Here is a 267,307-nt window from a genome sequence, read left to right as displayed (position 1 = left end):
GACTGCTGCCTTTTGGATCCTATTGTTCTAGGACCAATCAGACTGCTACAGTTTGGATCCTATTCAACTCAGTACATAACACCCCTCCCCTCTAAGTTCCAGTCCTGCCCGGGAGGTCGCATTCATAGTCCTCAAGGTATGCCGGCGGCCTACGTGTGCGTTGTGGCCTGGGGTGTTCCCTGGTCCGGGCTCCGGGTTCTGGCTCGTGTTCCAAGGATGCTGGCTGTGATGCGGCTGTTTGGTCTGGTGCAACCGGCTCGCTCAGTCGTGGTTCTGGTTCCGGTGTCCTTTCGGCCTCACGGGTCCTCTCTGTATTTACTGATTCTGCCTCTCCTGCTGGCCCCTCCTGCTCTATGGGCCTCACTGCCCCGCTGTTCCCTTGGGACTCCTCTGACCTGTCCTCCTCCTGGTTTTCTCCCGGGAATCGTCGCCGTATCTGGTCGCAGTGGCGGCGCCAGCATTGCCCCCCATCCGTTAGCACCTCGTACGACACGGGGCCAGTGACCCTGGTGATTGTGGCGGGTACCCATGCTGGGCCTGCCCCAAAATTCTTTGCGTACACTGGGTCCTGGGCCTCGAAGGTCCGGGGGTTCCTGCCTTCCCCCACCACTACCTCATCCTGAGCTCTATCGGGGTGAAGGCGGTCCAATCTGATTGCAAGGCGCCGACCCATTAGTAGTTCAGCGGGGCTCCGGCCAGTCGTTGAGCTGGGGGTGCTGTGCTGTGCTAGAAGGAATGTGGCAAGGCGGTACTCCCAGTCCCCTTGCGTCATGCGGCGAAGGGTGTCCTTGGTGGTCCGCACCATGCGTTCTGCTTGGCCATTGGTGGCAGGGTGGAACGGCGCCGAACGGATGTGGCGGATGGCGTTCTGCGCTGTGAAGGTTTGGAATTCTCCTGACGTAAATGCAGTCCCGTTGTCTGAGACGAGAGTGTCAGGGAGCCCGTGGGTTGCAAACAGCCTGCGTAGTACCCGGATGGCTGCGGACGTGGAAGTGGACGGTACCAGTGCGACTTCCAGCCATTTGGTGTAGGAGTCCACCACTATGAAGAATGTTTTCCCCTGAAAGGGGCCAGCGAAATCCACATGCAGGCGTGACCATGGTGCTCGGGCGGACTCCCAGGACTGGACTGGGGCCCTTGGGGGGTCTGGGCGGGATTCTTGGCAGGCCTGGCAGTGTTTGACCCAGGCCTCTATCTCTCCATCGATCCCCGGCCACCACACATAACTCCTGGCAAGGGCCTTCATTCTTACTACCCCTGGATGTGTCTCGTGTAGGGCTGTGAGGACCCTTTTGCAGAGGGGCTGGGGAACAACGACTCTGCTTCCCCATAACAGGCACCCCTTGTGGGCCGACAGTTCATGTTTGCGGGTTGTGTAGCCGGCGAATTCTGGCCCGGGGCTGCTGCTGGGCCATCCCCTCCACACCCAGTCCAGGACCCGGGAGATGACCCTATCTTTCTTGGAATGGTGTGCAACTTCTTGTGCCTGAATGGGGCGGTCGGGAAGCAGCTCCAGGCTCATAACCTCTTGTGCAGGTGCTGGGTCAGGGCCTGTTTCCGGTAGTGGTAGCCTGCTGAGGGCGTCCGCATGGCCCATCGCCTTCCCAGGTCGGTGAATCAGTGCATACTGGTAGCTGGCAAGGAAAATTGACCACCTGAGGACGCGAGGAGACAGCACTTGGGGGGTCTGCTTTTCGGGGGCAAACAAGCCAAGCAACGGCTTGTGGTCAGTCACCACGGTGAAGGGCCGCCCGTACAAGAAATCATGGAATTTTTTTACTCCCTTTACGATTGCCAGACCCTCCTTGTCGATTTGCGAGTAGTTCCGCTCGGTTGTGTTGAGTGTCTGGGAAAAGTACGCCACCGGTACCTCTCTTCCATCCGGGAGTTGGTGCCCCAGGACAGCTCCAATGCCATAGGGTGAGGCGTCGCATGCTAGCACCACCGGCAGCCTCTCGTCGAAGTGTGCCAAGACCGAGTTTGAGACAAGCAAGTCCTTGACTGCCTGGAATGCGGCCTCCTGGCGCTGGCCCCACACCCAAGGGGCCCGCTTGTCCAGGAGTCTGTGTAGGGGCTCCGCTACCGCCGCCTTGTGGGGAAGGAAGGAATGGTAAAAGTTCAATAGTCCCAAGAAGGCCTGAAGTTCAGTCTTGCTCTTGGGCGCTGGGGCATCACAAATGGCCCGTACCTTGTCCCCAGTCGGGTGGACCCCTTCTGCGTCCACCATAAATCCCAGAAAGTCCACCTGAGGCACTCCTAGTAGACATTTTTCCCGCTTCACCTTGAGACCCGCCGTCTGGAAACGGTGCAGAACGGTGCGGAGGCGGTCCTCAAACTCCTCTGGTGTGGGGCCGGCAATCAACACATCATCGAAGAAGGGGGTGACGCCAGGAATCCCTTTAAGGAGAGAGTCCATTATATTCTGGAATATGCCTGGTGCCACGCTGACACCGAATTGCAGCCGCTTTACCCTGAACGCTCCTCTGTGCGTCACAATCGTCTGTGCCTCTGCTGTGGCCTCATCTACTGGCAGCTGTTGATATGCTTGGGCCAAGTCCAGCTTGCCAAAAATTTTCGACCCAGCCAGGGTGGCAAGGACATGGCTGACCACTGGCACTGGGTATGCGTGGGCCGTGAGGGCCTTGTTTATGGTACATTTGTAGTCTGCGCAGATGCGGACCGAACCATTAGGCTTGACGGGTGTGACGATTGGGGTTTCCCAGGGAGCATTAGGCACCGGCTCCAGCACTCCTTGCTCTACGAGTCGGTCCAATTCCTCGTCTATACGGGGTTTCAAGGCGAACGGGACCCGGCGGGCCTTGAGCCTGACCGGTCGTACTGCGGGGTCAAGCTGTAGCGCAATGGGGGGGCCCGTATACTGTCCCAATTTCCCATCGAAAACCCCTGGAAATTCCTTGCATATGGCGTCCACGTCCACTTGTAAGCTAGTGTGGTTCACCCCGGTGACAGCTAGCCCCAGTGGTCCAAACCATGCCAATCCCAGTAAGCTAATGTAGGGGCCCTTGACCACAAGCAAGTCCAGTTGCCGCGTCCGCCCTCGGTATTGCACCCTGAAGGTCCCCACCCCCATTGTGGGGACCTTACGTTTCTGGAAGTCCCGGAGGGTGAATGGGGCCGGCCTGAGTTTGGGACCCCCAGTGGGACACAGTTTCCTTAAGGTCCTTGCCGAGATTATGGATAGAGTTGAACCCGTGTCAAGCTCCATGCGGCATGGGGCCCCCTCTATCTGTACCTCTACATAAATTTTCTCTACGTTGGGGTGGGGCAACTGGTATACCTGGAAGTCCGTGAGCTCCGTCGAGTTGCCTTGGTGCGTTGGGCCCCGGGACCTGGGGCTCTTGGATTGGTCATCTGATGCCTGGTGTCGGGTGGGCCGAGCCCGACACACCCGGGCGATGTGTCCCGATTTTCTGCACTGCCTGCACTCTGCGTTGCGGAAACGGCAGGTCCTCCTCTCGTGACTCTCCCCGCAGCTTGCGCAGTTCCCTCCTTCTCGTCGAGGCAGCTGTGGTCTGTGCGCTGCTTGAGTGCGCTGCTGTACTCGGTGCACCTCCTCCCTGTCGGATCCTGAGTCGTCGGTGAGGTCTTCATGGTGGACCCTCGGTTGGGATGGCAGGCTCGGCCGTGCCTCTTGGGTCGACCTCTCGGCAGCTTCTGTTGCCAGGGCCTCCTCCAGAGCGACCTGGAACGTTAGGTCCTTCTTAGCGTAGAGGCGTCGTTGCAGCTTCTCATCCTTCAGGCCACCGACGAGGCGGTCACGAAGCATGTTCTCCAGCTCTGAGAAGTTGCAGAACCGGGCGGCTTGGCGGAGAGAGGTCACAAACCCAGTTATGGTTTCCCCAGGGGCTTGCCGCTTTGCGTAGAAGGCATTTCGACGAGCCACCACTGAGGGCTGCGGCGAAAAGTGCCCCTTCAGCTGTTCCATTATTGTTTTGTATGGAACAGTAGCGACGTCTTCAGGCGCAAGGAGAGCCCGGGCGATTTCAAACGTCTCCTCTCCGCAGACGCTGAAGAATATCGCCCTCTTCTTGGCGTCTTCTTCGTCGGTGACCCCTTTGGCTTCTAGGAGGAAGGTGAAACGGGAGGCGTACGCTTCCCAGTCTCCAGATGCTGGGTTGAATGGCGAGAAGCTGCTGTTGGCTGCCATTCTGAGTTCCTTGTGCCCCGGAGCTGAAGCCTGGATACACGGTGCGAGGCAGCGGTGCGGCAGTTGGCGGTGCTGCGGTGCTGTGTGTGGCAGTCAGCTCAGCGGGATCCCACCTTCGTCGCCAGTGAAATATACTCAGAGTCGCAAAGTGATTTCATGCTCTTTATTCAGCTCATAGTGGTGAGGAGGAATGAATGAATGTCCCCTCACAGTATCTGCTTTATATACATTATTTACACAATGGGCTGCACATGATTGGCTAATTCTGGAATTCTACTGTAAGCCAATCAGGTTGTGGATTCACTTCTATCTGGAGCAGGATTGGGTGGTTCCTGCCAACCAATCATACTGCTGCATTGTTCTAGGACCAATCAGACTGCTGCATTCTGAATCCTATTGTTCTAGGACCAATCAGACTGCTGCCTTTTGGATCCTATTGTTCTAGGACCAATCAGACTGCTACAGTTTGGATCCTATTCAACTCAGTACATAACACCGGCAAAGGATCCCTGCAAGAGGAAATTGTTCCTTTCATGGGAGAGGTGACAAATTCTCCCCTTCTATAAACATAGTGTTCCACGTGCGTTGAAACAGGGAACCATTCCGTAGACTAGAAACAACACATTTCTGTACAAGTAGATGAGACTTCAGTGTATGAAAGAAAAGAACTGTACAATAGAAAGCTGGTAATAAGGGAAAGCTGGCGAAGGAGGGGAGGTCATTTTGGAGAGTCACTTTGCTTTGCGGCTGGCATTGTCCCCCGAAAGGGAACTGGGCTCAAGTGCTTACTGTGTACTTGCATCTGGGCATCTTAGTAATGTAACTGTGGAGAAGGAACTCACAGCTTTGGTTCTCCCTTTGTTTAAAGAAAATGTGGGAGGAGGATGTTTGTGAGTCACTTACCTGCAGGTGATTGGAAATTTATAAAGAGATTGGGTTATTTACCTGCCCTTCACCCTAAAGTCATAGGTGGCTGCTGCTGCTGCTTCTTCTTACTACGCCACCTTATTCCCAGTCTAGGACTCAAGGTGGCTTAATTCAAATGCCAAGTTAAAAAATGGTATAAAACAATTTACCATATTTTTCGCTCTATAAGATGCACCAGACCACAAGACGCACCTAGTTTTTGGAGGAGGAAAACAAGAAAAAAAATATTCTGAATCTCAGAAGCCAGAACAGCAAGAGGGATCGCTGCGCAGTGAAAGCAGCAATCCCTCTTGCTGTTCTGGCTTCTGGGATAGCTGCCCAGCCTGCATTCGCTCCATAAGACGCACACACATTTCCCCTTAATTTTTAGGAGGGAAAAAGTGAGTCTTATAGAGCAAAATATACGGTACATTTTACAATCACAGAAAAAACGTGGATCCTAAAAATTTACCAGGTTAAAGGGAACTGCTACTAGGATTCCACTGCATGCTTGTGGAATCTCTCCCACTGGAGACGTCCTCCTTTGGGTACCCGTCATAGTCTTCAACATTAATATACTATATTATCATTCTGCTGACCAGGCAACTTATTAAATGCCATGTGTGGGAGGAGGTAGCTTGTGACAGGTTAAGTTCTGGGGAAGGGGCACATTATCTGTTTGAAGGAAGCAGGGAGTGGGCTTTACTGAGGAAGCAGGGAGCAGCATCCCTCAGGCAGGCACCCCCAAACTTGGCCCTCCTGATGTTTTGGGACTACAATTCCCATCCTCCCTGACCACTGGCCCTGTTAGCTAGGGATGATGGGAGTTGTAGTCCCAAAACATCTGGAGGGCAAAATTTGGGGGTGCTTGCCTCAAGGTCTCATGGCAGGGGTGTATGGACAGCTAATCCTACTTGTGTTCTCCCATAAATTGTTCATTTATGCTTGTTCTTTTTTAAAGGAAAAAAAATGCACAGAGTGATTGACATGTTTCCCAGGTGTTCCAAGAGAGGTTAGTTGGGAAGCAGGGTGCAAAGCTCATGATGATCTACAGTAAGCCTGCAATTTACCCCCAGGGATCGCGCCGAAAGCCAAAATCGCATCTAGTCAAAGACATGCTGGGTGCAATGGCGGGTGGCATCACCAAAGTCTTTAAAAAAAATTAAAAAATTCTACTCCGCGCCTAAAGCTGAACGCACCCAAGTTGAATGTGCATAAAGTTGCTGGCTTACTGAATTTATTCTCTGTTTATGTCTGGGGAGCAGGGTGCCAACTTGAGTAAAATATTGGGGGGGGGGGGTAAACCCTAGCCAGCATAGTTGACCACATGAAGCAGCAAATGCACACTATTTGAATAATGCTCCGTCAAAGATTTGGGGGGGGGGGGGTGTCAAAGGAACCTCAGACCCTAGGAGTTGGTTCCTATGCTGGGGGGCGTCTGCTGAGGACCCCAAGGAGAACCTCTTCCCTCATCTCTCCATGGGGGCTTCTCGCCCCCTGATTCCACGACGGGGTGGGCGAAGTGGCTCCCTTCCCGCGCCCCTGGAGGAAGGATATTTATTCTCCATGGTGCTGCTGGTGGTGGTCCTGCCTCCTCCGCCTACTCTTCGCGCCTGTTCCTTACTGCGATGGTCTCAGCAGCTCCCAGCGCGGCATAGCCCGCCTACCCGCCCGCCCGAAGGTCTTCCAGGCTTCTGCCCGGAGGCGCGACCGCCCTCGCCGGTGTCCGCGAGGCGATGGAGGCGCGGGGGCGGGCGCGGTGCCTCCCCACGGGCGCGCAGCTGGGGAGCTCCCTGACGTCACACAATGGGCCGCGTCACACTCGGCTCCCGACGTCACCGACGTCATAACAGCGCAGGCCGTTGCCAACGAAACGCCGCGGCTTGCATTTTCTTTCTCTCCCCCGATTGGCCCTTTCCGGACCCCCCCCCCCCCCCGTAGCGCACATACAAACAAAAGTGTCAGTCTCCTCCTCAGGGAGCAGCTGAAAAGCAAGCCAGAAAACAGACAAACACGTTGTATACAGTTTTCTCGTATACCATTCGCGCTTTGTCAAGCTGGAGCTTACAATACATTGCATGGAGGGGGTTGTCTGAGCACGTGCAGAGTGCGTTTCCTTCAGATGCTTTGATTTTTGCATCTTTGTTGCATTTTGATATTTTGTCTTCAGTACCCGTTTCCCTTCTCTCTCCTTTCAGTAGCCCTTTATTGCCATATCTTGTGTGTGTGTATGTTTTGTTGTTGCTTTTTTGAGGGGGCAGGCAGCAAAAAAGGTATGGAAATAAATATTAATCATAACCAATTCCTGCATACAACCTGGTGATGCCCACAGGCTTGGGCACAGGAGACCAGCTTGCAGTCCCAAAGCAGAGGATGTGATGTGGACTAACCTAGATATGATCTACATATTTTTAGCACGTTTTGAAAAAATTCCACTTCTCTTCTTCCGTTCACCCCATTTTATCGTGACAAGAAACCTTCAATGCACGTTAGGCTGAGAAGCGGCCTCTTGTCCAGGGTCACTTAGTGAACGTTGCAGCTGAGTGGAGGATTTGAAACCAGGTTTCCCTCCAACAAGTGCCAACATAGGCCACTTACATAAATACATACTGGCTCTCAAATACTTATGCCTACAAGTCTTCTCTCAGTCCCTTCTCCAAGTAGGGCATAATTTCATAAATCTGTACTATGTCTCATCACTAGTCTTCCCCCCCCCCCTTCAAACTGAAAAGACCCATGTTTGTAAGATTTTCCTCTATGACAAATTCTGTGACAATATCTTTTTTTGGTACGCTGTCTGCTGATAATGTTTTTCTGGCTTTTTTTTTTTTTTAATGCGGCTATTTATTTGCCTTGTTGTTTAATTTGTTGTGACATTTATAAACCAGCATGATTATGATTTCCCATGGAAATACAGGGTATTCATTTTGAAAGAAAGATAGATGCCCCAATTCCTTTACAATTTTGGCCACCCTTCTAACATAGTTTGCAAAAGCAGGATTTTCGTAAGCACTTCGATACCTGTGAAATAAGCAGGAAGTCACATGAATTGCTAATCCTGCCAGATGAACTGTAAGAACACTGTATTCAACAGACGCAAATTAAATGGTTTTAGCCAGGATTAAAAGCTCTTGATAATAATCATCATCATTATTATTTGAATACACCAATTGCTTTGCTACCCTTATTGCATTTGTCCTCACAACAGCCCAAGCATTTTACAGATCAGACTATAAAGAAGTGGTTTGCTCAAGACACTAAGGTGTCCATGGAGGAACAGGATTTAAACTCGGCGCTAAGAAAAATACTCCATCTACTTTGCTGTGCAAACATTGTTGCCCTCCTGCCTCCTAGACACAGAATTCCAGGGACCCTTAACAAACTACAGTTCCAAGGATTCTCCATGGCTGTTAAAGTCAGGCATAGGCAAACTTGGCCCTCCAGATGTTTTGGGACTACAACTCCCATCATCCCTAGCTAACAGGACCAGTGGTCAGCGATGATGGGAGTTGTAGTCCCAAAACATCTGGAGGGCCAAGTTTGCCTATGCCTGGTTAAAGTGGTATAAAACGCAGTGCTGTAGACTATGTAAACCAGCTGCTTCCCCCTGTGACCTCTATGTTGCTGACATCACAATAGAGGTGGCCAGATTTTGACTTTAGAGGCAGGATCAGGTGATAGTTGCATGGAAGACCCAGACCAGGACAAAAAACGTAATACTTGTGAACTCCACCTTCTCCCAGAATTTAGTCTGTTACCTGACCACAGTTGTCAGTATGGTACTAATACTACTCCCAATCTTTGGGCTATGGGGGCAGGCAGAAAATAAGACTATGGTCCAAAAGTCAACCACTGGTCAGTTTCCAGGGCTGGTTTTTCCATTTGCTGAACTGCTTGGATTCTTTTGACAAATGTTGGGTTAAGCAGAACCAAGTGAGACATGCAATGTAAAGTTGCGAAGTGCGGTGCTCCTGTTCAGTATTCTTTTTCAACCAAGAGTCAGCCTTCTGTGGCAACTGAATATAGTCGATCCTTGTTATTTGTTTCGTTGTTGATGTTTTAGGGAGTGGCCTCCTTGGGATATTTACCCACTAAATATATATTTTCCCTGCATCTGAAATCCCCAAAAGATGCTGATACCTCCCTGTTGTTTTTCAGTAACCTCATTTTAGTTACATACCTGTCATAAGTTAGCACCCAAGTTTGCTGTTCATTATTTATTATTATTATTTAATACATTTATATACCACCTTTTCCTCCAAGGGGCTCAAGGTGGTGTACATGGTTTAGATGTACTTCACAACAAAAGTACATACTCTGGGCATCTTGACAATTAAGGTATAATCTCTGTTAAATGATCCTGAGCATATAGGTAAATTTAAAACACATCGGGGAACGCTTGTTTAATAGTTGTTCGCTGAGCAAACTTCTTTTGAACTTGAGCGCTGCAGAGCACCATTATAGGAACAGCCTGGGGCAGATGCCTCTGAACGGTTTGTTAATCCAATTTCTATATAAGTGGGAGTACTTTTGTAAGAGGTAACAAACATTGACCAATTTCTGGCCCAATCCTATGATCCAGGGGTGTGAAATCTGTGATCCTTCAGGTGCTACTGGACTGCAACTCCCATCATCCCTGACGATTGTCTGTGCTGGCTTGGACTGATGGAGTTGGAGTCCAAAAACATCTGAAAGCCACAGGTTCCAGCTATACATGTTTACTCAGGAAAATAAGTTCCACTGAGTTCAATGTTAAGTGTACATAGCATTGTGATCTATAGTGTCCATTCTGAATTCAGATGGTCAGTAGATCTGGATAACCTACATTCAGCCATTGTAGTTACAATTTCACTGTCAAGTTGAATGATCTGTCAAATTATACTTCACGGCACTGTACAACATGTTACAGTAAGGTAAAGACAGGTCCATTAGGTCCAGTCGTGACCGACTCTGGGGTTGCGGTGCTCATCTCGCTTTATTGGCCGAGGGAGCCGGTGTACAGCTTCTGGGTCATGTGGCCAGCATGACTAAGCCGCTTCTGGCAAACCAGAGCAGCGCACGGAAACGCCGTTTACCTTCCTGCCAGAGCGGTACCTATTTACCTACTTGCACTTTGATGTGTTTTCGAACTGCTAGGTTGGCAGGAGCAGGGACCGAGCAACGGGAGCTCACCCCATCACGGGGATTCAAACCGCCGACATTCTGATTGGCAAGTCCTAGGCTCTGTGGTTTAACCCACAGCGCCACCCACGTCCCTTAACATGTTACAGTAGAACAGCCTAAAATGTTTTAAGGATCTAGTGCAATAGCCCATAATATCAATGGCATAGCAGCAACACTACTGCTATCAAATAGGATGGTGTCACTACACTGTGGTTGCATGCATCTCTTTCCTGAACCCTAACACATCACAGAACTGGGGAAATCCAGGGCGTGTCCACAGGAGAGCTTTATTTAGCTGCTGATCCACTTCCCTTCCATTTGAATTAGACAGGAGTAGTCCAAAAACACATGCATTTGAATTTGCATATGAGGAGCAACCAGTGCCGGATTTACGTATAAGCTAAACAAGCTATAGCTTAGGGCCCCACTCTCTTGGGGGTCCCCGAAAAAATTAAAGGGAAAAAATTGATATACATTTCCAAAATATAAGTTAAAAACAAATAACGCCTACATACAGCAACAGTGTTTTGTGTTGTGTAGGCTCCTATGAAGTAAGAAATGGGTCCTGCCTGATACCCGGCTCCCTAAAATATCACTGGTTTGCTCCTTTCTAACAGTGACAATTTGTTGTTGACAAAGGACAGCTGGACATATAATGGGCCCCATTACCTTCAGTAGTTTAGGGCCTCATCAAACCTAAATCCGGCCCTGGGAGCAACTTTGGTCTTTCCTGTTCATACCAGTAGGCGTTTCCTTTTGTGTTGGTCCCTGATGGGGCATGCACACAAATAACTGCACACACACCTTGGGAGAGGGAACAACCCTCTCAGGAAGTGTACAAAAGCACACAGTCATACAACTGTAAATTTTCACCACTCACTTTTGCAGTTTTCTGGTTTTGTGCAAATATGAGATAATTTTAAAAATCTATCCAAGCTTTACTAGGGAGTGCACTGAGCCCAACTGTATAAGAATTGAAAGCCGTTGTCAATTCTCAGCATGCACTTTTTAGATAGCTGTGCAATATCTGGTGCAGAAATTTGTTATGTGGTTTGTTTGTGTCGTTTTCTAGTTTTGTGCAAATGTGAGGGATCAAAACAAATATATATGCATAAAGCTGTGCTTTATTCAGGAGCACACTGGAAACTGTTATGAGCACAGGCTGAAAAGAAAAGAGATCACTGAGGAAGTAGCAGACATGGAAAAGGGATTAGCAGAAAGTGATCATTGATCCAGGCACCCCAAAACGCCTAAAACAAATAATCTGCAACCATGAGTGGAGCATCTTGGAACCTAATTCCCCCCAAATTATTGGATTATACCCGTATGCAGTAAACCCAATTTTACAAAGGGAAAGTATAAAATCTCTGGTCTGGGCAAGTCCCCAGAGTGTAATCGCTGATAAGCCCATATATATATGGCAGGCCAAAGATGAGACGGAGTGGAATGAAATGGCTCACTTAAGACAGAACATTAATGCCACTGAAGCACCAAAGAGACAGCAGCATTTGTGCCCAGTAACTTGTAGTTAGTAGACTGATGGGATGTGATTGCAACTGGCATCAGACATAGTAGATGGGAACTGCCTTGCATTACTTGAGTAAGATATCATTAGGAACAGGGTGGCAAGTTCAAAAATCCTATTCAATCTTGCAGCCAAATATTCTCCAATGTGAGTAGAAAGCAATGACTGTTTAATATATTTCATGGTTTGTATGTTTTGTATGAATGTGTATGAATTGTTTGTATGAATCTACTGCTAAAGTATTAAAAAGGTAATGAAATAACTAATAGATATACAGTGGTACCTCAGGTTAAGAACAGTTTCAGGTTAAGAACAGACCTCCAGAACCAATTAAGTTCTTAACCCGAGGTACCACTGTATACCTGTTAGTTATTTCATTACTTTTTAATACTTTAGCAGTAGATTCCAGTCTTCTAGATCAGGCATAGGCAAACTCGGCCCTCCAGATGTTTTGGGACTACAACTCCCATCATCCCTAGCTAACAAGACCAGTGGTCAGGGGTGATGGGAATTGTAGTCCCAAAACATCTGGAGGGCTGAATTTGCCTATGCCTGTTATAGATCTTTTCATTATCATATTTGTTGTGTTCAGAACAAATTGCTCTGATTTTCACAGCGACTATTTTAGGCTGAAAATTCTGTATTAAACTAAAGCCCTCAGCTGGTTCTAGTTTGTGTTTAGATAAAGCTTTGAAGATGAAGATTAGAAAAAGCTCAAGAGCACAAATGTTTGGTACTGTTTTGCCAATGATATTAAGCCAACATTTTAGTGCTGATTTTTTTTTTTTTTTTGAAGAGCAAACAATATTTTTCTTTAGACATTTAAAAGAGCTGGTGTTTATTCTCCCCTCCCTCTCCTCTCATTTTGATTGCATAGGTAGCTTTATCACTCCAAAGGCAAACCGTGATGTCTAATGAATGTGAATTATCTGAGGAGGAGAAAACAAATGTCATCTGCAGCTTGCTTCAACAGGCTCCCCCAGGCGAGTACAGGAATGTTTTTGAAGACCTCCGCATTCTGGCTCACGACGATCATCTCATGAGGTACGAGGCCGCTCAGGTGTGTGCCAATCACACCAGGAAAAACTTCACAGCTGTGCGTGTAAAAGGGGAGAATGCTCTCGTGACTCGCTACAACGATCTTGGAGGAAACCGCTTCTTTGATCCGCAGATCAAACTTTCCTTCAGGTTTGATCACCTGACCAAAAGAGTTGATAAAGTTTTGCTTTATCACAGCGTCAGGAAAGATCGTGCAGAGTTATGGAGGGAAACACTCAACATCATTTTGGAGTCCTACATGAGGAGACACTTCCTTTCAGGAGACTGCCGTGTCTACAAAAAAATGATCGGGAGCAACCCCTTCTTCGTGGTCTGCCTTGAAGGCCATCGGCACGATGATATCTGCAATGCCGTTTGGAAATCTGAGTGGACTGTCGCTTTTGCACCGCCAACAGCACAGGTCGCAGGAAAAATTGATCTGCAGGCTCACTATTTCAAGAAAGCTAACCTCCACTGGACAGCAAGCAAAGATGTTAGAGAGTCCATATACATAACTGGCCGTGTCCAGTTTGCTATAGAGTTTGTGAAATTAGTTGAAGCCGAAGAGAGCAAATTCCAGACTGATTTGGTGGAAAGGCTCCAGAAGTTGTCGGATAAAATATGGAGAGCACTGCGCAGACCGCTCCCAGTCACTCGTACTGTCATCAACTGGGATAAACTGCTGACTAGTTAGAGGAGAGAGGTGAAGGCATCCTGAAGTGATGTCCCATTATGCTTGCCGAAGTGTCTTGTGTGAATGAAATATTGGCCAAATAAAACAACAATCGCTGAGTACATTCACATTGATTCCCTTGATTTATTGCCTGATAGTTCATGGGAATGCAGAGTCCTTTGGCAGAATGAATAGTACGCAGGTCAGTAGTGTCTCACCAGGAGTTATTTCATTCCATTCCTCATGTGCTGGGCAAAGTACCAGCATCCGTTGCAAAATAAGGTTTTGTCCTTTAATATGAAAAGGAAGATGAAGAGCGGAACCACGAAACAGAGAGAAGCCCTATACTGCATATGTACGTCTCAAAATACTATTTCTCTTTAAACAACCAAAAGTTTGTGAGCCTCAGCTGGTTCTTTGGAGAAAACTAGGGAGCTAGATTCATTTCTTGCTCCCATATTTCTGAATATACTTGGATGGTTGGTCATCCTAAGAACTTCCCTCTTTCTCCTTTTCCATATGATGCAGAGTAGCTTGCTTGAGCTGACTGGGTTTTGCATTATTTCCACTCTATGTACCAAATAATTTACATTTATTAAATGGATTAAGAAATAAGGACAGCTCTGGAGAGGACTTTGACCCAGTGCAGGGGTGCTAGAGATAAATCTTGGGCCCAGTATACCTGAAGGCAGGTCTCCACCCCCATTATTCAGCCTGGACACAGAGCTCCAACTCTGAGGGCCTTCTGGTGGTTCCCTCCCTGCGAGAAGCCAAGTTTCAGGGAACCAGGCAGAGGGCCTTCTCTGTAGTCACACCTGCCCTGTGGAATGCCCTCCCATCAGATGTCAAGAAAATAAACAACTATCTGACTTTTAGAAGACATTTGAAGGCAGCCCTGTTTAGGGAAGTTTTTAATGTTTGACATTTTATCGTGTTTTTAATTTCTGATTAGGGATGCGGGTGGTGCTGTGGGTTAAACCACAGAGCCTAGGACTTGCCGATCAGAAGGTTGGCGGTTCGAATCCCCACGATGGGGTGAGCTTCCGTTGCTCGGTCCCTGCTCCTGCCAACCTAGCAGTTCGAAAGCACGTCAAAGTGCAAGTAGGTAAATAGGTACCGCTCCGGTGGGAAGATAAACGGTGTTTCCGTGCGCTGCTCTGGTCCGCCAGAAGTGGCTTAGTCATGCTGGCCACATGACCCGGAAGCTGTACACCGGCTCCCTCGGCAAATAAAGCGAGATGAGCCCCACAACCCCAGAGTCAGCCACGACTGGACCTAATGGTCAGGGGTCCTTTTCCTTTAATTTCTGATGAGAACAACCCAGAGTGGCTGGGGAAACCCCGTCAGATGGGCGGGGTATAAATAAAATGATGATGATGACGATGATGATGATGATGATGCGATCATAAAAGCCTGCTGGATCAGGCCAATCTGCCATCTGGTCCAGGATCCTGACCACTCAGTGGCCAATCAGATGCCTGTGGGAAACCCACAAGCAGCATTTGAGAACAAGACCACTCTCCCCTCCTGTGGTTTTCAGCAGCTGGTATTCAGAATCATTACTACCTCCAAGTGTGTTCGTGGGTTCTAGTGTTGTGAGAGGAAGAAATACCTTTCTCTGTGTCATGCATAGTTTTATAAACTTCTATCATAAGAAAAAAGCTGATATCCCTGATATGCTAGCCTTCTAAGAACACGGACTGATTGATTGATTGATTGATTGACTGAAATATTCACACTTCCACTTTCAGTCTTCTATGGTGTAATTCAGGCCCCACAGTGAGAACTAGGCTGTTATCAAGTTGCTTTAAGGACATGCTTTGCAGCCCATCATGAAAAGCTCAGGAATATTTCTGAGAGCCATTAGCATTCAGCTGAACGCTGCCCAGTTAGACAAAGAAAAGTGATACCTGAAGGGGGAACAGTGTAATATGAACATTGTCTTAGACAATTGAATTATTTATTCATTAAGATTTCTTTCCCCACTGGCACTTCTGCTACATTTGCTGAAATGTTTGCCTTGGAGAATATGTGCATAAGGGAAGTCACTAAGTGCACAGAGTAGGCCACTAATCACGAGGATATTATAATGAGTTTTTCATGGTCCATTGTCATTTAGTTATCTTCATGGAATTACTACCCTCTCTTTGCAAACGGTTCCCATTAGCACGAACATTTAAGAGACATACATATTTATTTCCTGGCATGCAATTTCAAAGGTGGCAATCCTTTCTGGTGCAATGGGCAATCTTCTGGACAGGATTATTATGCATCTAGGCAGATTTAGACACGGGTCAAATTCCATTCCCAGGTATTTGGCAGCGGATCAGGCTAAAGTAGAAAGCGTTGCATCCATGCTGCACCAGCAGAATTCTGCTCACACAATTCTCCTCCTTCCTTGCACATCTTCAACATTTGCTTTGAAAGGTCTCACAAGCCTCCAAACCCTATAAAGAGATACAACATACATATGAGGTCCCCAGTCCCCCCCCCCCCCCAGTATAGAACCTTTGTGTTCCATAGCCAAATCCTAGATGAATGAAAATATTAGTTTCGCAATCAGTGGCAGACACTAATTCTGAGTGGTCAAAACTGTAGACTAATCATTATGATTATTCCCCGCCTCTCACCCTGAGGTGATCCCAGGGCGGATTACAACACAAGCAATACAAATAAATAACCACACATAGGCAATGAAAGTCAAACATTAACAATTATAAGGTATGAGGTCTCAGAAATACTTTTCAGCAGTTGAAAGCTGAGTAAAGATGGATCTAGAACAGTGATGGTGGAGAAATTCTATTCCGTTATCATTAAAGGCAGACATATCAAATTTGCACTTTCTGAAATTTGTGAACCAAAGAAAACACAGCCATCTGTTGGAATGTGCACTTCTCCAGATTTTGCAGTGCAGTTCTGCAGCCGAAGGAGGTGTAAAAAGATGCATATACTGAGGTAATATGTGCATTAAAAATGCATGTACAGGCAACTCCCCATTTGTGTGCATTTGGCACGCACACAACTGCTGATGCCAGTGTGTTTTCGGCACCAGAACGGGCCGAGGTGAGCTTATGTGCAGCCCGACGATGTGCACCGTGCCTCAGACCACAACCCCCGCATAAATGGTGTGTTGCCTGAATTTTTGAAAACGTCATGAAAAAAATGCATCAGAGGAAATTGCTTTGCGAGAATTTGTATATTAAGGAAAAAATGAACTCAAATGCTGGTGACTGTTCACGAAGTTCTTTTTTGTAATTGCAAATTGATATGGAAATGTGCAGAACTGAAGTCAAGATTGGAAAAATGAGAAACTGAGAAAAACTGAAGTTGACAGATTCTCCTTTTCCTAACTAGACACACCTCTGTAGGGAAGGATTTCCACAGCTTGAGGTCTGCCACAGAGAAAGTCTTCCTCTGGGCTGTCACCACTCCGACGTCTCAGTGTGGCCGAGTGGCCAGCAGGGCCTCCTCTTAACACCTGAAAAGTTTTGTAGGGAAGCTGGGGGAGTTTCAGATACTTCAGGTGTAAGTCATTTAAGGCTTTAATCACCAAATAAAGCACCCAGAGTCCTCCTTTAAGCACACCCAGTCTTGTACATTCCTAATGGGATTTTTATTTATTTATTCTTCCTCAGTGCCAGAAGTGATTTGCCATGGGGACACAGGAGTGGCTGTTGAGAGGCAGAACTCCAATTCCCCTCAAGCACAAGGAATAAGCCAGGTGCCTCTTTGGATTCTGGCTGTGGCACAATATTATTACAATGTATTTTGACTAGCAGATGACATTTTGGTCTGCAGATAACTGAACCTGGGTGGACACATCACACACAAACACTCCCCACCACACGCACCAAAATACAATAGTTTTAAGGCACACAAATCAGACTTAAGGAGCTTATAGCTTAGAAAGCTGTTGGAGCCGAAGGATAATTGCAATGTAGGAAAAGAAACATAATTTGGATAAAGTAGAATATACTTTGCAGTGCCAAAAATGACTGGTGGTTTCTGCCATTCTTGGAACATTGCCACCATATTGCCTGGGGAAATCAAACTCTTCCAACTCCACAATTCTATGATTCTAATGATCCCCTGATGAAGAAAGAAAAGCTACACAAGCAAATACATTAAGATGCCTCCGCAGTGCTGAAAAAGCTAAGCAATGTTTTCTATACAGAATGGAAACTCACTGCAAGCAAATGTGAAGTATAAATTGGATGCCAGAGCCACAATTTTGGTTTGGGGCTGCCAGAGCTGAAGAATAACCCTTGTCTCTCCAAATGCAGAGGGACCTCATTGTGCCTTCATGCACTGGACCCTTCAAAAGTAACATCCAGACATCCAGATCTGAAGCTTTAAACACCCCAGATAGCTGGATTGGATCCATGTGTTTATATGCTGCTTCCTCTTCCCAGATTGCCCTCTAGCCTGCTAAGGTGGTAGTCCTAGCCCAGGCATAGGCAAAGTCAGCCCTCCAGGTGTTTTGGGACTACAACTCCCATCATCCCTAACAGGACCAGTGGTCAGGAATGATGGGAATTGTAGTCCCAAAACATCTGGAGGGCCAACTTTGCCTATGCCTGTCCTAACCCCACTTGCCTGAGAGCGCCAGTGGAGGCTGGTCCATTGGTGCAAATGGCACTTCTCTCACCAACCTTCTTCACATAATGCATAACCTGTGTAATGGCTTCAATAGATCAGGGTATGGCTGTCAATGGCAGGGCCAGCCCAAGACCTTTTGGCACCTGAAGCAAGATGTGGCACTGATGTCCCACTCCAGACCCAGGCCTGCACCCCAGTGGTGTGGGAGGAAACCAGCAGCAATGCAGCTCATTGGCTATGGCTTTCAGATGCATTTTTGGCTTACCTGAAGCTGACTTGGAAGCTGCTGCTGAGTATGGATTGGGATCTTCTGCCCCCTTTGGAACATGCCACCCCGAGGCAAGTCACCTCACATGCACCGGCCATGCTATGACAGCAAGCTAGCTTAGCGGCTGCAGGGCGGACCACACGGCACAACTTTCTAACCACTTTCCACCTCTCAAAATTTGCCGTCTGAGGCAGCTGCCTCACTCTGCCTCATGGTAGGGCTGGCTACAAGTCATTATGTCTGTGTTCTACCTCCAGTATTGGAGGCAGTATTTGTAAGAATTCCAGTTGTTGGGGAGCACAAGATGGGGAAATGCTGTTGCACTTGTGTTCCTGAATGTTGGCCTCTCTACCAGTCCCATCGGGCACCTGCCACCTGTGGCAATACCCACTGAAATCAGTAAGATTTCATTTTAAGTAGACATGGTCAGGATCACAACGTAATCCAGTGGAAGGCCTGAATAAAGTATCCTGCAATCTATGATCAAAGAATGGATCCAGATGCATATACGCAATAGGCCCCTGGCACCCATCTTTTCATTGTTAACCAATTTCCTAACCTTGAAATTCAATCAATATTTATTTCAGACAGCTGTTTATTGTCTTTGGGGGTTTCTCTGCCGCAAATAAATGGAGACATTTCCCCCACCCAGGGTTGCTGTGTTTTTGTGAAAACTCCCAAGGCACCATGTCTGCAATGACTTTCAAACCACGAAGACACATGGCTTTATTCGTGAGAAAGGCATTAAATAAAAAGATTAAAAAGACAACGTAGCAATTGCAAATGATAATCAATCATACTAGATGTACCATCCCATTTTTTAAAAGTGCCTAAAATGTCACTGCGATCTAATTCTTCCTCTGTTCTCATCTGTGCCTAAAGCACTTACTTGTCCCCTCATTTCTCTTTATTTTATCCAACATCTGTAAAGTTAGCAAATTAAGTAGTCACAGCTGCGCAAGTGTGTTAATTCATGCACTAAAGCTTTGAAGAATGTTTGGCTTTTTAGATATAAATAATAATTATTATCTAAAATAATCATGGGGTTGTTTTTTTTACTCATCAGTGAATTTTTTTCTCTGCTGTACATTTCAAGTTACAGAATGGCATTGGCCTACAATTCAACACAGTGTTAGGTGTGCATAAGCCCACCAATTTTGCCTAACTATGGTGGATAGTAGCCCTGGTTTGTAAGATTCAGCAAGTATCATGGGCACATTGATGCGCCTGGATAGAGATATCAAAATCATAGTGGTACAGAGTTGCTGAAACTTTGAACTTGGCAAAATATACAGTTCAGCCATCCATTTCATCAAAGTGGAAAAACTTTATCCATAAGCTTTCTGAAAATTATGACTATAGACCATCCTGAAATATGAACCATGCACAAAACTCAGGAACACAACTCAGAGTTCATGGAGAGAACTTATGTTTCAAGGCAGCAGTAAAACACTTCATGAACAGCACTTCTTTCTCTAGTTGCAGATAGTTTGCAAATTTGTCAAGTCTGGTGTGAATGCCAAAATATTGACACAGAAGATAAAGCAGCAACTGAGTAGATAGATAGATAGATAGATAGATAGATAGATAGATAGACAGATAGATAAATGAGTGAAGTTGTTATTCGTTTATCTACCTATTAATGAAATATGCAAGCTGAGCTTGTCTTTGTTAAGAATCCCAAAGGTTAAAGAAAGAAGATATTTACATATTTGTTTCTATTTCCTGGTTCTCAAGAATGTCTGTGTGCCAAAGGACTTACATACCTACATGCATACATAACCATAAACCCAAAATGGGTTCATGGTGATTTACAATCAGAAATACAAAACATGCAAAATACAAAATAATTGTGGCTATATCACAACAAACAAAACCCACATGGCTTGCAATAAAATCCTTCCTAACCTCACAGCAACAAAATCAACATAATAATCAAGCTAACATGTTAACAGTCAATTGTCTATGAATGGTGCTGAGGAGATAATGTCTATGCTAGGCAGACCTTTCTGGGGAGAGTGTTCCATATAATGGGGGCCTCTAATGACAAGGTTCTCTCTTATAGCCACCCTCCGTACTTGTGATTAAAAGTACTGCTCATTTACTACACAGTTGCACTTGTGTATATTTCAGTGGGGAATGATTTGTGTGTGTTAACCTAGAAGCCAAGAAAACCTACAGCTGGCTAAGTTACAAGTGACAAAGGGAAAAAAGAACCACTTTGTTATTTAATATATGGTCACAATTAGAGTTCTAGACAGAATCTGGAGAAGAATCTGGATTTGCACATTTGTGTGTGTAATGTATCTGATTCCAGTTCCAATTTTTGTTCCAGTTCTTGCATGTTGTGGTACCGCGTTGCTGCTATACTGTGCAACTTCCTGATGTGCTCTTAGACCCAACGATAGTGCCACTACCATCTTCCCTGTCCAGTGCATTAAAAGAATATTGTCACATGTAGTTTACATCTGACATTCGTTGCATTTGACCAAACACAGCTATGGGATCTGTAAACTAAAGCAGAAAACTGGCGGAAAGCTCGGTGGTGGATGACTGTCCTTTCCTCACCTGACATTCTTCTAAAAATCCCTCCCAAGCTGTTTTTTGCCCTGCAAGGCAAAAGGCATGGCACACGGCTTGCCCCCTGTGCTGTTTCCCCAATTTATTGTAGTCTCGGCATTTTCCTCCTAAATGGGAACAAGCTACATGTGACCGAGCATCACATACATTTTAGTTCTCAGAGGTTTCGAAATGAAACCTTAAATCATTTCGAACCTTAGTCACTAGTGAGCTATAAACTGCAAACTGTTTTCTTAAGGAATTATTTTACTGGATTCAAAAAGCATAGCACAAGGGCTTCCTGCAGACAGCTGCTCATAAAACAGGAAATCAGGCCATTGTTTTTCTTAGATGGCATTAATGATACTCAACATGCAAGATAAATAAGGAATGCAAGGAACAAAAAATATCCACGTTGCAAACTTCCCAAACTACATTCATCTCATTCCAGTGGGCAATACACCAATCGCTCTCATGTTAAACCTGTTGCATATCTCCATGGTTGGCATGCCCTGCCCCTCTAATCAGTGTGGGATATCTTAGAAAATGGGAAGGATCTGAGGTGTTTGAGAGACTGTATGCTCTAACTTGCATGCATCGTAACAGTGTGCACTTAACAAATGGAATTCACAGCCCCAGGACATAATGGCCATCACTAGCTTGAGTAGCTTGAAATGTAAATTACAGCAGGGGTTCACAAACTTTCTATCATTGGGGTCCAGCTGAGAATTATTAAGGCCCACCAGTCACAAAATGACTGTGAGGTCAGTCACAAAATGATGGTAGGTGGATCAGAGTTGGGCATAATCAGCTGGCAATTACTAACATCATTTTCTACTGGTATCTAATCAGTCTTCAGAAATTCCTAAATTCTTTCCCGCAGCATTTATCTTGTGGGAAGGAGTTCCATAGTCCAGCGTTCCTTAAGCTCAGTACACACATTTGCTCTGGAGGTATTGTGACAACCTTCCTATTTTACGCAGAATTTGTTGCTCCAAAGGCTGTAGGTGAAGATGGCATTTTCCAGGGGTGTCAGGTACTTATCCAAAGTTTGTGTTTCCTTTTGAAAATAAGGCACAGTGGAGACTGTAGTGTCTTTATGATATATAATTTATAGTATATAAAGTGGTACCTCGAGTTAGGTACTTAATTTGTTCCGGAGGTTCATTCTTAACCTGAAACTGTTCTTAACCTGAAGCACCACTTTAGCTAATGGGCCTCCTGCTGCCGCTGCGACACCGGAGCACGATTTCTGTTCTTACCCTGAAGCAAAGTTCTTAATCTGAAGCACTATTTCTGGGTTAGCGGAGTACGTAACCTGAAGCATATGTAACCAGAGGTACCACTGTACAACCTAAGCCTATGATGGTGGGGTTCACAGCATTAACACCCCCAAAGGGTCTTGTTTCTCCCATACCCACAGCCTCGGATTCAAACAGAAATCAAATATTGCTCTCAAACTTTGCTCTGACTCTTTCCAGTTCACTGCTTTATCCTCGAGGAAAGGAGGCCCCACCCATTTGCCACCTTGAACCAAGCCCCTTAACCCAGGTTATCACTTCACCAGGAGTTATCATTTCACCAGGAGTTATCACATTCACCCAGGTTATCACTTCACCAGGAGGCTATCTTAGCTATTCCAATAATTAGAAGCCTTGATTAAATTCTAACACTTGCTGGATCCAGGAATTAGAGGGTCCTGGCACCCAGTTTAAACACTGTTTTCTCTTCTCACTCCCACATGCATCTCAAAAACATTTTAACCCACCACTTGCAATTTCTTCTCCCTTTGTGTTTTCACACTCGACTTGGACCTTGTTTGTTTCCCTGACAATTTCTTTCATCCCCCTTTCCTTGTCTGTGTATATTCATGTCTCCCTGCTATAACAGCTTTCCCCTCTTACCTTTTCTATACCCATTGTATTATTATAATCATTAGATTTTTTTAGATTAGATTTAGATTTATTGCGGCCATTGGCCCATATCGAAGACAATACATGAAAATTATTAATGCATATTAACCTTTTATTTCTAATTTTCTTCCAATGCCTCCTCTAGCCTTTACTGTCAGAGGGAGACCATCCTTCCCTCTTCCTCCTCTGAGATTCTCTCTCTGAGCAAACAAGGAGTTGCCAGTGCTGGCACTGGTTAGGTCAAATAGCTCTGGCATGACTAGGGTGTGCAGCAGGCAAGTGAGGAATTACTGAACAGGTCATGGCACTGAGGCCCACCTGAAAGTGGCCCAAGTCCCACTGGTGGAGAAACACTGTCCTAGTGGATCACGTTCTATTGATAGGTAGTGATCACGGGAGCTAAATGGGACCTCCATGTACAGAAGTAACATGCTGCAGAGTACCAGATTGCTGGGGATAAACAATGGAAAATATTGCCACCTGCATTCCCTGCTTGTGAGCTCTCAGAAGCATCTGACTCATAGCTGTCAACTTACAGATTTGAAAATAAAGGACCAGCAGCCTTGAAAATAAGGGATCAGCAGTCAAAATAAGGGACCTGCAGCCTCACCTGTTCCAGGCACTCCAGTCTTCCTGTCCTCCTGCAGTCTGGCCAAACTCATGCTGGTAGCTTCAAGAACACTGTCCAACCAACTTTGTAACCAGAGGTTCAACTGAATAGAATCTGAATCACATGCACCACAAGGCCTACACAGCCTCAACTTAAGATGGCTCCCCGGCCTGGCTTTGCACTGCAAAGTTTGCAGCAGCACGTGCAACAAAATGGCGTCCAGCATTCAAAAAACCCCTCAGCTTGCATTAACTAGCCACACACACACACAGCCTCCCCCCCTCGCCACGAGATTGCCAGTCACCCACCATTTTAGTCAACCAGCTCCTTTCTTTCCCCTCATAAGTCAATCGAAGGAGCCTCCAAAACAAATTCAAAAGCCCCCCTCCCACGAGATCTCCTTTCCTTTTCCCCCACCATGTGCCCCCGCTCCAGACAGACCTTTTCGCCGGCAAGGGTGAGTGGGCCGTCGATGACATATCCATCTGATTCCGATCCGAGCACTCAGCACAGGTATGTTCAACTTCTGAGCCCCTCTGAGCCATAGGTAGAAAGCCCAGCCAGCAGCCAAAAGAAGCCTCAAGGAAAACCACCGTCACCTCTCCGCTGGGAAGCGCTGAGCAAAGGTGAGTCCCCAGGCAGCACAGCCGATTTGATCAGCACAAGGCATGCAAGCTCCACCCCCCAGTTGTTCTTAGACTTCTTATTGGGTGAGCAACACAGTCAAGCAACACAGTTGGAGCCTCCCTCTTCCCTGGCCGGCAGGGAGGGAGGGAGAGGAGCTGCTTCCTTTGAAATTTAAGGGACATCATTTAAGGGACATCCATCAATAAGGGACAGCAGCGGGACATGGCACTGGAATAAGGGACTGTCCCTTCAAATAAGGGACGCTTGACAGCTATGATCTGACTTGGCTGTTGAGAATGACACGAACAATGATTCAGCAAAGCAACTTTCATATGGCCTTTATGCATACTGAATACCATTGGCTCACACAAGTAAAAATAAGTTATGACAGTAACAAAGTAGTACTATTAAACCATGGTTTCTTTATTGAGGATTCAGGCTGCTGAGGGAGCTCTGTTAGCAAACATTATTGGTTAAAGTACCAAATATGCACAAAGAGTGAAGCAGGACGCAGGTTGACACCAAGTTTGGAAAAAAGTGGAACCTGGCGATAACCTGTAAATGCAATAGCAATGAATGAGTGGATTACAGGCAAAGTGATTCACATAGACATGTAAACCTTAGTTCTGTCCCAAGAAATGGAACCTAGGAGGGAGCCATGTTCAGTCCTCTTCACATCTTCAGGTAGGGCTGGTAAAGACTTCTGCCTGAATCCCCGGAGAGTCACTGCCAGTCAGTGTACACAGTGCAGAGCAAGAACCCAATGTTTGACTTGCTAAAAGACAAGTTCCTATGTTCCAATAAGAACCTATGAGCGCACAGAGCAGTCACTGGGCTTGCAGCCTTGAGGATGTGGCCAGTGGCATCCTGGGAATCAGGATGGCTACAGAAATACATGGAGGTACCGGTTCACACAAATAGGTTGTAAGCACCATTATGGACCTGCACACTCCTAAAACAACTGTATGTGAACCAATGTATTACCTGGCCCCTACATTCACCTAGAAGGGACACGGGTGGCTCTGTGGGTTAAACCACAGAGCCTAGGACTTGCCGATCAGAAGGTCAGCGGTTCAAATCCCCACGACGGGGTGAGCTCCCATTGCTCGGTCCCTGCTTCTGCCAGCCTAGCAGTTCAAAAGCACATCAAAGTGCAAGTAGATAAATAGGTACCGCTCTGGTGGGAAGGTAAACGGCGTTTCCGTGCGTTGCTCTGGTTCGCCAGAAGCGGCTTAGTCATGCTGGCCACATGACCCGGAAGCTTTCTGCAGATAAACGCCGGCTCCCTCAGCCAATAAAGCGAAATGAGCGCCGCAACCCCAGAGTCGGCCACGACTGCACCTAATGGACAGGGGTCCCTTTACCTTACATTCACCTAGAAGGGTCAGCTACAATTGTAAGTAACAAAGTAAACATGTGGTAGAGCACAGGACAGCTCCTGCAGCTGAAATAAATGAAGAATGCAGAAATTCCAAAAGGATGCACATTAAAAGACAACATTGTTGATCTGTATAAAAGGGAAAGCAGAGTTCACACTTTTAGGAACAGTGAAGACTCAACAAGTAATGCAATTAATGCCCCATTCAATTCTGCACAATGTCACAAATTAAAGCTAGGCAACTAACATGGTTAAAAATAGTAACACCACAGCAATTTTTTGAACAGATCTGGTTTCAGCAATGATAGTAACACAACCACTGTACCTTGGAAGCACTCAATTTAAGGCTATGTTGCATATCATAATCAAGAAGAGAAAAATTTGTTGTTAGGGATTTGTGCATGGGGGGAGGGGGACTAATACCTTTATTCATGCTCAGAAGTGGTAAAGTATATTGCCCAAGGAAGTCATTGGAAGTGAGAGAAAGCTGATCTTCTACAACAAATCGTACTAAGGCAAGCTCTGGAACTTGGATGTTAAATGTGAATGTTTCATTCCACCTGGGACTCAAAGCTGAAATAAAGAAAGCAATATAAGACAAGCAATGATCTGTTAAAACAACTCTACATTGCTAATTGTGTTCTATTCACTGACCACTGGAAATAAAACCTCCATTTGTTTCCTATTTCTTTCTCTGCTCATTGATGATTCTCACTGATTGCAGGAGTACAAGTCTGAAATGCTCCCACAAATGCAAAACAAAGGCTGGCTAAGTAGAAACTCTTCTTATGTTTTTAGCTTTTTCTGTTTTATATCTATGCTTTTCTATTTTTTATCTGTAAACCACCTTGAGTCTCAGTCTGGGGACTCTATCATAGAATTACAAAATTGGAAGAGACACCAAAAGTCACCTAATCCAACCCCCTGGAATGCAGGGATCTCAACAAAAGCATGCATCACTGATGGCCATCCAATGTTGTCTTAAAAATAGGTTTTTGGGTGTGAGGAATTCAAATCTGCTATTATTTTTATGATTGGACAACATTTAGCTTGGTTTAAGTTTGATGAAGAAGCACATAAACTGCTTTTGGAAAACTACAGAATTTTAATTTATACCTTCTGAAAATGTCAGGTAATACTAGATAATAATAAAAAATAATGGTAATATATAACTGCAAGTACTTGGCAATCATTTTTAGTGATTTCTGTGCAATTTTACACATGTTTTGCTTACCAAGCAAAATTGAATTACATTAATTTAACAAAAATATCTTTTGAATTCCCAAGTCATGTTCCAACTTTTTTAGCACTCCTCATTTTTGGGAATTTGAAAGCTGAAAAATTCAACTACACCTAGTCTTGTTTGCCTGATGTTAAAACTGGCATTACACTGCAGTGGAGCTGTCCCTTCGGAATTTAAATGATCCACTGACAGGCTTCTTCTTTTTAGTTTAATCACAACTATGCACAGTTTCCAGCAGTGAACCATAATGAGGTGAACCATTTGGAGTGGCACAGTGATTTGATTCCTCCCTTAATTTTGTCGTAATGCTTCTTTTCTTTCTTTTTTTCAGATAGATAGTGGAAAGGCAGCAAGGATGCATAAAAGACACAACTTTAAACATTTGCCAGGATATTTTTTTCTACTGCAAGCCTAAGAAAGCAATCAAGCCAAAGGCTTCTCTAACCCATCACCCTGTTCTCAAAGTGGCCAACCTGGTGGCTGTGGGAAGCCTGCAAGGAGTTGGATGCTGCGATATCTCCGAAAAAATTACACATCACTTGGGAAGGCAGGAAAACTAATGCCAGTGTACTGGAAGAAGGAAAGATCACCAGTGTCGAAGCAATGATTCTTCAGTATCAACTTCATTGGACTAGTCATGTTGTGCAGATGCCTGATTATCATCTTCCAAAGCAACTACTCTATTCCAAACTTTAAAATGTTAAACATAATGCTGGTGGTCAACAAAAGAGGTTCAAAGACTCTCTCTCAAGGCAAATCTTAAAAAATGTAGTATATACACCGACAACTGGGAAACACGGGCCTGCGAGTGCTCCAATTGGAGAACAGCCTTTACCAAAGGTGTCATGGGCTTTGAAGATGCTCAAACTCATGTGCTAAGAGGAAGGCACGCTTGGTAAAACCCTCACCATGATCAACTCCTGCCTGGAAACCTAAGTCCCCATTGTGGAAGGACGTGTGGGTCCAGAATTGGCCTCCACAGTCACTTACAGACTCACTTTTAAAACCATGTTTATGGAAGACAATCTTACTCGGCTATGAGTGATCGCCAAAGAAGAAGGCAGCTCAATGGAAGAGCATCTGTTTCTCATGCAGAAGGTGCCCATCTCAACCCCCAATATCTCTACATAGAATTGGAGGAGACCCCTGCCTGAAACCCCTGAGAGCAGGCATATGCAAAGAGCTTTCGCCACTTGTGATTCCCAACAACTGAAATCCAGAAGCTGACGGGATGAAACAGACATTCCTGCAGGGATGGCCTTATCACTAGGCAGATCCTATAGAGTTGCAATGAGATGCAGGAGGACACAGCTTGATGTGTTTCACACTGTCTGCCCTGCTTCCCCCAAGCTAGTCTGCTGTCCTCAGGCATTGCCTCATCTCCAGTGTTAAAGCAAGATTCACCTGCAATCAGGTCAGTTTCTATAGATGACAAGGATGGGAAACCTCTGGCTCAGGGACCATATGTGGCCTAGAGACCTCTCCATCTGCCCCAGATAGAGACATACCCTCCAGTGGCCCCACTTCATTCCCCAGTGTTTTTGCCCGGATGGAATGTGTCCTTGAACTCTGACAATGCCGCCTGCTAGATAGAGAACAGAGAGGCATGTGTGAGGTTATGTAGAATGCAGCCTACTACATACAAGTAAAATCTTTCTCTATTGCTGCACCTACTTTGGGCTCTGGCCCAGCCCATCACCAAAAGGAAAGGGGAATTTGTGGTGTTGCAAGCACCAGGCAATCAGCACTGCACACAGCTGGCTTGGGCTGCCAGCATACAGGAGTGGCTTTCTATGAGCTTGTTTCCGCAAACGAAAGTGTATGTACACAGTGTGGGGAACTGTATGCTTTTGCAGTGGCTCAACTGTTCAAGTAACATGCATTTGTACACACCCCAAAAGAAGCACAAAAACCACAACGGACAACTAGGGACAAGCAAAAACACAGAAAGAGAGGTATACTGGTACTACAAACATACAAATTCCTGCATTTTTCTCTGTCTGTTTTCTTCCACTGCCCACTTACATCTCTGACGTAAACAATGAAGGCGGGAAACAAACCTGTCCACCTCCACAGAATGCAATTAGAACAAAGCTTGATCTTTCCTTTGTTCTACTTTCCCCCATACACATGTAAATGTATGTATTTTAGCCTGTCCTTTCTAATTCATTCAAATAATGGAATTTTTAATTTTCCATATAAGAACTCTCTCTGTGTATGTATGTACCATTCATGCTTTCCTTACTAATTCATGCACTGCTGTTTCTGTATATAGGCCCAGTTGCCAAAGGCGAAACTTTGATAAGCTATGTAAGCCCATGAGTTAAATCCCTAAATTACTGAAGCATTACGCAACCAATAGACTTTTGCACTTACCATTGCCCTTAACTACACAGCTCTGTTGCTTTGCATGGTCTTCCGGAACACCATAAATTTCTACTAGAACTAGGGGGTCAGCTTTATTACTCCTGGAGAGACTGCTAGGTGGTAATTGATGACCACTGATAAGCTGCACAGAAAAACAACAACAGTGCATAAGCTTCAACTGGGATATACAGTGGTACCTTGGGTTACATATGCTTCAGGTTACAGACTCCGCTAACCCAGAAATAGTACCTCGGGTTAAGAACTTTGCTTCAGGATGAGAACAGAAATCATGCTCCGGGGGCGCGGTGGCAGCGGGAGGCCCCATTAGCTAAAGTGGTGCTTCAGGTTAAGAACAGTTTCAGGTTAAGAACGGACCTCTGGAACGTATTAAGTACTTAACCCGAGGTACCACTGTAAAATGCAATTGATTATTATTCTGGCATCAATGGTTTTACTGAAAAACAGACAGGGAAGCCTACCACACAGGACAAAGCTAACTGAGCATTATTGACCCTTAACTATGAAACAGCTGTAAAAACAAGTGTTTGGGCTGCTATAATTGGGGCAAGAGAAATGGTGGGAGGGAGGGGCTGCTTAATCATGTCCTCTCAGTTTTCTGTGTAATACTGGGGAATCCAAGCATCTTTTCCTCCCATATACATATTATTGAATCACCACAGATGGAAAAGCAGCAAGAGGAAGGGCAATTTTGAATGGGGGAAAAATGACTACATGGGAAAGGATCAAGAAACTCCTCACCTGCTATTCCTCCACTTGGGATTACAATTCCCATGGCCACTTTTCATTTTAAAAAGAATTTTTTTAAAAAACACACACACCTGACATATAATGCCTAGTATGAGCTTCTGTTTTCCTTCATTTATGTGCAATCTTTAGCATTTTCTGCACCCAAGACCCCCAAGTGAATCTGTAGCTAGGTAAGAGGAGGTCCTCGTTCCCTCTTGAAAGTAAAAATAAGTACAGTGAACTTGAGCATGTTCTTCTTCCGCACTTCCCCTCCTCTCCATCTTCTGTGCCTCTTTTTGTCTCTGTTCTGTCAGAATGCTGCTTGCAACAAGCTTCTTGGGACAAATACTTCTCCTTTTTGCTCATGCTACTTTGCAAATCACAGTGTGTATCAACGGTTCTACATTTTATACCGAGTAATGATGACTTATGATTTCAACACCACTTTTGAAAATCCCAATGGATAACAGCAGCAGTTTGTCACTGGCAAAATATACTCAGTCCTTGGTACTAGATGTGCTTCTTGCTTTGCTTGTTATTTGCATAAATCTCTTTTGTATAGTTAGACCAAACCTGCAAAAGCTAATGCCCATAAGTCTTCTCTCAGAGTATATCAGGTGAAGTTTGAGTAGAATGCTATGCAACACATCTTACATCCTGCTCCAAAGGGTGCTTCCATGCCTGTATTTCTCAGACTTAGGGCAGTGCCAGACAGTTGCTATTCTCAAGTGGAATTTAAACATATATTTGGCAAATTCAAATTGTGTGTTTTATAGTTGATTGGGAGGTCTTGTGCAAAAATCCAGCTTCTCCAAAAGATCGGACTTTTGCAATAAAGAAAACGATGGGAAAAGGCACTGTGACATATGAGTTAACATATGCTTTGACGCAACCTCATCTAACCTCAATGCAAACAAATAAGAATGAATTTTCAATAAACAGTCAATGTCATCTAATCATCGTGCAAACAAATCAGGGTGAATGCTTGATAGGTCAACTGGAAGTGCCCTTAGTTTCTCATAAAAAGGCCCTTGTATTAATGCAATACTCTCTATATTGCAAGGGCATTTCATTTTATAACATCTCTTAGCAACTGATCCACCACAAAACTGTCTTATTAGAGGGGTGTTTTTTAGTACATATCTACCCATTCACTAATCACTTGCTTCAATCACCACCTACTTAATCCCTTTTCTCTCTCTCTCTCTCTTTCTGACCTTGAACAATTCTGATCTCCTCACAACCCCACAGAAATTTTATAGTCTTTCCCAACCTTTCATTAGAGAAAAAGAAACTCACTCAGTCTCTTTTTTTTTTTTTTTTTTTTTTTTGCTTTTATGATTTTATTGAATTCCAACTCATAATACATTTTATCCATTATACAACAAATCATATCCATTTTAGACTTCCTTCAACGTCACTGACATTCTTTCATAGTTATCCTTTTGGTACACATTCCATTCTTCCATATTGCCATTTACACCTCCCTTCCCTCATTATTTCTATTAAACAATATTCATAAATTCTTTACAGAGCCTCTTTAAAACCCGCCAGCGTTGTATTTGCACCATAGTTATTTTCCAGATAACACACAAATTTCTCCCAGTCCTTTATAAATTTTTGGTCTTTAGTGTATCTGATTTTCCCTGTTAATTTGTCCAGTTCTGCATATTCTATTAATTTTGCTCTCCACTCTTCTACCCTTGGAATTTCCTCCTGCTTCCACCTCTGAGCCAATACGATTCTGGCAGCTGTTACAGCATACTGGAAAAGTTTGCAATCTTTCCTTCTAATGTCCTTCCCTACAACACCTAATAAAAAAGCCTCTGGCCTTTTCACAAAGGTATACTTTAACATCTTCTTCATCTCATTATAGATCTCATCCCAGAAGCTTTTTACTTTCTTACATTCCCACCACTGGTGGAAGAATGTCCCTTCTTTGCATTTACATTTCCAGCATTTGTTATCTACCTTATACATCTTTGCCAATCTTACAGGTGACAGGTACCATCTGTAGAGCATTTTCATCATATTTTCCTTCAATAACGTGCAGGCCGTAAATTTTATGTTCTCTTTCCACAACCTTTCCCAATCCTCCAGTTGAATATTATATCCTAAGTCCCTTGCCCACTGTACCATCACTGACTTCACCTCCTCATCTTTCGTGTGCCACTCTAACATTATTTTATACATCTTTGATAGATTTTTAAATTCGTTATTTATTATTTCCTTTTGGAAGGTTGATTCTTTTTCTGCATACCCCCTTTCCTTCAACTCTTTTTTAAACATTTCGTTTATCTGGAAGTAGTGTAGCCAATCATATGTTAATGCTTTAACTTGGTCGTATGATTTCATTTTCCACTTCCCTCCTTCATTGGTAACCATTTCTCCATATGTTCCCCACTTTCCTCTCATGTTAGTTTTCTTAACACACATTATTTCTAACGGGGATAGCCAATGTGGGACTTTTGGTTCTAGTATATTTTTATATCTATCCCAAACCTCTATTAGTGCTCCTCTAAAAATGTGATTTCCAAATCCCTTATGTACTCTCTTTTTGTCACACCATAGGTACGCGTGCCACCCAAATTTGTTATTAAACCCTTCCAAATCTAATAATTCTTTGTTTTCCAATTTTACCCATTCTTTTAACCAGCACAGGCATGCTGCTTCATAATACAATCTCATGTCTGGTAGTGCGAAGCCTCCTCTCTCCTTTGCATCTGTCAATAACTTAAATTTAATTCTAGGCTTCTTTCCTTCCCAGACATATCTTGAAATCGCCTTTTGCCATTCCCCGAAAATTTTTGTACCTTTTAGTATGGGTAAAGTTTGAAATAAAAATAACAACTTAGGAAGCACCATCATTTTTACCATTGATATTCTTCCCCATAGTGATAGTTTCAATCTATTCCAAACCTCTAAATCCCTCTTTATTCCTTTCCACATAGGGATATAATTATATTGGTATAAATCTATATTCTTATCCGAGAGCCAAATTCCCAAGTATTTAACCTTTTTGACTACCTCTATCTCCGTTTGTTGTTTTAATAATTCAATTTTATCTTGGTCCATATTTTTAACTATCATTTTGGTCTTCCTCTTATTCAGTCTAAATCCTGCTAATTTTCCAAATTGTTCCATCTCATCCAAAATTTCTTTTGTACTTTCTATAGGTTCTTCCAGAGTCACAACCACGTCATCCGCGAAGGCCTTAACTTTATATTCATTTATGCCTAATGTCACCCCTTTGATTTGCTTATTTTGTCTTATTGCATTTAATAAAACTTCCAGGACCACTATAAATAGCAATGGCGAAAGCGGACAACCCTGCCTTGTTCCTTTAGATATTTTAATATCTTCCGTGATGATGTTATTTATAATCAACCTAGCTTTCTGTTCTGTATAGATTGCTTCGATACCATTAAAAAATTCATGACCCACTTCCATAGCCTCCAAATTTTTCAACATAAATTCCCAGATCACATTATCGAAGGCTTTCTCTGCATCTACGAATATTAAACTTGCTGGTTTATCACACCTATCGGACAAATATTCAATAACATTGACTATATTTCTTATATTGTTCCTTAGTTGTCTGCCCGGTAGGAAACCTTCTTGGTCTTTATGTATGATTTTTACTAATATCTTTTTTAATCTCTTAGCTAGGATTCCTGTGAAGATCTTATAATCTGTGTTCAGTAACGAGATAGGTCTATAATTCTTAATTTGGGTTAAGTCCGAATCTTGTTTTGGTATTATTGTAATAAATGCCTCTTTCCATGTTCCTGGAATGTCCTTTTCTTTTAAAATGTTGTTCATTACTTCTACCAACGGGGCCATCAACGTATCTCTCATCTCTTTATAATAGCTAGATGTAAGTCCATCCGGACCTGGTGTTTTCCCTCTTTTTAATTCTTTTATGACTTCTTCTACTTCCTCTTTACATATTGGGGCATTCAGTTGTTCCCTTTGATCTGTTGGGATCTTTCTCACCATCTTCTCTTTCAAATATCTTTCTATTTTCTTCTTGTTATTCTTTTCTTTATTCTTATATAGTTGTCTGTAAAAATCTAAAAATCTTTTCCTAATTTCTTTCGGGTCTGTTATTTCTTCTCCATTTACCTCAATTTTATTAATTGTACTTTGTTCTTTCCTTTTCTTAGCCTGCCAGGCCAACCATTTTCCTGATTTATTGGCAAACTCAAAGTTTTTTTGTCTTAGCCTTTTGATATTCCATTCAACCTCTTTATTTATTAACATCGCAAATTGGGTTTGGAGAATCTTAATTTCCTGTAGTATCTTCTCATTGTTAGGTTTTTTATCAATTTTTGTTCCTTATTCATAATCTGTTCTAAGATCTCTTTTGTCTTTTTTTCTTTGTTGTTTCTTTTCCATACATTCTGCTGAATAAAGAGGCCCCTCATCACTGCCTTACTTGCATCCCACACCACACTCGTTTTTGTCCCTTTATCCATATTATCTCTGAAGTAATTATCTAGATTTTTTTGTGCTTTTTCGACGAACTTTTGGTCGTCCCATATGTTATCATTCAACCTCCACCTAAAAGTTCGCTCTTCAAAACCTTTTAGCTCCATTTCTATTGGGTTATGGTCCGAAATCACCTTAGCCTGTATTTCAATTTTTTGAATTCTTGGAGTTAGCTCATTTGATACCCATATTTGATCTATTCTTGACATTGATTGGAAACTCACTCAGTCTCAGTAGAACTATTGATATCTGTCTGTGCATACACTGCGCTGTGTTCTGGCTCCTAAACATAATAAGCCCATTCCAAAGCCTAGCACCACGTTTTAAGCAGAGGCACTACACATTTACAGAAAACCCATTAAAAAAGGGGTTATGGGATGTCAGAGGGCTAAGAGGAATGGAGCAAAAGCCAGCAAAAGGGGGGGGACTGCAACAAAGAGAAGTCGATCAAGCAACTTCATTGAAAAGGCAGGGATGCCTGGAGTATCATAGTCATAATACTTCAAAATTGATATAGGGCTTGGGGTATATTATCTCAGGGTGCTTACAGTAACCTTGCACAGCAGGTTAAGTATTATTATCCCCATACTGCTGGTGTGGCACTGAGGCAGAGAGAGCACTGGCTTCCTCAAGGCAATCTAGTGAGGTCATGACAGAGGTGACATTTGAAACAGGGATTTCCCACTTCACTTCCTTGCAGAGCAATCCTAAACCGTGGTTCTGTACTCCTCTGGGGGAGGGAGTGGCAGGTTCAGATGCGGCAGAGGTTTCTCCACCACCAGCAGCTCCACAGATGGCAGGGGGCTGTTTCTGCTGTGCCCACCAAAAGCACAAGCTGTTGACAACCTACCCGGGGTGTTTGCTCCCTTCAGGAGCCCCTGAAATTTGTGGGGATGGGGGGAGCGGCAGAGCTGAGCCAGCCATGGATCCTCCTGGCAGCCACAGATGGGGCTCAACTGGGCCTTTCTGCAGCAGAAACCAAGAGCTAGCAAAACGTAAAATAGGCTTCTGCGCAGGCCAGTGCCAAGAGCAGAACTTTGAATGCCTTAGTGTTGCTGTCCCTCTGCCCAGCACTACTGTTCCTTGGCTGGGACTGTGGATTGCTCCCTTAGCCTTTGAGCCCCTTAAACAAAAGGCTCAAAGCCCAGTAAAATTGCAACATGTTAAGTGTTTATTGGATCAAACCAGACAGCCCTTACTTAAGTGAAGAATTTCTGTTAATTAAAAGCACACACTGGCATGAACAAAATCTTTCAGTCTTTTTTTTTTTTTTTTGCAATTAATTAAGTGGGGCAAACTTTTTGAGTGCATTTTTTAAAAATCTGAATCGGTGTTACAAAGCTGGCTCATTGTCACATGTTTGCAAACACAGGGCAAAATGGCAACTGTGTAACAAGACAATGAACTACAGCAGTGGTATTTAATAATGTGCCAAATGCCTTTGATGACTAAATAGCATTTGCAAGAAGCTAGTCTCAGCATCTGTGGTACTCAAGGTATTTATTTCCAACAGCAAGCAGAGGAAAAGCACAAGGAAATATTGCAGATAATAAATCAAGCAGGTGTGATTTATTTTAGTTCTGACTGGCAATTTTTCAGTACCACTGCTACGTATGAGCTTCACAGCTTGAACTAAAAGGTCTGTTTCACAAAGTTTTAGCACACAAATGATATTTATAGGTTATATGTGAAAAATAAGCTAGTTAATCTCAGCATAACAAAAACAATAACTGATAAGAGGAAAGCCAACCTGCCTCCTGAAAGAAGTAAGGTACAGGAATGGATTCAGACTGCATTACTAAAGTGAGTGCAAGCCCTGATTTAACTGGATGGTGCCCTGCAGGTTCAAGCAACCCAAAGTTGAGGCCACTTACAGCAACGTCTGAAGAAATTTGGAACATGCTGCAAATGTGCCCTAAACCTTCCTCCAAGGAGGTCAGTGCGCCATTTAGCTTCACAACATGCCTGTGGGGCAGTTCACGAAAAGATCCCCACAACCAGTCATTAAACTTTGCAGTCCAGAGGGGATCTGAAGCAGAGTTTTATATATCCAAACCTGACCCTCTAGCCACCATGATTCTCCAGCATCCATCACTAAGATGGATGGACATCTGATCAGCAGCACCAGCTGTGGGGGCAAGGTCCCTATGAAGTCAAAGGCAAACAAAACATAACAGGCAGGAAAAGGGTAAGCTCTTGTTTTTGAGCTCTTTTAGTCACGAGGCAGAACAAACCACCAGTATGGGAGCCAGATCAAGCAGCTTCGGAGTAATCAAAGGATAAAGTCGGACAAAAATAAATAAATAGAGATAACTTCTGTGAGCAGGTAAAGGTAAAAAAGGTAAAGTACCCCTGGATGGTTACGGTGAGTCAAAGGTGACTATGGGGTTGCGGTGTTCATCTCGCTTTCAGGCCAAGGGAGCCGGCGTTTGTCCACAGACAGCTTTCTGGGTCATGCGTCCAGCATGACAAAACCGCTTCTGGCGCAAAGGAACACCTTGACGAGTGCCAGAGCACACAGAAACACCATTTACCTTCCCGCCACAGCGGTACCTATTTATCTACTTGCACTGGCGTGCTTTCGAACTGCTAGGTTGGCAGGAGCTGGGACAGAGCAACGGGAGCTCACCCCGTCGCGGGGATTCTAACTGCCAACCTTCTGATCGGCAAACCCAAGAGGCTCAGTAGTTTAGACCACAGTGTCACCTGCATCCCTAGTTAATAACCAGGTAGAGACTAGCAAACATACACTGGAATAAAAACCCTGTTGTGCTCTGGGTGTGCTAAGGGCTCTAACTCTTTCCACAGACAACGCTTCCCCAAGCTAGTGCCCTCCATTTGTTTTGAACATCAATCAGTTCCCACCAGCACAGCTAGAGCTGATGGGAATTGTAGTCTAAAACATCTGGAGGGCACCAGGTTGGGGAAGGCTGCTCTGGAGCTATCTATGTTTTAAAACCTGTATCCTGTTGATGTAATGCACAAACTTTTGGAGGCTAAAGTGGTATTTGCTGCAGCCAAGGCTATTTGGTTGGATGGTTGTTCATTAGTCATTTAAAATATTTATATTCCACCTGTCTCAACAACCTGATTAAAACAATTCATTAATCAATTAAAAATAATTACACAAATTTAAAAAAGAAGCAGGTAATATACAGTAAGTATAAAACAGAGCAGGTAGTCAATCAAGTGCCACCAGACACCTGAGCAAACAGGAGTTTTTAATTAGCACCTACAATTTGACAATGTAGGCATATCCCCTTGCAATCAACTCATTTCATACTTGCATCAGCCCCAGGACTTCCCTTTGCACATTCCTAGGAGGAAAATTCAGAAACTGCTTATGCAGTGTCACTGGAATCAGTGGGACTGCAGCAATATATATGTGTGTGTATCATTCCTCCACATTTCATAATGGCTGATCTATAAGTGTGACTTGAATCATGTTTATAGCTGAGTAAGTGCCTTGAAGCTATTATGCATCTTCACAAATCTACTGGAAAGCAAAGAGAGAGGAACCATATGCAAATGATAGCACAGGGGTCCTGCTGGTACACATTTTTATTTTAAATTAACTATAGGCCGCCTTTCACTGCGAAAAATAACAAGGTAGTTTACAAAATAAAACCAGTACAACACAATAACAATAAAACATTACGCAGAATATCAAGGGTTTGGTAAAGTCAGTATTAAGGATCTGAGCTTGGGAGTGCCCATGTACATAGTTCAATATCTACCAAGCTGCAGAACACCTGCACCATAGGTGCCCATCATATATTTAAGTGGAGTTCATAATACAATGTGGGGGCTAACACAAAGAAGGCCCTCCTTCGACTTGCCATATGTGTCTCTACTAGATGCCTAGAAGGACCTCATCTGACAACCTAAGTGAACAAGCTGGTCTAGGTAGAAGGGTCCTCCTTCTCAGATAACCAGGTCCTAAGCTGTGCTGGACTTATATGTCAACAACAAAATCTTAAACTCAGCTCGGCAGCAATTATGCTGCCAATTGACACCAATCAGCTATCGGGTACAGGTTACTTGAAGTGCTTATCACGAGCTGAGGTGGAAAATACAGAGATAGTATTAGTATTTATTTGCAAAAAAAAAAAGCACAAGTGGTCTGGCAAATTAGATAAAAGAATGTTATCAACAAAATGAACTGACCTTTATAGTAAGAAGCACTGGTTGACAGTTTGCAGATATAGCATGTGGAGTAAATTGCGTGTCTCTCTTTCTTAGATATTCTGGTTTTAGTAAATAGCCAGAACCACCATTATCCAAAAATTTCCCAGTTTGAAGATCCATTTGCAGTCCTGCTGTTTGGAAATTTAAGGCCACTGTATGAAAAAGCAGAATGTTCAATTACAGAAAGGTAGGCAGCAGGAGGCTACAATTTAAATATATATATTTACAATATCCACCCTGCAAGCTGCTTGAATATACACACCACAGTAACTCCAGCTCTGGATTCAAAGCACTTGAGTAGATACAGCTATTATGGTGTCTTCTTAGAAGGTTTTCCATTTTTAAAATAAGAATATTATGGACAAACTAACCAATCTCAGACTGAGTAGAGCAAATCAGTAGGACATTAAGAGGATCAGGCTGGAATTAGCTGATCAGGCTGCCTTAGTTGACGGCACTTTGAAAGAGGGATCATAGCTCATGGTTATGTAAATTCATCCAATGCTTTTTGTTTTGCAAACCCAGGTATATTGCAAGGCCGTGGGTGAAATTTTACTGCGGTGCAGTAACAAGGCTACAACTTTTATTGGCAGCAGTGCCTTAGCAGTTTGGCTTCACATATGGCAAGGATCAATTCATCACCTAGCTCATCTATGATGTGAAAGCCCCACCCTTAGTTCATGTGCTGGGTAGTTAATACACATTTTGCTGCTGCTGCTTTTTTTTCTTTTTCTTTTTTTAAAAAATTGCTTTTATTTGTTAGCTTCTTTTTTAAAAATGCTTTGTAGTTTTACTGCCTCCAGAGGTCCTCCCCTCCCCCAAATGTATAAAATGGAAGGCTGCTCTGATTTGTTTGTTCAAACACTCATTTTTGCCTTCATAAACCAGTATGTGCAAACTCCATCTATAATAATTTTTCTGCTTATTGCGGGCAGCAGTGCTCCAAAAATATGACCAATCTTTCAAAATTATGGAAGAGTGGCAGCCATACCTCTCTGGAATTCCCAGTTATTAAAATTCTCTGCATGTCTCTAGTGTATGGAATTGCAACAGATGAACAAGAGCGATGTCGGCTGCAATCCTAAACACATTTACTAAGGAGTAAGCTTTGTTTGTTTGTTTTAGAGGATTTGAAATATTCAAGGCAAACCCTCCCAAGGCAGGTTACAAAGATAATTAGCTTCATATGCATAGCAGGAACATGATGCTTCCAAATAATTTATAGAACAGCCAACTTGCAATTATTCCAGCCCAGGTCCTCAATGACAATCTTTTTACCCATCCACTCATAATCTCTCCTGTCCTGCCTATCCACAGAAGTTGCTTCCAGCTATCAGGCATTGCCCCACACTGGTTCCACTTCTCTAGTAAGGGTGGTCCAGTGCCTCAGTTTGTGGAAGTTTTTTTCTAACGATGAAAAGATTTGGGGATTTGGGTGGGTATGGCTGGACCACCTTTCTGTTTTCCAAAACCTTTGAGGTCTACGTAACAGTAGCGATGAGGAGGAAATTAGATTCAGTTCGCATGTACAGTGGTACCTCAGGTTACATACGCTTTACGTTACAGACTCCGCTAACCCAGAAATAGTGCTTCAAGTTAAGAACTTTGCTTCAGGATGAGAACAGAAATTGTGCTCCGGCGGCGTGGCAGCAGCAGGAGGCCCCATTAGCTAAAGTGGTGCTTCAGGTTAAGAACAGTTTCAGGTTAAGAACGGACCTCCAGAACAAATTAAGTACTTAACCCGAGGTACCACTGTAAAGGCAAATGTACCTAATCAACACTTTCTGAAACAATATGCAAACTGAAACACAGCCGTCCATTGAAATTTCCCTGAATTTTGCAATGTATTATTATTATTTTATTATTATTTATTTGATTTCTATACCACCCTATACCCGAAGGTCTCAGGGCAGTTCACATAAAATATCAAATACATAAAATCAAAACAAAACCAACAACCCAAGCAACCCCCCCCCAAAAAAAGAGGCAGCATTTTTAAAAAAGGATGTAGATCAAGTCAGGCAAAGGCCTAGTTGAAAAGGAACATTTTTGCCTGGCTCCTAAAGGTGTATAGTGAAGGCAACAGGTGAACTTCCCTGGGGAGAGCATTCCACAGATGGGGAGCCACTGCAGAGAAGGCCCGTTCTCATGCTGCCCTCCTGACCTCTTACGGAGGAGGCACACGAAGAAGGGCCTCAGAAGATGATCTCAGGGTCCAGGTAGGTTCATATGGGAAGAGACAGTCCTTGAGGTATTGTGGTCCTGAGCCATTTAAGGCTTTATAGGTCAAAACCATCATTTTGAATTGGGCCCGTATTGAATGTAGTTTTCTAGCCAATGGTGTGTAAAAAAATGCATACTATACTAAGAGAAAGGGTCCATAAACTGCACACACACACATTCACCTATACACACATGCACTAGGGGCTGTGCCCCTGCTTCTCCTACTGGCAAATCCAGCCTACCCCACTCCTCTTAAACCTTGCCAATCTCTCAATCCCCTAACCTTACAACATGACAACGCCCCCTTCCTCTAACGGATCACCAACCCCACCCCTATGACACCTCTCTCCTTAAATTGTGGTAGCAGCAAGTGTTGCTCTGCCACAATCCCAACAGCACAGGTAACACTTGGCATTAGCTGTGTGGCCACAGGCTAAGGGCCCATTGGCATCACTAATACGTCGCCAGCCTCAGATGCTCTGATGTGGAAGAGGACCTTGCAAACATTGGCCTCAAACAGCTGACTGCTTTATGGCTTCGTGGAAAATGTACTGATCCAACATGCTGAGACACATTTCTTCACAGGGTGCAGTTCCTTAGTCTGGAGGTAAATTTCATTTTTTTAAAAAACACCTCATACTTCAATTAAAACAGTAAAAAAGTAAGTTTTGAAGAATCCATTTACCTAGGTGCATGTACATAAAAATAAATATATTCCATGTGCTATATAGCAGGACTTTACGAATTTGTACTTTTCAATCAAACTGAAGGGTTAGTTTGGTACCTGCATACCAATGAATTCTGCAGCTTCCAATTTTCTGTATGGATTTTAGAGTTCCATTCAGAGTGGAGATCCCACAGAAACGGAACCACAGTCCATAGCAGAGAATGGCCATAGCTCACTGGTAGAGCATCTTGCTTTGCATGCAGAAGGTCCCAAGCTCAATCAAAGAGGGCTGGGAAACAACCCAGACTGAAACCCTAGGTAAAAAGGTAAAGGGCCGACTCAATCTCGCTTTATTGGTCGAGGGAGCCGGCGTACAGCTTCCGGGTCATGTGGCCAGCATGACTAAGCCGCTTCTGGTGAACCAGAGCAGCACACGGAAATGCTGTTTACCTTCCTGCTGGAGCGGTACCTATTTATCTACTTGCACTTCGTGCTTTCAAACTGCTAGGTTGGCAGGAGCAGGGACCAAGCAACGGGAGCTCACCGCGTCGCGGGGATTCGAACCGCCGACCTTCTGATCAGCAAGTCCTAGGCTCTGTGGTTTAGCCCACAGCACCACCTGCGTCCCGAAACCCTAGGTAGTCACAGCTATTAAGTGTAGACTAGAGGTGGGGAACACGTGGCCCCCCAGATTTTGCAGGACTACAATCCCATCTTCCATGGCCATTGACAATGCTAGCTGGGAAGGATGGGAGTTGACAATTCTGAGCTAGATGGAGCAATGGTCTCTGCATAGGATGTTCTGTGAGGTCTAGTCATGCCAAAACACCGGGGGAAAGCCTACCTGGAACTCTTGAGTGCCTTTCAGATGTAATTCCCTTGTGCTATGAGGTTTGAAGGAGCTGTAAGAAAACTACGAGCTGCACAGAAAAGACTGCATTCTCTCAGATGCTTCTAGCATGTTTATTCAACCACACAGGGACAAATCTGGTAGCAGGGTTGGTGGAACCCTTACCGTGCAAGCTGAGAAACTGCTCAGGTGCTTCTATGTCATTGTATGCACCAATGCAGAGCTTTTTTCAGCCTGAACTCACTTGAACTCAGTTCCAGCACCTCTCAGGTGGGTGCCATTGCCATTCTAAGAGAACGAGGGAGGTGTTCATAGTAAGTCCTGGCACCTCTTTTTCTAGAAAACTCGCGCTGCACCAATGCCATAATAAACATGAAAGTGCCTGTTTATAATTAATTTGGACAGCCTTGGTTTCTGAATTAACTATTCTGCAGAACCCCTAATAAATTTAAATTATGAATTAATTACAAAGCAGAGCTGACAGATCCCACTCACCCTTCAGCGGCTGTTCAGTGTCGAATGAAAGAGAGAGAGAAACAAGATCTGCTCTTCTAATTTAATGATAAGTAGTAAAACCTAATTATAGTAAAAACAACAACACCTGTACTGAAAATATGCTTGACAATCTATGTAAGTTATGTGAAAATGCACCATTCTGTAGTCTAAACATTTTGAATTGCTACACAAGCCCTCCTTGCAGTTTAATCATAAAGCACTGGTCTTTATCTTGAACACAAAACTGTCAGAATTTCCTTTTCTCAGTAGCTCAAAACACTTTCCGTTGTTTTGCTGCTGCAGTTTTGGAAATAAAACAGCACACTGCCTGGAACAGGATATTATAATTCATAGTAAAAAGACAGCACAGTTATCACTGGCATGAAGTAAAATCTTCCCTTGTCTAGGACTGTGGTGCTCCTCATATTGAAAATTCACTAGTCAGCCTAGTAAAGCACAAACATGACACACATAAAATAGATAAATGATTTTGGGTTTTTAAAAAATCAAAGGAACTTGATTGTTTGCCAGAGAGAAATACCGACCCAAAGAGGCACAAGTCATGTTTAAGAGTAATTCAGAAGAGGCTTATTCTCTCTTCCTATGAGATAAATGTAGAACTACTGACTGCATGCTGTCAGCTTCACATTTTATATCTGAGGAAGAAATGTCTGAATTTTAGAGTCCTTGCTTTGTTATGCTGTGTGGGGGGTGTGCGTGTGCATCCTTCTTGGTGTCACTGTTTTGAGTTCTGGATTCTGAACTGGCATCCTTACAGGCTGATCTATAACTGATATTTCTGGACTCACTGGAAATTCAGAATTCCCAAAATAATATGCAAACAAAAATGCAGCTATTTTTCAAAATTTGCACTTCTACAAAATTTGCTACCCTGTGTACATGTGAATATTAGGTGAAAGTGTGCATTGCAAATGCATATATTTGTGAAAACAGCATTATTTAGAACTTTAGAAAGATAGGAAACTGAGAGAAATCAAAAAGAGGTGTAGATAAGCCCCTGGTCAGTTTGTGCTGATCTACTGCATTTCCAAATATGTGTACTAACAGTGGTGCTGTCAAGGCAGGTCTTTGAGGCAGATATCCAGGGGCCCTACTCAGCAGAATAAGCAGTAGCAGCCCCAAGTGCAGCAGGGCAGGCTAACTACATACTGAAGTAAATGAAGACACATCAGCATTTAACGAGGGCACTTAAAATGCCCAATTTCATCGCTGCATATTAATGATCAAATCAGGAGTGCAGGAAGCACTCAGTCCATCTAGATCAGGATTGTCCACACCAGGTGTGGGAAATCTTTGGCCCTCCAAATGTTTCTAAGCTGTGCTTCCCATCAGCACAAGCAAGTATGGCCAGCTGTGGTTCAGCAACATCTGGAGGGCCAAAGGTCTCCCACCCCCCCACAAACCTAGCCTGCCCTGAGTGGCAGAGGCTCTCCAGGGTTCAACATGGGAACATTCCCAGTACTGCATGGAGATGCTGGGGTTTGAATCAGGGGCCTTCTGGGTGCAAATCAGAGATTTCTGCTACTGAGCTATGGCCCTTCCCTAAACACGCAAGGAATTTAGCCCCATTGAACAGAGTGGGACTCACTTTCAAGTAAACCTGCATAGGGAATGTATTGTCATCATTAACTTTCAACGTAACTGTTATAGGTAAGAATGATGGTGGGTGCGGGGAGGGAAGATCTCAGATGAGGCATATGGAAGGGCATATGCTTTGTGAGATTTGGCAGAAATTATGTAAGCAGCCGCAGTGTCAAGAAAAGTTTGGACTAATTACATTTTATAGCTATAAAGTCATTTTCATCTGCAAAGTTAAAGGTCTCGGTTACTTTAATGTTTTTAATTACATTCATTTTCCCCGTTTAACTGCAAATGTTGGTGCCTCCGCTGCAAAAGCATTTTTAAAGTTATTATAAATCATTCATTGCAATTTCCCAATTACACCTGAAAACGCATTTCCACCAGGATCCTTTGTATATGGGGGTAGGAGAGGAATATCTGTGGGGTGGGGGGGACTGCTCATTAAAAGAAATCTAAGCTGGGGTTTTACTGAAATGGGCAAATCAATCTGATATTCACACTTTGGCCTAAAAGAACTTCCTGAAAGAGACGGGGGAGATGTTTTTAATATCATCTAAAATGCATTGTGTTTTTGACAGCACACTGCCTTTAGTCAGCTTCATTATTCCCTGTTGCCAAAGTAGGCCTTTAATACATTAATTAAGGAAATATGATAGCAAAACCCTTAAGATTGTCAGGAAGACTCAAGGGGAAGTTTAATACCTGAAATCATTTTGGCTCCTTATTAATTACCTAGACTGGATTTCAAGATCACTGTGTCCTCTAAAAAGTCTGTAGCACACACACACACAGACACACACAGAGAGAGAGAGAGAGGGGGGGGAGTATTTGATCCCCTGCCAAATTTGCCTGTTTGCTCTCTGATGAAGAAATGACCAGTCCATAATTTTAATGGTAGGTTTACTATAGCTGTGAGAGACAGAATAACAACAGGAAAACCCCCAGAAACCCAGAAGACAAAAGTCAGAGATAGATGTGCATTATAATGAGTGAAATAAGTATTTGATCCCTTTGCAAAAGATGACTTAGTACTTGGTGGCAAAACCCTTGTTGGCAATTACAGAGGTCAGAGGTTTCTTGTAGGTGGCCACCAGGTTTGCACACATCTCAGGAGGTATTTTGTCCCAGTCCTCTTTGCAGATCCTCTCCAAGTGGTTTGAGGCTGATGTGTAGCTACTCGAACCTTCAGCTCCCTCCACAGATTTTCGATGGGATTAAGGTCTGGAGACTGGCAAGGCCACTCCAGGATCTTAATGTGCTTCTTCTTGAGCCACTTGTTCGTTGCCTTGGCCGTGTGTTTTGAGTCATTGTCATGCTGGAATACCTATCCTCAACCCATTTTCAATGCCCTGGCTGAGGGAAGGAGGTGCTCACCCAAGATTTGATGATACATGGTCCCGTTCAATGTCACTTCAATGCGGTCCTGTCTCCTTAGCAGAAAAACACCCCCAAAGCATAATATGTCCCCCTCCATGTTTGATGGTGGGGATGGTGTTCTTGGGGTCGTAGGCAGCATTCCTCCTCCTCCAATCACAGCAAGCTGAGTTGATGCCAAAGAGCTCAATTTTGGTCTCATATGACCACAACACTTTCACCCACTTCTCCTCTGGGTCATTCAGATGTGCATTGGCAAACTGCAGACAGGCCTGTACATGTGCTGTCTTGTGGGCTCTGCAAAATCTCAGTCCTTCACGGCATAGTGTGTTACCAACTGTTTTCATGGTGACTATGGTCCCAGCTGCCCTGAGATCATTGACAAGTTCCTCCCGTGTACTTCTGGGCTGTTTCATCACTGTTCTCATGATCATTGCAACTCCACGAGATGAGATCTTGCATGGAGCCCCAGACCAAGGGAGGTTGACAGTTATTTTGTGTTTCTTGCATTTGCGAATTATTGCACCAACTGTTGTCACCTTCTCACCAAGCTGCTTGGCAATAGTCTTTAGCCCAGTCCAGCCTTGTGCAGGTCTACAATTTTGTCCCTGACATCCTTAGACAGCTAAGGTCTTGGTCATGGTGGCTAGTTTGGAATCTGCTAGATTGATTGCTTCTGTAGACAGGTGTCTTTTGTACAGGTACTGTAACGAGCTGAGATTACAGGGGAACCTTCAGCCTTCCAGATATTATGGACATAGGAAGCTGTCTTATACAGGGTCGGACCACTGGTCCATCTGGTTCAGTATTGACTATGCTGACCACTATCAGCTCTCCATGGTTTCAAGCAGGGGATAATCCCAACTCTACCGGAAGATGCTGGGATTGAACGTGAGACCTTCTGCATGCAAAGCAGATGCTATACCACTGAGCCACAGCCCTTCCTGTTGCTGAACTACAAGTGCCCTCAATCCCAGGCAGAATGGAAGGAAGTTGGCCAGCAACATCTAGAGAGTCAAAGGTTCCCCACACCTGCTCTAACAGGAGACAGTGGACCAGGTTCTCTTCTGCAGTTTTACTAAGCAGCTGCAAACATGATTGTGGATGCAATAAAATTCCAAGGCTGGGGACAATTTTGGCAACTAGTCCAACTCTAGCTCCAGCTCCACAGAGCTGGGGTCTTGGATTTATTTGGAAAACATTCTGAGAGCTTCTATTTCACACATTCTATCCAAGAAGACCCCAGGACTAGTCTGGGGCATCTACATTCTCATGAGCTCAGCACCTAGACTTCTAATATTTTTAATGGGTAAGTATATAGGTAGTAATGATCAAGGGCAGGTAGAGTCTCATGCTCTCATTTTGAAATGTTGCCTCCTGGCTGTGGGGTGTGAATGTTCAGACTGACTCCTTTAACAGTTAAATAAACAGAATATGTACGCCAAATGTTACACATATGCTGCAAAAGATAATATCTAAGCTCACAATGCAGGCAGCGCCCGATTTGCATGGGTCATGCCTAAAACATTCATGCCATATATCGCTCATGCTTAAAATGGTCACTGAATGTAACTCCAATGTAACACTTTTACTCCAATGTTATTTTAAAAAACAAAAACACAACAAAGTAGACATTATATTATTTTAAGACTTCATTCAAAAAAGAACCAAACCGGAACCACAATGAAAATGGCTCTGTTTTCTCAGGCTTTGCTTTGGGGGGAAAAGCAGCAGAAAAAAACATCATATACAAAATAAAGAAACACTTTAATCCATTCACATGCATAGTTTCAAGATTTAGTCTTGGAAAGAAAGGGTCGTGAACTTTTTGCTTTCTCAGACTCATATTCCTTGGGAATCCTCAGATTTAGTTATCATCCCCACCCCTGCACAGGGAGTAAACACGTGCTTATAGAAACTGTGAAGCATGAGTTGGTCATTTAAAAACAATAATACTGATTCATGATTCTCTTTGCTTAAAAGGAAACCCAGACAGCAGAGGTAGGACCTGGTGTACTGGACATCCTTCTAAATGTCCTGCTGAATTTCACAAGGCATATTTCAAGCTGACCTTATACCTACAGTAATATAACTTTTCTGAGTCAGGGCCAAATAAGATTAGGATCTCATGTTGGGTTGTTGTTGTTGTTGTTAAGTAGCCACAGTGAAGTTGTAGGGGTTTTGGACTGTGGGAGGGTAGGTCAAAATTGCCCCTCCCGGAGCCGCCATTTGCTTCAAAGGGGCAACTTATAGGTATAATGTGGGTATGTTTAAGTTTCTCCATCAGGCCAATAATAACTTGGAGGGAGAGAAAAAGGTGCAGAAGAAAAGGGTTAACCCCACCCCTTCAATATTGCAGTCCCAATCTGATTTAACTCACCCCATATCTGCCATTAAAAAAGAAAAAAGAAATTTTGTGGGAGATCTCTCATGACACATCTAGTTATGCCCTCAAACCCACAGCTAAAATGAAGGTTTTCCCTCCTCTTAGGGTTTCTTTCCTCTAAAAATGGCTGTAATTCTGCAAACACTGGAGATTTCCCCATCCTCCCTCTTGTGTACATGTGCTGTCTTAGAACTCACAGCCTGAACATTGGAAATAGGTAATACTGGGGAGATCTTGTGACTATAATAGTTCCATGTGAAAGTCTGATCTTCCATGTCTGGCAATAGCTTATGGACTGGACTGTTAACTGTTCATCTATAAACAGTTGGGATGCATTGCGCTGTTACATGGAACATTAATATCTCTAACTTGATTTTGATAACATGATAAATACTTCAAAAATATTTGTTGGCATTAAATGACTATTTAGCATTGCTACAGTTACACTACGGATGCAACTATATACATACACACACACACACACACACACGCCTGTGAGTAAATCCCATGGAACTCAGTGGGCTTACTTCTAGTAGACATACACAGGACTGCACTACATTTGTGTGAAAAGTTCCCATTTCATTAATGCTAAGGCAATACCTCAAAAAGCATTTTGAATTCTACAACCTCTTTTTTTTTTGTTATTTCTTACTATGTCAAATAAATGCAATGCAGATAATAACACTTTATTTAAATGATCACCGTGCATTTTCCTCTAGTGCATGTATCACTGCTTTTCATTTTACTTCATAAATAAAAGAAAATAATTGTATAGCTGTACTAACCCAGTTGTTTCCAACCTACACTGCAGTTGCGTGTGGGAGGCATACTAATTTTTGCTGAGTGTAAGGTTCTATTGTATATGTTTTGCTACATTAGAAGGCTTGTCTTTCAGGGGCTTTGCTATTCCCAAAACTGTGATTTGATTCTACAATTTACCCATGCCAATTTCCTCACTGCACGCCATGTTCCTGTTTTAACATTTACGGATGCGATAGCTAAATACTGTGTGTGAGATATCTGTCTGTGATCTGTCTCAATATCAGCAAATCTTCAGTTACAACAAATGTTAGCTACAACAAAGGAGGGGCGTAGATTTAGACAGACAGCTCAATACACGACTCATGCTTAGCTCTATACTGCAAAGCATGCAGCAAGACAGGAGCGGCTATAATGGGTGGAGAACCAGGTGGGACCTGGAGTCAGGATAGTAGGTAAGAGAGGCAACAGCAGAAACAGGTTCTCTCACCTACTCCATGGAGAGCAAGCAAAGAAGAGCAAACGTCTACAAGGGGAAAACCAAAACACTTGCATTCTTTTACTGGAACTCAGGTGTCTCCAGTGATCTGACTGTAGCAGGAAGAGGCTGGGGATGTCTGGGCAATGCTTCTGAAGCTAGATACATAGACTAGTCCAGTCACTTCATCAGCAGTCCACAGAAATAACTCCACTGATTTGAATGGGAATTAAGCACCCTTTCTTTGTGTTGTATCCAAGTTGTGCAAGAACAAAAGGTTGAAAAGGAATCCATGCTGACAATCTTTCAGAGGAGTGAAAAATTCTTGTAATGAAATGTCAAGCCTTGCGCCATACATAAGCAAGAAGACATGTTCTGAACGACAATAACAATGACGACAACTTGAAATCACCTACCTATCTGACACCCAACGTTCCAGAATTCTTGAGGGTTATAATTGGAAGAGTTGGCCCGGGTTCCTTTTGGGTATATTCTTGTAAGAAATCTGACGGTGTGCTGAACAAATTCATTAGCTACAAGACATTTTTAAATTCATGTTATTGGTACACAACAGCCCAACCGATTGAAAGCAATGGTTTTTTTATTTTAAAAAACTGTTTGAGTACACATGCACATTTAAAATATTCTGATGTGTATTGATGTGACCATTCATTTTGTCATAATCTGTTCCTTTACCTTAATTGTTAATGCCCTGGAAGGATGGGGGAGTACAAAGTTATCAAAAATCCATATATTTATTAGCTATACTTATATTAGCTATAAAAACATTCTTTATATAAATCAAATGGTGTGATCACTAAAAGTGAAGAAATTGGATGGATATTAGTCCCATATTTTATTTATCAGGGTCTTTAGGCACCAGGCAAAAACTTTCCCCTATAACCAGGCCTTTGGCCTTGAACTATCTGTCTGTCTTTTAGAAATGGGTGGAATGTTTTTAATGTATTTCTTTTTCTTCTTGATTTTGATGCATCTATGGGGTGGGTTTTGTTTGTTTGTTTGTTTGTTTGTTTGTTTGTCACTCTTGGTTGCCCTGGGCAAGATAGAGCAAAGAACAAATTCAATATGTAATAATAATTATGATAATACTGTGGCCCAATTATTTGTTATTCACTTATTTAACAATGTTCTTAAACTAGCAGCCGTTTTGAAGAAAAAAGGCAGCCATGAAGCCCCAATCTGGAACATCTTCCCGATGCAGATTAGGGGCTCACACCCATTTCCTGATGACCCTCCCTCTCTATACCTGCTACTTGCCCCTGAAACGGCTGTTTACTGCAAAAGGAATGCAAAAGGAACTTAGCAGCAAATAGGGAATGAGTGTGAGGCCCTGATCCAGATGAGGAGCAAGCTCTGAATAGTGAGCTCACAGCTGCTGACCCCCACCCCAAGTAAAATTCAAGCACCCATTGCCCCCAAAATGCATCAATAAAATAACATGCAGTTTGGTCTGTACCTGATATATTTCTGTTTCTGGGGACTTTACGTCCAACACAGTAGAAACAGCTCTTATGAATCAAGAGACAGTCACAGGCTCAAAACCATTATGCATCCTACTTAGGCACAAATCACTTCCCACCCCCTTTTTCTGGTGTGGTGTTACATTTGATCATTCCTAGTCCTGATTGAAATGTACCTGGTTCAATCTGGTCATGAACTTACGGTACCTTGGAAACCCTGATGAAAACAGTACTCTCTGTATAAATCGAGAAGCGTATTCAGGCTTATTTTAATCAGGGTTAGCAAGGGACAAATTATGCCAAACCAGTTTAGAGAGTGAGTGGGAGTTTTTGTTCATTTGTTTGGGGTTTTTTTGTCCCACCACTTCCCCCAGGAAAACCCGCTGTTTACCACGCAGTCTGAACAAATGTCAATCCACGGAAAACCCAACTGACGTGTTTTCTGCAGAGAGAGGCAGAAGGGAAGATAAACTCCTGCATTCCAGGCCAGGCTCAACTCTGCCTGGACTGGATCCAAGCAACACTGGACAGCGGAACAAAATTGCAGTCACTTATCCGATATTTTTTTATTATTCTTTTAAACAAAAACAAAGAAAACCCTGCAAGCTTCCACTTACTGATATTTTTCTCTTTTTGTATATTTTTGGCTTGGATGAAATGTAGCTAACAGCCAATCAACACAAACCTTTAGCCACTCAACTCATGCAGAGCGCTGAATCAACGCTCCAAACATCTCACTGCCTGCCAGCTGGTGACAAGCTGCCTCATAAAGTTTATTGACAGTTCAGAAGGCTTAAGCAAGAGAAAACAGCAACATTACCTGCGAGTTTTGCCAGCTTTCGGGCTTTCAGCTCACCAATTGAATTGTTTTCATAAAAAAACTGCTTTTCTCTGGAGTCTTCAAAGCTTACAAACTTCCGAGATTTGGTATAAATCACAAGTTCTGACAGTGCCAAGGCAATCTTTATTTTCTTCATCTATAAATAATATGGGAGATGACTGAAGGTTTGTTAATATTTTTTTAAAAGATACTATCTCAGTTTCAACTGAGATGTCAATTTCTGTTGAAAGCACATCAGGAAAGGGGTTCTATTCAATGTCAATCACACTCTGAGTTAAACTCATTAAAATTAAATAACGAAACAAAACTAGGTCCATTAATTTCAATAGGTCTACTCTGAGTAGAATTCAGTTGGCTGCAACTCATAGTCAAATCACTATTCATATATGTTTTCTACCTTCATTGCTCAATGCAGCATGCATGGATTCCCTTCTCTTTATCTTCACAGCAACCCTAAGAAGTAGTCTAGACTGAAAGATAGTGACTTAGCCTAGCCAACTTCATGAGTAGGGATATAAACATGTTTTCCCAATCCCATTCTGAAGCTGCATGCACACCACAGGTGCCAACTCCCTGGGGCCTTGGGTGCCCGAGCACCCACAAAATTCCTCATGAAGGGGCCGGGCACCCATGAATTTCGGTACCAGGACCATGCACACTGCATGGCACCCACAGCCACAGGCACCCACAGTCACAACCATGTTGGCATTCCTGATACACACTATACATTTTGAAGCACATTTCCCCTCGACAAGAATCCTAGGGACTATCGTCTGCTAAGGGTGCTGAGTACTGCAGTTCTGCTAGAGGTAAACTACTATTCTCAGGATTTTAAGGATGGGGGGGGATGTTCTTTAAATATATGGTGTCTAACTACTATACCGCACCGAAGATCTGTAAAACAAGATTTGCATCCTTTCTGTGTAACACTTAATGGTTAAACTATACAATATGGAACATACTGATTAAGGCTGCGGACAGTTGTTTGCAGGAAGTGCAGGTAGTTGGCACCTGTCGTATCTTGACAGGGGATACTGTTTCACAAAACAGGGGCAACCACACTGAAAGCCCTGCTCCGAGTTACTGTAGAGCAGGCATCCTCTAGCTTCAGACTTAAGGAGAAGCTCCCCTGCAGAACACACTGACCTACTGGAAATAGAAGGGAGAAGGCAGTCTCTCAAGCAACCTGGCCATGTGCTGCAAAGACCTTATACATTTGCACCAGAGCTTTGAACTTGGCTCAGTAGCAAACTGGCAGCCAGAGCAAATCCAACAAGAAGGTGTTTTGTGATGGTGTTACACTAGCTGCAGCCTCGGGACCAAAGGGCAACCCTACACAGAGCACACTGCAGTAAATCTTAGAGCAGTGAAAAATATGTCAGAAAGAGGAGGGAGGGCTGGTGTGTTTGCTTTCTGGTAGGTTTTAAACCCAGGATCTAACTAGACATGACTTCAGGTCATACCTTTTGTTTTTTCCGAGGTGGAGCTGAGCCTTTCCAGCGTGCCCTTCTCTTTTTCAGCAGCGGTTGCTTGGGGAGCGAAGGGTTGTCGTCCAGCTCCTCATCACTTGTTTCTTCCTCTTCAAATTCCCCTGTCTGACCATGGCTATCCGTGCCCTTCCTTGCAAGCGTTTCTTCAAGTGTCCCAATTTTCTTATTTTTAATCATTATTTTGAATTTCAGTGACTGTGATAAGAAAGGAATAAGTATTAAGAATCATAAATAACACAAGAAGGAAGAAGAAAAAGTGATAAAAATGGAAGACAGTGATTCAGAACGTGTGGGCCTCCAGGAAATGTTGCTCCAAGTCCCATCAGTCCCAGCCAATGGTCAGGGCAATGGGAGACAACATCCAAGAACCTCTGGAGACTCATGGGTTCCTATTTTGCCGTTAGCCCAAAGCTGTGCCTAACACATGACTAGCTGTTCACTGGCACTACTTGCTGTGCTATTGATGTGTTTGCTTTGTTTGTTGCTTTTCCTCACATGTTAAACTCAGAGGTTGCCTGAGTTTGAGCCAGGTGATACCAAGCAAGCATTATCATCTTGATCAAATGAATCCTGATGGTATTTTTCACATTTCTAGTGAAAATTTGGCTTGAATGAGGTATGAAATAGGAAGAAAAGACACACAGACAAAAGAGCACATTTCGAGTTTCCATAGCACAGGAGAAAAGAAAGGGCAGGTACTCTGATTTTACAATAACTGGAATTCCAACCCCCTCCAAAGTCCTCATACCTCCTGAATCAATTTACAGCAAATCTTTTGAGTTCTGCAGTGCATTTAAAGTTATTTATATCCCTTTCCACCTGAAATCAAGAAACGTGAACAGTACTTGCAAGATGGCATTATTTCCCAAGAGTTCTGCTTTATATCTGTAATTCTCTCCTGATCCATTTGTTCCTTTTTTGCAATTAAGAACAGTACTGCTGAGCATCTGTATGATTAAATTCTCCTCATAAAAAGTATTACACTGTACTCCCGTGTAGGTTTTAATGGTGCACCGTAGCTGAAAGAGATGGCTTTAACCCATTTCTTCTCCTTTTTTAAAAATAATAATAATAATAAAACCCATCCAATTGCCAAAGTTGCATGTTTAAACTCTTGTGCTGATCAGGTTGCTGTAAACATGCAATGGCAGCCTGAGCACCACATTTCCTTGTGGACAACCTTTGGGGGGGGGGACATGCTGACCGTGGTGGGTGGGGTCAAAGGCAAAAGTGTGGAGCAACAGGTGTGACTCTCACTTTTCTACAATAGCCTATGTTCCAGCCATGCAAAATTCAGAGCTGTCAGCCCACACACCTCCCCACACTCATCTGTTCATCTAGGCAAGCAAATAGCATTACAGGTAACTCCTCATTTATGCGGCGGTTGCATTCCAAGGCACCATGTGCGACAGTGAGACGCCCGTCAAGTCTGCCCTCCCACTGTTCCGCCCTCTTTTGGTGCAAAAAAAGGGCACGTGGTCATGCGCATCCTGGATGGGGAGTTGCCTCTATTACAGTCCAAGGACACATTCCAGAAAAAAGCAGTTGAAGAGGGCACAGAGTGGGGAAGTGAGGGGTGTGGCCCAATGAGAACCCTAGGGGCCAAAGAGAGAGGTCTGCAGGACAACAGCATTCAGCACCTGGGCCTGCGGTTGCTCACTCCTGGTTTAAAATTAGAACGTATTTGCTAACAGTGGACAAATCTCCAAATAAAAAACTGGGACTGTGCAAATAAAACTATTCAAATAGGTACCTTTCAAATTCACATGGGCTAGAATCCTTTCCCCACATTATTGCTACAGGAAACTCACCATTTGTGTGACTTCAGCACATGTGCGACCACCAAAGTGACCACCGTTTTCAGCGCCAGAAGGGGGCAGAATGGGGTGGGCTTTCGCGCACACTGCCAACATGTGGTTCATGGGCTATCACTTGAATAAGGGAGATGTTGAGTGGATGCCACAAATAGTTTAGAGACACAAGGAGCTTCAAATCCACATTAAACTCTGGTGCAGACAAGCCCTTTAAACTACAAAGGCTGGGACAAAAGTGTCAATCTTTATCACTCAATTGTTGTGCTCCATCCCAGCTTTTCCAAATGCCATCCCTTGAAGCTGCCATGGGGAAAAGTTGCTAGGATAGTGCATGAAGTCATTCTTTTGTCCTGATTCGTAGCTGTGGCGACACAAAGAACAGCTTGCAGCCAAGTAGCTTTCATGGCAAGCCATGCTTGTTAACCTCAAGTAAGTACAGTTGCCTATCTGGTGTTTTCATTCAAGAACTCCGGAATGGAGATGTAGGATGGAGAAAAAAACATTTGCAAACTCCCAGAATGAATATTTTAAAGTCTGCTTTGAAAAGCAAACGAGGGATATGAAGCTCAGATTGTGAGACTTTTAATGCATTCCACACAAGTACCTTTCTGACATGTTGCAGGATTTTGTTTTGGAATCGCATAACTAAAATCGCATAACAAATATAAGGTGTGTTATCATCCTTAGGGTAATAATAAATAATAAATCATGAATACATGCATTGGAAGGTTCAAGGGAATCTACAATGCATTGTATTTCCAATGTTTTGGTCTACACTTGAATTTTTTGACATGCATGTTTTCTTCTTAATCTTGAGGGGGGAGCATACTGGTTGTTTTCTATTTGTACAATAACTCTATACCAAACAGACTGTATTCCAGGTGTAGTTAATTCTGCATATTTTAATGGGAGGAACATGATAAACTTCTTAGGAAATAACCATGCCAACTGCAGTGATTTCCTCCTTGTTATCTTTTATGAAAGAGCAACTCAGTTTTGTTACCTCAGGGGAAGGGAGCTCAGTTGGCATTATATCATCAATCGCAGATATAACCAACATGTCACCCAGGATATTTGTCAGATAATCTGCCATTACTTCCTGCTGTTTAGGGCTACAGTGATTCTCCAAAGACAGTATCAGAGGATAATCGGAGACCTGGAAGTACAATTCAATGAATACTGTAATTCCCAGTTACACAAATATGAAAATATAAAACAAGAGAAAAGAATACTATGAGAAGCATGCACTGTTATCTGCAATAAAGATACAAAACAATACTGCGACATCTTATACCCCAGCTGATTTGCCTAGGCAGAAGCAACCCCTCTCAAAGAAACGACAGTTCTCTTTTGTGCTACAGACCACATACAGGTGCTGTTATGGGATTTGGGTATACATTTTACCTTACAAAACCAGGGGTGGTATTGTAATGCGTGTGCATCAGTGATAGGTTAAACTTCGAAGAGCTACTTCAGGCATACCCAAGAACTTGGATATCTCCAAAGGGATTTTCTAGCTATTCCCCTTTACGCAAGGCCAATGTCATATTACAAACAGATTTGCGGGGGCTGGGAGGTGAGGTGAGGGGACACACTCCTTTTCTAAAAGCAGTTTGTCGTACGGCATGGGGAGATGCTCTTAAGAGAAGCAGACACCTTGGGAACTAGCAGCATGGTTTTCTGGACCTTGGCTATAGGCATTTTCCCTCACCACAAAAGATTCCGTCAAGCATTCTCAGGACTGTGTTAATGTGGCGATTTCTCATATGAACTAGGATCATCCTGGATACAGCTACTGATTTATGCGATGCTGGCAGCTTCAAGGCAAAGGGAACTGACCAACAGCAGCTATACCCGTGGGAAAGCCCAAGAGACATTCCATGTGTGTGAGCATTACGTGGAAACAAAGCTGGCCATGAAACAGCCCTACAGCTACAAACCGCAGCTTGTAAAGGATTTGGATATAAGGTGAGTCATGTTCAGATTACTATCCTGAAGTTTCATTGTTGCTGCAGTGGAGGCTGGTCCATTAGGGTGAATGAGTCACTTCCCCACCAACCTCACTATGCTCTCAGAAAGTCCCCACCTGTCTGATTCTCATTTGCAATTAAACCAGCTTTGCCATAGCAGGATGGGGGCAAAACTTTGGCTCTGGTTCCACCTTCTGTTAGTCTCTTTACCTTCTGCCCTACCAATCGCAATGGGTACCAACCACCACTGTGTTGCTTTAGTTTATGGTGCCATCCAGACATAAACAAAGAGAAAAGAGTATGCTAAAATAAGTGTATACAAGATTTCCCTTAATAAATAAATGCTAGATATGTGCAAGAATTACTTTTTTTTTTTTTTTTGGCTGCGTAGTCTCCTTCAAAACCAACTGAACCAGATTGCCTTTTGATTTAAAATGCTAAAGATTTAAGACTGACAGGTGAAAGCCTCTTTCATTTTTGTCCTTGGCACCAGATGGAAATAGTTTATCTGCCACATTTCATCTTATCCTTTGTTGAAGGGAAAATACTCCGGATTATCCCATTTTCTCTTCACGAGAATTCTGTGAAGTAAGCTCGGATGAGAAATAGAACTTGCCTGTGGCCACAAAGTAATCTTCCTGGCAGAGCAAGGCCATCTTCAAAAGATTGTGCAGGTATAAACCATGGAAAGAGTGCAGAACTATTCACTCCCACCAGCTGCACCTCCAAACTTCCCCAGATGACAATCCCATGGTTAGGTTCAGCCACTTCTGAGCTAGGGAGGACTTCCCGCCCACCCCACGTGCGTGGGGGCTGTTCCTAGCCCCCGCGAGATCAGGGGAATCCTCGGCCACGTCACCCTCTCAGCCAGCCAATCGGCTGGCTGGGGAGGGGGGCGTGGCTTGCCCTATTTAGGGTTGGCGCGGCCGAGGCTCCCCCTCTTTCCATCAGCGCCAGCCAGCTGATTCAGTTTCCCACCCTCCCTTCCCTTGGGTAGGTTCCCTGACTTGCTATGGACTTCGGTTGGTCGCCTCGGGGCCTGGTAGGACTTTTTCCCAATTGGTAATTGGCATATACAGCCAATTGGTTTTTCGCCTACTTCGTAGCAACTCGCCTTGGTATTGGCGGTTAGGCATTGGCAAGGGAGGGTTAAGTGTATGTGAGGGGGGGAGGGAAGCGCCATCGCCTCTCCCCACAGAGAAGGGTAGTCCGATAAAGGACTCCGAGAGGCATTGCCCTGTCCGAAGCCTATGGAGGTGTGGGCCCAAGGCATGCCCCAAGTGGTGACTCCGGGGGAGTTCCTAGTTGACGTGCCTTAGCAGGACTCCCTCTACTGGTGGTTAACCCTTGCCGGTCTTCATGCAATCGGGCTGAAGCCAGCTAGTCGATAGGGCCAATGCCTAAGCCAATACCGCTCATTCCTGTAATCAATAAAGCCTATTTCACCCATTAACCTTAATACTTGGTGTCCTGTGTCTTTATTTCTTCCGGGGGGGGGGGGGGGACTCGCCACGCAACAATCCCATGGTTAGGTTCCCTCCTGGCCATATTATCCAGAGTTCAGACTGCCTTGCTTCTATATTGGTTGAAATTACAGCATATGCCAAAAAAAACATTATTTGAAGCAAATTTCTAATAGGTCTGCGCAAAGCTGGGCCAGCCAATGTGAAATCCATATAATCAATTATAGACTGATTGTTGATGGTGTGCAAGACTGCAACCCCTATATTTGCAAAGTATTGTAAATGAAGTTAAAGAGTGGGACCTTCTGTTAGCTACTGTAGATCTCATCTCCAAATATGTAATTCTCACCAATTTATTCAGGGAAATCCAATCATGGTCTTCCAGTTTATTTTATTTTTAATTACAGGTTGATGCATTGAGGAAGGTATGCACAGCTTTGAGATTTCAGACTATACCCACAACATATTTGGGTGAGAGCTACACCAGAATACATGCAAATTTAATGTCTGTGTACTGTGGCCAAGGAGAGTTGGTAATATTGTTCATTATGTACTGTATTGCTCCCTGTTAAATTTTCCTAGGGTTAGGGTTTTTTTAAAGAATTCTCCAGAGTTTCCTTTTTTGAATAATAGGGAGAAAACCTGTCATTTGCTGATGGAGGAGAATAAATTCATGACATAATTAGGTTTCTACGTTTGCATTAGCAGCCCAGCTGATCAAGCAAAATTTCATTGTACAACACAGGGCCCCATGTGCTGTTAAAGTGTACTCCTTTGCTGTTTGTTTGTTTGTTTGTTTGTTTGTTTGTTTGTTTGTTTTGAATGACCAATAGTTTTTCACAAATACATTTGACTGACTGGCACTGTTTGTTGTGGGAGTGAATTTCATAGGTTAACTATGAGCAATGAGAGTTAAGAAGTACCTCATTCTGCCTGTACTGAGTCTTTCAGCATTCAGCTTCATAGGACATCCCTGAGTTTTAGTGTTTATTAGAGTGTGCCCTTTCTCTATCCACTTCTTGTCTCAGCATGTGGAAAATCCCTCTTCAGACCTTACTACGTAAAGTGGGAAAGTCAAGAGCGGGAAAGGTGGTGCAGATGATGGGGGCACATCTAGCCAAAAAACACACAACCCACCCCCCACACCTCCTGCACAGTTTATGTCCACACATGTTCAACAAATGCCAGAAGGCTACTGGCATACTAGCTTTTTGCCCTGTGGTGACCTCTGTACTGCATCCCTGCTTTCTAACTGTTGCAACTTGTTTCATCTTGTGGGGATGGTTAAGGAATGGGCCAAATTACCTTTAGGTGCTTTCTAACACTTAGAATTCTCTAATTCATTTTCATTCAGCTACCCACCCATAGCAAACATGGTCAAAACAGCAAAATCTGAAATGCACTATTTCTTAACATTATTAATTTTAAGACATTTCTACACCACCTTTCATTTGCCCAAAGCTAAATTCGAAAAGCAAATATCATTAGCATATTTACACTGCAACGCTATGGGTGCCTATTCTGAAGGAAATCCCACTGAGCTCAGGGAGACTTCAATCATATGCAAAAGTGCGTTGCAGAGATGGGGAACCAATAGCTCTCCAGATGTTGTTGGACTCTTGTCTCCCATTAGCCCTAGCCAGCGTGGCCCATGGTCAGGGATGATGGAAACTGGAATTCAACAACATCTAGTTCCCCAACTGTGATAGATGCAATTATCAGCTTAATTTAAAAAGCAAAACAAAAAAACTAACAATAGTAAGAGAACAGAATAAAGATAAAATAAAACTCAGAAAACAATCAGAAGCAGCAATAAATAATTACCATCCATAAGCATAGCTGTCAACTTTTCCCTTTTCTTGCAAGGAATCCTATTTGGAATAAGGGAATTTCCCTTTAAAAAGGGGAAATGTTGACACCTATGTCCATAAGAAAGAGCTTGGACAAATATGAATCTTTTCACCTATAACTCTGCACAGTCAGTGCTGGGCAAACATTCTTGGGGAAAGTTCCATGGGTAGGACACCATCACATACACTATCTATGGCCAAAACTCTGAAAGCACCTTAGTCATTGTGTTCTGTTAACCGACCCCCAATTTGTCACACATGTACCTACCAAAAAGGCATACTTGCTGATCACCTGGATGACGGTCTTAAAGCTAATTTTGCTTGTTAATGTATGTCCATGATAAACAACAGGATCATTGTTTGGTCCATCCCAGCAGTCAATTTCTAAGCAGCGGCATCCTTTCATTAGAGCACTAGAAAGAAAGAAAGAAAGAAAGAAAGAAAGAAAGAAAGAAAGAAAGAAAGAAAGAAAGAAAGAAAGAAAGAAAGAAAGTTAGTTGCTGTGAGGATAATATGTAGAGTGGGAGATCCAGATACCTCATCCTGGGCTCCTTGGAGGAAAGGTGGAATATATATAATAAATAAAGGAACAAATCTCTGCAAATGCAAAATAGCACCCCAGGTAGGTGATTTGGCTAGCACCCTTCTCTCTGACAAAGGGTGCTTCCATACAGTTGCTTACTGGGGGATGGGTGCTCCTCATGCATGCAATTTTTTCACAGAATTGATATTTCACAGCATTGCTGGTATCTGCTTTGTCCTCCTCTGACTTTGGCTCCTCCTAAGAACCTTACACCGTGAATAAAGCTACCCCACAACTCCCACTCTCGCTCGGCATCTAGTGGAGAGTCCCAAAGGAACCATCACCTGAAGGATAGGACATGGATCCATTTGACTCACAGCAGCTTTTCAGAGAAAGCAGAGCTAGAGGGCAACCCTTAGGCTGCCCAACTATGAAAGCTCACAACTGGGGCCAGGCAATGGTGGGAACTACATCCCTGGTTTGCTGCTCTGAGCATCTTTGCATCCAGTTAAGAACGAGGGAGAAATTTGATGCGCTTTGCATTTAAAGTCGAATCTACCAAATTCACATTCCAAGCCTTGTGGTGCAGTTCTCCAATCAAATGGAAAGCAAAAATGCATATACCGGGGGAAAGTGTGTATCAGTGCGTATATTAGTGAATGCAACATACTAAAATGTGTTGTCTAAGGGGAAATTGCCTGCAAAAAATGTTAATTAGGCAAAACTGCATTCAAAAATCTGTGTCTTAGGAGAGATATGCACTAAAATGCCGGTGATTTTTCATGAGGACTTTTTAAACACACACACAAACTGATGTGGAAATGTGTAGAATTGATATTAAGATTGGCAAAATGAGAAATCAAGAAACCAAAATTGACAGATTTACCCACCCCAACATCCATTTTCTGATACTCATTCCATAGAGAGCTGGCTGGGATCCTAATCTCCTACAACTAACCTGCTCTCCTGCCAATACCCATGTAGAGGCCTAGTTGGAAGAACATGTTATATATGTATGTATGTATGATCTGATTTCCATCATGCCTTTCTTCCTGAAAGAGCCCAGGGCATCAAGCACAGCAATGATTTTAAAAAACCCAAAAACTAAAGGCAATTTTAAAACATTCTTTAAAAATAAAAGTTTAAAAACATTCTCAACCAGCAGGAGCAGTGTCTTTTAGCCATCAAATGACCTGGGTAAACAGGAATGTTTTTATATTTCTCCTGAAAATCAATAATGAGGGAGACAGATGCACCTCACTAAGGGGGGCATTCCACAAATGGGGAACCACGACTGAATCACCATACAGTCTCAAAGAGCAGCCATTAACGTTATAGTCCCCAAAACCATCCCATTCCCACATAGTGAAACTTATCAAACTCTGTTAGATACCCAGTTTCATTGTACATTCACGGGGTGGGGTGGGGAGATGGGGGGGATTTATTTTCCATTTGCGCTTCTGATTGGGCCATAACTGTCTCTTACATTTCAAAATAGGGTTTTGTAAGTAAGAGGCGGGAAAACATGAGACGCTGCTTCTCTGAACTACTTATTCTACTTGATAAACTACTATTTTAAAATGGGCACAAATACCTTGCATAACCCCACAGGTGACTTGGCCCTATTAGCTGGTCAGATATGAGGTAGGTGTTGTGCGAGGATGAAATAAAGTATTCACACAGTGGACGGGTCATATCCTGGTAAACAGTTTTGTGCTCAGATTTAAATACCATGCATTCCTCAGATGTCATGTATCTTAGAAATCCTTCAAATGTCATCTGTGAATTTTTCTTTGCTGAAAGCCAGAATATTACAGGGAAAATAATTACTGTACATCTCTACTATGATTCCTTACAGAATTAAGCAAAATTTCAAACCATTTCAGATTAAATATGTTAATGCAACATGGAGCATGTGGGTGTCAAATCACATATAGAGGCTTTTGCTCTTATTTCAGGGATGAAGAATCTGTGGCCCTCCAGATGTTGTTGAACTCCCAACTTGCACCATCCTAGACTACTAGACTTGCTGGCTGGGGCTGACGAAAAGTGGTCCAGCATATGAAGGGTCCACCCAAGTTATCTCAAAAGAATATTGGAGAGATATGATTTTGCTCATCGTTATCCGGGATAACCACTGTAATGTGTGATATATAGGGCTGCTTTTGAAGAGCACTTGGTAAATCCAATTGGTACACATTGCAGCAGCCAGTTTTAGGGTTGACTGAGAGAATGTAAAGGTAAAGGGAGCCCTGACCAATAGGTCCAGCTGTGGCCGACTCTGGGGTTGCGGCACTCATCTCACTTTATTGGCCAAGGGAGCCGGCGTACAGCTTCCAGGTCATGTGGCCAGCATGCCTAAGCTACTTCTGGCGAACCAGGGTAGTGCATGGAAAGGCTGTTTACCTTCCTGCTGGAGTGGTACCTATTTATCTACTTGCACTTTGACGTGCTTTCAAACTGCTAGGTTGGCAGGAGCTGGGACTGAGCAACGGGAGCTCACCCCATCGCAGGGATTCAAACCGCTGACCTTTTGATCAGCAAGTCCTAGGCTCTGTGGTTTAAGCCACAGCGCCACCCGCGTATGCCATTATTCCATGCATATACACTGCATGCATGTGTAACAAATAAACACGGCGCATGATCTTTGCAATCAACCCCAGTTGCCAGTGTGGCTCTGTTAAAAGTGCAAAGGCATATACTGGAATACTGTGGAATACCACTGTGATTTCAAGGCATTTTAGGTGGGGCAAAACATGCCTGGAAACTCTCTGTGGCATCCTGAGGCTTTTAAGCACTTAATCCTATTTCTATCTTGTTTTTCTATAAAATATAATACTCTAAAAGTTAGTTATACATCGAGATGGTACCATGCGGAAATTTTAATCTCTATACAAGTCTCAGCAGGATCCCACAGCAACATCTGTTGACTCACGTTAAGCTCATGGTCCCCTAGGATCCCAGGATCCTTTTCATATGTACTGCTAGTAAGCAGGCATCCTCTATCTTATATTTGACTCTCAGTGTGATGCAGCAGCAAAAAAAACCCACCAGTATTCCAAGTGTGGCCTGACCGAGGCAGAATAGAGTAGTACTATTACTTCCCTTAGGGACGTGGGTGGTGCTGTGGGTTAAACCACAGAGCCTAGGACTTGCTGATCAGAAGGTCGGCGGTTTGAATCCCCGTGATGGGGTGAGCTCCCATTGCTTGGTCCCTGCTCCTGCCAACCTAGCAGTTCAAAAGCATGTCAATGTGCAAGTAGATAAATAGGTACCACTCTGGCGGGAAGGTAAACGGCGTTTCTGTGTGCTGCTCTGGTTTGCCAGAAGCGTCTTAGTCATGCTGGCCACATGACTCGGAAGCTGTACGTCGGCTCCCTCAGCCAATAAAGCAAGATGAGCGCCGCAACCCCAGAGTCGGCCACGACTGGACCTAATGGTCAGGAGTCCCTTTACCTTTACCTATTACTTCCCTTGATCTAGATACAATACTTCTGTTGATGCAGCCTAGAATAGCATTAGCTTGATTGTAGGGGGGGGGGGCTTAAAGTGCTCAACAAAAAGATAAAACAATAAAATTGAGAAAAAATGTTTTGTGTTGCAAACTTCCCTGAGATCCTCAGGTGAAGGGCAGTATACAAATTTAATAAATAAACAATAAAATTCATGACCATACTTTTAAACCATACAAAAAGTTCAATTCTCATGGATCATATAAGGACATTTGAGCTACTTTTTGTGGGTTGTAAAAAGTTTTGTCTTTATTGTGTTTGGTATTCAAATTTGCATTTGAGGCTGGGGGTGTTTGTAGTGGGGTGGGGAGAGAGAGTTTGAACCTTTTAAGAGGTGCAAAAGGGAGGAGACAGCTTGGTGTTCACAGAGTTGCGAAGTGCTTAGCCATCTTTATTTCTACATAAAGTACATTTTATCTTTACTTCTGTTCTTCCCTTTGATCCCAATTACTTCCAAGCCTCTCTTTCTTAGACTGCAAGCCCTTTGGGAAGAGAGAAACCATATTTTTCAAGGAGAAAGACTGTTCTGCATCTGAGCCCCTGGGAGAGGCAGGCTGTAGCTAATTAAATAACAACCCAATTCTTTGCTTTACTACAAAGTGGGAGAGGATAGGATTGGGCTGTTAGGCTCTTAGAAGCCATGTAGGAAGGCAAGCCATCCCCTTGCGCCAGTGCTGAAAGCAAAACATGAATCTAAACTGCTCCAAACTTTCAGGAACATGTCCTTCCCAGCACCACTGTGTTGTAGGAACCTGGTATTGTTTTCCAGCACTGCTGGTCATAGGGGCCAGTAGGACAGATGCAAAATTAATATTCACCAAATATGTAGCTACGTATCTTGTTTTTCCTAGCATAATTATGAGTGCAAGACCAAGTGTTACTGGGGACAGGGGCTATTGCCTAACACAACTTGAAACATGGGGGGGGGGGAATCCCAACCAGTGCCAATAGGGGGTTATTTTCCTAAGACTCCTATTTGCCCGGGGACGGGGGCTGTACATCACAATGTGGGGGTGTGAAGAAGTAAGTCTCCCCTCCTTGTGGACAGCCTTCCCAATAAGAATTATGCTGCATGTCTGTCTTGAGAGACAATGGAAGAGAGCGCCATGGGAGGTAAAGTCAAACCATTGGAGAGTTACAGTGCTTGCTGTGGCTCTAGACACCGATATGGGAGAGACATGTTTTATTGGAGGTAGGGCAAATGAAGGTGTCCGGTAAAAGTAGCACACACAGCTGCCTGATATGTACAAAGCAAACAACTACTTTATCTGTACATTTTGTAAGGTAAAGGGTAAAGGGACCCCTGACAATTAAGTCCAGTCACGAACGACTCTGGAATTGCAACGCTCATCTCGCTTTAAAGGCCGAGGGAGCCGGCGTTTGTCCGCTTCCGCAGACAGTTTTTTCCGGGTCATGTGGCCAGCATTTTGTACTACTGGATACAATGGTATTTTTGTACAAAGTTATCATCCCATTGCCTTGATTTGCTTACACTGCAGTATACTAGCCGTGTCTACTTAGATGTAAGTCCCACTGAGTTCAATGAGACTTAGGGCTTATCCCCACTGCCATACTTATCTTTTGCCCCAAGCTTTCAAGGCATAGGTCCGCGCTTTTAAACTCCAAATCTGAGTGAGCTTATTTTCGTCTGAGCTTTCCCCACACAAAAACTCTCTTTAAAGCTGGAGCTCAATGAATGTCAATTCAGGTTTTCTGCAGATCGCTGTTTGCTCCAATTCAGCAGTAAAGAGCAGGCTTTCGTGCTGAAAGCTATGGGGCAGGGGAAAGTGCTCAGACACAGAGCTTTAAAGTGTCAATCATGCCTGGAAAGCATGGAGGAAAGTTAAGTTTGGATAAGCCCTTACTCACAGGTAAGTGTAGGTAGGCCTACAGTCTCAAATTGATAAAATAAGACAGTTTCACTGGTTGACACTCTATCCACTATGAAACTATCACTTTACAATAGCCTGCCCTTTCTTCCCACATTGTTGGCGCTGTGTTGCTGTTTTCTTCTGAGTAATTTGCAATTGCGATTCTGACTGCAGTTAAAAGGCAAATGATCGGCTCTGCATCTCATTCTGCAATTTTTAAGGCTCGATAACCAGGAAGAGTCACCAACAGTTCCTGAAGTACAACATAACAACCTATTGATTTGATACTTATTAATGATTTTGGGAAATGTGCTATAACTGGACTGTTCCCAAAAAGACATAAAATCTGCCCCTTGAGAACTGAATCTCCAGTAAAGATTGTGAGTTAACTTTTAGATCCATTTGAGTTTAAGTAGGGTCCAATGCTTGATGTGTAACCTCAAAAAGAAGTCTGAATGATCACATATTGTACTTTGCCATGTGCACTAGAGTACAAATCATAATACAAGATGCAGCCCAGAGACTGAGAATTCTTAGTGGCTCACATCAACAGACAGCTGAGGGGTGGGGGTCAAATGGCAGAGAATCAGAAAATTATAAAGGTGCAGTTCTGGGATTAAGGTTTTGAGATTGCGCTGTTACAATTTTTGTGTAGACAACAGCCAACTGAGCTGGCACAATCTCACTCCCTTTAGAAGGTTTTTGCTTTAAGTGCACCACTCCACTTCTCTCATGTTTTACATCAGCTGAAGAAATGAGGCCACAGCCATTATTTCTCTTTCCATCCTGACTAGTGTGAATAATTCATTTCTGTCATTTTTGCAACATTTCCATGTAATATCCAAAAATATGTTGCTAGTCATTTTCCCCCTGCTGTCTTTTCCTTGGGCTAATTTGACCTGTTTCCGTAACATGTTCCTTCTATCTTCTTCTTTTCTTAAAAAAAACCTTTTTTGATCACTTCTGAACTTTATCCAAATTGGAGTTTTTAAAATACACTGTCCACAGCTGAATAGACTGTCACATAATGCATAGTAAACTGGCTCTGAAACTAACAAAAAAAAACTACATAAAAAGACCAAAATTCTTTTTTTGTTAATGAAGTCACTGACATTACTGACAAATAATATTTTGAGAGGGTCGGGCCAATTTTCCTGTGCTTCTCACACAAAATGTTTGAATAGAAGCATGTGGGTTCTCTGTAATAGCTTGAACAGCTAGAGGTAGAATGGGAAAGTATGGAAGTTATTGAAATACAGGGTTGATATTTCAATAACTTCCATACTTTCCCATTCTACCTCTAGCTGTTCAAGCTATTACAAAGAACCCACGTTTCAAGATGGATGGGCTCAGACTGCCCTACTTAACAGCCAGTGAACCAGACAATCCTTTCTGAAATCACTTTGTTCCTTACTTCTCAGATTACAATCACAAATTGTCTTCTTGTTCTCACAGTATCTGAAACTAAATATATGAACCCTGTTTCAAAGATATATTTGCCTGGCTCTGCGTTTTTCTGATGCTGCAAGGGTCACATCCCTTTAGCCTTTTCTCATTGGAAAAATGAACATATTTGTTGTTTCCTTCTGTATCTCTTCCTAATGTGTGTTAGCAGGGGTTGGGGTTGGGATACCTCTTCTAGGGAAGACTGTTCTACCTTCCCAAATGTTTAACTTATAATTGGCATGGTTTTTACCATTTTTTGGGGCTGTTGGGTTTATTTTTTGCTGTTTTATATTTGCTTTTGTATAGTCATTTGAGATTGTGTACTACTTTACTGTTGTTGTTGTTTTATTTTATAAGTTTATTATAATATACCTTGTACATTCCAGGAATAGGAAGACAAAATATTTATCTTTTAAATACTATTTCTCAGGCAACCAACGTTTTGTAGAGTACTCAAACTGTGAACGCACAATTATTTTACATGCATGCATTCTATTTTATGCATTGTTTCCAACAACTCTCTTGATTGCTAATCCTTGTAAGCATAATTGTTGATACTTTTTTAAAGCTTACATTATTTCAGATTTACCAGCGTTGGATTACACCTACTATTTCATTGCCTACCTGCTTGAAGCATTCTTAACTCTCTAAAGCTTACAGCTTCAAGCACATCTAGATGATATTTTTCTCCAAGCTACATAGCTTGTGATGTTGATCTAAACCTTTGCACAGAGATTGAGAAGGAGAGTTATACTTCGGTGATTTAAATGGATATGCCTCTGGCCTATTATGACATTGTCTGTGAATTTCTATTGGTGGGTCTACAGGATCTGGAAGGTTACCAGGTTTCTGACCATACTTATTTATTTTTCATTCAACCTGTCCTACCAGCATTTTGACAGGCTGAGAAACTAGACTTGTCAATTGATCTTGGTTAGGTTGAATCAAGGCAAGATTGAAATATCAAAGGACTATTAATGTTATATTCAAAAGAGGGCACTAACTTCCCTCATTGAGGGAGTCCAACTTTCCATAGTAATACAGGCCCATCCGGTGTGCCACTTGTTATCTGCATATTTGAGATGGCCACTATCTTTTCATCTGATCCAGTGACCATCATTTGCACCTTCCTAGTCAGGGCTGGACTACATCAGGCCCCCTTTATATAGCAGCCCATCTTACAATAGGTGAGTTGCTAACATCACATTATACAAGTGTTCCAGCATTTTCATTAGCTTTCTGTTGCTCTCCATAGATAATTCAATATGCTGGTTTTGATTTATTAAACTTTTCCAGCCTATGTATGTGAGAGATTTCCTCCTCAAACTGGGCCCAGACTTTTCCTCAGGAAAAATCAAAGGGTGATGGAGATCAATGCGGGTCACTGCTCAAAGACACCACATGTACCTTTTGGTAACAGAGCCCAGTAGCACACAGTTCTCTTACCCTTGTCTCATCTCACAGGACAAGACTGGAGGGCGGGTGTTGGGCACCACTTTCCAAAGGTACTCTGTGAACCTTTCAGTAATTGTACCCAAGAACAGACACTGTCCAACTTCAAGCTCTAGCGTAAAAAATAGCTACCAGTGATTAATGCTAATAAAAATATTGTAAGAACAATTATGAAATTAGATATTTAAAAATCCAGTGTACCTTCTTCGATGGGCTCAAACTTTGCAATGAGTTGAGCAGCAACCACTTCATCAACTTCAGGCTGAAACTGTTCATTTTTAAGAAACTGGACTAGATTTGAAAGTGGGAGCAATTTGTGGTTCGGAGACTGAGTTTTGAAAAGATCATGGATTTCACATCTGTGTGCTATCGTACGATAAATTCCTCTAAAATCTTCTATAGTAATAGTTCCAGACTTCAATGAATCACTTGCCTGCTTAAAGGGGAGGGGGGTGAGTTAAGAATAATGCATAACAAAATGCACAGCATGACATCATTAATGCAAAAAGATAAGGACAGGCACTTCCATGCAACCGTCAGATATAGTACTTCTTAGACAGAAAATTTGTTTTTTTTAAAAACTATCTATATATTTCTTTTATGGTGATAATGTTAAAAATGAACATAAAAAGTACTGCTGTATTAGACAAAAGGCCCACCTACTATAGCATTCTGTTTCCAACAGTGGCCAGCCAGGTATCTCCAAAACGTTTGCAGGACGACATAAAAGCAGCTAAGGATGAGAGATGTCTTCAAAACGTACACAGTCCACTTAAAAAACCTGCATGTTGAGCTCTTCAAATCTTATGAACCAGTGGAATGGGACTTTGGGGACACCAGGATCAAACAGAGAAAAGGGCTATGTAGGGAAAGGGATGCTTTGCATTTCTCTGCATGGAAAGGCTTTTCTCTGATATAATCAAATGCAAGGTAGAGTGTGGTGGTTGTCACAGCTCTGGGTCATAGTAAAGCATACTTGTAAGTAGCATATAAGAACACCAGGCATAACACCTTGACTATGGTTTCTTTTCTGAGCCACATATTACTAACAAAGCTATAACAAGTAGACTAATAAAAATGCTTGTGAGCTAGTAAATTTCATTTGTGAAGTTGCAGTAAAGGCCTCCCTTTTATCCATTAGCTGTTTCATAAATTTTAAAGCTCCGTCAGGTGTTCTGCATTATTAATGTTCCTCTTACAACTTGTGGATACAGCCAATGAACATATCTGCATACTGTTGTGCAAAATTATCATTTGCAGTTAACCACAGGGAATATTACATGCTCTTGCACAGACACACCATTAATTCTACACACTACTACAAAAACTGCAATCATGCCATGTTTAATTGATAATATAATTTCTCTGAACAACAGTACTCAGATATAGGTCGGTTAACGTGAGTGAAACTGATTTAAGGGACAATCTAAAGCCAAGATCTGCTGGGATGCCCAGCACAGCATAAGCCCCACATCCTCTGGCTCAGCCAGAGATACCCCAGTGTAACATCCTTGTGCCGGCAGAGCTTTGCTCAGCTAACTAAAATGAAACCAATAGATAGTATGCTGGTATAAGTCCTGAAGAAAATTGTCATTCTGGGGGTGGGGCAGTGGCAGGTGGGGACTAACGGTGGGTCCCAACTCTGTTCAGCTCAACCACATGACCTGGCAACCCAGCGGAATATGCGTCAGCAAAAAGGGTGGTGTAAATCAAATTCTATTTTGAATGCTTGCTTTCCTTCTTGAAAGGCTTAGGCCAACTCAGCCAACCATAGCCCCACAGTTGAACAGAGTTTTGAATAAAGGTAGTTTCACCAGATTTCTGTATTTAAAATGGCCTGTCGGGTTGTAATCCTAATTCTCCTTACTTGGGTGCAAGCCCTACTGAATTTCACTTATGTCCCTCTCATATTAAAATGGGGGGGGGGGGGGAGTCATTAACTAACTTCCACTGATTTCAATGGGAATTAAGTGAAATGGCCTAAGTCTGGATCTTACTCATAATTCGTAAAGGTTCTGACAAATAAAACTTCAGTCATAGTTTTTAAGCAACATATTTCTGACTACTTCCACTAAAGTCAGAGATATTATATTGGAGTTTGAAGTACTGAAGTAGTAGCCTTTCAGACAGTTCTTAGTGAGATCTGCCCTCACTTCCCATGACGTGCTTTGATCACACCAAGCGGCAGTCGCCCCATAAAACCTGTATAAATTAAGAGGCAGTGTTTCCTATTTGACGATAGCATTGGAGGGCAATGACCCATATTTTATTTCGTTTAATTTGCTTCCTACACACATTTTCTCCTAAGCACCTTAAGGCATATCTTAGGCCCATGTGCTCCTATCCTTTCCCTTCTATTTGATTGCCCAAGGCATGAAATGCTGCTGTCTCTTTTCGTTTTTAGATGGTATGCATTAGGTTTAATTTACTCCTAATTGCCATTGTTGTTTCATATTGCTTGTAGCACACTTGCTATCTGATTGCTCCTTCCAAATCTAATTTAGAACAACTTCCAGAGGGCTAGTTACGGACTGCTTGCTTCCTTATAGCCCTGCCCGGTCACTGAGGTCTTCGGGGGAGTAAATGTTAGCAATCCCCAGGGCTTGGATGCACAGCTCATATTAATTCAATATTGTGGGTCCAATTTTCTGGAACTCCCTTCCTGCTGAGATCAGAAAGGCCCCCTCCCCACTGAACTTTCAGTGCCTAATAAATACCTTTTTATTTCAGCAGGCACTTTAATTCATTTCTGATTTTATAGTTAGGCACTTTCAAGTTGTTATTACAGTGAGCTTGTTTTATGGACATGCACATGTGTTTTAAGGGTGCTTAACTTTGACTGGATCGTGCCAATGGGTGAACACTGTAACTGAAGAAGGTATAAACAAAAAGCACCTGGAAGAGAAAAGCAGCAGCAGGGACTATGAAGGTGGTGGTAAAGGCTGCATAAGAGATGGTTGGATATTGGCTGGGGGAATGCAACAGAAAAAACACACAAATATTTTCAGGGAATAACATACGGAGCAAAAATGTTAAGGGCATGATCCAGTAAAAACTGAGCATTTTTAAAGAAAATTCCATATGTGTCAATGGGGACCGATAAAAACATACTTAAATATTTGCTGTTATCAACCTAATATTGGCTGGATTGTGCCTCAAATTTGTAAAACATGTTTCTCTCCTATGTAATTAATGGCTTTTTTGACATCTGCATGAGAACTTAAAAAGCTTGTTTTGCAAAGTAAAATAGGTTTGCATTGCCACTGCATTAAGCAGCAGCAGAATCTTCATTCTGTACAAAAGCTACACATTCATAAAATTAAAATCAGGTAACTAAATTCTTCAATAAATGTATTCAGCTGAAAAGCATCTTAACTTTCCAACTCTCAAGAGGCAATAAATACAAGCTTATTTTGATTTTTCACACAGGAGATGTTACTTCATTTCATACAACAAATAAAGAGTCCTCACCATTGGAGAGGAAATGTTTAATATATATTTTTTTAAAAAAATGTTTTGGTTTAAGAAGAAGAGGAAATACATTTGAGAACATTAAGGTTAATAGTTTTTCCTTTTATATGCAGTTTATTTTAACTGTTTCATTTAAGTGACAAAATAGGCAGATGATATATAAACATATTTATATTTTAAAAGCAGTATTTAAATAACTGATTATGGCCATAAAATTGTTACATATATGTATATATTTAGCTAAACCACCAGTTACTTTTGTAACAGTCTGTTGGATACTGAAGCAGGATAAATATGGAATTGTGTAACATTAGATAAGTCTGTCAAAAGTAACTTAAAATTTAAAAGGTAAAGGAGAAAAAGGGCGCCTCTGACAGAGACTTTATAAAATAATAATAATAATAATAATAATAATAATAATAATACTTTATTACTTATACCCCACCCATCTGGCTGGGCCTCCCCAGCTAGTCTGGGTGGCTTCCAATAGGATATTAAAAACACAATAAAACATAAACTTCCCTGAACAGGGCTGCCTTCAGACATCTTCTAAAAAATCAAATATTTGTTTATTTCCTTGCCATCTTACATAAAATGAGGACGAAAATATATCGTTCCTTGTTGAGAGAATGATCTTTGTCAGGCCAGCAGGAAGTCCTAGAGAAGCATTGTGTGGAAAATGCTGCATATGAGGGCCAAACTTTAAGTTCCATTGAAACTCCATACAGTATTACAAACTTCAGGATTGGGGACACAGCAGGGGGTGGGGAGGGAAGCTATGGCATTTTTGGTTGACATGCTCAGCATATAACATGCCACATGAATGAAAGAGGCGAGTCTTTTGAGATGTTGAATGTATAAGGCCAATGCAAAACATGACCACAATGTGCCAGAAGGTGATGACCAAATATTGCTAGCTTGAGGAAAAGTCGATTTTGCAACAAGTTTTTTCCTACTCCACTCTGCTGCTGCTAGTACTGTTTAATATGTAATGACGTAACTCCAACAATGTGCTAGAAAGCACTGTACAGAACATAGTAATGACACAGTCCCCGACAGAGATTTTACAATACTGAACAAAGAGTAATGTCTCCAAATATCATTGAACTCAGTGACAAACTAATATGCTTGGTATTTCCACATATAGTAAATTCATCTTTAAAACCTTATTTTAAAGTAATAGTTTGCAGATTAATAGTACTTCCAATCCTATTCAGTTACACAGGTTTTCTCACCTTAAAAATGTATTTCACATGAACATAATCGAAGGGGATGTCAAATTTAGTAAGCAATTCCAAAGTACTTTCAAAATTAATCTTTCCTTTTCTAAACTTGTCATGGATGACGTTTAAAAACCACGTAAATGGAAAGCTAGTTAAGGAAATCAGCGATCTTTATTAAGCATTTATCATTTTTCTCCCTTAGCCAGATTGTGCTGGATCCCCAATGCCATCCTTCCCATTACACACAGTTTTATCCAATGCTAGTCCTACTCATAGCAGACCCATTGAGGTTAATAGACATGACTAACACACATTGATTAACTTCAGTAAAAAAAGGTAAAACTTCAGTAGTCTACTCTAAATACACCTTAGATACAACCCACGGGTTCCTGCACCAAGTCACTTAGATTATAAAAGTGAACAGTGGGAGCCTTGAAGAATATTGTTTTGTTATTTAAACCACTGTTTTAGATGCATTTTTCTGCTATTTTTGTTATCTATGAATAATCCAAGGCACTGTAAAAATTGCTGCAACTGTAGAGCAAAGCTATACAATTTAAATAAATGGAGAGCTAATAGTAACACACAAGATAGGATGCAATAATAGTAAAAGCAAAGATTAAAAGGCTCCTGTGATATATGTATTTTTTTCCCACTGGGACTGTATTAAGGGTCCAATATACAGTGGTGCCTCGCAAGACAAAATTAATCCGTTCTGCAAGTTTCTTCGTCTTGCGGATTTTTTCGTCTTGCGAAGCACGGGTGCACCCTGGTACTGTATTATAATGGGATAGTGGGCAAAGCACAAAGCAGGTCGCTCCCCAGCAGGAGGAGTTTCCCCAGCCTGGAGGATCTGTTGCCAGGAAGAGGCAAAGACACCCCCTCCCACCTCCCCACGAAAACAGCCCCCCTTCCTCTGTCGCCAAGCCTTGCCGCGTCTTCGCTCCGCCAAACCGCGTCCCACATCAAAGCCCCAGCCTGCTCCTCTCCCTCTCTCTCCACGAGGTGCCAAAGGAAGTTTGAGCCCAGGAACCGAGGGTGGACGCACGAAGCGCCCGGCGCGGACTCTCCCTTGCTCCCCCCATTACCTTGCGCCATGCCGCCGGGCTCCCCACAGTCTCGGCAGCTGCTCCCGGCTTCTTCCCACCCCCGCAAAGGTGCCTTTGCAGCGGCCCAAGCGCAGTGGATGCCTCCTCCTCCTCCTCCTTTGTCCCGCCTCCTCTTGCCTTCGCGCAGTTAGGGCAAAATGGAGCAGCGACGTGGGGAGGGGGAGAGAGAGAGAGAGGCAGAGGCGGCAGCAGCGCAGAGACCCAGCCAGATCCGCTGGATCCCAGCCCACCTGCCTCCTCTGTGCCCTCTCCAGAAGAGGATCCCTCTGGAAAAGGTAGGTCGCTCCCTCGCTCGCTCCCTGCCAGCCCAGTTCCCGCTTCAAAAGGAAACAAACTCGCAAGACGTTTCGTCTTGCAAAGCAAGCCCATAGGGAAATTCGTCTTACGAAGCACCTCAAAAACCGCAAAACCCTTTCGTCTTGCGAGTTTTTCGTCTTCCGAGGCATTCGTCTTGTGGGGCACCACTGTACTTCCAAACCTCAACACACAAAGATTTGTATAGGCTGCAATCCTACAGAAACATTTCTGAAAGTTCAACCCATTGCATTCAAGAGGGTTTTCTGCCATATAGTACTGCAGTGATAAACTGCCTCCAAAGTGCCCAGATATTCGTTTTAGGGGTTGTATTGGTGGTGCATTTCCTTTTGGAGAACTTTAGCACTATAGCGTATAAGGACTCCCCGATTGATCTATCTGCTTCCAGACTTTATATTGCAAACTTCTTGGTGCAGGGAAATCCTGAATGGAGCTTGCAAATTCTACATGTCAACAGATCATAATTTCCTAACAATTTCACCACACAGGTATCCCATGCTTCCTTGCAAAGCAGCTCCAGGCTGCGTATGTGGATACCCACTTAAAACAGTATTTTTGTGAATGAAGCATCGCTCCAACAGGGAGCACGAGTGGTCTCATGGGGGGGGGGGGGACACAAAGCAGTTCATTGAGTTTTCCGGTATGTTGAGCAGGGTGCAATGCTCCTTACCTGGGAATAGCTCTATCCCATTTCCCCAGGAATGGTTTGCCTTGAGTTTGAACTTAGCTTGATCTTTTATTCCCCTTCCTTTTCCCCCCTCCCCTTTTTATGAAGATTACCCACTCTGGGATCCCACAGCTAATTCTCCCCTGGTCTCCTCGCTGGCCCAAATAGGACTAATTTAGCCAGCTAGCCCTGGTGATCATCTAATGTTTATTGGATGGATTTCCCCCCTAAACTAATTTTTGAATTCTGAATTTATTGTTATTCACGTTTTATACTGTATTTTATGCTGTTTTTTGTTGCATCAAGTAAGTGTTTTAAATTTGTTAGCCGTGCCCTGGGCCCGGTTTTCTGAACCAGGAAGGGTGTGGCATAAATAAGAAAATTTTATTATTATTATTAAAGGTAGAGGTGCCCCTGACCATTAGGTCCAGTCGTGGCCAACTCTGGGGTTGCGGCGCTCATCTCGCTTTATTGGCCGAGGGAGCCGGAGTACAGCTTCCAGGTCATGTGGCCAGCATGACTAAGCCGCTTCTGGCGAACCAGAGCAGCACACGGAAAAGCCATTTACCTTCCCGCTGGAGCGGTACCTATTTATCTACTTGCACTTTGACATGCTTTCGCACTGCTAGGTTGGCAGGAGCAGGGACTGAGCAATGGGAGCTCACCCCGTCACGGGGATTCAAATCGCCAACCTTCTGATTGGCAAGCTCTAGGCTCTGTGGTTTAACCCACAGCACCCTATTATTATTATATTATTATTGAGTTACTGATGCACTTTCAAGCAGTGGGTGAGACTGCCCCCTGCCATGTGCAATTCTGCAATTGGGTGTGTGGGTGTGTATATATATATATATATATATATATATGTGTGTGTGTGTGTGTGTGTGTGTGTATAGTATGTGCATGGATATATGTATGTGCAAACACCACAAGGACTGTGTATGTATGCATATACAACGTCGTTAACTCTCCCCCGGTGGTGCTGGGGAATGAAAACAGCCGAGGAAGGATATCTGGCTTCCATGGTGGTCGCTCCTCATGGCCTGTTGCGCTCGCTCCTCGCTTGCTCGGGTGGTTCCAGCAGCTCCTGGCGCGGCATAGTTTTCGCCCCCCGCCCCTGGGCCAGCCAGGGGTCCGAGGGGCGCCAGGTAAACGCCCCCACCCCACCCCGCGCCCCCCCCCCCAAAGTGACGCTCCCCTTCCCTCCGTCGGCGCAGACGAAGGGGAGCGGGACGCGGGGGTAGGTGGGGAGAAAGTGAATGTTTAAAAAGGAATTGGGGGAAGGGAGGGGGGACAGGGCGGAGGCAAACGAGGAGGAGGCCAGCGGGCGGGGCGCGCGCCACGCGCGAGGGGGACCCGAGAGGAGGAGGAGGAGGAGGAGGAGGATGCGCGCGCCTGTGCGGCGCCGGGCGAACGCCTAAGGAGGCACGCGGGGCTCTTGTGGCGTCACGAGGGCGCGTTCGACGCCAACGGTTCTCCCGCCAGCGCCCGTCACGTGGTTGGCGGATCTTTTCCCTCCACCGCCCCCCCCCCATTAAAATTCTCTTAGCGCGTCATCCTCGTTTGCCCAACCGCGCGCGCTCTCTCTCTCAGAAAACGCCGTTATTTTAAGCGCGGGAAAAGGATTCTCTCTCTCTCTCCTGGCGAGAACAATATGCTATGGAAATTTAGTAAATAAAATTATCCGTCCAGTGCAAGGGGTCTGCGAGCGACTCGTTTTAAGAGCAAAGAACCATCCAGGGAAACATAAGGGAGAAAATGAGAAACAAAATACCTCACAATAGTGCGGTAACCCCGCCAAACAGACACCCCCCCCCCCAATAAAAGAAAACACCAACATAGCAAAAATATCGCCACCCATCAAATGGGGGAAAGAAATACTACCTCACCTGGTGCCGAAAGGATATTAAATGATGGCGCTGGGTGGGCCTGGCAGGTGAGAAGAATCTTTGTCACTGGGGAACCTCGCCTGAAAATTGTCATTGTTATTCGGAGCAGTCAGCCCTTGTTAGAGAAAGGAGGAGATTCCCTTCAGCCTCGTCCTCATTCTGCCTCAGCAGCCCCATAAGTCACTTCAGGCCTAAGGAAAGCGCCTGAGAAAAAAACGCACACAAAAACACTCTCGAGCCTGGAACTCCATTTCGTATCCTCATAGAATTGTAGAGTTGGAATCATATTCTAGTCCAACCCCCTTCAGTGCAGAAATGCGCATTTGTCCCACATGGGCGTCAAACTTTGGCATTATCAGCAGACCATGCTCTAACCAACTGAGGTACCCAATTTGAGTGGGTGGAGTTGATGGGCAGATCATCCATTGTTTGGTGTATTCTGCATTATACATGATACCCCAACTTCCTCCCAAGGTCGTTGAAATCATGGCATATGTGGCTCTCCCCTCCTTCCCAAAGGAACCTCCAACCTTGGTTCCAACAATATTCTTTGTGGCTAACTTGAGGGGAGGGGAAAATGCGCACTCCGACAGTACTAATGTAAACATTGGGATTTAGAGCCACAGATTTGCACACCATTGCAGGTCCTCTTGTGAAAAGAAAGAGGGGAAAAACTCCTGCTTTGCATGTGTTCTTGCATGAATTTGCAATTCCTGCATGAACACTGTTCAGCTTTTGTTTTTTGTCTTGTCAGCCACTCGGCTTTCCGTCAGTAATAGCACATTTCCTTAAGGGAGTATTGCTAAGAGGGAAGCATAGACATGAAAGCAGAAGGCGACTTTGCAAGACCTTCCTTTAAATATCTGCTCTGATGGATTGCACATAATGAAATTTTCATATGCTCTGAGGTTCCGCTGTCTATTGTGCAATGTGCCCAGAAGAGCACATAGCCCCACAGCTGCTGACTAAATGGAAGAAATAAAACTGATGGAAGCAGATAAGTATATTTAAATAAATAAATATGGAAACTGAGCTGCCTTTTACAGCATCACATTTAGGCTAACCCCAAAACTGGATTCGAAGTAACAAAAAATATTTTTGGAAAATAGGAAAGCAGTTACATTTTTGCTAGCTTAAATGTTTGTTCTTCCCTTTACAGCATCACATTTAGTCTAACCCCAAAGCTGGATTTAAAGTAACAAAAAAGCTTTTTGGAAAATAGGAAAGCAGTTACATTTCTGTTAGCTTAAATGTTTGTTTGTTTGTTTGTTTGTTTTTTTAACAGTTCCTCCAGCCAGCATGAAAATCTCTGAAACTGCAGTCCCAGGTAAATGCAAACCTCGCTGGACACAGCATGCTTCCTTTTGAGTAAACACCGCAACTGTGAGCGTAAATGTATGAAATATTTGAGTAATCTGTTTTCTTCTTTGGCTATGTATCTTTCTTTTCCTTTTTTGGGAAAACACTTCAAGGACATGATTAAAACATCTATTAATAAAGACTAATCATGACTGATCCCTCTTCTAGGGGCCCTCACTGCACAGGGTTGCAGTCTAAAGTGCTAGATGAGAAAGAGGTTCATAGAGGTCAGAAACTCAGTGGAGTCCAGGTCTGTGTTCTGATGATTATTTTTATCAAGCAACAAGCCAGAGCCCAGGCATAATTCCCCACTATCAAAAGGCCTTGTCTGTTTTAAAGCAATTGGACGGCTGGTTGGTGGCCTATTGCTTATTTAAATCCCATTGTTTTAAGCTCCCCCTGCTTCATTTCTGACGGCTTGATTTGTATTTATAGCCAGGTACTGTACAATATATTTGCGTGTATATTCACAATACATACATACCCTATAACCGCCCTATCCTTTGTATCCTGTATTTGTTTTAAACTGGTTTTAATATTGTGAACTGCCCTAGGATGTTGTGGTGAAGGGTGATGAAGAAATTGAAAATAAATAAATACCATAATAATTATTAAAATTACACACAGGTGAAAAATGCCCTTTGGGATCTACTATTGGGATTGACTATGTCATGTTATCAGGAGGGGCAGTATCTCTGGTCGGGGACACAACATGGGGGGAGGAGCACAGAAAGAAGAAACGCCATGGTGCAACTGCAGCAGCACAACCAGGTGCCTTCATCTGCCCCAGCTGTAACAAAACATGTCTCTCCCATATTGGTCTCTACAGCCACAGCAGGTGCTGTAACTCTCCAACAGTTTTTCACCCCCAAAGGCACACTCCTCCATTGTCTCCTGAGTTAAGCAGATGTCAACCAACCAACAATGCCATGGGGGGGCTTTTGGCCCTCCAGATGTTTTTGGCCACGCTTGCTGGGGCTGATTGAAACTGCAGTTCAGCAACAAAGCTCAAAGATTCCTCACACCTGCATCTGTGCACTGGAGATGAAGAGACCTGACTCCCTTTGTGGTATTTCAGCATTCTTAGACTACAGGCAAATTTCAGAAAATGCTATATTAATTAAGTTGGTGCAAAGATTACCGTATGTTACAACCTGGAAATTATTTTGAGGGTATTTTTAAAGGAACATTTCCTTTACTAGATAATCTATCTTTTCAGAAGGACTCTCCTCCCTTGGAGGTTTTTAAAGAGAGGTTGGATGGCCACCTGTCATGGATGCTTTAGCTGAGGTTCCTGCATTGCAGGGGGTTGGACTAGATGGCCCTTGGGGTTCCTTCCAAATCTAAGATTCTATGATTCTAAGGAAATAATATGGAGATAAGTTACAGCAGCATTTCCAACACTAATACAGTGGTACCTTGGTTTGTGAACAGCTTACGGGAGTTTACGACCATTTTGGATTATGACTAATTCAAACCTGGAAGTGCGTGTCCCGGTTTGCGACCTTTTTTTGGTTTACAACCCCTTTTTTATTATGAACAATTTTTTTGGTTTACGAACAATTTTTGGGGGATTACGACCGCTTTTTTTCCCCTTGGAGGCCCCATTGGCGAAAGCGCGCCTTGGGTTACGACCTGTTTTGGTTTACGAACGGACCTCCGGAACAGATTATAGTCGTAAACCAAGGTACCACTGTATAACTGTGGCAGCACAGTACAAGTTTTCACAAAGATTATGTAGTGATCATGTGGAGGTATGCTGCATGAGGCATGTGCTATTGCACACGTGTGTGCATGCAAGGCCAGTTTAATATTTGAGCATAATATAATACTTGGTGTGTCATATAATAATCGTGTACTTTTTCACAAAAGCACCAAAATCACACCAAATATGGTGATCATTTGCAGATATTGCAGGGGTGTGTGTGCATGTGCAGTTGACAACGCATAGCATAACACAAAGTGACTCATACACAATGGTTTCAGACAATGCATTATACTTTGCTTCATCACATGCACAAAGATGTGCAGTACCACATGCCCTGATATCTGAAAATGGTCACTACATATTAGTCTACATTTAATGTAAATTTGGGGCTCTGCTAAAAAAGCATAAGATTGTTACAGTATATGAGTCACTGTGCGTATTATACCATGCTCAGTTGCCTGTGCATGCTCACATGCCCTAATATCTTAACACGATCACCATGTATAACCCCACACATTGTTTAATTTGGCGCCTTCTCAAACAGTGCATGATTGTTATATAAGTCACTATGCTCACTTGGCTATTTTTGTTTAATATACCACACAGCCTGAAAGAGACACCTAAAATGATTGTTGACTGTTTTGTAACATGTTGCTTAATCCCAATAAATGTTTGCTTTTATTTTTTTATTATTATAATGGACCAGCGTGACTGCAAACATTATATAAATAGACCAATTAACAGTAAGGCTTAGCTTTTCTGGCTTTTTCCCTTGCTAAATCATGAAAAAGAAAAGTCCTTGTCTACTTTTGAAAAACTGGGCAATTGAATGGTATCCTTTAGCTTATTTTAGTTTACTTTGTTCAGCCTCATTACATTTCTGGTTGCCTGATTTTTATTTATAGCCAGGCATGACAGTATGGTGTGTGCACTAGACATTTATTCGCATGTTTGAGTGCTGGAAATCCTACCCACAGCACTTGCTCACTGGATCGAGTGTTACTACCGTATAGTGCTTTCCCTTCAAAGAATTCTAGGCACTGTAGTTTTACCTCTCGCAGGTTTACAATGCCCTGAAGGAGCACACTCCACCTGAAGGAGCGCGCAGCTTGGGAGTACTTCTGAAGGGCTGTCCTCTGTAAAGTAGGGCACATGGCATCATGGTCCCTCACTAAATAGAGGGGATCTTGAAAATCTGCCCCATCTTCTGGAATATCATCAAGGATACATAAACATCTCAATATTGAGATGAATACTGTTGCTTTTTAAAAGGCATTCTAATCTATATCCTATGAGCGAACTAAATCATCGATGCATTCAGAAACACAAATTAGAAATTCAAGAAAATAGCCATGCATAAAATATGAGTGAAAGAGCTGGAAGGACTTCAGTAATTCTGCTAAAGATGTAACTAACTGTTCTTGTTAGGAGGTCAGAGATAGCCTCTGGAGCTTTAGCTTTCATTCATGCATCCACTACAAATGGTTCAAGAAAGGTAAACAAGAGACTTTCCACATGATTGGTCTGAGCATGTAATTTGAAAGCTAGTATACTCCTCTGTACCAGGACAAGCTGATCCAATCAAATCTATCATCTTACAGTTTTAGCATATTCTTAGTGTATCTATTTCAGAGGAAGATCATGTAGCTTCAATTTTCCCTACCTGCCTCAGGCTCTCACTATCTCAAGGCAGAAAAAAGTTTTTTTGCTGGTTGAAAACTGCCTTTCAACTCAGCTAAGGCAACAATTTTCTAAACTTTTAGGGAGCATTTTTTACACAACCCTTTACATTTTCATCTTTCCGAAAGTACTAGGATGAGATGAACATATTTTTTTCTGCTTTTCATATATATATGCATATTCAGTCATATTTGTAATAGCCTTTTATCAAGTGCTTGCATTGATCTCTGGCATATGCATACCCTGCGGGATTGCTTCAGCAGGAACTGCCACTGATGGATATCTCAATTGCTCTGCACAGCTAAGATCACAAGGCACATTTCAGATGTCAAAATGATCACATTGACTATCGATGATGAAGGAACTGGAATACCATTTCAAATTTGGGTGGGTGGGTAGAAGAGTTTTCTCTGAAATGGGGAAATATTCTCAGCGAAGTGTAAAGGCCCACACTTTGATACAATCAAGATTAAATTACAAGAAAACAGTATTTTAAGACCACATTTATACCTCATGTTGTTGTTGTTGTTATTGTTTAGTCGTTTAGTCGTGTCCGACTCTTCGTGACCCCATGGACCAGAGCACGCCAGGCACTTCTGTCCTCCACTGCCTCATAGTAATTGCTTATTTTGTGTGTGTCCAATCTCTCCTATTCAGAAGCAACCAGGGCAGCTTACAAAATAAAAATCATGCTTGAACAATAAAAACATGATTACAACAAATAAGAACAGTAAGAAAGTTACAAGTGTTTTATCTCTTTTTAGCTAGCATCAATTTGTTGGTTTTCGTCATCTTTTGAATGCTTTTAGATCCCTGTTTTTATCAAGAATTTTAATATATTGTAAACTGCTTAAAGGTTTGTTAGCATAATCAAGTAGTATACATTTTTGTTAAATAAATAAACAAACAAACGGCAACATAAAAGCACCAACATAATCATAGCATAAAAACAAACAAAACAGCAGATCCAAAAGGATGAGGACTCATGCCAAAGACAACTCTGATACCCCACTGCTCCTTATACCCTTCCATTGGAGAGAGTGAGGTGGCTACCTGAGGCAGCTAGTTTTGGATGAAAAGGCAACAATTGTTAGTTATTTAATTTATTATTACTGGATTACTAGGGAGCAGGAGAAATAGTTGTGGGATTTTCTGCCTCAGGTACCAAAATAATTTGACCATGTTGTGCTTCTCAACATGGGATGGGGAATACCATTAGCTGCTCTGCCCAGGAAACAAAATGTATTATGCTCATTCTGATTTTAAATTAGAATCAAAAAGCATATGTAGTGTTGTGGCTTGGTGGGCCTGCCTACCGCATATCCTTACATCAACTTTCAAAGGAATCCAAATCAGAGGCTTGGAAGTTGAACAAAAGGCTTAGAGAAGATAATATAAGGAGAGGTGGTCCTTTAAGTACCTATGGGGATATTAAAACAAAAACCGATGCCATAACCTGAAAATAAATAGGTTAGTAGTGCAGATCAAATAGCAACTGGGTTCAAGATACCCTTTTCCAGAAAGCAGCAGCATCATTTTCTGCAAAAAAAAAAAGGGACACGGGTGGCGCTGTGGTCTAAACCACTGAGCCTAGGGCTTGACGATCAGAAGGTTGGTGGTTTGAATCCCTGCGACGGGGTGAGCTCCTGTTGTTTGGATCCTGCTCCTGCCAACCTAGGAGTTCGAAAGCACATCAAAGTGCAAGTAGATAAATAGGTACTGCTCCGGCGGAAAGGTAAACGGCGTTTCCATGCACTGCTCTGGTTCGCCAGAAGCGGTTTAGTCATGCTGGCCACATGACCTGGAAGCTGTACACCAGCTCCCTCAGCCAATAAAGTGAGATGAGCACCGCTACTCCAGAGTTGTCCGCGACTGGACCTGATGGTCAGGGGTTCCTTTACCCTTTACCTTTACTACATAATAGCAATGATAACTATGCAAGTAAAACAACCCCCTTTTTGAAGCGTTGTAAACATTTTAAGCAATTTGCATGCCTTGTGTACATCCCGTGCTGGGTAGGAGGAAAGTCTACCAGTTCATGACTGGGAAATTTCAATAGGATCACTTGCTGCCTGCAAGTTGCTGAGGTGGTTAAAACATTGTTGGACTGGGGGCAAGGGAACAAAAATCCACAGAAAGCCAAAGTCTCTATTAATACCAAGCAAAACCACAAAATTGTGAGCAAGTTTTTCAGGTCTATTCACTGCATTCCCTTGTTTAAGAGAGAATATGCAATCCAGAATTCTTTATCAAGTTGTACGCTAAACAAAGCTGGAGGGTAGGACGCTAGCTTGATGTTGAAGGCATAGAGTTTGAATTTAGTTCCAATCTCAAAATGGAGTTTGAGAGGAGATAGCAAAATTAAATAGATGAGGCTCAACTACAGGGTAGGCAAACCTTTTGCAACCCCGGGCTCCTTTGGGGGAAGGCGCAGGACAAAAATAGTTTTTTTAAAAAAAATAAAAATTTGGCCAATGGACCGTATTGACTGTCGGCCACCCTTGAATGGGTCACATGTCAGAACTGGGCATAGGCAATGTATGCGTACATACATATGTATGCACGCTACAGATATATAGTGCACAGACGTACATATAGACCACACAGACATACACTCACCAGCACCAAGTCCACAATAACAGAGAATCATAGAGTTGGAAGGGACCACAAGGATCATCTAGACCAGCTCCCTGCAATGCAAGAGCCTTTCACCCAATCTGGGGCTCAAACCTATGACCCTGAGATCAAGAGTTTCATGCTTTACCTTCTGAGCTATTTTGTGATGGTCTGATGATTAGATGCAAATCTGAATGTTGTCTTTGGAAGTCGTCTTGGGTAGGCATGATTTGGCTTTAATTTGAGTTAATGACTTCAAGGATTGAAACTTGTAGATTTCATTAAGAGCTCCTGGCCTTTCCCTCTATAATATGACTATTGCCCCTTCTTTTCCAAGTTTACTGTGTCCCTCCACTGCTATTCTGTGTCAAGTTTTGATCCAAACCCCTAGAACTGCATGTTATCTTAAACACACCCCATAATTTGGATAAAGAGTGTGTTGCACTGCATACGTATATTTCCTGTCTTGTTAAAGAAAGGCAGAGAGTATCCATTTTCATTCAAAAATTATTTTCATGTTGTGATTTTGATTTATGTTCCTGAAATGCTGCCTAAGAATCACAGGAAATTAGAACATATGGTAAGATGCGGAATTGTGCCTCAAAGACAACTTCATCTCTCTTGAAAACTGTCTTCAGCAAATGCTGCTGGCCAAGTAAAATATATAATCATCCTCTCCATTCCATAGTACTCATTCTCTTAAGGTATATTATCACATAACCCTGAGATATCAAATTCCACAGGATGTATCAATCTAGTGACTAGTGCTACAGTTCTATACACATGGAAATAAACACAGTTCCAAGAAAACACACAGGATTGTGTCATAATTTCCATTTACCTTATTGGCCTTATAAGGGATGTGGGTGGCGCTGTGGTCTAAACCACTGAGCCTCTTTGGCTTGCTGATCAGAAGGTTGGTGGTTCAAATCTGCACAACGGGGTGAGCTCCTGTTGCTCTGTCCCAGCTCCTGCCTACCTAGTAGTTCGAAAGCACACCAGTGCACATAGATAAATAGGTACCACTGTGGCAGGAAGGTAAACGACGTTTCCGTGTGCTCTGGGTTCGTCAAGGTGTTCCGTTGTGCCAGAAGCAGTTTAGTCATGCTGGCCACATGACCTGGAAAGCTGTCTGTGGACAAACACCAGCTCCCTCAGCATGAAAGTGAGATGAGCGCCTTAACCCCATAGTCACCTTTGACTGGACTTAACCGTTCGATGGTCCTTATTGGCCCTATGGATGGGTGGCCATCAGTGCCATGGAAGGGGAGAAGCATTTTTCCTTGAAGGCTAGGACACATTTCATTTAAAAGTACCACACAGTACAGGGGCTTGCAAAAATGGAAGTTCATTGTGGCTTATGTCAGTAACATTGTAGAGGAGGAATGAAATCAAATTAAGTTCATCTCTTGATGGAGTGAAGGAGAAACAACACAATCCAATCAGTATTTCATACAAATTAATGAGATGAAACATGCAATAATAATGAAAAGTGCCTCTGAGAATGTCCAGTGTATTTTCCTTGCCACTTAATTTCTACAATTATCCCCTACCCATCTGGGGTTAGGGGCACAGTCTTCTAGGACAAAGGAAATGTCCCAGGGGGTAGGGAGTCACAGCTCAGTAGCACAACACATGTTTTGCAAGCAGATGCTACAAAGTTTAATACCCGTTGTCTCTAGTAAATAAACATTAATCAGGTGGAAAGAGTTGGGAAAGACCATAACCTGCTTAAGACTTGGAGCGACATTGCTTATCAAAATACACAGTATCAACAAAGATAAACCAAAGGTCTGATTCACCCAAAGGCGAATGTCCATTCAGGCATGTGGTGCTACCAGTTGCTTTAGATTAGACTGTGCAGGCTAGAAAGGTGGTGCTTCTTTTATAAATCTGCTGTTTAAAAAAAAAGTGTAACTATTCCTAATACCTTTCTGGTTAAAAGGCTCTATTTTTAAAATCTCCATACATTTATTAAAAGGAAAAGTAGTATTCAGATGTCAGTCTTTTAAAACATGCAAATTATAAAAGAGAAGGTTCTTATCAAGTTTGATCTTCATTTTTCATTCAACCACTTCCACAATTCACAAACTGTTTAGCAATCCCCTTTTCTTCAGTGCAGCTATCTGATTTGGTTCTGGTCAGCTCTGAACAGTCAGTATTTTGTGGAACATACTAGAAATTTAGGCATGAAATTTTGGCTCTGGTACAACAAATCCACTTTTAAAAAATGTACTTTTTGCAGTTAAGAAAGTGATGGGATAATGCACCAAAGTGTATGATAAATGCATTTGTCCATCACTTTCCTTACCGCAAAAATACATCATTTTAAACAGTGGGTTTCTTGCACCAGAACAGCTTAGTTGAATGCTCATCATCATAGAGCCTTTCTGCAAACAAATCAGAACAAATGCTCAGTAAAGAGCAGACACTGTATAATTGCCATGTAAGCTTTGTTCAAATAATCAGGATGAATGCTGAATAAACTGAGGAGCCCTCAGACTTAAGGATGCATTTGCTCTGTTTCGCCATTTTATGAAAGATATTTCAATTCAAGATCTAAGTTCTGCACTGAGGCCTATGCTTTCAGTCCTTCTGAACAATATAAATATTAACAGCACAATCATACACATGTTTACTCTGAAGTAAGTTTCATTAAGTTCACTGGGGATTACTGCCTAGCCAGTGGGTTTAGGAGAGAAGCCTCAAAGTCTGTATTGAACACCTAAAAACATTATAATTGTCATACTGAATCAATGCAAGATCACACCCATCCTGCATCCTGTTTCCAAATGGTAGTCAGGCAGATAGATGCTTCAGGGAGCTCAGCTGCTTAATTGTCACCTGATACTAAGTGGTATAATGCTTGTGGACTTGGGGATTACCCATTTAACTGTCATGGTTAGTAGATGATACCAAATTTATGTCTTATAGGACTATGTCAAATCCTTGTTTAAAGCCATCTAATCTAGCAGCCATCATCACATTTTAATGTGTGGTATTACACATCAAATACTCCCTTTTCTATTGCCGATCTCTTTCATCAGATGAATGAGTTCTAGATGTTATGAGAAGTGGGGGGAGAGAGACCCTTTGTGCAATCTCCCATATCAAATTTGCCCTGAGGCTTTTATTGCTGCTTGTAACTCTGCACCTGAGGTTTGTTTTAATTTCCTAGACTGGTTAACTGCTTCCAACTTGCATTAATATTTGTTGAACATCGGCATTTAATATTTATTCTCAGATTGATTTTATAATGTTCATGTAATGAAATTCTCTTAAGCAGAAGCCAATAATGGAAACGGCTTTCCTATTTTTTAATATTGCATTTCTGTTGTGCTGTTATCAAATTCTTGGACAAAACATCCATAACCTTTGGAGCTTTCAGAATGCCAGTTGTATTTTAGAAATGTCTTTCAAATTGAGCTTTCTAATTTATTTGCTTTAAAATTATATCTTTCCCTCCACGCCCCCAAAAAGAAAAGCTCACAAAACAGTTTCATAATGATTTTTAAAGTCAAAATCCTATTATCTGATTGGCAAGGTCTTGTAGGCAACAGTCAATGAATATTTTTAAGACATGATGTTGGTGAAAAGTATGCCTGCTCATTACAAGCTTTCTTTTAGTGCTGCTACTAGTGTGGGTTTTTTCAATTTGCTGTTTAATACTTACAGTCCAGATCCAATTAAAATTACTAGAGGCCTCAGGACAATGATATTTAGTGGATCCCTGAATGTTTGACAGGAGTCTTCACTATTTATTGTGAAATTGCCTGTCTTTGGACGTTTCACCCTTGGTAGGACCCAGAGCTTAAAGACAACAAGAGATGCCAGTAAACAGGTAGGGAAGATGTGCTCAGTGCATCATGTCCATTTCATATGACACTAGACAACAAGAGATAGAAAAGGTAGCTTCAAACATTATAGTGGCCACATGGAGGCCACTGAGGAATGCCTCTATGTATGTGGTCAAAGTTTAAACTGGGTATCTGCTGTATATAAAAGCAAGGAATCAAGTGTGCAAAGAGGAAGTAGATGTATACAAAAAGTAGCATGTAGCTCTAATTTGTGCACAGGTTTACTCAGCAGTAGATACTTTTAAGTACAGCTGGATTTATTCTGAAGTAACAAAGCAAAGGCCCTATCTGGTTTGGGATACGGTTTTGAGAAAGATCACTTGATGTATCTTCAGAATTGCTGCTGCAGGTGTTCCCATCTTCAGAGGTGGATGGTGACTAGTGATAGGGCCTTCTCTTTGATGGTTCCTCAGCTGGGAAATACCATCTGCAGGGACATTCACATCCTATTAACTTTGAGGCATCAGGGTAAGGAAATTCTATTCTCCCAAGTTTTCAATGGATGGTATACTTTTTCCTTGCTTTTTACTGCTATCCTATGGGACTGCCATATCATTGCTTTAATGCTGCTTTACTACCAATCCTTTCTTACGGATCCTTGTTCAGAATTTAATTAATTAATTACCATTGTTGGCATTGCTGTCTCGGGAGACAATGGAAGAGTGCGCCTTTGGGGTGAAGTCAAACTAATTACCAAACTAATTACCATAATTTGTTGTTAGTTACCTTGAAACTGTATACAGAAATGCAGGATATGAAACATTTCAAACAAATGAAGAATGAAATGGCTACAATTCTTCCTTATAGTGTGAGCCATGGGAGCAGAAAGAGCAAAGGGTTACCACGTGCCCTGTAACAATCTATCTTGCGATCTGTGGTACCTTAGTGAAACCACTATATCTAAAGAAACTTTATTTTGGCACCTCTTACTTAACATTTGCACTATAATGCATGCAAAATAGTTATCACAGCGCCCCTTCATCGGGTATTTTTATCTCCTCTAGTCATTAACAAATCACAGCTCCTTATTTACATACCAAGTGCATTAGAGTTGAATGAAAAGCACTAAAGTGCACTGTGTGGAACAATTGCTTTTTAAAACTTTTCGACTGAGGATGCTCTGGTTAATGGAACAGTGTAGTAAGAAATGGTGACCTGAAATGTCACACTAATGGTAAGCAGAATAAATAATGTAGACTCAAGCATTCATATCACATATCTACTCAGAGGTAAAATTCATTGAATTCAATGGGCCTAACTCCCAGATATGTGTGTATAGGATTGCCACTTTAGCATTCCGTATCATCATCATCATCATTATATTTGTATGCCGCCTTTCCATAGTTAAAGCCATGTTCAAGGCAGCCTACAACATGACAAGATTTACATAATTACCAACATAACAAAAGTCATAAGCAATAAATAAAACACATCAAAAAGTACACAACCAAATGGAAAACAATTTCCACATAAATCATAAAATCTAAAACTAAGAATACAGCATTAATATCAATCACAATTTAAAATGACATAGATAAAAAATAAAAGCAATTTAAATAACAAAAATGGAGCCCTCTCTGCCCAGATGGAAGGAGGCAGGCAAGGCCCTTCGGGCCCTCAGCAGCAGGTGAGTCCCTTGCTGGGCAGCAGCAAACAACAAACAGTACCATAACAATAAAGTGCCTCTATCACCAATCACAAGACTTCACTGTGATCCTCACATTTATTATTATACCACTAAGATGTGCAACAAAATATGACAGTCTATCTACCCCTCTAACAGGAATGCTTTTATTCAGGGTTCAATCCACTAGAACATTATAACTTATTAAAGGCTCAAGCAAGCCAGTTCACAATACTCTGTGACTTCTGGTGTCATGAGCATGCTCAGTTCTCACTGGACTGCTTTTGTGGGGGGGGCGTGTCATCTCCCCTTTCTGCGTGTTTATAATGTTGTTTTCATACTTCTGCAAACATTGGCGTCCCCCAGTGATGATGTCTTCCTCTTTTTTTTGTGTTCCTGATTTGCCTTCATTTCTGTCATCAGGAGAGTAATGAACTCACTATTGGAGGGGGTGATTTATTTCCTCAGATGATAACACTGAAGAAAATGTTCCTGAAGTAGCTGTTATTCTTTGAAATTATACTCATAATCTTTTGTTTACTTCTTCCCGAGTTCACCAGCTCCATTGTATCATTAGTACTTCTACAAGATACACGATAATGTATGAAATATGGCTGCCTTTGTTTTGGTTTTTGGCTGAAATGAATTCTACTTCCCAGGATCACTTTGTGGCTGTAAGCTGACAACCTCTCACAGTCTCTTCACATTAATTAAATTTTCAAATAATGAAACCCATATCAGAATGAAAAACAAAGCTATACATTATTTGGATGCAGCTCTTCCAGGGCAAAAGATATTGAGAACAAATCTGTAAATATTTAAAGCAACTAGTTGGAAATATGAAGAAATAATGAAAAATGCAATAAAGAAAACACAATTAAAAAGATTTTCCCCATTTCACTGTCAGCAAAATTCAGGAACTGAATTTCTTTAAAGACCTGAAATTTATATCTTATGCTTAATTATATTCTCATTAGAGAGCAGATATGAAAAACACATCTATTTTCCAGTACTGGTTATTTACAGTTGATTTAACCTTTCACCTTCCATTTCTGTATCAGGAATTATTCGTTATCATAATACATTCTTTTTATAGCCTATTTCTGGTGACTAACAGCCTAAGTGACAATTCAGCAACTCTGTCTATGATCCCAGATGTGCAAAACAGGTTTTCTGTAGGAAGAAGCTATAAATTGAATTAAGTTTCTTACCTTTAGATAGATGCTCCTAAATTCAATCCTTCCACACCTACTTGATTTTCCAGTTTCTACACAGATACATCAGTCAGGGGACATTCTGTGACCACTGAGTATGGTGATTCTTCATTGGGCTGTTTCTCTTCCCTTGAGATTCTCCTCCTCCTCCTCATACTAATACCCCACTCTTCTACTAAGTGTACGTAGACTAGTATAGAAAATAATAATATAATTAATACAAATGTAAAATGCCGGCTTCCTTGGGCTTTAAGGCGAGATGAGTGCTGCAACCCCAGAGTCGTACGCGATTGGACTTAATTGTCAGGGATCCCTTTACCTTTAAGTGCAACAAACAATTTCTAAAAGCAATAACAAAAATCTAGCAACACTTAAAGCAAAGCAAAGCAAAACAGAAACCTCATAGCGGTAATAGTAAAAGTAACAGTTGTACATTAAGACTGTCAACAAAATGAGGTGCTGCACATTAAAGTCTTTTAAAATAAGTGTCTTCAATTTTTCATGAGACACATACAAAGAGAGAACCTGATGAATTTCTGCCACAAGGCAGCCCTGTTTTTTGTGCACACTCACTGAATTTCCCAAGACGTAAGCTGGGCCCTAAAGTAATATCTTTTCCTAAGCCATTTGGGGTTTTAAAAGCTAGAATCAATACTCCGAATTGACCCCAGAAGGAAACAGGAAGCCAGTGAAATTTATATAAAATCCGAATTATGTATGCTTTGACGTATAAACACGAGGCCAAAGTCTGGTAACCAATTTCTAACCAGTTGAAGCTTCCAGTCTGTCTTCAGAGGCAGACTCATGTCAAATGCATACCTGTTGCTTATGTAGGAAGCATTCTTGCAGATCTGCTGCTAGAGGGACTCCTTTCACACATGATACCCAACAGCCAATGCAAGAGATGACAAGTGGAACAACCCACCTGTCGATCATGTGATATAATGATACCATGTGATTGATAGGCAGGTGGTCCTGCCCAACTGTCTAATTTGGCCTGTAACACCAATCCCGATATAAGGATCAGGCCCATGTAGCCAAAAAGGTTCTCCACCCAGTAAAAGCAGAATTAAGAGGGAGAGATCATAACACAACTCCCATCCATCTTGGGTTCCCTTCTCATTGAATATTTCTTTCTATTGGATATTTGAAGTCAGCTTTCTTTAAGTCCAGAATGCTTGTCCAACTACACTCAGTCTTCCCCTGCCTCTGTATCTTGAAACCCAAAAGAACATGATCACTTCCTTCCAAGGTTCCCAGTACTTCCACTTGGTTGATCAGTTAATCTCTGTTGGTGAGAACCAGGTCTAAGTTAAATAATCCTCTTGTTGCTTCTTCCACCTTCTGGAAAATGAAATTGTCAGCGAGGCAACCGAGAAATTTGTTGGGACCTTACATTCTTGGCAGAGTTTGAGTTCCAACGGACTTTGGGGAAGTGGAAGTCTCCCATGACTGCTATATCTCTCCTTTTAAAATGTTTGGTAATCTGCTCTAGGAAGGCATCATCCAAGTCTTTAGTCTGGCTTGGGGGTCTATAGCAGACACCCACAGTAAGGTCACTGTTGTTTCTCTCTCCTACGATTTTTACCCATATACTCTCAGTCTGCCTTCCCTGCTTTATGTCATTGCTTTCTTCACAAGTGTACACATCCTTTACATATAATGCTGCTACTCCTCCCTGCTTGGTCTATTACTTTTGAACAGGTTATACCCCTCAGTTCCTACATTCCAGCCATTGAGTCTCATCCCACCAGGTTTCAGTAATGCTTATTAGATCATATTTGCCATCCTGCTCAATATTGAGCAGGAATAAATAAAATGGCTGAAATTATAAACAGGAAAATTTAAATTATAGTCACAGTATCCCTGAAAAGTATCAACTTTGCTTTTCCTACTCACATTGTACAAGCTGGTGCTTCAGTTGTTATTTAATAAATGAATTAATAAATCACAGGTCAGAAACATCAACATAGGACACACCAGAATACAACAGTTTGGCAGTGAAATCGTATGGATTCCTCATAAAAATTGAGTGAACAAGAGTGGCAATTCCAGAGAAATGGACTAGAGTAGAAGCCACCTGGAGTAGCTTACCACTGACATTTTAAATGTACATCAGATCACGTAGACTTAGCAAAAATTCATTGGAAGTAGCTTTGTTTCTTATGATGCCTGTTTTTAAAGTAATTAGTGAAACCAAAATGAATCTCTACCAGATAATTGTATTCCTGTGGGCCTCTGGTAATTAGGACAAATGCTTCATTGCTGCATTTCTCCTTCTACCAATTAGAACATGCCAATTAATGCTGATTTGCAGTGAGTTCAGAAAAGAAAGGAAGTGTTTAGGAGGATACTAAAAGTTTAGAAATAACAAGGTCAAAAAAGAACTTTATAGCAGGCTGAAGTAAAATATTTAAGCTGGTAAATAACAGTTACCATAAATTCTCATTGAGAATTCTCTATATATGACTGAATATTTAGAGGACTGAATATTCCTTATGTACGGTATTATATATTTAATGTTCTCCATGTGCTCTCCATACGCCTTTCGCTAAGTGGCATCGCTCCAAGCTAATTTGGGATATATGAACACTTGGAACATGGAACTGATTTAAACTGGGGAAGAGGGAAAACTGGGGAGGGAAGGCTTTCAACTGATGGTGTAGTTCCTTTGTACTAATAATGCCTCAATTATTATAATTTAATTTACTAAGCAACACCATGGTGAATAGAATGCTTATGAAAGCGTATGCCATAATAAGTTTGGTAGTCATTAAGGTGCCACAAAATGCTGTTGTTTTTTGTTTGGCTGTTTGTGTTAATAACATAAGAAGAGCCTTGATGAAGCAGACTGAAGGCCCATTTAGTCCATTATCCTATTCTCACATTAGCCATTCAGATGCCTTTGGGAAGCTCACAAGTAGGACATGACTGCAACAGTACTCTCCCTACTTATGTTTCCCAACAACTGTTAGTCAGAGGCATTATTTCTCTGAGCCTGGTGGTGAAACATAGTCATCATGGCTAGCAGCCACTGACAGCCTAACCCTCCATGAATTAATTGTGTGAAATCTAATGGGATATACAGAACTCAGTGTTCAGTTCATTGATTGCTTCTGGCGCTAGAAGTGACATTAATGTGCAAAGCCATCATAGTTTGAGATACCAGGGCTACAAGTTGAAGTGTGTTCCTAAGCAGTAGAGGGTTCTCAGATAATGCAGTAATGCTACTCTCCCAAACTAACCATTGGCTATCCTCAACAAGAATGGCCGTAAAGGCTTTCTGTTCAAGATAGAGCTTTGCCTGGGCAATAATAGTATTTACTGGCTCTGGTCCCCTCATTCAATCCCATTTTCCAGCACCCTGCTAAACAATTGCCTACAGTTCAATTCAGACAGCATTTATTTTGAGGATGTTTTATGTTTTTTATTTGCCCCAAGAGTGATGTGCTAAAGTCAATGTTTTAATAGTCCCACACATGCTATTGCTCTGTCACGGGGAAGGCAGAAGCCATGTACAGCCAAGGAGGCAGGAGGTTTGGCCAGCAAATTGAGGTACTAGAGAAAACAGAGATTGAAAAGGCAGCCAGACCACAGTGGCAGACTTGGGTAGTATGGCATCCTGTGTGAGGCAAAAATTTGGAGCCTCACCATCACTCCTTGTGCTGCCTTCCTTCCCAAAGGTGGGTAAAGAGGTGCCTGGCTTTGGGAAAGATGCTTGAGGGCTCTAGTAGGGTCCTAGAGCCCCCCCCCTTCTTCCTAAAGCTGAGAAAGTGCTAACTAGGCTTTGAGAAGGAGGCATGAGGACTCTACGACCCTGTCGGAGTCTCATGCCTTCTTGTCGAAGCCCAGCATCTTTATTACCAAACTTTGAGATGGTGCTTTCTCAGTTCAGTGTCCAGTGCATGTGCATGTGAGCCACTCACACAGCCCTAAATCCAACCCAGCAGACCAGTACAATGCTTGTTATCAGGGGTAACCAAAGGAGAGCCCTCTAGATGTTGAAGCAACATATTTCAGCTACTGAATATTTTTATGTAATTGGTAAACTCCAAATCCACTGGAAGTCATTTTTAAAGTTGGGGTGGAAGAGATACTTATGAAATCTTTAGGATTAACACTTAAAGGATGCTGAAAACCTTTTGGGGGATGTGAAACTGCATCTCAAGAAGGGTGGAGGGGGAAAGTGTTTCTCATATAAAGGTCTGCTCTTTTTTAAGTTTTTTGGGACACGGGTGGCGCTGTGGGTTAAACCACAGAGCCTAGGACTTGCCGATCAGAAGGTCGGCAGTTCGAATCCCTGTGATGGTGTGAGTTCTCGTTGCTCGGTCCCAGCTCCTGCCCACCTAGCAGTTCGAAAGCACGTCAAAGTGCAAGTAGATAAATAGGTACCGCTCCGGCGGGAAGGTAAACAGCGTTTCCGTGTGCTGCTCTGGTTCGCCAAAAGCGGCTTTGTCATGCTGTCTGCGGACAAACGCCGGCTCCCTCGGCCTATAGAGTGAGATGAGCGCACAACCCCAGAGTCGGTCACGACTGGACCTAATGGTCAGGGGTACCTTTACCTTTACCTTTTTTAAGTTTGGAAGAGAGACTAACATGAAAATAACTCACACAATTTCCAGTCTGGGTAAGAAAATGTAAAAGGCATGTAAGCCACCCAGGGCTCAAAATACACATGACAGTGGCTGGGGTGTCCCAATTACTTATAAAATAAAATACGTTGGGGAGGGGTAATTCTTAGGGAAATATTGTTGTGAAGGTGGGCATCCTAATTTATTCATTACCCTGGATTTACCTCCTGGTACTTTTCTTTGGAGCTTTGCTGAGAGAAAAATACTTAGAGAAAGTTAGCAGCAGGCATGGAGAGATCTCAGGTTCCCTCACCCCTGCATCCCTTTTGTGTCCTGATCCATGGGGATACCCAGCACTGCAGATATGACCCACAGAAGGTGAGGTGGTCTGTAGTCCCAGGGTTCTAGGCAGACAGGAAGGTAAGGCACCTTGGACAAGGACCTAAGTGTGGATTTCAGGATTGCTGTTAGTGCTCCTGCAGCTGAAGCAGAACAATCAAGTTGTTTTGGAAGTGTTCTGGAGCAACTGGCAGATCTTTATCACCTGGGCTATTTATTCATTGAGTAGAGGTGCCATCCCTGAATGATACATCTGACCAGTTAAAGGGCTGGAACTTTCTTCTGCAGCCATTGATTTCTTCTAGGTCCTGGGTTTTAAGCTGTGGGGATATCTCATTGAGGTTCTTCTGATTCTCCAAGGAGTCTTTGCTCCAGTCATCAAAGTCCAGTGACTGAGGTGTCTCCATGGGGTTAAAGGGAGGAGATGTGGGCTCCATTGGCCACAGCTATTCATGGAAGAGACCAGAGAGTGGATTCATCCCCTCATCAGGGCTGTTGCCATCAGGGGATGCTGCCTCCAAGGATTTTTGGCCTGGGGCTATGTCATTTTGAACCTCACCCACACCAACATGCCATTTGCTTCCTCACAGACTCCTAGTTAAGCTCTCATCTCAGTTTATAGGCAATTGAGGGCAGATCTTGAGGGCTTGCCCACACTTCTGCTTGTCCCGTACCTAGAAAGCATGAGTCCAAGAGGTCTTCCATTTGCCCCACCGCTTTCCAGGAAAACTCGCTTGCTACCTCTGAATCAGAGCAAGCATCAATCTGTGGAAAATCCTATTGACATTTGCTCTGATTCAGTGGTAAGGAAAAGGTTTTTCTGGGGGAAAGTGGTGAGACAAGCGGAAGTGTGGATGAGACCGGAGTTTAAAACATGCAGTTCTGCTACTTTTACATGCAGCTTGAGCTTAAGCCTTGCCTGCATAGGCAGATGAGCCTCTGCTCTGAGAAGATACATCACACCCTCCAGCTACCCCAGAATTGAACTGAGCTGACTTGTGATTGACTAACATGTTACATATATTAAATCTCTTTGTTGCTATGATGACCTTTGAATTTCTCCTTTGCTTTCCTTCTGTGGTGAGGCCCAGGTATGAGGCTCAGGTGTTCCTGAAGCTTAGAAATGCCTTCCATTTGTTCTTTTACTCTCTGCAATATTTTTGTTGACTGTTTTCTCTTTTCAACTAATGTGTGGCCCGAGAAAGTTTAGCTCAAATCTCTAATTACCATCGTTTGCTATAACAGCTTGTGTGTCTTGTTCAAAAGAGCCGTTGACTAATTCAGGCAAACAGCTGTCTTGGCATGCAACAGGCAGCCTGGTGATTATCCTCCTACCACCCCATGACAGTCACAGCAGTGTCATCTTGTATAAAACAAGCCTAACAGAGCCAGTCCTTTCCTGTTCCCTAAAGCCTATATAGGCTTCTTTCCTTCAAAGTTTAGAGGTTTTTGCAGTCAGACCAATGAATGCTGATGTAGCACAGAATATGGAGCCAGCCTGTAAACCCTGGAGCAAAGGGAGAATGTATGAGCAGTGGGTCTTGTACCCTGCTGCCTCTGCCCAGCAAATATTGTCCCCGAAGGGGGGCAATGACAATAAAGATATTATTATTATTATTATTATTATTATTATTATTATTATATTAGGATTAAGCTCAAGCTATTGGGGGGGATTCTTTATTGATTAATTTCTCTTTTGATTATAGCATTGTAAAGAGCAATAAAGAAAGATGGAATCCTTGTTTTTTGTTTAGGAAAGAAAAAATGAGTTATCATAATAAATCTGTGCATAGGGCTGTTTATATATTGTTTGATTGTTTATGAATCGCTTTCTGTGCACGTTTCAAAGCAATGCGTACAAAATTCAATAAAAACAGCTGGGAGGGGGGAGTTAAAAACACAAAAATATAGTCAGATAAATTTAAAAACCAAACAGAGTAGATACCATGACAGAAACCTAGCAAGCAGCTTGAAAAGCTTGTCAGAACAGAAATGTCTTCAATTCTTTCCAGAAAGTGCAGATAGTAGGCACCTGTCAAATCTCAACAGGAATGCTGTTCCACAGAACAGAGGCAGCCACACTAAAAGCCTGGTCTGAGTTACATGTGTTGCCCTTCCCTAATATCACATTAATTTGTATTAATGATTATATGTAGCATACATAGCAGTTTAGCGGAGAATATAAGGAGGGAAAGGCAAATTTTTGCATTGTCAGGCTTACAATTCAAAGGTTGTATCTGACGTTGTTAGTTCACTGGCTCAAAGGCCCTTTGTGCTAGCTGGGTCTATTTCTCATTGTTGAGCAACAGAGGAATCCAAGACAACAGGTTGCACTAGTGGAACCTTGCACTAGTGGAAATGTCATGAAAGTACCTTTTATTTTCCTATTCTCTACAGATTGTACACACAGATACAAACTGTCTGCTTGTGGAAACTTTTGTGCAAGATATGCTTGCGCAAGAAAACCCACTAAAGAACAAGTTCAGTGCCAGCTCTCTCTAAATGTTGCTTACAAACCTAAATGTTCATAGTGGACTATTCCCGCACCACACACACACACACACACACACACAAACACAAACACACACAAACCGGCAGCTCCTTGCAGCTACAATTTTCTATGATATGGCAAACAAAACATCCAAACAGGCAGCTTGGGAAAGGTAGCTAGGATTTCCCATCATCAACATTCTGGGGACCATATGTCAGTAGTCGGCTAGAGTGCTAGAGGCAAAACTGGGCAGAGCAATCAGTACAAACTAGTAGGATAGTTTCTACACCCCACCCCAACACACACACACACATATTTATAATCCATGCAGGCAACCAAGAGGCATCATTTGATCTCAATGTCACATTCCAGCCAGGCAAAAACACTCAAGGAACAAATGAATTAGAGTTGGCAAAGGGTATGGGCTGGAAAGAGGCAGTGTAGCTGATGAGCAGGTGTGACCTGGAGCAAGTCAGGAACCAGACAGAAAGAACCGGGTGGCTGCATTTGGTCCCTGTACCTAAGGTTCCTTACAAAGAAAATATGTTATGTGGGAGAATAGTTAATATAAAAACTGCCCTCCCGCCTTCCTCTGCATAGTAGCTATTCAGCCTTTTAACTCGAGTGATATGTTGAGTCACATCACTTTGGGAGAGGAAGGAACAGAAGTATTATATATAAAGTCCAGGTATCTATTATTTGTCTTGTTTCCTCTTTTATTCCGTTTGAAGAATAAGCAAAAAGGGTTTTCTTGTGTGTGTGTTTCTTTGTGGCTGATTAGCTGCTCTCCCTGTGCAAAGGTCAGAGGGGGCAGGGTTTCTGTTGAGGCAGGTGATTAGCTGTGGGAGGAGCTTATCAGAGCTTGCAGGGCAGCGGCGCACGCCGCTAGGCGCGCGCAGTTTGATCCATCTTTTAGATTTAGGGGAGCTAGTCTCAAACGTTTGTTGGGGGAAACCTAGGGTTTTTTTGGGGGGAGGAGTTATTTGTCCTGTCTTCACGCTTTTTATGATGGAGGACCGCTGTAGCCACCCCCAACGACACGTTCTCAAGATGGAGGGGGAGGTAACAGCTGCAGTCGCCTACGGTTCCTGCGCAATGTTTGCCATCTTGCCAAAGGTTGCAGGCAGCTTTACCTGCAGCAATTGCATGTTGATTGCCCTCTTAGAAGACAAAGTCCAGCAACTGGAGGAACGTGTAGCTACACTCCAAAGAATTAGAGAGCTGGAGCTCTTCTTGGAAGCAACAGAGCACACCGTCTCCACCAAGGAGGAGACAGGGGACTCCCCTGAGAAGGAGGCTAGTTCACCAACACAGGAGCCAGATATATGGAGAAACGTGACTCAAAGAAGTAGGAGGCCCAGGATTCGCTCTGATTGTTTAGAAATACACAATCGCTTTGAGGTCCTCTCCCCTAGCATGGAAGACGAAGAGCAGACTCCATTTGAGGATCTCTCCCTCATTACAGTCGATCAGGTATATGAAGACGAGCAGCAAAGTCAGTCCTCAGGGAATGTGCAGGCGACCTTGGAACGGACAGCTCACGGAAGAACCCCGACCAAACCTAAGAGGAGGCGTGTAGTGGTGATAGGGGATTCCCTACTGAGGGGAACAGAAGCAGTGATCTGTGGGCCTGACAAGATGTCTCGGGAAGTGTGCTGTCTCCCCGGGGCTAAGATCCAAGATGTAACTGAACGACTGCAAGGAATCATAAAACCCACTGACAAATACCCCTTCCTCTTTGTTCATGTGGGAACCAATGACACTGCAAGCAATAGCCTCCAGAAGATCAAAAGAGACTACGAGGCTCTGGGCAGGAAATTGAAGCAATTAAATGCACAAATTGTCATCTCATCTGTCCTCCCAGTTGAACAACATGGCCCAGGGAGAGAGGGAAAAATAGTGGAAGTGAACAGCTGGCTTCGCAAATGGTGTAAACAGGAACGGTTTGGATTCTTAGATCACGGACTGCAGTTTCTTGAAGATGGACTTCTGGCAAGCGATGGGCTGCACCTCACAACGGTTGGGAGGAATGTTTTTGCCAAAAATCTCAGAAACCTCATCAGGAGGGCTTTAAACTGACTAATATGGGGGAGGGAGACAGTGCTCCTGAAGGTAGGAGTCTATCAATTGATGAAGATGATCATCCAAATGTCATAGACCAAATGGAGCAAACAGCACGCAGACCTAGTGGTGGGAGGAAAAAATCCTTAAATAAGAGACACGGGGGAATGATTAATGGACTTCAATGTCTGTACACTAATGCGCAAAGCATGGGAAATAAACAAGATGAGCTTGAGCTCTTGGTACAGCAAACTAAATATGACATAATAGGCATCACTGAAACCTGGTGGGATAAGTCCCACGATTGGAATGTAATAATGGAGGGATACAATCTATTTCAGAGAAACAGACCAGGCAAGAAAGGAGGAGGAGTGGCGTTATATGTCAGGGATCTGTATACCTGTGAAGAGATCCAAGATTTAGAACCTCAAAGCCAAAGTGAGAGCATTTGGGTCAAAATTAAGGGAGAGAAGAATAACAGTGACCTCATTGTGGGAGTTTACTATAGATCCCCAAGCCAAACGGAGGACATAGATGATGCCTTCCTGGAACAGATGGCCAAGCATGCAAAAGGAAGGGAGATAGTAGTAATGGGGGACTTCAATTACCCGGATATTTGTTGGATGTCAAACTCAGCCAAGAGCATAAGGTCAAACAGATTCCTCACTGGCCTTGCAGACAACTTCATTGTCCAGAAAGTGGGAGAAGCAACAAGAGGAACAGCCATTTTAGATCTGGTCCTAACCAATGCTGATGACTTGGTTAGTGGGGTAGAAGTGGAAGGATTATTAGGCACGAGTGATCATGCTCTTCTGAAGTTTACTATACAGCGGAAAGGAGCAGCTAAGCATACTAGGACTCAATTTCTTGACTTTAAGAAAGCCGACTTCATAAAACTTAGGGAAGTGCTGGGTGAGATCCCATAGACAGTAATACTAAAAGGAAAGGGAGTTCATGATGGCTGGGAGTTTGTTAAGAGGGAGATAGTAAAAGCACAACGTCAGGCAATACCAATGAGACGGAAACATGGAAGGTGCCTAAAGAAGCCAGGGTGGCTATCTAAAGAACTTTTAACTGAGTTAAGATTAAAAAAGGATGTGTACAAAAAATGGAAAAGGGGGGAAACCACCAAAGAGGAATTCAAATAAATAGCCAGCACGTGTAGGCACAAAGTCAGAAAAGCTAAAGCACAGAATGAACTCAGGCTTGCTAGAGAGGTTAAAAGCAACAAAAAAGGCTTTTATGGGTATGTTCGTAGCAAAAGGAAGAACAAAGAAACAGTGGGGTCACTCAGAGGAGAAGATGGTGAAATACAAACAGGGGACACAGAAAGGGCTGAACTCCTCAATGTCTTCTTTGCCTCAGTATTCTCCGATAAAGAAAACAATGCCCGACCTGAAGAATTTGGAGCAAATGATTCAGCAGAGGAAACACAGCCTCTTCAGCATCCCTGAGCCCTTGCGCTCCCTGGCTGCTCTCCGCCCCCTCTTCTGCTTCCTCTGTCTCTGGGTGGTTGCGGGGCTCTTCAACATCCCTGAGCCCCTGTCCCGCCTCTTCTGTCCATTGCTCCTCCAAATCCTCCCTGATACTTCAATACCATCCTGTACAGAAGGAACTGTGTGTGCTTCAAAGTATAGGGCAGAGAAGGGAGCCTCACCAAAAGGTGGTCTAGGACCTTTTAACACGTAAGATGAAATGGTGGGAACCATTGCCGTATGCTGCAGGTCCCTGCTGCCTTCCATTTTGCCTACCATCTGCAAATGGTGTATGTGCAAATACAACCACCATGTGGGCAGAGATTGAATGAGTTTCAGTTAGGACTCTCTTCCTGGCAAGGTGCTGATCATTTAGGAAAGATGGGCCCGTGGAGTTGACTTTTATCAGTCTGGTTTGGGTATTCATTCATACACACACACACTGAGAGTGATAGCTAGTACTATGGAGAAGCAGTTCTCAGACGGGTGTCTGTGTGTGCGTAAGACACAGAAGAAACTTAAACATTTTTATAGCAAATGTATATAGGCCTTCAGAAGAAACTTTGGCAGAGAAATCAGTATGTTAGCAAATTATGAAGCAGTCGTAACCTTGCTGGAGGCATTCATTCGTATGCACAACACAACCTAGTTAGTGCCTTCACTTTTTAATGCTGCCTCGGTGAAGATTTATCCCATGCTGATTTCAAGCCATCCTTATATGAACAAAAATGCATCAAGGAATATAAATCTGGATGTAGTTGAAAATAGTTTGCCACAATCAAACTTTGATTTCACACACATACACACAAATACTCCATTATTAATTATCAGCGTTTTTAAAAGTTATTTCTTTTTGTGTGCTAAATAGACCTGCAGGTGCTCAGGGCATGCTACTGTTTTAGATACTGTATTTAAAATTGCTAGGAAATAATCGGATCCTTTTACTTCCTAGCCATTGAACATTTTGTGGAATATGCCAGTCTAATTTTTGAGATACAAGGTCTGAGGAGGACAGCATTGTCTCCACCCAGCTCTGTTTGAACAATTGAACTAAAACCATACAAAAGTGCTCCAAAGCTTCATGATTTAAAAGTCTGAATGTTATATGTGTTTTGGCTGTGATCTGCTGACATTGTGTTTGAATTAAGAGGTTTTTTTGTTTCTTTTGAGCTGCACTCTGTTGAGTGATCGTCAGATGTAGTCCAAATTATGACTGTTCATAACTTATTCTAAGGTTGTTCCAGCTTTGCTGTGAATAATGGTGAAGAAAGATGCAATATTGTTCAGTGGCACTGCCAGTTTCAAGAAAATAGTAGGTCAGCCAATCAGGTTTCACTGGGTTTTAGCTAACTGCATTCAATGCAGAGTAGACCCATTTAAGTTAAGAGATCTAAGTTATCCATGTTCATTATTTTAAATGGGCCTACTCATTGGACCAGCATTGGGTGCAACCCTTAGTATTTGCAAAGTTTTGGAAGTGGAAAGAAAAGAGAGTTTAAAGGCAATTATGATCCAAACTTAGGAGAAGATAGTACTGGATATCTAGACACCACTTGATTGTAAAAAACAAAAAACCTCAAAGCAGTTTCCTTTAAAGTGAAACTATGGTTTACAACTATGAGAATGAGTTGTGACAAACCTTAGAATCTCACTTCCTGTTTTCATGTCTCAGACTGAAAGCTTCCACTTCTAAATTTAAATTAAGCACACAGTTCCCTATGATAGCTGAACTCAAGGAACTGCAATTTGTTCAAACTATTATTTGAAGTAAGGTAGGATCTGACCTGTTTGATCCTGACTTGTTTTCACTAACCATAGTTTAAATAAACCATTGTTTCCTGAGTCTGGGCATCATGAGGAACTGTAGTTAGTTTAAAAGCAAGAATGGACATGTAAAGTCTCCTTCTCTAGCACACAAAGAAGGGAAGAAGGAAGTTTGTGAACCTGAGGCTTACTATGGCTTGTTCTTCTAGTGGGAAACCATGATTTCCTTTTATATCAGAACCCGGTCAATACAGACTCCTGAGAGGATGTAAGTCAATGATCCTAGTTCTAATTGACATTTCTTGGCTGGGTTGAAATACAATAATTTTAAATATTTCCCCCATATATTTTTCCCTTTTTATCAATAATGATAATGAACCCACAACTAAATATAAAATTGATTCAGTTTCTACTGCATCATTTTATTTAGTATAATAAATCACCAACTTTAAAACTGGGACAAAATACCAGAAGACTCATAACAAAAGTTTTGCAGGGCCAAGTATCACTAAGTACTATCAGTCTACAATTTCAACAATAGTGTATGGGTGGTGGGAAATCAATGATATTCATTTGAGGACAGCAACATATACTGGTTCTAATTTATCTATCCAATTGAAGCACCTGCATTGTGGGGGAATGTGGGCAGAATTACAAGAATGTCATTCTTAAAACCACAGTAAAAATCTGGAGTAAGTCTACCAAGGACTATATTTTATTTAGTTACTTTTTTCCCCCTAAATTTATATTCCACCCTTCCTCCCAAAGGAGCTGTGAGCAGCATCTAGCTATACACCTACTTTATATGTTTTTCAAAAAAAAAGTTTGCTGTTGCTATAACAAGTAATGATTTTATTGTGCAGAAAAAGGATGGCCCAATGAGGCTCATTGATTTATTTTATTTTTGTGGAAGATACATTTATTGCTTGTGATGAGGTGAAAAACATAATGCAAAAACATCTGCCTTTCCCCAGTACTGTTTACTTAATAGGATTTTTTTTTTTTAAGTCCAAATAACTTTCCAAATTCTAAGAATCCCAGCTGAGTTGGAGCTCCTAATCCCAGGAATTCAGATAAGGGCCTTACTTCAAAGAATTAGATTATCTTAATGGAAATTTTGCCCTGTCAGAACAAATATAAAGGAAATTAGAAGAGGACATAAAAGCAAGTATTTCAGAAAAACAGAGGAACTGTATTCTAGTTTATAATTCTCCAGAGCAGATTGATTTAAATCAAGGCTCTTTAAATCAATGGTTTAAATCAGCAAGCATTGAGACCAATTAAAATCATTAATTTAAATCAAATATCCCATTGATACTTCTTCCCTAAATCATGTGAATCTGACCCCTAGACCATGTTAACATTGTAACTGAAAGAGCCATCCTACGATACCTGCATACCAGAAAACAAAGAACATACCGTAGTAGAACTCTCTGGCTACCCACAGAAGGGCTGGCTGAAGACATTTTGGCACTGGGGCAAGTCACACAATGGCACTGCCCACCCACCAGCTAAGAAGGGGTGAGTGAAGATCTACATTGGGAATGAGGGTGGGAGGAGACCAGCAGCACCTCCTATTCATCAAGAGGCCACCGTAGAGGTGGCATGGGGGGGGAGCTGCTGAGGAGATGGCAGATCTGATCTCCAGAGTTTGTGCTGCAGCTGTCACGGCAGCAGCAGTGGGCGATGAGTGGGCCAACCCTGGGGGACCTGGTCCATGGCACAGAAGGGATCCACAATTCTCCATTGCAGCTGCAGAAACCTAAAACTGCACTGTAGGAGCTCTGATGGTGGTAACTGCAAAAAGGAGGTGTATCAGAGGCAGATTAGGGAAGCCTTTTGGTCTATTAAGATATTTAGAATGGAAAGCATGGTTGCGGAGAGCCATCAACAGAAGGAAGAGGAAAGAATAATGCTGCCTACTTTCAGACTCGCTAGTACAAGCCTGGCAGGGCTCTGGATTTGGCAGTTTGTTCTTCACAACTGTCCTCTCCCCTGATGAGCAAGGATTGTTCTGCCCATACAGTCTTTACACTATGGTTTCGTTCCTACGGCTAGTCCATGCTTCTTTGTCACCCCGTTTACATTTCTCCATGCTTTTCTTTTCTTTTTACCTGTTGAGGAATGTCTATAAATATTCACATAGAGGATCGGTTTTATGATCAGCACCCATGACAGATCATGAGGTTAGGAACACTTTCTAGCCTAAGGGTCACATTCTATTAATGTGCACTTATACAGCAGTGCAGCTATGAATAACTACACAGCATTTGGGTTGTTGTTTTTTTAAAAAAAGTCCATCTGTGCTCAACTTTGCTGTAATGTCTGTCAGTTAAATCAGTGGCACCCTCCTCCTCCATTACTGGTCCACAAAATCCTCTGCAATAATAATAAATATGTTAGTATGTAAGATTCTTTCTTGTTTTTTCTGCAACAGACTAACAAAGCCACCACGCTAGACAATGCTCATGCATTCTGATTGCCCTCTTTTTTTCTACTCAGATATAAATGTCCCTCTCAGTCCCAGCTCCTCTGATGAGAGTTGGAAGTCCGGGCGTATTGCAACCCATATCAGAAGTCTCGATTTTGGTGAATTTCTATTAAAAAACCTTCAAAACGTCTTCCTTTTTTTGAAATTTTGCAAAAAAAAAAAAAATCTCAAGAACTCCGGGCAAAAAATTAAATATTATCACTTTTTTGAAATATGGCAACCCTAAACTAGATCAGGAGGACCCTAGGATGGAGGAAGGCAGCTGTTAAGTGGTACTGAGAAAGTAAATGTGACGTTACCCTCTTTGGGTATTCAAAAGACTCTGTGAGGTCTCAACGTGTAGGAGGCATAAAGGCCACAATCCCATCTTCTTCCAACAAGGAGTATAGGATGATTCTAACAGCATTCAGCTGAAAACAGAATCATATTTTGATCAAGAAACTTAATGGTGCAAGGGTTCCCAACCACAAAGCAAGTTCCAACCATGATCTACTTAACCTATTGGAATCCCCCTTCAGACTTTTGCTGCTAAATAGATGAAGGAGATGCTGGTTCACACAGCAGTATTGGGGGCAGGTCTTCTGTGTGTGCTACTCCCTACTTGAGGCCAAAATGTGCTCACCTGAACACCTGAAGAGCCCTTATGCAACAGCTAGAATTGTTTTAGCGAGCACATCAGTATTTTTTCCTGTCATTTGATTAAGGTGACCCATGTTGGTGAGTGCTTAGGGACCTTAGCTTGTTTTTTGAAGGTTGCCAACAGCCACCTTGCGCTAATATGCAAGTCCCTTAAAGCTGTGAAAATATAGCTGGCAACATCACCTGCATAATAAATGCATGCATTAGTAAAACACACTTCTCTCCTGCTAACCCAAGTGCTGGCAAGCATTCTGTCCTATTTGGAACCTTTGCCAAAATGCCAGTATGCTGAAAAAATATCTTACTCCTCTTAACAATTGACAATCTTTCTCTCCCTTTTTTGTCAGAAGGCATCAGGGGTGAGTAAAATTGGTAGCAAGGTACAGGACTGGTTGGAATGGGGCTTAAGAGCACTGAAATTTTGACTTTTAGGAAACTTAACAGGCAGATTCTGTTTTCAGATATGGGATAGATTAGTAGAGATTTAAACTGATTTAGCTGTTATTCCCTCTTCCCTGGGAACTGTCACCTATCAGCAGCCATTACATCAGGACACTGTGGAGGAGGGGAAGGACCATCAGCATGGCCACCATCCGCTCTGCTGAGAAATAAGATTCCTCCCTCCAGTAATTTCCACCTGGCAGCAGGCATTCCATCACACTGCACCAGAGGAGGGAAGAGAAGGGAAGCAGGCACACTTCATCAGCAGAGCTGAGAGAACAGCAACTTTTGGTGTCTCCTTTCCTTGATTTTTTTTTCTTTTTCTTTTTAGTACCACAATCAAAGAGGTAGTGTGTCCTCTTGATCCTGAGGCTGACTCCATGCATTTTCACATTCTTCATAACCATAAGATCTAGAAACTTACAAGCAGGTCTTTTTTCTTTTATTTTAATAAAAGCTGACGTGGCAGTGCCTAATACAGCAGGTGCCTTGGGCAAGTTATCACAGCATGCTCCAATATTAATCTAGGCCTGTAACTAAATACAGAAGTATCAAGGTTACATTTTAATTACTGTGCTAGGTATTCCTTCCAGGCTCATTGCAGTGATTTACCTAGGTTGTGAAGCTGGCAAGGTTGCATTTTTTGTTTGCTTTGTTGGCTGAATCTCCTCCATAGCCTAGGCAGAAAGCGCCTTTAGCTTCCCCTCTCCTGCTGAAATGCCAGGGATGATTTAACACATTTCATGCATGCAGCAAGCCTCTTTTTCAGCACAACTGACAGCCTAAGGTATAGATATATCTGTCGGCTCATTCATCTCCAAATGGCATAGCCTGTGCTTGATATAAGCATCTGCCACTTTCTCTTACCAGAGGTGTATACGCTTCAGAGGCAGGTGAAATCAGGCCCTTAAATCGCTGGCAGACAAGACAAATGCTAGAAGCATGAACACAAAGAAAGGATATCACTTCTGCCATTCTTCTTTACAATTACAAGCTATTGTCCTATTTTAAAAAGTTGTCAAAACATCTGATTTTCATTTACTAACAAGCATCCTAGTAACAAATCAGGTTAGCTTTCCAAACTGAACACAGCACACTTTCCAGACTGAGCACAGTATGCTAGCAACGTTTTGTGGCTTCCAGGTGCTTGAACCTCCTCCTTCCCCCACACCACAGTGTCCAGTAAACAAGGCATTTATCAAAGCATCAGTGGGCCACCATGCAAAGTGGGTCACCATGCAGGCATATCACAGAGTGCCTTAGAGCAAGTTTTAAGTCCCACCCATAGCTGTCAACTTTTCCCATTTCTTGTGAGGAATCCTATTTGGAATAAGGGAATTTCCCTTAAAAAAAGGAAAAACGTTGACAGCTATGCCCCCACCCCTGCTAGATTTTCTTCAGGTCAAATCCCGTAATAAGAAAGGTTACAGTGCTTAAGACTTTATAGCTTAGAAAGAAAGTGAGCATGTGGTGATGTCATAGAGGTGTGTACAACTGTGCATGGTGTGGGAAACATGGATAGAGAGAATTTATTATTCCTCTCTTATAATATTAGAATGTAGAGTCATTCAACAAAGTGGAATGTTGGAAAATTTGGGACAGACAAAAGGCTGTTTTTCCTCACACAGTGCATAATTAAGCTGTGAAATCAACGTGTAGTGATGACTGCCAATTTGGACAGCTTTCAAAGAGGATTAGACAAATTCATGGAGTATAAGGCTATCCATAACTACTGAATACCTGTTGCTAGGATTCATGAATGAGGAAGGTGCTCTTGTTCTCATGCCCTGCTTGAGGGCTTCCAACGAACATGTGATAGGCAGGAAATAGATGCTGAACTAGACAGACCTTTGGTCTGATCTAGCAGGGTCCATAGTCTTACATTCCAAAGCCCCCTTTGGTTTGGCATATGCAAATCCACAAGGGAAATTACTTGGGTTAATTTATCATCCTGTGTGTAGCAGGGTAAAGTAGGATAGTTGTGTAAATAAGGCATGGACCTTCAAGTTTGGAGTATCTGTTTGGAGGTGTTTTTGTTATTTAGAACTACCTACAACTCCAAGATCCTCCAGCTGGAAGCTGATGTAAAATGATTGCCCAGGAAAATGAGTCAATTGCCTAATGCATCCACCTGAGCCATATGTTTGGATGGCCAGTATATATACAAGTACAAATTTTCGGCTGTATACCCGTCCTTCGTTTAAAGCACCTTTCCTTCCCCACCAAAAAAATTTCTGAGAACTGCCGTTTACCACCCACAGAGCTGCAATTCCCAACCCACTTAACAAACTATAGTTCCAGCAGAGGATACTGAGCTAGATTGGCTGGTTCAGTCTAGGGCAGCTTCCCACATTCCTATTTTGCAACACCTTCATAGACTTGTTTGATATAGAGAAGCTACTGTAGCCCTTAAATCAGGGGTGAGGAATCTCAGGCTCAAGGGACCAAATGTAGCTTCTCTTTGTGACCCTTGGGACCCTTTCTAGGCTGCATCTCCTTCTCAGCCACATTTCCTCTCCCCAGGCTACAACCCCTCATCAGCCCTACTTTGCACCCTTTTTTAATTGTCCTTGCCTGGTTGGAATGTGTCTTTGAATTCTTGCTTGCTGAAGAGGGGTGTGTGAGCAGGTGAGCAGAGACTAGTGTACCACATAAAGTTAATTTTTGCATTCATTATTTTCCCCACTCTTGCCTCTGCCCCCACCCACCACTGGCATCATGGAGCCCTGAAAAGTTGCTTAGAATGGAGCCCTGAGGCTGAAAAAATTCCCCCATTCCTGCCTTAGATGCTGTCTCCTGTCTAACAACCACTTTCTGATTCTTCCCCAGGCTCTTTGAGGCTGCCTGCCATCTCCCACTAGACCAGGGGAAGTGCTTCTTTTCCCTCTGCACAGTGTAACTTCCCTAGCTGACCTCTGCACAACAGTCAAGGGTGCTACACAAGGGTACTGGGCAAATATGTCCAATGCCCTTTTGAGAATCTGCCGTTCAGTGAAGAGATAATGATGAGAAGCAGTGGGATCAAAGGAGGGGGACCAAAAAAGCATGTTTTAGTATATCCATAAATCCTTTCTAGCTTGGTAATAATCATGCCACGAGCCAGTAACTTCCTTCAGCATTTTTTTAACTTAGATTTTATTTAGTCCCAAGTAGTTACTGCCTCATAAATAGAAAGATGATGTCAGGTTATTTTTAAAGATACACTAAAGGCATAAACCACACACACACACACACACACACACACACGGGGGGGAGAGAGAGAGAGAGAAAGAGAAACCTTTTAGCTGTTCTTTCTGGTTTCATGAACGCAGCATTAGATATGTCTCCCTGCTTTATTTCCCATTGTAAACCCTGACAACTGGAGAGTGTAGATCATCAGTGGTGCTCATTCCAAAAGTGTCTGGAACACACAGTGCTTTACGGTTCTACGGAGGGATGCCAGATTCACCATCTCCGAATTTCTGTAGCTGTTTCTGCAGCAGCACTTTCCTGCAACAGTGGTTGCACATCAGCAGTATTTATTTTATTTGGAGCACTTATCAAAGACCCAGGTGGTTTTCGTTTTTTTGGAATGAGAGGGGAAAGTACAACAAAATGGTTAAAATCACAAATATCAACAAAACATTAAAAGTAACAATGCAGCAGATCAAAACAACCCATAAACTAAACAGAAGAACCAAATAAGAAATTTATTGGGGGGGGGGTCTTCACTGAAGGTGCCAGGCAGTTCTCTGGAGACCGCATTCCACAATTTGGGCACTACCACTGCAGAGGCCCTCTCACTGGTAGCCACCTGCCTTAGCGTAGATTGAGGTAGCCAACATGGTGTGCTCCAGATGTTACTGGGCTACCGCTCCCATCAGCTCTGACCATTGGTCATGCTAATTGTGGCTGGTTCTAGTTGTAGTTCAACAACAGCTGGAGCGCACCATATTAGCCACCAGGGGCAACAGGAAGTTACATATTGAGACAGACAGTATTTAATTCCCATGTGCAACTGTTCTGATTATGTGAATTGATTAATTAATTTATAGTGCATTTTATTTCCAAAGAATTACAATAGCCATTTACAACAACATACAAAAACTTAATATATATACAGTGGTACCTCAGGTTAAGTACTTAATTCGTTCCGGAGGTCCGTACTTAGCCTGAAACTATCCTTAACCTGAAGCACCACTTTAGCTAATGGGGCCTCCTGCTGCCACTGCACTGCCAGAGCACAATTTCTGTTCTCATCCTGAAGCAAAGTTCTTAACCTGAAGCACTATTTCTGGGTTAGCGGAGTCTGTAACCTGAAGCATATGTAACCTGAAGCGTATGTAACCCAAGGTACCACTGTATATTTCTACATGTGTAACTATAGTAGATATGAAAGTAACCTCAACATCCCTTCATATATATTCCAAATCTAGCAGCTCTTCTGAATGGCTGCCTTCAGATGGCTTGGGGGTCGGATAACTCCAAACCCTCCAGCATTTCTCCTATGGAAATAGAGATGTCCTAAGGAAAAGCAGAACAATTTGGGATCAAATCAGTAACCGGGACAGCTTCATCCAGGACTGTCCCTGGAAAGTATCCCCACTTGGAGGGTCTGTAGTTGATTCAGTAGGACATACTCAAACAAACATGCTTAGGACTGGACTTTCACATACTTTAAACATATATAAGAACATTGTAGAGAAAAGAGCCAGTGTTCTGTAGTGGTTAGAGTGTCAGTCCAGGAGCTGGGAGATCAGGTTTCAAAACCTCAGTTAGCCATAAAGACTGGGTGATCTTGAACCAGTCACTGTCTCTCGCAGCATAACCTACCTCACAGGGTTGTTGCAATGATAAAATGCCGATTGGGAGGGCCATATAAGCCACTTTTAGCTCCTTGGAGGAAAGGCACAAAGTAAACGTAATAAATAAATAATAAACGTGAGGCCAATTTTAGAATAATTTCCCGAAGTTTCCAACAGTGTAAGTTCCTGTCGCCAAAGTGATGGAAAAACTGAACTTTTAAATATGGCATTTTAATCTTTTAAAACCCCCAAAGATAACCTCCATTTCTTAATAGTAGCTTGAGAATTGGGCCTCTGCACGAAATGTCATCTTTCTCTACTGCATAGCACACAAAGGACAGGGAAACACCTTTCATCATTATTGGCAACAAATTCGCCGTCATTAGTTTGTCTTGCTAAGGCAGCCAAAAGTTATATGGGTAAAAAGAAAGCTTATTATTTATGGCTTAATCCGATACCTAGAATACTGACACTGCAACTCTGCCATATGTGTGTGTGTGTATAGTATTTACTGAATAGCTAATGATTTTTATTACATGGTTTATGTGTCCCAGTTTGACAGAATAAATTCTTCTTAGTCTCAGAAAAACTTCCACTTCAAGAGACAGGAGTATAAAAACTGCAAATAAAACAACTTTTATTTGAATTGTAAAATATTCTCTCCTTAATATAAAGTGTCATCTTAAACATCCTGGAAAACACCCGCAAAGAGACTGATCCTTTAGTCCGTTTCTCCATCAAGCATGTATGATAGTGGTTAGTAACTGGAGACCACTGGTCAAATCTGGGTCACAGTGATGTGGGACAGTGCTTTTTTCAGATTTCTTCTATTTCATAAATCCATTAGTTGTTAAATCAACAGATGCTAATTGTGTCGGAGATTAGCAGTCAAATGATTAATTCTAGTGGCAAATGACCAGAGAGCCGTATTACTAGAAAGGCAAACTCATACCATAAGGATGTAATTGATGAAGAGAGAGCTTTGTGTGATGTCATTTACCCTATTTCCTGTGGTGGGAAGAATGAAGAGATTAAATATTTCTTCTTCCTGCTACCTCTCTATCTCTCACCATCTTCCTCACCATGTCCTTAAAGTGCAGACTCCATTTTTGTAATCAATTATGTATTTTGAAACCTAGAAGTATTTTTACCTGCATAGTTTTGCTGCCATTGCTGTGATCAGTGCAAGACTGTTATGTAAGTAAACACTATATTTTAAGTTAACACTATATTTTAAGTTTACTTTATAAGCTGATTCTTTTATTAAGCGGGAAACTAAAGGGAAGCCAGCTTATTTCATAAGATGAAATTGCTCAGAAAAGGAGAAGCTTTGCAATCTAGTTTCAAGCTTCTATTTTCAATACCAAGGATGGGATTTTAATTCTCTGCTTAACCCACACATGTGGGAGATTGGTGGGATAAATTGTAGCTAATATGTCCTGTCCTACCCATCCCACAAATTGCAAATATAATATTAGGCAAACTTGACACTTTCAAGTTATTTATCTGTTTCCAAGTGTTCAGTAAGCAAAATAAATGTGTTATATTAGATCACTCTCTTGGGCAGATGTAACCAATGTGGTGCCCTCCAGATTTTTGTTGGACTTCCCATCAGGGATGATGGGAGCTGTAATTCAACACTGTCTGAAGGGCACAAAATTGGCTACCCCTACTCTAGGACACCAGCAAATGTTCCAATCAAAATTTTCTGGAAAACCTGCATCATTGCAGAGGAGCATTCTTGCTCCAGGTGCTTGAGGTGAGGATTTCCATTACTGTGAATTCTGATGTGAACCGACCCCATCTGCACCACCTGGACTAATAATTAAAGAATTGTTATTCTGAATTTCATGGTGGAGTTATAATCTTAGAAAATATAAAAATAAAACGGAAATGTGTTAAAAATGCATTGGGTGGGAACAATATCCATCTTAAGTATTTTACAATCAAATATGTATTTTAAAGGGATTACATGCAGGCGTGTGTGTTTAATGCAAATTAATATGGAAACAGAATGGGTTCAATTTTTTTACAGATTAGAAATAAATTGATCCGTCCATTCTGACTGCTTACTCCACAAATGTAAATCCAGGGGGCTGGAGACAATAAAACTGTGATTTGTTAGTAGGGCATTTGGGGAAGTGGAAGTTGGAGCCATCAGCCTTTTCTTCTCAAAATGGTCCTTCAGCAAAGCTACAATCGTCCTCCAGCATCCCTCTATTGTGGTGCTGTACCTTAAAACATTTGACCCTCCAAAGGGGATTGGACTCCAGCTCCCATGATCCCTTACCATTGGCCATGTTGGCTGGGGCTGATGGGAATTGCAGTCCAACAACATCTGGAGGGCCACAGGTTTTCCACCTCTGTCCTAAGAGGTCATGTAGCACATGATGGTCAGTCCTGATCTTTGTGTGACCAAATCTACAATTTATTATTGGGTCTGCTGTGATAGTGCTTTTCCTGGCACAGATGTAAGAACATAGAAAGGTACCTTATTGCAGGTCAAACTGCTTCTCCATCTAGGCCAGTATTGCCTATTTTGACTGGCATCAGGTTTCCACATTCTCAGGCAGAAACCTGCTACCTAAAACTATCAACACCAGATACCCATGATTGAGCTGAGATCTTCTCAGGGCCAGCATCACCGTTAGGCAGTCAGACAATTGCTTCAGGCACAGATACTGGAGAGCGGCAGCAGCAGCAATGCCTTCAATCATTCCTCCCGAGCCGCCTTGCCATTCCTCTCTGTTGGAGTTGTGTATTCTATGCAGCCTGCCATGCATTCCCTAAGCTAGCCTGCTGCTCTCAGGTTTTAGTGGAGGATGCTATCCCGCTGCCAGAGTTGGACTAAGATTCAGCAATCCAATCAGCTTCTGTACATGAAATGGGGGGCCACAATCTTAGCATTTGCCTCAGGCAACAAAACGTCTTAATCTGGCCTGGGACCTTCTTTGTAGCAGCAAATTATGGCCACAGTTACTGGCTGTGCACTCTCCTCATTTGCACCCCTTTGAGAGGCACCCTTAGGCTCATGTCACAATCAATGTGTGGTTGTTTATCACACCACTGGATCCTTTGTTAGCAGCAGGCTAATAAGCTCCTCTTCCTTAATTTATAACAGAGGCCAGTTTATGACAAGAGTTCTCTCCCTCTTCCTGGCAGCCAAATTTCCCATCAGTTAGCATGGGGAAAGCAAATACCCAGATCGACAGCAGCTTTTCTGAAGAACAGTGCTTGTGACTCGACTTTAAAAGGGGGTCTGTCAACACCTCAGGCGGGATATGATGGCTCAACTAACAGAGGACAACTTTATTCTCCCTCCAGCTGATGACGGCAGCATGTCACTGAATTTTGTTAACACTTCATCTTCCTACTGAACTGCCGCGTCGTCCCGGGGGGCAAGAATGCTTTCTGTCTTGCCTTTAAAGTTGGTCTCCTACTAAAAATGTCAATGTGAAGGGCTTGCTGGCTGTTTATTCTGGGACTGTTTCATAATCTTTTGTTGCAATTCTCTGCTAGTCCGGCTTTATGTTTCTCAGGAAGCTTATTCAAGCTCCATATAGATGGCGGAGGTGGGGGCGGATCTGATCACTATGCAAATTAGGCCAGGTCTGACACCGTCAGTGTGAAGCAGGAGCTTATTTCAAGGGAGTCTCATACGGTGACAACATAATTAAGATTCCTGCCAGAAGTAATGAGTGTTATTTGCTTAGTTTGAGATATTTCCTTATGATGGAGATGCACAGCTTAAGGACAATGTTAGGAAATTCTGCCTGCTGAAAATTAATTGGCAGAATTGTGTTTCATGCGCAGAATTATCAACAGCGACTGAGTATATCATTTTCTGCTCTGAAGCAATACAATCTACTGAGCACCCTCAATCTGAGCAACTAAGGGAGACCACCAAACTTTCCTTATTTTTCAGTTACCCTCCCTTCTACAGATACTCACCACCTCTCCAGCCAGGGTGTGCTGGCCTTTGTGAACACTCTGGCCACATTCACACCATATATTTAAAGCACTATGGTACCACTTTAAACAGTTACGGCTTCCCCCAGAGAATTTGGGGAGCTGTGGTTTGTTAAGGGTCTTGAGACATGTTAGGAGGCCCCTATTCCGCCCCCCCCCCCGAGCTTCAATTCCCAGAGTTCTTTGAGAAGAGGGATTGAGTGTTAAACCACTCTGGGAACTGTAGCTCTGTGAAGGGAATAGAAATCAAAAAACTCTCAGCTCCCTCCGTATCAAACAACAGCTCCCAGATTTCTTTGGTGGAACTAATGACTGTTCAAAGTGGTATCATAGTGCTTTAAAAGTATGGTGTGAATGTGGCCTTAGACCAAGGCACCTGACAGCTAGTTGGTCTCGCCAAGTATTTAGCAAGTAGGGAGCAAGGGAGTTTCTTTAAAAGAAGTAGGCCAAACTTTAATGGTGCTCTCACACTGCTTTGCTGACTTTTATTTTTAGGGTGTTTTTTTTAATAAAAAAAATATCTGTAGACATGACATCTACTTACACACTCCTTGCTGTGCAATAAATCAGTATGGTATGTAAAAATAATCTCTCTCCCCACCCCACTTTTTCTTTTGCATCCTTCAGTTCACATTGCCTGCTAAAAATATAAGCTTCCCATTAAAGTTAGTGACTGTTTTATAGACCTAGGGCTCTTAAAATCAGGCAACAAGCAGAAACACAGAGCCTTTTGGCAAGAATGCGCAGCAGTGCATTATTACAGCAACCTCAAAGGACCAGCGAATATGCTCAAACTTCCCCCATTTTCTGGTCCCTAACTTGGGTAAATCACTGTTTCTTCTTTGGCTAAGAGGGCAAGCACAGGCCCTTTGGCTATCTGGAAGGACCAGATGCACCCTCCTCCATACCACATATAGAAACCAGCTGGCATGGCAGTTGGCGAGGTGGCAAATGGTGAGGTGGCAACATCCTCCTGAGCACTTGAGAGCAGCAGGCTAACTTGGAGGTATGCAGGTAATGATGAGAGAGAAAATTGATCTGGCTCACATTTTAATAAGAATGTACCTGATTTGTACTTCCTAAAACCAAAACCAAATATAACTATATTTCAAAATTTGCACTTCTTCGAATTTAGGGTGCAGTTCTTCAACCGAAAAAAGTGTACGAAAATGTATATATAGGGGTAGGAAAGAAGTGTGCATAAAAATGCATATGTGAGTGAAAATAAACATACAAAAAGGCACTGTATTAAGCAAAACTGAATATATAAAAGGTATATTGGGTGGAATGTGCTTTAAAATGCTGATGAATTTATGTGTGAACTTTAATGGAAAATCTCAGACAGATGTGGCAATTGAACTTAAGCTTGGAGAAATAAGAAATGGGGGAAAAACTGGAACTCGAAATAAGAAATGGAGAAAAACTGGAACTGACAGACTCATCTATCCCTAAAAGGAAGGCTACAAGCACACCCAACTCTATTCTCCAGCACCTTTTCACTGCTCCCTGCCCTGTTTCCATCAGCATCTGAGGCAGTCCCCTCACCCTGATGGACCTTCTTAAAATGCCATGAGAGTTGCCTTTCTATGGGGCTCAGCCCTCTGCCCTGAGTCATTAGTGTGTTGGCAGGGGGAAGCAGCAGCATTTTCTTTCTTGTGCAGATGCATGTCAATACACATACATGAGCATTAAAGCTGCATATGTTGCAATGCCTTGTGAGGTCCATTTTGAGAGCCTGTGTGGTATAGAGGACACAGTGTCAGACTAGCACCTAGGGTTCAAATCCCTGCTCTCCCATGAAACTCACTGGGTGACCTTGGGCCAGTCACAGTCTCTCAGCCTAACCTAACTCACATGGCTTTTGTAAGGATAAAATGGGGAGTAAGGAAACCCCGTCTGCCACCTTATTTATTTATTTATTTAAATTTATACACCACTTGATTGAAAAAAAAACACCTCAAAGCAGTTTACAAAAAGATAAAACATTAAAATTGAGGAAAAAATTAGCTCCTTGGAGGAAAAGTAGGATATAAATGTCATAAGTAAATAAGTAAACTGTTGCTGACGGATGTGATATCCCCTGGGGTTTTCAAAGCAATTTGGGACAAGCTGTTGTTAAATAATACTACCTGCAGCCGTCTTAGTACAGCTATCAGCAGTGTGTAATTGCGGGGGTTTGTGTGGCTTGAGCAGTGTGTGTTAATAGGAGTTTTGCAATTCACAGCTTTGAAATGTTGGAGGGATGCATAGCAGGCAGCCACAATATCAGGCTCACCTTGACATGTGTACTTCCAAGCCAAGAATGAAGAACGAGGAACCTATGGCTTCCCAGATGATGTTGAACTCAGGTTCCCATCATCACTGACCATTAGCAAGGGTGGCTGATGGGAGCTGCTGTCCATCAACATCTGGAGAGTCGCAGAATCCCCAGCCCTGACTTACCTGACATCAGCAAACATGGCAGCTTGCCAGCATCTTCCTCTTTTATTGTGGACTAGCCCTGACAAAACAGTATGGATCTCATGGACCCAGATTTCCTACACCCAGGAGAGAAACCCTGGGATGGTAATAATAGCCCAACTCTGAATCTCTGAATCTCTGAATCTCTGAATCTTGACTGTGTAAACAAGCTGAGAGAGAAGTCTATTTGAGAGGAATGGCGGAATTGAAAATGGTTGTCAAGCGCCCCAATATTTATATGAGCTGTGAGGAAACATATGGCGTTAACACTCTCAGTCTCCAAGGCCCAGGGTCACTTTTGTTATGAGATGTGACCTTTTGCTTATGGAGCTAAACAATGTCTTGGCAGAACTTTGGGTGACCCTTTGTATGTACTTTAGGCTTGCCAATTTCTTTATAAGGCTTTAGCCATAAAGATTCTCGGTTTTGACAACTAAATGTTGACTTTCTCTTCTTTGAAATCAAGCGAGCACTGCTGTTGCTGTTATTCTTGTGTGCTAATGGAGTGTTTTATTGGTTGACAGTCAAAAAGAAACCCAAGATGAGAAAAATATTGTTACAGCCGACAAAGAGAGAGCTGCACAGTGGTTTGCTCTGCTTTCTGATACTACTGATAATAACTAAAGAAACCGGTTGCAAAGTGATGTCTTTGCCATCCCCTACTCCAAGGCCCATCATTTAAATGTCCTAGGTTCAAATCCACACTCAACCATAAAGCTCACTGGTTGACCTTAGTCCAATTACTGCCTCATAATCTAGCCTAGCTAGAGTTGTTGTAAAATAGGGAGGGGAAGAATAAATCTGAGTTACTTGGAGAAAAAGTGGAATATGGATGCAATAATAATTTTTAAAGAATAATAAATTATTTGGCTAAAACTGAGGGGAATAATGTGCTAGTTTCTGGCTTCCCAGAGATAATTGAACTTTTTCTCGCCTCTGGTTTTCTTCTCATAAATGGCATTCTTTTTACATGGAAGAAGAAGAAGAAGAAGAAGAGTTTGGATTTGATATCCCGCCTTTCCCTCCCTTTAAGGAGTCTCAAAGCGGCTAACATTCTCCTTTCCCTTCCTCCCCCACAACAAACACTCTGTGAGATGAGTGGGGCTGAGAGACTTCAAAGAAGTGTGACTGGCCCAAGGTCACCCAGCAGCTGCATGTGGAGGAGTGGAGACGCAAACCCGGTTCCCCAGATTACGAGACTACCGCTCTTAACCACTACACCACACTGGAGGCATGGGGAAATTGATGTGAGGTTTTTGGGGGTTTTTTTTTGCTGCGGCTGGCTTTTCCTTTTTATTTATACAATTTCTCAGCTACTTTTCCATAGAGGTGAGGGAAAATGGGGGTGGGGTGTTAAAGATTTTGAGTAGAGTATGATTTGATGAATGTGACATTATTATTTGATTTATTGATTGATTACCGATTCTTCACTGTCCCATGGATGGTGTCAAAGTTGTCCTCTGCTTGGGTGGACCTCAAACACCAGGTCAGTGGTCAGGAATGATGGGAGTTGGAGTCCAACAACATCTGGAGAGCCACAGGTGCCCCATCCTTGATCAGTTCATTATCCTATAAAATGATGGTCAAGGATGCTTTAGTTGAGATTCCTGCATTACAGTGATTTGGACTAAATTACCCTTGGGGTCCCTTCCAACTCTACATTTTTACAATTCTATGGTCTATGATAATTCATGGCTCACCTGGCTTAGAGTCCAAGCCAGAGGACTTGGGGCATATCTACAGCAACTTTTTTTGCCTCCAAGAATTAACTTAACATGATTTCATTAATGAGAATTTGAATGCCACCTTAAGATGGAAGCATCCTTTATATCTGCTACTATACTGTACTGATTTAGCTTCGATACATGGGAGAGAAGATTGAGTGGCACCTTATGATATAACAGCAGCTTTTTCAAGGAACATTTCATGCTATACTCATAAAATTGTTGCCTGCCTCTTTTCACTTTCAAAGCCCAGACATGTATATAAATTTAGAAACATCAATCTGCTACACACTGTAATATACTATCCCCCACACACACACACACACTCCACTGCTGCCATCACCAGGAGCCTATTATGTTGCTCTCTTTTCCACTGTGAACCAATTACACACTTTCAGAACTTGGCTGAGCTGTTCAAACCAACATATTTTTTAATAAGAGCCCTCTATCACTTTGGTGTCTCCCCACTCCCTTGCTACCTTTTGCAAGCTACCGTTTGAGGCTACAACCCCAGAAAGCTATATGTCCAAATGAAGCAGAGCTGCAGAAACCTTGGTTCTTTCTGTCTTGTTGCAAAGTACAAGTGGAATTGCAACGGACTTTCCATGCTTTCAGGAAAATTGCACTTTTAAAATGTATACATCCTGCTATGTTCCATCTGCATAAGTTGACGTGGCATAGCTGGTGTGGATGGGACCACATTCACTATAACCCATGTGGTGGGCACCAATTTATGATGCACACCCTCAATTTAATGCTTTAATTTGTTAGTTATCACTGCAACGTTTTTTCAACTATTTTTACGATGCAAGTATGGTGTTACAATGCCACAATACTATAATGCTATTTTTGTCTTACATTCTGTTTCCAAAAGCAGCCAACCAAATAACATTTGTTTGCTCCCTAGCAGGGAACAATGCTCAATTCCTTCCCCTTATTGTTATCAGCATCTGGTATTCATCTAATAGCTATTGATGGACCCATTGCAATCCATGCATTTGTTCCCTCACCAGCAAGGTCTCACACATTCACTTTGATCAAGGGGACAGATGTGCGCAAACATTTTTTAAAAGAACACAGTGCTTTTCTTGATGAGAACAGGAGGGGTGCTGATTCATACCTCTGTTCACCCATTCCTGGTGCTTCTGTTGCACATAGAACAAGGAGCCTATGCACAGGAACATACACCCATGCAAAACGCTGTATTAGGAAATGGTTGGTACGTGGAATTACTTCTTCACTAGGGAAGGGAGTGTAAGAGGTGGCTAGATCATGCTCTGCTGGTAGATTTCTGGGGGATCTACAGTAGATCTGCAAGGGTTTCTGACTCTTGATTGACTAGCAATAGCAATAACAAAAAGCTCCCCCGCCCACTACCCTAAACAAGGCTGATAAAACAAGCAAATAAAAAGCATTAGGAGAAACCATAAGTGCTCAGATGTACTGTCTTCTTAATTCATGGCAGATCCCTGAGCCACTGTTGTATACATGTCTCTGGTTGGTAGACCACAGCAGGGGGGAACGTAGGCAGAGGGTGGATGTAGAACCCACATATCTAAGGTTTCCCCACACCTCTGCAGTAAGGGGGAATGAGGGTCACTGCCCCAGTAGATAAGTCCAAAGATATGCCATAGAAGCCCCAAGCCTTATAGAACTGAAAAGAGCTGGGCCACTTCTTCAGTTGTTCCTAGTTGCTGCCTTTCATTAGGCTTGTTCACACATTACACCGAACACAGCTACAAGATGCCTCTACACATGCACCAGTGTTTGTGTGGGTGTACACTTGTTGATTTGTACAGCACAGCTATTGTGTAAACAGATACACAGATGGTAAACTTGTTGAACATTACATGTGAATACAATGTAAAACAGTACAACACTCAACACAGGTGCACAGATTGTACACTCATTGACTATTGTGTGACCACCCCTATAAGACATGACTTATAGTGCTCTTCTAACTACTCAGAAGTAAATCCTATTGAATTCAATGGGGCTTATACATATTTACATGGGAGTAGGCCCCACTGAACTCCATAAGGCTTACTTTAAGTATACAGTGGTACCTCAGGTTACGTACTTAATTCCTTCCGGAGGTCCGTTCTTAACCTGAAACTGTTCTTAACCTGAAGCACCACTTTAGCTAATGGGGCCTCCTGCTGCCGCTGCGCCGCTGGAGCACGATTTCTGTTCTCATCCTGAAGCAAAGTTCTTAACCTGAGGTACTATTTCTGGGTTAGCGGAGCCTGTAACCTGAAGCGTATGTAACCTGAGGTACCAATGTACATGCATATATTGTGCAGGATTATGCAGCTAGTCTAGGCTCGTCGGTAGCAATTCTGACTGTGAGCCATGTCATTAATAAAAGAAATCCTGCAGCTTGATCTGGGAGAACCCTCCCTGGTGGGGTCAGAATGATTCACTGGCTGTTGCTTTGGTTTCTATATAGTTGTTTACAATGGGCTCTAAAGAAACAGACATCAAAACCTCCCTTGTGTTCATTGGAATACTAAATTCACATCCATCAAGACACTGGAAGCTAAATTAAAATAGAAGTGTGTGGGGATTTTGCTACCCACTGCAGGCTACATGAATGCATGCAGATGGTTTCTTTTAAAGAGCTATGCCTTTGCAGTAGCATAGGGAGCAAATATATATATATATATATTAGTTCACAGATCAATCTAAATGGACATGAATCTGGGGGATAAAGTTGTTGTCCCATATCCTCACCCCCACCCCCCAAAACACAGAAGACATCTGTATGGATGAATTTCAAAAACCTTCACAATTTCAAAGTCTCCATATAGGAACTTATTAATAATACTGCTACACATTTTTCTTTGCAAGTCTCTAGATTTCTAAAAGGAACATGTCATGAGGAACTTTATTTCCTCTGGTGTGTATAAATGTGCATGTAGCTGTCAGAGAGCCTGCAAGGCTTAGTTGAGATTCCTGAGTTGCAGGGGGCTGGGCTAAATGATGTTTGGGGGTCCCTTCCAACTCTACAGTTCTATGATTCTAGTTCAGGGATAGCCAACGTGGTACCTCCACATGCAGTTGAGCAACAGCTCATCATTGAGGACACAGGTCGTGTTGGCCTGGAGCTGATGGGAGTTGTGTTCCAGAACCTAAGAAGAGCCTGCTGGATCAAGCGAGTGGTCCATCCAGTCCAGCATCCTGTTCTCACTGTGGCCATCTAGATGGTTGTGGGAATCCACAAGCAAGGCCTAAGTGATTATAAATAAATGTACAGGGCCTTCCTTTCCCATGCACTGAAGCTTACTGTAAATCTGTGACAGGGCCTTAATGTATTGGCAGTCTCCATTTACCCCCATCTCCAACTCCCCCTCTCTTGCTTTAGAGACTATATGGAGAACTTAGGAGAGGGTGGGATTTCTCTCATTTGCACTGGTGTAGGGAGAAAGTAAGAAACAATGGAAGAGATTCCTCTTCCTTTGTTTTTACCTTCCCCAGACTCCAACATAAGAGACACAATGTTTTGCCTCTTTCCCATGTAGGGCAACCAGGTGTCCTACTTTACAGAGGGCAATCCTCTATTTGAATAAGTCCTCTACTGGATGAGCTTTCTGGTTCTAGTCCTATTGAAAGAAAAACAACTTTATGAAAGGAGAGCATCAGGGGCCTTGAAGTTGCCCACCATCAACAGTATGCAGCACCCAGAAAACAGAATGACAAGACACATAAGATCAACTTGCTGAATCAGGTCAAAGGCCCATCTAGTCTAGTATCCTGCACTCACAGTATCCATGCAGATGCAAATACAGTAAATTAGCACATGCAAATTTTATGCAAATCTCCAACCTCTTTTTTTTTAGCAGTGCATTTCCTCTTTTCTTTTTGGGTGCTGTGTAAGAGGCCACCCTACCCACAAGCACAATGGCAAGCACAGATACCAAGTGATGAGGCCTTAGTTGCTGCAACACGCACTCCTTGTACAGTGATACCTCAGGTTACATACACTTCAGGTTACATACACTTCAGGTTACAGACTCCTCTAACCCAGAAATAGTACCTCAGGTTAAGAACTTTGCTTCAGGATGAGAACAGAAATCGTCCTCCGGCGGCGCGGCAGCAGCAGGAGGCCCCATTAGCTAAAGTGGTGCTTCAGGTTAAGAACAGTTTCAGGTTAAGAACGAACCTCTGGAATGAATTAAGTTCTTAACCCGAGGCACCACTGTATTTATATGCTGCTGAAAAGGCAGCAAACAGGGTTTCCAACAGCATTCCTGACATGAGAAAAAAGTGTGCTGATAGAATGCCAAGCTGGACTAAATTCCTGTTTGGTGGTGCAGAAGGAGCAGTGATATCAGAAGCAGGTTTTTCCTCACTTCATTGGCTAAGTCTTGGGAGCTGCTGTCAAACCAAGGAGATGATGGCTGGCTGGCTCCTCTCCAATCAACCTCCTGTATCTTCAACAGGGGCACAAAAAGGAGCACAATCTATCAGCTAATTGCAACCTCAGTTCTCCGACCCCCTATTCTGATCTAGGCAAAACGGCATCATCTGTGCACAGGGTGGTATCAGCTGCAGCTAGACAATTTCAGGACCTTGGTTAAATGGTCTTACAGCACCACCACCCCACTCTTCAGATGGCCATGTGGACTACCTCACTTGTGAAGCCAGCTATTGAATGCTCCACAACTGCTTCTACATTCTGGATACATTTGAACAAAAGACAGGCAAAAACAGTTTGCCAAGCCTGGTTAAATATATATATATATCTCTGCACATACAGTTTTGTATTTTAAACGACACTGCTCTTTCAACCTTGGGTTTTTGGTGGTTCGAAGAGCAGTGTGGGACTGTTTGCAAAAGAGCTTTCAAATAAATTTTGAACCACAGGGAACATGCTGGCAAAGAGCACCCATCAGGATTGAACCCTCCAGCCACCAGGTGATGAGCAGAGTGTTCAATGCTGCTGGCTGCAAAATTGAACCCTGCCCTCCTGTCCATCTGTTGATATCTCCCAGTTACATCAGCTGATGGCCAGGTGCTCCTGGTTTGGAAGAAATAGCCTTGTGGACCAATTTGGTCACCCCAGTAGGCTATGATTGGCCAACGGGTTGGAGGTTTCCTGTCTCTGGCCATAAGAAGCCATCAGCTGAAAAGGAAGGCACTGGCCCTTTAACTTCCTCCCCCTTGCATGAGACATCACCTGTCCAGAGTCCTGAGCATCCCCCATGGAACAGCACAACTTCAGCCACACTGTGATCACTTCTCCCTTTTCCATTTGACCATCAACTCCCTTGCAGTCTGCCACAGAGTTAGGCTCCATTTCTGACACTAACTCAGGGATGGAGAACCTGTGACCTTCCAGGCGTTGTTACACTCCAATGACCATCAGCCCCAACCAGCATGAAAAATTATCAGAGTTTATGGGTTTACTCCAACAGAATCTGGAGGGAAACAGGTTCCCCATTCATGTACTAACTGAAGCAAAGCTGATAGTTTTGCTGTCAAATTAAGGTTTTCCACTACAGAAGAAAAATTGTATCTTTTAGGGAAAGAATTTGGGCCCCAAATCTGTTTGGTGCTCTCATCATCTAGTTCTAAATATACATAGCCTGTCTGGTCATAGCATGGGTTAAAATTCAAATGGAATATTGAATAACAACAACAACAACAACAACAACAACAACAACAATAAACCTCATCACCAGCAGGGTTTGGAAAGGAAATCATCACCCAGAAAACAGAAAACCCTAGGTCACCCAAAATGCCTTTTATTGTTCATTCCATATATTGGAAGCAATAAAATGCAAAATGAAATGAACCATTAACTGCGGTTAATGGAGAGCAAAACAGGTCACTGCCCCACAATATGTTTCCCTTGACTTTAAAAGAGAGAGTGAGGAATGGGGGACTTGAGCATAGGAAGTATTTTCATTCTAGAAAGTGGAATAGGTGAGGTAGTAAACTCAAATCCTTGAACAAAATATGGCCAGATCACTAAGCTATGATTCAGTGGGCCTTCTGGCAGCCTTCCCAAGCCTGGTGCCCTCCAGTTGTTTTGAGCTACAAGTCCCATCAACCACAACCAGCATGACCAATGATTAGGGATGATGAAGCTGTAGTCCGGAGAAACAGTTGGGAGAATTTCTCCTCTGCTAAAGAAATTCCCTGGAATGATCCTCCCAACTTCTATGCCTACAAATAGGTTGGACAATTTCAAGAGGTCACTTGAACACAGCTCTTATGTGTGATGCAGTAGTGTGGATAACTGACCTGCAGAAGCATTGTGTGACACAGCCAGATGTCAGCTGACCTAGAGAAGTATCACAAGTGGGGCCTGGAATTAAATGGTGTCATTTAGGCTCACTTCCTGCTAACAATCTTCTTGAGGTTTCTTACCAGCCAGCTTCCTAAAGGATACTCTACTGCCACCACTCAAATTGAGTGTTTTGGCTTCATTTTTAAGTTGGCAGTTCCACTGTGCTCACAGCTGGAACTCCTCTCCCTCCCAGTACAGGCCAGCAGGGGCAGAACCACCCTGCATCTCTGATTTGGGGAGGATCATTCTGCACCACTCTGGTGGGAAGCCACTTTTTGGGGGGAGGAGCCACTTTTACATCAACCTCTTAGCCCAGCAAAAGACATTTCCACAACTAACAGAGTTTCAGAAAGGGGGCATTCCCAGCCCCACTGGGAGATGCTGGGGATTGAACTTGGGACTTTCTCCATGCAATGCAGATGTTCTACCACTGATCTACTGCCCTTCCCCATTGAAGCAAGTACAAACATCCCCATATCTGTTCACTGGTTTTCATTCAGAAGAGATCCAAGAAAACTGGACACAATTCCATTTTGCTTGTTCTCATGCTCTGCTGATCATCTCATTTAGAAGCTGTTGCAAAACATCCCCTAGCCATGTTCTCAAGCATTAGCAAGAAGAGTTTTGCCAAGTTCAGCTCTGAATCATTAACTGTTGCTTCACATCCAATTCCCAGAGAAAGAGGAGCAGGGAAATCTCATTCTTTATATTGTCCATAGCCATCACCTTGAACACATCTATTATGTAGACAGAGCTACATAATATTATATATTATGTACACTGCTTTGTTGCATCTCTTAGGGCCAAACGGGGTTAAATGCATCCTTGCATTTGTTTTGTTTTTTTTAAATGATATTTATTGAGAATTTTAAAGTTACAAAGAAAAAAGAAAGAAAAAACAAGAGAAGGAGAAAAAGAGAGAAAGAAGTAGATAAACATAACAATTACACAATACAGATCAATAAAAACCAAAGTCAAAAAAAAACAAAACACACAATACATCTAAATCATAAAACAAAAATAAACAAAAAAATTAAAAAACAAGTCTAATATTCCCAAATCCTTAACTTTCATTAACTTATTTCAACGACCTCCTCACACCTCCCTTTTTTGTATTCTAGTTGTTAATTATCTCAGCAAATCCTTTCCATCTTTCACAATATTCTGTCATTAAATTACCTTAATCTATTTTAACCTTATCTTACCCTAGAAAACCCTAAAACTTAAAGCTTAAAGCTTATATATACCAAATTCTTTTAACCATAACATATTCTTACATAATTCTTTTTGACATTTCTGCTAAAGCCAAATAATTTCATTCCAACATTTTTCTAATACTCATTAATTTTACGATACTTTTCTAAATAAATTTTTAAAACTTTCTTCCAATCTTCATCCATCGTCTCTTCTTCCTGGTCTCGGGTTTTGTCAGTCCTTTCTCGTCCATCTAATCCATCAACCTGGTGCTCTTATGTCCGAGGCTCTTAAGTCTTTTCCATGTCCCTTCTGCAGGTCTTCTTCTTGTCCTTTACTTTGTCTTTTGTTGATCTTTTTCTTATTTTCTTTCCTTTCTCATTGGGGGGTAGATCTCGGGAGGACTCCAATCCAAAAATATCTCCATCTCTCCTCAGCAGATCAGCCCATTCCCCACAGTCCCATTCCCCACAGTCAACACTGTAATCCAGAAAGTATTTAAAAGCATGTTTCAAAGTCTTTCCAAAATTAAGAGCCCTCACAACTCCAAACCCCCCTTGGTCCACTCCAGATTCAAACTTCAAGAACAGCGGCTTATACTCCTGCAAGGCCTCGGATCTCTCCATTTGTGTTATTTGAGGTTCAACTGCAACCTCCTCCTGCTTGCCCTATCAAAACAGATTCCTGCGCTGGTTCCTGAATGGTTTCTATGTGGGTATTCGCCGTTTGTCCAAAGTTTTTAACTGCAACAGTCATCAAATCCATCTTCTCATGCATCTGCTCCAGCAAAGCACTTGTCTTGCAAAAAGCAAGCACCAAGACTTCTTGTAAACACATTTTTTTTTCCAAGGTTTGAGTCTGGTGTCACGATCCTAATCATACAACTGTGAGGTCCCCAGATCAGCTCCGGCAACAAATTAACAAGCTCCCTCTAGAGGAGACAATTCTATTTGTATCCATCTTTTGAAAGCAGGACCAACAAAGAAAAGTTACTTTCATTTTTCAAATACTTTGTTTCTTTTCATTGCAAGAAGCAACATTGGAGTCAATTTATTTCTCTCTCTTTTTTTTAACTATCTGTCAAAAGACGTTCCATTCACAGTCGATGAACTTCCCCATAAATTTCTGTCTCTGACACCCCGTTCCCAGGTTTGAGGCGGTGGAAAATTTATCTTTCTTTACTCTCTCTCCTGCAGGCTTAAACAGTCAATAATCCCCCCTCTTTTCTCCTGCTTCCAAGAGGGGTTTTGAAGGTGATGAATGAAGGAAATTTAGAACTTTATATACGACTTTCCAGACTTTAGCTTACAAAGTTTTTGCTTCAATCTATTTACAAAAAACGGGAGGCGGACTTCCTGTTTAGAACCTTCCCGTTTCAGTGCCAAATTAAAATATTTCTTAATCCAATTTTCCGTTCTACTCACGGGTACTTATTTAGAGTCCAATTGTCCACAGGAAAAGGTCAGCGCTCTCCGGCAACTCCGTAAAAGTAGCGGTTGATTCAAAACACCGCGCCACTCACCCCACGTCGCTTCGGATCCCCTTAAAAGTGTTTCCCTGCGAGTAGGGGAGGCGCTCCTGGTGTCAGCCAAATCCCACGTTCCCAGGCTTCCTCTGCCTGGGATTTTTAAAGGGTCTCCGCCTTCGCCGCGGTGGCAAGACCCAATTTTCATGGAGCGGGTTCCTCTCGGTCAGAGGAACTCCACTATTGCCGATGGCGCTGTCCCGGAAGTCAGATGCATCCTTGCATTTGACATGCACATTTTAAAAACTGAAGTATAATTATTGGGATCACAGTGGGTGATGGAGGGGGACATTTCACCATTTCTTAACCAGTTGCACTTCTGTCAAAGACTGAATTTGTGTCGATGTATATGTGCATGCTTTAATATTGTTGTACGTGTGTGTGTGTGTGTGTGTGTGTATTTTGCTGTTGTGATATGTGATTTCAGTTGTGACTTCTGGGAAGACTTAAGGCCATACCCTCCAACATTTATCCGATGAAGATAGAGACATCCTACTCTGGGCAGCTTCCAACATATATAAACACATAATAAAACATTTAACTTTAAAAACAAAACAAAAAAAACCCCTTCCCTATACAGGGCTGCCTTCAGATGCCTTCTAAAGGTTGTAAAGTTACTTATCCCTATGGTTTGGGGCTAACATAACTCCATACCCTCCAACATTTCTCCAGTGAAAATAAGTATGGCCTACCATACCCTCCCACATTTTTCCAATTAAAATAGGGATGTCCTAAGGAAAAACGGGACATCCTGGGATCAAATCAGAAACCAGGACAGCTTGTAAATCTGAGGCTGCCCCTGGAAAATAGAGACACTTGGAGAGTCTGTAGGGTAGGTTATAAATGCAACAAAAATTTTTAATTACAGACATTTAGTTACCCAAATTGCACATCTCTTTTTTTGGGGGGGGTCCTAACTTGTCTCCCCCACTCCCCCCAATCAAGATGTCTTCATAAAACTGTTTGTAGCAAGTTTATTCCTTTCCTCCAAACAAACCAAGGCAATCCCCAATTAGGGCCAAGAACTCAGCTGAAGCAAACTCATTTGAAAATTCAAAGAAATATTAATGGGGAAATGGTGTGCAATGTTTTCCCAGCTGTAAGCATCTCATAAAATCTCTGTGTGCAGTAATATGCTCCCTGAACGAATCAGCTAAATTGAGCTTTAAATACAGACCACATTCATTTGAAGCCTCATCTAGTTATATACAACCTTCTTTAAGATATCTCCAACCAGGCTTGCTGTACCGTGTTTGCGAAGCTTTTTGATGGACACGGCTGCAGTTGGCAGCTTGTAACGAAATCCAGAGCCCAGTGAGTTTGATGTGGTTTGGGGGGATTTAAAAGGAAAGCTTTCCAAAGCTGTAGATGGGGAATGCAGTGCTTTATATTTTTTTACTGCAGAAGTGTAAAAAAATAGGCATTTGCATCAAGGAATATGGAGCCCCATTAGAACTGGCACTGGAAGTGTTCACGTGCGCGCACATACACAAATATTATGCAGCAAAGAATCTAAAAAATTATGCCTCTGGGGTGAATGACATTAAATTATGTTACACAAACCAATATTAAATCATGGAACTTTTGTGGCTTTTTAAAAACTTTGTACAATTTGGGCAGGCATCAGTAGTGAGCCTGCCCAGTATGCTGGGATGCCAGCTACCGCCCAAGCACACCATGGATCATGTCACTCCATGTTCATAGACCTCTGGATAATATTGCGTATTGTACAACAAACACTAGAGGAGGGCTGTTTCTTTCCCATGCTTCTTGTAGGCTGCTGTGTCTTATACTAGTACTGGGGAACCTATGCCCCCCCCCCCAGATACTGCTAGACTGCAACTCCCATCAGCTCTGCCCATTGGCCATGTCTGGAGGACCACAGGTTCTCCATCTTTGCCTTATCCCAAACCAAACCATTGGTCCACCTAGCTCAGTACTGTCTATGACTACATGGACTCACAGGGGTTTCCCTCAGTCCTGCTAGAAGATGCCAGGGGTTGTACCTGGGATCTTCTACACACATGGCATCTAGGGCATGAACGACTTGTGATTTACGCTGCCACATTGAAAACGAAGAATACCCTGCCTTTGCCTTTGCCTTTGCCAATGCCAGCTTCCTTACTGGCTCTCAAGCTAACAGATCATGGTTTTCAAATTCAAAGTGTATATGACCAACAAGGACAGGCATGCACTCTGAATCTTGAAGGAGAACTCTTTAATTCATGCAGTAACATTTCAGATTGCTATTTCACGATCATGCTGACCCCCCCCCCCCAATTCAGCAAAGGTTCATTCTTTTCCCTTTGTCATTTGAATGGATTTGCAATTAAGGCCTTTGTTTAATTTCCTTAAAAGATCATTCCTGTGTATACAGCCTCGGTGCAATTCCATTTTTAAATGTAATTGGTTCTCAATCCCCAGGGATATTAATAGTAGCCCCCACACTGATACATTTGAATGCAAAGTGCTGTGATTTAGAACTAGCAGAGTAAAAAATTAAAGAAGGGCGGGGAGGGGGAAAGAAGCTCAAGTTTATGATTTGGGGAATGGCTTCATGTTGTGACTTGCTAATTTCTCCACCTAATTCAGGATGTAAGTTGCATACTGTGCAGCCATCCCAATTTGAGTGGGACATCCCAGAATTACAGAAACCATCCCCTGCGCTCTCAGCTTCATTTGTTATACTTTGCAGTCCTGTCAATATCAACTTCATTTGTTATACTTTGCAGCCCTAATGAAAAATGTCTTTATATATATACACACATCACTGTGTTTCCTCCCCCCTCCCCACCATTAATTCCTTGAGTAATGCCCATCCGTTGCTGATAGCAACCAAGACTTTCCCTTCCCTGCCTCCAATAAATATGGTGGCGTCCAGGCACTGAAACAGGCATGCCATTCCACCTGCCATTTTCCTTCTTGCGGTTAAGGTGGATGTCTGTGGGTGGGGAGTCCCTTGATAGGCAGCTCTGTGCACAGTGACGGTGATAGCAGCTGTGAGGCGGGCAGTGCGTGAAGGAGCCTCCACAACAAGGAAGGCTTGGGAACAGGGCTGAGGACATGGGGTGGCAGGGAGCAGACATCAGGCTTCAGCTGGAATGGGGAGGGCAAACGTCTTCCAGGGGTAAAGGCAGCTAGAAAGGCTGGGATAGTTGGAGGGAGGTGAGTTGCTCAAGTGGGGGGATTGGGAGCTTGTTAAGAGAGTGGGTGGGTGACAGGGAGCATTCACTACAGAGGGAGGAGCGGAGGAGAGGAATGCAGGAGGTAGACAGGTCTGGAGCCGATTGGTGTCCTTGGGAGCTGGGAAAGGAGAGGGAGCAAGAGGGAGGGTGATGCTGGCAAAGGGGACTTGATGTGTGTATGGGAGTGAGCAGCCTTGCAAAGGTAGATGAAGAAGGGAAGGGAGAAAATGAGCTGGGGAGGTGGTCTGGATCAGACAGGCCATGTGTGTGTGTTGAGTGGGAGACACAAATCTGCTTCTTCAAGAGGAAAAATTGATAGGTAGGGGGACCAAAAAGCACACATCCTGATTTTTGTCACCTAGATGTTGTTCCATGTATGGAGTTCCATGTACAGCATGGATGGAGAGCTTCAGGCTGGCGGGGAGCAAATATGCTCCTCCACAACTTTGTATCTGGCCCTCAGGACTCTCCCCAGACCACACACCCTCTTCAGTCACATCCCTCGCCACCTTCCTTGAGTGTTTTTGGAATTCGTCCTTGATCTCTGATCATGCCTTTTGTTTTTGTGGATGGAGGCTAGAGAGGAGGGTGTGAGATTGTGTAAAAACTAGGTTACTGTAAAAGAGAAAACTATGCATTTGTTGCTCTGCCCACTTTTGCTTGTGGACCCACTCATCACTTGGAAGTCACCCCCCAGATGGTTGCTGAGAAGAAGAAGAAGAGGAGGAGGAGGAGGAGGAGTTTGGATTTGATATCCCGTTTTATCACTACCCTGAGGAGTCTCAAAGCGGCTAACAATCTCCTTTCCCTTCCTCCCCCACAACAAACACTCCGTGAGGTGAGTGGGGCTTAGAGACTTCAGAGAAGTGTGACTAGCCCAAGGTCACCCAGCAGCTGCATGTGGAGGAGCAGGGACACGAACCGGGTTCACAAGATTATGAGTCTACCACTCCCAACCACTACACCACACTGGCAAAGGAAAAGGAAAATTTCCCCATCTCTGATGTAGAGTAATGCACATCTACTTCCCATGTTTTTCCACTTGCAAAGGGCATGCATACATATATCTATGCAATATTTTTTTCCCCAGATACATAAAGGAAGAGGAATGGACCTCTCTTTCTCCACTGACCTGCACTGGGAACATAAATAAAGGAAGTCAAGACACAATGTTAAAAAAATGTCTCATCTTGCATCTCGTGTAAGTATGTTATGTTCTTATGCTCAGTGAACTTTGGGCATAAAGCCACAAGAAACTTAGGTTCACTGGGCATAAGAACATAAGGTGCTCCCTCCTACTGAATCAGATTGTTGGCCCATTTTTCTCAGTATTTCTCTAAGTGGCAGCAGCTCTCCAGGTTTCAAACAGGAGTCTTCTCTGAGATGCTGAGGACTCTTTGTAAGCAAAGAATGTGCTCTGCCACTGAGCCATGACCCTTCTTGTCACCTCTGGCTTGTGCCACAACTATCTTTTCCCCGTGTAAATACAGTGGTGCCCCGCAAGACGAATGCCTCGCAAGACGAAAAACTCGCTAGACGAAAGAGTTTTCTGTTTTTTGAGTCGTTCCGCAAGACGAATTTCCCTATGGGCTTGCTTCACAAGACGAAACGTCTTGCGAGTTCTTGCAAGTTTGTTTCCTTTTTCTTAAAGCAGCTAAGCCGCTAAGCCGTTAATAGCCGCTAAGCCGCTAAACCGCTAAGCCGTTAATAGCCGCTAAGCTGCTAAGCCGCTAATAGCCGCTAAGCCGCTAATAGCCGTGCTTCGCAAGACGAAAAAACCGCAAGACGAAGAGACTCGCGGAACGGATTAATTTCGTCTTGCGAGGCACCACTGTACAAGCACAGTTCTACTTCTTTGCATTTATTTCCCTCCCTCCAGGACACAGCTTACATATAGTTCCCAGGTAGCTGCCCATCTAGGCAACCAACCAACCTGCTTATTATCCTTTCTCTCTCAAGCAGGGCAGTACTTATTAGAGCTGTGGACCAGATCCAGCTTAATCCCAGATTCAGAACCAAAATGGGCTGATTCATTTTGAGCCAGGATTTGGCCAGATTGGGTTGAGGCAGCCCTGGGTTGGACTGGGTCCACCTGGAGCAACCCAGGGCTGTCAAAATGGTGGCATTTGGAAGAGAGGGAGAAGGAGGCGTAAAGGCACCTCGCATGCACCCCCCTTATTCAGGGGCAAAACCAGGCTTTGTTTCACCCAGGTCAAAGACCCAGTTTAGCACACACACCCCAAATGTATTTGCGCACGCACACACACACACACACGCACGCACACACACACACACACACAGGCTAGGAGCCTCAATGACACCCCTCTGGAGGCTTCACCTGGAGCTAAAAACCTGGGTAGCCTTCCCATAGTTACGGCTCTGCCTTTTTCCTTCATCCTTCCAACTGCAGGACTGTGCAAAGCACCCAAAAATCAGTCTGGGGCCCAGATCCAGGTCAAGTCTATCCTGGATCATCTCAGGTTTGATTTGGACTACTCTGATTCACCAAATGGTCTGCAAATTGGATGTGGGGCATGTACAGCCCTACTACTTATGTTCTTATGCAAATCTGTCAATACCTGCTCACTGAGGGTATCCATTTAACAGAATAGCATAGCTTTCAACCCTGTCAGAATCCCAGGCTTCCAAGAACAGGATAGGACAAATCATGTATACATGTCAGGAGATTCAACTGTTGCCTTGGTGCTGCTGTTCCTTCCATTCCTTTAATCAGTCCAAACTACACTGCTGATTTTGCTTGAAGCATTGACAAATAAATAACTATTAATTTGAAAAAGCAGATCTAATGATGGGCAAACAGAAGAACTGGGAAGATGCATGCCGAGGACTGTTCCAACAACCAAATACAGTCTGTCTCAATGGAATGGTTTTGACACTTTGCTCAGCGGGAACTGACACACAGTTATTAAAAAGCAATGAAGTATTATCGAGGTTCCCCTGAATGCTGAAAAGACACTTCCTTCTTGGCATCTAGCCCACTGCAAAATATTCCTCAGGCATGGAAGCAGGCACATATAACCCATTGCACACAATAGCATAGCCCTGATCCTAATTGCCCTCACTCTGAAGCAGCTATTTACTGTGGAGTGGGAGGATATCGGTGGACGTTTATATTGGAGCCCCAGGGTAAAAAATGTTAGAAAAGCCTTCTCCTGTTCTGCAGTCCTGATCTAACCACTTCCAACAACTACTGCTTTTTGTAATACAAAAACACATTGTAATGCCAAAAGGTAAAGGTAAAGGGACCTCTGACCATTAGGTCCAGTCGTGACCGACTCTGGGGTTGCGGCGCTCATCTCGCTTTACTGGCCGAGGGAGCCGGCGTACAGCTTCCGGGTTTTGTGGCCAGCATGACTAAGCTGCTTCTGGCGAACCAGAGCAGCACACAGAAACGCCGTTTACCTTCCCGCCAGAGCAGTACCTATTTATCTACTTGCACTTTGATGTGCTTTCGAACTGCTAGGTTGGCAGAAGCAAAGAGGGCTCTTAAAGCACCCAATAGTGCAGCACTAGCCACAATTTGGAGATGGGAATGTAGTTTTGTTTTGTGTAGTGATGGGTATATTCATCAATTTTTATTTCACTCGGCTTCCAACTTTTCCAATCTTCAGTTCAATTCTAGACATTTCCACACCTATTTGCAAATTGTTTTTTAAAATGTCCTCATGAAAACTCACCCACATCTTAGTTCAAATTTCTCCTACTATACACATTTTTGTATGCATTTTTTCCTAATATACACATTTTTTTTGCAAAAGTTTCCCCAAATATAATGCATTTTTTTGTCTGTCCGTCCCAACTAATGTAGGCATTTTTATGCACACTTTAGCACTTTTGTACACTTTGCCTGGCTGAAGAACTGCATCACAAAACTTAGAGATGTGCACATTCCGAAGAACAGCTATGCTTCAGTTTATGTTTTAGATAGATTCAACTTTAAATATGAGCGGTATCAAATTTCTGCCCCATCCCTAGTGATGGAGCTCAGGCTTTGCAAGCAGAATAGAGCTAGATTCAATTCTCACCTGAACCACTGTAATTAGTGGGAGGATAGGTGGTTGCTTTTAGGTTTTAAAAACTGCTGGTTTTGGAAGTTTTAATTGTATTACTTTAGTACTGGCATGTATGCCACCCTGGGCTGCTTTGGAGGAAGGTTTAGGATATCCATTTAATTAATTAACCACCGCTTTAAAAGGCCAGATAGCAGATAATGGGAATATGCCTACTGGGGACCCTGGGGAGCCACTGTTACTTCGGAGTAGATCACTAGAATAGCCAGCACAGTGCCCTCTCCCCTCTAGAAGTTGTTGCATCTCCCATCACTCCTGATCAGTGGCCATGCTTGCTTGAGCTTGCATGAGCTAGAGTCCAACAACTTGGGGGGGGGGTTGTGTTGGCTACCCCCCACCCCAGTGTGGACAATACTGGGCTTGTAGAAGTAGCAGCCTATTTCGGTATAAGGCAGCTTGATGTGACACTTGCTTTGCAGTGTTGCTATCGGATTATAGGACAAAATTTGATGCTTTCTTCCTTTGAAATCAGTGCGAGGCAAAGTATTGCAGGGGAAATAGATGCCGCAGGCGGATGAGAGTATTTAGCAACACATCCAAGTCAGAGACGTTCTTCTGGCAAGCGATGCTCAGTTTAAAAATAGGGGCGTTTCCTGCACACACAAGGCTGTCCTTATTTTCACCTGCAAAATGCTGGAGGGCACAGAATTGTCACTCTGCTGTTTGCTTTTAATAAGCAGGTATGCTTCAATAAATATGACATGGGAGAAAATGCTAATTATTACAGACGAGGTATAATAACAAGTCTGCACCTGGTAACTCTTCATTCACTCCATTCTTGCCTGTCTTGCTTCTCCCTTCTCCCCTCTCTTTATTTCTTTTAAGAGTAATATTGTACGGTTCTGAACAGACATTTTCTCTCCTCTTTAGGATTTTACAGTTCTCTGGGGCATGCTAGGGAATGAATCAGTTATGCCCGGCATGCAAACATTAAGCAAACAGGAGACCTATTCAAGCTATTTTGGTGCATTCCCTTGATTTATTGAGTAATTTCGGAAAAACAATCCATGTGATGAGCGCAAAAATGCAACTGTGCTTCACAGTTTTAAATTAGAAATGTAATGGGTGAGGGAGTAAGTTTATATGCTCTATGTCGGAAGCAGGAGCCAGAGATATGATTTGTGCTAGGAAATCTTGTTGGGAGAGAATTCTATATGACTCTTTGCTTGAAAAGGAATGTTGATGCACGGGGTGCATTTCACAGAGGAGCACTGCCCAATATGTAAAGACTGCAAGGCCACATCAAAACTGAGGGCCGGGCTGGTGTCAGGGGTTAGTATCATTGGGCCCTTGCTAAGGTCAAACACCCCAGAAGTGGGCTCTGCTGCTGAGCTTCAGAGTCCATAGTTTGGCTCCTCCTGTCCTGGCCCTCGCTGCCTGATGGAGAACTTGGTTTATGTTTCTTGCCAAACTCTTTAACGCAGTGGGTCAAACTTTTTTCTCTGGGCCACACTTTCAGAATTTCAGAATTTTTTTTGATAAAAAAATACATCAGAAAACAAAAAGAAACAGCTCCTAGCCTTGCTTGATTTATAACATAGAACACAACTACTTTATAATATTATCATGGGACATCCAGAAACCATAAAACAATGCAGCTGCATGAGAACATGAATCATTCCCAAAATTTAATTATAAATGAGTCTTCTCCAGCACTCTGTTCAAGCGGCAATTCTGGATCACAACTAGGATTGCCCTCAGTAACGATGCTCTTGCTCTCATTTTGGAAAGATATCTATCTATATTCTGCAATTTTTTAAAATACTATACTGAAATGTTTAAATGTTTCTTTGATTGTCCTTGAATCTTCCTGCCACACCAGTGCCATTGGGAAGGGAGAGCTGATTCCATGTAGGGTGGAAAATGAAGAAATGCATTTTCTGAAAAGAAGGGCACCAGTTTACATAGTATTTACATTACATTTATACTAGTAGCTGCAGATTTAGAAATTATTGCAATTTAAACAGAAATATGTCATCCAATTATACATGCAATAAACATTTGATCTTATCAATATTTTTAATGACCATCTTATATTCTATGGAAACTACTTAGAGGTTATGGATGATTAAGCAGTATATAACTCTTGTTAAATAAAATAAATAAATAGTAATCAGTGTACAGTGGTACCTCGGGTTACATACGCTTCAGGTTACAGACACTTCAGGTTACAGACTCGGCTAACCCAGAAATAGTACCTCGGGTTAAGAACTTTGCTTCAGGATGAGAACAGAAATTGTGCTCCGGTGGCATGGCAGCAGCGGGAGGCCCCATTAGCTAAAGTGGTGCTTCAGGTTAAGAACAGTTTCAGGTTAAGAACGGACCTCCGGAATGAATTAAGTACTTAACCCGAGGTACCACTGTAACATGTGATTAGACCATTATTTCTTAATCAGTGCATAAATGAATGGATTATTCACCTCAGCCAAACTATATCTGAGACATTAACTGTTCAGTTGAACACATACACACATAAATAAATAATAATAATAATAATAATAATAATAATAATAATAATAATAATTTTTATTTATACTCCGCCCTCCCCGGCCAAGACCGGGCTGAGGGTGGCTAACACCAAATATAAATACAGTAAAAACTTTAAAAACAAAACAAAAAAACCAAACAAACAGTTGATTAAAATATAAGTTAGAATACAGTTTAAAATGCAGCCTCGTTTTAGTGATAGCCTAACCGGGAGGCAGTGCAGCTGGTAAAGCACTGGATGAATGTTTTCCCGTGGCAAGGACCCCGTAAGGAGTCTTGCCGCAGCATTCTGCACCCGCTGGAGTTTCTTAATCAGCTTCAAGGGCAGCCCCGCCTAGAGTGAATTACAGTAATCAAGCCTGGAAGTGACCATCGCATGGATCACTGTGGCCAGATCAGGGCGACTGCTCAACAAGGGTTGCACTTGTATCATGGCGACCAGAACCAAATTAAGTAAGAAACCTTTTTATGGATAGTTTGCCCATGGCCTGAGGTATGTTTGTTTTTTGCAGACGGGGCGCAGTGCAATTAATGATTACAATAACAAAAGAAATTTGAAAACAATAAATTTTGTATTGAAATATGTAACATATCCCCCCCCACAGATTTAAAAATGTATACTATAAAACATTATAATATGCAACATATGTTCTTAACAAGGAAGTATATGCATTTAAGTCTTATGAGAATACTGTACCTTTGACAATATATAAACTTATCGCATAATAAAAAACTAACCTCCTCAACAGAAAATCCCCCTCATAAAAAAACATATTCCGTGATCATGTCTCTTTCCTTCTATATTTGACCCCTTGATGAGCACATCATTCCATTAGCCAAGTTACCCTGCTCTGAATTTCATATGGCTGATGAATCACAGATGATGCATTTGCCACTTTGATAGATGAATGTAATCCAGATGTCCTCTGCTGATGCAATGCAATCAACAGCATCATCAGTCTCATGTTCCTTAGATGCAATGCAGGCAGACATTAAACATAAATGGGAATTTTCTAATTAAAGTAATTAAAATAATGGGACGAATACCAATGACAATAAACACCTATTGTTGTCATTTTGCCCCTTCAGCAAAGCAGCTGAGTTTTCTAACTAGCTTGTTTGTTTGTTTGTTTGTTTGCTTGCTTGCTTGCTTGCTTGCTTATTAAACTACCTGTTATCCAAGCATTTTAAGGCAGGTTACAATCAATAACATTTAAATATAATACAAAACTAAATGAACAAGGAGTCAGTAAAAACATTGAACATTTTAACACAACAGCTCTACATGAGAATACTATTCAGAAGCCACGTGAAATTACATTATTTCTTGGGATGTACAAATCTGCCTAATTCTGCTGTTTCATTTTTACTGACAATCTTACTTCTGTTCCATACTGTTTCGAGTGGAGTTTTTGAAAGAATATATGAATATTTGAATTTAAATGGTAATCATTGGTTGGCATCCATCTGTCTCGGGAGTCAATGGAGGAGTGCATCTTTGGGGGTGAAGTCAAACTGTTGGAAGTTTACAGTTTTTGCTGTGGCTGTAAAGACTGAGGTGTGAGAGGCATGTTTTGTTGCAGCTGGGGCAGATGAAGACGTCCAGTTGTGCTGGTGCAGATGCACCATGGGGTTTCTTCTCTTTGCGCTCCTCCCAGAAGTCATTCCTCCTCTGGTCATGTGAAAGGCATTGACCATCATCTTGGTATTGGAAGTTAGCATGACATTCTCCCATACCCTTTTGGAGAAGCAAGCCATTGCTGCAGCTGCTTTGCCAATATGCTTATCTAGTTCAGGATTGATGGTTAGGATGGAACCCAGGTAGGCAGAATTGTCTAAATTGTAATCATTATTATGTGCACTATTGTACATGTATTTGGCTGCTTCCACAACCAAACTGAAAGTACATCAGCTCTCCCAAAGAATCATGGGAACTGTAGCTTACCCCTCACAGAGCTAAAATTCCCATCACACTTAACAGTTCCCAGGATTCGGGGGGGGGGGTGGATATGCTTTAACTGTATTGTGTATATATATAGCCTTTGTACACATTTCTCCACAATCCATATTTTCTATATGGATGTGCTTTCCTATAAAATATACATATACCGTATGCATTTTCACTGTAAATTATGCATTTTTGTGTAATTATTTTGTGCACCAAAACTGCACCCCAAAATCCAGAGAAATGCATAATGTAACTGGGACTTGCATTTTGTTCTGCTGGATGGTCAGATTTTCTCAATCCACTGAGAAAAGCAAAACACATCAATTCCTTCTCCATCAGTAGTTATTATTACACTGGCAGGGGGTCCACTCTTCCTTCCTGTATAGGGAGGCAACCAAGGGGTTTGTCCCCTCCCTTTTAATCCTCTCAATAACCTTGTGAAATCAACTAGACAGGGCAGCAACTGAACTAAAGAAGTAAAGAGGAATCATTTTCCTGCATTCCTCGCATGCAGCACTGTTTCCATACCACTGTAGTTCATCTTCTGCCCAAAGCTACATTATTCATTATTCATTATGCTATCTGCTATGGTGAAATTAAATTGTCATTGCATCAATACAGCCTATTAATTCGAGTGCAAATGAAATGCAATGCAGATGACGGGGAAATAATAAATTACATATCATTTAGGAACTGAAAGAAGCTGCAACAGTATTAGTATTAGCTGGATTTATTTCTATTCTGGACATGGCACAAATGAGCGAACACTGGCAATTTTCAGTCCCACTCAGTATTCTCCAGCATCCCTAAACTGGCCCAGGGGCATACAGAGTCAGGCCAATGATGCAACTAGCTCAGTATTTTCTGCTCCGACAGGCAGTGGTTCTTCTGGATTCCAGACAGGGGTATTTTCTTGTCTGGAGATGCTGAGGATTGAACCTGGGACATTCTGCATGCAAAGCAGATGCTCTACTACTTCCTCCAAAAGTCACCCACTATGCTTCATGGCCCGATTCTCTCCAAGCCAAGTCTGACACGCTAACTGCTCTGTCCCTTGGCATGGTTGCTACTCATGGCAAATTTTACCTTCTACTGTGATCGCTACCCTTTCGTTAGGGGCCCATGAATCTGCCAGCTGTATTATTCATGCCCATGAGTTAGTGCATGCAAGATTTCAGGCCTACTGTTTGTATCTTTAATAACTAAGAAGTATCCTTGCAACAGGTACTACAATGGGAGAGGGGGGAAGAGAGAAATCACACATTATTACAGAATGTAAATATTAAGCCTTCATTCCATCACCCAACATTATTTACTCATTCTTTTCTTCTGATCGTACCGTCTATATGTGTGTGCCTGTTCTTCATGTTGTTTTGAAAAGCCATCATGAGGAATAAAGATTTGTGCATTACCCTCTTTCCCTCCCCCAATCCCATAGCAGCTGTAATTTAGCAACAGTTATAACTTAGCCAGAGAGATGACAATATTTCTATTATGAACTGAGATTGGTTATGAACCTGTTTACAACTCAAGGCAGATATAAAAGCTGCAATTCTTCCTCTTAGTGGTTGTTGTAGGAACACAAGACACTGCCTTCTACTGAGTCAAACCATTGGTACATCTAGCTCAGCATTGCCTACACTGATTAGCAGTGACTCTCTAGAGTTCCAGACAGGGGACATTCCCAGCCCTACCTGGAGATGCCCGGGATTGAACCTGCAACCTTCTGAATGCAAGACAGGTGCTCTCTCGATGAATTCTACCCTTCCCTCTCTGCTACTCCTCAACCACCAATGAGTATCAGCAGCTGCCATGATACTCCGGCAAATGCCAAAACTTATGAACCCCCTGGTTGCCTACAAGCCTTTATTTCCCTTTTATAAAAAATAAAATAAAGGGCAATGGAGCTTTGAAGAAAAGCACACGGGTACCACCATGCCAGGTCTTCCACCCAGCGGCGAAGCTAGCCTCTCGGGTGCCTGGTGTGGGTGGGGTGTCCTGCAGCCAGGGGCGGGGTGATCCGCCCATGGGGGCGGGGCAAGCTGCACCCATGGAGGCGGGGCAAGCCTCTCTGACCCTTGGAGCTTCTCTGCCGCCTCCCTCTCAGCTGCAGGGTGGCTGAGGGAGAGGCAGTAGGCAGACACAAGTTCCACACTGCTGTTTCAGGCAGAGCGGAACCTGCAGGCACCTAAGCCACCACGTCACTCCTAAAAAGTCTTGTGAGCCCAATTTTTTAAAACTCATTTTGTCACACACACACCCTCAGTGATGACACCCGGGGTGCACTGCACCTCCACCCCACTTCCTCCACCACTGCTTCCACCATTCATTAATGATCCAGAGCAGGGGTTTTTGAGCTGTGAGCCAGTGGTTTTAAAAGACAACCTGTCCTCCTTTCTCTCCCCACTCCCACAACCTATCTCTCCCCCCACCCCACCCACTTCCCTCCCTCATCTAACTAAGCCACAGTTCCTTTGATAAATGCTAGTAATGCATTTATTTTCCATCTGGGAGAAAGCTTCATTCTTGGTAATAAGAAGAAATATTGCCATTTATTAAGTCCATAATTGCATATGAACATTTGGTTTATAAGAAATTAATACAAAATGCAGTGCACACAGCACATATATAGCCCAATATATTATATTTTAATCTAAAAAGTGTGCCGTGTGATTCTGAATAAGAATGAAAGTATTCATTCTCTGTCTGACTCTTTCTGTGTGTCTGTCTCCCTCATACATACACACACACACTATTGTTTTGTGAGTTGATTTAGCATTATTGGATTGATGTCCAATGCATCTTTTTGAAAATGACTTTTTTTTTTTTTTTGCCCACTGCATCTAAAAAAAAAAGGCTCTTTCCAATATCATAGCATGGAGGGAGCAGTCCAACCCTTCGCAATGTTTACTCTGCTGCTGTCCAGAATCTTAGGCTGGGGTCTTTCCCATCCCTACCTAGAAATCCTGTAGCCAGACATCCTGGCAGTTGCTTTTGGGGACTTTATCAATGGTACCATCAGGGCAGAACTCTGTGGCAGAAATCTAGAGGCTCACTCAGCAGAATGAGCAGGAGGACCCCTAAATTCAGCAGTAATACACATAAAATAATACTGAACTTAATTTTTGGTTTTTGCTTTATGGTATATTTTAATTAAGCATGTTTTAATGCCCATACTTTAATTATGTATTGATTTTATAGTTGCACACCACTTAGAAACCATTTTGCCATATAAAGGTAAAGGTAAAGGTACCCCTGCCCGTACGGGCCAGTCTTGACAGACTCTAGGGTTGTGCGCTCATCTCACTCTATAGGCCGGGAGCCAGCGCTGTCCGCAGACACTTCCGGGTCGCGTGACAAGCTGCATCTGGCGAGCCAGCGCAGCACACGGAACGCCATTTACCTTCCCACTGGTAAGCGGTCCCTATTTATCTACTTGCACCCGGGGGTGCTTTCAAACTGCTAGGTTGGCAGGCGCTGGGACCGAACGACAGGAGCGCACCCCACCGCGGGGATTCGAACCGCTGACCATGCGATTGGCAAGTCCTAGGTGCTGAGGTTTTATCCACAGCGCCACCCGCGTCCCTTTTGCCATATAAGCAGTATATAAATTTTATAAACAATAATAAAAAGTGGCAATGCCGGTACTGTATATCCAGAGTCTTAAAGTGCATAGCTGCACCACTGGCCCTTATATATGCAAAGCATATGATCTACTATTGCGCGATGGGCCCGTTCTTCTTTCTAGATCCTCCACCTGGTAAAGATAAGTACCTGGGCCTTATTGAAATTCAGCAAATGTTCTGCATCTAATTTAACTGCATGTCCTTGGGGGGGAGGGGAAACATACCACCTGATATTCTGGGCAGAAGGGAGGCAATTTGCCGAATGAGGACCAATCTGTTGACTTTAAAATGGGCTGTTTAATTGAATTTTCATTCTTGCTGGCCCTCACTCTAACTTCCCCCAGACTTCTGTTTGTTTTTACGCCTTTATGGAATTCCAGCTGCGTTCCTTTTCTTTTCTAGTCATCCAGACTTTGAAGATGCAAATTGTTTACACAAAATGGCTTCAGAAGAGCCAACGGGAGCAGTCAATGGCCTGCTGTGGGGAGCCCAAAACCTCATTTCAAAGTGAGGTTTCAAGCACGATAAGGGTTCAGCAGCTGTTCCAAAGAGTCTGCAGATTCAGAGTGGGTTTTTACACAAACTCCCAGCCCCACTTGCTGTATTTTGTAGAAGAAGAAGAAGAAGAGTTTGGATTTGATATCCCGCTTTATCACTACCCGAAGGAGTCTCAAAGCGGCTAACATTCTCCTTTCGCTTCCTCCCCCACAACAAACACTCTGTGAGGTGAGTGGGGCTGAGAGACTTCAGAGAAGTGTGACTGGCCCAAGGTCACCCAGCAGCTGCATGTGGAGGAGCGGAGACGCGAACCCGGTTCCCCAGATTGTGAGTCTATTGCTCTTAACCACTACACCACACTGGCTCTCTTATTTCTTATTTCTTATACTCTTATTTCATTTTCCATTTGACATTTGACATTTTGTTGGAGAGAAAAAATATGTCTAGGGTTGTGTCCAACTCAGAGTAAACCCACTGAAATTAAAATACCTGCATTAGGCCCCATCTGCATTATACATTTAAAGCAGTGTCACATCTCTTTAAACTGTCATGGTGTGATGGCCTGGGAATCTGATTCAGAGGCTGAACCGGAGGAATCCCAGCCCGCACAGGAGTCCCTGCCTCCAGGGCCGGCTGAGCCGGGGCAGGGCCTTGAATCTGAAGCGCCTGCACCTCTGCCGGATCCTCAGGAACAGACACCAGATGAATCCACTCTGGCTCCGGAGGTGATTGAGGACCCATTGCCTACAGGTGCGCCTCTCCCAGCCCTGTCAGGGGAAGGTGAGCCTCCCCCTGGGTCCAGTAACCCTCCAGCCACTCCTGAGCTGCAGAGGCTCAGGGCAGAGAGGCGGAGGGAACTGGGTTCTCTCAGGAGGAGTGCTCGCCTTAAGGCCAGGAGAGGCGGGTCACCCGTGGGCTCTTCCAGAGTTCCCGACCTTACCCAGCTCCTCGCTTTGGACCTTGGTGGACAGTCTCCAGACCCTCGACCCAGGACCGGACTCTGACCATGCCTCACGGTAACCTCCCCCCAGGACCAGCACACATGGTTTCTCTCAAAGAATCTTGGGAAGTGAAGTGTAGGCGGGTTCAGGCATTACCTAAGACCGAGATTCAGCTCAAAAGGGATTTATTGGAACATCAAGAACAAGAATGACAAACAGGGGCACTTGACCCAGTATATATACCTTAAGCCAGTCAGGGCAAAATATACACACTGCCTGTGATAGGTCGCCTTAATACTGCAATTAGCGAATCACAACACTGGCCCTATCTCAGCAGGGATTGGCTGCCTGTCAGCTACTAACAATGTCATTGGAGGGTTTTAGAATCCTCTCTGTCTTTTGTTATGCAGATGAAGCTCCTGAGCTCCAGGAGGCCTGAAGGCCTAGGCCTGCATTGCATGCATACAGCCTGGCTTCAACCTACAATGCCTGCATACATAACATATAGTTTGTTAAGGGCAGTGAGAGTTGTTAGGAGACCCCTATTCTTCTCACAAAGGGATGCAGGTGGTGCTGGGGGTTAAACCACAGAGCCTAGGAGTTGCCAATCAGAAGGTCGGCAGTTCGAATCCCTGTGACGGGGTGAGCTCCTGTTGTTTGGTCCCTGCTCCTGCCAACCTAGCAGTTCAAAAGCACATCAAAGTGCAAGTAGATAAATAAGTACCGCTCTGGTGGGAAGGTAAACGGTGTTTCCGTACGCTGCTCTGGTTGCCAGAAGCGGCTTAGTCATGCTGGCCACATGACCTGGAAGCTGTACGCTGGCTTCCTCGGCCAGTAAAGTGAGATGAACACCGCAACCCCAGAGTCGTCTGCGACTGGAACTAACGGTCAGGGATCCCTTTACCTTTACCTATTCTTCTCACAGAGCTACAATTCTCGAACTAGTTTAACCATCAATTCTTCTTCCCAGGGAACTCCAGCGATTGTAGCTCCACCCCTTCAAACAAACAACACCTCCAAGGATTCTTGACTATTTAAAGTGGTATGAAGCGGCTTTAAATGTATAGTGCAGATGGGTCCTAAGCCATGTCTATCTATTTCAGTTGGTCTGTTCTGACTGGGCCTCGCACTGGAAACCACACACATTGTTTACAGTGTAGGCTTAGTAGTGGTACCAACCAAAGGGTAATGCCCAAGCAATGTCTATGTGTATGCAAACCCATGCCCACCAAAAGCAATGAGTGCAGTCTTCAAAAACACCTCAGAAGAGATGACAAAAAAGGAAGTTCTTGCACGTGCTTGAGCAAAAACCAGATGACATTGTCTACGTTGGACAATGTCTACGTTGGCTAATTATAGTTCAAGCCTGAATTTTAGAAATACAGCTTTGAAGTAACAAAAAAAGTAGAATGGACAGATGGTCACCTTCATTATTTATTCATTCAAGTGATCTGAAGGCAACTTAACAATATAAACACAGAGGAAATCAGTGGGCTATATCCAACAAAGTCATTTGCTTCTGCAGCAATGCTTCTGTATTCTAGTTGCTAGAAATGACAGGAGGGGAGTGCTCACACTTGGATCCTGCTTGAGGATTTCCTACAGGACTCTGGGTGGCCACTGTGAGAACAGGACACTGAACTGGATGAGCCACTAGCCTGATCCAGCAGGGTCTTCTTAAGTCCTTGTGCAATAGCATGTCAGGGAATGGCAGGGCTCCAAAGAGTGTGTGGTGGAGGCAGGGGAGCAGGCGAGTGACCCAGGAGAGGGGACTAAGTGATTTATGGGGTGCCACTCACAAGGCAGGAGTCAAGGGAGGAGGGAGAGTCAGGGCAGTCCAAGGTGGAAGAAGGCACGCAGAATGTGGCGGAGGAAGAAGGGGCGGTTCAGGTGAGTGATGGATAAGCAGATTCCCCACCCCACTGTCTCCTAGAACCAGGAGGGGCATGAAAAGGGAAGAGCAGTGATGACTTCTGTGCAGGAGAAGTCTAAGGTTGTGGGCATGCAACCTGGCAGAAGATGGTATATCATCCATCATGTCCTAGTTCAGTACTCTAACTACTCCACCACACAGACTCTATTTTTTTCCTGGGTTTGACAACACTATCTCCATTTGTGACTCCTGGCAACCAATATTCAGAGGCATACTGCACCTCCAGCATTGGAGACAGAACATAGCCATGATGGCTATTAGCCTTCGATAGCCTTTTCTTCCATGAATTTATAGGTTTGCTCAAAGGCATGCTGCATTATAAAATTGCTTTAGAATATTTGCTTCTTTTTAACAAGAATGATATTCAAGGAGTATTCTATCTGCATTTGTTTTTGTTTTTTTAAATGCAGCAACCCAGACAGGAAATTTTATTCCTCCTTTTGGGGAGACAGCTGCTGCCATCCAAGATGCATTTGTTTTACAAGGAGGGAAAAATCATACCGAAATGATTGGGTGGGAGAGGAGGGAGCTCTTGAAACCCCAAACCATAGAATGATCATCAAGCAACTTTTTTAAAAGAAGCCCAAGCTCATCATAACACGAGCACAGGCTGCAACTCAAAGGAGCGACGGGGGAAGGGGGGGGCAAAACCTTAGAGCTCCACTTTCATTTAGCAGCCCGATAAATTACAGAACCAATGAAATGCAATGAGATCAAAGACACTGAACTATTTGATTTTCTCACACATGAGTGAGTGGCTACTGTGTGCAATGATTACACATCAGCATTGAATAACTAGGACGATTCTGAATGCAGAACTTGTACCCTGGTGATAATGTTGCTGGGAGAAAATGAGGCAAATAAACATTATTTTGGTCTGTCGTACAATGAATAGCATGTGTGCTTATACATACATAATTCTGCAAGCAAGCTAATGAGTTTGTTTTAGGGCTCTGCCAGGCTAAAGGATGTGGATATTTCCCTAAAATCTGTGGCATTCCCAAGAAGAAATATGGTCTTTGCACTGAGTAAGCACAAGGTCTGTCTGCACACGTCAGATGGTGAGACATGCACATGCTACCCAGTGTTTTTTAAAAGGAGACATGTTCAATGGAGGCCCTTTGCACATGTTCAATTTGTTGCACATGCTTTTCCTGTCATTTCTGTTTTGCATGTGCCAAAGCTGGGAACTGTTTCTGAAACATATTTTCCAGGGGCTCAAGTGAGTCCGGGCTCAAGCAATGATGGCTGCTGCCTGTTGAGACTGGTAGGGTGGAAGGCAGGGAGACCAATGGCAAGTGGAGCCACAGCCAAAGTCAGGCAGAGCCAACTGATTCTAGTTTTGCCTTCATCTTCTTCTCCGCTCAGTTCTACCAAGGCAACACTTGGAGGAGTCACCTCCTGGGATTTGTCGGGGCTGACTAAGACTGAGGTTCATGGACAGTGCTATTAACTCTTAATAGACAAGTAATTCATTTATCCAAAGTATTTTCACCTCACTCTTCAGCAAAAAACCAACAACACCACCAAAACATTCCCAGGGCTGCTTACAGGTAGTAATAAAACCATCCTTTTCCTCACTCTCAAAGGCATGGCACAAAAGGAAAAGGGATTTGGTGGGAGGAGAAAGAAAAGCAACACTACTTCTCTACAGAGTACAGTCCGTTCTACAGGAATGGAAAGAGTTCAAGGAGAGGAAGAACAGAGCAGATGGAGAGGACTTAAAGTCCAATCTGCTATAGGCCAGTGGAGAATGAGTGATACTAGATGTCAGTTGAGCAGGGAGCCTATTCATAGAATCATAGAAGGGACCACAAGCGTCATCTAGTCCAACTTGCTGCAAGGTAGGAATCTTTTTCCCAACATGGGGTTTGAACCCATGATCCTGAGATTAAGGGTCTCATGCTCTACCAACTGCCCTTTTCAGCTGTCTTGGGTCTGATTCAACTGGGCTTTTCTTACATGCCACAAAGTCACCTGTGCATTCATATGTCCCTACTTTCCACCTAGATTGTAAGAGGGGAACTGAAATTTGCACTTTGTGACCAATGTCTTTGATGACCTTCCCACCTTCCATCCTAATCGGCAACACGCTAGTTCCTCTTCCTTGTTTTACATGTATCTTAAGAACAGAAATCTATGTTTAATAATAATAAAAAAGTCAGTGATTACACACAGTTCATTGAACACAAAAATTGCTAGTTAAAATGTCAGGTACCATATAACTAGCACTGGACAAATCATTAATGATTAATAATCCGCCTGACAAATGTCACCTCTTCCCCTCTCCTGCTGGTGAATTATTGCTGGAAGGCTATCATTTATAATTTCTCATATTTGCCCAGGATTTCTCCCAAAGCAGTTTGTACCAACTCTGAATCCAGATGTTGTGGGAGGTTTGATTTGTTGTGATAAATATGAATGGCTTGAGATTGATCACAAATAGACCTTCTCAGGGATAACTCCAGGAAAAGCTTGTTTGGGGGAAGCAAAGTTTGATGAAGTTCATCATGGAAGGTGCCTGTCTAATTTCAGTCAGGAGGGAGTTCCACATGCTTGGGCCACCAACACTGAAGGCACAATTTCTAATAGTTGCGATCTGTATCTGAGACATGGGGGATCGCCAACAGAGACTTAAGTGACTGGGTTAAGGAGATAAGTGATCAAATGGTCATTAAGCAGCTTGTATCTTAGAAGGTCATGCTGAAGATTATATAGAAACAACCACACTGTTATTTTCAGTAAATGACCCATGTCCCTATACTGCAGTGGTTTAACAATAAACAGAACTACAGTTTTCAAAATGGTTTAGCAACCAATCCCTCTTCCTAGAGACCTCTGGGATTTGTAGCTTTCCAAGGGGAATAGGAGTCTCCTAACAACTCTCAGCACCCTCAACAAACTACAATGCCCAGGACTCTTTGGGGAAAGCCATGGCTGTTAAAAGCAGCATGATGCTGCTTTAAATGTGTAATATGGATAGAGCCTCAGATCCATTGAAAGAGAATTGGGTGGGGCAGCTGTGAAATCTATTTCTTTGCCACTTTTTTAATCCATCCAGGCTTTGAGTGCAAAAGAATGGTTTGAACATCTCTTAAGAGTAACTCAAGTGACCTTGAGTAGGTGCTCTGTTGGCAGGGTAATTAAAGGACAAACACCCAATCACTACACGCTAACAGGCTGGTATTAACAATTGCGGAGCTCCTGCTGCAGTGCCTAAATGATATGTGTGCACGTAGCAGCAACAGATTTAATGCCTTGTTATAGCTTGATAGATGGATAAATAGATCAAGAGGCAAACGGCTGTAAATGAGGGGGACCATTTACTCCATTTCAGCCATAACAAAGCACTGGCGTTTATCATGTCCAACTGGCTTCAATCAGGGAAGCAAGGGGGGGGAGAGGAATCAGGAAGGGTGAACCTTGAAGGCATCTTTGGCCCAGTTTTGGCTGCTTCTTAAAAGTGAAATCACCATGGCAAGCGCTTGGAGGATAGCTATTTATAAATTAGGACAGCCCTGTATAATTTGTCACACACGCATACACTAGTCAAATGCAGTCCATAAGCCACATATAACCCTCTTTGTTTGGGCTTTTTTCTGCCTCCTTGGAACTGCAAGGAGCTGGGAACTCATCAGCAGGCTGTGATAGATAGGGGCTATGTACCAGGACCAGCCTCTTTGGGGATCCCACTGCCAATCCTCAGGGGGCTTTGGGGGGCACTTATGCATTGCCAAAAAAAAAAAAAGGAAATGCATCACAAAAAAGGGAGACAAAATAGGACACTGATTTCCATAACATTTACATATGCTGGTTTAGAAATAGCTACTATAATTTAAGTAACAGTCTCAGAGCGCTTTACATTAACATTACAAGACTCATAGCTGTGACATAGAAGACCGTGGCTGCCCCTCTGGAAATTGCTATAATTTACATTGAATTGCAAGTTGTCTCGCTATAGTTGAGAAGGCTGTATCCAGGTGAACTAGGTGTCTGCTCATTCTCCTGTTGAGAATACTTTCTGATGGGCATCTTCATGGCCCTTCCTGCTCTCCTGCTCTCCTTTCTTGGGTTGCACACACATGGCATTTAATTTTAGAATCAATGAAAACCAAGTGTTTGCTTTCTGTATGTGGTCTACACACAGTCTAGATGTGTGTGTACTTCTCAAGAAACTGATTTCATTCAAAAAATAAAAGCTCACAGAAAATTGATTCTGCATCGTCCTGTAGTGTGTCCATGTAGGCTCTCACAGCCATGGGGAATATAGCTACACCTGCCCAACAACATTGCTGGTGGGTTATGTGGCATTTGCCCTCCTAGGTGTGTGACATCATACTGGGTTCATAAGGAAAGGGTTAACTAATTGTAAAATGACTAACCAATGGGAACCCAAGGGGAGGAGTTAGAGTTAGGGTGGTTGAGAAGTCAGTCTGGAGTTAAAGAAGAGACAGAGAGGATAAGTCTGTGGGTTGGGCTAGTCTGATGTGAGAGAGTGAGAGAATCTGTTAAGAGGAGTCAGTCAAACTGTTGATATAATCAGTCAGAAGGTATTAGGAAGGTATAGGCTGGTAAAGAAACTAAAGTTAATAAACTGACAGGAATATTATCTGAGAAACCATAAACTTGTTAATGCTTATAAAATAAACTTGTTTATTTGGTTCAGTTTTAACAACTGTCTGGACTCAGTGTTTTACCCGAGAGTAACGGGTTGGTGGCAGCAGGGAAGCAAGCACAGTGGTGGCACAGGGATCAATAGACCGTTAAACATCCGGGGACCCTGTGTGATTGCCACAGGTATATACCAAGATTGCAGCCCTGAAGCTCACTGGTTGTTGTGAGGGTTAAATGGGGAGAACTATGTACACCACATTGAGATCCTTGGAAGATAAAGGTGGTATATAAATGTGGTGGTGGCAGTGGCGTAGCGTGGGTTCTCAGCACCCGGGGCAAGGCAAGTAATTTGCGCCCCCTAACCCGGGGCAAGGCAAGTAATTTGCGCCCCCTAACCCGTGGATTTTAGCACTCGAGTCTCTTCCGCACCCCCTCCAGATGTTGCGCCAGGTGCAGCAGGCCCCCCTGCACCCCCCACGCTACACCACTGCTCCCACCACAAGTCTTCAGGACAGCCATCCGAAGGCTGGCGCGGGGAGAAGGTCTCTCCGCCCCACCGCCAGGCTTCGGAGCAGCCTTCCGAAGGCTGGTGCGGGGAGAAGGTCTCTCCGCCCCACCGCCAGGCTTCGGAGCAGCCTTCCGAAGGCTGGTGCGGGGAGAAGGTCTCTCCGCCCCACCGCCAGGCTTCGGAGCAGCCTTCTGAAGGCTGGTGCGGGGAGAAGGTCTCTCCGCCCCACCGCCAGGCTTCGGAGCAGCCATCCGAAGGCTGGCGCGGGGAGAAGGTCTCTCCGCCCCACCGCCAGGCTTCGGAGGAGCCTTCCGAAGGCTGGCGGTGGGGCGGAGAAACCTCCTCCCGCCGCCAGGCTTCGGAGCAGCCTTCCGAAGGCTGGCGGTGGGGCGGAGAGCCCTCCTCCCGCCCCCAGCCTTCGGAGCAGCCTTCCGAAGCCTGGCGGCGGGAGGAGGTCTCTCCGCCCCACCGCCAGGCTTCGGAGCAGCCTTCCGAAGGCTGGCGCGGGGAGAAGGTCTCTCCACCTCACCGCCAGGCTTCGGAGCAGCCTTCCGAAGGCTGGCGCGGGGAGGAGGTCTCTCCGCCCCACCGCCAGCCTTCGGAGGAGGTCCGAGGACAGTGGGGTTCCTGCTTCCTCCAGGAGGGCCGGCCAAACGCGCCCCCCCCAAATGTTGCGCCCGGTGCGGCCGGCACCCCTGGCACCCCCCACGCTACGCCACTGGGTGGTGGTGGTGGTGGTGGCGAAGAAGAAGAAGAAGAAGAAGAAGAAGAAGAAGAAGAAGAAGAAGAAGAAGAAGAAGAAAGAATCATAGTCAATGACAGGCAGACCGAAATAATTGTACCTTTGTTGCCATGTTCCTCTTCCCTGCTGAGTTCTACAAGAGCAGCACTGTGACTCAGAAGGAGGAAACTGATAGACAGTGACACACTCTGGACTGGTTGTAAATAAGAAGGCAGAACTGAGTGAGGATACACTGAGGTTGGTAGGGCAGTTGCCCTGTTGGACCAGCGTTCACTGCCTGTACCCCTCTGCACTGCCTCCTCCTGGAGATTTAAGCATGTGAGTGGCACAAAGCCCTAATATCACTTACCCTAAAATAACACAGTGCCTTTCTTACCTGCTTCACATTGTAAGAGGATTTAAAAGGAAAAGAAAGGGGAAAGCTGGAGCAGACAAGGAGAAAGTGGCAAGTAGAATCCATCACGCCAGATAGACAGTGCACAGGCTCAGAACATTGTCATCCCGCGTTGCATCTCTGCCTCAGGTCTGGCTCTGCTACTCCCCAATAATATAGTCTCACCACTCCAGTTTTCCACCCATCTTGTCTGTCTAACAACTCTAAAAATAAACAGAAAATGCTTTCACGTATATGGATCTTCTTTCCCTGCACCCTGCTTGTTCAAAACATGACAATCTACTGTACTGACTTTTCTGTATCTGGAGGTGTGTTGACATTCTTTTTCTTTTTGCCAGTACTAGTTAAGACTCCTTATTACAGCAGCAGCAACAGCAGCAAGACTTGGTTGCTGCACAGGCAAGTAAAGCAGCTGTTGGAAGCTTTTGTATCTGAATGGTGTTACAGAATTGCAACAGAGGCAGATTTCCTCTGGGTGTATTGCAATGGTGAGGAGAACTGTTTGATTTTTGCCTGTCTGTTAAACCTTTTGTGTGGGGCAGAGAGGTGTCTGCTCTTTATTCCAGACTTCATTGTGCAACTTACAAGACCCAACAATTTTCCAGAAGTTGTTGATTTGAGGTAGATATCCTCGATCAAAAAAACCTTCTCTGCACAGCTGGAAATCTATTCCTGAATTCCCTTAATTACAAAAGGATAGATTACCTCTAATATTAGAAAATGGTTAGTATGCAGCTTCCCAGGCAGATGAAATGCTCTTTGTTAGTTGGGTCTCTCCTATCACTACCTGGAGATGCTGGGGATTGAACCTGTGACCTTCTTCATGCAAGGCAGGTGCTCTACCATTGAGCTCCAGCACTTCCCCTAGTTGACAAAGATATGCTCAGTTCTGCTGGGAAGCAAGACTCTTGGCAATTAATCAAGTGAGCAAAAGCAGCAAGTGAATTGACCCATGAGTGGACGTCACCACAGTACCTTGGCAACAGCTTCCACATCTGCAGCAACTAAAGGGGGGGGGGCAGAGACACCAGCTGGGAAACTTGCCTATTGTCCATTTGTTTGTAGCAGCTGTTCAGACATGCTGTTAATCTGGCCATAATATTGTGCTGGCCCTCTACAGATCTCTCTCTCGCTTTCTCCCAGATTGCACTTCATATTTTGGTGTTCTTATTAGTTTAGATGGCTTTAAAAGGAGATTAGGGAAGCTGGTGGCAAAGAGGTCTCTCCTCTCATTTAGCTATAAAGGCAGTGTACTTCTGAATGCCAGTTTCTGAGGAGTGAAAGAATTTGATTTTAGGAGATTTTTAATTATGAAAAATTAAACAACAGGTACTGGGGACAGTGTGTTCAGAATAAAATCCAGAATGTGAATATAAGGCTACAAGACAATCAGTTGAGGGAGTTGGGTATGTTTAGCCTGCATAGCAGGAGACTGAGAAGAGATCTTCAAATATCTCAATGTCACATGGAAGATGAGGCAAACTTGTGTTCTCCTGCTCCAGAGGGTAGGAAAACCCAAACCAATGGCTTCAAGTTACAAGAAAGGAGATTCCAGCTGAACATCAGGAAGAACTTTATGATCATAACAGTTGCTTGACAGTGGAACGGTCTCCCTCAGAACTCTACAATTCTGTGAGCCCTGCCTGAAAAGCCACTGCCAGTCAGTGCAAACAATACTGAGAAAAACAAACCAGCAGTATGTCCTTGTTAGGTGTTAGTTCATTAAAGGCATAATGGTGGGATAAAAATTAATAAATTTCATCTCTGTGCATGTGCAGACTGCTTGCCACTGAGAACTGCCTTGCACATTATGCCATAGCCTGTGTTCAGCCATCTTTAGGCTGAATGTTCATTTTTTTAATGTTTAACAGTGGCAAATATTGTAACCACAGCTAGTCTCTCATATTTTGGGGCTCCAGGTAGGGCTGTGTCTGCATGAGAAAATGTGACTTGCCTCCTAATAAACCTGAAGCAATGTTTAGCTTACAGTGCCCATGCACATAAAACACTTGTATGCCTTTGTAGCTGTACACCAATTCACCCCACCGCAAGCTCCCTTTGGTTTGTCCAACATGAGAATGCATTTCAGACAAGTTAAGAAGCCATGCCCAAAATAATAATATTTTTTCTGCCTTTTTTGCTGCTTTGAACTCCATTCCCAAATATTCTTTGCCTCTCCAGTGATCAAGGCACAACAGATTTTGAAGGAGATGGCCACATTACATTAGATTTGTCTGTTACTCTTTCATCATGCCGGGGGAAATCATAGACTGATCATTAAATATAATAATACAGCAATAAGAGAGATAAAGGGGAGGACATCTGTCGCATACAGGATTTATATTTAGTGATTAACAGTCTGTGTTTTCTTTCCTGCTGCACTGTGGCATATCAAGTCCTCAGATTATGTGAGCATTTAAAAGCTGAAAGTGATGTGGTTCAGAATTAAATCTAATCTGGTTGGAAAACACAGTGATGCGGCAATATTAGAAATTGTAGCTCTTGAACCCTAAGTGATCCCAACCTACTCTTGGCTGATTCAAAAAGAAAAGCATATTGTTTGTTCTATGAATATGGTGTTTTGGTATGCAAACGTTTCCCATGAGCTCACTCCTTGTTTTCTTGGGGGGAAAGGGTATTATACATCCACCTTGGGTGCATGATATAATAATGTGCCATTTCACACATTAGAGTTCTCTTACACAGAAACCACTTCCATAAAATGTGGGAAAACCATAAAATATCTGTGCACAGAGCATGGGTAGGCAAACCCTTTTAAGCCCAAGGGCCACATTCCATAATGGGAAACTTTCTGGAAACCACAAGCCAGTGGTGGGTGGAGTGAGAGGCAAGAAGAGCAAGAAATATAATTTTTACTTTTGCATAGTAGGCTAGTTTACACACACACACTGCTCTCTATCCATCCAGACAAGCAAGACGCCTTGCATGCCAAGGCCTCGTGACCCACAGTTCCCTAGTAATTAATAAACACACAGACACGAGTATTTAGGTTTATGGGATCAAATAGGCCACAACTTTATTAATTATAGGTGTGAGCAGTTTGGCTTAGGCATTGGGTGAAGCCAGGCTATATCTCGACTCCTGCCCTTCTACAGGGAGTCCATCTAAGGGTAAACCACCAATAGGGGGAGCCCTATGACTTATATCAAATAGGGGCACCCTGATGAGTCCCCATTGGGGTTGTGGATTGGCCCAAGCACACTTCCAGACATCAGACAGGATCCACACCCCTAGATCCCTTTAACAGGATACCCTTAATGAGGATTAGAAGGGGGAGGCTACAACCTCCCCTCCATCCAAACAAAGGCTTACCCAATGCCTAACCTCACAAAGTTGTGATGACTGCTACAATGTAGGTGAAAACCGAATGGCTGATGCCAATTTGCCAAGTGGAAAAAAAATCCTACCCGGCCCCAACATTTGTCCATAGCAAGGTCGTGTCATAGCAAAGCATAAAAAAGAGGGTGGGTGGGTTGGGAGATCCAGAGAAAGGGTGAGAGAGGAGAGGCCCCCCCCCTCGGCTGCACTGCAGTTAAATTTCCTGCAGCCACGCCCCCTACCAGCCCTGATTGGCCAGCAGGACCACACTGGGTGTGACCCCGCCCAGCACCGGTGACACGGCCAGGACAGCACGAGGGGGTGTCAACTCCCTGCCCCCACGCCGGATCACTGCAGGGGCCCAGATGCCTGACCGCAATACCGCCCACAGAAAAAGGTGAGTGGGCTTATCATCCAGCTAGACAAAAAACACACAAAGTGAAACACCAGCTTGGGAAGACAGGATGTGTCATAGGCAATGTTCCAAGGGCTGCATTTGTCCCTTAGGCTTGAGGTTTCCCACCCCTGGTGCAGATCATCATGTGATGACTCCATGTAGGCTCCAGGTGGATGCTATTGATGTATCAATGCATGTGCATACTTGCCATTGTCACATCTAGCGATGGACAGACCAGTTTCAAGAACTTTTGTCTAAGAGAACGATGTGGTTCTCATACAAGTAAGTGACTCATAGTTGAAATGGGCTTGAATACCCTTCAAAGCAAGGATCTAAATGGACTCCTTGTATTTGAAGTTTATTAGGTATGACATGAACAAATCTATGTAGCTATTTTATGTTGAATCAGACCACTGCATCATCTGTGCTCAAAGTGTCTGCTTTGCCTGGCAACAGTTCTCCAAGGCCTTAGGCAAAAGGACTTCCCAGACCTGCTAGAGAGTGAACCTAGGACCTTAAGAACATATGGAAAGCCCTGATGGAGCAGACCAAATGTTTATCAAACCCAAGCAGCATGTTTCCTACAATGGCCAAACTGGTACATGTAGGAAGCCCAAACATGATAGGATGAATAATTGGGAGAGCACTTAAGTGTGCTCCTTATTCTTCCTTTGCATCAAAAAGTCAGCACATCTTTTTCTGCTATCCTGCATGGGGGTGATCTCAAATTGCTTTGCAAGCAGATCGGGGAAAGCATAGACAGTTGACAAACTTAGCAGAGAATTATGGCATGTCAAGAACTCAGCAGACAGGAAACTGGGCAGGTTTTAGGAAGGTCACCGGGAACTGGAATCAACTCCCTAAAAGAGATTGTCAAAGACTTCAGCTCTCGTGGAAAAGTACTTTCTCAAGGTAGCAAATGAGCCCTGTGGCTGTTTCACGGTTTATGGCATCCTCCAGGACTTATTAAACTGGTCAATAACTAAACAGGTTCAATCAACTAATCAAGCCGCTACACATCACAAAAGTTCAGAGTTCTCTGGAATTGCTGTTTTAGCAACTAGTCTTTAATGACAACAACCTCCAGTTAAAAACAAACACATTGGAATCACCAAGAGTAGTCAATTTGCCAGATGATTGAGGCCTGTCTGTTTCCCATCTAAACATTCTGAGATCAAAGGGGGAATAGAAGCACTTAGCCTTCAGGCCTGTTTCTTTTAAGTCCATATTAAAAAAAGAATAACGATGAGGTGCTTTCTTTAAAATTGTTGCTTCGTCATGGGAAACTTTAGTTCAAGTTTCAAACTAAGGTACATTGGGGTAATCCAACACATTGGCACAATGTTCTGTTAATAAACTGGGGCTGCTGCCAGACTTCAGGAGGTAGCAGGGAGGACTTGGCCAATAACAGCAATGGGCCACCAACTCATCCTCCGCAGTCAGGGCAGGGCCAAGCCACATGCTTTCTATGCCACCTGGCTGCAGCTTTGGCAGCAACCCCACTTCACCAGGCCCCCAAACATACTGCACTGGTTGGTGAGTGGAGGCACTTTTCAATGGGGGCTAAGCTGTATTCCCATCCATGGTAGCTGCTAGCCATCTTGCCCAAAATGCCATATCCTGGCCTGTAGATCTGTGAAATCTATTAGTCTGTGGGTCATGGAATAACGTTTTAGGTAACCTAAAATGGTGGGCAGCCACCACAGATGAGAGCTGAACTCTGCTCCTGTTCAAAAGCAGAAGCACATGCAACACACGCTGCAAAAAGCATCTGAGAGCCTAGTGGGGAGGATGATAAATAGCAGCGCAGGTGGGTCTCAGCCAGTGCCTGACCTAGCTGACTGCTGGCACCAGGCCTGATTATTTCTATCACTGCCAGCTCCAGATTTGAGGCAACATGCCCTTAAAGGCCCCTTTCTCTGAATGGGTCAAGATCCTCGTTGGTGCTGTTGCCACTGCCCATTTGCTTGCTCTGTTCTCCTAGGCTCAACCTGCAAAGGGAGAGAAGCAACTGGTGCTGATGCTCCTTCTCCTGGCTCCTTTCACTGCTTACTCATTCAAATAGGGCAGGTATACTGTCAGCAATGACAACAAGGAACAGGAGCAATGAAATCAAGGGATTCAAAGAGTTGTCATTAGAACACAAGAAGAGCCTTGCTGAACGAGGCCAATGACCCATCTAGTCCAGCACCCTCTTCTCACAATGACCAACCAGATGCCTGTGAGAAACCCACAAGCAGGATCTGAGCCCAAGAGCACTCTTGTTTCCCACAGGAAGCAGTGATAACCATAAACTTAGATGGCATTGTTTGGACTCCAATTCGCATCAACCCCAGCCAGTATGGCCAATGGCCAGGGGTGATAGGATATGGAGTTCAACAATATCTGGAGGGCCAAAGGTTAACCACCTCTGCTCTGGCGTGCAAGTCCTCCCAGCAAAGACTGTGTCAGTTCTTTTTTCTGAACAGAGCCAAGGGCACCGCTGGCTCTAAGTCAACATGTAGCAGTGGCAACACTTGTTCCATGTAGACAATGCTGTGATTGTGTTCTGATATGAATGGAATCATTTTCAATTCCAAAACTGAGAGCTGCTTTCATCAGCCAAAGAAAGCAACTTGTCCCCATTTGTTTTCCTGCATAAAGTTTTATATCAGTCTAATTGTGCATTGATTGCAGTTCTAAGAAGATGTTAGTGTTTTCGTTACAAGCACTTTTAGATGCTAAAGTATTGCAATTTGTTGTTTGATTTACATTTTCATGAAAATGGTTTGTGTTCTGTTAAGGCACAGGGAATTAAATGAGCATTGTTTCCATAAGCATAGCCCATCACTCAGACTCCCTTGCCCCACCTTCCCTTGGAGTAAGAGAACCCAGTGCTTCACCCCAAGATGAAAGAGGGGAGCTGGCTTTTTCTGATGACCCCTTAAGGTACTGATTTTAGAAGGCTAGTGGGGGGACATGATTTGGCTGAGGGCCAACAAGCTGAGACTGAATCATGGTAAGCTGGAGACTTTTGGGTGGGTGATTCCCGAGTTTCAGAGCCAGGGAGTTGCTTAGGTGTGCAAGCTAGAGAGTTCACCAATTCTCAACGGGGTTGCACTCCTTCTGAAGGAACAGATGGAGCACATTTAGCTCCATCCCTGTCATTGGAGGCCCAGGTAGCCTCCATGGTGAGGGGTGCCTATTATCAACTTAAGTTGGTACACCAAATACGCACTTTCCTGGACTGAAGTAACTTGGGCACTGTGATTCTTGCATTCGTAACCTCACTACTGAACTACCGTAACATGTCTTTGAGACTAGTCTGGAAGCTGAAGGTGGTGCAGATTGCTGCAGTCAGGTTGTTGACTACAGCACCAGGACATTCACATATTACACCTGTGTTGAGGTAACATATTAAGCACACACACACAAATTTCCTTCCACAATGTGAGCTCTGGGAGAAACCCTATGCTTGTGGTGCTACAGTTCAGTAATTGTTGGCTCTGGATTTGAAGGCTTTATGGGCAGATCCTGATTAGATGGTAATGAGTGATACTCCACTTACTTCAAAATGTGATAAGCCAACCTGACTACATATGGGACCCTCCTCTTTAATTTGCTGAGTGGGGCCTGAACTACTGACTGAAAATTGGGTTCTGATGGTACCGCTGCCAAACTTCAGGTTTGTGTGTACAGCCCTGAGGAGCTGAATGGAACACTCTTTAATATACCTGTGATGTTGCCATAATGGCTGTGGAGCCTGAAAAACTATGTGCTGCAGGCCAGTTTTTAGAGCCCTGCCAGGGAGCTGTATAGAACCCTGTTCAATAAACCAACATTGTTATTATCAAGGACTGCTCCCTGCTCCCTCTGTTTCCCTCCTACACAAATGTGACACCAGGGCCCCTATCAGCAGGGCTTGCTAGTGAAGACTGGCTAGAAGGCAAGTCTGAAGACTGAACCGTTAGGTCCAGTCACGGACGACTCTGGGGATGTGGCGCTCATCTCGCTTTACTGGCCCGAGGGAACCGGCGTACAGCTTCTGGGTCATGACTAAGCCGCTTCTGGCGAACCAGAGCAGCACACGGAAATGCCTTTTACCTTCCCGCCGGAGCAGTACCTATTTATCTACTTGCACTTCGTGCTTTCGAACTGCTAGGCTGGCAGGAGCAGGGACAGAGCAACGGGAACTCACCCCGTCGCGCGGATTCGAACCACCAACCTTCTGACTGGCAAGCCCTAGGCTCTGTGGTTTAACCTACAGCGCCACCCGCGTCCCAGGCAGCCAGAAAAGACCTGCCATTTTTCCAGTGGCCTCTGATAAGACAGATAAGGAACAACTGGGAGAGACACGGCCATTGCCTGTCTGGTTATAAGGAACCCCTTCAGGGTTCCTTATAACCAGAAGAGGAAGGAACTGGGTGTGGCAGAGAGGACACTAAAAGTATGATGGACCAAATAAAAACCTGGAAAATATGGTGGGAACTAGGTGTCGTTCCCCCCCCCCCCGGCATAGGAAGGTCAGGTGTTACCCGGTGCAGAAAATTTCTTGTCAAACCCCGCCCCCTTGATAAAGTTTTTTTTTTTTTTTGCCTGCAAAAATGGTTTTACGTTATTTCATATTTTCTTACAAAGGAATAATAATAAGTAGTAATAATAATAATAATAATAAACTTTTATTTATATCCCGCCCTCCCCAGCTGAAGTTGGGCTCAGGGCGGCTAACAACAGATACATAACATTGGTATAAAATCAAACAATACTTAAATTACCTCCTAAGAACATGGCAAAATCAAATTAAAGTCTAATTAGATGGCTTTCTGCAGGGTTAGGGTTGGGAACAGTAAGTGCTCCACTGAATTGAAATTTCAGCCTTCACGACATAGGAAAACGGCCAAGTAAACAGCTATTTTCATGGAGGAGGGTCAAGATATTAACCGATATGCATGAAATTTCATATATAGCTATATAATCCCTAGTGTAGTAAAATAAGACCTTTTGAGCAGGCATTTTTTTTAAAAAAAGTTTTTATGAACCGCCCTAGTAGAGCAGAAAGAAGAAGAAGAAGAGGAGGAGGAGGAGGAGGAGGAGGAGGAGGAGGAGGCGGAGTTTGGATTTGATATCCCGCTTTATCACTACCCAAAGGAGTCTCAAAGCATCTAACAATCTCCTTTTCCCTTCCTCCCCCATAACAAACACTCTGTGAGGTGAGTGAGGCTGAGAGACTCAGAGAAGTGTGACTAATCCAAGGTCACCCAGCAGCTGCATGTGGAGGAGCGGAGACGTGAACCTGGTTCACCAGATTACGAGTCCACCATTCTTAACCACTACACCAACTGGCTCTCCTTGATAATTTGTTGCCCCCTCCATGATGGAACCTGGGGTGCCCCCCCCCTTACACCCATCCTCATTTTTTTGATTTTTTTGCTCCTGGGCTTTCACATCTTGACTGACGTTCTAACTGAGCCAAAGCCCAGTAGGGACTGTATTCAGTGGGGAAAAGATTGTGATTAACACCCTGTCACTAATAAGCCACTATAAAATGAGCAATCCAGTGGTTGTGGCTTGTGTGCAAGAAAAGAATAGCTAGAGGCCTTCCTGCCCATGGAAGCCCATAATGGCTGAGCAGCCTGAACCACAGTTTTTACCGTTAATATAGAGCGGAATTTATATCATATACTCAGGCCTAATTCAACTTTTCTGCAGTGCTTCTCTCTCTCTCTCTCTCTCTCTCTCTCTCTCTCTCTCTGTGTGTGTGTGTGTATTTGTGTGTGTGTGTGTGTGTGTGTGTTCGTTCCTCATTGCCTTTTGACATTTACCTCACTTGCTGGGATTGTTAGTATTTGCTGCTGCCCTCCATTTATTTATTTATTTGCCTCTCAAAAGAAAAGGATGCGCAAGATAAAAGCCAAAAGCAATCTACAGAAATTTAGCCTTTCCGCCTCCAAAGCACAGAACTCTTGCAGTGTGCCAGGCTTGTATTTCGATTTCTCTTACAATTAATTCTGGCAAAATGTTGCCATACTGACAGGAAATTATTCCCTCTTTAAGTACACTCCTCTTCAGAGGCTACTGTAAGGAAGAGCTCTGACCTTTTGCGGTTATTTATGATGTGAGTTGAACTATCTTTAAAATCGTCATCTATCAAGTGCCAGGCACATCTTTGTGAAGTTCTACAGAACCATAAATAATGGAAGTTAATATTCCTCTACAGTGTTTATGCAAATTTTAAACAGTGATAAAGTTTTGAAAAATAAAAACACAGGAACCTCCTCCCTACCACCACCCCCCATTGGTGTTATTTGTAGTTCACAGCAGATTAACACTGAAGAAGGAGGGTGCTACTTTATTTAGATACCTGGAAGCCTAAGAATAGAATGTGACAAAAAGGTTACAGCATTTTTTTAGTGCTAAAAGAGAGAAACATTTTAGGAACTAAGCAATACTGTACTGCATTTAAAAGGGTGTGGGTGCAATCCAAGTTAGACATGAGAACTAACTGCGCAATCCTGTGCATGTCTACTCAGAAGTAGGTTCCACTGATTTCAGTGGGATTGATTCCTGGGTAAAAAAGTAGAAAATTGCACATTTAGACTAGGGGGGAAATGTATAGCAGAAGTGGCCTCTGGAAGATGTTATGGGCTACAACTCCCATCATCAACAGCAAGCATGGCCAACGGTCATGGATTATGAGAGCTGTAGTCCAAAGCATATGCAGGAAACCATGTAGGTTACCCTTGATCTACAGGATTGAAGTCTTTGTCCATCTCAGTCTAAATCCCTCCCCAAAATGATTTTACAGTCTAATATAGATGCAGAATATGCCACAATTAAAGGCTAGCAGAAGAGGTGGAAAATGCAAACATAAAAACAGAGGGTAAAGGAAGCCTCACAGTTTATGTCTCCACTCCTGTGTAGAATTACCCACTAAAAACAGTGGAACTTCTGAGTAAGCATGCGTAGGATTGGGCTGCTTATGTGGTGGAAGCAGTGATGCAAGTGAGCTTCAAAAGGAGTGAGGAATGGAATACAACCCCACCACCACCTCCATTCTAAAAGCCTTGACCAATTTTCAGTTGGTCCCAGACCACTTCAAGTTTCCATTCAACTAGAAATGAGCACCTGCCACTAGCTAGCTCCACCCCATGCTGTTCCCCTAACTTCATTGAGCAAAATGACTTTGCAAAGGAGAGGAGGAGAAACCATTGGCGTGGAGAGTTCATTATACCCAGAAGAGGCCTCTTGAGTCTGAAGTGGCCATTTACACATTGTCAATGAAAGAATCACCAAAAGTGAAAGCTAAAAAAGAGTGCACAGATTTCCATAAATTTATATGAATAGATGCAGTTTTCTATAATTTAAACAGAAATGCAGAGTGCCTCTCCATAGTGGGGGGGAAACTGTGACCAGATGTACTACATTCCTGCTCAGCCTGCTGTCCTGGTGCTAATTGATGATGGTGGATGACAGCACCTGTTGTTCTCCCTCCCGATGGTTCTTTACGTTCAAACTGGGTTTGGGCTGGACAACCCTTCAAACAGATCAATAATATGGAAGCCTTTTTTCAGCCGAAGACACCTTGGCCCCCTCAATTTTGAAATGGCCCAGTGTGCATCGCATGTATCACAGCTTCAGTGACCAGCTCTCCAGAGCGCTCAGCCTCCTCCAGACAGTGTGCATTATCACATGGTCCCTCTCAGCCTTGGGAGCAACCTGGTGCCTCTGTCACAGTGCCCGAAACAGTTGCCTGTGGGAGACCAGTAAGCAGGATTTGAGCACAAGAGCGGACTCCTTTCCTGTGGTTTCCAGCAACTGGCAGACAGAAGCATTGCTGCCTCCACATGATTACTCCTGCCTATCAACCCATCCAAAGTGTTGAGACCACATCACTTCCCAGACTGTTCTTTGAGTTGCCAAGTTGCTTTGCTTGCCTTGGATTTCAAAGTAACTTTCAACAGCATTGTTTGAAAACACTTGCTGATTGCAAGCCTCCTTTACAAGGGCAACTCTGAAAATAAATGAAAAGGGGGAGGAAACCTCCTCAATGTTCTAAGAATTCTAAGAGAGGCTGAGGCTGGCAAAATAACAGACATTAATGGAACTAGATACAGGTATGCATGTTTGACCTCCGCAGTAATGAGTGAATACTAAACCTGGTTAGACTTGTAATCTTTTGCTACCCTGACTGCATAATGCATTAGCCCTGGAAAGTGTTTGCTTTCATTTGAATCAATCTCCACTATTGAGCTGAAGAAGAGTTAATATTCCAAACAGTTAAAGGAATAAAAATGGGGAATGCACAACTGTAGCCTCAAAAAAAGAGAAATCTTTAGCAAGAAAGGGGAAGAATGCAAATGTTTTCAGACAAGGTTTTTCTAAGGCAAACCAAACAGTTTCCCCATCAATATATTAAAACAGCTCACGTCCGCATGCATGTACACCAAGTTTCAAGGTGCTTCCTGGTAAAAGAACAAATGTTTCTTGAGGCAGAGGCTGCATATACATATCTATGCTAGAATCTTTAGGGACCAGGTTCTTGGTTTGTTTGCTTGCTTTTATCCTGTGTATTCCACACACAATCTAGATCTATTGGGGGGGGGTGCCCCTGAAAATCACTTATTGAGAAACTGGTTTCATTCTGGGGCGTGGGCAGTGACACATTGCAGGTTGATTCTGCACACACACACACCTGTGCATGTTGGATGGTGGCTGTTCTGCAGTGGGGGGCATGTATCTACACCTGCCCGATGACATTGTGCGTGAGCATATACCAATATTGCAATCACTAAGCACCGGATTTACGTATAAGCTAAACAAGCTATAGCTTAGGGCCCCACTCTCTTGGGGCCCCCAAAGAAATTTAAAGGAAAAAACACTGGATATACATTTCCAAAATATAAGTTAAAAAAACAAATAAAATAAAACCTACATACAGCAACAGTGTTTTGTGTTGTATAGGCGCCGATTTGTTATGTGCACATGGCTTTAGATACTTATTAGGCCATAAATTACCATATAGCATATATTTAACACGAAAAACAGGAACAATTTGTTGTTGTCAAAGGACAGCTGGACATATAAAGGGCCCCATTACCTTCAGTAGCTTAGGGCCTCATCAAACCTAAATCCGGCCCTGCAATCACCAATTCCTTAATTCACCTGTGGCATGTGCGGGTTTTCAAAAGCATATGGAGTAACCACAACCACCCTTATGGAGAGCAGGGTCTCAAAGCAGCATGTTCACAACAACCATAAATGATTTCAGGTTGGGCAAGGTGATGGCTATATTTGTGCTACTAATGGGTTGGTGTGTCTGCCGCAACACTAAAACCAAAGAGGAGGAGAAATCTGTCAGCCAGTGACACCCCCTGGACTGGATACAGTGGTACCTCGGGTTACATACTTAATTCGTTCTGGAGGTCCGTTCTTAACCTGAAACTGTTCTTAACCTGAAGCACCACTTTAGCTAATGGGGCCTCCTGCTGCTGCCACACCACCGGAGCACGATTTCTGTTCTCAACCTGAAGCAAAGTTACTAACCCGAGGTACTATTTCTGGGTTAGCGGAGTCTGTAACCTGAAGCGTATGTAACCTGAGGTACCACTGTATAAGTAAGGAAGCAGGTTGACTTGGAGGAATCCAAACAGGTTGTTGGAGGACTGCCCCGTTTGCCCTAATGGACCAGCCTTCACTTGCAGTGGCCCTCTTACAGAACCCATCATACCTAACCATTGGCCATGCTGGCAGTGGCTGATGGGAATTGCAGACCAAAACAGCTGGAGAGCACCAAGTTGTGCTGGAGAAGCAGTGCAGCCGATTGCTAAACTAACACTCTCTATACTACCTTCTACACCAGGGTTTCCCAAACCTGGGTCTCCAGCTGATTTTGGACTACAGTTTCCATAATCCCTGACCACTCATTCTGTTAGCTAGGGATTATGGGAGGTGTAGTTCAAAAACAGCTGGAGACCCAGGTTTGGGAAACCCTGTTCTACATTTTACTGTGGGCGGCGGGGGGGGGGGATCACTAGAGAGACAGGACAGATAGAGTTGCAAACTCTCCCATGCAGTGGGGGAAATTGGCTTCCTTCCTCCCCTTTCAACACTGATTGTCTTGCAGAAGCAAGAGAAACAGCTAGTGCCAGTGGAGGACTGAGGTGGTGGTTTAAAGGGAATCAGCAAGCATGTGTCTGTATTATAGTATCCTATTCTATCTGCTGAATCACTGAGTAACACTGAGGCCCATCTTTATGGCTCCCTGTTGTGCTTTAATATCAACTTTTGAATCAGGCTACAGTGTATGTTTAGCATGCAGAAAAGAAGATTGAAGAAATGCGATGATAATAGCTTTCAGATACTTAAATGTTTGCCATGAAGGCAGTGAAAAATAGCTGCTCCTCGGTACCATGGGGTTAGGGAGGATGCAGCAGCTGCCATTCAAAATTTTACAGAAAAGCAAAGCTGCTGCTATTGTCCTTGGGAAGTAGAGCTCTGTCCATGCAGATGATGCCTTCCCCTGACAATTGGTAAAGTCTCCTTGCTCACACAAGGCTACATTACATGCCCTCTTTTGAGGACCTACAAATCCAGGGGGATTTTTACAAGTTAAAGCAATTGTCTGGGTTTGGGGGATTTTATTTCTGATCTTTTTTATTTGTGTGTGGGCAGTTCAGGCTCGGGCTCTGGCACGGTCAGACTGGGTTCTCATTTTAAATTGATACGGAAGGGGGGGGCATGTCTTCTTCACCTTCTTCTTCGCTACAATATATCCATTTATTTCCAGTTGTCAATGTCAAAAGGGACTAAAATCTATAAAATTCATAGAAAATCAACGTGCCAATTTGCTCAATTTCTCTAGGACTCCATGACACCTCCCCTGTCCTCCATAATCCCTCAAGCAAGGTGTCAAGACCCTAATCCTGTCAAATCGCTCTGCCAAGCCTTTCCTCCGGGCAATACCAGGTGGCAGACTATGCATACATGGACCATTGTCTTCCCATCACCGGTACTCAGGATGTGCTTATCTGCGCATATCTCCAGCTCTGCATATTCCCCCCTCCCTCCTCCATATGCTAATCCGGTGTAACCCAACCTCTTCCTAATGTATTCATGATGTAATCTGTATAACCCAACCTCTTCTTAATGTATTCATGATGTAACTGGGATGTATTTTGCACTGATTTTACCGTAACAAAATATTAGGTAGCCATGGTTCTCCCAGGTGGATCCTGCCTTTCCTGTCTAAGGTGACCAGGTGTCCTGAGCTCCAGAGAATTATGACAATGGGTGCTTCCAGGCAACCTGTTTGTTGAGCATTCCTTCTGATTTGTTTGATAGGGTAGTTAGATGGAGTTGCATCAAGCATGTTATCCCACACTTTCCAGGGCATTTCTCCACCACTTTCCTTACTGCAAAAAGTACATTCCTTTGGGGAAGTGGACTTGTTGCACACAATCTCCCAATCAGCTGTAACTATGTGACCTGAATTTGCTGGTATGTGATTGAAAATAATGACAGTCTGAAAGAAATATGTGATCCTTGAACAATTTAATTAGAATTTCCATATGTGAAGCAGGTTGAAGCAGGGTCTGTAGAGATGGAATTACAGTAAGTTCCACAGAATCAATAAATTTTAGTATATTATTTGAGGCTATCAATTTCAGGACATAAAATTGTTAATTTTCATTCATTATATGCATTTATTACCTTAAGCAACCATTTAAATCCCAGCATTTAGAACAGCACTATCTCTTTAGGAGCTCAAGATGCAATTAAGGTTATTCCATCAAGAGTTCATTATTTTCTTTTGCTATGAAAAAAATCAAAGAAATCAATATTTTAAATGAAAGGTAATTCTGGATAAGGAAAGATTAATTTAAATCTTTCTGCATCAGAGAGAAGCTCTTTGTCTGTGTTAATTTATGGCTTTTATTTAATTGCATTAAAATATTATTCAGCTCTCTGTTTAAGGCATTGCAAATTTCTAAAGTAGCCTTTGCCACTCTGTGAACTTGGCACAGAATGACATTTCCCACACAATGATGGCTTTGTGTTGATATCAGCTAAAGCCAGAACAAATATTTGCAAATGTTCTGAACTTGCCAGGTTTGCCACTCAAACTTCAAATACACAATTTCAAATTTTCACATTGTCTGTGAATTTTTACCAACAAATATAAGTGTTGTCTCCCCATCTGAGACATTTAGTGTATGATGAGAATTCATATTTGATGCCTACTGAAATCAGAGCAAGTCAAAGGGATCTTCCAGATGACCCGTATATGTGGTGGTTAGAATATGGGTCCCTGTTTTGTTTTGTTTTTGCAAGTGTATTCTGATACATGTCATTGACACAAGAATAGTGCCTTAAGTGGTGCCTTGTACTGGACTCCCCCCACATCATTCTGATGTACTGATTTTTCTGTGATGCTCCCCCAGTGTTACCACATTATTGCTTGGGAGGGTGCACGCTTGTGCTACAATGCAACAAAAGACAGACAATCTCCCTCCCATCCACCCCCAGTCCAGAGCATTGGTATGATAAGTGGCAGAATTTCAGCAGGAGGTTATGGGACATGCACTGTATGTCCACCTCAGTATTGAACACAGGATCAAGCATAACCACCCCAATATCACCATGGACACAAATCATCATGATGCACAATAAAAAGAACATCTGGAGGTGTTCAGAATCTGGTCTTTATTGAGCATTCATTCCAATTTGTTTCTGGGGCTGTTATTTGACAAGGAGCACCCATCCTGTTTTATTTGTGGGGTATTTACTTGTATTCCTGTAAGTACTTCCTTTCAATCTGCATTTCTCAATGCATTTCCCTCTCTCCCTCTAAACCAGAAAATGTCCAGTTTCTTTTTCAAAGGAGATGTGCTGCACTAAGGCACTATAATCCACTTTAGATACAGAAACCTAAAATTCCAGTGTGCTTGTGAATCCCTCCCTCTAAATACAGCCTGGAGGCACCCTAAGGATGCATTTTTATGCATGCTTACTTGGGAGTAAATCCCATCGAATCCATTGGGGCTTTGTTTTGAGGAAAATGTTGTGGATGCTAAATACCATTGCAGGTCAACCATAAGTTACAGTCAGGCACCAAATCCTATAGCACATTAACCATCAACTACTGTCTAATGCAAAGTATCATTCCAGGTCACCATAAAATGCAGTTCAATACTAGTACATTTTTGAATGTGAAATACAGGTCTCAAATACAGTATAGTAAATATCCAGCAAATAAAATATTCAGAGCACATTTGACTTAAAAAAAATCACCGCAGGAAAAAAATGTGAGGCTTTTTGGGGAGCAAATGGGATTCAGCAAGCAGCATTGACATATATGCATTCAGTTCAGCTGGTGGCTGGAACAGACTGAAATGATCAGAGGAACAGGCTAGAGCTTTCATTTCTCTCCTCTCAAATATTGCTACTCTCCAGTGGCATTTCATATAAAAGAAGAAAATCGTTGTTGCAGACTCACCTAGGCTCAAACTGAACACACTGGCCTTCTTCCATCTTTGATAAAAGAAGTTTTTCCAGTGTCCCCATACGGGTTTTTATTCATTTGTGGGTTTATAGAATTTATGGGTGGTAAGCCTGTGTATTGGAAGGAGAATGCAGGTGAAGGCAGCTCACAGCCTTTCTTCAGAGCAGAAGGCATTCATCTGCCAGAGCGCAAGGGTAACCAACTGGCCTTCTTGCTCTGACAAGTGAGTAAGGTGATAATGAGGTTTGGCTTTGACAGTTTAGCATAGAGAAAATCAGAGGAAATGAGGAAGCAGAGGCTGAATACTTCTTTCCTTCTCTTTGACAGGGTTCCCCTTTCATGCAAGCATGCTAAATGGTAAGTCTTCTTTAGAAGATTGTTTTGCATATTTAGTTAAAAGCTAGAGATTGCATTTTAGTTGGCTGAAGATCTTTTGTTATAACTCAGTGTGTTTTACAAGCCGAATCTATGCAGTCGGAGGGAAGAATCAGTGAATACAACTCTGATCCTAATAAATTAGATATTATGTTGTGCAGTGCTTTTTTGTGACAGTATTTGCTGGTATGGAGTACTGCCAACTATTTTTTTAAAAAAAATTCTCTCTTTTTTTCTTCATTTGGTGTCCATAGCAGCCATTTTGTGCTGTCATCCACAGCACTTTTATATGAGTACCAGGACCCCATATTTTATGACTCACCCCCTGTTTTGTGTGTGAGAGAGTGCGTATATATGATAGATCATACAAAACATATGACAGATCAAAACAGCTGCCTCATTGGGACAGAGGTATAGGAGCTGTCATGATGAGTTCCTGTAGTTCAGAATTTATCGCTAACCACGGTCAGCCTGTGCCTGGACTGAACCACTTCAGGCTGCAAGAAGGGGCTCCCATGACACAATGCTCCATTCCAAAATGTATTCCTTGAACTTAGGAAACTGGCATGCCTGGGAGCTAGGACACCAGGCAGCAAAAGCCACTGTGAGGAGCAATAAAATATATGAAGAGGAGTTCTAGGAGGGTCTACTCCCTCGCCCCTATTGATCTCTGAAGGCTGAAGAGAGTCCTCTGACGCATATACATGCTGCAAGGAGCCTTCACACTTGGTTGTACCTGACGAAGGGATGACACACATTTAAGACCTTAATTTATCACCTCATGCTACTGTAAGATTTTAATCACAGTATGGAGAGATGGAGCCAGTGAGCTGTGTTCAGGGGAAATGACTGTAGCTTTATGTCAAAAGAGGTTCTGTGAGCTCCTGACATATTTCCTACAGGATGCAAAAGCAAGGATGAAGCTTATAACATTGGTGGTACAGTGGGCAGAGGAATGGCTTTGGGTGTGAGAAACACGGTGCAAATCCCTGTGAACGGATCCATGCCTAGGAAGTGGAAAACTGCTAGGATCAGTGCTTCCTAGGCACGGGACAAGCGGGCGTGTGGACAAGCCCATACAAACACCATAAGATATTTGCTCCTGCAAAGCAATCCACAGCTTGAAAGGAGAAAAACTGAAAGCAGGAAAATGACTTGGGGAGAAAAGTATTACCCCACCCCCAGCCTCCTCACGCAGTCTCATTTCTTGAACTCAGTTAGTGAAATGTAGGTGGGTTCCCACGAGGCAAGACACAGTGATAACAACAAGAACCTTTATTGAATTAACAGAACTGGACAACAGGGGAAAAGCAACTGCTTATATACATTTCTGAAGGCCTCGGCTGCTCCCACTACCAACGTGATTGGCTGCCTAAACTTCCAAGCTGCAAATCATAACTCAGAGTTTAAGGGCCAATGGCAGAGGCCCAGAGAAGAGTGACTAGTGGGGTGCCACAGGGTTCTGTCTTGGGCCCGGTCTTATTCAACATCTTTATCAACGACTTGGATGATGGACTCAAGGGCATCCTGATCAAATTTGCAGATGACACCAAACTGGGAGGGGTGGCTAACACCCCAGAGGACAGGATCACACTTCAAAACGACCTTGACAGATTAGAGAACTGGGCAAAAACAAACAAGATGAATTTTAACAGGGAGAAATGTAAAGTATTGCACTTGGGCAAAAAAAATGAGAGGCACAAATACAAGTTGGGTGACACCTGGCTTGAGAGCAGTACATGTGAAAAGGATCTAGGAGTCTTGGTTGACCACAAACTTGACATGAGCCAACAGTGTGACGCGGCAGCTAAAAAAGCCAATGCAATTCTGGGCTGCATCAATAGGTGTATAGCATCTAGATCAAGGGAAGTAATAGTGCCACTGTATTCTGCTCTGGTCAGACCTCACCTGGAGTACTGTGTCCAGATCTGGGCACCACAGTTCAAGAAGGACACTGACAAACTGGAACGTGTCCAGAGGAGGGCAACCAAAATGGTCAAAGGCCTGGAAACTATGCCTTATGAGGGAGCTGGGCATGTTTAGCCTGGAGAAGAGGAGGTTAAGGGGTGATATGATAGCCATGTTCAAATATATAAAAGGATGTCACATAGAGGAGGGAGAAAGGTTGTTTTCTGCTGCTCCAGAGAAGCGGACACGGAGCAATGGATCCAAACTACAAGAAAGAAGATTCCACCTAAACATTAGGAAGAACTTCCTGACAGTAAGAGCTGTTCGACAGTGGAATTTGCTGCCAAGGAGTGTGGTGGAGTCTCCTTCTTTGGAGGTCTTTAAGCAGAGGCTTGACAACCATATGTCAGGAGTGCTCTGATGGTGTTTCCTGCTTGGCAGGGGGTTGGACTCGATGGCCCTTGTGGTCTCTTCCAACTCTATGATTCTATGATTCTATGAGATCCTGAAATGTTCTGTGATTGGATATCATGTATCAAATCAGAACACAGGGGCTCAGAATCCTTTGTCCAGACTCAAGCTCAGGCAAACACAGACCACTGAATACATAACAGTTAGCCCCTCTCTGCAGCTTTTAAACTTAAAGAAAACGAAGAACTGCAGCAAGGGATGCCAGGCTTTGGGGGCCTGTGTGCATGTTTTAGAATTTTCAGAGTGTGTGTGCTTTAGGGGCACCCGTCCCCTATAAGAACAGAAGAAGAGTCATGGTGGATCAAACCAAAGGCCCATCTAGTCCAGCCCTCTGTTCCTACAGTTCCTACAGCCAGTGTGGTGTAGTGGTTAAGAGTGGTGGACTCGTAATCTGGTGAACGGGGTTCGATTCCCCGCTCCTCCACATGCAGCTGCTGGGTGACCTTGGGCTAGTCACACTTCTCTGAAGTCTCTCAGCCCCACTCACCTCACAGAGTGTTTGTTGTGGGGGAGGAAGGGAAAGGAGAATGTTAGCCGCTTTGAGACTCCTTCGGGTAGTGATAAAGCGGGATATCAAATCCAAACTCTTCTTCTTCTTCTTCTTCTACAGTGACCAACCACATGCTCCCATGGGAAGCAGGAGAGCAGGACTTGAGTGCAGCAACCCTTTCCCCAGTTGTGATTCCCAGCAAGTGGCGTTTAGAGACATGCTGCCTTTGACAGTGAAGGTAGAGCACAGCCATGGAAAGGTGTGATTTTGTCTATTATCCCTCTAAAACCATTGCTATCTCTTGGGGAAATGAATTCCATTGTTTAACTAGGTGAAGAATCACTTTCCTTTGCTTTCCCTGAGTGTTCCAACATTCTTTGAACCTCGCTGGATGTCCTGAATTCCAGTATTATGACAGAAGAAGAAAAACTTCTCTCTATTCACTTTCTTCAAACTTCTCCCTATCCACTTTCTCCCTCTGGTTGCTTCTTTCGCTGCCCTAGACTGGCAGAAAGAGAAAAAGATGCCCATAAAAGCATCTAAGCCACTGTCTCTTTCCCCCCCTTCAAACAGCATAAGAAGGAAGTTGGAAAATTCCCATTTTTCTTTGTTTTGGCCTCTAAAAAGAGCAGAATTATTCCCTTGCAGCTCAGCTAACGGTAGACAAAAGGGGCATGTGTCTGTTGTTTACTAGAAGTTAAGCTATGGAATTAAGTATCATGTTAATTTGTGCCTTTATGTAAAAGGAAAATGGAAATTCCTCCATTTGTAATCTTGATGAGCATGTTTTAATTTCCAATCTAGACACCATGATTAACACTCTTAATGAAGTTTCTCATATAAATCATACCCTAATAAAGTGACTGAGTGAGAGCTCAGAAAGGCAAATTGCAAACTACAAAATAATTACAAGCCCAAGTCATTAACAAAATTCAATGAAGCACAATATGATGATATTCTCAACAGCATTCGTCACATAAATTGCATCCTAAAGAATGCTATATGGAACTGCTAAACGTTTTAGAGTTTGGTAATAGCTGGTGCCCCATTAATCAGTTTAATACAGCTTTCAGGAAGCTCATTCCACTACTGCCCCCCCCCCCCAAATCCATAGTTATTTTGAGCAAGAACCTAAGACGAGCCCTGCCAAAGGCCTATCTGGTCTAGCATTCTGTCCCCACAGTAACCAACTAGATGCCTCTTCGAAACACCCACAATCACCCTCTCCCCTGCTCCTGATCCTCAGCAACTAGTATTCAGAGGCACCAGAGCTGTACCCATCATGAGTCATAGCCACCATGAAATTGTTTAATCCCCCTTTAAAGCCATCCAAGTTGGTGGCCATCATTACATATTGCATTAATTCAAGATTCTTTTTATCTATTCAAGGTTTATTTAACATTTTATTTTTTAAAAATATGTATATTCCACTGTACCATAAAAATATATCACAGTGGTTTACAGTATAAAAGCATGAAACCAAATAATAAAATCAGAAAAAAAGTTAAAAGCAAAAAATAAATGAAAAACAAACCTCATAGACTATTGTGGGGGATGCATAAGCCTGTCGGAATAGAAAAGTTTTCGGCACAGAAGGCGCCTGCTGTATCTCTAGCAGCAGGGTATTCTACAGGACTGGGCTATTGACATTAAAGGCTCATGTTCAAGGTTCCCATATTAATTTATAAGCTACTTAACAACTTGGGTTCAGAATACCTTGGGGATCATCTGACTCCTTATATCCCTACCCAATCACTGTGGTTTTCAGGGGAGTCACTGTCAGTTGTGCCCCATGGTTCAGATTCTTATAACAGTGATGCTACCACCCCTTAATGCTAGATATCCATGTCTCCTGTCATATTTGCTGATAAATCTGCTGGAAGTAATGCTTATAAGTACTCTTAAACACCAGAGGTACCCCCTCCCTTCTGTGGATCCTTCTTTAGAAAACAAGTGAGTGAGCCACACATCAGCCTTTACGGTTTGATAAACTATTTTGCATATTAACCTAAATGCAGACCTAAGGAGTTGACATTATCTAAAGGCAGAGATAGCAGCATGAGGAAATTCTGTTACTAAGGCAACTGTAACAATAAGTATTACCATTAACTTTGAACAATTCTATCTATATTTAAATTGAATAAGATAATGTGATTTAAATTGAATAAGGTATTTGTACCATATCTACAAATATTTAGGTAATGGAGAATTAAAAAATAATAATGAATGGCCTGGTTCTACTTTATTCCCCTTTTCACAAAATGGAACATCCAAGGTTTCAAAAAAATAAATAAATGCACAGCTCAGGAATCTTGGATTGGGTTTCTGAAAAATCTGTTAATTGACACATTTCTAGGTTGCAGAGTAATCGTTTGGGAGGGTGCAGTTCTCAAAGGCAAGCTTAGCATTGAGCCAGAATTGAGATGTGTTTTGCAACCTCTTTGTTGCATTATCAGTGAACTAGGTGAGATTAGTTCATGTGGCAAGCTAGGCAACTTGGTTCAAGAACTAAAGATCTGCAAGTCTGGGTCATACTAAGTTCCATCTTGTTTGCTATTCTTTTTCCAACATGCACACGAAAGCTTATACCAAGAACTAACTTAGTTGGTCTTTAAGGTGCTACAGGAAGGAATTTTTTTATTTCGACTATGGCAGACCAACACGGCTACCCATCTGTAACTTTTTCCAACAGTGATCTTCGAAAATTCACAAACGGGGCAAGAAGGTGATAGCCACTAGCTGGTCACCAATTCTTCTTTGGCGATCACTCGTAGCCGAGTAAGATTGTCTTCCATAAACACTGTTTTAACAATGAGTCTGTAAGTGATTGTAGAGGCCAATTCTGGATCCACACGTCCTTCCACAGTGGGGACATTGGATTCCGGGCAGGAGTTGATCACAGTGTGGATTTGCCAAGCGTGCCTTCCTCTTAGCACGTTTCTCCCTTGCATCCTGAGTTCGAGTGTCTTCAAAGCCCATGACACCTTTGGTAAAGGCTGTTCTCCAACAGGAAAAAAGTGCTCTTTTGCAGGAGGTTTTCAAAAAAAGTGAAAAGGAAGCAGGGGCAGACCTCCATGTGGGGTGGTGGGGAGAGACTGCACCTAGAGACCAGGGAGCATGGCTGGCGTTTTACAGCTAAAACAGAAACAGCTAAAACCATAGGGGGGGAAAGTATTTATTTAAAAAGGGACAAACATTAATAGAATGTGTGTCTGTGTGTGTGTGTGTGAGAGAGAGAGAGAGAGAGAGAGAGAGAGAGAGAGAGATCTATTAAAACATACAGACCATTACTATATTGGATTCATACACTTTTGGAATTGTTTTTAATATGTTTCGATTGTTGTAACACCTGGATTCCTTTGGGATAGAAATTTAATATAAATAAATAAAAATGAACCAGACTGTAGGAGGCAATGTGAAGTAGACCCTGGTAAACATCAGTTTTGACCTTTTTCTAGGCTTTGTGTTTTATACTGTGCTATTTTTGTCCATATGAGAAGAACAACCACATATATTTTCTCCCCGTTGTTGAAGAACAGAGTCGTAGTCTGACTCCGATGCCTGGGCACTGCCACTGGATACCAGAGAAGAGGCAAACAGGCAAAGCCAAAGTGATTTTAATAGCTTCCAACCCCCCTCCTCTCCAAAAAAGAGGGACATTTACCTAATTTCACTGAATTGCCGTTTACAAACCCATAACCCGGTTGGCAGATAAATTAACATTTTGCAAAGCGTACTGGAAAACAAAATACAAAAAAAAAATCCACAGGAAAAGCAATAAATCAGCACTGGCATCAAAACATATCATTTCAATAGCATTTCTAATATGCAAAGTTTCCCCCCCCAACCAATTGCTGGGATCCAAAATGAGGCAGCCACTGTTCCACCACTGCAATATAAGGGATGGCTTATTTTACAGGGCTGTGTCACAGACCACCAGTGACTGCCCAGTTGCTTATCTTGTTTCCCTCCTGTGGGGGTGCAGGATCAGGGCTCCTGTCAGCAGGGCTTACTGGTTGAGACTGGCTGGGAGGCAACCCTGCATCCAGTCAAGACCTGCCATTTCTCCTCCCTGGCAGTGGGGCTTGATAAGGCAGATAAGGAACAGCTGGAGAGAGATACAGATGTTCAGTGTTCCAGGTGAAGGCCTGCAAAACCCCTCAAAAATTTGAGAAAAAATGGGTTTTCCCCTGCCCATTCTTCTGGTGTCCTCTCACTGGCCTTCACATCCGACTGGGGTGCCAACTGAGTCCAAAGCCCAGTAGGAAGGTGCTGTAAGGCCACCTTAGGCTGTACCCTCTTGGTGCCTCAGCACACTGATTTACGCACCCTGTCACTAGCCTTTGTAAAATGAACAATCCTGTGGCTATTTGTGTGGGGGAAGAGAGGAAGAAGAAGAGAGAAGAGTTTGGATTTGATATCCCGCTTTATCACTACCCTAAGGAGTCTCAAAGCGGCTAACAATCTCCTTTCCCTTCCTCCCCCACAACAAACACTCTGTGAGGTGAGTGAGGCTGAGAGACTTCAGAGAAGTGTGACTGGCCCAAGGTCACCCAGCAGCTGCATGTGGAGGAGCGGGGAATCAGACCTGGTTCACCACCACTCTTAACCACCACTCTTAACCACTACACCACACTGGCTCTCAAAGTTGTTAAAGTTGGGTGTTTTATTGTGTTTTAATATTCTCTTTGGAGCTGCCCAGAGTGGCTGGGGCAACCCGATCAGATGGGTGGCATGTAAGGAAGAAGAAGAAGAGGAAGAAGAAGAAGAAGAAATTACTCTCCTTTTCTCTAAACTAAAAAGTCTCAAACGCCACAACCTTTCTTCATAGGGGAGTTGTTCCATCCCCTTGATCATTGTAGTTGCGCTTTTACAAATCTTTCCCAACTCTACTATAGCCGTACCTTGGAAGTTAAACGGAATCCATTCTGGAAGTCCATCGACTTCCAAAATGTTCGGAAATCAAAGCATGGCTTCTAATTGGCTGCAGGAAGCTCCTGCAGCCAATTGGAGGCCGCGGAAACCCTGTCGGACGTTCAGGTTCCAAAGAACGTTCACAAACTGGAACACTCACTTCCAGGTTTGCAGCATTTGGGAACCAAAACGCCCGAGTACCAAGATATGACTGTATATCCTTTTTGAGGTGACCAAAACTTCACGCAGCATTCCAAATGTAGTTGCACCACAAATTCATATAATGGCATTGTGACAGCGCAACGGTTTAACGGTTCCTTTCCTACTAATCCCTAGCATGGTATTCACCTTTTGCATGGCTTCCACACACAGGATCGCCATGATTAGCAGTTACTCTTCCAAGGTTGTTTGTGTCAAGGGTGTGTGTCTTTCCTCCTATCGCTTGCATTCTGACCAGCCCCTTTTAAGAGATACCTGGGATTGAACCAGGGACAATAAATGTGCCCTTCCCCTGTAAAAGTAAATAAAAAAGTTTTTCTCTACAATTTTAACAAGTTGATTTAGTAAAATCTGGGGGTTTGATTTTCATAGAAAAGTTTTTGCTACCCCAAGCCCCCGTTTTAAACTTCAGACTGACCCAAGTCCAACTGGGACTGGGGCTCAGTCAGTAATCTGTTGTCTGATGAGTCTGAGCAACAAGGTGTATAAACAGGCATCAGAGGAAAGAGCCTCCCCTCTCTCCTTGAGCCCTGGAGCCAGCCGAGATTTCAGACATAGGCTCACGGCTGGAGTTTCAGCCTTGGCTGTATCTGATGAAGGGAACGACACACACTTAAGACCTCAATTTATCACCTCATGCTACAGTGATATTTTAATCTGAGAATGGAGAGATGGATCCAGTGAGCTGAGTTTAGAGGAAATAACTGTAGCTTATTTACTCCCCAAAGTCCAAGGAATAGCTTTGCTCCAGGAACAAGAAAGGAAGGAGGGTGAGGGGAAATGTGACCATTTGTGGGGAGAGACCCAAAGGGTCGGACATGTATTATGTGGGATGTGGGGTGCACATTTGTGTGATCTATTTCCACCCTATTCACTTTGAAGGAGGGTGAGTGATGAAAATTGTGTGTAAGTAGAACCCACAACGTGTGTACACCCAGCGTGGTGTAGTCGTTAAGAGCAGTGGACTCGTAATCTGGTGAACCGGGTTCGTTTCCCCGCTCCTCCACATGCAGCTGCTGGGTGACCTTGGGCTAGTCACACTTCTCTGAAGTCTCTCAGCCCCACTCACCTCACAGAAGGGAAGGGAAAGGAGATTGTAAGCCTCTTTGAGACTCCTTAAGGGGAGTGAAAGGTGGGATATCAAGACCAAACTCTTCTTCTCTTCTTCTTCTTAATGTGCTTCTCAGTGAAAAGCCCTGTGGGAAGGAAGCAGTGCTTACAGGGGAGGTCACTGGAAACTTTAAAAAGTTTCTTTTGCAATGATTTGTGCACTTAACGAAGCAGTAATGGAGAAGTGGAAACAGATTAAGCTCCCTTTTCATGCAACAAAACTTCTGCCACATATCAGATCCCAGAGTGTCACCCCAGCACCCCCAGATGCTCAGGGCAGAGTGAGGTAGCTATCTCAGATCATGGGTGCTGAGGAGCATAGCTGTCAGCATTTTATTTTTTTGCGGGAAATTCCCTTATTCCAGTGCCGTTTCCCGCTGCTTCCCGCTTCTATCCCAGATTGGTAGATATCCCATAGACTGTCCCCGGGACAGGTGAGGCTGCTGATCCCTTATTTTCAAATCTGAAAGTTGACAGCTATGCTGAGGAGTGATGAGGGGGGAGCAGTGACATATCCCCTAGCTCTTCTCCCTGAGCTCCCAAGCCAACCATCTCCGTTAAGAGGACAAAGCTGTGTGCATTGTGCTCCCCTATGCTACCCAGATGCTTCTAGGAAGATAATGCCCTACCCTAGGTTACAAAGGTAAAGGGTACAAAACAATAAATTTTCCAGCTCTCTGACTCCTTGATCCTTTGCCATTTTACAGGGCAATCCTAACCACATCTACTCAGAAGCAAGTCCTATTGAATTCAGTGGGGTAAGGGGAGGTTAGGATTGCACACTAGACACCTGTGAATCCTCTAACCTGCAGACTCCCAGGCCAGATGCAAGACATACACATCCCTGTTTTATATTCCTCTCTTACTTCATTCAAGATCTTTGTTCTGCACTTAAAGGGGCATTTTATTATCTCACTTTCCGGTTCTGGCAAGTTAGAAATAGCAGCCAAGGAGGAAAATTAATATGTTTGTAAAAAAAAGAAAAGAAAGAATGCAAAGCTTTGGTTTCCGGAATGGATGTTAATTCATTATATGTGGAGATAATTATGCAAATGTCATTCCTGTGTTGTCTGACAACATGAGAGGCATTTGAAAACACTGGTTTTGTTGTTGTTGTTCTTGCTACTTGTTGTGTTTGGAGCATCTTGTGCTGTCTCCTGATGTGCAGCCAGCCAAGCAAAAATGCAAATGTATTTCCAGCTTACACAAATCCAGATGCCTTGGGAGCTGACGGATCCGTGCCAGCCTTCACCAACCATGAAATCTACTTAACTCAGTACTGTACTTTCGCATGGGAAGGGTTAAGTGAGAGGCAGAGCCAGTGGGTGGCTTAAACAAGAAGATAGGAAAGTAAATGTTAAGTGGTAAACAATCCTGACTGCACAATAACTGTGGTTCTTTTAGGAGAGATGCAGGTGGTAGAATAGAAGCTTTATCCTCTCTGCTATGCCCACTCACAGGGCTGCCCCAAGATATTTTGATGCCTGAAGCAGAACCACAAACAGCCCCAGCCCTACCCCCACCTACTCACAGCCCTTAGCACCCAACATAACAGAGGCCTTCCTTATATGTACTGAGTCAGACCATCTAGCTCAGTATTGTCTACACTGACTGGCAGCTGCTTTCTAGACCTACCTGGGAAGACGAGCAATTGAATCTAGGATCTTTTACATGCAAAGCCATATGCTCTGCCATTGAGCTACAGGCCTTCCCCTAAAAAAAATGTCTGTCAAGAGCAGGCTTCCTCAACCTCAACCCTCCAGATGTTTTTAGCCTACAACTCTCATGATCCCTAGCTAGCAGGACCAGTGGTCAGGGATGGTGGGAATTGTAGTCTCAAAACATCTGGAGGGCCGAGGTTGAGGAAGCCTGGTCAAGAGGCATGTGAGGCAAAATCATCATCATCATCATCATCCCTCAAGGGTCTCTCCTTCTCGCTGTTGATAAAAGTAGTATAGCAATATATTGAATAACCAGCCATTTACTTCTTAAGACATCTGGTTAGCTACTGCGATAACAGAATGCTAAACTAGATGGGTCATTGGCCTGATGCAGCCGGGTTCTTCGTATCACATTCTCAGTACAAAATTCAACAAGGTTTCAGGAAAGGATGGCTTATTGTTAAGCATCTTATCGCCTCCTTGTTTATGTTCATGCAAGATCGTGCATGACGAAACCTTCGGAGCAAAGTTTCCAGTTTATGAGAAAAGGTCTCTCTTCATTCATTCTCTCTCCCCCACCCCCTGGAACATATTCTTGCTGGTCAGCCAACTACTTTATTCCTCCAAATCCCATAGTAGCCAAGCGGAAAAACAAATAGCCCAGATGGTCCCATTTGATTTCAAGAGTTTGGCAAAGTTCTTAATGAGCTGGAACTGACCACCTCTGAAGGGGATTTTGTCTTATGTTTATATATTCAGATGTGTTCTATCTTGAGGTTGAAAAATAATTCCTTTAAATGCCAAAGAAGAAGAAGAAGAAGAAGAAGAAGAAGAAGAAGAAGAAGAAGAAGAAGAACAGTGTATGCTAAAAAAACAACCAGGGTGGTTCATCTGGGATTAACAACATTTCTGCGTGAATGTTGACAGTCACAGAATTTGGGGCATTCACTGAGACATTTAATTTGTATTCCTCATATTCTGATGTTGTTACAGGCTGGGCTGTGACACTTCCCTCCCCCCCCCCCAAAAAAAAAAACCACAGAAGCCTACAGCTTAAAAAATGAGCAGGTTAGTTCAAATCAATATGTAACTATAACCAGCCCCACAAGTTTTGGGGGCCTTCATAGCCCATTTAAGATTTCTCAGTCACAGTGCTGCAGTAGAAGCCACAACTGACAGAACTGATCAACATTCATTAACCTCCAGAGGGTTTGGACTATAATTCCCATCAGCCCCAGCCAGCCAAGCCAGTGCCTGGTTAGCCAAGATTGCATTAAACAAAACCCTAGACCTGCCAATGGAGGCAGCCATTTTCCCTGAATGCTCCTGGTGGTATCACATATAGAGCATTTTTGCCAGTGGGAAACCCTCCAAGCTGCCCAGATTACAGCTGTTTGCCTGAAGAAGAAGCAGAGTGCTCATGCTTGAGGGAAGTGGAGTGCCCTCTGTAATCTTAGATAATGGCTTGCCCCTCCCCCATCCCATGCTGAAAATTCCTGGCACTTGGTCAGCTCCCCCAAAGTCACTGAAAATCTCCCCACCATCAACGCCACAACTTTCATGGGGGGACAAACAACCCCACAAAATGTGCAGGTTTCTCCTGGTTCCATTGCTTCCCTCAAAAGCTCTGAAAAGGCTCGATATGGAGGCCAAATGGCCGACATATTGGGAAATTTTGGAGCAAGAAGGAGATAAATTGAGATTGCAGAGTTTTGAAAAATTAAAAAATAAAGTGAGAGATTGGCTCCACTACTATCAGATAATGGAGGCATATAATTTGGATAAGAAAGTAGGCTTCCAAGTGGAAAAGTCAAAATTAGAAACAGAATTGTTAGAACCCAAAACTAAAAATTTGTCAAGAATGTATAACTTGCTGTTGAAATGGAATACTCAGGATGAAACGGTGAAATCTGCTATGATTAAATGGGCACAAGATGTTGGACATAATATTATGTTCGCTGACTGGGAACAGTTATGGACCACAGGTATGAAGTTTACGGCATGTAATGCCTTAAGAGAGAATATTATGAAAATGATATACAGGTGGTATATGACCCCAGTCAAGCTTGCAAAAATTTATCATTTGCCCGATAATAAATGTTGGAAATGTAAAGAAAACGAAGGTACATTCTTTCACCTTTGGTGGACGTGCCCAAAGATTAAGGCTTTCTGGGAAATGATATATAATGAACTGAAAAAGGTATTTAAATATACCTTTCTGAAGAAACCAGAGGCCTTTCTCTTGGGCATTGTCGGCCAACTGGTGCCAAAGAAGGACAGAACCTTTCTCATGTATGCTACAACAGCAGCAAGAATACTTATCGCAAAGTATTGGAAGACACAAGATCTACCCACTTTGGAAGAATGGCAGATGAAGGTGATTGACTACATGGAATTGGCGGAAATGACTGGCAGAATCCGAGACCAGGGAGAAGAGTCGGTGAAAGAAGACTGGAAGAAATTTAAGGACTATTTACAGAAATATTGCAAAATTAAGGAACTTTAGAAGGATGTTGGATAGAAACTAAGAGGTTTTTAGCTGTAATGCTTTAAGAGACATGGGAAAAAAAGGTTAACAATTGGGTAAAAGATTAATGGTAAGGATTTGCTGAACCAACAAATTGAATTGGAATACAAAGAAGGGAGGTATGAGGAGGTCCGGGGAAATAAGAGTAAGGAAGATAGGTTATGGAACATTATTGTGTTTTTAACTGTTTTATTTTGTACGTTTTTTTTCTTATTTTCTACTTTTTTGTTGTATCTTAAAACTTTATACTTTTTTCTTTGTTTTGTATTTTGATGTATTTTTGTGAAACTTTAATAAATATCATTATAAAAAAAAAAGGATTTAGCTTCCCTAACCCTACGATTGCTTCCCAGTCCCCATTCTGTTCCTGTGTGAGGTTTTAATCCCATTCAAACTGACAACCACCCCTTCTCTCAGAGAATCTGGATTGGAGAGTTTGCTTTGTTCCCTGAGCCACTGAACATTCCGTGCGACCACACCTGCTCAGTCAATCCATGCCAGAGGTTTCACTATCACAAGAACAACATCAATACATTAAAACAGATCATTAAAAGGTGCCCAGCACCAGGGAATACTTGCCAGAAAGCCTGAAAATGGGCATGAAGGCAATGGGTCTGCAGAGATCATTGTCAGTTTTGTGGGGAAATCATGGACTGTAGTAGCAGCCTGCTGTTTTGAAAAATAGAAGGCCAACTGTGCCCAGTTGAATCATCCACAGGGTTATCCTTGATTCCCCCGTCTACCATGTGGATAGAAGATCATAAACAGCCTTTTCTAACTGAATGCTTTTGGAAGCAGCAGCAGCTACCTTCCTTCAATTAGAACTCTGTTGGCTGCTAACCTGGTTCTTATTCTGTTTCATAAGAAGGACTATGAATGGAGACATTGTAGAGCAGAACTGCAAAGATAACGGGTGCTTTTCAGATGCGATGCAGAAAAGTCCTTACAAAACCCCTGAACTGTCTGCTCCTTTGGACCTCTGAAAGGTTTCTATGTTGGATCTGGAGGGCAGGCAGAAATGGGGCTTCGTCGTTGTGACATGCACCTCAGGATATTTCCTATGTTAACTCTCCCTACTTTCTCCAGAAAACGAAATAAGAGTGCTGCTGGATCAGACCAAAAGCCCATTATGGTCAGCATCCTGATCTCACATTGGCCAGCCAGATGCCTAGATAAAGCCTGCATGCAGTTTATGAACTCAACAGCACTCTCCAAACCTGTTATTCCCAGCAGCAGGTGTTCAGATACTCTCATACTGGAGCCAAGGGGTTCATGGCTAGTAGCTATGGGTAGACTTGTTCTCCATGAATGTCTTCTAAAGCTATCCAAGTTAGTTGCCATCACTACATCTTGTGGATCTGGATTCCCTGGTTTAACTATGCAGTTTGTGAAGAAGTACCTCATTTTGTCTGTCCTGAATCATCAACCAGGTTCATTGGAATGAGACTGGAAATAGCAAGCGGCAGAAAGGACTGGAGAAGAAGTGGGCCAAGCTAAATGCTTTATTTTTAAGAAGGAAGAAAGCAAAGGGGCTATGCAAAAGCATTTGCTAGGAACCCATATGTACCTTTCTTGGTGCATGGATGTCTGCACAAATATCTTGAGTAAATACGCCCAGCTCCCTGGTGAGCCAGATATTCCTCAGAGAATGCAGGTTTGGATGTGTTGCAGATAGCATTATCTATCCAATTAGAGGGTTCGCTCACAAGAGCTATCCCATGTCTAAGCATACTGGACCAGAGTTCAGAGCTTACTGCAATGACTGAGGTTGGTGTGGAGACAAATCTGCAGCGTGTGCTCACAATTTTCTCCCTCCTGTTTCCTGAACAGAAAATCACATCTTGCTAAGTCAAGCAGAAAATGGAAAGGAGATGACGCTATTTTATTTGCTGATAAAGGAAGCTCAGCCTTTCCTCTCCCTTTGGTCAACACAACTCGGCTGTTTTGATGTCAACACAACTTTGACTGTATCCACAAGATGAGGTTGTGAGGCTAGAAGGAGTGTCTGTTGCTGATTTTGCCATTGATGCTTATTATTGTTGCTGAAGGAATCTAGTAGTTTACTCCAGTGACTATTTCCAAGTGCCCTTAACAAACTACAATTCCCAGGAAGCTTGGGGTGGATGCTGTAAATACAGTGGTACCTCGGGTTACATACACTTCAGGTTACAGACGCTTCAGGTTACAGACACTTCAGGTTACAGACTCCGCTAACCCAGAAATAGTACCTCAGGTTAAGTACTTTGCTTCAGAATGAGAACAGAAATTGTTCTCTGGCAGTGCGGCGGCAGCAGGAGGCCCCATTAGCTAAAGTGGTGCTTCAGGTTAAGAACAGTTTCAGAACAGACCTCTGGAACGAATTAAGTACTTAACCCGAGTTACCACTGTATATCGTGTGTATGCAGCCAAACTCAATATAATATTCCCATTTTTCTAGGTTTCTGTGAGGAAGAAACAAAATCAAAGCCGGTTTAGTTGCAGGGGACTTCCGGGTCAGCGCCATTGGTGAATGGCGGAGTTCCTCCGACCGGAGGAACGGGCTCCGTGGAAACTGGGTCTTCCCGCCGCGGCGAAGGTGGGGACCTGCTAGAAATCCCAGGCGGAGGAAGCCTGGGAACATGGGGTTCGGCAGGGCACCTACTCACGGGGAACCCCTTTTGGGGGTTCCGGAGTGAAGTGGGATGAGCAGCGCGGTGCTGCGAACTGACTGCTACTTTCACGGAGTGAAGCCGCACAGCCATCGCCGGAGAGCGCTGACTTTTTCCTGTGGACAATTGGATTTAAAACAAGTACCCGTGAGTAGAAACGGAAAATTGGATCAAGAAATATCTTAATTTGGCACCGAAGCAGGAAGGTTCAAAACAGGAAGTCCGCCTTCCGCTTTTTGTATATAGACTGAAGCAAAAACCTTGTAAGCTAAAGCCTGGAAAGCCGTTAAAAAAGCCTAAATTTCCTTCATTTATAACTACTGAAACCCCCTTGGAAGCAGGAGAAAAGGGGGGGGGACTTTGTGTAACGCCTGCAGGAGAGGGAGTGAAGAAAGATAAGTTTCCACCGTCTCTAACCTGGGAACGGGGTGTCAGAGACAGAAATTGTTGGAGAGGTTCATTGACTGTGAATGGAATACTTTGACAGATAGCTAAAGAAGAGAAATAAACTGATTCCAATGTTGCCTTTTGCATTCTAAAGAAGCAAAATATCTGAAAAATGAAAGTAATTTTCCTTTGTTGGACTTGCCTTAAAAAGATGGATACAAATAGAAATTGTCTCCTCTAGAGGAAGCTTGCTAAATTGTTGCTGCAGTCTACTTGAGGACTCCACAGCTGTGAGATTAAGATTGTGGGATTAGTCCTTTTGACCTTGACTAAATATGAGCTGGGAGGAAGTTTTGGTGCTTGCTTTATGCAAGACAAGTGCTTTGTTGGAACAGATGCATGAGAAGATGGATTTGATGAATGAGAAAATGGATTTGATGACTGTTGTGGCCAATAACTGTGGACAAATAGGGAATAGTGATACAGAAACCATCCAGGGACCAACTCAGGAACCTGTATTGATTGGGCAAGTGCAGAAGATAATGGAGGAGGCTGCAGTTGCACCTCAAATAATACAAATGGAGAGATCCAAGGCCCTACAGGAGCATAAACCGCTGTTTTTGAAGATTGGAGTGGGTCAGGGGGAGTCTGGAGCTGAGGAAACTGGGTCTTCCCGCCGCGGCGAAGGTGGGGACCCGCTAGAAATCCCAGACGGAGGAAGCCTGGGAACGTGGGGTTCGGCAGGGCACCAGAAGCGCCCCCCTACTCGCGGGGAATCCCATCTAGGGGCTCCGGAGCGAAGTGGGGTGAGAGGCGCGGTGCTACGAACTGACTGCTATTTTCACAGAGTCAAGCCGCACAGCCATTGCCAGATAGCGCTGACTTTTTCCTGTGGACAATTGGACTTAAAATAAGTACCCGTGAGTAGAAACGGAAAATTGGATCAAGAAATTGTTTAATTTGGTATCGAAGCGGGAAGGTGCAAACAGGAAGTCTGCCTTCCGCTTTTTTGTATATAGACTAAAGCAAAAATTTTGCAAGCTAAAGCCAGGAAGCTGTCAAAAAAGACTAAATTTCCTTCATTCAGAATCACTGAAACCCCCCTTGGAAGCAGGAGAAAAGGGGGGGGACTCTGTTTAACCCTAGCAGGAGAGGGAGTGAAGAAGGATAAGTTTCCACCGTCTCTAACCTGGGAACGGGGTGTCAGAGACTGAAACTGTTGGAGAGGTTCATTGACTGTGAATGTAATACTTTGACAGATAGCTAATGAAGAGAAACAAGTTGATTCTAATGTTGCCTTTTGCATTTTAAAGAAACAAAATACCTGAAAAACATCTGAAATATCTGAAAAATGAAAGTAACTTTCCTTTGTCTTCAAAAAAAAAAATGGATACAAATAGATTGTCTCCTCTAGAGGGAGCTTGTTAAATTGTTGCTGTAGTATATTTGAGACCTAACATCTGTGAGACTAAGACTGTGGGAACAGTCTTTTCTGACCTTGAACAAAGATGAGCTGGGAGGAAGACTGGGTGCTTGCTTTATGCAAGACAAATGTTTTGCTGGAACAGATGCATGAGAAGATGGACTTGATGAATGAGAAAATGAATTTGACTGTTGTGGTTAATAACTGTGGACAAACAGGGAACATTGATACAGAAATCATTCAGGAATCAACCTATGAATTTGTACTGACTGGGCAAGTGCAGATGACAATGGAGGAGGATGCGGCTGCACCTCGATTAGTACAAATGGAGAGACCCGAGGCCCTACAGGAGCATAAGCCGCTGTTATTGAAGATTGAAGTTGGAGTGGGCCAAGGGGAGTCTGGAGATGAGGAGGTTCCTAGCTTTGGAGAAATCTTGAAATTTGATTTTAAATACATTTTGGATTATATCGAGGACTGTGGGGAGTGGGACTGTGGGGAATGGGTGAGCTGGATGAAGGGTGATGGAGACAATTTTGGGTTGGAATCCCCCAGAGATCTACTCCTCAATGAGAAAGGAAAGAAACTAAGACAGAGACCAACAAAAGACAAGGAAAAGGGCAAGCACAAACAAGATGAAGAAGAATTGCAGAAGGGACATGGAAGAGACTTAAGGGCCTCGGACATAAGGCTTCCAGGTTGATGGACTAGATGGAATGGACAGTAAGGACTGACACGACCCGAGACCAGGAAGAAGAGACGCTGGATGATGATTGGAAGAGAATTTATAATGGAAATTTTTTATTTTAGAATCAGCTTAATGAATATTAGGGGAAATGTGGGAATGAAACTATATGACTCTAGCAGAAATGATATCAGGAGCTATGTATATTTGAAAACTAAGACTTAAGTCTTAAGGTATTTAGGGGTAAGATAAGGTTAAATAAATTAAGGTAATTTGAATAACAGAATATGGGGAAAGATGGAAAGGATTTGTTGAGTTAATTATTAGGTTAAATTGTTAAGATAAATTTTATAACAAAAATTGAGAAAGATGGAAAGAATTTGCTGAAATAATTACTAAACTAGAATACAAAAAGGGAGGTGTGAGGAGGTCAATGGAACAAGCAAATGGAAATTATGGATATGCAATTTGGGATTTGTGTTTTTTTTCGTTTTTTTTCTTTTGCTGTATTGTCGTATTGGTTTTTATATTTTGTGCTTTTCTCCTTTTTTATTTTTTTTGTATTGTAGTGTTGTTTTTTGTTTTTTGTTTTTCTTGTAATCCTGAAATTATCAATAAATATTATTTTTAAAAAAAAAAGCTGGTTGAGTTTCAGGGTTTCTATCATTCTTGAAAATTATGGTGAGACTCTTCCCATGTTGGTGTAGTTTGGATACCATGAAGGTCAGGTGAGATGTGGCTACAGGTGATCTTACTGAAGCCACTGTCTCTTAGCCTCAGGGACCCCCTTCTGCAATATAGGGATGATTAATTATAATAACAACAACAATCAAAATACTGATTTGCTTATTTTTGTATGTATTAGAGAAATAATGAGGTGCTTGGACCACTCCAAGTGTCTTGTTTAAATGCTAACTATTACTAGGATCACACTACCCAGCAATCATGTTTACTGGGGCTCTGCTGGAATTTCCCATAGTAAACAACATTAAGTGTGACAGGCAGATGTGCATTCCAATTAACACTCAGGGGCATTTGCCATAGTAAAGTGTGCGCAAATGTTGTGTCCTTCTACCCAGTGCCATTTTTTTTGCTACACATTGCATCCATAACTGCAATATACAGCAATATTAAAACACCCTTAATTAAAATACAAAGCAAAGAATAAATTAAAAGCTGATTTTTAGGATTTAGCCTCTGTACACCATATGCATAGACTTTGTGATCATCATTTTTAAAAATGCAATGTATGAAACAGCTCTCTAGATACATAAATTTGACAGGAATTATTCAGTGTATCAACAAAATGCATTGAAGCGGACCAAAGCATAGACCAGGCTACACATGGAGCTAGAAAGTTAAGATTGTATAATGAACTGTAAAATTCTGACTGTTCTGAAGATTCACGTTACGCAGAATGAGGTTGCAGAATACTGGACTGTATGTACCATTGCTCCCAGTACGTTTCTGAGCACAGGTCAAAGTGTTGGTGCTGACCTTTACAGCCCTTAATGACTTCAGCCCTGTATACCTGAAGGGGTGTCTCCACCTCCATCATTCAGTCAGGACATTGAGGTCCAGCTCCGAGGGCATTCTGGCAGTTCCCTCATTGAAAGAAGCTACAGGGAACCAGGCAGAGGACCTTCTCAGTAGTGATGTCTGACCCTAACCCATTCGATGTCAAGGAAAATAACAACAACAACAACAACAACAACAACAACAATTACCATTGATTGCAGGTGCAGAACCATGTTTCTAAATTACAAAATCTATATTAGGGCAACACCCTTATTTGGCCAGTCAAGATTTCGCAAAATGTTGCGTAAGCTTTTGAGCTCATCAGGCTAAATTAGGGGTATCCAATGAGGTGCCCTCTGGATGTTGTTGAACTCCAACTCCCATCAGCCCTAGCCAGCATGGCCAATGTCAGGGGTGATGGGAGTTGTAGTCTAGCAACATCTGTAGGGCACCACATTGGCTACCCTTGTGCTAGAAGCTAAACCAAGCATAGGCAAACTCGGCCCTCCAGATGTTTTTGGGACTACAACTCCCATCATCCCTGACCACTGGTCCTGTTAGCTGGGGATCATGGGAGTTGTAGTCCCAAAACATCTGGAGGGCCAAGTTTGCCTATGCTGAGTTAAACAAAGTGAGGGTGGGAAGAAAGAGGAAAAAACTTGGCTCTTGTTAATACTATGAATCTGTATCTTGGAAATGTGAACAGATGCAGGCTCATAGCATTAGCACCAGCCAAGTTTTTTCCTCTCTCCCCTCCTGCTCTGTTTAGCCTGAAGAATTCAGGAGAACTCAAATGCTTGCACACTATTTTGTCATATTTTGCTCAGCCTAATAAAGGGATTGCCCAAATACAGATTTTGCAATTCAGAAACATGACTCCGCATCTGCTGTCTAAGTATACTGCAAGCTCATTCCGTGTACCATGAGTCTTCAGAATAGAATCGCAAACAGGCATTCTGTTTTTGTCTCCTGTCGTCTCCAGACCACACTGACTATTTAATTTCTGCATTGATGTCTCTGGCAGACATGGGAAAATGACTTCACCACAGGTCATAAAAGTTTGTTTGTTTACTGGCATTGAATCATACCATTCTGTTTAGATTTATGTAGCTTATTGATTGGAGGAAGGATGTCACAGCTGCTTATAACAGTAGCCACATTCCAACAGGAGATATTAAGGCTGCTGCTACCCCTGCCAAACTGAGATGCTCCCCCCACTCAATTGGGTAATAAGGAGATATTGACTTCCTTTGAGGTCAACCTCAAAATGTAATTTATTGAACCTCGGTGCCTGTGGAAACCACAAAACAAAAGACGTATTAGCTCCACACATCCTGTTTCCAAACAGATGATGACATCCTGACATGGTTTTCCAGTTAGTTCTGTTTTCAGACTTGCAATTCAAGCGATTCCTAACAAGTCAACAGCAGGTTTGGTTTTTTTAACGGAATAATCCAATGATGTCCACTGGGAGGAAGAATGGGCAAGGAAAACCCGCAGCCATAGAAGTGTTGGTGCATTTCCTAGGGCAGAATGGGGAATCTGTGGGTTCCCAGTTAAACTCTGTGTTATGTACTGAGTTGAATAGGATCCAAACTGTAGCAGTCTGATTGGTCCTAGAACAATAGGATCCAAAAGGCAGCAGTCTGATTGGTCCTAGAACAATAGGATTCAGAATGCAGCAGTCTGATTGGTCCTAGAACAATGCAGCAGTATGATTGGTTGGCAGGAACCACCCAATCCTGCTCCAGATAGAAGTGAATCCACAACCTGATTGGCTTACAGTAGAATTCCAGAATTAGCCAATCATGTGCAGCCCATTGTGTAAATAATGTATATAAAGCAGATACTGTGAGGGGACTTTTATTCATTCCTCCTCACCACTATGAGCTGAATAAAGAGCATGAAATCACTTTGCGACTCTGAGTATATTTCACTGGCGACGAAGGTGGGATCCCGCTGAGCTGACTGCCACACACAGCACCGCAGCACCGCCAACTGCCGCACCGCTGCCTCGCACCGTGTATCCAGGCTTCAGCTCCGGGGCACAAGGAACTCAGAATGGCAGCCAACAGCAGCTTCTCGCCATTCAACCCAGCATCTGGAGACTGGGAAGCGTACGCCTCCCGTTTCACCTTCCTCCTAGAAGCCAAAGGGGTCACCGACGAAGAAGACGCCAAGAAGAGGGCGATATTCTTCAGCGTCTGCGGAGAGGAGACGTTTGAAATCGCCCGGGCTCTCCTTGCGCCTGAAGACGTCGCTACTGTTCCATACAAAACAATAATGGAACAGCTGAAGGGGCACTTTTCGCCGCAGCCCTCAGTGGTGGCTCGTCGAAATGCCTTCTACGCAAAGCGGCAAGCCCCTGGGGAAACCATAACTGGGTTTGTGACCTCTCTCCGCCAAGCCGCCCGGTTCTGCAACTTCTCAGAGCTGGAGAACATGCTTCGTGACCGCCTCGTCGGTGGCCTGAAGGATGAGAAGCTGCAACGACGCCTCTACGCTAAGAAGGACCTAACGTTCCAGGTCGCTCTGGAGGAGGCCCTGGCAACAGAAGCGGCCGAGAGGTCGACCCAAGAGGCACGGCCGAGCCTGCCATCCCAACCGAGGGTCCACCATGAAGACCTCACCGACGACTCAGGATCCGACAGGGAGGAGGTGCACCGAGTACAGCAGCGCACTCAAGCAGCGCACAGACCACAGCTGCCTCGACGAGAAGGAGGGAACTGCGCAAGCTGCGGGGAGAGTCACGAGAGGAGGACCTGCCGTTTCCGCAACGCAGAGTGCAGGCAGTGCAGAAAATCGGGACACATCGCCCGGGTGTGTCGGGCTCGGCCCACCCGACACCAGGCATCAGATGACCAATCCAAGAGCCCCAGGTCCCGGGGCCCAACGCACCAAGGCAACTCGACGGAGCTCACGGACTTCCAGGTATACCAGTTGCCCCACCCCAACGTAGAGAAAATTTATGTAGAGGTACAGATAGAGGGGGCCCCATGCCGCATGGAGCTTGACACGGGTTCAACTCTATCCATAATCTCGGCAAGGACCTTAAGGAAACTGTGTCCCACTGGGGGTCCCAAACTCAGGCCGGCCCCATTCACCCTCCGGGACTTCCAGAAACGTAAGGTCCCCACAATGGGGGTGGGGACCTTCAGGGTGCAATACCGAGGGCGGACGCGGCAACTGGACTTGCTTGTGGTCAAGGGCCCCTACATTAGCTTACTGGGATTGGCATGGTTTGGACCACTGGGGCTAGCTGTCACCGGGGTGAACCACACTATCTTACAAGTGGACGTGGACGCCATATGCAAGGAATTTCCAGGGGTTTTCGATGGGAAATTGGGACAGTATACGGGCCCCCCCATTGCGCTACAGCTTGACCCCGCAGTACGACCGGTCAGGCTCAAGGCCCGCCGGGTCCCGTTCGCCTTGAAACCCCGTATAGACGAGGAATTGGACCGACTCGTAGAGCAAGGAGTGCTGGAGCCGGTGCCTAATGCTCCCTGGGAAACCCCAATCGTCACACCCGTCAAGCCTAATGGTTCGGTCCGCATCTGCGCAGACTACAAATGTACCATAAACAAGGCCCTCACGGCCCACGCATACCCAGTGCCAGTGGTCAGCCATGTCCTTGCCACCCTGGCTGGGTCGAAAATTTTTGGCAAGCTGGACTTGGCCCAAGCATATCAACAGCTGCCAGTAGATGAGGCCACAGCAGAGGCACAGACGATTGTGACGCACAGAGGAGCGTTCAGGGTAAAGCGGCTGCAATTCGGTGTCAGCGTGGCACCAGGCATATTCCAGAATATAATGGACTCTCTCCTTAAAGGGATTCCTGGCGTCACCCCCTTCTTCGATGATGTGTTGATTGCCGGCCCCACACCAGAGGAGTTTGAGGACCGCCTCCGCACCGTTCTGCACCGTTTCCAGACGGCGGGTCTCAAGGTGAAGCGGGAAAAATGTCTACTAGGAGTGCCTCAGGTGGACTTTCTGGGATTTATGGTGGACGCAGAAGGGGTCCACCCGACTGGGGACAAGGTACGGGCCATTTGTGATGCCCCAGCGCCCAAGAGCAAGACTGAACTTCAGGCCTTCTTGGGACTATTGAACTTTTACCATTCCTTCCTTCCCCACAAGGCGGCGGTAGCGGAGCCCCTACACAGACTCCTGGACAAGCGGGCCCCTTGGGTGTGGGGCCAGCGCCAGGAGGCCGCATTCCAGGCAGTCAAGGACTTGCTTGTCTCAAACTCGGTCTTGGCACACTTCGACGAGAGGCTGCCGGTGGTGCTAGCATGCGACGCCTCCCCCTATGGCATTGGAGCTGTCCTGGGGCACCAACTCCCGGATGGAAGAGAGGTACCGGTGGCGTACTTTTCCCAGACACTCAACACAACCGAGCGGAACTACTCGCAAATCGACAAGGAGGGTCTGGCAATCGTAAAGGGAGTAAAAAAATTCCATGATTTCTTGTACGGGCGGCCCTTCACCGTGGTGACTGACCACAAGCCGTTGCTTGGCTTGTTTGCCCCCGAAAAGCAGACCCCCCAAGTGCTGTCTCCTCGCGTCCTCAGGTGGTCAATTTTCCTTGCCAGCTACCAGTATGCACTGATTCACCGACCTGGGAAGGCGATGGGCCATGCGGACGCCCTCAGCAGGCTACCACTACCGGAAACAGGCCCTGACCCAGCACCTGCACAAGAGGTTATGAGCCTGGAGCTGCTTCCCGACCGCCCCATTCAGGCACAAGAAGTTGCACACCATTCCAAGAAAGATAGGGTCATCTCCCGGGTCCTGGACTGGGTGTGGAGGGGATGGCCCAGCAGCAGCCCCGGGCCAGAATTCGCCGGCTACACAACCCGCAAACATGAACTGTCGGCCCACAAGGGGTGCCTGTTATGGGGAAGCAGAGTCGTTGTTCCCCAGCCCCTCTGCAAAAGGGTCCTCACAGCCCTACACGAGACACATCCAGGGGTAGTAAGAATGAAGGCCCTTGCCAGGAGTTATGTGTGGTGGCCGGGGATCGATGGAGAGATAGAGGCCTGGGTCAAACACTGCCAGGCCTGCCAAGAATCCCGCCCAGATCCCCCAAGGGCCCCAGTCCAGTCCTGGGAGTCCGCCCGAGCACCATGGTCACGCCTGCATGTGGATTTCGCTGGCCCCTTTCAGGGGAAAACATTCTTCATAGTGGTGGACTCCTACACCAAATGGCTGGAAGTCGCACTGGTACCGTCCACTTCCACGTCCGCAGCCATCCGGGTACTACGCAGGCTGTTTGCAACCCACGGGCTCCCTGACACTCTCGTCTCAGACAACGGGACTGCATTTACGTCAGGAGAATTCCAAACCTTCACAGCGCAGAACGCCATCCGCCACATCCGTTCGGCGCCGTTCCACCCTGCCACCAATGGCCAAGCAGAACGCATGGTGCGGACCACCAAGGACACCCTTCGCCGCATGACGCAAGGGGACTGGGAGTACCGCCTTGCCACATTCCTTCTAGCACAGCACAGCACCCCCAGCTCAACGACTGGCCGGAGCCCCGCTGAACTACTAATGGGTCGGCGCCTTGCAATCAGATTGGACCGCCTTCACCCCGATAGAGCTCAGGATGAGGTAGTGGTGGGGGAAGGCAGGAACCCCCGGACCTTCGAGGCCCAGGACCCAGTGTACGCAAAGAATTTTGGGGCAGGCCCAGCATGGGTACCCGCCACAATCACCAGGGTCACTGGCCCCGTGTCGTACGAGGTGCTAACGGATGGGGGGCAATGCTGGCGCCGCCACTGCGACCAGATACGGCGACGATTCCCGGGAGAAAACCAGGAGGAGGACAGGTCAGAGGAGTCCCAAGGGAACAGCGGGGCAGTGAGGCCCATAGAGCAGGAGGGGCCAGCAGGAGAGGCAGAATCAGTAAATACAGAGAGGACCCGTGAGGCCGAAAGGACACCGGAACCAGAACCACGACTGAGCGAGCCGGTTGCACCAGACCAAACAGCCGCATCACAGCCAGCATCCTTGGAACACGAGCCAGAACCCGGAGCCCGGACCAGGGAACACCCCAGGCCACAACGCACACGTAGGCCGCCGGCATACCTTGAGGACTATGAATGCGACCTCCCGGGCAGGACTGGAACTTAGAGGGGAGGGGTGTTATGTACTGAGTTGAATAGGATCCAAACTGTAGCAGTCTGATTGGTCCTAGAACAATAGGATCCAAAAGGCAGCAGTCTGATTGGTCCTAGAACAATAGGATTCAGAATGCAGCAGTCTGATTGGTCCTAGAACAATGCAGCAGTATGATTGGTTGGCAGGAACCACCCAATCCTGCTCCAGATAGAAGTGAATCCACAACCTGATTGGCTTACAGTAGAATTCCAGAATTAGCCAATCATGTGCAGCCCATTGTGTAAATAATGTATATAAAGCAGATACTGTGAGGGGACTTTTATTCATTCCTCCTCACCACTATGAGCTGAATAAAGAGCATGAAATCACTTTGCGACTCTGAGTATATTTCACTCTGGTTACCCTATTTTAGGAGGAATAATGATGGCCACCAATTTGGATTGCTTTGAAAGAGGATTTGACAAATTTGTGGAGGATAAAGCTATCAGTGGCTACTAGCTATGGTGGCTATGTTCCACCTCCACTTTCAAAGACAGTATGCTTCTGAATACCAGTTGCTGGGGATCACAAGTGGGGAGAGCACTATCTACCTTGTTTGGGACTGGGAAATAGCTTTCTTCCTGAGTCAAATTGACTGCAGATTTAGGGAATGAGGAAGATGCCTTGATATCCCAACAGCTGTTCCATTTCTGCAAAATGTCCCTTTCTGTGGGTTTCTGCTAGTTGATGGAGAACAAGAGGAGTTTCCTTCGTGGGCACTGACAAGTAATTTGCTGTTCCAAGTATCTTAGGTGTGAGTCACACAAACCAACAGAGGCGAGTACATGCACAATAATATATGTTAAAGTGTGGGAGCTGAGGGCAGCAGGTGTAATTTGAACTGGCTGTGGATCTGTGTTTAGGAGGGATTAGACAGGTGTTGCAGCTGTGAATGTGGGCTTTAATGGGGATCAGATCCAGGGAGATTTCATCAGGCAGAATCTTAGAAGAGCCTCTCGCATAACTCAGATCTATCATGGCATGAGTATCCTAATTTCCCACTCCGACATCAATAATGTCTGCTGGCAGGGATAAGGATGCTGATGACATGAAATGTGCTGAATCATGTAGTCTCAGGGCTCGTCCACACTTCTGTTTGCCCCATGCGTAGAAAGCATGGCTTTCGACTTGACCCACACTTTTTAGGCATGGGTCCAAGCATATTTTTTTTCTTGCCCCACTCCTTTCCCAGAGAAAACCTGCTCTTTAGCGCTAAATCAGAGCAAACATCAATCTGGAGAAAACCTGAATTGCCGTTTTCTCTGACCAAGTGTGAAAGAGCAGTTTTCTCTGGGAGAAAGAAGGAAGAGGAAAGTGTAGATAAGAGGAAGTGTAAAGCCCTCAGTCCATAAGCAATATTGGAGGGGAGGGAGAACTTGCTAAAGGCAGGCCATTTCCAGCACCAGTCCAGTATTGTGAGACCCCATATCACTGTGGATGTCATGAACCATGTAGGCAGGGCCAGTTGTGTGATTTCGCACCACCTGATTGGCAGTTGCTCTCCATATCAGTTGGGCAAAAACTGGCTGAGACAAACCCACCCAACTGGTCCTGCCTACATGATTGCAGTATGAGCAGATTTATTGCAATGGCATGGGATTGCACTGCATGGGATGAGATAGAGATGGACAAAAATCTCTTTCAATTTTAACCAACCTGCTGTCCTCGAGGGCTCTAATAGGCCCTATCTAACATACATGTGGTGGCCAGGGCTGATATGAATTGTAATCAAAAATATCTGGAGGACTCCAGAATGGTGAAAGTTGATCTATTTCCAATACATGTTTTTACCCATAGTTCATCATGAACCTGCAATATAGATATAGATAGATATAGGGATATAGATATAGACACACACACAAACATTTACAAAGCAGTCCAAAACACAGGAAGAAGAATAACCAAAGACAAATGAACCCCCAAATCCAGAACCCTGGTAGGTAACAGGGTTCTGGACATGGTAACAGGGAAGGAGGGAACCAGCATTTTACCTCACCACCACCACCTCTTTCTGGTCTGATTTTTTAAAAAAGGATTTCCCTCTCCTTGCTTCTCTGAGATCTAATGCTTCCCCTGATCTACCCCCTGAACATCCCCATTTTTTTGCTTCACCTGCCATCAGAGCTCCAACATAAGGACTGTTGCGGCAGGGAGGGGCCTCACAAAGTCAGGCCTTCTCCAAGGGTGGACCCAGTGCTATTTTTCTAAGAAAACAGGTGCTGGAACTCACTATGAACACACTCCTTGTTCTCTTATAATGGCAATGGCGCCCATCTGAGAGGTGCCAGAACTGAGTTCTGGCGAGTTCTGGCTGAAAAAAGTCCTGGGTGGACCCATATCTCTTGGAGAGGGAACTCCAGAGCATCCTATGACCCAGGGATGCCCTTCTAGGAACCATAGGATCACATGAGAACATAATAAGAGCCCTTTTGGATCAGGCCAACAGCCCATCTAGTCCTCCATCCATCCTGTTCTTGCTGTAATCAATCAGATTCCTGTGAATTTATAGCTGTAAGCCACAGGAATTTCATCACAACATTCTGACATTTGCAAAGTTCAATGAAAAGCCAAGTTCACTCTATGCAAAACAGGATGCAGCAGGAAACACTCCTCTTAAAACACCCCTGTGATCCTTTCCTGTGCTAACAGGAATATGTGTGAGTGGGGTTAATGCTGACTGGTGTGTGTTTGGTTCATGCTTCTTGTCTAAGTAGTAAAAATAAATAAATCACCAACAGTCCTGCTCCTGCAGCACTAAAAACGAATAAAGACCAAAAATAAATGCAGATACTGTGAATGGTTTGTTGTGAAAGAAATGAATGAACTGGCCTGCCTTAAGCTGTTGGAGCTGAGCTCTTTAACCAATTCCATCATTCCCATGCAATAATACAGGAGTGGGGACCCTCCAACCCAGGGCCCTTCTGTATGGCCCTTCCTACCCTCACTGGCCCTGCTTTGCATCCTCCTTGAGTGCTTTGGCCTGGCCTCTTGTCATAGCTGTCAACTTTCAGATTTGAAAATAAGGGATCAGCAGCCTCACCTGTCCCGGGGACAGTCTACGGGATATCTAACAATCCGGAATAGCAGTGGAAAGCAGAGGGAAATGGCACTGGAATAAGGGAATTTCCCGCAAAAAAAGGAAAGGTTGACAGCTATGCCTCTTGCTTGCCTGGATGGGCAATAGAGACAGGTAGTGGATGTGTGTGGAAACTCATATAATGCGCAAATATATTGCTCCACCCACTTCTGCCCCTGGTCCCACCCACCACTGGCATGTGCCCCCCGAAGTCTTCCCAGAAGGGAATGAAGCCCTCAGGCTGAAAAAAAGTTTCCCCATTGATGTACCTGTAATTACAGACCCACTGAGTCTACGATGTAACCTCCTGCTATCTTATCCCAGTTAGAACATCTCTAGCCATAATTAAGATGAAGAATCCCACCAGAAAGATTTGTCTGTTGCCTAGGTTTTTAAATCTCCTCTCCAGTGCTTAACTGGCCAATTTTAGAAGCCTCTTCCCTTCCATTATCCTTCCCCCCTTGCTGAGCATTTCTCTTTAACCTGCCCTGCCTACCCTGTTACTGAGCTCACATCCTGGAGACAGCAGGAGACTAGCTGCAGAGTCTGGAGTTTTAAGGGGATGTAAAAGGCTGGGCAGAAGGATGAAAGTGTGCAAACAGAGAGAAAGACAGAAAATAGTAGACTGGGATGTTTCAAGAGAAACAGAATTAACACAGAGTGAAAGAATTAGCAATATTTATTTTTTTGAAAACTAGGCGTTTCAAGGAGGCATTTCATTTTGAAGATTCGCAGGTGAAAAATCCCACAAAACTATTTGTGTGCAAGTGTCCACTTAAGAACAGTTGTTTTTTCAAATATTCAGGCTATAGTAAGAGTGACCCTGCTGGGAAATGTATTGCTGCACCATATAACTAATTACTTTATTATTACAAGGGATAGATGAATCTGTCCATTTCAGGGTTTTTGGCTTTTCCAATCTTAAGTTTTGATCTCTGTTTGCATTTTTTTTAATAAAAAAAAAATCCCTATGGAAATTCATCAGCATTTTAACAAAAAATTGTAGGCAATATTGCCTAATATTCACATTAAACAAGTCCTCTTGAGATCAGTGGGGCCAACCTCTCAGCTGGCAAGCATAATAGTGAACTGTCTATCTCCAGAAATGTACATATGGATAAAACAATAATTCTAAAGATGATTGTGTGAGAGGGAGCATTCTTTTGATTTTGGATGTCACACCATCTCAGAAGAGACACATCCTCCCATGTAAGAAACAAGAAGAAGTCTTGCTTCTCACTAGGTGCCTGCCACCACCTACGGCAATGTAAGCCCTTGAATATAAAATAATTAACATTTTCTTTTTTAAAAAAAAAAACCTGCTGCTGCCCTGTTAATTAGGAGCACCCTTTTAATTGATCAAAAGATGGTGCACAGCTAGTTTCTCTCATTTTATACAGCCTAATTAAAAGTATTACCTGCCTGATTACCGGAAAACTGACACAGAATGGCTATCCTAGTCAAAATCTCAGCTGCAGAGATAAAGTTCCAAAATATCCCTACATGAGTCAGTGGGTTGGGTCCAGGGCCAGATTTTGGTTTGATGAGGTCCTAAGGTACTGAAGGTAATGGGGCCCTTTATATGTCCAGCCGTCCTTTGCCAACAACAAATTGTCACTGTTTTTTCTGTCGAATATATGCTATATGGTAATTTATGGACGTAATAGGTATCTGAAGCCATTTGCACGTAACAAAATATGTATTTTATCCAAGTAATTGTTGAACTGAAATACAATTAAGAAGAAGTATAGTAATAGTGAAATGCAATTAAGAAGAAGTATATTAAATATTAAATTAAAAGTATTATTAAATGTTGCAGTATGTAGGTTTTATTTTGTTTGTTTTTTATCTTATATTTTGGAAATGTACGTCCAGTGGTTTTTTCCTTTACATTTTTGGGGGCCCCCAAGACAGTGGGGCCCTAAGCTATAGCTTGTTTAGCTTATACGTAAATCTAGCACTGGTTGGGTCTACCATAACCATACTCAGAGTAGATTTGCTGAAACCAATGGAGATAATAGACCCATTAATTTAAATAGGCCTGCTCTGATTAACAAACAGATGGCTACAACCCACCACCTCTTTGTCACTATCAGTGGCTACATTTGTAGAAGACAATAAGCTATGGTTTGCCATTATCAGATGAGCAACAAGAAGCCCAGGTTTGAGCACTCCCTACACCTCCTCTGGCACGGCTGCAAAGAGATAAGAAGCTTTAATTTCCATTTTTTTATTAAGTACAGCTTTTTAGCTTGTCATTTTACCCAAACTCAGAAAAATTTAATATGGTTTAATTTTCAAAACCATAATAACAATAAAAGCAGTGGAGGGGAGTCTTACAAAACAGGTGCATGTCCTGGATGGTAGGTTGGCTGGTACTGAGCCAGTAACAAATAATAATAAAAATCAAATCTCTCAAGCATATATAATCACTGAGCATACATACCCCAGGAAGACTCCAAAGCTGTCTTGACCAGATTGCAGCGTTTATGGTGGAGAGTGTCCATCATGCATACATTTAGTGAACTAAGGTGCTGACTGTTTAGCCGTACAGGGGCTTGAGAAACAATATATCATCGTGGTCAGGAGAGATCCAGCTTTAATAATTTGCAGAAATAGGGAGGGAGGGGGGAATACTCTTTGGACAAAAGAAGAATCTATTGGGTTAAAAAAAAAACCTGCCCCTATAAGTAGTCCAATGAGGATTAAGCATTCTCAGAGGTACAGAAAGCTCAGTGTCTTTGTGGGGGTGGGATGAAGAAGATGGGGAAATGGAATGGAGCATTCTGATACAAGCCGTGGCTGGCTGGCTGGCTGGCACGCTGAACAGAAGCATGCAATGCTGCAACATCTTGTTGCAGGTCCCACTTGCATGACCTATTTACTAATCTAGGCTGAGGTGGTTGTGAGAATATACCCTGATTTTCTTCTCTCTACTGAAGTCATTTCCCCTTTGAAGCCTTTTAAGAGGCCCATACATCTTCTTGCAAAGAATCCGAGGGTACTCATTAAAAAGGCTCAAAGTCCTCCACGATCTGATTTCAGGGAATAAAGGTTTGTGATCTGCTTTATGTCCAAAACTTTGGCTGCTGGGAAGATACCTGCTGTGTGCTCTCCCAACGTGACTGTATTGCATTTGTGAATGAAGTACTTTCTGAGTGTGTGTGTGTGTGTGTGTGTGTGTGTGTGTAGGGGCTCTTTCCTCAAGTTTTCTGCAAAGGGTCTCTTTGATATTTTTGGGAGCTGAGGGTGTTCAGTAGTGTTCAAAGATGTGCCAGCTTCATTTTAAACGAAATATACTTAGGCAGCCAACTTTCGACTTAAGCACTTATCTTTGAATCTCCCCCCACCCCACCCCCCCGTCACCATCATCTGCGAGCACTTATATAATACTGTTTAATGTTATTTATTTATATTGTTTACGGGATTCAAACCTGCAAGGGGCCCTCAACTTGGCACATATCAGGCGAAAATTTAGCCTACATGCTGTCACTACCAAGCACATTTTTCTGTTTCAAAAAGCAAAAAGGTCTTGGAATGAAGACTTGTGAAATGGGAACAAACTAGAAATAGACCTATCTCTACCTACTACGTGCAAAACATGCAATCTGCTCCCTAGCTATAGTCCCCCCCCCCAAACACAGAATCTACCTTAACTCCATCTCCCCCCACCCACAAGCCTCTAATTTCCACCTGGCTCTTGATGGTGCACTGGAGAGCTCAGTTGGTTAGAGCATGGTGCTGATAACGCCGAAGTTGCGGTTTTGATCCCTGCATGCGACAGCTACATATGCCTGCATCGCAGGGGGTTGGACTAGATGATCCTCAGGATCCCTTCCAACTCTACAATTCTGTGATAGACTTCAGCATTCTAATAAAGATCAAAGTAGATCTTGCCAACCTGAAGTCTTCCCATTGACTTTCTAAGGGTGTACTATTGCTTCGCACTGAGTCTTGCTATCTGCCAGACCCTGCCTAGTACATACCCAACCCAAACCTGTGCCAGCATATTACAGGGGAAGACCAGACGCGATGGCAGCCAGATTCAGATTATCTGGCTTGCTGTCAGTGAACTCTGTATTTAAGAACACTTTATAAGCTTCCAAGAACCCCTGGTCTTCCCCAGAATACACTGAAGAGCACCAAAGTAAATCTGACATTAAATGCATCTTTGGTTTGATGTGCACATTTTTAAAGTTGCAAACAGCAGCCACTGGAGAGTTTCATTATTGTTACTGGGCACTCAGTAGGTTTAAGTCTCTCTACCTTGCAGTAGTTTTGACACGCACACAAATAAATCGCTCCTCCAAAGCTGCTATTGGCACATTTAACGTCAGTCATCTTGTTTGACATTAAGGGGTGTCCCCCGGCATACAGCAGCCATGCTGACTCCTCTCTTGCCTAGTTTTCAGAAGACTATATTGCTGCACAAAAGCACATTTTAAAGTCCTTCAAGCAACCGTTAGTTTCGTTATGTGTCAAGATGCTTTCAGGATTCCAGCTGCAGAAGAACACAGACATTGGTGCCAAGGCCTCCGTCGGCTTCCAAGAAAACGCAGTGCACATATGATTGTTTTGAAGCAGCGCCCCTGAGTACAGCCTGCCAATTCTGCTATATGGGGCTGGACAGCTTGTCTGCCTGCCTGCTGGCTGTTATTTTCTGACAATCTCTCCTTGCTCTTCCTTACAAGGAACGAACTGCAGAGGAGGCATCCACGGGCAAGCAGCAAATTACCCACTGTCCTTGTCCAAACCGTGTCTCCATCTGCCAATTTGTCTGGGGTGAAAGTTGCCTTTTGCTTGTCACTTGCCGTACAACTCCTAACCGACTTTAAAGATTATTGCACTTTGCAAAATTGAATTTAAACAAGCCCCTTTTAGGCTGCTTGTCAGGCAAAGCGGGAAAAGGAAAAGCAGGCAGAAGGCTCTGGGCAGCTCACTTATAGCCTGAGGCTGTGCGGGTTTACTCAAAACTAAGATGTTAACAGGATTGACTCTCAAGGAAATGTGTAGAGGATTGCAGCCTTTAGGGAAGAATGCAGGCAATCAGATTTTTCTCTCTTTTTTTTAATTATCCAAAATAAAAACCATCTGCAGATAAGTCTGCATAAAAGGATAAGCACAGGGACTCCCCTACCTTTCAAAATTACACACAGGTTTTAGCAGGTGAAGCTTGTCTGCATACACACCATATATTTAAAGAACATGCACACCCAAAAGGATACTGCAAACAGTAGTTTCCTCTTTACAGATCTATAATTCCCACCACCCCAAGCACGCAACAGTTTCCAGGATTCTTTGGGGGGGGGGTTAAGTCTACTATGTGCACATAGCCATGGGGGTGGGAGGGTGGGCAAGAAGGCTGCATTCATCCAAATTCTCCCTCATACACAACTCTTAAAGGTACAGGGACCTTTCCCCCCCTTTGCATTTAGCCCCTCGTGTTGTCTAGAGAAGCAGTAGGGAATCTGTAGCCTTCCAGCTGTTGTTGGACTACAAGTCCCATCATTCCCAAACACTGGCCAGGGTAGCTGGGACTGATGGGAGTTGGAATTCATCAACATCTGGAAGGCAACTGGTTCCCCAGCCCTAATCTAGACTCTGTGTGCCCCAGTGCTTTTACTCCATTCTGCTTTCATGATTCTTGAGGTCATTTGAGAGCGTCATCTCAGCCAAGTTCCAATCTGAACAGCAAAAGAATGCTGAAAGGTGTCCTTGGTGGCTACTCGTGCTCGCAGTTGTGGAATTCCCTTCTCCTAGAGAAGGGGTGGGAAACCTTTTTCAGGCCAAGTGGAATGCTGCCCGGTAGTGGGTAAAGCCAGACACAGGCACAGGCACTCTTCTTTAACACATAAATTCACAATAAGCTATTTTTTCCATTGAAACAGAGGCATATATTTAATTATTTGTAACTCCACTCAAGTTTCACCTTCCACTTTCTCCATAGGTTTTATTTATATTCTCTCTTATATTCCCTCTTTATCTGATCCAGTTGTGTCAAGAGAAAAAAAAATCCTTAGTAAATCTCAGCAGAAGAATGCAAACAATTTCAATGCCCACCTGGCCTGTAGACCCTTACGTACTGCTATTTCATGCCTTCAAAACTAAAAATACAATTGCATCTTGAAAATTGCATGCATGCTTTTTGTGTATTTGCAAGGGACGCGGGTGGCGCTATGGGTTAAACCACAGAGCTTAGGCCTTGCCGATCAGAAGGTCGGCGGTTCGAATCCCCACGATGGGGTGAGCTCCCGTTGCTCGGTCCCTGCTCCTGCCAACCTAGCAGTTTGAAAGCACATCAAAGTGCAAGTAGATAAATAGGTACCACTCTGGCGGGAAGGTAAACAGCGTTTCCGTGCGCTGCTCTGGTTCACCAGAAGCGGCTTAGCCATGCTGGCCACATGACCCGGAAGCTGTACGCCGGCTCCCTCGGCCAATAAAGCGAGATGAGCGCTGCGACCCCAGAGTCGGCACAACTGGACCTAACGGTCAGGGGCCCCTTTACCTTTACGGAACACTAGTGGACCTCTCTGCTGGGCTCTCTGTTCTCTGCTTTGATCCTGCGGATGCAGAAGCTGAAACTGCAGACATTGCACAATATCAGAGCTCTTTTTCCCCTCCAGCAAAAGCGGATTTAGGGGAGCGTGACTGGTTTGGTCGCACTGGTTGTGGAGCCTTCAAGGCACTGCAACTATGAAGTGGAATGGGAGGTGCCACACAGGGTGCCACTGAAATTTGTGACCCCAAGGTCTGCAACTGTCTCCGCTGCTCCCCACTGTGCAGCTAATAGATGGGAGAGGACCCAGATGGTCAGATGAGGTCCACCAGTGAATTGCCCACTCCTGCCCTAGATCTTGAACGAAGGCTGGCAGTGAATATTTTGGCTAGTGCTTCATGAATAGAGTTTGGGGGTTGCAGGGACAGGATAACCACAGTAGCAGACCTTGGCATCTCAAATTTCAGTGGTGTCCTGTGTGATGCCAAAGTCCAGAGCCCCCTGCCTCTCACCTGATGCCCAGTGTGACCACACTGGTCGCACTCCCCTAGAGACACCTCTGGTACCCTAACAGGTAATGCGTGTTGGGTGAAAGCATCCTTTCCTCCACTTTGGTGCAGACAGCAAGGTGCAAGTACGACTGGAACTGCAGAAATGACCTCTGCATTTTAAGATGCTAATGTGTCCCAGGTTCAGTACCTGGCAGCGTCACCAGGTAGATCCCTGCCTGGTTCCATTCAGTGTAGACAAGGGTGCCAACTGCAATAAAATATTGCAGAGGCCCAGGTAAGCCCCGCCCCACATAATCAAGATATGGCACATGCTCACCATTTGAATGGCAATGCCCATTAACTTTGTGGGAGGCCTGGCTCTCTCAAATATTTTAGGGGGTATGGGCAAGGGACCTTGGCCCCTAGGAATTGGCTCCTATGAGTGTAGATAACATTGGTCTGACTCAGAGTAAAGCAGCTTCCTATGTTACTATGAAATGTAGGAAAGGGCAGAAGGGAATGCCATGGATCTTCCTTCTCTTGAGGATTTACATAGACATCTCCAGGTTATGATCCAGCAACCCTAAGTGCTATTTATTTATTTTTTGCAAATAAATGAGATATTGGAGGGAAGCTAGAACATATTATTTGTATTTTCCGAATTGGCAGCTTGCAATGAAATAGTGGTAGTCATGACAATAATCTGTCTCATTTTATCTTGCTCTGAGATGCATTGGGGAGGATTTCACAGCAAATGAAACATATTTACTCGATGACTAAATATAGATAGGGGGCTCTCTCTCTCTTCACAATGAAACCCACTGCTATGGTTGCTTATTTTTAAACTGCCTCACCTTTCACAAGCTAATAGAGAAGGCATATGAGTAAATTAATAGGAGAGACCAATGAATGGCTTAAGAAACTCAATGGCAAACTCAATGGACTCAATGAGGTCCAACCAGCAGCTCAACACTGGAAAGTTACCAACAGAGAGCATTTATTATTTTATTGCATTTCATTTATTTTATTTCATTTAATTTCTTTATTTTCTTTATTTACTTATTTATTTATTTATTTTATTTGTATACTGCCCTACAGCTGAAGATAACAGGACGGTTCAAAACATAAAAATATAAAATGAGAACACAAAATACAGAATAAAAACAAAAACAAACCAATAACCCCCTCTCCTACAAACACATTTAAAAGGGCATAGAACGCTAATTACCCTAAGCCAAAGGCCTAGTTAAAGAGAAACATTATGCCTAAATATATGTAATGAAGGTGACAGGCGAGCCTCCCTGGGGAGAGCATTCCACTAGCAGGGAGCCACAGCAGAAAAGGTCCTGTTCTCATGTTGCAACCCTCTAGACATCTCATGGAGGAGCACATGAAGAAGGGCCTCAGGTGATGATCGCAAGCTTCAGGTTGATTCATATGGGAATAGGTGGTCCTTAAGGATGAGTTCCCATGGACTGCAAGAAGATCAAACCTATCCATTCTGAAGGAAATCAGCCCTGAGTGCTCACTGGAAGGACAGATCCTGAAGCTGAGGCTCCAATACTTTGGCCACCTCATGAGAAGAGAGGACTCCCTGGAAAAGACCCTGATGTTGGGAGCACAAGGAAAGCACAAGGAGAAGGGGACGACAGAGGACGAGATGGTTGGACAGTGTTCTCGAAGCTACCAGCATGAGTTTGACCAAACTGCGGGGGGCAGTGGAAGACAGGAGTGCCTGGCGTGCTCTGGTCCATGGGGTCACAAAGAGTCGGACACGACTAAACGACTAAACAACAACAAGGATGAGTTTGCGGCATGTGGAGGCAGCAGCCATGGCAGGTGGCCTGCGGAGGCAAAGGCCTCAGTCCAGTTGCTACCGTGGTGTCAGAGTACATGCAGTGCACCATCATTACGGTGCAACATGACATGACATCATGATGACACAGCATGTCACAACTTCATTATGGCATGGTGCGGTGCTTGCCTACGTTGGGCATCCATGGTGTGGGGCCCAAGTGGGCACCCCTGCTTTCCAGCCAAGACAAACAGTAATCAGCATTCCCAGCTTTTAATCTGAGCTAGAGAAGCTTTTGGAGAGTCTGAATGCTGTTATCTTTGTTTTTTTATATAATTACATTTATAATTTTCATTTATATACATTACAGCAATTATTCAACCGTAATTTTAACATTCCCGACTTCGACTCCCTTCCCCCTCTTTCTGTGGTTCTGTACATTTCTTTTCGTCCTTTTCTGCATACTCCAAATTGTCTTAACTTATTCTTTTATTCATCTATTCTTATTTATATCTCACATATATTTTTGAAGCTGCAGGTTTTTACAATAATCCTGCCAATGTCTTGATCTGTTTACAGTTCATTTGTAAGTACTCAATAAACCATTTCCATTCCTTTCTAAAAAGTTTGTTATCTTGATTTCTTATTCTTCTGGTAAGTTTCGTCATTTCTGCATACTCCATTAGTTTCTGTAACCATTCTTCTCTTGTTGGGACCTCTTCTTCCTTTCATTTTTGGGCAAATAACATTCTTACAGCTGTGGTCGCATACATAAATAAATTTCTATACTGCTTAGGTAGCTCTGATCCCATAATTCCTAAGAGAAAAGCTTCTGGGTTGTTGGTTTTTTACAAATTTTATCTTAAATCTTAAATATCATTTCACAGTAAGCTTTCACCTTATTGCAATACCACCACATATGGAAAAAGTTGCCTTCTTTCTCTTTACATTTCCAACACTTATTCGATTTTGATTTATACATTTTTGCCAATCCACTAGGTGTTAGGTACCATCTATATAACATTTTCATATAATTTACTCTTAAACCATAACATGTTGTAAATTTTATATCCATATTCCATAATCGTTCCCATGCTTCCATTTGTATCTTGTGACCAATATCTATTGCCCAAGATTTCACTTGTTCATCCTTTGCCTCCCATTCCAATAACATCTTATATATTTTAGATATCATTTAACATTACAGTTTAACAGGTCTCTAATGCCGTTCTCTTTGAAGCCAGCATTAGCAAGTCCCAGAAGCATGTCTCTGCACCCAAGCTTCACAAAATTCACTGTCATCTCTAGATGTCTGCAGCACATTCCTTTTCTTCTTCTTTTTCTCCTCCTCCTCCTCCTCTATTCCTGTGGAATTAAGCATCCATTGACCCTCTGATTTCAACTGAACACCTGGATTCCTTTGGTTGGCTCTTGCTTCAAGCACACCGAGCAGTTAATTGCCATGAGAATTAAGAAGTCTGCTTAAGAAAAAACCTTTCTTCCCTCCAAAATGAAGAAATGAAGTTTTTAGTGATCAGGGGGGCGGGGGAAGATAAATAAAGACAAGAGACCCAGCTGGTTTTTCAACATTAAGATTCAGAGCAGAGCAGAGGGGAGCAGTGGGGGCTCCTCCCGCATCTCTAGAATGTGCAACAATTGACAGTGACCATGGACTCTTCCTCCAGGGGCTCAGCAACATCTGAACGAGTATTTGTGCAGCCAGCTCTCAACACAGCATGATTAACATAAGCAAGTGTTTCTAGAGAGCTACAGGAGGCCAATTAAATCAAACTGTGGTGGGAGCAGACATGTGGACTGCACTTCAGCCAATGCATTCTCACCACTTGCTGTCTGCTCCCAGTTCAACACACAGCATGCTACATGCTAAACGGATTGTGCCTGGAAGCATCTGCAACAGGCAAGCTATTCTCTGACTACATTAAGTGATACACACACATACACACACACACTGAATTTTTCCATGAATAACATGCCCCTGTGTATAAGACACTCCCTATTTTGGGGGACTCCAAATTAAGAAAATGGGGGGAGATTGCCCAGAGTTGTTGAGCTTTCTTTTAGGGGGGATTGCCAAAAATCGTTCAACCCCCTGAACTACACCGCTTTCACATGTTGCCTATCGTCTGTCCCCACACCAGGAGAAGCCACCTATCGCCTGGCCAATTGCCGCAGCAACTGCCAATCAACACAAGCCCTTGCCGCAACAACCAATAACACACCCAATAGCCACTCACATTCTCCGGCTCGTGGCAGCAACCAATCACACGTCCCCCCCCCAATGCACTATTCGTGTATAATATCCCCCCCCCCCCCGTTTTAAATGTAATTTTTTAATTAAAAAAACCTCGTCTGATACACGGAAATGTATGGTTATATATCAGGCATAGGCAAACTCTGACCCTCCAGATGTTTGGGACTACAATTCCCATCATCCCTGACCACTGGTCCTGTTAGCTAGGGATGCTGGGAATTGTAGTCCCAAACATCTGGAGGACTGGAGTTTGCCTATGCCTGGTATATATGAATGAAAACATTTCTGTAGAATTTTCCAAAATGCATGAAATATAGAGAGCGCATTACGAAACCTTAAACAAACAACAACAGGGACAAACCCTGGAGCGTCGTGACCCTGACATGTTGATGTTTTGCCAAGCTATGGTGCGACCACATTTGGAATGCTGTGTGCCATTCTCATTGCCTCTCCTCAAAGGTTGCCGCATTGGAGAAAAGGCAAGCAAGAGTTGGCATGATGGGAGCTGACAAAATTAGGCATGGCATGGAGAAAGTGGAGAGAAAGAGACGTTTTTCTCCCTCTCTCTCACAACACTAGAGCCAATGAAGCTGATTGTGGTGGACACCCAATGATGTTGATTCTGGGAAATTCGGGATGGGTAAAAGAAAGGTATTTATTTCCACAACACATAGTCAAACTATAGAACTCGCTCATGCAAAAGGCAGCGATGGCCACCGAACTGGATGGTTTCAAAAGAGGACTGGATAAATGTATGCAGGATTAGGCTGCCAGTGGCTTCTAGCCATGATGGCTAGTTTCAGCAATGCTTCTGAATACCAGTGGCTGAAAATCAGATCTTCTGCTTAGGTCCTGCTTGTGGGTTTGCCACTAGCATCTGGTTGGCCAGTGTAAGAAGCAGATGCTGGACTAGATGGGCTATTTGCCTGATCCAGCAGTTTCGTATGTAAGATTACCTCAAGGTCCACATATATTGTACAGGCTGGTCACTGGTAGCACCGTGTGGCCATAGGTGACATGGGCCAAAGACCCATGTGTGATTTTGCAGCAGCATAATTAAAAGTGACCCTTTGCCAACACAGAGGATGATGGACATATTAATGGATTTGTCTTTGACTTTGGGGTCTCTAGAAGGACTGCAGTGATGGATTTTTCATGCAACGCCCGAAGCCAGACTCTGGCAATCCAACCTTTCCCAGACAGGTCATTTTTTACAATGGCATGCCACCTCTAATCAAACCACCAGCAGCAGTAATATAATAAAGTGAGGCTTAGGTGGGAGCTAGCTGGGTCAATGGTCAGACTTACTATAAGGCAGATTCCTAGGTTCTTATCTTCCTTTTGTCTGCCTTGTCACAGCCACATTATGCATTTAGTCATCCGCTTTAAATGCTCTTTAAAGTGGAAGCACCCTGGGAACTGTAGTTTAGCCCTCAGAGAACTACAATTCACAGTTCCCTTTTTTAAAAAACTACAGTTCCCAGGATTCTTTGTGGGAAGCCATATCCTTTTAATATATGATGTGGATGTGACCACCATCTAGTATTAAAGGGAGAGGGACAGAAACAAAATCCCTGTCCATTCTCTCCATTAGATAAAGCTCTGCCCACCTCTGCTTGGGTCCTATAATATTTTTCTGAAAGCCCCAAACACTTTGGCTTTTCCTTTTAGGGAATGGTTGCCATTTCTCTCACCTTTTCTATGATATCCCTTTGGGAAAGGGCCAAGCTGAAATATACACAGTGTTCTCCACAGCTGCCAGTGCACATCTGGGGGAGAGACGTGGTGTGTCAAAGCCAGTCATAGGTGGAAAGCTTCATCTGTAGGTGGCAGTGAGACTTTTTGGCGGCATTGACTCGCTGGGCTCTAGCTCAGTAATCTGCTTTGCGTGCAGAAGGTCCCAGGGCCAGTCTCCCACATCTCCAGACAGAGAAAGACCCCTGCCCCAAACTCAGGAGAGCTGCTGCCAGTCTCACTTGGTATATATGTAAGGCAGGGTATCACTTGGTGTATATATAAGGTAGCTTCTTCTGTTCCCTTTTCAGGGCAGGTCTAACTTACACTACAGCAAACCTGATGATGGTGAGAGCCGCTGCTGCGAGTGATGGAGCTTCTAGGGATGAGGAAGTCAGTAACAGATGGATGAATCTGCCCTTGCTCTCCGTAGGTACTACATTTAATTAATTTGCTAATCCTAAAGAATTTGCAAGGCACCACAGTTCCTAGCAACTTAGCTCTTGGAAAATGTAGCAGGTTTTTCTTAACATCCAGTGATCTTTCTTGTATCTCTCTTAAAGCCAACACTCTGAAGCTGTGCTTCAGGTTTAAGGAAATGCCTCTGGGAGTAATAATTATTACTATTACTATTATTTTATGATATATGTTCATCCCTTTTAACAAAAGTGTCTCAAAGAGAATTACAGGATTTATGTTGTTGTTTTTTTAAAAAAAAATACCAAACTGCTTATCAAACATTTAAAAGCCAGAAGTTTGCCAACTCATTTGATCAATGCAGAAAAAGAAGCATTTTTAGATCTGGGATGCGCAAAGCAGTTGCCAGACTTAGCAAAGATGTAGTGACAGACCAGAATGCCTCTCTCTTCCCTGATTATTAAGGAGTTCAAATGCCTTGAATTAAGATTAGAATTCTGTAATTACATGAATGAAGTCAAAGGGAAGCATAAACGTCTGCAGTCATATTTCAGGAAAACGCTGCTTATAAAAATCTAAAACCTTCCTTGCAATATAACCAGGCCCTCCTTTCATCCTCATATTTCTTAGATCTGAGGTGACTCTGTTTATGTTTTTATGAAGCTACCTAGAACAACTGCACACCTAACCCTTTTCCCAGCCATATATATGTGCATCAGGGCTACAGCTAACAATTTGTCGATTCCCCTTTGAAATGCTAATCGGCTGTATGCAAATTCCAGTGCTACGAAACTCCCTGTCCTTATTACTTACAAGTTACCTAGAAATGTTCAGATACAATTAAGGGCAGACATTTGCTGCCCTTTTTAAAAAGATCAAAGAGGTTTGTCCTTAAAATCTGTGTTGCAGGATGTAAATGAGGTTTAAGGGGGGAGGAATTAAAAAAAAAAAAACTTAGCATGTTAAATTAGATCATAACCCGAGATTGCCTCTGCTTCTGAAAGTGTGTTTGCTTGCACTGGGTTAAGAATTGCCACCGACGTTGGCAAGGGAGAAGGTATCTCCATCAAGCCCCCTCCTGAAAGGTTTCTGACTGCTGAGAGGCATGGGGGCACAACTGTGTGTCTGGAGCTACCCTGTTCTCCTACCCTTGATGTTGTTATCAGCTATGTTCCTGTACCCCATGGGCAGGGTTGGATTTAGGTTTGATGAGGCCCTAAGCTACTGGAGGTAATGGGGCCCTTTATATTTCCAGCTGTCCTTTGTCAACAACAAATTGTCACTGTTTTTTTGTGGTAATTTATGGACCTAATAGGTATCTCAAGCCATTTGCACATGTTGCCGTGCAACCAGTCCATGCAGAATGTAGGCACCCTATATATAGAAATGAGCAAACCAGTGATATTTTAGGGAGCAGGCTAGTGGGCAGGGCCCATTACTTACATCCTAGGAGCCTACACAACACAAAACACTGTTGCTGTATGTAGGTTTTAGTTTATTTGGAAATGTGCATCAAGGTTTTATTCCTTTAATTGGAGGGGGGCAAGAGAGTGGGGCCCTAAGCTATAGCTTATTTAGCTTATACGTAAATCCAGCACTACTCATGGGGGTGATTCTGGGGAGAGACTGTTCCTAATCGAGGGGAGTTTGCTTGTAAAGCTTCTCTCTACCACCACACTAGGGCCCTGATCCAGATCAGCCCCCCATCCGTAATGTAGGCTGCTCCATTAGGGCAAGCAGGAATTGCCCCACCTACCTCAAGTCAGCCTCCCACCTTCCTGCCTTCTTATTTGCAAGTCAAGTCAGCTTCCTCCTCCTTATGCTGCACATATACCATTCATTTTCAGCACATTGTCTGCCCCCCACACCCTGGGATCCCGGGAACTGCAGTTTACCCTCTCAGATCTACAATTCCCAGCACCCTGAACAAACCACAGCTCCCAGGATGCTTTTCAGGGAAGCATGTTCTTTAAATGCATGACACGTATGCAGCCTTGGTGTCTCTGTGTTGCCCCTTGTAGAACTTAGCAGGGAGGAAGCTGGAGGCACAGCCAGAATTAGTTGGCTCTGCCAGTCACTGGGTCTGGCGCCATCTACTGTTGGTCTCCCTGGCTTTTGCCCTACCAGTCCCTGGTAATTTGTGTACTTAAGAAAAAATAGAAGCCCTGCGCTTAAGGGCACAGGCATGGGGCAAAACATGTCTAGTTTGGCCTTTGGAATGGTAGGGGGAACCTGTCCTGCTCAGCAATCCTTACCAAGTCTGTGATGCTCCTTTGATGTGACGTGAGCTACTGTTTGTGCTGCCCTCCTCTAAAATAGACCTATGGCATGGGACCATTAACTAAAGCTAAGCTGACGAAAGGCACATGATAGTCTTTGCACCACTGCATCCCTTGATCAAAATGCTTGTGCATAATCTTCCTTGCCTTATTTAATGTGACAATAAGGTAAAGAAATGCCAGATACATTCAGCATTCCAAGAGATATCAGCTTCCTCGGCTTATCTGTTCACGTATACCTCACCATACCTAACTGGTGAAAATATACAAGGAATGCAAGATGAATTTCCCTGCAATCTAAGTGGTTTACCTTCTTCAGATCTGTGCCTTTCCACCTTTTGATTTTCGGTTTTATGTTCATTGTATGCACACAGCTTTGAGAAGTTAGTCAGCCCTGCTGATGTGATGGCCTGGAAATCGGATTCAGAGGCTGAACCTGAGGAATCCCAGCCTGCACAGGAGTCCCTGCCTCCAGGACCAGCTGAGCTGGGGCTGGGGCTTGAACCTGAAGGGCCCTCACCTGTGCCGGATCCTCAGGAGCAGACACCAGCTGAATCTGCTCTGGCTCCGGAGGTGATCGAGGACCCATTGCCTTCAGGTGCTCCACTCTCAGCCCCGTCAGGGGAAGGTGAGGTTGCCTCTGGGTCCAGTAACCCTCCATCCTCTCCTGAGCTGCAGAGGCTCAGGGCAGAGAGGCGGAGGGAACTAAGTTCCCGCAGGAGGAGTGCTCACCTCCAGGCCAGGAGAGGCGAGTCACCTGTGGGCCGGGACCGCCCTAGGCCTCGGGGCAGATAAAAGCCAGCCCAGTCCCAGGTTGCGGGAGCAACATTGTTGGTAACATGTTCCTGCTGGCACCTTGCCCTGCTCTTCTGCCAGAGTTCCTGACCACACCTGACTCCTTGCCCTGGACCCTGCTTCAGCCTTGATGAACAGTCTCCCTACCACACCCTCTACCTCGGACTAGACTTGGACCATGCCGCACGGTAACCCCCGGGACCGCACAGCTGCCATGCATGATAGTGGTGTCCCAAAACTGCAAAATCAAAATCAAAATCCTGAGAGCAGATTCTGGCTCCTGTCAACACGGGGGGATAATAGTTTTCAGCATCTTCAATCCAGAGGCAATCTCTGTAGTCATTGAATTGTCCACGCCTTGACTGCAGTTAAATTGTAGATAGCAAAGGTGTGGAAATGTATCAACATAGGAACATGGTTTTGAACAAGTATGGAAGGTTCTTGTTGTGGATAAAGCAGGGATGGGGAACTTGGTACCCTTCAGAGGCTCTTTGACTCCATTTCCCATCAGTCCCAGCCAGCATGGCCAATGGAGCCCAAAATGTCTGGTGGGCAGCAGGTTCCCTGTGCCTGGGATTGCATTTCTTTTCAGTTCAAGGCCAGTGCTGACCAATGCTATAAAGTCTTGTTGATGGGTAAATTGTTTCCTTTTATAAAGTATTTCAGACTTCTCTAAAACATTTTGTAGCAGTGGGAGGTGACAATAAGATTGAACCGTTTTAATGACTAGACAAACTAGATAAATTTATACTTGTGGGGTCTGAAAGGGTTTGCTGCACTAGAATGATTTTTCTGTGTGCTCCCTCAGACATTACATCCCGACCCCTCTTGTAGAATTATATTCACCATCTTTTATTTCTATTTCTTTGAGTCTGCCCTTTGACACTGGTATTTATTCCTTTATTCTTTCTTTTTGTGCTGAATTTACTTGAGCATATCCTGTAAAGTTGCAGAGCTGAGGGAATGGGTGAAGTAAGTGTTAAGTCGTGGGTGAACATATCAGACGACACAGTGATTCTGCAAACAGCTCTTGTTTATTCACAGGCCAGAAGAGAACTGAGCTGAAGGGTTCAGCCAACCTGCTTATATAGAGCTCAACTACAAGGCAACAGTAACAACTTTCTGTAACTATCCAATCACTGAACGTAACTTTCAATTCCTTATTTGCATATGTGGACCTGAGTGAAAACTATCTACAGTATCCCCCTGTTGGCCCAGGGTGAGAACTTCAGTACATAACAGTAAGTCTCTATCCCATTTACACACACACACACACACACACACACACACACACACCGTGTAAGGAGTATTTCACATAGTTTCTCACTAAGAAATAGCTTTGCTCTCATTTTCCAGTATTGTGGTCTATGGGTTGGAACCAGACTAATAGTGCAATCCTGCCCATGTCTAGTCCTGTTGAATTTAGAGTTGCTTACTCTCAGTTAAGGAATGCAGCTTTAGAGAAGACGCACTGAAATAACTTAAGACCCATTGATTTCAATGGATCTGCCTTAAGAATGACTAAGTCTGGATCCAGCTCAATGAGTGTGAAGGCACTGGGGTAACTGACAAGTGTGAGACCCTCATTCTTAAATATTTAAATGTTTGCATTAAGATTTAATAGAATTGTTGTTATCTTTATTTACTAAATCCATATCCCCACACCATCAACATGTCAGTATTCCCAGGGCGGCTTAACACAGAGAATACAAATGAATTGCAATAGAATTGAAGAAAAACAAAACATATGGAACACTGACAAAATCTACAGCTGCTAGTACCTGTACATACTAGACTATCCATATTTATGTTCTGGCTGTTCTCCAATGAATGTCAATGTGGTCCCTAATCTTGATGAAGGAGCGATGAAGCAACTGAGCCCCGTGGCTATAGTGTACATTTCAGAGCCCAGGCTACATAAACAGGAGGATCTGCTACAGCTCTTTCCACATCAGACTAAGGGAATGCATGTTTAATATTGCCCCATTTCTTTAAAAAATCCTGCTTTTAATCAATTGGAATATCCGGGTGTGGGGTTTTAGACCAACCATGGGTGCTTTGGGACAGTTCCTGTTTTCAATCACACCACGTTGCACAATTAGAGTTGCTTGGGAGGTCCTGTGCAACAACCTACTTCCTCCAAATACTGGAGTTTTTACAATAAGGACAGTGATGGGAAAATGCACTGGGATGTGTGGATCAACACTTTTGTTGTTTAGTCCTTTAGTAGTGTCTGAGTCTTCATGACCCCATCATGGCTCCTTCATGGATCACTGTCTTGTCGTGGTGAAGGGGCTTGAATAACTCAGAGAAGCTATGAGCTACGCCATGCAGGGCCACCCAAGATAGACAGGTCGTAGTGGAGGGTTTTGACTAAACGTGATCCACCTGGAGCAGGAACCGGCAAGCCACTCCAGTATCCCTGCCAAGAAAACTCCATGGACAAAAGCAACAGGATCAACACTTGCTTTGGTGCAATTCAGAGTAGTGAAAAATCCAAAGAATAGCTACATTTTGATCAGCCAGTTAGTTAAGTTCTTTTATTTTTATTTAACAAATTTATAAACTGCATCATAATATGAAGCCCCCAGGGTTGTATGAGATAAAAGTAGAATATTGAAACCGATAAGTTGTGAATTGGTTGTGTATCCCTGCCAGGAACTGACTGCCATGGGAAAATAGTGTCTGTATGAGAAAGTGACACTTGCACACAGAACTGACACAGCTCCACACACCTTTCCAGACATTCTGGTGGTGCCATGCATTCATGACACAGCTGCCGCCTGATCTTGGCAATAAGCCACCATGGATTTGTTTTGCTACAATGAGATCTCATTATTGCACTCACTTATTTCTCCAGAACTATTGATTTGGCAATATTTACCGGAGCTTTGCCTCTTTCCATCAGTACATAGAAGATAATCAATATCCAGTTTATGTGGTGCTGTTTAACTTTCAGTTTCTGGTGGGGGAGAAGGTTCCTAATTTACAGCAACAAAGTCCACCATGCTTGCTGACTATAGAGAGATTGGCTGTGTGTCTCTGATATATTAATTGTGGCTCATTTATGTGTCCATGAATGAGCCCCAGACTTTCCAAAGTCCCACGGTTTGAATAATAAAGAGAAAGGCAAGTTGACATCACTGGTGGACGGCGCCCATGAATACTGAGGAGAAAGGGTGGGATATAAATTCAATAAATAAATACTGGTAGGGCACAAAGCAAGGAGGCCAACAGAAGGTGGAGCCAGAGAGCCACGCAGCAGAGCCACCTCCTGGTAAGAAGGCAGGTAAGTGATTGGGGACAAACTGAGGTTGATGGGGTAGTGTGTCATTCACCCTGATAGACCAACCAACCTCCTCTGGTTTACACATTTGTATTACAGAAGTCTGTGTCTAAATAAAGCAACAGGAAATAGCCCTGTCTCCTAGCAGGACAACTTGGAAAGACCTAGCTTAGGCAAGCAAGGACTTTCTGAAAGAAAAAAAACATACATTACTTGGAAAACGCCATGAAGAAATCAATCTTTATTGAGTTCACCTAAATGCACTTAATGCAACAATTAAGATGCTCTGTCCACGGTTGTCTTTACTTAGATACATTAAATGACTTCACACCATTTGTCACTCCCTTGAAGCTGCTTTGATTGCAAGCATTGCTCAGGTCAGGCACTCCTGATTCGTTTGCATCAAATGGTGTTTGCTAATCCTTGCAGATGTATTTGCTTCTTGCCATTCAAGGCAAGACAGGCTCGGCTGGAAAGACCTGCGTTTTGATGGGCGTCTTGTTTGGCCTTGTTGGCTGCTTCCTATCCTACATAGCATCTGTGTAGGGAGCTGCTCTGAAGATAATCTTATCACAATTGCTCTCGTCTGAAAATGTTCCAGCTCTTAAACTATGACAGATGGGAAGCAGTGGAAAAGCAAGCCATTGAGCAAAGCAGTTAATAGTGGTAACATTTGTCTTGCAAGTGGGATGTGCAAAGAGCCTGCTGGGTCATTAGGATTCGGATGAAACTGAATAAATCTCTGATCAGCTGCAGAGCACTTGATTATTCTGTCTCAAACCCTTGCAAAGGTCTGTAGAATTCTCTATGTGGGAGGTATACTCCATGCACACCGAGTTTTTGCATGCTGTTTTGTCAACTTCGCCCACTGCAGCTCTTCCAAACATCTACATTCCCCAAGACACTGTGAAGTGTTTTGAGCACTAAACAAGCACAGTATAAATATTGCTGCTTGCTACTGGCCGAAACTTAATCTGAGACAGGGGAAGTGAGAAACAGGAGTGAGAAACAGAGGATTGTATTCAGTGCTGAACAGACAGACTTCCACTCAGACAATGGTATTTTGCTGCCGCCGCCTCCTCTCTTCTTGCACACCTGCAAAATTTGGTCCAGAGCATCTCCCAGCAGTTTTGAGGGTTTGTGGAGAACTGGGAGGGATGAGTTCTGGTTCGAGATGAATAAATCTGTCACTTTTGGTTCTCCAAGTTTTGGGGTTTTTTCCATATTTAAGTTAAATTCTCCACATTTCCTTAAAAACCTTTATTTTAAAAAAGAAATCCTCGTGAAAATTCACCAGCTTTTTTCAGTGATTCCCCCCCCCCCTAATGCACGCATTTTTATATGCAATTTTGACTAATATACACATTTTTTCAAAGCAATTCCCCCTGATAAAATGCATTTTTGTATGTTATTTTTCACTGATACATGTCTATTTCATGCACATTTTATCCTAGTTATACGCAGTTCTGTACAGTTTGCTGTGGGCGCTGCATTGCAAAATTCTGAGAAGTGCAGATTTTGAAGATTGGCTGTTTTGGTTAGCATATTGTGGGTTGGGAATCAGCACATCTGGATAGGGGCGTGCAGATGGGATTGTATTCCCTTTAAAGGGCCAGGAGGATAGCTTGGCAGCAGTCCTGGACTTGCAGTTGTCTGGTGAGTCACAGGTAACAGCTGTTGTCAGGAGTGCTTTCCGAAAACGCCTGCTAATTGCAAGCCTATTTGAAGTGGCCTCGGCCATCCATGCACAGGATTCCTCTCCAAACTACAATGCAGTTTATTGGGGTCGGCCTCTGAGGCCAATATGGTAATTGCAGCTGGTATAAAATGCAGCTGTTCGTGGATGCTGGTGGAGGTCGGAAAGCCTGAAAACATAACACCAATTTTGTGTCATCTTCACTGGCCGCCAGTCAACCTCCAGGTCCAATTGAAAGTGTAGGAATTAACCTTTCAAAGCCCTAAATGACTTGGGACCAGGTTATTTGGAGGGCTGTTTTCACCCATATAACCCTGCCTGTACATTAAGATCAGCTTCAGGGGTTGTTCTCGTGTGTCTGCTGCTAAGATTGGTTCAGTGGTATGGAAAAGAAACAAGACCTTCTTAGTGGCAGCTATAGAATTGAAACCTCCTTCCTATAGACTTGAGCCTTACCCTATCTGTACCAGGCAAAAATAATAATAATTAGATTAAATTCATCCCAAAGAAACCTAGGGGGACAAGCAATAAAGCAGCAAAACATTTTTAAAAATTAAAACATTAAAAACATATTTTTAAAAACAATCATGTATCCTCACAGTTAATAGTTTCAAGGTTGTCGGGAACTGAATCTTTTAGCCATCAAATGCCAGAGTGAAGAAGAATGTCTTTAAAATCTTAGAATGTTAACAGGAAGCCAGATGAACCTCACCAGGGAGGGCATTCCACAAACAGGAAGCCACCACCAAGAAGGTCCTGTCAGAGAAAGTGCCAACTGGGGGGACACCAGCACCACCAAGACCTCCCTTGGCAATCGTGAAGCTTGAGAAATTTTGAGGAGATGATCTCTTTGGTACTATAGTGTCCCAAGTGGTTCTTGGAATGAACACCTGAAGCTCACCGGCAGCCAACGCAGCAATTTCAGGACTGGTGACACGTGGTCCCATCAGACTGCCCCACTCAGCAATCTAGCAGCCATATTCTGCTCTACTTTTAGGTGAGCGTTGAAAACCTTCCTCTGCAATGTTGTCTTTATCTGAGAGTGTCATGAGGTTGCTTGGGTGTTACAGAGCGGCTTTTTAATTGTTATGCATCCTCTCTAATGTGGCTATTATAGCACGCCTTGCTCCTGCTTGTGTGTCCCTTTGTGAGGGTGTAGCCCTGAAAAGCGACTGCAAACACTTTGCATAATATACCGGTAATTAAAATAACACATACTACTATTGAGATACTGGTCAGTCTGCATCTGAAGTGGCGTGTCCCATTCTGAGCAGCTTGGTAAATTTTTGTTTTGGATTTGGGGAATAGCTCACAGCAAAAAGGCATGATACAAGCACATCACAATGCATGCACTACAACAGCATAAAAACAGCTAACAGCCAACTAAGGGAGCAATCTTATCCCTACATCTGCCAGTGTGAGCAGGTTAGGATATGGAGGAGCTCCAGCTCAGCTAGCAGGCTCCCAACTTGGCCAGGCTATACTAGCAGAAGTCCCTAGGCCTAGCTCAGCTGGAGATAAACCAGCATAAATGCCACATCCCCGGGAGCACACAGCCAATCAGATCACACCACTCTGACTGGTTGCTAAGCAAAAGCTCCCCCTCAGGTAGTTGACTAACACAACAAAATTAACTCTTAATTTATATACTGAATGATCTCTGCTGTTGCACTTCCAGCAGCCACGATAGTGGTCTTCATAATATGTGGAAAGTTCTCACACAGAAGATGGATTTGACTGATGGGTTACTCAAATGTAGCATGTCAGCCAAGGGTTTTTAAGTGCGGGTTTGGCAGGAATAATAATAATAATAATAATAATAACAACAACAACAACAACAACAACAACAACAACAACAACAACAATAATAAAACATTAAATTTGTACTGCCCTTCATTCAAAGATTACAAGGAGGTTCACAACATAAAAATACAAAATAAGAACCCAAAATACACAATAAAAACAAGAAGAAAGACTGGGCTTATCTACACTTACCTTTCCTCCGCTCTTTCCAGGCACAGTCCGCGATTTAAAGTTCTGTGTCCAAACACTTTTTTTCTTTTTTCTTTTTGCTCCAGAGCATACTCAGCGAAAACCTGCTCTCTAAAGCTCAATTGGAGCAAATGTCAGTCTATGGAGACTCAAACTGATTCAGCTTTAAAGAGCAGGTTTTGTGGGAAAAGCTCTGGGTCAGGACAGATAATTGCCTCCATGCCCTGTTTCCTAATTTATACAAGTGGGGCTGCAAGAAAACATTTCAGTGTGGAGCGCTCCTGTTCAGGATCCCAGCCAGCTACATCCTTTCCCAAGATATTCCACTCCATTCCCCCATCCCCTGTAACTGTCAGTCAGCATTTGGTGGCCACTGAGCATGCTCTGTTCGCACTGGGCTGTTAGCAGGGTTCCTCTCTTAGGGTTTGAGTTTTCTGTGGGGGTTTTTTTACTAACAACTTTTGTAAACCTTTTGGTTTCCTAGAGGAATGGTCAAAGCGCTGGACTAGGACCTGGAAGACCGGGGTTCAAATTCTCACGTTGCCATGAAGCTCACTGGGTGACCTTGGGCCAGTCACTGCCTCTCAGCGTAGCCTACCTGATATGGTTGTTGTGGGGATTAAATAAGGAGGGGTGAACCATGCATGCCACGTTTTGCTCCTTGGAGAAAAAGGTGGGCTATAAATGCAGTTAATAAATAAATGAACTTTGGGGTTTTCCTGAGCCTAGTGATATTCGACTACATAAGGACCTATGTCTGGAGTTTGCTGTTGGTATGTATTATGTTTTGCATGTTGTTCATCAACATAAGCCTATAGGATAGGGTGGGAGGGAGTTAAGTTGTAATTAGACAGCCTTCATTTGTTTCAATTTGTATCCCTTTCTATCCTAAGGGCTTAGGGAGGGTTGCAGAATTACATTGGCACCTGGTACCCTTTTCTTCCCTTGTGGCTCTTCAAAGGAATGAACCAGCTGAACCGGATGAACAAAAGTAGGCAATCTTTTGTTCCCCAGGGGTTTTTTGTGTGTGTTTGAATGTTGCAGGCTTGGTCAAATGCACCTTTTTAATACGTCTTTCCCATAAAACTGACAATTCTTCTAGTGTGCCTTTCCTTTTTTTCCTTTAAAACAATTTTATTAAAATGATTTCTATAATTTTATATATATATATAAAATCTCGTTACTGCTGTATGATTTCGTGCACTTTAATTTTGAAGTGACGGCTTCCTCTTGTGTGTGCGGGCAGCCCAGGTTTAGCTGAAACAGCCTGGACATCTTTTAAAGCCAGTTCTTCGGTCAGAGGGCCATATTCCTTCATGGGCAACTTTTCAGGGGCCGTGTGCCGGGGCAGATTGTGGCCAGAGAGACATGGACAGAAAAGCTGATTTGACTGTTACCTTTGTACAGTAGGCTCTGCTCCAGCCATGCAAAAGTCAAAGGTTTACAAGCACACACCCCTTCGCTCTAGGCAAGCAAGAGGCACTGTCACAATTCGAGGGCACATTCCAGACAGGCAAAAGCACTCAAGGTGGGTGGACTAGTGTGTGTGTGGCCAGGCCCACACAGAGAGACCTGGAGGGCCCGAATGTCCCCACCCTTGATTTAAAGGCGGTAGCTGCCTTGAGGTGCCAGTTCCAGAACCTGCCAGGGTCTTAGGGAAAGCGCTCTCTACTTGTCCTGGAAAGAATGTGTTGTGTAAACTGAGAATTCTCTCATTTTGCTTCCAAGGATCTTTGGGATTTGGGGGCGGGTCGGAGATGTTCTTTGGTGAACAAAAAGATGAAGAGGAGCCACTCCCCTGCCCCCCAGAAAACGGCTTGAAGCCAACACACACAGAGAGAACTGATGTATCAAATGATATGCCAAAGGATGTATTCTGACATGTCACCTTCTCCAAGGGCAAGAAGATCTTGTATCATTTCTTAAACAGTTCATACGTAGAATGTGCTGCAAACTTCACAGGCTAGTTCTTTGAAGACCACATGGGTCTTTTCTTCCTTTCTCAGATGTGCATCCTACCCATCCTTCAAACATTAAGGGCAGCAAACACATCGCTTAATCATCACAACTACCCTGCTTTCAAATGTGCATTGAGCATATCTAATGTCTTTTTCCACATCATGATCAGAGAAAAATAATGAAGTGTGAACCAGCAGGAATCTGCTCATTTACCAGGCACTCTTGTCCTGTCAACCCATTACAGGATTTTAGCTGCCTTTTAAATCACTAATCGATCAATTAAATTAAAGCAAAAGTTCCAGACAGATATCAAGTGAAAGCGAAAGGCCACAACTTGTTGATAGAAGGGTGCTGTTTCACCTCCTCTAACCTCCCTCTGTTGTAAAAGCACTGGAGGGGGCGACATTTTGCTGCCTACGTCTCATTAAGCGTGTACCTTTTCTTTCTTTCTTTCTTTTACTCAAAGTATATCTAAGGTCAGCAGGGAACACTGCATTTGAAACCAAAGAAGTGAAGTAGTCAAGAGCTCACTATGTACTGCTGTGAAAACCTGAAGTGGCTGAGATGACTTTGGGAGATGATGAGATGGAAACTAGGCCTCAAGGTTCATCTAGCCCACCGTTCTCTAGATCTGCCTTCTCCAACCCGGTGCCCCCCAAATGTTTTTGGTTGTAACTCCCAGCAGCCCCCAGCCAGCTCAATCTATGTCACAAGGGGAGTTGTAGTCCAAACCACCTGGAGTGCACCAACTTGGCGAAGGCTGCTCTTAATAACTCATATATAATAAAAGAAGAAGAACTCTGCTGGATTAGGGCAATAATAATAATAATAATAATAATAATAATAATAATAATAATTTATTATTTGTACCCCGCCCATCTGGCTGGGTTTCCCCAGCCACTCTAGGCGGCTTCAAACAAAGACCAATAATACACTAAAATGTCACACATTAAAAACTTCCCTGAACAAGGCTGCCTTCAGATGTCTTCTGAATATCAGGTAGTTGTTTATCTTCTTGACATCTGATGCGAGGGCGTTCCACAGGACGGGTGCCACTACCGAGAAGGCCCTCTGCCTGGTTCCCTGTAGCTTTGCTTCTCACAGTGAGGGAACCGCCAGAAGGCCCTTGGCGCTGGACCTCAGTGTCCGGGCAGAACATACTGAGGCCAATGGCCGTTTAGTCCAGCATTGTGTTCTCAGAGTGACAAGCAAGATGCCTGTGGGAAACCTGCAAGTAGGACCCGATCATGAAAGCACTCTCCCCGCATGAGATTTCCAGAAACTAGTATTCAGAAGTGTTACTGTCTCTGACCATGGAGACGGGGCATAGCCAACAATGGCTAGTAGGCCTTGATAGTTTACTCCTCCATGAATTTGTCCAGTCCTCTTTTAAAGCAACCCACGTTGGTGGCCATCACTGCTCATGTGGGAGGGAGTTCCATAGTTTAACCAAGCCTGGTGTGAAGAAGTGCTTCTTTTTATTTGTCCTGAATCTTCCAGCATTTGTCTTCAGTTTGGATGTCCGCGAGTTCTAGTGTTATGAGAGGGAGAGAAAAACTTCACTTTCTCAACACCGTGCATAATCTTATAAAATTCTGCCACATCACCTCGCCTTGTTCTCCAAACAAAAAAGTCCCAAATGCTGTAACTGTTCCTCCTCTGTGTGTCTGTGCTTTCAATGGGTTGGACATACCCAAGCATTCTTGTGATGGCTTCAACATATATCCTGATAATACACTATTAAGCATCACTTTTCCTAAGTACTCGAATGCATAAACTCAATAATCCCTGTCAGGCCTGTGTTATTATCCCTGTGTTAGATAAGGCTGGAGCTAAGAGAGCGAGAGAGCAATTTGCCTAGTTCCACTCAATGAACATACAGCGTGAGCTGAGATCTGAGCCAAGAGCTCCTCAATTTTGGCATGGGCACTACACTCGACAGCACACCTCCCTGGGGCTCCAGGAAGTTCCCAAAGATTCTTCGGGGAGCGGCAGGTTGAGGCTTCACACTGTAGCATTCCAAGGACAGGAAACTGTGCTGGGTGGAGAGGACTAGGAAGTGGGCCCTGCGGCAGAGCCAGAAGGCATTATTCAAGTTTTGCTGCTGAGACAATGCCAGATTCAAGGAGGGGGAGGGGATGAACAATGGGGAAAGAGAAGGAAGGTGGTGGTTACCACCTTGTCGTAATCAAGGGCCAGCTCAATACACTTTGCTGCCTGAGGCAAAAGGAAAGTGCTTTCCATTCCATGTACAGAAGCCAACCAGACTGGCTGTTGAATCGTACTTAGTGCTGGTGATAGGACAGAGGCCTTCACTGCACCTGTGAACAGACTAGCTTAGATGGTCCAGGCAAGGCTGTGTGGTGTACATCACTCCATTCTCCTGCAGAAGAGGGGAACACCCAGGAGGCTGAAGAGAAATGGGTGGAAGGAAGCTGCCACCCTGAACCTCTGTTGCCTAAGGCAGTGGCCTCACTTTACCTAATGATAGGACCGGCCCTGAGAGCAGGAAGAAATGGACAGAGATGGGGTGGAAAGGCAATGTAGCTATCCCTGGCTGCAGAAATGTAGGCGGTTATGGAAAAGCAAGGATAACAGTTGGGCGGAAGAAGAAATGAATGAATGGAATACACAGGAATGATCAGTACAAAAGAGCAGGAACAGTAAATTTAGTGGGCAGGGTTGGGGTTGCATCAGGGGTAGGGAATGCCCAGTATCTTCTCCAGTATTTCTCTACAGAACTCTCTTGCTGAGACATGGCAACAACAGCCCCGTTTTAATCAAAAGCAAGAAGACATATTAGTGATTAATTCCCTAATAAAAGGAACTCAATTGCCCAGCTCCCAAGTATATTAATCAATTCTTTCACTTGAAAAGCAGCAAGCCAAGTTTTCTAAGCTGGACATATACAATTACCTAAGCTCTTGAATAGCTACAGTTGCTCCTGATCAGGCAACTAATTCTCTCAGGGTCCAAGAGAGAATTGGATGCAATCAGTAGCTGCAACAGAAGCCTCAAATCTGATGTGACACCTGAGATCTATGAACACATCTTTGGCCTTTTTTTCTCTATGAAAAAAGAGCCATGCTACAAAGTAGGGTGGTTGATTGTTTTGCTTGTCTTTTTCTGAACCTTTTCCAACTCTACAATATCCTTTTTGAGGCGAGGCAAACAGAACTGTACACAGTATTCCAAATGCAGGGATATTTTCACAACACACAAATACAAAAGGGCATCAGAGATGTGGCTTCAAAGAACCGTAAATACTGTAAATAGTTCACCCCTCCAGGATGCCATAGTTTTCCAAGGCTACTTTAATCAAGCACCCTTTTAATGCTAGCCTACATTCAAAGCTAAGATGCAGGGCTGATGCAACCTGGCTGTCAGCCAGCTTAGTAACAGGTTTCCTGAAACATGGGTGGATAATAGCTGCACACCTCTTGAAGGTGATAGTTGGGTCTCCTTGCCTTGGTGCAGATTCCCATCTCAGGTCACTCCATGTTCTTAGCAAGGTGAAGGTGTGCACATGTTGCTCTCACCTCACCTCCTGCTTATACTGACTTGCTCTGATGCAGCAGTGTGGACCCCACCAAGCCACTTAACTTGTTGACCTTTCTCCTACTTAATCTGTTGGTTTGCTAGGGAACATTCAGATATACTGGGGAAGCTAGGCATCAGGGGATGAAGTTAGACATCTTCAAGATGGAGAGGTCAGGCACAATTTGGCAGTGAGTTGGAAAGGTCAGACGCAATAGTTCAGACACTCCCTTCGTTACACAACCTTTGTTACTCCTAAATATTTTTTGGTATTATTTTCTCTGTGGGCAAACATAGTCACACCCAATTTATATCACAAGAGTGGAGGCTTAAATATATAGTTTAAAACAACTATCCTTTAATTTAGGCACTGTGGATTAGTTCATATCACAAATGCCTGGGACGATAATTATTTATGGGCAGCTGCAACAAAATTAACAATTTCTTCCTTATCCTCTATATTAACAAGAAATGAAAATGAGAATATGGTGGCTTATTTGGGTTTGTCTGTTTGTTTACATTAATCATTGCTCTTCTTTGCATGCCTCCACCAACTAATTTTTGCTGGGTTTGATCAAGCCGGCTGAGAATAAACAAAATTGTTTTCAAAATTCTCATCAACAAATGCGGACTGTTCTTATGGTATTTTCTCTAATAAGATCAGCTGTCATTCTCCTGGACCAACAAAGTCTTTGGTGGAGGACTTGCAGCAGAGGTGTGAAAGAGGATAGGCGATCTCAAATGTGAATCTGGAATCTGTAATTTATCCAGATGGGAATTCCATTGTTTTAAAGGCAAGTTCAGGAGAAGGGTGGTTGAGTCCAGCTTTTCTTCTCTTTTTTTCTTGTGCTTTAGGCAGGGGTGTTCAGCTATGTGCCCAGCTGTCTTATCCTCCCCAGGATCCCTTTGGATGTTTTAAGTGTCTGCACCCATTGAAACATTCCTTCGAACGTAGGCAGCAGGTTGTCTGCGAAATAAATAGTGGTGAAGTCAGTTTTGCTTCTTTTGTTGGAATGCAATGGGATGCCCCAGTGGGTGGGAAAGCAATGCATTGGTTCTCGCCCACCGCTAAAGACCGGAACAGTCATGTGGAATACAGGAACCTAGGAAGTTGTCCACTGGCTCATCTAGCTCAGCATTGTACACACTGACTCTTCAGGATTCCAAACAGGGGATACTACCTGGAGATGCTGGGAATTAAACCTGGGACCTTCTCTACCACTGAGCAACAGCCATTCTCCAGCACCATCTTGCTGCAGACAGCACAGCAAGCAATGGACTGGACTGTTCTCTCTCTCGTTTGGAACTAGGGTGACCAGACAATGCTTTTCATAGCTATGCTAAAAAGGGTCTGGGGCCACCTTGCCTTTAAGAAGGTGGTGGTTGGGAAATTCACACAGCTCTAAAAATGCAGGAGCTCTGTCTTGTCTTACACAACTCAACATGCAATGAGAAGCATTCATATTTGTGATGTGCTCCCCACATCTCCCAATGATGCAGGGAAAGAGCTCCCTGGAGGTTGGCTTCCTCTTGGAAAAGAGCTCCCTGGAGATGGACAGTGTGTCAGCAATGCCTGGCTTATTTACAAATATCCCAATCCCAGAAGAGCCTAGATGGAGGCAAGCAGCATCAGCACTCCTGGCATGCAGCAGATCTCCAGAGAGAGAGGTTATGTGCACACCATACACCGAAAGCACATTTAAAAGAGATCCCTCCACCAGGGAAAAGTTTCGTGGGGACTGTAGTTTACTCTTCACAGAGCTACAGTTCTCAGCACCTTTCAACAACTACAGTTCCCAGGATTTTTGGGGTGGCGGGGGAAATGTTCTTTCAATGTTTGGTTTCTGTGCAGCTGGAGACACCCAGCAACCCAAGATTCTTTTGGCCTTCCATCTCTCCAAAATCTTTCCGAAAGCTCTCCCTTTCTGATAAGACTGCTCAGGTCTATTTAGAGTTGAAAGGGACCCTGAGGACCATCTTTTTTAAAAATAAGAAATATCAAAGCTTATTTATTGATTTTTCACAAAAATAACTTTACAAATTTTAGCATAAAACAAAAGTTGCTTTATCCATTGACCTCCCACCCTCCCCTTCAAGGGTTTCCATATTTACCCTTGAATGCTGCATATTTTGGGGACCCTGAAGATCCTATAATCCAACCTCCTGCAATGCAGGAATATGCAGCTGTTCCACATGGGATCGAACCTGCAACCTTGGCATTATCAGCATCATGCTCTGAGCTATAGAGTCTCTCCAGCCCCTGTGAGAGTTAAATATCTCCCAGCCTAGACCTTGGCTTTGGGTGGACTAATTCAGAGGTCAAGGATTTTGGAACATAGGAAGCTGCCTTCTACGGAGTCAGACCACTGGTCCTTTTAGCTCAGCACCAACCACACCGGCTGTCAGCAGCTCTGTGGGGTTACAGGTAGCGGACACTCCTAGCCCTACCTGGGCTAGATTGAACTTGGGACCTTCTGCATGCAAAGCAGATGCTCAACCTCTGAGCTATGACCCTTTTGTTATCTCCCCCACTCATTAAATCTGGAGGGGTCCCAAGCATAATTCAAGCAGCAATTGTTTTAATTACTTGCAATGTAAAGGCAGAAAGACATGTTTCAAGAAACAGAGAGCTCTCCATCGCTGAGACGTGCAGTACTGATGTCCTGACACTGTTACGTGTCCTGATGCAATTGTGCTTTTAACAGATCCATGCTAGCAGCTGGACATGTACTGATATGAACATACACAGTGTAAACGATGTCAGTAATTAAGTGAGCTTAATTGGATTGTGTGTTGTATGTGGGGCATTGTTTCTATGTGTTGCTATTTGGGGTATGCAGAGAGGAAAGGGACACTCGCTGTTCCCATTTTGAGTGGCAGCCCTGAGTTTGTATATTAGCAATTCTGCCCTAAGCAAGGGTTCACACTCCTTTTTTCCTTTAGGATAATCAAATAATTGTTTTCTCTTCAACTATGTTTTTTTTTTATTAAGCATTTCAGAGATGAAGGTACAATTGACCTTCAAACAAGCTGAACAACAACAATAACAAGTGAAGATATTTTTGTTCCAACCAACATCTCCAGCTGGATGAAAAGGTCTCAGCCTTAGGTGCTCGTTTTGCATTGTTTTTAAACCCATCTTTAGCTGTTTTTAAAACTATTTTTAGCTGTTTTTGTGGTATGCTTGTGAATCACTTTGAGACGACTAGATAAGGCAATTCCTTATTTAAAAAGCACCTTTTATTTATTTAAATGTACTTATTTGATTCAAATATGAATCACTTCCCATAAAGTATCTCAGAGTGATTTCGTAATAAAAACATCTGCAATAAAAACAATGACACATTTTTATATAAAAATAGTTATAACAACATAAGGAACAATTTAAAATGCTATCATGTATTAAGCCTAACAACAACAACAACCACTGTACTAGAAAACAAGTATTTAAAAAAATCAGACAAAAAATGATAACCAAGAGATAATGTTCTTGAATATTATGAATTATCACATCCTTCCAGAATGTAGTGTGGGACTGAGCAAAAAGTTGATCAACTGGATTTTTGTGGTGGCGTATGATATGAATAGGAACCAATGCTCAATCGAGGGATGATAATCACATTATTTATGAAGAAGCAAGCTATGGGCCAGACGCTAGACAAAATGTTTTTTAAAGTGGCAGAAGGTTAGCTCCAAGTAAACAGGCTACTAATGACTCCCTCTGTTTTACAAGGGTAATTCCCCCCTGTGTTACTCAGCGAGGACCAGATTTACGGTTGCACTAAACAAGGGATGTAAGAAGAGGCCAAAAGAAAGGGGTACCCCTGCCTTAGTGTAATTGGGAGCTTCCTAGTGTGGCAAGCAAGTGGCATTCTGTTGCCGGCACTGAATTCCTTTAGAACTCTTCGGATTAGAAAAAAGCATGCGAGCCGAACTGGAGAGCAAAAAGGGGAAATATATTTCCATGCTGTTTTCAGACTGTTTTCACATACTTGAGTAATTGTGCTTGGTTGATGTTTCGGTTCTAAGTGTTGTTTATGTTTTTAAGTTGCCCTGTGGCAGGGTTGAAATTGCAGAACTTTTATGCCAGGTGCACCTTTCTGCATGCTGCACCTGTTCAGATTCCTTTTCTTATTACACAGTTATTAAAGCTACAGGAGCCCTATCCTGCTTTGCATCTGGTCACCCTCCAGAACAGATGCCAGCTCAACCTGTTCTTCCTGTTGCCGGAGCAGTGTGGGTGGAGTTCCTTTTGAAGTTCCCCAGAACTGGAGTCAGGGCTTTTCCAGCAAAGTGGACTCTGAGCCAGAGCGTGCTTTAATAAGCAGTTTGTGCTTCATTTTCCAAGCCTTATCTGCCTCTGCCATTTAGAATGAGCTGCTCCAAAATGCTTTCTGTGATAATTATTGAAGTATCAATTAGCCGCCTTTTGAAAATTGTTGTTTAAATGTGACAGTGAAGCTTCATACAGCTAAACCGCAAGAGCCACAAATACTTCTGAGTCTGTTTAGACATAAGCATGCAACTTTGATTTCAATGTGAGATCTCAGGTATAGGATATGGAAGATTGTTGTTTTTGTTTACAGGTGTGTGCAGGATTTCTTTTTTTAAAAAAATATTTTTTATTAAATGATTTTATGTTACAAAAAACAATACAGCCATACTACCACTAAATATAATTAAGAAATAAAAATTACATACATCGATATTTAGTTTGTTATTTGTTATTTACCGTCTTATTTCCTCCCAAACATTGCATACAACAACACACATATGTGCAGACACCCACACACCCGGTGTGTGCAGGATTTCAGTCCTCCTTCCACCTTAAAGTGCAGCTTACCACGATGATGAAAAAAGTAAAACATATCCGTTGACTCTCCATCACCCCTGTTCTATAATATGCTGCTAAATCAGGAGATAAAACACTTCTGCTGCTTGCACCCATTTCCACTTTCCATTATTTCAATGGCTTCCCTTACCTGCTGTGTGCCCTGCTTGTTATGATGAAGCGATAAGGAGAGGGGTGGACAAAAGGGTCGGTGGGAAAATGGGTAGGTTAATCATCGTTTGATTCAGCAGCAAAGGTAAAGTGGAATTTGCAGGGCTGCCAACAATTTGATTGGTCCTTCTCTTGTGCTGCAGCCTGACACGCAGAGCTTCAGCAGCAAATAAAACCTCTTCATTCTCCTTACCTTGAAAAGTTTCCCCACCTTAATTCTCTAGTGTCAGAGGGCACTTGCAGACTGTCTCTGTTTTGGGGTGCAATTCAATCACATGCCAGCAGATTCAGGTTGTGCAAATCATAGTTGATTGGGAGGGCTTGCAAAACAAACCTGCTTACTGCGAAAGCTCTGACTTTTTGTGATAAATGCTTTTTGAGCATGTGAAAGAGCAATGCACTGGAAAGTGTAGAATAACATTTACTGTGATGCAGTGCTATCTAAACCATCCCCAAAACAAATCAAGATAGATATTCAGTAAACAGGTCGTCTGGAAACACTGACAGTGTTGATACAGGCTCAAAAGTAGAGGTAGTTTGTTTTAAAGTTAGCCCCTCTAAATTCAGTTAACAGCAGACATAATTCTTACTTGCTTTCACTCAATGAAGATGTTGACCCAGTGCGCAGCAGCGATAGAAAAAAGAAGAAGAAAAGAGGCAAATTCCATGTTAATAATAATAATAATAATAAATTTTATTTATATCCCGCCCTCCCCAGCCGAAGCCGGGCTCAGGGCGGCTAACAACACTAAAATAGTGCAACATTATAAAAACATTATAAAAATTAATTAAAATCAAAATTGATGGCAACCATAAACTAAAGTTTTGTAAAGATTGCCAAAGGAGGGAGTCAGGCTGCGCCCTGACCAAAGGCCTGGTGGAACAGCTCTGTCTTGCAGGCCCTGCGGAAAGATGTCAAGTCCTGCAGGGCCCTTGTCTCTTGTGACAGAGCGTTCCACCAGGTTGGAGCCACAGCCGAAAAAGCCCTGGTTCTAGTTGAGGCCAGCCTAACCTCTCTGTGGCCTGGGACCTTCAAGATGTTTTTATTTGAAGACCGTAAGTTCCTCTGTGGGGCATACCAGGAGAGGCGGTCCCGTAGGTACGAGGGTCCTAGACTGTATAGGGCTTTAAAGGTTAAAACCAGCACCTTAAACCTGATCCTGTACTCCACCGGGAGCCAGTGGAGCTGGTATAGCACCGGATGAATGTGATCTCGCAGCGAAGACCCCGTAAGGAGTCTCGCTGCGGCATTCTGCACCCGCTGGAGTTTCTGCGTCAGTCTCAAGGGCAGCCCCACGTAGAGCGAGTTACAATAATCCAGTCTGGAGGTGACCGTCACGTGGATCACAGTGGCTAGGTCACGGCGAGAGAGGTAAGGAGCCAACTGCTTAGCTTGGCGGAGATGAAAAAATGCCGCCTTTGTTATAGCTGCAATCTGCGCCTCCATGGAGAGGGAGGTATCGAAGATTACACCCAAACTCTTAACGGACGGTGCTGGCACTAATTGCACCCCCGCAAGAGATGGCAGTTGCCCCCTCAATCCCATATCGTCCCGTCCCAGCCAGGGGACCTCTGTCTTTGAAGGATTTAACTTCAACCGGCTCCCACGTAACCATCCAGCCACAGCTTCCAAGCATCTGATCAGTGTGTCTGGGGCCGAGTCAGGATGGCCATCCATCAACAGATAGAGTTGGGTGTCATCAGCATACGAATGACAGCCCAGCCCAAAACTCCGGACAAGCTGGGCGAGGGGGCGCATAAAGATGTTAAAAAGCATCGGGGAGAGTATCGCACCCTGAGGCACTCCACACACCAAGGAGTGGCGGGATGACAATTCCCCCCCAAGCACCACCCTCTGTCCCCGATCAGAGAGAAACGAGCGCAGCCATTGAAGGACTGTGCCCTGGATCCCCACGTCGGCAAGGCGGTGGTCCAGGAGTTCGTGATCGACCATGTCAAAGGCTGCTGACAGGTCTAGAAGAATCAGCAGCCCCGACCCGCTTCGATCCAGCTGCCTGCGGAGATCATCTGTTAGGGCGACCAGAGCCATCTCGGTCCCATGACCAGCGCTGAAGCCGGACTGGAATGGATCCAGAGCCGATGTTTCATCCAGAAACCTACCAAGCTGTTCAGCAACCGCTCTCTCAATCACCTTACCCAGGAATGGAAGATTCGAAACCGGGCGGTAATTGGATAGATCTAAGGGATCTAATGATGTTTTCTTTAAAAGCGGGCGCACCACTGCCTCCTTCAGTTCCCCTGGAAATATCCCGGTGCCAAGGGACAAATTGATAATATCCCCCAGGGGGGCCCGCACCTCGTCTGGACATGCTCTAATCAGCCAGGACGGGCACGGGTCGAGAGGACAAGTGGTGGGCTTTCCAGCTCAGAGGAGTCTGTCCACATCGGCTGGGGATATCCGGTCAAAGTGGTCCAATACTGGACCCGAGAACAGTCGAGGGGCCTCCAGTTCCTTTATTGTATCCAAATTGGCAGGGAGGTCATGGCGGAGCAACAGGACCTTCTCCGCAAAAAAGCTCGCAAATGCCTCACAGCTGTGTGTCAAATTGTTATTTAAATTTGACTGTCCTTCGAGGGACGTTAAAGACCGAATTATACTAAATAATTGCACCGGGCGAGAGCTAGCGGAGGCAATGGAGGCCGAGAAGTAGGACTTCTTAGCGGCCTTCACTGCCATCTCGTAGGTTTTCATAAAAACCCTATAAGATGTTCTTGAAGCTCCGTCACCGGCACCCCGCCATACTCGCTCTAGCCGTCTGAGGTCCCGCTTCATTTTCCGGAGCTCCTCGGTAAACCAGGGAGCCTGGTTTCTGCGGGGTCGCAGAGGGCGCTTAGGTGCGATCTCATTGATGGCTGCCAGGAGCTGGGTATTCCAGCCCTCAACAAGCTCAGTCAATGAGTCGCCAGGGGGAGAAAGGTCCCGCAAGGCTTGACGGAATCTATCAGGGTCCATCAGCCTCTGCGGGCGAGCCCAAATCGGCTCGCCACCTAAGCAGGGTGGGGGTGGAACGTCAATCCTGGCTTTCAGAGCGTAGTGATCAGACCATGGCACCTTCATCGAAGGAGACATGATCACATCTATACCGACGCCAAAGATCAAATCCAGCGTGTGGCCTGCTTGATGTGTGGGGCCCGAAACAAACTGGGAGAGCCCTAGTGTTGCCATGGAAGACACCAGGTCCAGAGCCTGTGAGGAGGGAGTGGCATCAGCATGGATGTTGAAGTCCCCCAGTACCAATAGGTTAGGGAACTCCAAGGCCCAGCCGGCCACCGCCTCCAGCAGGCCTGACAGGGTGGCTGCTGGTGCGCTAGGTGGCCGGTACACCAGCCAGACAGCCAAGCTCACCTCGGAGCCCCACACTAGGCCAACACATTCAATGCTGGGGATCGATGGCGATGGTAGAGCCCTGAAAGAACAATCTTCCCGGATTAATAATGCCACCCCTCCCCCCCAGCCCACAGTCCGCGACTGGTGGAGGACGGAGAAACCCGGGGGGTGCCATCTCTCGTAAGGTAACAGTATCCCCTTCGCGCACCCAGGTCTCCGTCACACAAGCCAGGTCGACCCCCTGCGAGATGAAGAAATCTCGCAGGGTGGCGGTTTTGTTGCCTATAGACCTGGCATTGCACAACACCAGTGACGGAGGTGAGTAATCCTTGCTCACCCTACCCTCATCTCTCGGGATGGGGCGCAGATTGGAAGGGGTACGAGCATATCCGTATCTCGATCCCCTTCGCCTATGACATCTGCCCCCACCGCCATACCTCCCTCGCCCCTCCACAGTAGGAATCCCAAGCCTCATACTCGCCTCCATTTACAAAATATAAAAGCAAACAAACAAACAAAAACAATTACACCAAAACAAAACCAATCCCCACCCCACTCAACAACCACCCCACCCCACCCCAAAACAAAACAAAACAAAATAAAAATACATGGATAAAAAACACCGTTTATGGTGGTACAACAAAGTAAAAATAAAAACACTTTTAAAACACTTTAAAATATATAAAAACATTTTAAACATTTGCTGTAGCAGCACCAGTGTCCTTAAAGTTGTGGCGGTGGTGAGTGTGGGCTCACCCTGGCCTGGTGAAGTGGACTTGCAGGGGGAAGAGCCCTCCCCACAAACTCACGGCGAAGCGGCAGCAGCAATGTTAGGGATCGTTAGGAAAGGAATTGAAAATAAATCTGCCAATATCATAATGCCATTATACAAATCTATGGCGTGACTGCATTTTGAATACTATGGAATACAGTTCTGGTCGCCTTGCCTTAAGAGGGATATTGCAGAGTTGGAAAAGGTTCAGAAAAGGACAAGGCAAATGATCAATGGGATAAAGCAACTCCCCTATGAAGAAAGGTTGCAATAGAGGGGACCTTTTAGTTTAGAGAAGAGGCGAGTGAGAGGTAGCATGACCTAAGTTTATAAAATTCTGCATGGCGTGGAGAAAGTGGGCAGAGGAAAGTTTTTCTTCCCCTCTCATAGCATTAGAACTTGTGGGCATCTAATGAAGTTGAACGCTGGAATTTTCAGGACAGATAAAATAAAGTACTGTATTTTTTGCTCTATAAGACTCACTTTTTCCCTCCTAAAAAGTAAGGGGAAATGTGTGTGCATCTTATGGAACAAATGCAGGCTGTGCAGCTATCCCAGAAGCCAGAACAGCAAGAGGGATTGCTGCTTTCACTGCGTAGCGATCCCTCTTGCTGTTCTGGCTTCTGAGATTCAGAATATTTTTTTTCTTGTTTTCCTCCTCCAAAAACTAGGTGCGTCTTATGGTCTGGTGCATCTTAAAGGTAAAAAGGTACCCCTGCCCATATGGGCCAGTCTTGCCAGACTCTAGGGTTGTGCGCTCATCTCACTCTAAAGGCCAGGAGCCAGCGCTGTCCGAAGACACTTCCGGGTCACATGGCCAGCGTGACAAGCTGCATCTGGCGAGCTAGCGCAGCACACGGAACGCCGTTTACCTTCCCGCTGGTAAGCGGTCCCTATTTATCTACTTGCACCCGGGGGTGCTTTCGAACTGCTAGGTTGGCAGACGCTGGGACCGAACGACGGGAGCGCACCCCACCGCGGGGATTCGAACCGCCGACCATACGATCGGCAAGTCCTAGGAGCTGAGGTTTTACCCACAGCGCCACCCGCATCTGGTGCGTCTTATAGAGCGAAAAATATGGTACTTCTTCACACAGTGCATAGTTAAACTATGGAATTCACCCCCACAGGGGCAATGATGCCCACCAGCTTAGATAGCTTTAAAAGAGGATGAGATAAGTTCATGGAGGGCAGGGCTATCAACAGCTACTAGCCACGATGGCTATGTTCTGCCTCTATGGTTGGAAGCAATAACACTTTTGAATACGTTTCTGGAAGGGGAGAGTGTTCTTGTGCTCAGGTCCTACTTGTGAGTTTCCCACAGCCACCATGTGGGAATGCTGGACTGGATGGACCATTGGTCTCATCCAGCAGGTCGTCTTGTGTTCTTCCAGGGTTTCTCAAACTTGGGTCTCCAGCTGTTGTTGGACTACAACAGCCATCATCCCTGGCCACTGGTTCTGCTAGCTAGGGATTATGGGAGTTGTAGTTCAACAGCAGCTGGAGACCCAGAGCCAGTGCTGCTGTGCAACGCATCTTAACCTTTTTCTGTTGTGCTTTTAAACTGACTGAGTATCTTCTTTCATTTGATGGCGATGGGAAAAAGCAATTGATGCTCAAGTTTCCAGTATCTTCTGGAAACATTCTGCTCCAAGCTGGCTGCATAGCTGCAGAGTGAAAAGCCATTGCCTTTGCTTCTTTTTCTTCTTTTAAAGGGATGGTGCAGAAGGGGGAAAGAGGCAGCCTCACCAAATCTCTCAATGATTGCTTGGCTGTCATTTGCCCTGTGGTTCGGGGACTAAACTGCTACACTTCCCCACCACATGTGAACACAACAGTCTGAGTAGGAAAGTTAATAAATTGAGAGTTCTGGCTGCTTAGGCCCAGGGAAGGTCCAGATGTAGAGGCGTTGCTGGATGCGAGGACTCCAGTTTCAGTGGCAGAGGGAGGCGCGGCCGACAGATTAAGATAATGAGGGGTGATGGTGATCTGATCAGAGACGGAACAGATGTCTCAGGGAGTGAAGGAGATGGGAGGGGACAGCATGTGTATGCACAGAGTAAGAAAATATGGAGGAGTGAGCAGTGAGATGGTGGAGAAGATATGCGAGGTTTCTGTGCCATATAGAATTCCTGGTGCTGGCTGACTGTGGCTTATACTTAAGACGTTGTCTTCTATAGAATCAGATCAGCGGTCCATCTTGTTCAGTATTTTCTATGCAGGGGCAGGGAACATTTTTCAGGTTATATTCCCTACCCAGTAATGTTTGTGGGGGAAAGCAGGGGACATGACGGTGGTGGTGGGTAGGGCCAGGGGCAAAAGGAGGCTTAGCAACAAATGCCTTTTGAAATATACTCAGAGTCGAGAGTGGATTTCATGCTCTTTATTCAGCTCATAGTGGTGAGGAGGAATGGAAGTTCCCCCAGAATGTCTGCTTTAAATACATTATTTACACAATGGGCCCCACGCGACTGGCTAATTCTGGGATTCACCTGTAGGCCAATCAGGTTGCGGATTCACTTCCACCTGGAGCTGGATTGGGTGGCTCCTGTGGACCAATCAGGCTGCTGCATTCTGGATCCTATTGTTCTAGGACCAATCAGACTGCTGCATTCTGAATCCTATTGTTCTAGGACCAATTAGACTGCTGCATTTTGGATCCTTTTCAACTCAGTACATAACACCTTTTTACAGCATGCTGGTTTCTACATGCCCTGCTCTTTCCCCCATCTAGGGAAGCAAAAGGCGTTGTCAGAGTTGAAGGACACATTCCAGCCAAGCAAAAACACTCAAGGAGGATGTGAAACAGGAGCAGTGAGGGGAGGCAAGGGGTGGCTGTAGACAGTACCAAGGATCAGAGAGAGGGAAGACCCACCCCCACTGACCTGGACTCTGACCGTAAAATGGTGTTAATAAAACGGAGCCTCACAGCAGCCTTCTAAAATAGGGGTGGGTGGGCAGGTAAAGAGGCGTATCTGAGGTCGCTCAGCCCCAGCCAACTAGAAAAAACAAGTGTCTGCTTGTGAACAAAACCCGAGAACAGTCCTCACATCCATGGGGAAGGGCGGGAGGAGAGAAGGAATAGAGCAAAGAGGCGTATGAGGCCATGATAATAGAGCGAATTTAAATTCAAGACATAAAACATCTGCCTGCACAATAAAGTATTGTTTTTACTTCTGTTTCCTTCCAGTCTTTTGAAGGCGCTCAGACACAGAAGCCTTCCGAGCACTCCAGGTTGTGGTCGCGCCCATACCTGCTTAACTTTAGAGACAAAACTACAAAGGTGCAGCTTGTCATCTAGGGGAAGGGATGTGGTTGAAATATGACCTCACTTTTGTGGCTGATTTTCCCATTAACAATGCAGTCATTAGGCTGCATTGTTATTACCTGCCAGCATACGTATATTTCCTTGTATTTCCTCAACTCCCCCCACCTTTCACATGACCTCCCACTTGACCTCCGTGATCACTCATTTTCAGTGATTTCTTTTTTGAAGCTGTCAGCAAAAAGTCATTGCTTGTGTGTCAGTTACATATTAAAAAGGGTATAGTCTTGCAAGAGCTGAAACTGGCTAGGTTCAATAGAGAGCTTGCAGAAGGCCCTTGTTAGTTAGACACAGCTACACGAAGAGTACCAGTTCTTTAGATTATGCCTTCAGACACACAGCAAGATCCAAAGCCAATTCAGTGGAGCAGTGCGTGTTGAAAAAAAATAGTTTAAACATATCTAACTCTGCATCGAATTGCAGCCTTAGCTGGATTAGTTGCAAAGTTGAAACTGACAAAAGTATTATCTAGATTTTGACCTAGCTTAATTTGTTTCATCGCCTTTGCAGCTACCCCTCTTTGCAGGCTGAGTGATCACTCCACTTCTTGCATGGCTGGCACTGAATCTTATGTTTTCATCATTTGTTGGGCAAGAGTGCTTAGGCCAGATGTTTTGTCTTATTGTTCTTATTCTTTTTATGGCTGCTCTGCTTGCTATTTGATTTTTATCTGCCTTGCTTTATAGTACTATTGGTGATTACGTTGTTTTACATATTATATGGCCTTCTTGTACTCCTTCTGGGATCGCCTGGCAATGAAGGATGGTGTTTGTGTGTGTGTAAACAAAATCAAAAACTGCTTCAATAAAATTAATTTTTTATTCTTTATTCAATGTATTTGTCTCATAAAACAAATAGCTCTAGGAGACTTCCACACACACACAGTGTTAAGTTTAACAATAAAACATCAATGCTCCAAAATCTAACAGAGAAACTGCAATAAGTATTACTATTTTTATTATTATTATTGGTCATCATCATCACCATCAGTTATATTAACTCCTTCCCAAAGTGATTTACAATATAATAATGCATATAAAAGTTTCATATTAGAAAAAGTTGAAGCAATATATAAAAACGATTAAAAATCAATTATTAATAGAAAACCAATTTAAAACAGTAACAGCACATAAATAAAATCAGTTCAAATCCAAGACAAGCACCAACTGGGATGAAGATTTTAGAAGGCTTGTTGAAAGAGGGACATCTTTAGGGGGCATCTGAAAGACAAGAAACAAGGTACCTTCCTGGTATGCAAGGCCCAATTCCAGTCCTGTGGAATGGACCCCCTGATGGGCTGGAATGTACAGGATGCCCTCTTCTGCAGAACACACTGATTGGTTGGGTGTGCAGAGGATGAGGCAATCTCTTGGATATCTTGGTTCTAAGCTGTACAGGGCTTTGTACACCTGCACCAGTGCGTTGAACCTAGCTTGGTAGCTTAATTGGGACCCAACGCAATTCTTTTAGCAGTGGCATCATATGACAGGAATTGTCCCATGGAATCCAGCATCCTGTTCCTACAGTGGCCAACCAGATGCCTGTGGGAAGCTCACAAGCAGCACCAGAGGAGAACTTCATTCTTCCCACCTGCAATTCCCAGCAACTGATGTCCTACAGCCTCTGACAGTGGAGGGAGAACATAGCCATTGTGGCTAGTAGCTGAAGAGGAGAGCTGCCCACCATGTGGGCAGTCCCACAAGTCCATGTCTAGTCACTGTTGGAAACAAGATGCTGGCCTAGACAAACTATGTCCTGTCCAGAAGGGCTTTTTTTTTGGCTATCCTTTATATTGGACAGAAATTTAGGCTCCAAGCCTAGATGCAGGGCTTCCTTCTGAGTAAGTATCCGCAGCATGCACTTAAAGCACATGACTTTCCCCCCAAAAAATCCTGGGAACTGTAGTTTGCTCCTCGTAAAACTGCGTTTCCCAGCACCCTCCGCAAAGTACCGTCCCCAGGATTTTCTTGGGGAAGCCACATGCTTTGAATGAATCAGACTGTACGGTCAGGTTGCAATTCTGCAACGCTTTCCTCGGGTTTATGAGCGCACGGGTAGATTGTGCTGTAATCAATCCATCAGATGCTTCCGGCTGGACTTTGATACTGCTCCTAAATCCGTCTGTTTGCCCAGCAGTAATGTTCGCCTTCTCCAGAAACAAGGCGCAGCGGCTCCTACATGAGAAATGTTCCCACCTTCCCGGAATGCTGCGCTATCTCTCGCGCACACATGCAGCACGGTGCTCAACGGTACTTAGTTTTCGCCCCCTCCGGAACCGTGGCAGAGCATCGCAGCCTTTGACGCAAACACCCCAAATGACTCGGCTGCCCATTGACTGCCACCGACGCTCGGGAGGTGGGGGGTGGAGAAAGAAAAATCCAAAAAAGAAAATAAAAAGGAGGCTAGTATAAATACGATAATTCACTTTCTCACATTTTGCTATGGCTCATTGACTAGCGCCAAAGCGCGTGCATGCGGGGGGGGGGCGACGACACCAGTGTGCGGACGACGTGGCCTCACTTATGTGTAGAGATTGCGTGCGGGTGTGAGTGAGATAGTTAACGATCCCTTAAAAATAAGCATTAAAACACCCCCCCACACACCAAGCCCCTCTTCGCCCTTCCATGAGTTTTTTAAACAACACGGGAGCGCGTAACTTCCGCTGGTCGCCTATAGGAGGCGCGCTGTTGGGTTTCCCCCTCCCCACTTTAAGTTCAAGGCGGGGTTAAAGAATCCACGGTGGGCGGGGCTTCGCGGCGCGCGTTCGCGAGGCACTGAGTCGGCTCCGGAAGGCGGGAGGGAGAAGAGCTGAAGGGGAGAAATCGAGGAGGAGGAGGAGCGTGGCAGGAGAGCTCGGTGCTGATTGGCGGCTGATAAGCCCTCCCTCCCATGGGCTTCTCTCCTCCTCCTCCTCTCCCCCCCCCCGCCTTTCCCCAACTGTCTTTTCTCACTCACTCCAAGCTCGCGCCGCTGTCCAGGTGTTTTCCGCTGGCTCGCTCGCGGAGGCGCGCGCGCGGCGGCGGCGGCTGTGTTGACGGCGGCGGAGGCGCGCCGCGCTCCCTCCCTCCCCCGCCCATTCCCACTGCCTCGCGCTCTTTCCTCCCCGTGCCCGCGCGCGCGCGCCGCTTTCGCCCCGGCTGCTGCTGCCGCCGCTACTGCCGCCGCCGCCGCCACCGCCTCCTCCGCCGCGCTCGGACATGGCGGCGGACCTGAGCGCGGAGCGGCTGCGCTCGCTGCCCGCCTGCTGGAGCTACGGGATCAGCCGCGGCGGCCGCGTCTTCTTCATCAAGTAAGCGAGCGAGCGAGCGAGGCGGGAGCAGTGGCGGCGAGGGACGCGAGGCGGGAAAGGAGGGATGCATGACCCTGAGGGGAAGAAGAAGAAGGAGAAGAGGAGAAGAGGAGCGGCTCCGGAGCTGCCCGCCTGCCCGGGGTGGGGGCGTCGAAGGCGGCTGTGTGGCGGCGGCGGCGGCGCTGCTGAGGCGACCGGGGTGGTTCTGAGGGAGGGTCGTCGTGGTCGCCTTTAGGGTCCGGCCGGGGTCGGGTCACCGCCGCGCGCTCCTGCTCCTCCTCTCACGCGCCGCCCTGTGTTTTCTCCCCTTAGCGAGGAAGCCAAGAGCACGACCTGGCTGCACCCGCTGACGGGAGAGGCGGCGATCACCGGGCACCGCCGCAGCCCAGGTAAGGAAAGAAAAAATACGAAACAGCGCAGCCCGCTCGGAAGCGGCGCTAACCCCACTTTCTCCCTCCCTTCCTCTCTCTCTCTTTCCCTCTCCCTCTCTTCTCTGTGTGTCATTCTTTTCAGCCCCCCCCTCCCGTGTCCTCACAAGCCCTCCGTGGAAAAGAGTGTAGAGATATCTTTGCAGGGAAGGTGGAATAGACTGAGGAAAGAAACAGGTGGAGGTGGGTTTCTCGATTTCCCTCCCCGACTTACCTGCCTAGCCCTTCTTTTCTTGCTCTCCTCTCACATGCTGTTTTTCTCCTACACACAGACACACAGCCCCTCTCTCACACCCTGCTCCTCCTCACGTGCTTAAAACCTTCTTGTGGACTTGAAAGCTGACACTGAGTCACTCTCTGTGGCGCTTTCCTCCTCCTTTAAACATTTTGCCTGGAGGTGCTGTCAACTCCTCTCTCCATGTTTAAAAACCCTTCAACTTGGGCGAGGTGGGCTCTTCATACAAAAGCACCACAGTGAATCACCCCAATTCCCCCACGCCTGTAAATCCATCTCTTGTCCTTGGGGGGAAACTTCATACCACTTCTTGTCCCCCCTCCAAATAGAGCCACCACTGAGTCACACTTGCCACATTTTAATCCCTCCAATTTGTGGGGGGCTTCATATAAAACCACACACACATTTGAGCTTTACCTCACTCAATCCCTTCAATTTGGCATTGCAGACCCTCTTCATATATGCCTGTATCTGCTACCTCTTGGACCACAGTTCCGATCTTGACTCAGCCTCTGTCACTGGGTTTTCCTCTACATGTGCTTAAAAATCACTAAACTCTTACAGAACGTCTTGGCTCAGTTTTCTTCTTGCTTCCAACCATAATCCAGTTTGACTTGTCTGTACCCCTCATTAACTTTACTTAACCTTTTTTTCTTCTTTTGCTGTTGACTGGAGCTTTTGTCCTCACCTTCCTTGGGGAGGGGCAAAATGACAACTCATGCTCAGTGATCACTCATCTCCCCTCCCCCGTTCTTTAATAGGCCCTTTTCTGTCTCCCTGTAACCCATCTCTTTGCTCAACTGCTTCCCCATCTAATTACTCCATTCATTTACTACATGTTTCCAAAGTAGAGAGAGAATTCTCTTTCACCAAAATGCTTTGGCTTCACATTCAAATTCAGGCCACAAGCCTGGTACTAATAATTTGTTCTTCTTCCTCCACAAAAAACTCCTAATGACCGCAATGTCCCACCATTGAAGGGCACTATTTTATGCTTCAAAATCTCTTAACTCCCTCCCTCCCTTTTCAATGACCACTTGAAAGGAGTGTACAGGTATACTATCCCACACCCTTTGAACGAAAACTAAAACCAGCTGTGTCCCCATTCTCCATGTACCTGCCATTTCAGTCTTTTGTGTTTTCACAGCATCTTTTGAGCTAGTTGTCTCTGACCCTCACTTTGTACACATTATCCTACTGCTCTACTGTAACTTTCCTTCCAGTGAGCCTTATAGTCTGCATTCTCAAAACTAACTGATCTCTCAGTTATTTCCTGCCACCCCCTCCCCATGGGCCCTCTGTCTCTTCAATGACATTTCCTTAATTCCTAAATCTTCTGTTGATAGCCCAGCCTCTAGTCTAGGAAGTAAGGAGTGCACAGTTCAGGCTAACTTTGTTTGAAGCTGGTCTATAGTGTGACTGCAAAGTACAGATTTCACATCCAGTGTGAAAATGGCTGTCTTCTGCTTTTCTGGCTTGGATGAACATATTAACTCTTGGTGGGAAATGACACACAAGAGGCTCAAATGCCCTTAAGTGAAATGTGTGACACTCCTCAATAATTTTAACTCCAGCAACTCTACTTTTCCTAAGAACTGACTCGTAAACATCGTCTTTGTCCGGCTCACCTCTATTAGCGTACTGCCATGCCATCCTAGTTAATTAAATTGCACTGATTCACAATACCAATTAACCCTTAATCTCACCCACCCCTAATTAGGCAGTTTTCTTTGCTATATTTCCCATTGGCCTTCCAGTCCTTCATTATCTTTTACTCCTACGCAGTATTTATTCTCAAATGTCCAGTTTACTAATTGCCTTATTCACCCCCCCAAGTATATCTTCTTCGCTGACTTGTTAGCCATTGGCTATCCCTTACTGTTATTATCCTCATCTGTCATTCTGCTGTGCAAATTCTCTTTAGTAACCAACCCCATAATCCTTCTCTCTTCTTTGGGAGACTAAACCCATACTAATCTTTTCCCACTTGGCTCCTGGATTTCAGCTTCTGAATTGCTATCCCTGCCCTTGCTCAGCTAACCTCACATCTGTTTTCTTATCAACTTAGTTGTGTTCCTCCAAAATCTAGCTACTACCCTGCTAAGCTGCAGAGAAATCAGCAGCTCTCTTAATGCATCTTCTTCAGTGGCCACATCTCCACCCACTGGACAAGCTTTCTGAACTGCTTTAAGATCTTTAACATAGCCAGATGAAACTTTAGCAAGAAGCTGTTTCTCCCTTGTCTTGCTTCTTGGATCTATTCCTACTCTGTTTGTGCTGCCCTATTCTGTTCTGCAAGTAGATAAAACAAATATAGACATTTATAAACACTTTGTGCAGTATGGCTGTAGGGAAATGTTTATTTTCCTCAATTAAGGGACAGGTAATTATTCAGTATGATCCTGTGACAGTTGCCTAGCCATTCAGAGTATCTGAATGCATTGTAGGCTAATGGGAGGGAAATCATATTTAGCCAGCAGCACCGAAGTGCAGGTTAAATAATGAATCTCTCTGCAATGGTGAAATGTTCTCCGCAGTTAAAGTGTTACAAAAGTCTGCTATCAAAAATGAAATAATTGTACAAGCTTTCAGTTGTCTTGGTTGATGTATACATGCTCTTCTACCTTTTTGTCTGCCTTTTATATTATAACTGCTATGCTTCTTGAAAGTAGCTCACAGCCAATGGATTCCTCTTCTGCACTCTCTTACAGTCGCACAGTCTGTATGCTTAAAGCTTCCTCCCTGAGCAGAACACAAAATCACCTGCTCATAGCTTTTCAGCATCATGATCTCTAGAGCTTGGCATCTAATGATGACTGCTTTGTGAAATTCATAGATAGCACTCAGGTGCATTCACCTAGAAACATTCCCTCTCAATCTAGGATAAGAGAGTGGGTGGGGAATGGTGGGACTGAGAAAGTGGGGGCAGGAGCTTGAGGAATAACTGGGGAGGAGAGCAAGGTAGAATTTGTCTCCTTTGCCATTTGTTTCTCTGGAGAAGAGTAGCAGCAGAAAGAGGAAGAGGGATTGGCTGGAAAAGGGATTTAAGGCAAAGCTTCCAGCTTTTCTACCTGCTGGCATAGTACACTGGCTGTTGAGAGGTGGGTATTTAGAAATGCAGTTTTTGTTTTTCATTGGTGTAAATACCTGTTGTAGGGAAAAAGGAAAGAGAGGGCAGCCTGGAGACGTTCAATTGGTACATCTTGTTTGCATGTTTCTTATTCACACATTACATTGCTCTTTTGTCTTTACTGCATGTGACCTGGGAGAAATTTTGGAGGAGAGGTTCTTGTGTTCTGTTTATCACCCTTCCTAGTCATATTTGTGAGGAATGTCTTAGAATAGTTTATTTGGAGGTCAATGTTGAATGTAGTTGCATTTCACACTTGGCATTAAGTGATGTATGTTCTCCCACTGTGTTTAAGCTTTTTCTCTCTGATCACATTTAGAATATATTCTGTTTCCACCATGCACATTGTTACTCTGCTTCATCAATTTGCCAGTTATGCCAAAACATGTTAGCAACTTCCATGAAAAGTCAGGTTTTTTTTGTTGGCTTTTTAGGTAATGAACCAAACTTATTTTTTGGCAAATGGAATGCTTCATACTGCTGGCATGGTGAATTCCGAATAGTCTTATGATAATATTTGGATAACTGATCGTACTAATATACCAACCAGACCTGCTGTTCTTTTTCTTGCATGGGAATGAATGTGGAAAGCTTTTTTACTCTAGCTTGTGTAATATTCCCTGATACAAGTTTGCTGTAACTACTGCTTGAAATGCCTCATATTGGCATAAAATATTTCTCCAAAAGATTGTATCTCCTATAAACATTTTGGTTACTAGACTGGTGTTGTTCTGTTTCATGCTATGTACTGCAGCTTAAAAAAGACAGGTGTTACATATCGCAATAAGCAAAGCCAGATGTATTAAGGCAACAAAGGAAAATACAGTACTCTTGGCTAAGTGATTATTTTAGGCAGTGAAGCTTATGATTAAAAAAGCATACTGTTTTAGTAGTCTAGTTTTTTTCTCTGGTTTTGCATTTTTCTAGTGGAAGAAGAGGACAAGCTTTGATTTTGATTCCTCTTCTTAAAAGAGCCTTTAGTGATTGATGCTCCATTGCCGACTAGAGAGAAACACCGTATTTCTCTTCCTCTGCCACTGGATTAGTAGTGAGAATAAATTCTCTATAGTATTGTCTGGTCTATGAACACTTGCAAACTCAACTTGAAGATATGGCAAGATGATGTAACTATGCTGTCATAACAAATAGCTTCTGTTGTGATTCTTACCCAGCTACCATTTTGGAAGTTCGTGACTTAGAGTGCAATCTTGTTCTCAGAGTGACTTGTGTTCAAATATGTTACAGCTGATAGTTACATGACTGCAAGTAGTGTCTAAAGTAATATGTGCATCTAAACTAGTACTGATGTATGTTACTGATGCTAGACAAAACTCCACGTGATGGAATATAAGACAAAGTCTAATATACAAATAGTTTCAGGAATATTTGTCTAAGAGACCAATCCAAGCACAACATCTGTTGGGATGGGTGAATTAGGATCAAGTGGATCTTATTCTCAGCCAGACTGTGCTGGTGTAAGTCCCTCACCCTAGCCCACCCACATCTAAGCTGGTTGATCCCAAACCAGTGTATTTTACACAAGGGATGCAGGTGGTGCTGTGGTCTAAACCACTGAGCCTCTTGGGTTTGCTGATCAGAAGGTTGGCGGTTTGAATCCGTGCGATGGGGTGAGCTCCCGTTGCTTTGTCCCAGCTTCTGCCAACCTAGCAGTTCAAAAGCATGTCAGTGCAAGTAGATAAATAGATACCGCTGTGGCGGGAAGGTAAATGGCGTTTCCGTGTGCTCTGGTTTCCATCACAGTGTTCTGCTGCACCAGAAGCGGTTTAGTCATGCTGGCCACATGACCCGGAAAGCTGTCTGGGGACAAACGCCCGGCTCCCTTGGCCTGAAAGCAAGATGAGCGCTGAACCCCATAATTGCCTTTGACTGGAATTAACTGTCCAGGGGTCTTTTACCGTACCTTACTTTACACCAGCATAAACCCTGAAAAATTAGCATGCTGGAGGAGTGGTGTGGGTGGAACTAGGTGGGGAGAGGTATAAATTAGATCCTAACTATGTTCAGCTGTGTCATATGACCTGCAAGCCAATGGAATTTACACCAGCAAAACAGTGGTACAGTCATACCTCAGGTTAAAGTAGCTTTGGGTTGAGCGTTTTCAGGTTGTGCTCCGCAGCGACGTGGAAGTAACAGAGCGCTCAAAATGACGCCATGCGCAGACGCAGCAAATTGCGACCTGCGCACACACAGACGCGGGTTGCGTGTGCTTCAGGATGTGAACGGGGCTCCGGAACGGATCCCATTCGCATCCAGAGGTATCACTGTATATATAAAATTCTATTTTAAAGACTTGTTTTCCCTCTGTCTTATTAAAGCTGGCTCAGTTAGCAGTGGCCCCACTTCTGAGTTTGGATCTAAGATACTTTATGTGGGTGTAAAGCAGAATGGCTTCCCCATACTTATTGGCTGTTTTTTGGAATTTCAACCACTAGTAAGTGTACAGATAAAAGCATAGATTAAAATTGCACTTGGTTACATTCAACTGGTTCTGTCATGTGATCAAATGCTCTTTGTATTGCTTCTTAGACCTACCCACAGGCTGGGAAGAGGCCTATACATTTGAAGGTGCAAGATACTACATAAAGTAAGTAAGATTCTACATTTAAATACATTATGGAATATGCTGCTGAATCTCCGTATGGTCGTATGTCCTCTTATGGAATTATATGCTGTGCACATTGAGAGTAGTGAAATGGCTATATGCATATGTGAAAGTATCCTGTAGAATGGGATTTTGGAATGTTAATGGCATAATTGTATGATAAAGATTTCAAGGAGGGTAGACTGGCATTTGTGACATCGTGTCTTTTTATTTTTGCAGTGATCCTCTGAGGTAGAGTAGACTGTGAAATAGCAACTTGTCCGAGGCCACTTATGCATGCATCTCATGTTCGTAATGCTCCATAGCTGTGTGGGAACCTGATTTCACATCAAAACTTAACACTCTCACTCCTACATACCACTTAGATCATTACTCCACTTTTAAATATATTAACATATATTGCTTACACCAAGCCATGCTTAATTCTATTTTAAACTTTCTATTTGCCAGAGGTTTCATTGTCTTTTGTTGTGATTTATACAGCTGGGGCCCTAGCTTTCAGGGATTTATAATGTTTAAAGTATTTTGAATATTCTAGATGAAAGTTGTACCCCCAAACAAAGTTAGCCTTCAAAAAAAGACAGGATAATTGTGTGGTTACTATGCGGTCGTGTTATGCTTCAGTAAACTGTGTTGAAAAATATTGGGTTGAACCCAAAAGTGTCTTCTGCTTGCAGAAGGTATCTGCTGTTCACAAAAGTGCTGTTTTTAAATATTTCATTGGAAAGATGTACAAGAAAAAAGAAACTTTATCCAAATATGTTGTTACACAAGCAGAAGCATGAGACCCATCATAGACCTTCCTATTATCACAGTTGGAACATGTTTTCCTTCCACTCACAGTTCAGTGTTTAACATCTGCTGCAGCAGAAAGATTTCCTTGCTACCAAAACCGTATTCAAAAGCATTTGGAGTTTTAGGGGGCTTTAAATCTTGTCTGGCTTAATTTGATCTACACCTCGCATTTTACAGCATGCCTCCAAGTGATAAAGTTTTTCCCACGGATCATTATATGTTTTGAGTTGTTCAGTTGGTTTGATGGGTAATATAGCTAGATATTTATGGATGAGGAAATACTTTAAAATCCCTGTCCTTGTCTGTTGCTTGTCTTAGCTCTTTAGTATGCTGCACACGTTCAAGCCACGCCTTGACCAATTTTCTAGAGCCATTTCAATTGACATTTAACCCCAGCTTTGGCATGGAAAATGCTTTGGAATGATGACCTGTGTCAGGAGAGACGCGGGGCCCTGTTAATTCTCCTTAATCTCTCAGTAGCTTTCGATACCACTGGCCATGGTATCCTTCTGGAGTGGCTACCTGAGTTGGGGTGAGCGGCAGCACTTTGCTGTGGTTACAGATCAACTCGGATGGTTGTTTCCACAGGCTGATGCTTGGGGAGTGCTGTTCAGGCCCAGGGAGCCTTCATTGTGTGTTTCTGCAGGGTTAGGTTTTATCTTGTATGCGATTTAACAGCTATACGAAACCGCTTAGTGGAGTCATCTGGAGTCCTGGAGTACATTGTCAGCAAGATAGTCTGAGGTCATGACATCAGCCCTGGCCCGACTTCATTGGCTACCAGTTAGTTTCTGGGCCCAATTCAGAATGCTGGTTTTGAGCTTTAAATTCTTCTCTCCATATGAACCAACTTGGACCTTGTGATTGTTATCTGAGGCCCTTCTTCATGTGCCCCTTCTTTGGGATGTCTAGATAGTGGCAGCATGAGAACAGGCCATTTCTGTGGTGGCTTCCTGCTTGTGGAATGTCGCTTCCAGAGAAGCTTCCCTGGTGCCATCATTACATAGCTTTCTCTGCTACATTTGCATTTCTTTTTTTTTTTTTTTTTGCCAGACCTTTGGCTCTTATTAATCTGTGGCTTTCTTCTGGAATGTTTGATTCCTGTCCCCCCCCCCCCTTTTTAAAAAAAGATTGTATTGTAGATTGTTATTTGTTTTTCTTTCATGTCTGTTTAAATTTAAGTTGCTTTGAATTACCTTAGTAAAAAAAGCATGCAATAATTTTTAATAACAACAATAACAATGATAATGCTGCATGTTGCCTTATCTGCCTTTCACCCTGGGGAGACAGGCTTGCAATAATAGCAGAGAACAGGTCTTGTGAGGACTCTGGGAAAAGATTCTGTGTGGTGTTCAGTTTTACCACCTTGGTTGGGAAGAAACATCCATTAAATTTGACTCGAAGCATAAAGACTGTGGCTCAGTGCAGGGCACATGCTTTGCATGCAGAAGGTCCCATGTTCAATTTTTGGCATCTCCAAGTAGAATTGGGAAGAGACTGCCTATTGACTGACAGGAGTTTGAGGTTTTCAGTGTAGATGGTATTGAACTAGAGTGACCAGTGGTCTGACTTGGTGTAGAACAGCTTCCCATGTTTTTTATTTATTTAAAAAGAATATTTATGACTAGGAAGATGAGGTAAGAAGCTATAAATGTTCGGCTTTTGTTTCAAGTCTTGCGTGGAAGATAGTATTTGCAAAGCCTTGGGGTAAATCATAGCTAGCGTGCATTCATGTAGTCCCACTAATATCGTTAACTTTACAATGATTGAGTGCCACAGAGGCTGCAATTCTAACATTCATATGTTTGAACCATTGAAATCCATGGAGCTTATCTTGAAGTAATGCTTGCAGGATTGGAGTATTGTGCATAAAAGTCATTTTGTAGTCGAGACTCTCTCACTTTCTCTTGAGAGTTAGATGTTCAAAACCATATTTGAGTGCTTACTAATTTCTGCCTTCATTGTGACACCAGGAGAGAGGAAGTGATGTTCCTTCAAGGCAGTTTTACACATGTTTCTAAAGGTCTTCTAATGGTTAAAATGCAGGGTTACATGTTTAAGTACCTGAGTCTGGTTCTCATTGCTATTCTGTCCTTTTCCCTGTATCTTAACAAGTGTGGGCTTGGCAAGAGAATAGTTTTTTCAACAATGCAAATGTAATCTGAGGCTGTAGTCCTGTGCACGATTACAATTTCCAATGGTGTGACTTGCATATGAGTAAATATGCATAGGATTGTGCTGTAAATTACAGAATGCATCCTATTTTCCCCTATTTATAGTTATGTTATTAACAAACACTCCTGTTTTCCTATATGCACTGTTCTACTTCTGTACAGTTCTTATATGATGTAAAGCTTTAGCATCGACCATGCTATCCTTCTGGTGTGGCTGTCTAAGTAAGGGGTGGCTGGCACATCTTTGCAATGGTTCAGGTGGCATGGAGTACCTTCCATCAGCTTGGGCGAGTGGCCCAGTTGTGCCCCTATCTGGACAGGGATAACTTAACTTCTGTTGTCTATGCTCTAGTACCCTCGAGATTAGATTACCGTAATGTGTTAAATGTAGGGCTGCCTCTGAAGACTGTTTGGAAACTTTAGTTGGTGCAAACATCAGTGGTTAGGCTGCTCACTGCGACAAGGCAGTTTGAGCATATTGCACCAATTCTGGCCTGACTGCACTGACTGTCGGTTAGTTTCTGGGCCCAATTCAAAGTGCTGGTTTTGACCTATAAAGCCTTAAACAGGTCAGGTATGCAATGCTCAAAGGACTGCCTCTCACTGTATTAATCAACCCCATATGAGGCTCACTTGGTGCCTTTGTTACATATCTTTAGGCACCAGGCGAAAACATTTCTCTATAACCAGGCCTTTAGCTGATTAACCTTCTATGGCCTTTAAATGTATTTGTGGGAGGGAGGCTATTGGTTTGTTTTTGTTTTATTATGTATTTTGTGTTCTCATTTTGTATTTTTATGTTGTGAACTGTCATGTGATCTTTTGATGAAGGGCGGTATACAAATTTAATTTTAAAAAGTGCTTTTACTCCTGAAAATAATTTTTTTTAATCATTTCATCTTACAGCTTTTGTGGCATGTTAAGTACAGGATGTTATCAGAACTGCTAATTGAAAGTCGTGTTGCTGATAGTACTTGAACATCAACTTGTTCTGTTGTCATTGAAATAATTATCTAAATATTGTTCCAAAGCTCAGAAAAGCATATGTTCCCCTTCTCTGCAGCACTCTTGGCAAACATGGGAATAGGGTTCTGTATGAATCTGCCTGAAAAATATGCATGTTTTGGAGAGTGCATTGTGTTTGCAATATACTATTGCCATATGAATAGCAAAACTTCACTACTGTACCACGTTAGGCTGACAGTTTATCCACTTTTGTTGGTGACATGTTCTTCATAGACAGGTGCAAGAATGTTCTAATAGCTGGATTTGAGATAATATCTCTCGACAAGAGCTCCCCTTAATCCTTACTAGTTGAAGATTGATTTTTGCTCTGCAGCATGAATATTCAGATTCTTTATTAAATTGTAAGGGCACTTCTATGGTTTATCAAAGATGGAAGTTTACATTGGCATTAACTAATTGGGATCCTTTTCTCTCCAAGCAGCAGTCTTAACTGTGGCCTGATTTTTACTGTTATATAGCGATGATGACAGCTTCTCCCCCTTCCCAAGCTACACTATTCTGGATCTCAGGCCATACTACTTTCCACATATGTTGTCCACTGTACTGGGACTTAACACTTTCCACGTATATTTTCCATGAGGCATGAATAATTTGGTTAACGTTCCAACTATGAAAGTTGCATAGGTACAGCTTGTTATGGGGGCTCATATTACTTAACTATTTTAGATACGAAAAGGGTAAGATTGTGAACCAGGCCTTCCACCCTGCTCAGCCACTTCCTAGACACACAACCACAAAAGCAGACAAGGGCCTTCCAGGGACCCTGCCCATGACATGCCTCCTATCCTGCCCCCTGCAACATATGCAGGGATCCCAGCCTTATAACCCTGGAAGGGACCCTATGCAAAACTATGGCCAAGGGGAAAATACATGCTCACAAACTCACTCATGTACTCCATCTTCCCTGGCGAAAAAGATTAGTTGGATTTCTGACTTAGAATACATGCCAATTATTGGATCATTTGTCTGTGGAAAAGCTTCAGAAAAAATACCAATGAACTAAAGCATCAGTCGTCTTAAATCCAGGGAGGCCTTCAAGCCATTTTGGCTTGATGTGAAGTAAACACTTATTAAAAATAGATCATTTGAATCAGAATGCACTCATAGAGCTGAACATAGCTAGTCAAATGTTTATGTATTGAATATTTCAGTGTTGTTCAGCATTTGGGAAGGGGGCATTGCACTGCTGGCAAGTATCTGTGAAAAGGTTATTCACGTGAGCAGTGCCAGAGGAAGGAGATTCCACATATGTGTACCTTGTTGGAAAGGTACTGGAAGGATGATGGAGCACATGGGTAAGAATATTGTTCCCATTTGTGCTCTGTAGGCATTTTCTTATCCATCATGTTCATAGGTGAGCTTGAGAAAGCTGGGGGGTGGTGTGGCAGTTTTAATGGTGGGGCAGTGGTAGTATTATATAAGAGGGACCCCTTTTGCTTGCCACTCTGTGCCTTCCAAAAACTCTACAATTGCCCTCCTTCGAAACGTAGTGATGAGCAATTTGCCGGTAGCCATATAAGTAGTCTAGCTTTCTACAAACTACTGTATTTTCAACGTATCTAAGCCTATGATATTCTTATTGGGGATATAATTAAATATAATAGGCCCTTTCATTCTAAAGTTATTTTTTAGTTTAAATTCATTTATTGGATATGTTTGCTAATAGAACTGTTCACTGCTTTCCTACATGCATTCATTGAATATTTTCCCCCCTCTGGTTGTAATTGTAGCCCATTAGAGGGCTATATGAAAATGTGTGTAAGATTAGGAAACTTGATGACAATATTAAATATAATTTCAACATGCTGGTTGAATGTGAATATTTAATGATTTTGCTTTCAGTGTACATAATACGTTATGCTCATCCATGTTTGAAATCAAGCCTTTGAAAATGTTTTTTGGTGATGCATCTAATAAGTTCTTGGTGTGCTTAATGGGTGTGTTGCTGAGAGTGGTATTGTACTTTTATGGCTTTGATTCAGTAAAACATGCTAGATAATTGAGGTTTTGAGAAAATGAACGTCAAGTATGATTTTTTTTTTTGCAGATATTGGATAAGTGTTTCAAATTATATGTCGACATTTTGACTCGTTTAAGAGGCTATGATTATTCATTGGGCAATTGTTATCCATATTCTTATCTGTTTTCTTCTTGGAGTTTGGTTCTGTGCTAATTACAAATGGGACTTGAGCTCTAAAACACAGACTGGTAAATAGAGTTCTGTTTGCTTTGGGTAATAAGGTTTTGTCTGAAGGTTGTGATAGCATTTTGTGTTTAATGAGCTTAGTGAAGGATTTCAAATTTTATTGTAACTTGGATTAGAAGAAGAATATAAATACTGCAATTCAATAATATGGGTTAAAAGAAAAATCTCCTGCAAAGCCTTAAAGACCAAAACAATAGTATTGGAGACTTAAACATTTTTATTTACAAGATGCTTAAAAAAAAAAAAATTGCGCAAACACACACACACATTCCCTGCAAGGAAACAGATGTTAATTGGCAACAGTGAAGGTCAGACAGAACATGAGTGTTACATTCATGAAAATCTTTGTTTCTAAGTTGTCAGTCTTTTAGCAACCATAAATGACAGGGAGTTTGCAAACGTTGGTTTCATTGGCTTACCTCAATAGTTCATAGCCCTTTTTTCCTTGTTATCATTTTATTTTTCACGGACATTGATGCTCTGTATAGAAAACATGTATCTTGAACCAATTGTATTTAGTTGTGTTTTGGGGTTAACCGGGAGTGACCTAAATCTTGGGTGATGTGTTTGTAGCATTTTCTCTGTGTGATGAGGGTTTTTGTCCCACAAAACTGTACCAGACAGTGTTCCTACATTAAGCTTTTCTCTTAAGGACATGATTTCCCTGTGGCTACCAGGGACACATGTTGTAGCCAGAAAGGAAGAATTGTGGGGAGTGGCAAGTTGGCAGAATAGTGTTAGGGTGTCTACTATTTTTCCCCCTGAGCACCTTTTTTGTAGAGGGTGCAGGAAGATTTTTTTGCTGCTTGTAATCAGTCTATGGGTGGGAGAGTTGCAGTTACGCTGTGGCTGTGTGACTGCAATTGCTATGAAAATAGGCTTTTGGTAAATTTGACGGGTGTTACAATACAAAATCTTCCTAGTATGGCAATACTGCATTTCAAATCATGATCTACTCTCACTTATAATAATATTGAAAAGGTTTCATTGACGTTGTGGTTTTAACTCTTGCATTGACTTCAAACTTAAAATGCTTCATCTATAGCATTGGACATGTGGGCTGAGATCTCAGCTGAGCTTTCAAGTTGCTATATTGTCCCACAATTCCCTGTTTGAGTTCAAGGAAAGTGAACTGTCTGGAATGACTTTTGCATGCCTGGCACCATATAGAGTTTGGAAACAGAATTAACCTGTCTCTTGTGGTTGAGGTGCAGCATATGGTGGAGCAGGTGCCACTAGAGCCATAGTGGCATCATAATGATATTTCTTCTGTATTTTAACTTGTATGCTGTTTTGGGTTCTCCTTTTTCAACTTATTACTGCCCTGAACAAATACATAAACAAATTTCCCATCCTGATCACTCTCATAGTGGCATATGTTGTTCCACAAAGGGGAAAGAGGTCAGACATTTTGAGAAATGCTGAAAAGTTGGTAGCACGTCAAAGAAAAAGAAAGATGAAGTAAGTATAAAGGGATTGGGGATGAAGACATAACTTTTGATGGATGCAATAATAGAATAATGAATGGTATAGTTTTTGTAAAATATGCAGGGATTTATGATATGTAAAATGAACCATGGAAAGAAAGGAAGGGAACACATTGATATCTTAAGGATGTAAAACGAGTATTTTAAATTGTAAAACAGAAAATTCAATAAAAATTCAATAAAAAAGACATGGCTTCATCTTACTCCTACCTTGGGGTATAGGGTGGCATATAAATAATAATAATAATAATAATAATAATAATAATAATAATAATAGAATAATAATAATAAATGAATGAATAAATAAAAATAAGAAATATATTGAAGGACAGGGTTTATAGTTGGAGATGTTGTGTAAATTGGGATGAAGAGTCAAAGGCCAGGTTGGCTAATGTATATTGGTTTAATATTGGCTTTGCTTAACAGACCCATGTTGAGTTTTTCTTTAAGAGGTATTTGGCATTATTAGCTAATGATTTTTTTAATTGAAAAGTAACTTCATAAACTGTTGCTTTTGAATTGTTCACTTAAAAAATTCGAACATAAGGTCAATCTAGTTTATTTCGAGCAAGATAGAAGTTGTTGGCAGCTAAATGAGAAGTTAAGAATAATGTTCCCCCAAACATTTTGAAAGGAAGAATCAGAATCACACCTTAGTACACCATCTTCCGCAATGCATCTAGTTTTCGGGGTGAGAAGAGAAAAGGCATAGGATAATAGTTTGTTTGACCCACATTTACCTATCTTGTTTCTTGCATTCACTTGCAGCTGTCTGCACTTGTGAAATAAGTTGCTAATTAAAACATGGTAGCACCTTTTATTTTCCGAAGGTAGATACATCTTTAGGATGCTTTAATTATGAGCGCTTCTTGTCAATCTATGAGATTGCTATCCTAGATAAGGGTCTTCAACCGCCATAGTAATACAGTATGAAAGTTAATTTACTTGGCTACTTCAGGATACACTTTGTCTCTTTCAAAAGTCCATATTATATCTGTACCTAAATACTGAATTTGTGAAACCCTTTCTTGGATTTCCCTAAGAACTTGTTTATTTTAATCTGGGATGCCTTACTTGTGGATATTGTTAATGTGTAAGAGAAAATGAAGGGGTATAAACATTCAGCAAAAATGCACATCCTGCCTACTTTCTGAGAAACTAGAGACTAACAAGTCATAGTACTAAAACAATATTTTAAATTAAAACAAGCCCTGTTAAGTCCATTCGTAAGAAACATTTAAAAATCCTCTCCAGTAATAAATCCAATAGTGAAGCCTAAATCCAACAGTGAAGCGAAGACAGAAAAAGAATAAGCTGAAGACCCTTTTGAAAAGCCATGTATTTACTACTTGTCTGAAATCATATGGTGGCAGGGTCTGACATGCCTCCCTTGGCAAGGCATTTGAGAGAGTGGGTGCCACCACAGAGAATGCTCTGGTTGTCATCAACTGTGTCTCATGAGGTCAAGACATCTAGAAGAGGGTCTGAGATGATGGTTGGAACATGGGTGGGGTGGGGGTGGGGAGTATGAAAGAAGACTGTTCTTAAATTGCCCAGGTCCCAGGATTAACCACCCTGCAGTATTCCTGTTTTTTGTTAATTAAGCCACGCCTTGTTCTGCCCCCCTCAAATCATTCACATGTATAGAACAGTGATTCAGCCTTTCAGTTGCCTTTCTAGGATAGTTAGAAATGAGACAATGAGTTGATATAAAATAATAATAATAATAATAATAATAATAATTTATTTATTTATTATTTATACCCTGCTCATCTGGCTGGGTTTCCCCAGCCACTCTGGGCAGCTCCCAATCGAATTTTAAAAACACAATACAGCATTAAACATTAAAAACTTCCCTAAACAGGGCTGTCTTCAGATGCTTTTTAAAAGTAGGAAATAATAATTATAATTATATATAATTATATAAGGTATTAGTATTAGTAAGCCATCAATGTATGGACAACTGCATAGTTCTAATCTCTGCATGAACTCCCCCAGTGGCTTCATGTTGATATTAAGTAGTATGGGGAACAAGATCGAAACTTGCAGTATTCTTTAGGCCAGTTTCAAATGGGAAGAGGAGCAGCTTGCTTTGCTTTGCTTGCTATTTTATTTTATTTTACTGCCAAGATCACAGTAAAATACAAGAATATATAAATACAAAATGAGAACACAAAATACATAATAAAACAAAAACAAACTGGTAATCCCCTACCCACAAACACAATTAAAGGCTATAGAATGTTAATCAGCCAAAGGCCTGGTTATAGAGAAACATTTTTGCCTGGTGCCTAAAGATATGTAATGAAGGCACCTGGTGAGCCTCCCTGGGGAGAGCATTCCACAAACGGGGAGCCACTGCAGAAAAGGCCTGTTCTGATGCTGTCACCTTCAGGCCTCTCAAGAAGGGCCTCAGATTATGAATGCAGGGTCAAGGTTGGTTCATATGGGGAGAAGCGACCCTTAAGGCATTGTGGTCCTGAGCTGTTTAAGGCTTTACAGGTCAAAATCAGCATTGGGCCTGGAAACTAATTGGCAGCCAGGCCTCCACCTATCCCTGTCCAGATAGGGCTCAGCTGGGCCACCAGCCAAAGGTGATGAAAGGCACTCGGTGCCACTGAGTCCACCTGAGCCTCAGGCAAGGGATTCAGACGTAACCCCATCAAGAGCAGGCATCTGCCCATTTATCTGGTATAGGGAACCACCCACTAACAGTACCTCAGTCTTATCTAGATTGACCTTTAGTTTGTTGGCTTTCGTCTAGTCCATTATCCAGGCAAGACAGCAGTCCAGCACCTCCACTGCCACACCTGCAAAAGTAAAGGAGAAGCAGAGCTGTGTGTCATCAGTATATTGCTGACAACGTACCGGTACTCTAAAACTAGCATCACCTTTTGGGTCTCATTTTTCAGATATGAGTCAAGCTACTTCAACATTGTGCTCCAATTCCTGTCATTTCAAGATGGCCCTTCACTACACAACTGTTTTGAGGACCAAAAATTACCGTATTTTTCGCTCTATTGGACGCAGTTTTTCCCCTCGAAAAATTGAGGGGAAATGCGTGTGCGTCCTATGGAACAAATGCAGGCTTGTTCCATAGCCGCGCGCAACCCCTCTGGCAGGGAGAGGCTGCACGGGGCTATGGCTTCTTTAGCTCCACGCAGCCTCTCCCGGCAGGGAGAGATTGCGCGGGGCTAAAGAGGAAGCCAAAGCAGCGAGCGGGATTCATCCCGCTGGCTGCCTTGGCTTGTGACATAGCTGCACGCAACCCCTCCAGCAGGGAGAAGCTGCACGGGGCTATGGCTTCTTTAGCTCCACGCAGCCTCTCCCGGCAGGGAGAGATTGCGTGGGGCTAAAGAGGAAGCCAAAGCAGCGAGCGGGATCCATCCCGCTGGCTGCCTTGGCTTGTTCCATAGCCGCGCGCAACCCCTCCGGCAGGGAGAAGTTGTGTGCAGCCTGTACGCTGCTCTTTGGGGCTGGGGGGGAAAAATATTTTTTTTATTGATTTCCCCGTCTAAAAACTAGGTGCGCCCTATGGTCCGGTGCGCCCTATGGTGCGAAAAATACGGTAATAGTTCTTCATAGCCATAGAAAGCTCTGCTGGACAGCACTGGTGAAGAAGTAGGACTTCTTTGCCACCATTGCTACATTTGCACACTAAATGAAAGAACGTACCAGTACTTGAGTATTATTTGTGAAGAAGCCTCATACTGCCTTACCTTTGAGTTTGGATATCTGTAGTTGCCCTTGCTTCCCTCAATTTTAGATCATACTGTGGAAATATTTTACATGGAGAATATGCTAAATCATTTTCTTTGACCTTTCTGGTGTGTGTAAAAAGTAATATAGTATTGGGTGTAATCATCCATAATATGAAAACTAAACTCTACTCTATATAGCCAATTAAATTAATTTAAAGCTGCTTAATGTTATGAGACTGAAATTAAATTGGATTAATTGGGAAGATGCTTAAGGCACTAAAGCCAATTAATAATCTCACTTAATTTTTAAATTGCTCCATAGTTTTTCCAAGGCTGATGTTTCATTCCCAGCCTTAGTTTTAATTGTTTATTGAGTTTCTAGAAGAAGCAGATGAGTTAAGCATGGCTTCTGTTCAGAAGCTGTCACTGGGAAGTGGTTTATTTCATACTATTTGAGTTTTGGTATCTAATGCTTAAGTGAGAAGAAAATGCTGTGATCAGACATGCTGTGATAAACAAGGCTTGATGTTGTGAGTGCTGCAAGGAATTTTCAGCCTATAACAACAACTGTGGGACAAACTAGGATTGTTGTTGTTTTTACAGACACCTGCATATCAGAAATTAATTAAAAAGTGAACAAGCAAGCACAGGAACTTTTTCATGGAAAGAAGAAAACAATATGTTGATTTTAAAGGCTCATAAAACTTCCCTACTATCTGTTACTGTGATGGAATTTACTTGTGTTCTGTTTATGGCTTGCTGAATTTGATCAAAGACTAGATACAGTATACAGTGAGGTAGTCATTTTTCTGTATACATCAGCAGTATGCTGGTTATTCTAGCTCTCCTTGTTCATCAAATTAGCTGTGTTATCATCAAACCTGAGGCAGTATATTGTGGAATAGACAGGCTGAGCTGTCATATCAGGTGTGTTCCTGCGTGGGAGGATACCAGTGGAATTCTGATTTGTGAGTTTTTGTTTGATACAGCTAAATCCCCACAATCTGAACTGCTATGATTCGTGCTTGGATGCTACCCAGCATCCAAGGAATGACTATTTGAATATAATTACTTGTGTGCAGCCATCCTGGAATGTGATTATCTCTCCTGTTTCTTCTTTACGTTTGGATTTGATTTCCTGGATTTCCCTCTATTTTGTTCCACCGCAGAACAATTGGGAATATAGGTTTTTGGGAGGGTTGCAGATTTTAAGATCAAGCACTGCACTGGTCCACTTTAAGAAGTAGTTTGGTTCCAGAAAACAAAATCTTAGTATGCTCAACTTTACAGGGGATGTCCTTAATTGAACAATCAAAAAGTTGTGCTAGAACAGTAAATATGAATGGTGTTGCTTTATGAGCACTGTTAAACATTGTTTTGGCAATTAGATGTTTTTATTGCAGGAAAAACCATGGATAAATTGTCCTTTTAAATATTTTGGGACAAGCCATCCAGAATTTACAAATGTTAGTATCGTAGCAGTGTATTCTAAGTCACTGTTTCACAATATGGATTGGACTCTTCCTTGAAGGACACAAGAGACTATAATAATGAGGAATGAAGGATTTTACTTATTTATTATTTATCAGATTTGTATACTGCTTGTCATCTGATATTCACAGGGTGGTCAGCAGTTGTGTATTCTGTAGTTTTGCTGAGGTTGAGTCATTAGTTGAGCCAGCAGTCTTTTCAGTTGATCAGCAGTGCAGGGGGGAGGATTTCCCTTTCTGATTTCCCTTCTGCTGTTTCCATCACTGTGTGGCTCCCTTTCTTGCCCCTCAGACTCCAAGTTAACACATCAAATACAGATAGGTCAGTGGGGGCCCAGTGAAAGCCAACCGCTTTTGATGGGGATTTGTGGTGATGTTGAGAGGAGGGAAGTACAGTGGTACCTCGGTTTATAAACTTAGTCCATTCTGGAAGTCCATTCTTAAACCAAAACCATTCTTAAACTGAGGCGCACTTTTCCCAATGAGGCCTCCCTTCCACCCGTGCCCTTCCACCGTTCGTATTCCCTTCTTAGACCGAGGTAAAGGTCGCAAACTGGTTTTGCGGAGTTCATAAACCAAATAGTTTGTAAACAGGGCTGTTCTTAAACCGAGGTACCACTGTTCTTGGAAAAACCAGTGGCAGCTTTTGCACTCCCTGTGTTGATTTGAAAAATGTAGTGTGCATTCAGAAGGAAAACCAAAGTAAGGAGCTCCATTGAATCTGGAACAACAATCAAGAATACAAATCTTCTGCTTTTTTGTTTATTCACTTAATTAGTTAGGCCAATCTTTACTGTTTGTCATATGGTGTGCAAGTTTTAAAATAAATAAATGGCTGACAGGGTGGTGAAGCTGTATTAGGATGGTGGTGTGAGGAGCTTTAAGCTTTCCCCTCCCCACTACTGTCCCAGATAGAATGGGATGTAACTGGGATTGTGGAGTAGGCAAAGGATTAATGCCACCTACCTTCTCCTTATGCCACAGTCCTAGTGGCTTTCAGACACACCTGTCATTGGCTATTTGTGTGTGTGTTTTTAAAAAATCCCCCATGCTGACTAACCACATAACAAATATTATGTCTTGTTTGGTCCTTGGTTTGCTGTTAACAGTATTGTTGATTTATATTTGGGTTTACAGAAGTACCTAGGGAGGAAGGTGAATTGCATGAGTATTGAATGTTGAAGAGTTTTCAGACTTAAACCTACCGTATTTTTCGCTCTATAAGACGCACCAGACCATAAGACGCACCTAGTTTTTGGAGGAGGAAAACAGGAAAAAATAATATTCTGAATCTCAGAAGCCAAAACAGCAAGAGGGATCTCTGCGCAGTGAAAGAAGCAATCCCTCTTGCTGTTCTGGCTTCTGGGATAGCTGCGCAGCCTGTATTCGCTCCATAAGACGCACACACATTTCCCCTTACTTTTTAGGAGAGAAAAAGTGAATCTTATAGCGCAAAAAATATGGTATTATGTTAATAAGTTACTTTTTGCATCAGTTTTCTTTTTTTATTTTTAGTTTGTGTGTTTTTTAAAAAATCAAGAATTTTTTATTTTAATCATCAAATTTACAATGTGTGAGTGATTATTGCTTGTCCAAATGAAAGGGGCAGGGATGTGTGTTCAGAACTTTTCTCCCCAGATGGGAAAGCAGGGTGGAACTTTCCAAATCTGTGTTGTAGTCCTCTAGTTTAAGGCAGGTTTTTCTATGTGATAGTAGGACCACTGATCATCCATGGAAGCCAAGCTTGTAAGTCTAAGCCAAATGTTACAAGGGCATTTGCCTTCTCCTTCCTCTAGAATAC

The 267,307-nt window shown here is 43.5% G+C and overlaps 5 protein-coding genes across 30 annotated transcripts in view; 3 read left to right on the top strand and 2 right to left on the bottom strand.

Moving 5' to 3' along the window:
• LOC308486264 (1-phosphatidylinositol 4,5-bisphosphate phosphodiesterase zeta-1-like) overlaps positions 1-6,819 on the bottom strand; it is a 49,198-nt gene extending 42,379 nt beyond the window's left edge. The window contains exon 1 of the mRNA XM_081022874.1: positions 6,632-6,819. Within this exon, the coding sequence (XP_080879000.1) occupies positions 6,632-6,642 (11 nt within the window). The 5' untranslated portion in view covers positions 6,643-6,819. The remainder of the gene's footprint in view (positions 1-6,631) is intronic.
• Positions 6,820-7,082: 263 nt separating this feature from the next.
• On the top strand, positions 7,083-13,601 carry CAPZA3 (capping actin protein of muscle Z-line subunit alpha 3). Of its 4 annotated transcripts, none has more exons than XM_081024182.1 (2): positions 7,083-7,181; positions 12,640-13,601. In XM_081024182.1, exon 2 carries the CDS (start codon positions 12,670-12,672, stop codon positions 13,492-13,494), a length of 825 nt encoding a protein of 274 aa, XP_080880308.1. In that variant the 5' UTR covers positions 7,083-7,181; positions 12,640-12,669; the 3' UTR covers positions 13,495-13,601. The 4 variants fall into 4 exon arrangements, with proteins under 4 accessions (XP_080880308.1, XP_080880306.1, XP_080880307.1 ...); XM_081024180.1 differs by lacking the exon at positions 7,083-7,181 and adding an exon at positions 8,752-8,853; XM_081024181.1 differs by lacking the exon at positions 7,083-7,181 and adding an exon at positions 8,780-8,929.
• Positions 13,602-24,451: 10,850 nt separating this feature from the next.
• Positions 24,452-76,931, bottom strand: LOC308486265 (1-phosphatidylinositol 4,5-bisphosphate phosphodiesterase zeta-1-like). The gene is made up of 13 exons (XM_081022875.1): positions 76,809-76,931; positions 73,717-73,840; positions 69,212-69,443; positions 62,324-62,525; positions 60,475-60,619; positions 55,927-56,079; positions 53,083-53,304; positions 51,599-51,755; positions 49,714-49,830; positions 38,443-38,615; positions 29,047-29,179; positions 25,851-26,000; positions 24,452-24,604 (listed from the first exon to the last, which is right to left on the bottom strand). Exons 1-13 carry the CDS (start codon positions 76,817-76,819, stop codon positions 24,516-24,518), a joined length of 1,908 nt encoding a protein of 635 aa, XP_080879001.1. The 5' UTR covers positions 76,820-76,931; the 3' UTR covers positions 24,452-24,515.
• A 414-nt stretch (positions 76,932-77,345) lies between these two features.
• Positions 77,346-220,273, top strand: LOC308486469 (uncharacterized protein). Its single transcript, XM_081023354.1, has 6 exons — positions 77,346-77,731; positions 78,970-79,067; positions 172,476-172,505; positions 214,825-214,946; positions 217,584-217,837; positions 219,049-220,273. Exons 4-6 carry the CDS (start codon positions 214,918-214,920, stop codon positions 219,093-219,095), a joined length of 330 nt encoding a protein of 109 aa, XP_080879480.1. The 5' UTR covers positions 77,346-77,731; positions 78,970-79,067; positions 172,476-172,505; positions 214,825-214,917; the 3' UTR covers positions 219,096-220,273.
• A 25,796-nt stretch (positions 220,274-246,069) lies between these two features.
• PLEKHA5 (pleckstrin homology domain containing A5) overlaps positions 246,070-267,307 on the top strand; it is a 189,922-nt gene continuing 168,684 nt past the window's right edge. For 17 of the 23 annotated variants that reach the window (XM_081022669.1, XM_081022675.1, XM_081022666.1 and 14 more), the window contains exons 1-3: positions 246,074-246,211; positions 246,524-246,600; positions 252,552-252,609. In XM_081022669.1, the coding sequence (XP_080878795.1) occupies positions 246,120-246,211; positions 246,524-246,600; positions 252,552-252,609 (227 nt within the window). In that variant the 5' untranslated portion in view covers positions 246,074-246,119. Of the gene's footprint in view, positions 246,212-246,523; positions 246,601-252,551; positions 252,610-267,307 lie in introns of all 23 variants that reach the window. The other 6 variants (XR_013990997.1, XM_081022680.1, XR_013990998.1 and 3 more) reach the window with 3 other exon arrangements.

Source organism: Podarcis pityusensis, assembly GCF_964106645.2.
Source record: "Podarcis pityusensis genome assembly, chromosome: 10".
NCBI classification, from domain to species: Eukaryota; Metazoa; Chordata; class Lepidosauria; order Squamata; family Lacertidae; genus Podarcis; species Podarcis pityusensis.
Note: the sequence above shows the minus strand (reverse complement) of the source record. Positions and strands in the feature narration are given on the sequence as shown.

What these genes read in the sequence shown, in the direction of transcription:
- LOC308486265 (XM_081022875.1), bottom strand. An exon ending in CACCTGTGGGGTTATGCAAG is followed by an intron (nt 60,620 to 62,323) that starts GTATTTGTGCCC and finishes CTTTCTTTCTAG; the next exon opens with TGCTCTAATGAAAGGATGCC. An exon ending in CTGTGTAGTTAAGGGCAATG is followed by an intron (nt 26,001 to 29,046) that starts GTAAGTGCAAAA and finishes TCTTTATTTCAG; the next exon opens with CTTTGAGTCCCAGGTGGAAT.
- LOC308486469 (XM_081023354.1), top strand. Translation starts at nt 214,918, where the DNA reads ATGGATGAATCTGCCCTTGCTCTCCGTAG. An exon ending in TCTGCCCTTGCTCTCCGTAG is followed by an intron (nt 214,947 to 217,583) that starts GTACTACATTTA and finishes GTATGCACACAG; the next exon opens with CTTTGAGAAGTTAGTCAGCC. An exon ending in CTCAGCCCCGTCAGGGGAAG is followed by an intron (nt 217,838 to 219,048) that starts GTGAGGTTGCCT and finishes GTTTATTCACAG; the next exon opens with GCCAGAAGAGAACTGAGCTG.